The 288,358-nt window shown below is 37.1% G+C and overlaps 2 protein-coding genes across 2 annotated transcripts; both read left to right on the top strand.

Moving 5' to 3' along the window:
* Nucleotides 1-103,906: 103,906 nt before the first annotated feature.
* Itga1 (integrin subunit alpha 1) lies at nucleotides 103,907-236,397 on the top strand. The gene is made up of 29 exons (XM_090331957.1): nucleotides 103,907-104,326; nucleotides 154,446-154,557; nucleotides 167,492-167,604; nucleotides 169,826-169,914; nucleotides 170,028-170,139; nucleotides 170,724-170,851; nucleotides 184,768-184,916; nucleotides 189,118-189,268; nucleotides 193,475-193,640; nucleotides 197,754-197,827; nucleotides 198,453-198,597; nucleotides 201,064-201,206; nucleotides 202,249-202,392; nucleotides 204,390-204,647; nucleotides 206,881-207,011; nucleotides 208,504-208,670; nucleotides 210,152-210,288; nucleotides 211,184-211,294; nucleotides 212,890-213,099; nucleotides 214,494-214,574; nucleotides 217,599-217,675; nucleotides 218,817-218,906; nucleotides 220,951-221,053; nucleotides 223,241-223,354; nucleotides 225,177-225,281; nucleotides 225,431-225,535; nucleotides 227,231-227,323; nucleotides 230,519-230,635; nucleotides 235,890-236,397. The coding sequence occupies exons 1-29, from the start codon at nucleotides 104,266-104,268 to the stop codon at nucleotides 235,932-235,934; spliced, it is 3,531 nt and encodes a 1,176-aa protein (XP_090188083.1). The 5' UTR covers nucleotides 103,907-104,265; the 3' UTR covers nucleotides 235,935-236,397.
* On the top strand, nucleotides 117,464-123,883 carry Pelo (pelota mRNA surveillance and ribosome rescue factor). The gene is made up of 2 exons (XM_090331956.1): nucleotides 117,464-118,491; nucleotides 118,827-123,883. Exons 1-2 carry the CDS (start codon nucleotides 117,766-117,768, stop codon nucleotides 119,256-119,258), a joined length of 1,158 nt encoding a protein of 385 aa, XP_090188082.1. The 5' UTR covers nucleotides 117,464-117,765; the 3' UTR covers nucleotides 119,259-123,883.
* Nucleotides 236,398-288,358: the final 51,961 nt, after the last annotated feature.

Genomic DNA, 288,358 nt, shown 5'->3' with positions numbered 1-288,358 from the left:
CTCTTCAACAAGTTGTGCTGGCAGAACTGGTTAAGCACCTGCAGAAAACTAAAGTTGGATCCTTCTTTGTCACCCTGCACTAGAATTAACTCCAAATGGATCAAAGACCTGGAGGTAAAACCTGACACATTGAAAACTTTACAAGAAGAAATAGGAGATACACTAGGCCTCCTTGGCACAGGTAGAAACTTTCTTAATAAGGACCAAGAATCACAACAAATCAGAGAAAAGCTGGATAAGTGGGACTGCATTAAACTGCAGAGCTTTTGTATGGCAAAAGACATAGCTAGTAAACCAATTAGGAAGCCAACAGAGTGGGTGAAGATCTTCACCAACCATACAGCGGACAAAGGCCTCATATCTAAAATATATCAACAGCTCAAAAAATTGAATCAATCCCAAACTAATCTCCAAAGTAACAACTATCCCATTAAAAAATGGGCCAAATACTTAAAGAGAGTCTTCTCTGAAAAACAAAAATGGCCTATAGACACCTGAAGAAATACTTGACATTTCTGGTCATAAAAGAAATGCAAATGAAAACAACTCTAACATTCCACCTCACTCCAGTTAGAATGGCCATGATGAGGAAAACCAATAACAACAGATGCTGGAGGGGATGTGGCCAGGACGGATCACTACTACACTGTTGGTGGGATTGCAAACTCATTCAACCACTATGGAAAACAGTATGGCAGTGCCTCAAAAGGCTAAACATAGAGCTCCCCTATGACCCAGCAATTCCACTACTTAGCAATTACCCACCATCCAGAAAATAGGGCATACTAAATCCACTATTGCAACAATGTTCATTGCAGCATTATTCACCACAGCAAAGATATGGAACCAACCTTGATGTCCCTCCGTTGATGAGTGGATCAACAAGATGTGGTATTTGTACACAATTGAATTCTATGCTGCTGTCAGAAAAAACGACATCAAGCCATTTGTTAGGAAATGGAAAGACTTAGAAAAGATCATATTAAGTGAAGTAAGCCAGACTCAAAGCAACTTAGTCTTAATGGTTTCCCTCATTTGTCATAATCAGTAGAAACCTTGGGCTCTACTAGCAGAGATTTGCAACAGAGAAAAACCTTGATACATAAGGCCATACAGTATGAAGCTAATTGACAGGACCTCAGGATATTGAAACAAAAGCCATATAATGAATGATTGTGTCCTTAATGTACTATGTTATCTCTCATCTCTTTTGCTGTCCCTTGGTTATCTCATATTGTTACAGTATCTCACTTTGTTGTCTGATATATTGGATATATTTCTATTTGGTTATTTGAAATTGGATAGGGAAGGGGGGGAAGGGGTGGGGGAAGGGTAATGGGGACCAAGACATGTGAAAGGGTATCAATGTATGTGAATTAATGCACCTTCTATCTGGCAAATATCATGTAACTCTTTTATTAATTACAATAAAAAATGTGTCTTCTTACATTCTTGTTTTTGGAAGGTGAAATGGAAAGATGTATAAAGCAAATCCTTCCTACACAAAACTAGAAATGTGCTACCTTGCAAAAGTGTTGTAATTAAAGAAAACAGTCCCTGGGCACAGGCAAGGAGACAAGCCCTCTTCATCTTCTCAGTGGGAACATGGAGGTTCCAAGTATGGTCTCACAGGGATGAAGAATGAGGAGGAGGGGAACATAAAAACTGCAGAGTCCCTGAAAGTATTGAAGAGCTTATTTTGAAATCATTTGCTTGTTATAAAATCATATAATTTGATTTATCAGACAGAGTTTCTAAGAGAATTTTAGTAGGAGTTTTAATGCTTCAATACTATGAGAAGTCCTGAAGACCTGCAGATCTGCTGCCTGGTAGGTTTTCAATGCAGTGGGCTTCTTTACAGGGTCAGCCAATGGGATAGAGTTATTAGGATAACTGTGAAGATTTTGATTAAGATGAAATAATCTCTCAAGCCACTTTAGCCTCTCTTCGTGATCTGATTTTCTCCATCTAACAGCTAACGTTGAAGTCTTCATTCCTGAATGCAGGATTTGCTATTTCAAGTTACAACCACAAGATAGCAGAATAACTTAATTTGAACTACATCTGGTGAGAAAATGGATTCCAAAACTGATAAGAGAGAATCAGGAAACATGTTTAAAATGTGATTATAACATGGTACAGAACAATATAAAATTAAACAACATTTATGTGGAAAACAAGAATACAACACATCATTTTTTATCACTAATGACAGTAATAATAATCTATAAATTGTACAACAAATGAGTATTTACTAACACAATGATAGTAATTTATGTTAAAATCCTTTTTACATCATTAGAAATCAAAATGATATATGTGTATATAAATTTAAAATCTTTTAAAATAATTCCCACCTCTTGTTACATCTCTATAAAATATTCCTCACTGTGTGAGGAATATTTTTAAAAGGATATTATAATAGATTGCTCAACTGCCAAATATGATAACAATGCAGCAATAAAATGTTGTCTCAGAATATTTAAATAAAATAAAGTGTCTTATTTTAATAGTCATGGATAAGTCTCCAAAGAACTAAACTATAAACATGTCTCAAGAATCCCAGGAGTCCCTAGAGGCTTCACAAAAATTCCTTCACACGACTCGAAAGAGAGAAGCCTGAGAAAACAGATAGGTCTTCCTCTGTGACTCTGAACTGAATCCCAGTGTCTGGCAACTGGTCAGGAAAGAATTCCAGGGCCAGTGGCCCTTTGCAAGCAATATCCTGCTTCCTTTACCACAAGAATCTAATGATGACCCTGAGTTACACATCACAGACTACATTATATCCCAACAAATCACTGAATGTACCATTTGACTGATAAGGAAAGACTTGACAAAGATCAACAATATAGGAAGAATAGACAAGCCATTCCTGGGTTGTTTGTGTGTGTTATAAGAAGTGACCCTCCTTGAAAGGCATAACTATGAGATGCAGTAAAATCAGTATAAAAAATGGAGCAAGTAAGCCTAGAGCAATGTTAAGGAAGGGAAGGTACTTAGCATCAGTATCCCTATAAGAATAAAAAGTTAAAACTATAGTCCAGGGTTTAATTGCAGAAGTACTTGATCCAAAAATAGGGGGAAAAAGAATGAGCAGTTTTTCTCAGTGTAAGTATTGTTAGGAACAAAGGAATTCAATATTACTAAAGGCCAAAAACACTATAACCATCCTAAGTTTTATTTGTTGTCAGAAAAACTTAATTTCATTAAGGAGAAATCATAGATAGAAGAAGGAGCCAAAAAAACTTGTTTGTTGACATTCAAATATCCTCAAACTACCATGAAATTTTAATGCAATATTGCTCAAATGTACATCAATACAAATTATCTTTCTCTTCCAAACTGTTATAAAGCTATAGTAGGTATTGTTGTCAAGATAAAAGATAACCATATCGTATTTCCTTCCTAATTCTCCCTTTTCTGTATCACCTAGAGAAAGAGAGATGAAGTGAGTTTCCTTTAAGCAAAAAGCATTAAGAAAAAGACTTATACCTGTGTCTCCTTGCATCTTTTCTACAAAGCATGATGGTATCATTATCTAAAAGCTAGCAAACAGCAAATTATAACTATCTCCTGCTCCTGGTATCCTCAATATTTCCCTGTTGGTCCATCTCTGGATTCTTAGCCTGCCTGGCTCAGAGCCCACATGACTTCAGCCAGTCCTGAGCTTTAAGAAACTGATGACCTTAATCTCTTTCTTGTCCAGACCATTTTTCTTCAAGAAGAAAACAAATTTACTTGATTTCCTTCATGCATTCTATTGAAATGCATCAGTTATTTATTCCAATCCTTACTCTCATTCTTGTCTAGTGGACCACAGAGTTTCCAAATTAGCTGACTGCTTCCAATCTCCTACCAAAGATAATTTTCTGCAAACAAGTCTAGAGAAGTTATTTCCTCTGTTTCACAACTTTAAATGACTTCCCAAAAGAAAAAGTTGAATCTCTACAGGCTATATTCTAGTATCTTCCATGTGTGCTCAGAGACAAGGGTTCCTATGTGAGCTATCCCCCATGCAGTTGCCCCATTTGTGTATTAAATATCTATGGAGCATCACTCAGAAATACATGTGATTTTCTATTATCTCTAGACCACCACTCAAACTCAATCTGCTCTTCAGACAATTTTACCATCTTCAGGCTTCTGAATAAACACCCTTTAATACTTGACAATCTCTCCAAAGTTCATAATTTCTTGATTAAATTTTCCTTACATTGCCTGTTTACATTTTATTGTTCTTTCTTTTGTGCTTGAACACACCTAAAATATGCTTTATTACAATTCCTGTATACTTTTCTTAACAGTTTTAGGAATATCTTTAAATATTTATGATAACTTAGAAATGTTTGAGCTATGTCAGCACTAAAATTAAGCCAGCATATTTAAGAGCTGAATTAAATAATATGTCTAACTTAGTTTATATACACCATTTGCCTAGGGAATACAAATAAAACTATGTGGTACATTCAAGTAGTTAGCCATAGGAATGATATAAAAAAGAACATGTAGAAGATTGAAAGAAGTATTAGATATAGATTTTTTATAAACAAACTCAAAAGTTTAAACTGAGTGTGGAAACTGACAGATTCACGAAACCCTGATTCTATGTATATGGAGACTACTATAATAATCAGCTCTTACAGTTTTCTGAGCAAAAAACAGGTTTCAGAATGACTTATAGGAAAGCACTAACTTAGAATTCTTGAATTTGTGAAAGGTGAGTGTGGAAGAGGCCCTCTTGTTTTGCCAGTCCTGGGGCTTGAACTCAGGTCCTTGGCACTGACCCTGAGCTTCTTTTGCTCAAGGCTAGCACTCTACCACTTGAGCCATAGTGCCACATCCAACTTTTCCTGTTTATGTAGTACTGAGGAATCAAACACCAGGCTTCCTGTATGCTAAGCCACACTCTACCACTAAGCCACATTCTAAGCCCAAGGAAGAGGCCTTTTTGAGAATTGCGGTAGTATTTCCAATACGCCACTCTGAACAAGTCAATATTTGCATCAGAGAAATGGATTTTTTGCATTATTTCAGTTGTTGTTACTTAAACTTTAAGCAGCTGTACAAAGGAGCTGCCATTCCACAAAGTAGTATGTGAACACAATGACTATTGATCCATATCACTGCTTTCATCATTCTCCTTCCTCATTTCTTATTTTTTTTATTGTAATTAATAGAAGGGTTACCTGATATTTGCCAGATAGATGGAGCATTAATTCCCATACCCTATTGACACACTTTCACATGTCTTGGTCCCCATTTCCCTCCCCCCCACTCCCACTCCTCATCTTGTTTTACCCCGTTCCATAATCAATTTCAAATAACCAAATACAAATATATCCGATATATGAGGTAACAAAGTGAGATACTGTAACAATATGAGACAACCAAGGGACAGCAAAAGAGATGCGAGATAACATAGTACATTAAAGACAACAATCATTCATTATATGGCTTATGTTTCTATAGCCTAGAGATCCTTTCATTCAGCATCCTACTATTTGGCCTTTTGTATCAAGGTTTTGCTCTATTGCAAATCTCTGCTAGGAGAGCCCAAGGTTTCTACTGATTATGACAAATGAGGGAAACCATTGAGCCTAAGTTCCTTTGAGTCTGGCTTACTTCACTTAATAGGATTTTTTCCAAGTCTTTCCATTTCCTAACAAAGAGGGCAATGTCATTCTTTCTGAGAGCAGCATAGAATGCGATTGTGTACAAATACCACGTCTTGTTGATCCAGTCATCAACGGAGGGACATCTGGGTTGGCTCCATATTTTTGCTCTGGTGAATAGTGCTGCAATGAACATTGTTGTACTGGTGGATTTAGAATATCCTTGTTTCTGGACGATTGGGTAAATGCCAAGTAGTGGAATTGCTGGGTCATAGGGGAGCTCTATGTTTAGTCTTTTGAGGAACTGCCACACTGCTTTCCATAGTGGTTGAAGGAATTGCATTCCCACCAACAGTGTAGTAGTGATCCGTCCTGGCCACATCCCCTCCAGCATCTGTTGTTATTAGTTTTCCTGATCCTGGCCATTCTAACTGGAGTGAGGTGGAATGTTAGAGTTGTTTTCATTTGCATTTCTTTTATGGCCAGAAATGTCAAGCATTTCTTCATGTGTCTATAAGCAATTTTTGTTTCTTCTTCAGTCAGGACTCTCTTTAAGTCTTTGACCTATCTTTTAATGGGATAGTTGTTACTTTGGAGATTGGTTTTGAATTGATTCAATTTTTTGAGCTGTTGATATATTTTAGATATGAGGCCTTTGTCCGCTGTATGGTTGGTGAAGATCTTCTCCCACTCTGTAGGCTTCCTAATTAGTTTACTAGCTATGTCTTTTGCCATACAAAAGCTCTGCAGTTTAATGCAGTCCCACTTATCCAGCCTTTCTCTGATTTGTTGTGATTCTTGGTCCTTATTAAGAAAGTTTCAACCTGTGCCAAGGAGACCTAGTGTATCTCCTATTCCTTCTTGTAAAGTTTTCAATGTCTCAGCTTTTACCACTGGGTCTTTGATCCATTTGGAGTTAATTCTAGTGCAGGGTGACAAAGAAGGATCCAACTTTAGTTTTTTGTATGTGATTAACCAGTTCTGCCAGCACAACTTGTTGAAGAGGCTACCCTTCTTTCATTCTGTTTTTTTTTGGATACCTTGTCAAAGATTAGGTGGCCATAGGTCTGTGGTTTAATATCTGGGGCCTCAGTTCCATTCCATTGGTCTTCAGGCCTGTTCTTGTGCCAGTACCAAGCTGTTTTGAAAATTATAGCTCTATAATCGCATTGAAATTCCTCCTGCGCTATTCTTTCTACTAAGAAGTGTTTTTGCTATACGGGGTCTTTCATTATTCCATATGAAATTTTGGATTGCCTTTTCTATTCTTTAAAGAATGACATTGGGATATTGATGGGTATTGTGTTAAATTTATAGATAGCCCTTGGCAAGATTGTCATTTTCATGATGTTGATTCTTCTAATCCAGGAGCATGGGAGGTTTTTCCATTTCCTTAGTTCTGCTTTAATTTCCTTTTTCAGGGTTTTAAAGTTTTCATCAAAAAGGTCCTTTACATTCTTAGTTAAGCTAATTCCTAGCTACTTTATTTTCTTTGAGGCTATTGCGAAAGGAGTTGCTTTCCTGATTGTTGCCTTGTTCCTCTCACTGTTGGCATAGAGGAAGGCAATTGATTTTTGAGGGTTAATTTTATAGCCTTCTACCCTTCCAGAGTTTTGAATCAGCTCAAGGAGCTTGGGAGTAGAGTCTATAGGATTCTTTAAATACAGAATCATGTCGTCTGCAAAGAGGGATAGTTTTACTTCCTCTTTCCCTATTGGATCCCCTTTATGCTTGCTTCTTGCCTTATTGCACTGGCTAGGAATTCTAATACTATGTTAAAGAGGAGTGGAGCGAGTGGGCATCCTTGTCTCATTCCTGATTTTAGAGGGAATGGCTTTAGCTTTTCGCCGTTAAGTATAATACTAGCTGTGGGTTTGTCATACACAGCCTTTATTATATTGAGGAATGTTCCATGGATTTCTAGTTTCTCCAGAGCTTTTAACATAAAGGGCTGTTGGATATTGTCAAATGCCTTTTCTGCATCTATTGAGACAATCATATGATTTTTGTCCCTGCTCCTGTTGATGTGTTGAATTATATTAATTGATTTGCGCATGTTGAACCAGCTTTTCCTCCCTGTAATGAAACCTGTTTTATCATAGTGTATAATTTTTTTTGATGAGTTGTTGTAGACTGTTGGCCAGTATTTTGTTAAAAGTTTTGTGTCAATGTTCATCAAAGAAATACGTCTATAGTTCTCTTTCTTTGATGAATCTCTGTCTAGTTTGGGAATGAGGGTTATACTGGCTTCATAGAATGAGTTTAGTAAAGAACCTTCATTTTCAATTTCGTTGAAGAGCTTGAGGAGTATTGGTGTGAGGTCTGCTTTCAAGACCTTATAGAATTCAGCTTTGAATCCATCTGGCCCTGGGCTTTTCTTAGGTGGAAGTTCTCTTATTGCCATTTCTATTTCAGTGCTTAAATAGGCTTGTTTATTTGAGTTAGTTCATCTTGGTTCAATGTGGCTATGTTAATATTGGCTAGGAATTCGTCCATTTCTTCTTGATTCTCAGATTTGTTGGCGTAAAGGTTTGAAAGTATTCCCTCATGATATTCTGGATCTTTTTCATTTCTGTCGTGAATTTACCATTTTTGTCTGTGATTTTGTTTATTTCGGTATGCTCCCTTCTGTTTTTGGTAAGATTTGCTAAGGGTCTTTCAATTTTGTTAATTCTTTCAAAGAACCAACTCCTTGTTTTGTTGATTCTTTCTATAGTTTTTTTGGATTCCAATTCATTTAATTCTGCTTTGATTTGAATAATTTGGTTCCTTCTACTGGGTTTAGGGTTGGTTTGTTGCTCTTTTTCCAGGAGCTTAAGGTGACACATTAACTTGTTGGTTTGCGATTTTTCCAATTTGTTATTATAGGCACTCAGAGGTATAAATTTTCCTCTGAGTACTGCCTTTGCCATGTCCCAAAGGAGCTGGTATTTTGTGTGCTACTTTTTGTTAAATTTCATAAACTGTTGGATTTCTGTTCTGATCTCTTTGATGACCCATTGGTGATCCAACAATGTGTTGTTCAATCTCCATGAGTTACAGGGTTTTCGTTGGTGGAGATGTGTGTTCAGTTCCAATTTGATGCCATTGTGGTCTGAGAGAGTGCAGGGAATAATTTCAGTGTTTCTGAATCTGTCTAGGTTTGTTTTATGGCCTAAAATGTGATGTGTTTTGGAAAATGTTCCATGTGCTGCTGAGAAAAACGTATATTGTCTTGTTGCTGGGTGTAATAATCTGCAGATGTCTGTTAGATCTAGTTGGTTTATATCATTGTTGAATTCTAAGGTGACTCTATTGAGTTTTTGCCTTTTTGATCTGTCAAAAGGTGAGAGTGATGTGTTAAATTCATCAAAAATCACTGTGTTTCAATCTGTGTATGGTTTCAGTGAAAGTAAAGTTTGCTTGATGGAGCTCCGGGATTGGGTGTGTAGATATTTAGGATGGTTATGTCCTTCTGGAGGAAAGATCCCTTTAGTAGTATGTAGTAACCTTCTTTGTCTTTTCTCACTAATTTTAGTTTGAAGTCTATTTTATCTGATATGATGATGGCAACTCTAGCCTGTTTATGGGGGCCATTAGCTTGATAGAGTTTATTCCAACCTCTCATTTTGAAAAGGTTTTTGCTTTTTGGGGTAAGATGTGTCTCTTGAAGACAGCAGAATGATGGATCTGGTTTTTGATACAACTAGATAATCTATGCCATTTAATTGGAGAGTTAAGTCCATTGATATTGAGAGTCAGGATTGAGAAATATTTATTAGTTCTTGCCATTTTTACAAGCTTTCATTAGGGCCTGTGTCTTGATAGTTTTTGTGGTACTTTGATGTTATGAGTTTTAGATGCCTTGTCTGTCTCTGTATTACATTTGTGTTGTTTTTCCATGTGTAGAACATCTTTGAGAATTTTCTGTAATGTTAGTTTTGTTGCTACATAATGTTGAAGCTTTTCCTTGGAATTGAATGTTTTTATTGTTCCCTCAGTTATGAATGAGAACTTAGCTGGGTACAGTATTCTTAGTTGGTAGTTATTTGTCTTTAGGGCATGGTATATATCGTTCCAATCTCTTCTTGCTTGCATGGTCTCTGCTGAGAAGTCTGGGGTTATTCTGATTGGTTTGCCTTTATAGGTGATTGTTCTCTTCTCCCTGATTGCTTTTAGGATCCTATCTTTGGCCTCTATTGATCCAGTTCGGATTATAATGTGGCGGTGGAATGTCCTTTTCTGGTCAGTTCTGTTTGGAGTTCTAAAAGCTTCTTGTATCTGGATGGGCCTGCCCTTCTGGATATTTGGGAAATTATTTGAGATGATTCCCTGAAATATATTTCCAATACCATTGACCTCTTTCTCTAGACCCTCCTCAATACCAATTCGCATTAAATTAGACTTCCTAATTGTATCTTGTACCTCCTGAAGCGCTCTCTCATATTTCCTAGATTTGAATTGACTCATTTTCTGTCACTGGCTAGGAATTCTAATACTATGTTAAAGAGGAGTGGAGAGAGTGGGTATCCTTGTCTCGTTCCTGATTTTAGAGGGAATGGCTTTAGCTTTTCACCATTAAGTATAAAACTAGCTGTGGGTTTGTCATACACAGCCTTTAATATATTGAGGAATGTTCCATGGTTTCCTAGTTTCTCCAGAGCTTTTAACATAAAGGGCTGTTGGATATTGTCAAATGCCTTTTCTGCATCTATTGAGACAATCATGTGATTTTTGTCCTTTCTCCTGTTGATGGGTTGAATTATATTAATTGATTTTCGTATGTTGTACCAGCTTTACTTCCCTGTGATGAATCCTGTTTGATCATAGTGTATAATTTTTTTGATGAGTTGTTGTAGACTGTTGGCCAGTATTTTGTTGAGAAGTTTTGTGTCGATGTTCATCAAAGAAATAGGTCTATAGTTCTCTTTCTTTGATGAATCTCTGTCTAGTTTGGGAATGAGGGTTATACTGGCTTCATAGAATGAGTTTGGTAAAGAACCTTCATTTTCAATTTCGTTGAAGAGTTTGAGGAGTACTGGTGTGAGGTCTGCTTTCAAGACCTTATAGAATTCAGCTTTGAATCCATCTGGCCCTGGGCTTTTCTTAGGTGGAAGTTCTCTTATTGCCATTTCTATTTCAGTGCTTGAAATAGGCCTGTTTAGTTGGGATAGTTCTACTTGGTTCAGTGTGGGTATGTTAGTATTGGCTAGGAATTCATCTATTTCTTCTAGATTCTCGGATTTGTTGGCGTAAAGGTTTGAGAAGTATTCCCTCATGATACTCAGGATCTTGGTCATTTCTGTCGTGATTTTACCATTTTTGTCTGTGATTTTGTTTATATCGGTATGCTCTGTTCTTTTTTTGTTAAGATTTGCTAAGGGTTTTTCAATTTTCTTAATTCTTTCAAAGAACCAACTCCTTGTTTTGTTGATTCTTTCTATAGTTTTTTTGGAGTCCAAATCATTTAATTCTGCTTTGATTTTTAATAATTTGGTTCCTTCTAATGGGATTGGGGTTGGTTTCTTGCTCTTTTTCCAGGAGCTTAAGTTGACACATTAACTTGTTGGTTTGCAATTTTTCCAACTTGTTGTTATAGGCACTCAGAGGTATAAATTTTCCTCTGAGTACTGCCTTTGCCGTGTCCCAAACAACTTGTATTTTGTGTGCTGCTTTTTGTTAAATTTCATAAACTGTTGGATTTCTGTTCTGATCTCTTCGATAACCCATTGGTGATCCAACAATGTGTTGTTCAATCTCCATGAGTTACTGGGTTTTCGTTGGTGGAGATGTGTGTTTAGTTCCAATTTAATGCCTTTGTGGTCTGAGAGCTTGCAGGGAATAATTTCAGTGTTCCTGAATCTGGCCAGGTTTGTTTATGACCTAAGATGTGGTGTATTTTAGAAAATGTTCCATGTGCTGCTGAAAAAAACGTATATTGTGTTGTTGCTGAGTGGACTAATCTGCAGTGTCTGTGAGATCTAGTTGGTGTATATAGTTGTTGAATTCTAAGGTGACACTGTTGAGATTTTGCCTTGTTGATCTGTCCAAAGGTGAGAGTGATATGTTAAAGTCATCAACAATCACTGTGTTTCGATCTATTTATGGTTTCAGTGAAAGTAAAGTTTGCTTGATGAAGTTCGGAGCTCTGGGATTCGGTGTGTAGATATTTAGGATCGTTATGTCTTCCTGAAGGAAAGATCCCTTTAGTAGTATGTAGTAACCTTCTTGTCTTTTCTCACTAATTTTAGTTTGAAGTCTATTTTATCTGATATGAGGATGGCAACTCCAGCCTGTTTATGGGGGCCATTAGCTTGATAGAGTTTATTTCAACCTCTCACTTTCAAAATTGTTTGTTTTTTGGGGTAAGATGTGTCTCTGGAAGGCAGCAGAACGATGGATCTTGCTTTTTGATCCAACTAGACAGACTATGCCGTTTAATTGGAGAGTAAAGTCCATTGATATTGAGAGTTAGGATTGAGAGATATATATTAGTTCCTACCATCATTAAAAGCTTTCATTAAGGCCTGTGTCTTGACTGTTATTTTGGTACTTAGATGGTATGATGATTAGATGCCATTTCTTTCTCTGTATTGCATTTATGTTGGTTTTCTATGTGTAGAACATCTTTGAGAATTTTTTGTAATGTTAGTTTGGTTGGTACATAATGTTGCAGCTTTTCCCTGGAATGGAATGTTTTTATTGTTCCCTCAGTTATGAATGAGAGCTTAGCTGGGTACAGTATTCTTGGTGTGTAGTTATTTGTCTTTAGGGCATGGTATATATCGTTCCAATCTCTTCTTGCTTGCATGGTCTCTGCTGAGAAGTCTGGGGTTATTCTGATTGGTTTTCCTTTATAGGTCATTGATCCCTTCAGCCTGGCTGCCTTTAGGATCCTTTCTTTGGTCTCTATTGACCCAGTTCAGGTTATAATGTGGCGGTGCGATGTTCTTTTCTGGTCAGGTCTGTTTGGGGTTCTAAAAGCTTCTTGTATCTGGATGGGCCTGTCTTCTGGACATTTGGGAAATTATTTGAGATGATTCCCTGAAATATATTTCCAATACCATTGACCTCTTTCTCCAGACCCTCCTAAATACCAATTAGCCTTAAATTAAGCTTTCTAATTGTATCTTGGATCTCCTGAAGTGCTCTCTCATATTTCCTAGATTTGGATTGACTCATTTTCTGTTCTTTCTCTATAACAACCCAATTATCTTCAACCCCAGAAATTCTCTCTTCTGCATTGTCTAACCTGCTATGAAAGCTATCTACTTTATTCTTCATCTCTCTTTCTTCTAGTTGCTCATTTTTGATGAGTTGCATCTCTTGTTTTAGATCATGTATGGATTTCTTTAGCTCCTTTATTTCCATTTGAGTGGTTAGCTCAGCAGCTTTATTCTCTTTGGACATTTGTTGGAGTTCAGTCACCTTTTTGTTTGTGGCTTCTATGAATACATCGATTTTTCTTTGAAAATCCTTTACTATGGCCTCCTTTATGGCTTCCCCTTTTTTATATGATTTCCTCTTATTTAGCTGTGGCTTCCTCCCTCATCTCTTTCTTTATGTTTTCACACTTTTCTTTAATGTTGTTTATCAATTGCGTTTGTATAGCACTTGGAAAGCTCTCCTCTAGATTTGCCACTGACTGCTCCATTGCCTGTTTATGTTGGGTGGGAGATGCTATTCCTTGATTTGACATTTTTCTTGAGTTTCTTGTTCTGCCCATTTGAGGATGGGAGGAATATTAATACTAAACAAGATTATAATTTGTCAGATATAATCAACCTAGACCTTTTTTGTTGGCTGACAATAGATATTACCTCTTTTAGATTGGTAATAACACTCTCTCTTTCTTTGTGTACACTTACATACAAATCTAATACAATCACAAATGACCAATTTATGACCAAAACAATAAGCCTCTCAATCCAATCTCTATTGTATTTAAGTCCCTGTGGACCTAGAGTATAATTGAACACCTAGATACACAGCATTGCTCAACAACCATCAAATGTAGATCCATGCATTTTAAGAGCTGAAGGATGAACAGAGGACCAGAGATAGAAAAATAATATGAAAGATGACAAGGGAGGTAGGAAAATAATAATACAAGAGTGTAAGAATATTATAGTAATGAAGGAAGGGTATCGTGTAAGGATAACTGACGTAAGGTGATAGACATGTAGAGTATTTGTGTAGAAGGTTTAGATGAACTTAGATAAAACTTATCAAAATAAGAAGAGTAATAAGAATATATAGAGAAAAGAGAGAGTTTGATATAGGAGATTTCAATGATACCAATTTAAAAAAGAAAAAAAAGAAAAAAGAAACAAAACAGCAACAAATAAAAGAAAACAGAACACACACACACACATACACACACAAAATGAAAACAAAAAAGAAAACAAGTGGGGGGAGATTCCTCACTGTTCTGAGTTCTTACCCAAGAGATCGTAGGGTTGAAAACCCAGAGTTTAAAAAGCAGATGACTGTATCAATATGGATATTGTTTTTATTCCAACTGTACCCAGGGCTGTCACTGTGTTTCTAGGAACGAACACAGTGACAGCAGGTTTGCGGGAAAAGAGAGGAGAAAAAAAGAAAGAGAAAAAGAAAAAGAAAAAAAAGGAATGAATCATAACATTAGGGAAAAAAAGGTGTAGGTTAAATGGCAAAGAGAAAAATAAGAACATTCATTTAAAAATGCAAATGAAATGGGGTAAAAAAATAAAAAAATTGTATTCTTCAGTTTTTGGGGTTTTTTTTGGTGGGGGAGAGCTTAGGAAACTTGTGTCTCCACTAAATTCGGCATCTAAACACTTCACACAGTCTTTTTCTCTTGTGATTTGGCTTTGCGGTTTTTCGGATGAGATTGCTTGTTTGGTAGAACAAATCTGAAAGATCCGCGGGCGGCTTTGTTTACCAGGTCTGTGGGCGGCGCAGGGGGATGGACTTCAGCAGCGGGGGACGGGATTTCTGGCTAAGGGATCTCTGGGAAATCCTTTGCCCTGTAGGTTGGTGGTGCTGTCAGCAACACCTCTCAGGCTCCAATTGCTTTGGCCTGGGTCATTGCCAGCAGTCAGGATGGCGCTGCTCTCAGCTGGTGGGGGAGGGGCTCCCTCCCAATGCAGTTCCCGGAGCAAAAGTGGAAACTTCTCGGAGCTACTCACAAATTGCTGGATTCTCCGGTACCGGTTCCGTGAAGCTGGCAGGTCCGTGCACGGCCGGGGTGTCGGCTCTGGGTTTGCGCAGGCTCTGTGTTGCTCTGTCTGCAGCCAGCAGGTCTGTGCTGCTGTGGACTACTTTCTCTGCTCTGATTCAGAAGAGCCTTTGTCTCCCCGGCCACTCCTCGGCAGAGCTCCAAGCTCTCTTTTTGCACAGATATTCTTCCTTTTTTTCCTCTCTGCCTGAGTTCTCTGTGGTCCTAAAGCTTACTTAGGATCAATTTCTGTTAGAGGACTGTCTCCTGCACTGCCAGTACATGAATCTTGGCAGGAGCTCAGTATGTCTCACCCTGAACCGCTGCCATCTTCTGCCGATCTCCCCTTCCTCATTTCTAAAGTCAGTATCCTAGAGGAGATTATAGAGCACTCTGAAAAAGAGACATGACAGGGAAAAATCTGGAAAAGATGTATCGGACATCTACTTGTATTGTAACTGCAGAAAGGATGGCTGTGTTTTCTATCAAAGAGAACATCACGTGTCCATGGGAAGACGGAATGAGATTGTACAGGGGAAGAGTAGAGAGAAAGTGGAGACATGTTTCCCATGGCTTGCTGAAATCACATTTGTATATAAAATCCAAGTCTGATGTTGCTAGTAGCCTCTGTGTGAAGGCCACTGCTGTCCTGAGGTGGTATTTGGCCTCACCTCACTGTGGGAAAGTGCATAGTCAAATAAAGAGCAATTTCTCATGGACATAGATGTCCCACACTAAGGTGAATTCTGCACATGAACCTTGTTTCATCAATATCAAGTGATTAAATGGACACAACCAGCAAAAATTTTTCTTGTCTTTTCTTCTTAAAAGGCTGTCTTCCTCTGCTGCTAGGACCCACAGACAGAAAGGACTCTTAAGAAATGTCCCCAGTGTCTCATCTCACATCCACATTGCCCATAGGCTGTGTACTGCAACTTCCTTCATTACAAATTCCTTAAGTCCTAATTTCACACACTGCCTGTGATTGATGACTTCTACATGGCCTCATCTCTCTCTTCAAGGCAACTAAGGTCTTACATATACATATAATAGGCTCACAATAACTTGTTAATTTCAGTGAGCCGAGAAAAATAAGGATGGTCTTACTTGACTATACATGAGAGACATTATAGTTATGACTACATACATTGTATTAGTTATGACTAATACATTGATCTTTGGTGTGTATATATAGTACTTAAGAACAGCCTAGAATAAAGATTATGCTTGCCAGGTGCCAGTGGCTTACACGCTTGCAATCCTAACTACTCAGGAGGCTGAGATCTGAAGAGCACAATTCAAAGCCATCCCAGGCACAAAAGTCCGTGAGACTCTTATCTCCACTTAGCCACCAGAAAACTGGAAGTGGTTTTGTGGCTCAAATGGTAGAGCAATAGTCTTGAGCTGAAGACTCAGGGACAATGCCCAGGCCTAGAGTTCTAGGCCTCATGACCAACATCATGAGATGCATTCAATTAGAATATTAACTCTTGATTGTGCAGATTTCCTATATAAAATTTTTGAGACAGTTTATGCTATAGACCACAGGCTGACTTCCAAAATACAACTGTCCTGCCTCTGACTCTCCAGTGTCTAGGATTACAAGTATCTGTTACCATGTACAAATGTCTAATGGAATGTTTCAACCATAGTCCAATATCTTCCATACGAAAGAAAAAAAAGAAAGAAAGAAAGAGAATATTGCTCACCCCTTACCTCTCAATTAACAATCTCAGATTTTCTTTTGTGTTCTACTTACCTTCCATTCTCCAGAATGAAGATTTGAAAAGAATATGAATTTTGACCTGAATTTGCTTAACCTTTGCCAAAATTACAGTAACCAGACATTACCACACATTTAGGTGTTGGGCTTTAATGTTTTTTTCTTCCTTTTTCCTTCTTAAAATTGAATCACTTATGACACATTTACAGAGAACCAAGAGAAACATGGAAAGATTGATTTGAATAATCTTGTTCAGTAGAAAAAAAAGTATCCTCGCATATGACTAAACCTTAAAGTTTTATTCTCTATGATATAACTTTGATAATTTATTCAAGTTTGGAAATTTATAGAAGGAATATTTAACCTAAAAGAGAATGTGTTCAGAGATTGTTGAGCCAAACCAAGAAAAACTGAGTGATGAAATTAAAAGGTGCCTTGCTCTTTAAATCTCAGCGCTGTTATTGAGATTCAAAGTATCCCTGTGGCTTTTAGAATCCAGTACTGCCATTCACTTCTCTCTGAGGCAAAAGGGTTCTGTGCAGTTACAAACTCTGCAAATCAACTAAGCTTAACCCTTGCAGCTTACCTCCCTCATTGTTTATGTACACTAAGTGTATGCTTCCTATGATCACTTCAAAAGACACAGAACTCACTTAAATATTATTTCAGGGCAGTTCTATGACTATGAAAGTGAGAAAGTACAACTGACTTTGAATCTTTTGCAACATGGGTGGAGAAAGAAGGAAAGAGTGATTGAAATGTTACACTGACCAGCCTAGGAAATAGGTAATAACTTGTGATTAAATGCAGATGTTAACCTGAAAATTTCAGTTAATCATAGATATTAAATCTGCCTGGAAGCCATAAAAAGCCAAAGCAGACCAATGAATAACCTTGCATTGAAGTAGTATAGTGACATAATTCATATTTGGGAAAAAATAGTGGACTAAATTTGGACTACTTCAAATTTTCCGTCTTATATAAATGTTTATGTACAAATGAACAGACCATTACATGGTCTAGTAAGCGGGAATGTTGGAGCTTTGAATAAATCAAAATCAGCATAGAAATATCCATAAATGACAGGTGTTTAAATAACACTTGGAAAAGAACAGGCTGAAAAATATTCCATTTGAGTAAGCATTAACTACCCTAGAAACATTATAGATAGCTTTTAAAATCCACAATGCCTGTTATACTAAAGGCGATATAATAATACAGAAAGCAAATTAGAATTTATCTTAAGATGTGCTTGGGGATCACAGGTAGGGATTTCTTAGCTAATGTTCCACAAACCACTGCTATGCTTGGCATAGACCTGACACAATATATGTTGGTTCTGATTTATTAGTAGTAATACTCTTCAAAAAAGAAAGAAAAGAAGAAAGACACCACTATGTGATATAAATAAGACAATTTCAAAAAGAATAATTGCTTCTCTAATGCATATATTCATACATCTTTCCCACAGTTATCACCCTTGGTCAGCTTCAGTTACCAGTCTAGCACTGTTGAAAAGTGTCTGTGTGTCATTTGGAGCTCCAATTAGTTTCTTCTCATTCAGCATTGCCAGCCACTGACTTGTCACTTTCAACAGCTGGCTTCTCAAAGCCCAGTACAAATGCAGTTAAGAGTTTGGTGATAGAAAAGGATGAACATAAACTGCAGAGTGGCTTTTTTTTAATAAAGAAAACTTCTTCCCTACCACTGTCACTTTCCTCAATGACTCCAGAAAAATGATAGGTCAGCAATACGCCATCCTAAGAGCCTCTTTATTGATCATATCACATTAGGGAAAATGGGAGAGACTCCTAAAACGTTGACATTGAGGGCAAACAAAGTTAAAATGAGTATTAAAGAACCTAAAGAAACTAAAAACTGAATTTTTGGTATTATTGATCCTAATGTTTGTACATCATTCCTTGCCTGCCCTGCACCCAGCAGATTCAACTTCTGCTGTATTGTGGGTCCATGGAGTTTTGTGAATAGACAAGAGAAGAGGAAATGTATGGAAGCAGCAAAAGGAAAGAAATTGCAGCTCCCTTTAAGTAATCAAGTTCAAGGCAGAATTTAGAGCACAACAAATTAGATCCTCCGACCCTGAAACATCAGCATGAACAACTATCTCACAGATTTTTCTTAGAAAATTCTTATGAGGTTATACATATATATATCCAAATGTGAGTTATTTTTGTCTTAAATAAACATGTTTTTTTTTGTTTTTTCTTTTTTTTGGTGCGGGTCATGGGACTTGAACTTGATCTGGGTACTGTACCTGAGCTCTTCAACTCAAGGTTACCGCCCTATCCTTGAGCCTAACTCCACTTCCCGTTTTCTAGAGTTTAATTGGAGATAAGAATATCAGGTCCTCAAGACATGTGAAAGGGTATCAATGTATGTGAATTAATGCACCTTCTATCTGGCAAATATCATGTAACCCTTCTATTAATTACAATAAAAATATATGAAAAAAAGAATATCAGGTCCTTTTGTGCCCGGGATGGATTTGAACCTTGATACTCAGATCTCAGCCTCCTGAGTATCTAGGATTACAGGCATGAGTCACCACACCTGGCAAAACTTGTTTTTTTGTTTTTATCCCTGGATACAAACAAATAAATTTTAAAGTTAAATTGAATCAAGGAAGATGGGGAAAATGCTAGTTTTCTTTTCTTTACTTTGTATTTCAAGAATATGTTCAGAAACATACATTAAAAAAACTCAGAAGAATTGGTTTCTCTGTAACTTAACAGATTTACTTACATTTCCATGTTTATAAGCATATATCACTGAATGAGGAATTAATCTTCCAAAGTTATGGCAAAGTTCCAATTGTGACGATGACTGTCTCTGCTTTTAAATATTCATGGTTTTCCCAATTCAACACAGGAAATGAGTTGAGATTTGTTTTGCAGATTATTTTCAGCCTCTGTCTTGTTTAGCCTTTTTCTTGTGATCCAGGAAAGCTGAAGTTTCATAGCACAATGGCATTACTAACTTGGCAAAAATGTAGGGTTTTATGTTGCTAGACAGGCAAGCATGGCATTAGATGGTGTCTTCTCATGCCTCACTCACTAGACCTCACCTTCATGATTACTGTCAAAGGCTGCACATCAGAAATTAGAGCTCACTTGTCTACTTTCACACTTTGGTTCTTTTGAGCTGTATTTTTTTTCTTCACTAAACTGGAGATTTGCCAGTTTTGCTTATACTGTTGACTAGTTGAATGATAACCCCGAAGCACTGTCACTCTCTGGAGTTTCTCAGTACTTAGTGGATGTACTGTTCTGAGATTCTTTCCCAGGCAATCCTTTGCATCTCTGCCTTCTTGCCAGTCATTCTTCAATGTGACTTGATTTGTTTCTGCATTCATTTCAGCTAATGTGCTTTCCCCTTCTCATACTCTGTTATTTCCAAACATATTAGTTAATGATGAGTGGGCATGAAAGAATTAAGTAAAAGCAAAATATTATTTAAAGGGAAATCTGTTTTATGAATGAATGAAGTGTGAATGAGGTATATAAATTGGTCAATATTGGGAAAAATATTAAAGGAAAGGTTAACTATAAGGAAGAAATTTTCTTTTCCTATTCATATACATATTCACATATATATACATATACACACACACACACACACACACACACACACACACACACACACACATATGATGCCAGGGGTCAGTGGGTCATGCCTGTCATCCTTGCTACTCAGGAGAATGAGATCTGAGGATAACCCTAGGAAGCCACTCCAAGCAGAAAAGTCCATGCAACTCTTATCTCCAATGAACTACTCAGAAAGAACTGAAAATGGTACTGTGGGACAAGTGGTAGAAGGACAGCTTTGAGCACAGAGAGGCCTAGGCCCTTAGTTCAAGCACCAGAACTCTGTGTGTGTGTGTGTGTGTGTGTGTGTGTGTGTGTGTGTGTGTGTGTGTGTATGAATAAATCTAAAGATTAATCTACTAAAGCCATCTTCCTGAATTCACAGACTCATGAGCCACAATGACAAAGGCAAACAGAGATATGAAACATGGGAACCTTGTGGGATTAGACATACAAATATTTAGGAAGCTAGTAAATGTTTCCTTTTATACTATGAACTATGAAGAAAGAACTCTTATAAAAATAAGATTTTTGTCTCAGATTTGGAAAAAATAAAGTTGGGCAAAATGGCACTCAAAGAAAGAGTAGGTCCAACAACACACACACACACACACACACACACACACACACACACACACACACACACACACGTATGCAATCAGCGTACCTTGAATCCTGTCTTGGTATTTATTTTGTTATTATACACAGCCAGTCTGATTAAGTACAGAAACAAATGACAAGACAATATGTAGTTTTCCAAACTTTCAATAGGGAAAAAAGATTAGAAAACAAATCATTCATTAGCATGGAGAAATCAAAACACACAACAGTAAAGGAAAACTAGTTAAATAAAATATATGCTAACACCACTCTTACTGTCTATGTGGCTCGAAAATCTAAGTTATGCAAAGCAGAAATTTATTATAAGAATGAGAGTACTTCATAATGTTCACAAATTTAAATCTACCCTTTTGAAATGCTTCCCGGGATGGGGCAACTGTAGGAATCAATTGGAACTGACTGCTAAGTGAGTTCACACTGGGCTACCATTGGGGAGAATTAGTAGCTCAACAAGAGGCAAATTGTCTATCAAAAGGACAAAAAGACAATATTTTAAATAATCAAAATAAAAAGCTTTAAATACGTAAGTTTAAATATTCTAAGAAATAAAGAAATAGAATAAAGTTCCTCCATAGTAATAAAAGAAGGTGGGAAAATATGAATTTGAAAATGAAAAAAAAAACTAATGAAACAGGTGATATTGATCAAGATGCATTGTACCTATAAACTGACATGTTGAACAGTAACTTTTTTGTAAACTGTTTAAAGATAGGGCTAGTACTTGTTATTCCACTGAGGGCAGAGGAATATACTGTGTGTACTCATAAACAGCAGAGCTTCTGTTTTTCTCTAAATGATCTTGGATGATTGTTTACTTATTATACACTTAACACCTTACATTACCTACATATGTAATCCTTTGCGTTGGCCTTATATTTTTTAAAGATTTTTTTTAACATTGATTTTCACATCATATTTCAAATGTCGTGTTTAACAAATAAGTATTCAAGAAGGGATTCTCTATATATAATCACTGGCACATAGATTTTAGAACATAATTAAAATTAAGCTGAGGGTTTGTATGTCATAGTACATATCAATCTATATAATATTATGTCTATAGAGTATATATCCCATCATATATTTTTATGTCTATGTAGTTATATCTCCAAGACCATGTCCATAACCTTGGGTACCCAAATATTGAGTCATCGCTCTTGTACTGTTTGGATCTAATATCCGCATATTATGGATACCATGTGCCTTTTGTTCCTTCGGTCTTGACTTATCTCACTGAACATGATTCGCTCTAATTTCATCTACTTCCCAGAGAATGCCATTATTTGATCTTGTCTGTTGGCTATGTGGAATTCCATTGTATATATATATATATATATATATATATATATATATATATACCACATTTATTGTATCCATTCATCTTCAGTAGGGCATCTGGGTTGTTTCCATTGCTTGGCTATTGTAAATAGTGCAGAGATAAACATGGCTGAGCAGGTGTCCTTATCATATTCTGGGTTATGATGCTCAGGATAGATGCCCAGGAGTGGCATAGTGGGATCATACGGAAGATCTATTTTCAGTTTTTTAAGAAACCTCCAAACTGCCTTCCAGAGTGCCTGAGACTTACATTTAAGTATGCCATTTAATGGCAGCTGAGAATATTTCCAAATGGTTCCTCAGATTTTCTTGGATATTACACAGTCAGCCCACTCATCTGGTATTACTTTGTAACTCTATGATAATTAATAATAAACTTTTAGAAATATTTTAAAAGGTAATTAAAATTATCACCCCCACTTAGTGGAGAAAGAGGAACCTTACTGCACTGCTGGTGGGAATGTAAACTAGTTCAGCCACTCTGGAAAGCAGTTTGGAGGCTTCCTCAGATCTCAGCCTCCTGAGTAGCTAGGATTACAAGCATGAGCCTCCGTGCCCAGCTGCAAGTATCTTAAGGGTGGGCTTTGGACAATTACCGATATCTGAAAACATGCTCTCACTGCAGTAACTTAGGTACCAATCCAGAATTACTAAATCAAATACTCAGAAATAGGGCCGTGAAACTTGTATATTCTCAAGAACCTGATGCCTACTAATTTTGAGACCCATTAGTCAAATGCTGAAATAAAAGTTATAGTACACATTCAATTTTACAAGCGTGCCAATTGCAGTTAGGCTGAGGGAAAACTACAGACTATTTTTGAGAGCAGTTACACATATCTTTCGCAGGTTCCTTTAAGCCCTCAGAACCCATGAAATGCACAGAGAAATTCTTTGGCTCTCCTTTCCAGAACAGTAGTCAAATTTCTGGCACGATGAATAAGGGCTCCATAGTGAATACTTGAACAGATAAGAAGAGACAGCTTCTAGACTCAGGGTAGAACTCAGGAACTGGCACAATTTTTCCATCCAACACTTCAAAAGCTCTTTCAGACTCAAGGGCGGAGATGCAGTCCTCACATTTCAATGGAAAGAGCAGCAAAGAATTTGTTTCTGTCTTTAATGTCTTACTTTCTCATCACCATGGCAACAAAAAAATCACCAATTTCAACACCTTCTCTCAGAGAAGAGAGCATTTCCATGAAGTTAGTGTCTACAAAATACCAATTTTTCAAACTTCAGGAAGATTACCATTCTCCAGCCCCTGAACTGTAACCCTTTCACTGAAGGCCCTGTCGCCTCTGAGGACGACATCTCTCCCTCACACAGCCACATTATTAGGCCCACCATATCTCTGCAGACCTAAAAACTAACAAGGAGTTATGTTAGTGACTTTTTCTGTATCGGTATCACGTAACATATTAGAAGACCTTCTCTAAATTTTTCATATTGACTGAAAGATAGTGACCTGGCTTATTGCCAGGGATTTTCCAAAGTGAGTTTCCTATTTATAAGGTCCTTGTCCAGGATTATAAATCATTTCAGATTTCTCCTGGAAGAGGTAAAAGAAAGCAGCTGTGGTGCTGGGCGGCCTCTATAAACTTCCCTGAACAGACGCTGCTCAATGGCTCTTTGTCTGCTCTATTGAAGCTGTCTGAGCAGCCCCACAAGGACAAGAGAAAAATCCTATAATCTCCAGATTCCAAAGGAAAATATGGAGATCTTCTAGAAGTCAGAGCTAATGCTGCAGCCCAAGATACCTTATGAGGTCCCCTGTCACACACACACCCTCAAAACGCAGAAGGATTTTTTTTGTATTTCTTTCTGAAGTCTTTCCAAACCTTCCAAAACACAGACTTTCTAAACTACATTTCAAGTCTGTTGATATTTTCTGAAACGAAGTATGAGCAGACTTTTTGTGTAAAGCCAGAAACTTCAGACTACGGAGTTTGCTCCCTCCCATAATATGTACTTTACAAAACATGGTGACTTAACACTTTTCTCTTCATTGTAAGTAAAAAGAATTTTCTCAACCTTAAGACTTTATGTAAATGAATATGTTTTTACGATTTAAGGATGACACCTCTCCCTCAATTGACAAGGCCTTTATTCTGTTGTTTTCAACAGCCATGATTACTTTGTAGAAGTCAGATATACCCAAGAACTTGGGGTACTACATAAAATGTTGTCCACTGTCAGTTTGCAACATTTCCATTCAGTTCCATATAGTTTAAATCTGTAAATGCTAAGCACTGAATAAATATGTCTGAGTTGCTTACTAATCTAGCACCTTTATTAACCAATCTCTCTGTGTTTTTGAGCTTTCTAGCTGCAAAGGCCTCTATATGATCCTGGTTCAAAGATCTCAGGCATACAGTCTTACTCCACAATCCAAGTCCTTTGTGTCCAAAACTGAGCTGTATAACTTATGTATGTCTGTAGGAAAAACAAGCCAAAGGAAAAGGTAATTATTAAATCAATGAAGAGTACAGAAAAGTTGACTTCTTTCTCCTTTAACAAAGAACAACAGATACTGGAAGGGATGTGGTCAGGAAGGATCACTACTGCACTGTTGGTGGGAGTGCAAACTCGTGCAACCACTATGGAAAGCAGTATGGCAGTTCCTCAAAAGACTAAACATAGAGCTCCCCTATGACCCAGCAATTCCACTACTTGGCATTTACCCAATCGTCCAGAAACAAGGACATACTAAATCCAACAGCACAACAATGTTCATTGCAGCACTATTTACCATAGCAAAGATATGGAACCAACCTAGATGTCCCTCAGTTGATGAGTGGATCAACAAGATGTGGTATTTGTACACAATGGAATTCTATGCTGCTGTCAGAAAGAATGACATTGTCCCATTTGTTAGGAAATGGAAAGACTTAGAAAAGATCATATTAAGTGAAGTAAGCCAGACTCAAAGGAACTTAGGCTCAATGGTTTCCCTCATTTGTCATAATCAGTAGAAACCTTGGGCTCTCCTAGCAGAGATTCGCAATAGAGCAAAACCTTGATACAAAAGGCCATATGGTAGGACGCTGAATGAAAGGATCTCTAGGATATAGAAACATAAGCCATATAATGAATGATTGTTGTTCTTAAGGTACTATGTTATCTCTCATCTCTTTTGCTGTCCCTTGGTTATCTCATATTGTTACAGTATCTCACTTTGTTACCTGATATATCGGATATATTTGTATTTGGTTGTTTGAAATTGGATAGGGAACGGGGGAAAACAAGATGAGGGGTGGGAGTCGGGGGGAGGGAAATGGGACCAAGACATGTGAAAGGGTATCAATGTATGGGAATTAATGCACCATCTATCTGGCAAATATCATGTAACCCTTCTATTAATTATAATAAAAAATATATGAAAAAATTAGGAAGTAAAAAAATTTTTTTAAAAAAAATAAACGCCTTTGTTCTTCCACAAATCTTCAGTCATCTCTGAACTGTTGGGAGCATGACTGATCATGCATGAACACAGAAAATCAGAAAATGATGGTTAATTTTCTTAGACATTTTTGGTTCTTGCCAACTAGCCAATTCACCACTAGCATAAAAAAGGAAACGCTGAATAATGTCTACTTTTTAGAGTAAAAGGGCAGATGGATTTTTTTTTAACAAAACTTAGGCATTTTCCAGAAAGTCGCAAACTGTAACTGTAAGATACTGCACGGGATATCTGTGCCAGTTGGACTTTAGAAGGAAATAGCATGGAGTTGATTCTGTGCAGGTCCTGTTACAAGATTTTCCAAGGACTAACCCCATTTCTGTGTGAGCTATACCACTAACATCGATAGTGTGAAAGGGGAAGAAGAGCTGAGCTATTCAAATGCCAAGTCCTTTTTCGTAAGGTCAGCCAGTAGGAACTGTAGCAGCTAATATCCTAGACAGTGGGAATGCAGAGCAGGGTTTTTTCCCTTCTCTCCCAAGAGACAAAATAAATATCAAGGCAAGTCATTTTGCAATCCAGAAAAATCACAGCTGGAAACCTAAAATAAACCTTCCCGAATCCTCAGATTCTCTCCTTTGATTTATTATCTCCTTGAGAGTGCAACTAACGAAAGGCTACTGTCTTCCTTATATGAGGGTTCATTTGGACTTTAAAGTTTAATATCACTCACAGTTGCTCAATATAAATGATTCTTGTCCCTATCCATTATGTTTAAGCAATCCAGTTTTTGTTAACATCATCTTTACTTTGTCAAATAAATCTTTGTAAGGTCCAGCCCAGATGCTATCCTAAATTCAGACTCCATTCCTGGCTTACTGTGTACACATTGCTAAGTTTCCTTTGCGCCTCTTTTAAAAGATCATGCCCAACTCTCATTTTTTTGGCCTAATAAAGTGAGAATAAGATGCGTGATTCTTCAAAGTTATTGTGTAATCTACCAGCTTCTGTTCACAAGCTGTATCTTCTCTCCTTATTGCCTTATTTTTATATTTTTGGAGCCAAGATGACAAAGACAATAAGTGACAAAAGGACAGAAATGCATGACCTTTCACATACCTATGGGCAGCATAACAGTTGATTGACTGTGAAACCTGGTACCATGTGTTTTGCTTGTTATAACACATCCAATGTAGTCAGGCTCAGTGTATAGTAGATAGGTAAAGGCCTTGATGTCCAGTAGAAAACGTGGTGTAGCAAAAGTTTTCTCCATTTCCAGTCCGAGTCTGTTCTGAGCAATATTTGAAAATTCTCTCATCAGCTAAAAATCATTTTTAGTGTGTGCTCATAAATACTGCCAGTTAGATATTAACATCTGCTAGAAATATTTCCCCTCTAAAGAATTTGTAGGTCAGTGAGCATCAGAAATCCAATGCAATAAAACATTCTCCAGGAAATAGTTACACAGTGTTATAAGGCACTTATTGGGTGCCACACAAGACTGTACCAACTTCGCATATACAAACACATTCAAATGTCCCATGTCGATGTTGTGGTAAAGGATAGGGAAACAGAATTAAAAAGGGTACATACAGTAAATTGCCCAAGGTTACAACCATCATTAACAGTACAGTTTGAGTTTGAATTCAAGAAAGGTCCATTCTCTTAACCACTGTGACCTGCAGCCTATCTGGCCACCAGAAATCAGCTTCCCTTATAGAATAAAAGTTTACTTAACATGGGTGCTTTCCCAAGAGAAATGTAGATGTCAGGAAGGCCATGGTGTGTGTGCTATCAGGACTCTACACCTGCAATAGATGACAGAACACAGATAACCCTTGATTCTGACATTTCCTGATGTGCAGCTCTGCAGAGGCTTATTAGTGCTGGGGGGGGGAAGCAAAAATAAAGGAATATTGGAAATTTAAAGGCATTGGGAGATGCTCAGATGACAAAAGACCAAACCCATATCTATACATATATATGCTTATATATGTATATGTGTGTATATATATATATGTGTGTGCATATATACAATTATTCTGTTAACCAAATTACCTTCTTAAATATTTACCAGACATTCATTTCACCCAGAAATACTAAACATCAATTTCATATTAGATTCTAGACTAATAGGAAGATACAAAGATAAATGCTGTTTGTTTGTGATTGCAATGAATAAGCTTCATTATGATAGTCAATCTATAGAGCAGTGTGTCTTGAACTTTGCCACATATTACAACTGGGAAGCATCCATGGAAATAACCCCAGACCACTAAAGCCAAAGTCAGCATGGTGAGATACAGACACAAGTTTCTGAAGTGAGGCCACATCCTGGATTACTGTAGAAGATTCACTGCATCCCATCCTAAAATGTCCCAGCAAAATGATCACTCTTGCTTTAACCATTCCTCTTCTCTACTCCAAGAAGATAGTTAAGAAGCTGCAAATCCCCTATTAAATTTTATTTGACCAGTTTACAGTGCTTTATTTTTCTGGAGCAATTCCTTGCTTCCAAGTCACAATTGGCCTCAGAGAATGAAATGCAGGGTGAAAAAATGACTCTTGATTTCTCTACATTTTGAACTATGGGAAAAAAGAAGAAGTATAAAGCTGTGGGGAAGTCTGGACAATAAAGGTTGGCCCACTTCTAGGTCCTTCTGGGCCATATCATGACCTACGGAGAGTTATTCACCCATTCTAATTGTTAAATAAGGACACTGTTGTCTGTCTGTGAGAAATGTGTGGCAGAGAGTAGATGCTCAAGGAAAGGCCTCTCTGTCATTATCTTACTGGATTACAATGGATCTTGACCCTTTGAGAGGCCTTCTTGTCTAGGCTCTTCTAAGTGGCACGCCAGCTGATGAGGCTGAAGGGCTGTTCTCCCCCATTGAGAAAGAAGTCTTTGAACCTCTCCATTTCCTTTAGTGGCAGTTCCCACAATGGACGGCTGAAAGTGCAACTTGGCTCCATCCTAACAGTTTTCAATTCTTCAGATTCTTTTGTTTCTTTTCATTTTTTCCCATATCCCAGACTTCCAATTTATTTAAAAAAGAACAAAAAACGGGGTCTACTCTTTCAAGATAGCCCACACAGTTTCCTTCCTGTTTGTTTTCTTCTCCCTCTGCTGAATTCCCCCTTTATCTTCTCAACATGAGCTCAAACATATACAATGGATGCTAAAACTCTTTTTATTCTAGCTCTTTTACTGTTGCTTTTTTACTTTTAAGATTAAGGCTCTAAACCCAATGAATATTTCATGTGGAATAGTTCTCAGCTCTCATTTTGCTGCAATGTACATAATCACCAGCAGGAAAGCTGTAATAAAATAAACTCAGGAAAGATAACCAGACAGAACTTATTAGAAGGGCTAAATTTATGGCCCAAATTTATGGCTGCTTGATGACTCAGAATGTTCTAGAAGAAGATGTGCAGTTTCCTTTTTGTCTTACATTCTTTAATTTCTTTTTTCTTTCCAGTTCTGTATAGCATCCTCCTTTGCACCTGACTTCTATCAATTCTTTTTCCAATCAATGAGCACTTCCTATTCTCAATCTGACCATTTGCTTTCGTTTTTTATCAAGTAGGTGGTAGACATAAAGTAATGAACATGATGTCCCTTAGCTGTCTACAAATATCACAGGCCTGGTCCCATTTTATGCATGAGATCTGTTTCTTCTCATTCCTTCTATTTCCCATAATGTTAGTCTAATGGTGGCTGGCAAACCCCCACACCACACAGCAACCTCTTAATAAATGAGTGCAGCAGAGTTGTCTGTGGGAAGTCTGATTTAAGTCTGTTTTTTCCTTGTTACCAACCCACCTGTCCACTAAAGTGAGGACGGGAATGGATTTGTGAGGTGTGAGGAATCACTGACAGAGGGCAATGAGCTCAATTCACTGTGTCTTAGGAAGCTGCGTCACTCACAGGGCTCATGCTAGGGGATTCATGTCTTCTCACTACGCTCTGAACCATCATTTCCCACATTCTCAATCTTTTGATATGATTTGTAACTTTCCTCTAACAGATCATAACTGTGCTGGCTGTTGTTTTTACAAAACTGGGTTTCCACCATAGGCTGTGAGGTGAGGTGACATGTTAAAATCTCTTTTTAATAAATAAAATCTCTAAGATTTTTATTTGAAATTGTTTTTGAAGAATATTTCTGTCTTAACCATCCTATCAATAATATCTTGAAAATTTTGTACCTATCCCCTTTCAGTTCCCTCTCCCCTCTCTTTCTTTCTCTGTTTCTCAAGCGTTCCTGAAGCATGAATGTGTAACTTAAAAGTTTACTATCTGAAGGCAAGGCCTATGACCTATAGAGGGCCAAGAGAGTTTCCAACAGATACTGTATTGTCAGGGTCCTTCGAACAAAGTTGTCAGGCTTCACTCAGAAAAGGTGTTATTTCTAGGCCCCAGTGGCTCACACCTGCCATCCTAACCAGTCAAGAGATTGAGGTACAGTGGATAGTAGTTTGAAGCTAGCCAAAACATGAAAGTTTGTAAAATTTTATCTCCAAAATAATCACCAAAACAATCAAGATTGGAGGAATGGATCAGGTGGTAGCGCATCAGATGAGCAAGTCAAGCAAACGGAAAGGCTCTTAGTTGAAACAGCAGTAATATCCCCCCAAAGTTATTAGACTGATAAAATAAAATTTCTAATATCTACTCATGATTAATTGATTTCTCTAGAAATTTTATAAAATTCACTATTCTCAGCACATACTCATCTCTTACCAATCTGTGTAGCTCCATTGTTGTAGTCTCAAATTCTGTTTTCAAGCAAAGGGTAGGTTGCAATAGGATCCCCAACAAATGTGGGGACATCCAATCTGAGTAATGATATTTCAGCAAAAAATTGATATTTATGAAAAACTCAGGAGCAATAGTCACATATTCTGTGATTTTTATTTGAAATCATAGAAATTACTTAGAAATAAATAATTGAAGCCATCAAGCACTTTCTCCTAAGGAATACTTAAGAGATAGAAATAGTCTCAAGGGACCAACCCAGATACCCCTCAGGAGATGAATGGATCAAAAAGATGTAGTACTTATACAAAATGGAATTCTATGCTGCCAGCAGAAAGAATGATATCATCCCATTTTTAAGGATGGAAAGACTTGGAAAAAATCATATAAGCCAGACCCAAAGAAACATAGACTCAGTGGTTTCCGTAATTTGTAATAATTAGTACAGATCTAGGACTCCCCTAACAGAGGATTACAAAAGCTCAAAATCAACATACATAAGATCAGATAGGATGAGACTAAATGTAATGAACTTTAGGATATGGAAACAAGAGGGATATCTTGTGTGACTGTCGTTCTTAATTACTATGTTGTTTCTCTTCTCTTTTTATACCCTTATGATTAAGCTCATGTTGCTAGTGTATCTCACTTTGTAATTTGGTATATTGTATATATGTTTATTTGAATAGGAAAGGGGGAAAACAAGATAGTTGGAATGAGCTCAGGGAGGGGAAGCAGGGACAAAAACATAAGAAGGGGTATCAATGTGCGAGAAGTTATATACCGACTACCTGACAAATGTAACTGTAGCCCCTATATACATTATTCCAACAATAAAATAAAATTTAAAAAAGGAACAGTCTCCAGGGTTTAGAAATGAGTGGGAGATAAAAGAATCTCATGCTAATCTGAACTCAGCTTATCCTCTAAACCTCAGGAGACTTGTTTGAAAATAACTGATTTCATTCAATCTGTTTATTTACAACCAATGGCATTAGGTCCTAAACACACTAAATATCTTGCCTAAAGGCACAGACTTTGTTAATAGTATAATGTAAACACAAATTGAGGCTTACAAGTTCAGGCCTTCATCTATCATGTCTCTATTTCAAGAGGACTGACCGTTTTACAAATCCCACTTCATGCACAAGAGGCAGTAACGAAACATGAGATTCAGTCGAGTCCAAGCAAGCAGGTAGACAAGAGCATCACCCGAAAGGAAATATGCTCTTGGCCTGTCTTAGATAACTATAACCCTTCTAGTTAATGTACATTTTTTTTCCAGTTCTGAGGCTTGAACTCAATGCCAGGGCACTGTTTTTGAGCTTTCTCAAGGCCAGTGCTCTACCACTTGAGCCACAGCACCATTCCAGCATTTTTCTATATATGTGGTACCTAGGAATTGAATCCAGGGCTTTTTGCATGCTAGACAAGAATTCTACTACTAAGCCAAACTCCTGAACTCATAATATTTTTTAAATAATGGAAAAGCCACAAAACAATAATAAAAAGGGACAACTACCATGCAGCATTCACAATGATCAAAAAATTAATACATCTGAACATCACTGAATTTAAAACCTATGGTATTCACTCATAGTTCTGATAATTTCAAGATGCTTCAATTTCTGGGTAAGTAACACTACAAAAATGTATTTCCTTATACTTTCTGGAGCCCTAAAACCTATACTGGGTCCAGGCTTTAGCTACTGGTTTTAACCCACTGGAAATTTTCAATGATACTTTAATATTTATCACATTTATTAGTGTGTGTGTATGTGTGTGTGTGTGTGTGTGTGTGTGTGTCTGTGTGGTGATGCTGATGTTTGATCTCAGGAATGTACATCTGCTATAGACATTCTACCAACCCAACCATGCCCCATGCCTTTTTTCTGTGGTTATTTTTCATGCAGACCTCACACTTATTTCTTAGTTTGGTTATTGACTTATAGTCTCCTACCTATACCTCTGATGCTGATGGCATTACAGAGAAAATTCGCAATGCCTGTCTTGTATGTTGAGAAATGGTCTTACGAATATTTCTAATGCATTGCTGAAATTTTTGTTAGTATAAATTAATTATACAAGTATCTTCTTTACATATGTACATGTAGATTTTAAGAAATTTACTGTCTTCCTTCTAACTATTTTCTTGCCTTAGCTGGCCTTAAACTATGATCCTTTTGACTCCATCTCCTCAGTAGCTATGTCTATAGGTATGAGCTACTGTGCCCTGCCACAAAATTCTCAGTGTTAACTACATTGAAATTAGCATTAAACCATATTTAACACATAATATATGGGACAAAGTCACTTTCGCATATATTAAGGAATAGACTAATACAGATGTAATTTCTAGACAAGTGAAAACTTCTAAGAGGAGATCTATAATAGTATCAGGAGCCAAGGAAATTATTTGCAGTATTTTCATAAGGATTATTATGCTCACAGCATTCATAGAGATTAATTATCAAATACTTTTGTGATAGTGGCAAGGGAGCCACTTGGAAGGTCAAGTTTCACACTCCCACAAAAACAATACAAGTTACACAACTCTTTATCCTACTAAAATGTTTAAGATCTTCATACAAAAAAAAGCAAGAAAAATCCAAGTAATCAATCATAAACATAATAGATTTCCTATTGTATTATTCTATACTACTATTTATTGGATCATCTGGCATATTAAATTGTTAACTTGCCTTTACATTCAGTTTCTGAACCAATGGGCTGTGGGCTAAAGGCCTGAACTTTCTTCCCTAGGAATGAAGTATGAGCTTAGTACCACTTGCAGATGTTACCATATGTTCCTTATATATTTATGCTTTTATTGAAAACAATTCTCAAGAAGTCAAGTTACTAAAAATCCAGCCATATGTAAAGACTTGTTTTAATTGAAAGTAATGAAGCTATTTAATTCAAAACATTCCTCAATGAAGGCTTTTGTGAGAATCAATTTAGGTCAACTTAGCACCAAAGAAATGAAAGGGAATCATTACATCAACTTCATTAACAGGGACTTGTAGTACTGCACCACAGTCATGTAAGTATTTCACTTGCATTGGGAACAGCCTAAGTACTATTTTTAGTGTCTCAACTTCCTTTTCACATCAGTACTACATATTTAAATAATTTAAACTAAACCAAAACAAATGTTTTATATCATCACAAGAATTTAACTGTTTGCCCATTACAATCATGTCATTTTGTTTCTTCAATCTTCATTCTTTTACTGAACTAACCCATAAATTCACTTATAATTCTTAAGTTGCTTTGCAAGATATTTATTACTATTAGTAAAGCTAGTTTCTCATTTTATTTTATGCATTTTATCCTCATTAATTTAAGTAATATCCCACTCTGTATTAAATATAAAATATAACTATAAAAACTTGTAACTTTACAAATGTACGTTTTATTTTCTTTTCAGATTCAATATGAATAACTGTTAAGAAATATTAAAATGAACCATAAGTTATCAATATTATAATAATATATAAGTTATCAATATTAAAGAAGACATCAGTTTCAGAGAAGAATATATTTTTTCAAGACATGAGAATATGTTTGAGATCTAAAATAAAACATCCAATTTATTCTCTCAAGAATAACACTAGTTATTCAATAGTATGCTACCAGTGTTTTGTTGAATAGAACTAGACTTTAACCAGCCTGGTAGGTAGATCACAGAACTAGACTTTCAATAAGTTTATGAAGTTACTTGCTATTTAAACTTTAAGAGTCCTTCATTACCAATCATTGGAAAAAAATCAATGTAATGTAGTAGAAAGTTTTACACTTAGAGTCACAATGTTTATCGTTGCAGAGCATTTTGGGAATACACATCAGGCAGCAAACCATTTCCTCTAAGTTCATATTTTTATCTAAAGGCCCTATGACTGACTATGAAAATATTCACGAGTATTAAAACAACCTTATCCTTTTTGTATTAAGATAAAAAAGCATGATTTTGTGTTTCTAACAACTGCAAAAATTCACTTTATATCATGTTGTGGTAAAAATATGATAGTAGGCCTAAAACCCAGCCTCAGTCTTTGGTACTTATCTCAAACTCTGGTGATAGCAGAAAGGTCTCCAATGTCCTAACCATAACGTCTCCTTCAGACCCTGTCCCCACAGAGAAGTGCCTGGGACAGGAACTGCTTAGACTTGGGTAACAATTTCCAGTTCCTGGTCATCCACAGACCTACTCAAACAAGCTAATAACATCTTCCTGCAGGAAGCAGGCTTACCTACATCATCCATAGTTTCAGGTGGTTCATTCTGTCCAAAGTGACAGAATGTCACTGCATTGCTCAGAGCCCTTCTACATCTGGATATGAGCTGTGATAGGTCTGCTGCTATAGCTTCTTCTGTCCCAACTGTTTGCCAAATGTTCAACCGTGTCCACTAACTCGTTCTAGTCCCATGTAGTATATAGGAGATTTAAAACCCTCTGTACATGAAGAATTCATGATTATATGGGGAAAAGGAGAAGGTATCACAGATGGAAACACAAGCCAGAAATGTTTACCACATACAAACAACTTCACTTTTTAAAGTTTTTACCCTTTACCCTTTGAATCAGTATGACAGCAATACTCACAAGACACTATGGTGGGAAATGAACTTTACAACTTAGGGAGGGGTAGGGCTGAGGGGGCCGGAAAAGTAGGAGAAAAGGGAGAGAGGAGGTAACAGTGTTTGACAAAAATTTACTCATTACATTATGTATGTAACTGTGACCCTCTGTACATCACCTCAACAATAAAATTAAATTTTAAAAAAATTTTTCAAAGAACAGGAAACAACTGACCTATTTAGAGTGTTTTCCCCCTGTGCACAGTTGAACATAGTTGAGTTCTATTTTTCCTTCATTTTACAATTGCCTAAAATTTACATATATACCACATAAGCATATATATATATATATATTACATTGTAAAAGAAGGAATCCTATTTTTTCCCTAACTACAAACTCATAGAAGCTGAACCCAATCTTATTTCCTAATATTATACCCACCAGTAAAAAGTCTGAAAGAAACTTTTTGGCTGAGTTTACTTTGGAATTCTCTGGGATTATCTTATGAATTTTAATAGGTTATATAATGTAAGGCATGCTTGTTAGTTTTTATGGTAATAAACACTAACACTGCTAGATTGCTAGTTACATAGAGTTTCCTGTCTTTTGGGTCTGCTGTCTCCACAGCAATTCTTCCGTGGTTACATCAGTTGATGTCAACATTTCCCCCACTCTGGAGCTGCTCAGTGTGGTGTTCCTGCTTCCCAGGGTCCCTGGGATACAAGTCACTAGGAAACCTCCATCGACACTGCTGTTTTCTCTGTCATCCTCTGGCCAGCCCTTACCACAATATAGGGCATTTTATACAAGTCTCTCTGGTTCCTCCTTTCTGCTCATCATGGTAATGATCAAAAGACCATCTAGAACATATTCATAATGCAGAATATGTCAGTGGCTCCTCATTCTGAAGAAAAATGCATAAATTTTTAACAACTCCTCCCTAAAGAAATGATCAAAAGAAGTCATGTTTTATTCTAAAGTTATTATTGTATCATGTACTCGATTGCTTATTGACAATCAAACAGATCAATGGGCTCAGTTATTAAACTTCAGTCCCTCTAGGGTCTCTCACCCATGCCTGCCAAACTGCCTGCCTAGAGCACAACCTGAGAACGAGTGCAAGAGCTCATCAGCAACCTGCCTGAGAAACCGGTGGGAGGGAATGACTAACATGGCCAGTGGACTGAATTACTTCCACATGTTGTATTTGCCAAGTAGATTTCAGAACACATATCCAGGGAGGGAGTCTTAAAATAATTTTAATGTATGTGAATTTAGTCAAATACAAAAATGCATTTGTAAAGTAAATGTAATTTGTACTCTCCCGCTACATCTTGATGGATGTCAGAAAGCTACATTTTTCAGGTAAGTTGCAATTGCCTCACAACCTGAGCACACACTGTGGTAATATAGGCTGCGAGGTCATCCGCAAGAGCACTCAATGGCCATTTCTAATGATGCGAGTGAAGCTATTGTCCCTTTGTGCCTGGATACAGGTGCAGTGTTCCGCCATAATTATTACTTGACATTCATAATGGGCTGGGGATTCAGCTATTTATTTTGGGTAATTATTGATCATCAAAAGACTACATCAATGATAATTTCAACATCTTAAAGGCCTGTTTCTATCTAAACTGTTTGATCTCCTGTAACTGTAGGTTAATAGTCAATTTAGCAAGGTCTCAGTGACTATTGTTTGAGGCATTCAGGAGATACATTCAACTTCGTAAATGCTAGGTTAACAATGGGATTTGGTAAACCAGAAGATTGCTTAAGGGACATGGGAGACAAAAGACTGAGTAAAATTATGCTAGGGAGGGAGGACAACAATTGAAAAACAATCTGAGACCTACTCTGAAGTAACTCCTACCCAAATGAATGTCCTCCTGAATAATCAAGGGATGTGGAGGGGGGTGAGCACATTGGAATTGAAGGGAACATGTGTTGTCTGATTTCACTTCTTCCTGCTTTTTTCTGGTCAAATAAATATGTGCCTTTGTCCAAAGATTGCAAATAAACTCCCTTCTGCTCAACTCATTCAACCGCAATGGAAAGCAGTATGGCAGTTTCTCAAAAGACTAAACATAGAGCTCCCCTATGACACAGCAATTCCACTACTAGGCATTTACCCAATTGTCCAGAAACAAGAACATACTAAATCCACCAGCACAACAATGTTCATCGCAGCACTGTTTACCATAGCAAAGATATGGAACCAACCCAGATGTCCCTCAGTTGATGAGTGGATCAACAAGATATAGTATTTGTACACAATGGAATTCTATGCTCCTGTCAGAAAGAATGACATCGCTCCATTTGTAAAGAAATGGAAAGACTTAGAAAAAAATCATATTAAGTGAAGTAAGCCAGACTCAAAGGAACATAGGTTCAAAGGTTTCCCTCATTTGTCACAATCAGTAGAAGCCTTGGGCTCTCCTAGCAGAGATTTGCAATAGAGCAAAACCTAGATACATAAAGCCATATAGTATGATGCTAAATGAAAGGACCTCTAGGATATAGAAACAAAAGCCATATAAGGAATGATTGTTGTTCTTAAGGTACTACGTTTTTTTTTCTTTTTTTGTTTTTTTGATTTTTTTATTGTAATTAATAAAAAGGTTACATGATATTTGCCAGATAGAAGGTGCATTAATTCACATATATTGATACGCTTTCACATGTCTTGGTCCCCATTACCCTCCCCTCCACCCCCCACCCCCCCCATCTTGGTTTTCCCCCCTTCCCTATCCAATTTCAAGTAACCAAATACAAATAAATCCAATATATCAGATAACAAAGTGAGATACTATGTTATCTCTCATCTGTTTTGCTGTCCCTTGGTTATCTCATATTGTTACAGTATCTCACTTTGTTATCTGATATATTAGATATATTTGCATTTGGTTATTTGAAATTGGATAGGGAAGGGGGGAAAACAAGATGAGGGGTGGGGGGGAAGGAAATGGGGACCAAGACATGAGAAAGGGTATCAATTTATGTGAATTAATGCACCTTCTATCTGGAAATATAATGTAACCCTTCTATTAATTACAATAAAAATATATGAAAAAAATAAAAAATAAATTATACTATGTACAATGCTAAAAAATTTCCCTTCTGCTCTTAATAAAGCATTCTAGTATAAATGGCACAAATTATATATTGCATGGGTCAATTGTACAGTGTCTACTTTGAACAAAATTTGACTTTTCTTTCTTTTGTAAAATGTAAGTGAATGTATGTGTTAAAAACTATGCCTGTTGGGAGGGCATACAGTTATTTAATTTTTATTTTTTTTGTGGGTCATTGGGCTTGAACTCAGCTTGGGCACTGTTCTTGAGCCAAGCCCCACTTCTGGTTTTCTAGAGGTTAATTGGAGATTAGAGTTTCAGGTCCTTTTTTGCCTGGCCTGGCTTTGAACCCTTATCCTCAGATCTCAGCCTCCTGAGTAGCTAGGATTACACTACATTTAATTTTTTAACATAAAGAGTATTAAGGGTCAGACACAATCTAGCAAGACAGTATATGTAATCTGATGTGGAGAGCACTGTCTCTTTGTTCTTTCTGAACAAATTTGTAGAGCCTTTGTCCCTAATATTAGTGACATAAATTTTATCTGGAAATGCTTTTGGTAGAATTATTGTAAATTCCCTGTGTAGGACTTTGAACATGGAACAAAACCATGAAAAAGGAGAATGTCCAGAAAAGATCGAGAATAAAGAAAATACAATAGTATAGCTCGGCGCAGTGGCTCACGTCTGTAATCCTAGCTACTCAGGAGGCTGAGATCTGAGGATCAAGGTTCAAAGCCAGCACAGGCACAAAAGGACCTGAGACTCTTATCTTCAGTTACACTCTAGAAAACAGGAAGTGGGGCTTAGCTCAAGGGTAGGGTGGTAGCCTTGAGCTGAAGAGCTCAGGGACAATACCCAGGCCAAAGGGTAGAGCAGTAGCCTTGAGCTGAATGGCTCAAGGACATTGCCCAGGCTGAGTTCAACCCCTATAACCTACAAAAAATGAAAAAAAGAGGGGCCGGGAGTTTGGCCTAGTGGTTAAAGTGCTTGCCTAGCATGCATGAAGACCCCGGTTCGATTCCTCGGTACCACATACAAAGAAAAAAGCCAGAAGTGGTGCTGAGGCTCAAGTGGTAGAGCTCTAGCCTTGAGAAAGTCCAAGGACAGTGCTCAGGCCCTGAGCTCAAGCCCAGGACTGGCAAAAAAAAAAATGAAGAAAGATAAAAAGAAAGAAAGAGAAAATGCAATAATAAATTTTAGAATTAACTATATCATTTATCTTTCTAGATGCCAATAACACATGCACACACACAAACACACAATTATGGCATCAGTTCAATTGTTATTTGCTGGTCACTGATACCAACCACATGAGATCATTTCAGCTTCTTTTTATGGACTCATTCAAGTTCAGTTCTAGACTGATATTTAGGCACAAGATTTACTGCTCACATGCAAGCTTAGGAACTAAAACCAATCCTTTGCAGCATTAATTCTCATAGCTAGCTAGAAGTCATTAAACTTAGACTCTGACATTAGACAAACCAATGAATAAAAATGAAGATTTCTGATATTTTATTAGGCATATAATAGCCCTGAAATTTGATGCTGTTTGTTATATCTATAAGTAAATACTAGCTGAAATTTCTTGTGAAAACTGCCAACAGTGTCCCCTTATTATACTAATACTATTTGTTAATATCAGCACTGCCATTATTATTGCCGATATGTGTGTCTGTGTTCGTGTGTGTGTGTGTGTGTGTGTGTGTGTGTGTGTGTGTTTCAAGTGGATACTTTTTAGAGAATTTGTCTGTGTTTATGCACCAATAGTTCCCATAAAACTGTTCAGATTTCTGTGTGTTAATATGACAGGACAACTACCAGGAAGTTCTCAGTACAACCAGAATCTGGGTATTAATGATGAAATTTATAGGAAGCTCAAATCACACCTCTGGTTCAGGCTATGGAAACTGCATTTTTCTCACACCTCTGCAATTTGGTTGTCTTAACCACTGACAAAGGAAGCACTTGAATACCAAAGACATGATTCTTTTATGTTATTTGTGACTCAGCCATGGCAGGAAGTATCAAAATCCTCATGAGGATTCACTCCCTCGGCTATTTCCAGCTCTGTGTTTGTATTTGTAGAGGTCTGAATAGTTCACAAGCCTTTCTCAAAGGCAAATGAATCTAACTAGTTTCCCAAAGCAAGTCCTCAGATTTGTATTTTCTAAATTTTATGAGAAGATAAGAGAATTACATCCCAGAATGCTAACCAAGACTTTCTAACCTCTATACTAGATTCAGTTAAACAAAAAAAAAGAATTGTCTCCAGATGAAAATAATCTAGTTTAAATCTTACTTACAGCAATCAAGTAATTTACATGTGTTAGTGAACCCAAAGACTGAAGTTGTACAAGTTGTACAACTCACAGACTGATGTATACATAACCTTATGTGTATTTGGTGAATTTCAGATTCCTTCAGTTCTGCAAAATATATTAAATCATAGTGTTTTTCACTGAAAGGATATGATGGAATAGAGAGGCAAATTATCATCTTCAATAAAAAAGACACAACAACACAAAGTCAGCAAACTAATAAGAAGGTTCACTCTTTCCAATCAAGGTCCTCAGCAGTATACATCTCCACCTTTGGAAAGGCAAACTAGAATAAACACTATCACCTGAACAGAAACATGTCCACAAACAAAGTCATTCTAAAGCTACCAGCACAACCATGTTCACTGTAGTCCTTCAGTAGATGAATGCATCAAGAATATGCACTATGTATACACAATAGAATTCTATGTTGCAATCAGAAAGAATGACAATGCCACATTTGTAAGGAAATATAAAGACTTGGAAAAAATAATATTAAGTGAAGTAAGCCAGAACCAAAGAAATATAGCCTCCCTGGTTTCCATCATTGCAATAATCAGTGTATGTCTAGGCTATCCCTAGCAGAGGGCCACAATGTCATAAGAGAACTGAACTCCGGGATATGAAAGCAAGAAGTTTCTTTTTGTGGTTGTTGGACTGTATTCTTTTGTTTTTCTCCCTCTATGGTTTATTCCCTGTTGTCACTGAATCTGGTTGGTTTTGAGACCTGGTATATTGTATATACATTTATTTGAATTAGGAAAGGGAAGAGAAACAACGAAATGGTGTGACAAAGGGTGAACCAATGCAACAGTGATACACACAAGACATTACATAGGAAATGAACTCTACAACCTGAGGGAGAAGTGAAAGTGGGAGAAAAACATGGAGAGGCAACAAGGTTCAACAAGAAATATACTTACTACCTTATGTATGTAACTGCAACCTCTCTGTACATCACCCTGACAAAATTTTTTAAAAAAAGAAAAAAAGTAAAAGAAAGAATGGAAGGAAGGAAAGAAGGAAGGAAGGAAGGAAAAAAGAAAGAGAAAGAAAGAAAGAAAGAAAGAAAAGAAAAGAAAAGAAAAGAAAGAGAAAGAGAAAGACCTTTCATATAAAGGCAGGGGCATCCTATGGCACAGAATATGTGGGATGAAGCATTGTAGAACTATACCCCCTCTACTGCCCAAGATGCCTTTTGTGTCCAACTGCCCCAAGGATACAGCAGTTCTTGCTTTTATATCTAACTCAGATTAATGATACTCATTTACATATCCATAATCCAAAACAGGTCTGCTGTTACTTGTTTTAAATATCACTAATTTTAAGACCTCCATTTAAAAACTATTGGAAAGTAGAGATCTCTAAGTGTGTTTTACATTCTTTTGTTCTGATGAGTTAGAATATGATAAAGAGAGCAGAAAAAGAATGAAATAGCACATGTTTGTTTAGCATTACTTGAGAGTACATGAATTTTTGGACCAGATAGAACTATTATAGGCAGTTTAACTGAAAACATGTTTAACTGAAAGCATCTCTCACAAAATAAGCTGACTTTTTTTAAAACTTGGATTGTATCATCTTTCAAAAAGAAGGATGAATTCTGGTTATTTTTGTCATCTTCACTGACAAAATCACATTGAGTTGTGAAATTCTGTGAATGTTGTGTGGCTTTATGAATACAGTACATCTCCCATTCTGTTTCCTAATCCTGTTTTTCAAATGCTAGTCATTAGGTGTTGAAATGCTGGTAAACAACTGTACCATGTCTCTCAAGCTGAGAAAGGTGACCAGAGATTTTTTTAGACCTTAAAACCTGGTATACTAAACCTTATAAACATTCTGCTACAAATGGGAAATTCTGGGAGAAATTACACACCCAAAAAAATCTTTTCTATGTGATTGTCAAACAGGTAGAGTCTTCCTTCCATGAATTTTAGAAAGCCCAGGCCTATTTTCAGCTAGCAAAGTGAATAGATGAGATGTTTCTGCCATACAGTAGTTACTGAGCAGGAATACTACTAAGCAGTTGACACCTCTCCCCAACACACACACACACACACACACACACACACACACACACACACACACACTGCTCAATCTAAATGTCTCTGATGCCAAGTTAGAAAAAACTAAAGTCATATAGAAAATTGGACCTCGGGCCGGGAGTTTGGCCTAGTGGTTAAAGTGCTTGCCTAGCATGCATGATGACCCAGGTTCGATTCCTCGGTACCACATACATAGAAAAAAGCCGGAAGGGGTACTGAGGCTCAAGTGGTAGAGCTCTAGCCTTGAGAAAATCCAAGGACAGTGCTCAGGCCCTGAGCTCAAGCCCAGGACTGAAAGAAAATTGGACCTAAATAAATGTTCACAGCAAAATAAGTACTCAGTACATTTTAAATGGACCTGAGAGGATGTGAGCTGAATTAAAATTTATCACCTATTACTTTTCCTAGTCTTCACCTTAAAGATATTTAATAACTGGATTGATTAATTTAGTGCTTAAATTCTTTATAATCAAATAGCTCCTTTATGTAAAATTCAAAGGATAAAACGGAGCAAAGCAGACCTGCTTCCTGTCCTCATTAAGTTCCAAAGCTAGGGATATGACTTACAATTTTGGTGATCAGAGTTAGACTTACATTTCTACTTTATATTGTTCATTGATGTATTTTGCCTTGAACTTACTATATCCTGAATATTAGAAGAAATGAAGTGATGTTCCATGAAAGCTATATGTAGTTTCTCTATCCTCCAAGTACTAGCCATTGTCTCTAAGGTATGATAAGTGCTTCAGGATACTATGAAAAATGAGAAGTTAACGTCAATCTTGGAGTATTGTGAAGTTGTCTGGAGACAGAGGATGCAACAGCTCTGTAAGACCTGAATAATGCACACAAACTGGCCTGGTAAGAAGGGCTAGCCTAGAAGAGAAGGTCTGAGATAGCATTAACATTAAGAAATTAGCCTAAGGGTCATAACAACTTGATGATGAATTTTCTGTCACATTTATAGGCATCTGAACATTTAGCTAAGCATAGTTGCAACCTTTTGACCACAGTTTAAGAGAAAATGACATGATCTGATGTGACTGGACACACAAATCTGGGAACTTCTTAAACTTCTACTGGCTAAAATAGCCCATTAGTGATATGGCCTGTGCTATATATAATTAATTATGATGAAATACACAGAATGAAAAGTACTTTTGTGTATTTTTTTCTGTTCAGCATGATATAGGGAATCTGTTGTAGCTTTTCTGTTTGGTTATTTGGTGTTACTATACTGGGAATTAACACAGGGCCTTGTGCATGCTTACATCCTCTTACTGAGGTATGCCATTATAATTAGGTGCAACTGTGCTCAGTGGGTGGGTACTTTTTTCCTTAAGTAAGTGTAGAGTTTTTAGTCTTCCTGGTTTTATGTAGCTACAACCAATATGTGGACTTAGCCATGAGTGGATAAGAGAAAAGCTGAGTTTGGTAAACTCATCATTATTTACATTAGCTTGTTTTGATTTTTGCCTGATCATCTCTGTCAAATAGCTAACATCAGATGCTAATGTAGATGGATTCATTTGTGTCTCTGGTGAAGAAGAAGGGAAAAGCAAGAGAATTCACATATTTAACACATATTAAGCAGCAACACTAGACAGTCTCATAATAACTTGGAGCTACACTTAGCTTGTGCTACCATTTATTCAGTGATACAAAGCAGAAAATGCATCATTTTTGCATTCTGGCCTACAGACTAATAATCTTTTTTCTCATTGTGCCTCCTGAATTGTCCCCAAAGTTTTGCTCCGTGTCTTTTCACCACATCACAACCTGTGTTAATTGGCACCATTGCCAGTTCAATGCAATTTCCTCCTATTATATATATTAAATTTTTCTGCACCCACCAGTGGCCATGTATTGAGTTGTTGATACTTTCTTCTACCTTTCCCAGAGATACATTGTTTCAAGGAAACATTGTGTCACTTTTAATCCCATGAATTCAACTAACAACCAAGGGATGAGAGTCACAAATTGGAACGTTTAACCTTTCAACTATATTTCATTGCTATGCATATCAGCCCACAGTTGTTAGCTGAAATCATGGAATTAAATGTGACAAAATGGGCTGGGAGTTTGGCCTAGCGGTGGAGTACTTGCTTAGCATGCACAAAGACCCAGCTTCTATTCCTTGGTACCACATACATAGAAGAAAGCTGGAAGTAGTTCTGTGGCTCAAGTGGTAGAGCTCTAGCCTTGAGAAAGCCCAAGGACAGTTCTCAAGTGCTGAATTCAAACCCCCGGAATAGCAAAATAATAATAATAATAATAATAATAATAATAATAATAGTGACAAAATATGTCAGAAGGACTAATAAAAGAGGAATGCTAAGTGGTATGAACACCAACATGTGAAATATTTCAGAGAAAGTAATGCCTCAAAGCAAGGAGGTAGAGCTGGTAAGAAGATACTTCAGGGAATTCTTATACCTAAAGCCTTGATATTTAGCTAGTGAGAAATGCACACACATATAAACCTAGATACTCAGGAAATTAGATGTAGGGGATCAAAGTTGAACTCAGCTAGGGTAGAAAATTCCATGGAATTCCATCCCCAATGAACCTGTAAAATGCTGAACTGGAGACATGGGTCAAGTGGTGGAGCACAAGCTGTGAATAAAAAAAGCTAAGCTAGAGCTGAAGGTCTGGGTTTAAGCTCCAGTACTAGCACATATGCATGCATACACACACACACACACACAAACACACACACACACACAAACACACACACACACACACACACACACAAGAAAATCTTGAATTATGAGGACATTTTAATGTAAACTCCATTGAAGAAATCTTATTTCCTTTAGGATTTAATTTATGACCCTACTACTATCCAGAACACTTGATGCAAGAATTTCCTCTACATACTTCCTGAATTCCATTTTCTGTGCCATTTTCCTCTCTTTGAATGTCTCCTGGGACAATCTTCATGTTTAGAAAGGTCTTTCATGAATCATAACTGTCTACTAGCTATATGAAGACAATACTTATGTCTTGTTGAAATTTTTTCCTCTTACACCCAAATTCCAATGTTTCCTTTCTATATAGTTGGTTCAATACCTTTATCCTTGTAAGCTAGAGTTGTTAAGCTCAGTAAATAAAACTAGAGGAGGCCATCCTCATCAAATTATTAATTGTAGCTGGAATTCAAATTCAGTGAAGCAGTCCACATTTTATTTAGCAACCCTACTCAGAGATACCCACTGATAATATAGTGATGAATCTCTAAGCATATAGCTTCTAGAATAAGCATTATGTTTCAGGTAGCTAGTATAATGAATGAGAGGAATCTCACCCTTGCAACAGACTCAAATCATTCAGCCGTGTCTCTTAAGATTACTTTGTGGTTTCTTTTGTTTGTTTTGATTTTTGTTCCTCTCTGCGTGTGTCAATCTTAAAGCTTGAACTCAGAGCCTGAGCTCTGTCCATGAGCTTCTTTTACCCAAGAATAGCATGCTCTCACTTGAGTCACAGTTCTACTTCTGGCTTTTTGGGTATGTTAGTGGACATAAGTGTCTCATAGACTTTCGTGCTCCGGCTGGCTTTGAACAGCAATCCTTAGATCTCAGCCTCCTGAGTAGCGAGGATTACAGGTGTGAACCACTGACATTCACCTACATTAGGATTTTTTTTGTGTGTGGGTCATGGGGCTTGAACTCAGCCTGGATGCTGTCCCTGAACTCTTCAGCTCAAGGATACCGCCCTACCCTTGAGCCAAACTGCACTTCTCATTTTCTAGAGGTTAATTGGAGACAAGTATCTCAGGTCCTTTTGTGCCTGGACTGGCTTGAACCTTGATCCTCAGATCTCAGCCTCCTGAGTAGCTAGGATTACAGGAATGAGCCATTATGCCAGGCTACATTAGGATTTTTCTGAGTAACAACCATGGCAAAGTTGAAAGTCTCAGCCCATTGTAAATGGTGTAGGTGATATTACCTGATACAAGCTAGGGATGCCTGTCTTCTTATTATACAGCATACTTCATTTATGTCTGTATCGTAAAGCACATACTGCATTAGTTTTATTCTTGATCTTTCTCTAAAGTGTTTGCAAAAGTGCTAAGCAAGAAAGAGTTAAACTTGAAGTTTTGTGCCTTGCCGCATTCAAACTTTCTCTGAACAAACTGGCATTATTCATGAGTAGATATACCTTCTTTCTTTAAAAAAATGAAGTAATACAATTATTTTTTTTACTTCTCTAATACTAATATCAAGCAGGTTATGCTTTTCTGTCTTGTGCACAAATGATAATGATGATGCCATCCAATTAGGTGCCAGTTACTGGGACATGACAAATTAAAAGATGGGAGTAGAGAGGGAGCGAATGGAGGGAGAAAGGAAAAAGGAAGGAAGGAAGGAAGGAAGGAAGGAAGGAAGGAAGGGAGGGAGGGAAAGGAAGGAGGGAGGGAAAGGAAGGAGGGAGGGAGGGACGGACGGAGGGAGGGAAGGAGAGAGGAAAGAAGAAAGGAAGGACAGAAGAGGAGGGCCCATTTAGTGTGATTTGGCTTCTATGGAAATGATGGGGTTTATGGTAATTAACATTTCCTTTCTGAGCTATGCAAAAAATCATTTCATCATCTTCCTGGTATTTTGTTTTCATTTCTCCATTTCTTCCTAACTTCATGATGTTAGATCACCTGCAGCCATCACAACACTAACTCCTCTCTTTTCTCTCCACTTGACCAGAAGTCCTGTTAATCTCAAAACTGTATTTCCCAGAATTTCTACCATCATCCTTCTGCTTAGATAGACGAGATCCTTGTGTAAAAATCATGAAGCAGGAAGAGAAGGAGAAGGAGGAGGAGGAAGAGAAGGAGGAGGAGGAGGAGGAGGAGGAGGAGGAGGAGGAGGAGGAGGAGGAGGAGGAGGAATCCACAATAATGGTCTTCAGGAAGACACTGAAGGAGACAGCTCCAGGACTTCGACAGACAAGGAAATGATAACCAGATTTTACCAAGTTCTATAAAAATAATCTTTTTCAGGAAAGGTGCTTGAGGCATTTGAGATTGCTGTAGGCAGCTCCTGAAGCCTGTTCAGTTTCCTGACATCTTGAAAGCAGCTACCTGAGATCTGCAATAACCTCCCCTTCTGCCTCATAGGCCACATTTGACACTTATTCCTACCCTAGGCCCTCAATACCTCAAAGAGCTCTGTGCAAATTTCCCACTGAAAACAATTAGTGAGGCAGAGTCACATGGTGTCATATGGTGGATGAAAGACTGTCCTCTTTTGTAGATGTTTTACATCTTTACTTCATTTCATATTGAATGAAGTAAAGTTATTCTTGTTTTCTCCAGTCCTGCCTTAACCCCAAGGTTGAAAATACATGGGGCACAGAGAAGGCATTTAGAATTGGTTAGAGAAGGAGAGAGTGGCTATTTATACGAGAAAGTGGGGAAATGTCACCACCTAATTTTATTAGCAGCAATGAGGAAGTTATTCAGTCTTCTGATGGCAAAGAAAACATGACATTTAAGAAAAGTCCTTTTTTCCCCTAAACAGTAATGCTTTTGACACAAATTTAGGTAAATGAATGCCAGGTTCTACTTTTAAAAACATATATATATATATATATATATATATATATATATGTACTGGAAAAAATGTTGGCCTGATATTTCTATGTCACCCTATACAAAAAATATTTTTTCCAGAGGGTCACACTTAACTCTTCATTCAATGCTGGCAAAAATTGAAATTATGAGAAGTTTCAGAGGAACGACAACAGAGAGAATGACACTCATTGCACTTTATATTTTACTATTCTCATATTTTCAGTTAGAAAAAGCAATGGAACATTTTCCTTTATGAGAAATGAGAAATCTGGTCTGGTCTTGGTGGCATATGCATGTGATCCCAGCTATTCAGAAGGCAGTGATTAAGAACATTAGGGGCTGAGGCCAGTTTGAGTAAAATAATTAGCAAGACCAAGACCCGATCTCAATAAATAAATCTGGCATGGTGAACCATCCCTGTAAACTCAGTAAATCAGAAGGTGTAAGTAGGACAATTATGGTACAAAGAATCATTCTTTTAGAAATAATTAATGAAATACATGGCTAGAAGTGTAGTTCAAGAGGTAAAAGTATTTGCCTTGCAAGCACCAAAGTCAATGTCTTAAATTCAAACCACAATGCTAATGAATACATTTCTTAAGTACATAAATAAAGTAAACCTGCAAAACATGGAGGTAAATAGCTTACTAAGAGAAATGAATAAAATTACTTATTTATAAATCGCGTGACAGGTTTATAGTTTGGGTTTGCTGATGTTATTTTCCATAAATGTTATTTTTCTCAACTAATATTTTTATTTAGGGTGTAAAATTTTTTCTCCTCAGGAACGAGTTCTAAGAGGCAAAACTATGGTGTATATAAATTTCATTTCTTGCCACTTGATTACTTTTTATCCTAGTACCAAGTGAAATAAAAGCCAATATAGTCTACTAAATGTCTGTAAAAGTTTTAAGCAAAAGTTCTTTTTGATTCATATTCATAATTCGGGATAAAATGATTGTACATGTTATTCTTAAAACTGCCATTTAGAACATTCATGTCAATTCATCTCACTTAGCCGGCACTACAAAACCTATTGGATGCAAGTAATAACTTTAACTTCTAACCTGTATAAAAATGCGAGTAAATTATAATTCCCGCCCTCACAGAGCTCCAAGTTTACCAGGCTATAGGTCTTACTCTCCAGTGGCTTCAGTGCCTTTTTGTGTAAAAATATACTGAAAGGCACAGAAGATAAAGCCACATATATGGAAAGAAAAAGAACAAAGGAGCCTCGGACTCTTCAAAGCTTTAGTGGTTTCCCACAAAGCCCACACTGCTTGACCTAGCAGCAAAAAATGACAAATGGAGGCAGTTAGAAAAACACTAGACATCCTTCCTTCTTGGCAGACTTCACAACAGACTTGAGAACAATGTATTCTGTTTGTTAGTGAGATCTCTGGAGTTTCCCTCAGAGACACCAACTGACTGAACTGAAAAGCTTCTTTCCTCCCATTATGCAGGCTGGAAGCAGCTCATGTGTCCCGTACATCATCCCTCTGCAGCCTCCTAACACACAGGGAACTAAGCTAAATCTTGCATGTCTAACTTTCATTCACAATTTTACTTAATAATATGTTCCATAACCAAAAGACAGATTAAGAACTGCTAGTAAGGCTGAGGTGCTGGTGGTAAAACTAGCTACTTAGCAAGATGACACCTGGGGGATTGTGCTTCAAAGTCAAACCAAATAGAAAAGTCCGTATGATTCCATCTCCAATTTGCCACCAAAAAGCTGGGTTGGAACATGGCTCAAATATGAAACACCAGTTGTGAGCAAAAATGCATAGTGATAATTGAGAGGTCCTGAATTAAAAGGTACAGATGAGAGCTAGAGATAGAAAGAGGGAGGGTCAACTTTACCTACATTTAATATTTTATGTCTCTTAAAAGAAATATCCTTGAAATACCATGCAGATTGTGGTAAGTACCACACTAAAACCATATGACCTATGGGAGAGTACAAGGGTAAACCACTCTATTTTATAGAGTAATAACCTCTGAGAGGCTAAGAAAATAATCCAAGTTCAAACAGCCACTAGATAATTGAGTGTGAACTAGAACCAAATCTCTCTAATGTCCAGCCCGAACCCCCTGCACTGCTACAGGTGATTTTGGCGAAAGCACTGCCAAATTAATGAAGAAAAAACAACGTATATGCAAATAAATATGCATTTTAAAAATAAAGCATACTGCAACACAGGCACATCCATTACACTATAAACTTATATTGTTCAATGTTAGGTTACCATATTCGAATTTCTTACTGAAAATGATCTTAGACATTGCTAGCTGATCACAGACATAGCTAAAAATATGCAAGTGATACAAGGCAGGAAAAAACATCTCATGGATGTTATGTAATAGCTTTCTTTGTGCTCTATAACTGATGACTTGAATATTGTAAACTTCAAAGTAAGATTTCTGCTTCAAAGATCAAAGGAACTCATATAAGAATATTTCAAAATAAATGGGCTTGGTTTTATTTTCCTATATGATATGCAGTACTGAGTACCCCTGGAAGGTAGTTTGCCTAGTTCTAAGGCTAAGAGCTTTAGTACCCTGGAGGAATAAATAAGGATCCTGCAGTATTTGCAACTTAATAGTTGGCAGGTACCAGCCAGTAACTTAGAAACATTTTATTTTCTAGTTTTTTTCCTCAGGTTGCTTGGGGTTTTTAAGAATGTATATCTCATATTTCTTTTTCCTGCTTTTTTTCATGTATTTTTATTGGAATTATTAGAAGTGCTACATAATATTCACCACATAGAAGGTTCATTATTTCATAAATATTGATACCCTTTCTCATGTCATGGTCCCCATTTCCCTCCTCGCCACCCCCCGCACAACTTGATTTCTCCTCTACCCTCTCCTATTTCAAATAACCAATTACACATATATAAAATATATCAGATAACAAGGTGAAATATTGTAACAATATGAGATAATCAAGGGACAGCAAAACAGATGAGAGATAACATAGTACATTAAGGACAATAATCACTCATTATATGGCTTTTATTTCTTTATCCTGGAGGTCATTACATATAGCATCACACTATATGGCCTTCTTTATCTAGATTTTGTTCTATTGTGAATCTCTGCTATGAGAGCCCAAGGTTTCTACTGATTATGACAAATGAGGGAAACCATTGAACCTATGTTCCTTTGAGTCTGGCTTACTTCACTTAATATGATTTTTTCTAAGTCTTTCCATTTCCTTACAAATGGGGCAATATCATTTTTTCTGACAGCAGCATAATATTCCATTGTGTATAAATACCACATCTTGTTGATCCACTCATCAACTGAGGGACATCTGGGTTGATTCCATATCTTTGCTATGGTAAATAGTACTGTAATGAACATCGTTGTGCTAGTGGATTTAGTATGTCCTTGTTTCTGGACAATTGGGTAAATGCCAAGTAGTGGAATTTCTGGGTCATAGGGGAGTTCTATGTTTAGTCTTTTGAGGAATTGCCATACTACTTTCCATAGTGGTTGAACGAGTTTGCACTCCCACCAACGGTGTAGTAGTGATCCCTCCTGGCCACATCCCCTCCAGCATCTGTTGTTATTAGATTTCTTGATCCTGGCCACTCTTACTGGAGTGAGGTTGAATCTTAGAGTTGTTTTAATTTGCATTCCTTTTATGATGAGATGTCGAACATTTCATCATGTTTCTATAGGCCATTCTTATTTCTTCTTCAGAGAAGTCTCTTTTTAAGTCTTTAGCCTATCTTTTAATGGGATAGTTGTTTCTTTGGAGATTAGTTTTGGGGTGATTCGATTTTTTGAGCTATTGATATATTTTAGATATGAGGCCTTTGTCTGTTGTACGGTTAGTGAAGATCTTCTCCCATTCTGTAGGCTTTCTAGTTAATTTGCTATCTATGTCCTTTGCCATACAGAAGCTCTGCAGTTTAATGCAGTTCCACTTATCCAGCCTTTCTCTGATTTGTTGTGTTTCTTGGTCCTTATTCAGAAAGCTTTGACATGTGCCAAGGAGACCTAGAGTATCTCCAATTCCTTCTTGTAAAGTTTCCACTATAATGGCTTTTACTTAGAGGTTTTTGATCCATTTGGAGTTAATCCTAGTTCCTGCTTTGTTTTATTAACGAATTTATTAACATTGATTTTTACATCATATTTCAAATGACATGTTTAACAAACAAGTGTTCAAGAAGGGAATCTCTATATACAATCACTGGCATTTAGTTTTTAGAATATAATCAAAATTAGGCTAAGGGTTTGTATATCATAGATACATATTAATTTATGAAATGAAACATTATATCTATAGAGTCATAGGTTTTTATGTCTATGTAGTTATGTTTATATTTCCAATACCATGTCCATAGCCTTGGGTATGCAAATATTGAGTCCTCGCTCTTGTACTGTTTGGATCTAATAGCCACATATTAAGGATACCATGCACCTTCTGTTCCTTTGGTCTTGACTTATCTCATTCAATATGATTCACTTTGGCCTGGTGGTAGAGTGCTTGCCTAGCATACACAAAGACCTGGGTTCTTTTTCCTGCTTTTAAAATCATATATACCAACACAAGTACTCAATGGTAAGTCTGGGGACTGACTCAAGCGTTAGAACATCATAGTGATTATTAAGACTTGTTCACGGTATTATACCTTTTGCAACCCAAAGGTGATGATGTTGGAAAGATACTAAATACATGTCTCCTGATTCCTGGGTGAGTCACTGAAAGGTCTCCATTTTTATCACTTCTCTTCACTGACTCTGAAGTCTGGGATCTTGTAATTGGGCACATAATGTTGGGATTTTCATAATCTAATTTTATCTGATTGTTGAATTACCTGAAACCTCAGATAGGCAAATGCTCAGCTCACTGCTGCGCCATGCTGATGACAAGAAAAGTGCCATCAAGGCTGTATGGGGTCAAGTTGAGATTTAATAGCTATGGAGCAAGATCATTGAAAATTATGGCTACTAAGTTTTATACAGTTCCAAGTACCTTATATATGGAATTGCATTCAGTAAGGATTTGTATAACTAAGGATTGTATAACTGGTGATTCTGACCCAAATCCTAGAAATCAGCATCTTAATAGAAATGGACCAAAGAACAATGGAAAAGGTTCAGTGGCCCTCTAATTTCTGATGGCAAACATAGTAGTGGGGCACTTTGCTTGTTGGAAACCATGATGACCTCACACTCCAGTGTTATCTCTCTCTGCAATGAGGCTTTGCTGTACAACTGGCCACACTGACTTTATGAACAGGAGCACTGTAGATAATGTCAGACATGGACACTTCCCAGATAACAGAGGAAGTGAAAATTCAAACCTAAGGGGTGGCTTTTGTTATGTACTTGTCCTATTTTACTCTCTATCCCATCATACAAGGGCAAGGCAAGGGCAATGCTTAATATTATAACATTTATACACCAGTCGCTGCTTGCTTTAAACCATAGCCATCAACAGCTTCCAGTAAAACTTCTTATTGCTTCATTTTGCCAATACAGTCTGATAAAAGGGTTTTTATCTTGGGGTGGGGAGGCGTTGTTCAGAGAGGGGAATGTCTTGCTTCTCCTCTCTGATAAATGGGGATCTTTCTTTATACAGGCAGGGTACAGTGATATATAAATTGAACCACAATGAAACTCACGGGGGGGTTGCCACAAGTTGTTACTCTGCTACATTTTGCAAAATTCTATCAACATATTTGGTGTCAGAGATCCTTCCTTTTTTCTTCTACTCCTTTGTGCCTGACACCCTTGACCCTTCTGTGTGACACGAACCTGCTAAAAGTCACACACCTGGGCTCTTGATCAGATTCAACAGCATCCATAATTACAGAAACAGAATATTAAAGGAAGAGACATCAACAATGGTGAACTGGAAGGCAGCCAGACCCTCAGCCTTGAATCCACACTTACCACAGAATAACGATAATGGCCCAGGTGGAAGACAAAAGATGCAAGTTGTTCAGCAGAGTCCCCATGCAGCTGTTGAGGAGAAACATATATGCAGACTTTCCAGAAAGTTCCACTTGGGCTGGGAAACAAATAAAGTCAAAGGCACCCACATATCATTCTTTTCAGAAAGTGGAATAGACATGGCAAATGAATTCCAGCTGTTTAGCTCTTTAAAATTTCTATCCCACGCAAGAATATTCTCTGGGACTACAACATTTTCATTAAATTAGAACCTGAATGATCACTCATTGGAAGTATTAGCCTGTCCAAGTGGAAGGCTGAGATAGTTAAATGACGGTTGCTAGGCACAGGGACTTAACAGTGCTATATCCTTCACTTAAATTGCCAACATTACTTACATTTAACATTTTATGTCTCTTAAAAGAAATATGCTTGAAATACCACATAGATTGTGGCAAGTACCACCCTAAAACCCCATGACTGATGAGAGAGTAGCAGAAGGTAAATTGGAAGAATTGGAAGGTAAATTGGAAGGTAAATTGGAAGAATTTTGCACCAGGATGCAAAAATCCTAGGTAATACTGCCCATTATGCCACACTCAGTCACACGAACGTGGGCACCACATAAAGTGAATGTACTACTTGAGTCCATTGTTGTTCTCAAAATAATACTTTCCTGATGTTTCTTGAATGGATTATATTTTTAGGATGTTTGAAAGTCAAATGGGGACATATAATTTGGCCTTAAGTTAGGGGAATTTCCCCAGGATAGGCCTTGTATTTTTTCCTAAGGTTTCCTTCCCCTCCCCTTAGTGCAGCCGAGTGACAAAATCCTCTGTAGCATCTTTCTGTCTGTTTTTAGACCTTACTGTGATATCAGTCTTTTCTAATAACAGAATCCAGCTTGTGGCTCACCCCTGTAATCCTAGCTACTCAGGAGGCTGAGATCTGAGGATCTCAGTTCAAAGCCAACACAGACAGAAAACTCTTCATAAGATCCTTATCACAATTAACCAATCAAAAACTGGAAGTGGCGCTATGGCTCAAGTGGTAGAGCCCTAACCTTGAACACGAAGAGGCTCAGGGACAGCATTCAGGCCCTAAGTTCAAGCCTTACAACCAACCAAAAGAATTACAAAAGCTATCACTCTTTAAGTCATTGTATTCATTTACATATTATTTATATATCAGTTCAGATCATAGTCATTCATATTATTCAGAGGATATTAGACACATTGAGTATTTTGTGATGATCCATTTTTAATGATGTGACATGCTGTTTGATACAATGTAAATATTATACCTTGAATACTAATAGTTTGTTATTCTGCACATAAAAATCCTGTCTGTAAAAATATTTGCAATGTACACAATCTTTCCAAAGCAGTGTGACTGAAAAAGATTTCCTTTAAAAAATAATTTCCACAATAAAGAACATAGGACCTCATAACTTGAAGACCCAGACGACCTACAAATAAGTTCCTGTGGTTCATTGTGTCTCTGCCTACTGTTTAAGAAGAAAGAAAACTTCCATTTGTTGTGTTTTTTTTTGTTGCTTACACAGCAATAAACACATGTACATTTTGACAAACGAAGAGGGGTTAAATAAAACATGCCAGATATACATCCTCGGTGTATGTGTTCTGGAGTTTATAAAGAAAGGGAGATTTTATATGATTTTCTAAAATAAAAAGAAGAAATAAAATATTTCTTAGATCTCCTATCTGCTGCTGACAAATGCACTTCTCAATCCAACTCCCCTAATGATTCCAAGTTGTCTGTAATTTATGGGTGCATTTAAGAAACTAGATCTAAGGACATTTCAACACATCTTTCTATTAAGTTTGAGAAGATGTATATAGCAGAAAATAAACTTATTCCTGTTGTTCAACAGTATAATTTATGAATATATATTTTGACACTCTTGGAGATTTCTCTCAAAACATTCTTCCTGCCTGCTCCAGTGTGTTGTCCCTGTTTCATACAGCCTTCTTATATCATTTCAGAGTCTGACAAAGATAAAGCTCTAAAAAGATATTAAACATCTCTTACACAATATGTTTATTTTGTGAAAATCAAACATCATTGTTTCATGTAGACTGTTACTCAAGAGTTATTAATAGCAGCACAAGCATTATTAATTGTAAAATGAATTTATAAAATCCACAACCTTTTAAACTCAAACAAGATAACATTTCAAACTTCCTATGGTTGTAAAAATGAATATTAAAATGATGTATCTCTCTATATAGATACAGTTTCAACATGCATTTTCATATAGAAAATAATTCTTAGAAGAAATAGCATCAAGACCGCAATGATTTTGGGACAGGAAGACAGTTTCTGACAAATATAAAATGAGGTTAACATCCTTAGAAGAAACATAACCTCCGGCTTCACTGTCTACCACCTGTCAAGAAAGAAATTCCCTGAAAATGGCATACAAGGTGTCTCTGAAAGTATTTTATTTACAGAATGACAAAGGAAGATCTGGATTTTCCTTCCTATATCTCTGTTAATGAAGTTTCTACCACAGATCTCATGTAACCTGTTAAATGAAGAACCCATGACACAAGGCAGCATGTGAAGAGAAGAAAGGAAATCAGAGAAATAAAGCCATTGAATTCAGAAACTGTGGGGGAAAAAAGGTTGGCCCATGGGGCACTGGATCTGGCAACCAAGCTGTCCCTTCATCACACTGGAAAGAGGGAACTGAGGCCTGATGCCACCAGAGAAAATCAATCAATATCCAGTTGGACAGAAACTACCACATCCCAAAGCCTGTTGACAATGCATGATGAATTTTAAAGAGATACATACATGTCACAAACAAATCAATCCACAAGCTTGTTTGCTTTTATATTGAAAACTGTGATATGCTTATTATGCTTCAGACAATACATAAAAATACTCAAATAGAATTTGAACCCAACCAGCCAAGCTCTAAAGCTTGTAGGTAAACACCATGACCCAGCATTCATAGACTATAGTGAGACCAGTAACTGCTATCTCAATTAGGATCCAATGAAGGACAAATGTAATGCTTGCTAATCGCCTCAAGATCGAAGTCTACTAACTTGCTGGAGTATTTTTTTCCTCAGCATCTGCTTTTAAGTAGTTGTACAAAGAAACTGCCATTTAACAAAGCAGTTTACAAACCCAATGCATCTAGAGCAGTGTCACGCCTTTCAACGCTCTCACCCCATCACCACTCCCCTACTAACCCTTGGGCTAATTTTTCTGAATTTTGTAGGCAGTTCATTGATTTGTTTACTTCATTTCCCCTCTTCTCTTTACTGCTCTACTTCTTTTCCCTTGGTTCTACCCCACATCTTTCAAGCACTCATTTCATGTTTTTTATTTTGTTGAAACATGATTTTGCACTTCTAAGTAACTACACTATTCAAATTCTCCTTTGAATCGGCCATATTTCAGTTAATACATTTGTATATACTTTCACACCACCAATATATTTACTTGTAAGCATCTAATCTAGCTTTCATGTATAAGAGAAAACATACATCTTTTAGGCCTAATTACCTTTACTTAACATACTTTCCAGGTCTTTCCTTTTCTTTACAAATGATACATCAGCCTTTTTGATGAATGAGTAATAGTCTACTGTGTATGCATACCACCTTTTCTTGATCCATCCATGGAGGGGCATCTGGAATGATGCCATACCTTGTCTGTGGTGATTAGTACAGCAATAAACATGGTTTTCTGATGGCTTTACTGTTTCCTGGTTTGAGACCATTTAGGGTAGATGAGCAGGGGTGGAATTGCTGGATCTTAGGGTTGCTCCATGTTTACTTTTGTAAGGAACCATCCTACTGCTTTCCAGATTAGTAGAACACATTTATATTCCCCCAGCAGTGAATTAGGCTTTCCTTTTATCCACATGCTCACCAGCATCAGCTACCATTGGCTTTCTTGATAAAGGCTCTTTAAACTAGAAAGAGGTAGAATCTCCATGCTGTTTGGCTTTGTGCTTCCTGTAAAGTCTTAAGCAGATTAGCAATAATGGTAAACTAATTTGTTTGCCAGGCAAAGGCATTAAACCATGGAATGGCTACTTGCTTCATGTGCAAGTTTATGTGTTAAGTCATAATCTCTTTCATTATTCCTGATGACCTATCAGTTACAGCTTACACTTGTCATACCATAGATAAGGCTACTGGAGCTCACAGATCTACACAAAATTCCAGTTTCACAAAATTAAGGAACTGTAGTGGTGATAGTAAAAATTGAGATCTCTGACTAGATTGCCAACTCTTTGCATGAATTTGATGAATCTCATTGATAAGTGGGCTCTAAAAATAAGAGAATAAATACAAAAAAGAAAGGAGGGAAAAATCACAAGTCATCTAGGATATAATGGTGGCTGAGCAAAGAGCATGTAGCTACATCCCTGAGCTAAATAATTTTTAAGGTATATGGAGTGAGTTAGTCCTTAATGAGCAAGGTGTTGGGGACAGACTCCTTTGTGTCTGTGGTTTGTTTCCTGTGAGAAGGATATAAGAGACTACATATTCTGACTCTTCTGATAATAAAACACTCTCAAGAATTAAATGAGGGCAGGTGTCAGTGTGTCACACCTGTAATCCTAGCTACTCTAAATGCTACAATCTGGGCATGAAAATTCCAGGAAAACTTTTATCTCTGATTAACCTCTCAAAAATGAGAAGTGATACTATGGCTCAAGTAGCAGAGTGCTAGCCTTGAACAAAAGAGCTCAGGGACAGCAACTTCCTGAGTTCAAGCCCTACAACCAATGATGCTGATGCCGAGGATAATGAGAACAACAACAAAAAAGAATTCAAAGAATGTCATGAGAGGGGAGCAGATGAATGAATGGAGAAGGAAAGGATGGGCAGATGCAATTATGATGTTCAGGACAAATATGTGAAAATGGAAGCTGGTATATCGGGGGGAAGGAATTGGGTGGAGAGAGAAGGGAAAAAAATGACCAAAGCATGGTACTGATCAAGATGCATTGTAATCACAATCTGCTGTGTTGAACTGAAATCACTTCATTCAACTACTTTTAAAGGAATTCAATGCATTCTCTCTCCATTAGAATGTACATGAACCTAAGACATAAAGCTCTATATTAGGTTCAAAAGCAGCATCATATTACATATTTGTTATCAGACTTCCTCCAGATTCTTATGAGCCTTCTTGTCTGCATCCTCAGTTGCTAGAACAGTACTTGGCACATTGTAGCCTCTCAAAAGCCATTGGCTGAATGAATACATTGACACGATCCCTGGACTCCATGAGGTCCAGATAGTCTCACCCTAGTTTCAGAATACATGGATCAGGTTATTTCCAAGGTCCTTGGGGTGTAAAAATGCCAAATAGTACTATGTTAAACCAATGCCCATGTCAATTTCATATGATGTAACATAATGCATTAATTTATAATTTTACTGATTTGTCTATGTGCATGTGGACTGTAATAGGCAGTGCTAAACTTGTAGAATTAATCCTATTTATCTCGGACAGCTGTTACTTACCTGGCATTCACCACATGATGAAGCCCAGACAAGCAGATGAGCGTGCAGTATTTCCTGCATCCTGTAAACTGCCTGTGAATGCAAACAGATCTAATTTCTGTTTAAGGCACAATTCTGTTGTGTTTCTTCTTAAGTTACATAGTTTGAAATTGATCAGAACCTACAAAATTCCAAATGCTTCTAAACAGATTAAGAGTAAATTCAATATAAATGAGTCAGACTTCCTAAATAAATGCTACAACACATACTTCCCTATCCTTTGGCCTAGAGAAGCGAGCTTGAGAGTAGATTTTTTCCTCATTAGCCCACCCCACCTCCCACCCTACCTCAGTACTATGGCTTGAACTCAAGGCCTAGAGATCTCACTTTGCCTATGGAAACACATGTCATATATAACTTTTGAGTTTGTAAAAGTGTAGAATAGCTGTTCCATGGTGTGACTTCTGTATTTCACCATAAAATGTAGTGTTTATCATTTATTCACCACCCCAGGTATCCCACAACATTCAGTGTCTATTTTTCAGTGTGCATGATGAATTCTTAAAAGCCTCTACAGACCTTTACTGTACAAAACATATGACATTATATATATGTATATATATATATATATTAAAAATCAGTAGAACAAACAGTATTTACTCTTGTGAATTAACCTGATATAGTGAAACTTCTTCAAATTTATTTCTGAAATTCACTGTGATATATGTTATCAAGTTGATTCTTACCTACCACTTGCCCATAACAGCAATAATTTATTTGGATTTGTGAGGAAACTGTTGCTTGTATATGGAAGTTTTTTTCATGTGCCAGGGATAATCTAGCTTCTCCCTCATTGCAAGATTTAATGAATGGCATGTCAAGGAGACTTCCACTAGACTAAGATGCCTTCAAAAGACTAAGAAAGTCTTCAAAAATGGGCTATGATAAAAAAAATATTAAAATAATAAGCTAAAACAGCTTCTTGAAGAAGGGGAAAAGCTAACAGAAGTCCAGTGCATGGCAATGCTTGCCAAATGGAGAACAAAAATTATCTGACATTAGGATAATGTTTAACATTAGGATAATATTTAGTTATTCCTCATTATTCTTGTCTGATATATTTTCATTTTGAAGTCCAGAATAAGGACAGAGAGTAAAAGGTTTTTTGTCTTGCTTTACCAGCTACATTTTTTGAATAGTTGGCTTCTCTATTGCTAGTTGAAGATATCCAAAATATGAGAGAATTGGATAGGAGAAAGGAATGTCTGAATACTTAACCCATTCAAATCCTGAAGACAAACAGAGAGAGGGAGAAAGAGAGAGAGAGAGGGAGAAAGAGAGGGAGAGGGAGAGACAGATGGAGAGACAGAGACAGAGACAAAGCATTATGTATGTATGTATGAGAGAGGTTCAAGAAGTAATCTACTCATTCACTGAAAAATGTAACTGTAGCCTCTCTATATTGTGTCCCAACAATAAACTACAATGAAAAGTTTTAAAAAGAGAGGGGTACAAACACTGTAGATACTAACACTGCACATAAAAATTAAAAACTAAGTAGTTTAATTCTCTATTAAACAAGTAAATTGTGAAGTTATCAAAATGTTTTGAATTTTTTAAAAAGGGGAAACATAATTTGGATTATCTAATGCAGAATTGTCCAATTTGGCAGACTATTTCTCTATCCTTACACATACTTCCCTATCCTTTGAACTAGAGAAGCGAGCTTGAGAATGGATGTTTTTCCTCATTAGCCCACCCTACCTCAGTACTAGGGCTTGAACTCAGGGCCTAGAGATCTCACTTTGCTTTCTCCACTCAAGGCTAGCACTCTGCACTTGAGCCCCATGTCCGCTTCCAGATTCTTCTGAGTTAACTAGAGATAAGTGTCTCTTAGATTTATTCCCCTGGGCCAGCTTCAAAGCATGATCCTCAGTTCTCAGTCTCATGAGTAAGATTTATAGGCATGAGCTACCAGTGCCAAGACTGAGTCTACATCCTTATACGCACCACTTAAAGTTCTTTTATAGCACAACATTTCCCTTACGTCATCTTAAGTATTTATATACTGGAAACTTGGATAATCAAGTCAGGGTGGAAAAAATGAAAATTAAAAAAGTATTTCAATGAAAAACTGTGTGGTAAAACTGGAAATTACTAGATACAAAACTGTGATAAATCATTGGTGGACTTAAAGTATTATTTTTTATTTACCTTCTTTTCTGATCAGTAAGTAGTGTATGCCCTCAATTTAAGTGAAGGCAAAGTGTTATGTGCAGAATTTAATTATACTTTTCCCAAGGAAATGTTTTCACAGCCATAAGTAGAATTCAGATTGTAAAATTATGAACTACCTTATGCGGGGAGGAGTTTCTGTGTGACCAGGTACTATGAAAACCCAGAATTTCTTTGGAATGATCTTACTCCTAGTCCTTGTTGACTTCCATAAGCAATGAATAATATAGTAAAATAATCATTTTCTTTTTGAGCATATTAATACTAAAATGATTTAAGTGAAAATGAGAAAAGATATAATAAGTTAAGGTGTTTAGGGCATTATATGTTTGTAAAGAAAGTACAAGAAAGTCCACTATTTTCAAGATGATAAGCCAGAGCCCATTGGTGACAGGGATGTCTCCATATATTACCTTATCTGTAAATATGAAAGAAAACAGAATCAAGCACCAGGTTCCCTCATTAATCAGTGGCCAGAGAGCCAGCTAAGGGACATAACAACCCTGGAGGAAAATTACTCAGATGAGTCTAGACTAAAACAAAAAAATTATTGGTACTCTGTGCACTGGCAGTTTACACCTAAAAAGGAAGATTCTAATGTATCAAAGAAAGTAAGGAGGAGAAAAAGGTATTCACCCAGAAGAAACAACACAGGCAGTTAGTTATAAAAATTAAAAGTTATTCCTCAGCTAAGTGAGTGAGTGATGAAGTTCTGAAGAGCTACCAGAGCAAAGAAAAAAGTAGAAAGACATCATAATGTCTTTTCTTCCCAGGAAAATGAAACCCCAAGGAAATAAAACTACAAAGTGAGCTTCAACTTGCAGCTGCAAAAGTCCTTGTCAAGAGTTGAACCTCTCAGTCTGAAAGAATCTTAGATTACACTGAAAGGATGTCCTCACTGGTCCTGTGCCACACACAACACACACACCACCACCACCACGACCTCCACCACACCACCACCACACAATGGTGGTCAAAGCCAAACAACCCATTTGAGATTTGATCAGAAGACTTACTTAGTTACTGCACAGCAGCTTTCTAACCCAGACAGCATTTCAAATGGTCAAGGGAGCTTGCTAGGAATTCTGAGTTCCATGATCCTCACCAGGGTTGCTATCTCATCATATGAAAAGAAACCCAGGAACTCATTCCAATTTGCATCCAAGCAACTGGGAAACTCACCTCAAGAAGCTCTGCATGATGGTTGGGAGAGGGTGGAGGGAGGGAAATGGGGACAAAAACAAGAGAAGGGGTATCAGTGTATGAGAAGTAATGCACTACTACCTGATGAATGTAACTGTAACCTCTCTATATATTATCCCAACAATTAAAAATTTAAAAAAAAAAGAAACTCTGCATTAGAAGTTAATGTCATCCCCACCGTTTAGGTGCTTCTCTAGAGGATGTCTTAGTGAGGATCAAGTACCTTAGTCTGTTTCCTGCCAATGTGAAAAGAAAAAAAATCAGATATCATTACTCAGATAGTTGGGTTAATGAGACAATTTTTAATATTTCCAATCTGTGCATAATATCTTACTGATAAACCTAGAAATTTTACTAAATTTACCAGGCTGCTATCCTCCTAATTTCAAAGGTATACTACACTGAAAGCCGCTTTTGATCATTTCTTAAGAGTCTTAAAGAACAGTTGTTGTGAGACTATTCGTAGGTATATTCTTTGTGGATAAATACTTGCTTTAAGTCACCAGACAAGACTTTAAGTACAATTGTGGACTTTGAATAACATTTTAAATAAAACAGCTATTGGGGGTAGAAGAGCACGGTTGGTGTTTAAACTCAGGATTTCATGCTTGCCCTCATTTGAGCCATATTTCCCCCTCCTTTCTTTTTTTTTTAGTTTTTTTTTTTCCTGATAGAGTCTCCTGTTTTGCCCAGAACAACATTGGATAAAAATCTTCCAGACCTCCATATCCACTTCCTTATTATTTGCGATTGCAAGTGTGATCTAAAGCACTGAGCTGGAAATAGCATTTTCAAAAGTATTTCTAAAGTTAATGTACTATGTTATTTCTCATCTCTTTTGTTGTCCCTTGGTTATTCTCATATCGTTACAGAATCCTATCTTGTTATCTGGTATATTGTATATACATTTATTTGTTTATTTGAAATAGGAAAGGGAAAAACATGATGGGGGCGGGGGTAGGGAGAGGGAAATAGGGACAAAAACATGAGATGGGTTATCATTGTTTGTGAAGTAATGCACCTTCTATCTGGTGAATATAACTGTAACCCTTCTATTAATTACAATAAAAATATTATTAAAGGTAGTGTTACAAGGGAAAAAAAGTAGGTGCCAGTGGTTCATGAGGCATCTTAGATTTAGACAATCTCAGTTCAAAGCTAGGAGGGGCAGAAAAATCCATGAGACTTTACTCCAATTACCTACCAAAAAGCCAGCTGAAGATGTGGTTCAAGTAATAGAGCACCAGTCTTAGCAACCGAGTGAGTTGGACTAAATTCAAGTTCTGTCCTGGCCAAAAAATAAATAAATAAATAATTAGGACCACAGAGAATAAAGTTGGGCAGTAGAAGAAAATTGTGCAATAAAGTTGGCAATGATTGAAGCTACTCATTTCTGCTAATATACGACTTTCCACAGTTCTGTGATTCTATGTGCCCAATCTTTCTTATCAACTCAAGGAAGCACAGTGGACACATCTTTCTTCTCATTTCATGGTTGATTTCTGATTACCCTTCCTCACAAGTGTCAGTCTAGTTTTTATTGATTTAAATAAATTTGAAAACAAAGTTCCTTTTCAAAATTCCCTCCCACCTGTGAATAAATTAGCACCTTTTAACACAGGCTACATTTGGCCTCAGATTAACCTATCAGGAATTTTTTTTAAATATCTTATTTTCACTCTTCTATGTCTTCTCAATTGTAGAATGTAGGTTCTTCTTATCATAGCATTCCATGCTCCACTGCATCTTCAGTGACAGCTACTTATATAAAATAAGACATAAAATATTGCTAGACTAATAAGGTCTTCATTTTTTATGGCCACAATGACCTACCCAAAGCATTTCTGCCCTAATTTAATATGGGTTAACACATTTCTTATGCCGTTGGAGCCATGGATCTTATTAATCACTTCAGGGAGAGTTTGAGATTTATGTTTATGTGATATTTATTCATGCTGTGTAAAATTAATCTTCACATTCTTAAGTCTGAAACATAGCAATGGTCTCAAGTGTTTAGTTTGGATTGTTTTAGTGATCTCCAATATGTGTTATTTTTCTCCTAGGATAAGGCTCTGTGTCACACTTTTTGCAAAATAGAATTAGAATGACTTAAAAATGACTGACTTAATTGGAGTACCTTTGTGGAATAATTCACTAAGCCTTAGGATGCTCTCAATCAATAAATCATATCACCAGTTCCCTGTATCAGCCAAAAAGAGATTTGAGCTGAATAGAATATGCCTCTGGTTCAAAGTTGTCTTATTTCTTCGACACATGGCTTTCATGTGTCTTTGACTACTCTCCTACTAACGTGTGTGTGTGTGTGTGTGTGTGTGTGTGTGTGTGTGTGTGTGTGTGTATCCAGGGGTTTAACTCAGAGCTTGGGTGCTCTCCCATAACTTTTTTGTTTTTTTTGCTCATGGTTAGTGTTCTGCTCCTTAAGGAATAACACCACTTCTGCCTTTTGGTGGTTAGTTGGAGATAAACATCTCGCAAACATTCCCTCCTAGACTGGCTTAAAACTGCCAGCCTCACATCTTAGCCTCCTTCATAGCTAAGGTTACAAGCTTGAGCAACTGAAGCCCAGCTTCCTGGTGTTGGGGTCCGGAGTTTGGCCTAGCAGTGGAGTGCTTGCCTAGCATGCACAATGACCTGGGTTTGATTCCTAGGTACCACATACATAGAGAAGCTGGAAGTGATTCTGTGGCTCAAGTGGTAGAGCTCTAGCCTTGACAAAAACCCAAGAATTTGCTCAAGCCCTGAGTTCAAGCCCCAGGACTAGCAAGAAAAAAAAGTATCAAATTAGTTTTAAACAACTAATTAAGTTAAGAAGTTTTCCTAATTTTTGCAGGCAGTTTAATTAGGGCATTATACTTCTTTTAACAGATAACCCAATGTAATCAAGAATCTGATGTTTTTAAACTGTTAAATCTTATACCAAATTATTAGCCAACAGTAATAAGCCAGGTACTTCCCAACTTTTCTAATTATAGCTTATGCACACAAACTGCTTATTTTATTACCTTTTTACTTTCCAGAAACATGTAGTCTGACCTGTAGTTCATGCCAAAAATACTGTTAAGCCCCATTATTTCACATTTCCACATAGTTTAACAATAGCTATGTGCCAAGACATGAGGTGACTACAGAAACAAAGATGCTATTCCAATGAATTAAGTTACTCAGCAGCAAGAAAACAAATTGTGCTAAAAATCATTAATTTATAAAATAGAATCAAACACCAGAAGATACTGATTTCATATGCAATACATATTTTTGTGCTACAATTTTCCCTAAAATCAGGGAGACATAATATGCGATAAAATAGGTAGTATTTGAAATTATGAATCAGATGATATTTAGCAGACGTCAATATTGGGTTCATAAAAATTAGATTAAGCAGATTGGGACTTTTACAGTCTTCTTTAAGTCAATTCTTGAAGTTACAAAATCTGTCCCTACAACACACACACACACACACACACACACACACACACACATTATACCAACCACTTGAATTATTTTTCACATTGAAAAGTGGGTAGATTTTAAAGAATTATGTCATTTGCAGGAAAATATGTAGAACTAGAGATCGTGCTAGGGAACGAAGATAAACCAAAAGGCCAAATACCATTTATTTCATGAATAGGAAGAATAATGGTGATGAGTCTGATGAGGAAGAAGAGGAAAAGGAAAAGGAAAGAGAAAAAGTAGGAGGAATATAATGTAATAAAAGTTGAATAAAAAGAGGAATTGTGACTAGGCAGTGGCTCACACCTCTAATCCTAGCTACTCTGGAGGCTGAGATCTGAGGATCAAGTTTCAAAACCAGCCTGGGCACAAAAGGACCTGAGATTCTTATCTCCAATTAACCTCTAGAAAACAGGAAGTGGGGCTTGGCTCAAGGGGAGGGCGGTAGCCTTGAGCTGAATTTCTCAGAGGCAAAGTCCAGGCCCAGGGGGGTAGGCTGGTAGCCTTGAGCTGAAGAGCAAAGGGACAGTGCCCAGGTCCAGTTCAATCCCCATGACCCACAACCAAAGGTTGAAGATGTATATTACGTATATATAGAGAGAGATGAAGAAACCTTCAAATACTGTTTTATTTATTTATTTTTTGCCAGTTCTGGGGCTTGAACTCAGGGCCTGAGCACTGTCCTTGGACTTCTCTTAAGGCTAGAGTACTACTTTTGAGCCATAGCACCACTTCCAGCTTTTTTCTATGTATGTGGTGCCGAGGAATTGAACTCAGTCTTCTTGCATGCTAGGCAAGCACTCTACCACTAGGCCAAATACTGTTTTGAAAAAGGAGGAGGATGACAGGATAAGGAATATAATAGAGGAAGGGATCTTGTTCAAATCTGTTATGCATATCTATGTAATCTTTACACAAAACACCCATGTGCTGTTAATGAATCCTAAATTTAGGGAAAAAATAGATCCAATAGATTTTAATAAAACGACTGCTGAGGAGAACAGACAAGCCATCATAAATATGGGTAATTAGCTGTAAACATTTGTTAAAAGTCTCTTTCTGGTGATTATGATGGAATTTTTTGAAAGACAAAAAAATCTAAAAACAACTACTTTTGTATTTTTTAGAACTTTCTGTATGCTAAGTATCAATCAAACACTCACATATAACTGCACCGTTGTGTTCTTTGCTCAACATAGATGTGTAATATCCTTAAACCTTGGTGTGTAAATGTAAGAAACAAAACCTAATATCTAATACCTAACAGACTAGAACTTTCTCAGTCCTGTGACATTTTCTTCTTGGTGGTAGATGGCAGCTATCTTCTGATTGTCACCAGAGTGAAGGGCACATTTCCATATGATTTGCATACACTGCTCTGGCCTGGACTGTTAACTGTCTTTACAGTCAGAATTGGTTTCCTTATTGGCAAAACGCCAAAAACTTACGTTTTCCACATGGGAACAGTAGAATCTGCTGTTTATTCAGCACTAAATGCTCTAGACCTTGTACTAGACACTTGATTACTAGCATCACATTTCAGATTTGTGATAGTCTTTTATGCTTATTCTAAAAATTACAAAACAGATAATGGGTCTCAGATATCACAAGTAGATTACAAAAAAATCAGATTTAGTCCCAACTCTGATTATTAATCCTTTTCTATGCTTCTCTCTTCACTAGATTCTGTTACCCAAGTGTAATGGTAAAAAAATGGAGTCAGTTAAAGAACATTCAAGTGGGAAAGATAGTGAAAAAGCTCTCATAATTGTCCATACATTGATCTTGGAGAAAGCATTGTTAAAGACAAGCCAGCATTCCTTCATGGCCATTCTTAGAAGAATGATAGAAAATATCTCTCCAACACTAATAAACACATGCTTGCTGGGGGAAAAAAGATGAGCACATGTTCCATCAAAGATTCTCAAGTAATAACTATTAGGCTCAATTTTGAGCGTAGGATACACAGACTTGATGAGCGGAGTGAAACATTCTGACACAAGGTTCCAATGATCCTGTAAAATGTTTTATATCATTTTGAGATATTGTATTATTGAAATGGCATACCCTAATTTGAATATTAAATCTAGATTAGTTATGATATTTGTTTCAAATTATGAAACCCCAAAAGATTAGGAGAGATTGGGAACAGTTGAAAAGCAGTCATATTATGAGCTTGAGTAACTTCTTTGATATGCTGAGACTTCCAAAAGCTGTAAGGAAATAATAAATATTAGGTGTCTGTTTTACACAAAATCTGAACTGTAGTGAAGAATAGTCTGGATCAGATCCAAGGAGCTATTTTGATTTGAGTAGTAGTTCGCTAGAACTCAAAATATATCCCAGAATATGGCCTAGTAAAAGGATAGTGCTTGCCCTTTGGCCTTGTCACTGAAGTTCAAGAATTTAGAGAACACCATTTCTGCTGATAGGCTCCAACCATCACTCCTATACCTAGAACATTTCATCGCAGACTTTTAGCATAAATTCCAAATGAGAAGTTTAAGGTTCTTCCTTACTGCCTCTTCTTCTTTAGTGTTAGTCACTCTTCATTCCTCAGTCATGGCAATTTCTTCCCTCTTCTAATTCTTTCTCTCTGCCATCCTGATCTCCTACTGGAAGGTTCCATGCTGCACTGGAAAATTTCCTATCATTTTCGTCCCCTCCATCATCCACACAGCCATCGTTGACTGGTTCAGCACTTTCTGTCCTCTGCTTATTACTCAGGACCATTTTCACTAGCATCTCTTCCCTGTCTCCTCTAATATGTCAAGTTTCTCTCCATGAAGCCTTCACCTCCCTCCCTACTTCTCAGTTTATTATGATTGCTTATTATAGTATCTCTTTTGCCAGTCAGACTGGAAGTTCCATAATGGTAAAAGAAAATAGGCCTACAATTAGTAAATATTGATTAAATGCCCATTCTTCTAGGTATTGGCAACATTGTGGCAAAACAGAGACTAAAATGCTGCATCAATTTTAAACCTTAACATAAAGCAGATGCTTTTCGTCTCCAGTGAGGCTGTATTTATGACAAGATGGTTGTACAGAAATAACATTGATATTTTCACTCTATGTATGTACATGAAACAGGAAATGTATGGGCAAACTTATCCTGCTCTCCTTAAAACTGGAATTATACTTATCATAAAGGTGACCATTGGAAACTAAATTTGACATGGCCACTGGTGGAATATTTGAAAAGATCTTTGGAAACTCACTCTATGCCAAGTCCTTACTAGCAACTAGAAATTGCTTTTGACCACCTGAAGACACCATGCTTTAGAAAACTGTGAGTGTGAGTCCTGGCAGTCTAAATGGAAATTCTTTCATAAATAGTGACAACTTTTTCCAAAAGTAAGCTATCATAAAATTAGTACCCTGTGTGAGAGCTAAATTACTTAACAGAGTTCCTTACATATGACATACAATCTAGCAATCAATGACTTTAAACATGATGGAACTTGCCATTTCTTCCCCCAAATTTTAAATTGTGCTGATTATACAATTTAAGACTCCCTGTCTCTGACCTAAGAATACCTGAACTAAAATTATGTAGATATATTGGCATGCAAATTCAGATTATCAGTGCAAATGATAAGCAAGATTAATGAAAAGTTTGAAAGCATACAGAAAGAGATACAGGAGGAAGCCATATCTAAATGAGATGAAACCATAAGCAAGGTGATATGTGAACATGAGAAAGCCATAAAGAAGGCCATGATAAAGAATTTACAAAGAAAAATGGACCAACTCCTAGAATCCACAAACAAAAACCTGACCAAACACCAACAAATGTCTAATGAGAGAAAAGCTGCTGAGGTAACCACTCAAATGGAAATCAAGGAATTAAAGAAATCCATACATGATCTAAAATAAGAGATGCAAGGCATCAAAAATGAGCAATTAGAAGGAAGAGAGATGAAGAATAAAGTAGAAAGTTTTGATAGCAGGTTACACAATGCAGAAGAGAGAATTTCTGGAGTTGAAGATAATCTAGTTGTTATAGAGAAAGAACAGAAAATGAGTCAAACCTAATCTAGGATATATGAGAAAACTCTTCGGGTCCAAGATACAATTAGGAAGCCTAATTTAAGGCTAATTGGTATTGAGGAGGTCCTGGAGAAAGAGGTCAATGGTATTGGAAATATACTTCAGGGAATCATCTCAGAGAACTTCCCAAATATCCAGAAGGGCAGGCCCAACCAGATACAAGAAGCTTTTAGAACCCCAAACAGACCTAATCAGAAAAGGACATCCCACCGCCACATTATAATCCATACAGGATCGATAGAGACCAAAGAAAGAATCCTAAAGGCAGCCAGGGAGAAGGAATCAATCACCTATAAAGGCAAACCAATCAGAATAACCCCAGATTTCTCAGCAGAGACCATGCAAGCAAGAAGAGATTGGAAGGATATATGTCATGCCCTTAAAGACAAATAACTACCAACCAAGAATAATGCACCTAGCTAAACTCTTATTCATAACTGAGGGAACAATAAAAACCTTCCATTCCAAAGAAAAGTTGCAACCAAATCCGCATTACAGAAAATTCTCAAAGATGTTCTACACATTGAAAACCAACACAAATGTGATACTGACAAAGAAATGGCACCTAAAAAACATACCAGCTAAGTACCGCAAGAACTGTCAAACCGCAAGCCCTAATGAAAGAAAGCTTTTAAAAATGGCAGGAACTAGTAAATATTTTTCAATCTTAAGTTTCAATGTCAATGGACTTAACTCTCCAATTAAATGGCATACACTGTCTAGTTAGAACAAAAAGCAAGATCAATCATTCTGCTGTCTTCAAGGGACACATCTTGCCCAAAAAAACAAAAAAATTTTGAAAGTGAGAGGTTGGAATAAAGTTTATCAAGCTAACAACCCCCATAAACAGGCTGGAGTTGCCATCCTCATATCAGATAAAATAGACTTCAAACTAAAATTAGTGAGAAAAGACAAAGAAGACTATTACATACTAATGAAGGTATCTCTCCTCCAGGAGGTCATAACCATCATAAAAATCTACACACCTAACTCTGGAGCACCGAACTTCATGAAGCAAATTTTACTTCCACACATAGATTGAAACACAGTGATTGTTGGTGACTTTAACACACCATTCTCACCTACGGACAGATCAACCAGGCAAAAACTCAACAGAGAAATCTGAACAACTATATAGACCAACTAGATCTAACAGACATATGCAGATTATTTCACCCAGCAACATCAAAATATACATTTTTTTCAGCAGCACATGGAACATTTTCCAAAATAGACCACATTTTTAAGGCATAAAACAAACCTGTGCAGATTCAGAAATACCAAAATTATTCCCTGCATTCTCTCAGGCCACAAGGGCATAAAATTGGAACTGAATGCCAATCTCCACCAACGAAATCCCTGTAACTCATAGAGATTGAACAATACATTGTTGAATCACCAATAGGTCATCAAGGAGATCAGAACAGAAATTCAACAGTCTATGTCCTTTGAGACACAGCAAAGGCAGTAGTCAGAGGAAAATTTATAGCTCTGAGTGCCTACATTAACAAATCGGAAAAAATCACAAACCAACAACTTAATGTCGCATCTTAAGCTCCTGAAAAAAGAGCAACAAACCAACCCTAATCCCAGTAGAAGGAAGCAAATTATTAAAATCAAAGTAGAATTAAATGAATTGGAGTACAAAAAAACTATAGAAGCAATCAACAAAACAAGAAGTTGGTTCTTTGAAAAAATTAACAAAATTGACAGACCCCTAGCAAATCTTAACAAAAAAAGAAGGGACCACACCCAAATAACAAAACCACAGATGAAAATGGTAATATCATGAAATAAATTACCAAGAACCGGAGCATCATGAGGGAATACTTTTCAAACCTTTATGCCAACAAACTTGAGAATCTAGAAGAAATGGAAGAATTTCTAGCCAATATTAACATACCCACACTGAATCAAGAAGACTTAATCCAACTAAACAGACCTATTTCAAGCACTGAAATAGAAATGGCAATAAGAGACCTTCCACCTAAGAAAAGCCCAGGGACAGATGGATTCACAGCTGAATTCTATAAGGTCTTCAAAGCAGAGCTCACAATAATACTCCTCAAGCTCTTTAACAAAATTGAAAAGGAAGGCTCTTTGGCAAGCTCATTCTACGAAGCCACTATAACCCTCATCCCCAAACCAGACAGAGATTCATCAAAAAAGAGACCTATAGACCCATTTCTTTGATGAATATTAATCCAAACTTCTCAACAAAATACTGGCCAACCGTCTTCAGCAACTCATCAAAAAAAATTATACACTATGATCAAACAGGATTCATCACAGGGAGGCAAAGCTGGTTCAACATACACAAATCAATTATTATAATTCAACACATCAATAGGAGCAAGGACAAAAATCACATGATTGTCTCAATAGATACAGAAAAGGCATTTGACAAGATCGAACACCCCTTTATGCTAAAAGCTCTGGAGAAACTAGGAACCCATGGAACATTCCTCAGCATAATAAAGGCTGTGTATCACAAACCCACAGCTAGCATTATACTTAATGACTTAATGGCTACAGCCATTCCCTCTAAAATCAGGAATGAGACAAGGATGCCCACTCTCTCCACTCCTCTTTAACATAATATTAGAATCCCTAGCCAGAGCAATTAGGCAAGAAACAAGCATAAAAGGGATCCAAATAGGGAAAGAGGAAGTGAAACTTTCCCTATTTGCAGATGACATGATACTGTATATAAAGAATCCTATAGACTCCACTCCCAAGCTGCTTGAGCTGATTCAAAACTTTGGCAAGTAGCAGGGTATAAAATTAACCCTCAAGAATCAACTGCCTTCCTATATGCCAACAGTGAGATGAACGAGGAAACAATCAAGAAGGCAAGTCCTTTTGCAATAGCCTCAAAGAAAATAAAGTACCTAGGAATTAACTAAGAATGTAAAGAACCTTTTTGATGAAAACTTTAAAACCCTGAAAAAGGAAATTAAAGCATAACTGAGGAAATGGAAAAACCTCCCATGCTCCTCTACTGGAAGAGTTAACATTGTGAAAATGGAAATCTTGCCAAAGGCTATCTACAAATTCAACGCAATATCCATCAATATCCCATGACCGGTATAGCAAAAACACTTCTTAGCAGAAAGAACAGCGCAGGAGGAATTTCAATACCAAACTTTAGACTCTATTACAGAGCTATAGTGACCAAAACCGCTTGGTACTGGCACAAGAACAGGCCTGAAGTCCAACGGAATAGAACTGAGGACACGGGTATTAACCCACAGACCTATGGCCACCTAATCTTTAATAAGGGAGCAAAAAAAGTATAATGGAAGAAAGACGGTCTCTTCAACAAATGGTGCTGGCAGAACTGGTTAAGCACCTGCAGAAAACTAAAGTTGGATCCTTCTTTGTCACCATGCACTAGGATTAACTCCAAATGGATCAAAAACCTCTAGATAAAAGCAGATACACTGAAAACTTTACAAGAAGGAATAGGAGATACACTAGGTCTCCTTGGCACAGGTCGAGAGTTTCTTAATAAGGACCAATAACACAACAAATCAGAGAAAGGCTGGATAAGTGGGACTGCATTAAACTGCAGAGCTGTATGGCAAAGGACATAGCTAGCAAATTAACTAGAAAGCCTACAGAGTGGGATAAGATCTTCACTAACCATACAATGAACAAAGGCCTCATAAATACAATAATGCACAGCTCAAAAAATTGAATCACTCCAAAACTAATCTCCAAAGAAACAACCATCCATTAAAAGATGGGCCAAAGACTTAAAGAGAGTCTTCTCTGAAGAAGAAATAAGAATGGCCTATAGACACATGAAGAAATACTCATAAAAGAAATGCAAATCAAAACAACTCTAAGATTCCACCTCACTCCATTTAGAATGGCCTGGATCAAGAAATCTAGTAACAACATAACCTGGAGGGGATGGGCCAGGAGGGAACACTACTACACTGTTGATGGGAGTGCAAACTTGTTCAACCACTATGGAAAACAGTATGGCAGTTCCTCAAAAGACTAAACATAGAGTCCCCTATGACCCAGCAATACCACTACTTGGCATTTACCCAATCATCCAGAAACAAGGACATACTAAATCCACTAGCACAACTATGTTCATTGAAGCACTATTTATCATAGCAAGATATGGAACCAACCCAAATGTCCCTCAGTTGATGAGTGGATCAACAAGATGTGGTGTTTATACACAATGGAATTCTATGCTGCTGTCAGAAAGAATGACATCGCCCCATTTGTTAGGAAATGGAAAGACTTAGAAAACATCATATTAAGTGAAGTAAGCCAGACTCAAAGGAACATAGGCTCAATGGCTTCCCTCATTTGTCATAATCAGTAGAAACCTTGGGATCTCCTAGCAGAGATTTACAATAGAACAAAACCTAGATACTTAAGGCCATATAATATGACACTAATTGAAAGGACCTCCAGGATATAGAAACAAAAGCCATATAATGAGTGATTGTGTCTTTAATGTACTATGTTATTGCTCATCTCTTTTGCTGTCCCTTGGTTATCTCATATTGTTACAGTATTTTACCTGGTTTTCTGATATATTGTATATATGCTTATTTGGTTATTTGAAGTCGGATAGGGAAGGGAGGAAAACAAAATGAGGAGGAGGGGTGGGGGGAGGGAAATGGGAACCAAGACATGAGAAAGCGTATGAATGTATGTGAAGTAATGCACCTTCTCTGTGATGAATATAATGTAACCCTTCTATTAAGTACAATAAAAATATATGAAAAAAAATGGAAGTATATGAAAAAGATGTAAGTAGTTTGGGCTATTGAACAGATTTTGCCCTGAAAAAAAATCTTAATTGTATAAATCCAAATCACCTACTATAGTTATTTGAATATTTTCTAAATCATGACGTAGTGATGGAGGGTTCTTTAGGAGGACTGAGTGATACTTTTCTCTAGGTTATCTTTTTAAACTGCTGTATTTTTAGTACTCAGCACAATGCCTAATTAGCATGAGTGCCTGAGAATTAGCTATTGAAGAACATGCTCAGAGATTACAGAGATGCTATTTGACAAACTATTGCTGAGTTAATTGGCATGGGTGGAGAGGAAGGAAGTTCTAAGGAACACTCAGCTTGCAAACAGCCAAATATAACTAGGAACTAGGCCCAAATGTCTCCCCTTTAAATAATCAAAACCAAAGTAAGTCAAGGCCAAACTAGTAATAAAGGAAAATGGAAATATAATAACTTCAAAGTGGCGTGTATGTAGTGTTTACCTGGTAAGCACTTTGTGTATAGAAAAAAATGGAGCATGTGATCTGAGAGGGAATTCCATATCCCATCTAGGTTATTATAAAAAGTTGTCCTTATCCATCTTATTTATATAGTGAAGAAAGTATGAGACTTTGCCCTAAATCACATAGCTATCTCAGGCAACGCAAATGCCATGTTTAAGAACATTTACTTGTTTTCGAGGCTTCATTAACAGCACTGCAAACTTAGTGGCTTCACAACAGAAATCTAATGTCCCAAGGGCTAGAATTCCAAGATCAAGTTTCTGCAGAGGTGTTTTCTTCTGTGCTCTGGAGAAAGAACTTACTCAGTGCCTTACTCCACTGTCTAATGGTTTGCTGGCCATCTTGGCCTTTCTTGGCTGGTAGATGAATAACTTCAATATCTAATGTTCAAATATAATTCATTCTCTGATTACTTTTTAATATAGCACTTTTAAGTATTTCAGAATGGTGGATATAACTATTTCGCTATTTTTCTTTCATTATTATATTTTTCATCAAATACATGATGATTATTTTCCATTTTCTAAAAGGCGCTAGTGTAGTTTGTGCTCTTGTGCTCTGACCTTTGAAATAATTCATAATTAAACTAGTGATTGCTGTTCCCTTATTTTTCCATCCTCAAAGCTAGAAAATAACTTCTAGAATAGTCTGTGATCTATGAAAAAGTATGCCAAAAAGCTTAGGTTTATTAGAGACTGGTATTCATTTCTAAAAAGCTACCAGACACTGAACTTTTTGTTATAGAGAAACAAAAGAAAGAATTTTTTAAAAATCTATTTATACATTTCTGTTACAGTCATGGATTAAATTGTAATTTAAATCAAATATCTCTTTGAACATATTGGCCTTTGAGACTATAATTCAGAATAGCTGAATAACACACAGCCTGTGTGATGATAGCTTTACAAATACATAAATTTAAATTAATTTTGGTGATTGTAACAAAAGAATAATGAACCCATGTGGGAGAAAAGAGTATTCAATTCTGTGGGAATGTCCAAGAAATCTCCACAAGATCAAATTTCTTAATTACAATACACATAGCAACATTACTTTGTCTTTGATAATACTGGTCACGAATATGAATCTCATTTATCTGACAGTGATTGATTCATTTATGTCTCTTCCAGTAGCATCTAAGTACTATTTGAACTCAGAACATTTTTACCTTCATTTAATTTCCAATATAAATAATAAACATGATAATAATAACCTCCATTTAATTTCCAACACTAATAATGTATAGCAAAGGCTTTCAACATTTCTTGAATATGATTAGGTGCATTTAAGGTAAGAATATCATTCCAGATACATAATTCAAGATACCCTTTAAGAATGATAGTTCATTTCAATAAATATTATTTTATATGTTCAGATGCACATAAATATTGTACCTTTGTGATCTTCTCCTAAGAATATCCTCCTATGGTCTTACTCTGTGTGAATGCTTTAAAGACCTGTAAAATTTTTCAGGTCCCAGTGTATTTTTTTTTACCATCCAGTGTGTTTACATATAGATTTATAGACATATTCTAGTTACCACCAATGCAGGGAAAGTGTATCTGATCACATAAAATATTTATTAAAATGAATTCCAGGCAATGGATACAGGTGGGGTTTTATTGTTTGTTGTTGTTTTTGTTTTCTTTTCCTTTTATTTCATTTGTTAGCTTAACTGTCTTTGGGAGGTTAAAGCGGGGACAGAGAAATGGAGGTGCAAAGGTGAACAAGTACAGCAGGGGTAGAGAGTACTAAACACTATGTTTGAAAATGAACTATACAACTAGTGGGTGGGAAGGAGATTGGAAAACTGGGAGACAGCAGAGTTAGGAAAGGGGTGACACTGTCCAAAAAGAAATGTACCCTTTATCTGACTTGCGTAACTGTAGCCCTTCTATATATCACCTTCACAATAGCATGGGTTTTGTTCTTTCTGCCAGTCCTGGTCTTGAACTCAGAACCTGAACACTGTCCCTGAGTCTCTTTGTGCTCAGGCTAGCATTTTACCACTTGAGCTTCAGTGCCACTCCAGGCTTTTTCTGTTTATGTGGAACTGAGGAATCAAACCTAAGGCTTTATGCATGCTAGGCAAACACTCTAACACTAAGCCACATTCCCAGTCCAAACCAAAAATTTTTTTAAAAAAATTTGTCAATCCTGGGGCTGGAACTCTGGGCCTGGGCACTCTCCTTGAGTTTTCTCAAGGCTAGCACTTTACTACTTGAGCTATAGCATCACTTGTGGCTTTTTCTGTGTATATAGTACCAAGGAATTGAACCCAAGGCTTTAAGCATGTTAGGCAAGCACTCTGCCACAAGGCCACACTCCCAGCCCTCACAATAAAAAATTTTTGACTTCGGTGAAAGCAGGTTCATTGATATGGTGATAGCAGACAGCTGACAATAAAGAACATATAAAGAAGCTTAGATGACAAAAAAAGCACAACAAAATCAACAATCAGTTAAGGAGCTTTGATATTTGATCACTTATTTTATAGGGAAATCTGACAAGACTTAACAGTACTGAGCAGATCAAAGAGATTGCTGAAGTCATAATATTCATTGAAATAGAATAGAAAAATTATTGAGTAAAACCAAGGGCAAATGTCACAGGATCAGAGGTAAGTGATAGATAAATGGATGAATGGGTAATAGATGACAAATAGATGATAGAGATAGATATGTGGTAGATATAAAGATGTATAGATATGTTAATAAATATACAACTGTTAGTAAATCCAAACATGCAAAAAAGTGGAATAATTTCTGAACAAAAGAGCACAAGGGAAAAATAATGAGCTAAAACAGAACTGAAAAAAATGCATGCCTGATAAAACAGATAGGAAATCAGTAAAGAACCAATCAGACTGAGAGGCTCCAAGATTTCAAAAAGAACAAGAGTTCTTGAAAGAACGCATAACTTTTAATACACTAGTATGCATAACATTGAATACACTAGTCTTATTTTACATCATCACAGATGATGAACATCTCAGTATTTGTGTCTAAGACACTAATGTATTCAAATAATTATAGCGCCCCATTACATGTTGTTTACTTTGCCTATTAAGTAATTTACAGGAAGATGTAATTAAGTAAGAAGGCTTGACAAGGCAATGTATTTTTTAGAACTTGTAGCATTTTACAAGAAAAGGTCAAATGCCAATGGTTTTATCCTCAAACGAACTGTAATAAATTCCCTAAAATGTTCTCTCTGGAATTTGCAATTGTTATGAAATGGATTTTATAAAGGAGGAATCTAAAACTGCTAAACTAGAAAGACACAAAGCTTCAACTTACTTTCAAGTTTAAATTCAAAGAAGAAAGAAGAGAGCTATCATCCTGACTGGTCACTGTAAACCAGAGAATGTATTAGACAATTTTACTGTTAGCATTGAATTTAGGACTCAAAACTGTATGACTAAGAAGGTTCATGAAGCAAGCTGGAGACTTCAGACTTAAAAACTCAGTAGCAATGTTTCCCAGTGAATGGGTTTATCAAACGGGGGTGTAGGGACATAGACTCACAACTATTTCCCACAGCCCAATGATCCAATATATTAAAGGGCTATAACATCATTCAGGATATCTATATCTATATCTATATCTATATCTATATATACAGGCACAAGCCAATTTCAAGGATGATTAAAATCCAACCAGTTACCCTGTCATCTTGCCCACTTTTTTTCACCGATAACATTTACTTCCACTTATGCTCACTCAGAAAGAGCGTGTCTGTTTCTACAACTCCCTTGTTATCATCCAATGTTTATTATAGGCCTTCAATTCAAATTTCAGGAAGAAAAGTAGGGTGTTATGTACAATACAATAAAATAGGACTAATATTGGAGTCAGAAATTCCAGCTATGATTTTTTGAGTAGGAGGTCCACTACAAAATAGACACAGGCAAGAGTACTTGTATGGTTAGACTCATGATTGATAATTGGCTTAAAGCAAATTCACAATGGATCATAACATCTATTTTTTATTACGAGGCTTTGATGCTGCATTCTTGGCTAATCCATTTCCTGCATAAAGAATGGGTGTTATGATTTAAAATACCTTATAGATTATTTACTATTGGGCCAATGTATTTCTATAATGCTAACTAGAGTTTTTGAGTATGAGAAGCATTCATATAGTAAAAAAAAAAACTACTTAGAGTTCTAGACAGTTTTAGATATCCCACATCTGCTAGGACTCCTTCATTTTTGGCAAGTTCATTATATTTTCTCTAAAAAGCACAGCTAGTGACAGGTTTGTACTTCTCCAACTATGCCTTTTTGAAGACTCTGAACCAAAGTAGTCCAAAGTTTATAATTTACATGAAGGATTCATTCGGGCAATTTTTCATTTTTGGTAGCACCACGGATTGAGTCCCAAGACTACTAGGCAGGTTCTCTACCACTTAAGACACTACCAGCCTATTTTGTGTTGGTTTATTTTGAGGTAGAATTTCTCGTTATGCCCTGTCTATTCTAGATAGCAACCTTCTCATTTGTGCTCCCCTGAATAGAAGGGATATGTATGTATGTAGAAGGGATATGTATGTATGTTGTTGACCTGGGTTGACCTTACACTGTGGTTCCTAGATTTCTAACTCCAAAGTAGTCAATTAAACATTTAATTTGTGAAATGGGGCATATTCAACACTATCTTTTGTCTCTTCTTTTTTTCCTTACTATCTAGAATTTGAAGTTAGAGTTTTGTGTATACCATGATGAGATACATCTCTAGGGTCCTTGTCATTTTTAAAAAACTAAAGCTTAGTGGGCTTTCATGAATGAAAGAACATGTCTTGTAAAGCTTGACACACACTCTAAATGGACAAATTTGAGATCTAAAAGCAAGATAAACATTTTGAAGTCTGAGATCATTTACCCATATCCAAACCTAATTTCCTCTCTGTGAGAAGAATATTAATAATTAAACATTTGAAAATCCCCAAAGAATTTTCACATACCGCAAATCTTCAAATCACAAGATGAACAAGCATGCATATATACCAAAACATGTGGTTTCATTTTCCTTTAAAAAGTACAGCAGTTTCTTTTTATGTTTAGATAAAGGTCATTTGAAAATTTCTAAGTGTTAGACCAAGCCAAAAATGTGTACCTCATGGGACTGCAATAAGAGGCTCGTGAGTTCCCAAGTGCACATATGCACATAATATTGCATTTGTCCCTCATTTCTCCAGAAAACATATACTAAAAACTGAAGTTAATTTGGAAAGCCTTAGAGACCATAGGTCATTGATATAAAATATCCTCATATATTTCCAAGTAAGATAGGAATAACAAATCACATAAAGTAAAAAGTAGCCTATGGGAATGGGCTTAGTGACCCATGACCTCACGCCACCGTCTTTCTAATCAGGGCCGGATTCTCCCATAGCACTGAGTGTATCAGTGTCATATACTCCCCATTCTGCAGTGCTCAAGAGAATAGAAGCCACTAATCACATCTGGCTCTTGACTAACTGAAATACGGCTGAAACTGAAGAATTAAATTTTCTATTTCACTTAATTTTATTTTATTTTAATTAATTTACTTTTTTTTTTGGCCAGTCCTGGGCTTGAGCTCAGGGCCTGAGCACTGTCCTTGGACTTTCTCAAGGCTAGAGCTCTGCCACTTGAGCCTCAGCACCACTTCTGGCTTTTTTCTATGTATGTGGTACCGAGGAATTGAACCCATGTCTTTGTGCGTGTGAAGCAAGCACTCTACCACTAGGCCAAACTCCCGGCCCTTCACTTAATTTTTTTTCATTTAAAGATTATTTTTAAATTTTGATTGAATTCTTGAATTGAGACATCTGCTTGCACATGGATAATAACCACTGGGATAGACAATGCAACTTTATAGAAAATGAATAATCCTTGAATAGATAATAAATAATCATTATATGCATCTCTATAATGATAATGGTGGTAATGACATCTAACATTGGTTAAGGGCACAGAGTTTATGTTACTTTTTTAACAATATCAGGTCTCACCACTATTCATGCTCTGGGTATTGATATCCACTTACCCTAAGTAAGTGAATAAGATTGCATCCCATCAACTAGATAGGAGAACTTGTGCAATAGGTATAGGGTGGGAAAGGACTTGATATGCTAGTGCACCCAAGGGGTCAGAGACCTATTGAGCCATCTCAGTGGACTAAGCAGTAATCATATCTGAGAAATGAACTCCCAGCAGTATACCACAATTATAAGCTTCACGAACTACTGTAATTGCAGGGTATATTAGCATGTGATGGAGAATGTTAGCCTTTGGTGATTTGTAAATCATACTTGACAATTCTCATTTTCTTACATGTCACATTTGATCTCTCCAACAAATGGTTTTGGAAACATCTTTAAAGCATCTGCAGTATCTGTCTACCTTTTATCACCTTCACAATGGTCCATACCACTGTCATGTTCTAATACCATTCCTCCAATTGCCTCCTTATTCTTTTTGCTTCAGCCCTTGCTACATTCTACTTATTTCTTAAGGATACAATATAATCCTTTAAAAACAAGTCAAATGCTATAGTTCGTGGCTTTGTTCAAAATCCTCCGCTAGCTTTGTTCTCTAAATGAAAGACAAATTGACCAAGTGGCTTGCTGGCCTCTTAACTTCGCTGTCTACAACTTCTCTGCAACAGTCATTCTACTCCCAATAGGCACATCCCTTGGGCATCTAGAGGATGCTCCGACTTCAGGGCCTTTCTGCTGTAACTCTCTTGCTGAGTTTCTCCCAATAAGATTTGTCCTGGATATATTTATGTCACACCTGCAAATTCATATGCTAAAAGTCTAACTCTCAGTAGGACCATTGGCTGCTGAACTTTTTCACTTTGGGAGGAGGGGTTCATGTAGAGTCATGAGGATGGGGATATTAGAACCTAATTAGTATCCATATAAAAAAGGGTGAAGAAATTAGACTCTCTCTCTCTCTCTCTCTCTCTCTCTCTCTCTCTCTCTCTCTCTCTCCTCTCTCTCTCTCTCCCCTCCATTTTATAATGATATAACTATTAGCAAGCTAGAAAAAGGACATTCATCAGTAAATGAAACTCTTTGCTCCTTGATCTTAGAACTCCTAAGTTCCAGGGCTAGGAACCATATGTATATATTAAGCCATGCAAAACACGGCCATTTATTACCACAGTCCAAGCCGACAACGACAAAAGACAGTTCCTCATCCCACCTTGCTCCTCTTCACAATGCAGTTATCTTAAATTTACCACATACAATTTTTTACTATATTTCTGCTTTATTTTCTCTATGTAGTTTATCAACATATGGTGTGTGTGTGTGTGTGTGTGTGTGTGTGTGTGTGTGTGTGTGTGTGTGTGTGTGTGTATTTTACTGGTTTTCTATTTCAGTCACCTTATATATAAACTTCTTAAAATGATAATTCTCTTGTCTTTCTTTTCAGCAATTCATCCAGAAGATAGATAAGTTCTCAGTATGTAATAAACACTAAAATAAGGTAACTAACTAAATATTAAAGTTTCTGCATAGAGATTTGGTTAAAGTGAAAAGTTTGATAAATTCCTAAAGTTTACATGCATTTGAACTATTTGGCTTGTCTTTAAATGTTTGATCCTTCCATTTTAATTAAGAGCGTAGAGCAGTTTCTGTTTCTAGTAGAACTTCTTTCCAAATAAAAGCACAGAGATCTGGCTTGGCCACAGTTAACAAGTATAGATGCCAGGACTGTTATATCTGGGAGGCACTTTAGTAATATATATCATAGTGGTTCTCAGACTATATTTCACACATTAGCTAGACAGCAATTCCCTTGATAGAGTTGAAAGGTGTAATATTTTTGTACTTTTCAGAAAATATAAAGTATTTTCAGTTAAATTTGTCTTCCATGAGTTTCTACTAAGACATTGACATTGCAATCACTTATCAAACACTAAGGAACATCAAAACTCCATAAAGAAAAAGCAAAAGATATGCAATAAGAAAACTCGGAAATATTTTGTAACATTTGGACTTAACATATACATGTGCGTATAGTAAAGATTATGTCTTTTTTCTTACATTTTATTGTATTTTCTACTGGTACAGGTTTTTTTTTACTTTTGTGATAAATTCAAGGTAATATCCATATTGTCATATTGCATTCCACTAAAAAGATGTGATATTTGAAAAATAAAAGTCTAATTACTGTTTCTCTAAATTCTAACCCCTGTTAACTTTTTGGCTGTAGTAACTTATACCCAGAAGATGACTTCTCCAAAACCACATTGTTATTGACAAAAATGAGCAAGTTTACAATTTTTTTAACTTGTCTCACCCACTTTATTTACCCACTTGCTGTTTTTGTTTTCTTCAGGCCTTTAACTGGTGGATGAGATCCACATATATTGGATGAGGGCGTCTCTACTCATCCTGCCAGTCTACTTATGCTAATCCAAGATTCCCTTGACAGAAACAGGCAGAAGGATACTTAGCCAAGTATCTGCTGTTGCCTAATCATGCTGATACATAGAAGGGGTCATCATACTATATGACTATACAACCAAAAAATTATGACAAAAATTTGTAAAGCTAGTAAGGGCTGGGTGTGGTAGTGGTACAGATTTTAACCTTTGCTCCTCAGAAGATAGAGAAGAGAATAATTGTTGTTTGAGGCAAGCCTGTGCAATTTTTTTTTATTGACTCATCTTAATAAGTGATGCTTGGTGGCTCATTCTTATAATTTCAGCTACATGGAACACATATATAGGAGAAGTATCATAGTCCAGGGCCAACCTGGGGAAAAAACAGTAAAATCCTATCTGGAAAAAAAAAAGTTAAAATGGCTAGAGGCACATAGCAAGTGGTAAACATTTATCTAGCAAATGCAAGGCCCCAAGTTAAAACCTCAGTACCACTGTTATTATGTGTGTGTGTGTGTGTGTGTGTGTGTGTGTGTGTGTGTGTGTATTTTGTGGCAGCATATATATATTTATATTTATATATGTGTGTGTGTGTTTGTGTGTATGTGTTTATTTTGTGTCATCTTCTTCACACAGCCACAAATTAGAGAGCTAGAAACTGTTTAAATCCCCTTAATAGATTTTTCTAGAAGAATTTTCTCAGAAATGTTGTTTTTAGAAGGATTTAAGTCTTTATGAACTTCTGATTTCTTTCAGAAACACTGGAAGACTTTACATAACTCTTAAGTACTAAGGTCAGTACTTAGAGTTTCCATGATAAAGACCCAAGATTCCTGTTCAGTCCAGGTCTCTTTATTCCTTCAGCCAGCAGGTATTAGCTTATAATTCATATCTAGTTTGATCTGTTTTTTTATTACCATAACATTTTTCTGTTCCCATATCAGCATCAAGATTGAAAGAAAATTCCTGAGTGAAGATGATAAATGTAATGAAAAATGAGAAAAGTCACTATTTTCTTCTATTCTGGAGGGAAATGAAGGAACAGCACATAGGTTTTTATGTGCATACGGCATATATCTGTGTGGAAACAGTCAAGATGTATTTTTATTCAGGCAGGAATCCATGGTTAGAGTGTCATGGGCTGACTGATTTTTGCCTGAGAGTCATAACAAACTCACTGTAGCTGACAGTAAGACTCTTACCCTATAGTAGACAATGCATGTCTCATGCCTAATGACTGTGAAACGTCCTTTCCCCCGTTTCCAGGTTGTGACACAGGTCACACATCCATTACTACATATTCCACAGTGCAGCTGGAAGCTACTCCTTTGTAGACATGCTGGCTTTCATGGTGCTGTTAGGACCACTTGTCCCAGAGTAGTGGTGCTGGGAAGCGGTGAGTCAGGAGTTAGGATCTATCTTCTTTTCTAAGACAAATAGAATTACTTCATTTTGAACTTCTAATGTAATAAGATTTTATCTTTTATTTTTTGTTTTTATTTATGTGATATTATCAAAACGGAACCAATAAATTGGCAAACGTCAAAGCAATCCACATGTTGTTCTGTCAGTTTCTTAAACATAAAGGATTTTTTTTGTTACTGACTTGGTGCTACCAAGTGACGTATTCTTATCAAGCAGTGAATTATTTGCATTTAAAGAAAGGCTAAAGAAATTTTTAAGTGGCAATGTAAAGATTTTAGCAAAAAGATAGAGAAAGAAAGAGGAAAGAAGAAAGAAGGAAAAAAGGAAGGGAGGGAGGAAGAAAGAAAGAAGGAAAGAAAGAAAAACGAGAGGGGGAGGGAGGGAGGGAGGGAGGAAGGAAAGAAGGAAGGAAAGAAGGAAGGAAGGAAAGAAGGAAGGAAGGAGGGAAGGAAGGAAGGAAGGAAGGAAGGAAGGAAGGAAGGAAGGAAGGAAGGAAGGAAGGAAGGAAGGAAGGAAGGAAGGAAGGCAGGCAGGCAGGCAGGCAGGCAGGCAGGCAGGCAGACAGACAGGCAGGCCTTCAGGAAAATGGTTAGTTTTAACTAAAAGAGCTCCAAAATAAGATTAGAGAGTAAGAAACATTTCCTGTTCCCCATGCAGGAAAAGGGAGTTAAATACTCCTAAAGAATATTTTAAAAACCTCATCCCAATTTTAAATCTAAGCAAACATTACTGAAAATAAATTTCAGATTAATTTTGTTGTTAGGTGTTCCACTAGAGAACTTAAACTGCATTCATTTTAAAACTGATGTAGCTATCTCCAAAATTCCTGGATCACCAGGTTCCTATAGGAATTTTTGGTGCTAATCTAGAAAGATCTTGAGCCCTCTGCTAAAGACTTCTGTCAAAATACCCAGTGTGTTTTATATTTCTTGTAACTTAAGAACTTCCTCTGAAAATGACCCTTCATTTACACCACCTGTCTGCAGGTCTAGTCAACCTATGAGTCTGCCAGGCCAACAGAAGGAATGGACAAGATTCTGTCTCTATGCTGAGAGAAGCTAAACACAAAGACATATACCTATGTTGCCATGATGGGCAGCTTAAAGCTAGACAGGTCATGGCTCAGGAATGTGCCCAGACAGGAAATGAGAACTATCCTAAAAATAACTAATGGAAAACAAAGTTGACAGCATGGGTCAGCAGTATTACAAAAGCCTACCAAAGTGTGGGGCCCTGAGTTCAACCCTAGTACTGCCACAAAACCAAGTTCTGCCATTGCATTATAACTCAGTGCAGCAGATGCTATCATAGAAGGAATAGATTCAATGAGACAATATCACAAGTCTTAATTCTGAGTCACAGAAAACTACTAAATATACACATAAACTATGGATATGAGCTCCTCTTCAGAGCAAAAGCTTTCCTTGGCATATATAAAGCATCAATTTCTATGCTTCAAAATGTTTTTATATTTTTTGTTCATGGTGGGACTTGAACTCAGAATGAGTGTCAAAGATTTTTACCACAGGCTTCAATTGTCTTTTTTATTTTTTACATAGCATGAGTACAGTGTGTGTGTGTGTGTGTGTGTGTGTGTGTGTGTGTGTGTGTGTGTGTGTTGAAAAGGAAGCTTGAACTCAGGGCCCAGGGCACTGTCTCAGCTATTTCATTCAAGGCTGGCGCTCTACCACTTGAGCCACACCTCCAATTCTAGTACATTCTATCAATTGAAGGTCATTTAATTTCCTGTAAGTATAAATCTATGGAATGATTCCAATAACAAGTAACACATTCAGAAGTCGCCAGCTATTTTGTGTCACAGTGCATTTCAACAAAAGCTGTTCATCCTGTGTGACAGGAAAATGGGTGGAGGGCCTTGTATATTGAACTTCCAGAAATCCTTGTTTACAAGGCTAAGGCGTCATGTCCCAGAGTGGCCATCCAAAGCATTTGAACAGGTCATAGCTTTTTTACCCCCATGAATGTTATCTTCCTAAAACACCTTAATAATTCTTCCTTTTTGTGTATAACAAAACATCTAACACATGACATTATGAAAGAACCTTATGATAAAGGAAATTTTTGATGTTAAATAGTAGTTTCTAACAGTTCTATGTAGGATGGCTCTGCATATAGAAAGTGTTCTGTACCTATTACTCTACTGAACCAAGATATTAAAGTACACATTTATTATATTCCCTGCTGCCAAAGTTCTGAATACTTTTTGCAAGTATCTGAATAACACAAGTAAAAATGCTAATGCTAAATAGATTTAGGGATGGAAAGATGATAGATCGATGATAGATAGATAGATAGATAGATAGATAGATAGATAGATAACTTGGTCATTTTAGGTTACAGTTGCCTTTGCAAAGGGCATTGAAGCTAAAGACTTTGACATCCAGCCTCTCTGTCATAAGAATGCTTTGGCCCCTGACCCTCTTATGAGCTCTGTCACTGTGACCTCTCCTTGCTTCCCAGTTCCTTATCAGCCACATTCAAATAAAGTGAAAACATTGATTTGTGTTGCCCTTGACCTCAGATCTTTCACAATTAAAATGAAAGTCCCAGAGGCCTGTTCCTGTATGGGAACATTTCATAATCCCTCAGATTCAGCTACCTTGAACAACACCCTTTCCTCTATGCTGTCTTAACAGATCATGCTTTCTTATTTTCCTCCACTGATTTGTCACATTAAATAGACAGACTTGGCAGGGCACCAGTGACTCACAGCTGTAATCCTAGCTACTCATGAGGCTATGAGCTGAGTACTGTGGTTCAAAGCCAGCCCGGATAGGAAACACCATGATTCTTCTTTAAAAACAAATTGTAAAGGTGATAGGCAGAGAAGTTACAGTCATGTAAGTACGGTAAATAATACAGTGCTTTTAGAATAGTGTTACACGCTCCTTCATTTTCTCCAGCCTTTCCCCACCACTCCTAAAATTGCCCATGCTCCCCCAAGCTGTAAAATAGGGTCTAATGAGTTGCATTGCTTCATGCTTTGTCCCACCATTTTATCTCTAACAAACTAAAAGCCAGAGGTGGCACTGGCTCAAGTGGTAGAGTGCTAGCCTTCAGCAAAAGAAGCTTAGGGAACACATCTAGGCTCAGAGTTTAAGCCCCAGGACTGGTAAAAATTAATTAATTAATTAATTAATTAATTGGCAGATTTTCTTGAACATGTCCCATTTCTCTGTTTCTATGTCCATACCCTATCTCCGTTTCAGCAAGTGAAAGAGGCTTTCTTAATATGTTTTGATTAATGAACCATGATGCTCATATTTAAGGACAAGAGGATTTCAGTTAAGCTTTCACAATCCTTTTCCGGGTAACTTTTGTCTAATAAGATCATTTTGGCGACAGAAGTCTATAAAATAGCAGGATCTCAAGAGCTGTTCTTCTCATAGCCCAGCAATCTAATAGCTGTACCGCCTCCATTTGTAATTTTCAATTGTCATTAAGCACTTGCATGCTGACATATTTTTTCTTCGTCAATTGTATCAGTACATTTTTGACAGAAAATGAAAAAAATACAGAGGGATATACTGTCATAATCACGATCTCAGCTCGAGTCTTGAATATTCCTCTATATGTTGAAAGTTGTCTACTTTTTCTAAGTGGAGCAAAGTTGGATTAAGGCTGTCAGCCTTTTTTTAAATCTCCTACAAAGGTAAATTTAAACACAATTTAAAATATGGGAAAAGAAGATTCATTAATGTTTAATCATATCAATTTACCGTCATGTTAGTCACTGTCTACATAATGTGTTCATAGGAACTATTCCAGTGTTTCCTTAGTGAGAGGAACACAGGAAAGCTTATTTTACATGAATATGGTCTGAACCTCCAGTATTAATCAAGATCAAATATTGAATTCAGTGTTTGCAAAGTTCTCATTTTATGAACAATTTTTTTGGCTTTTGTTTCTTTTTTCATACATTTTTATTGTACTTAATAGAAGGGTTACATTATATTCACCAGATAGAAGGTGCATTACTTCACATACATTGATACCCTTTCTCATGTCTTGGTCCCATTTCCCTCCCCCCGCCCCCCCTCATCTTGTTTTCCCCCCTTCCCTATCTGATTTCAAATAACCAAATACTCATTTGTACAATATTTCAGATAACAAGGTGAAATACTGTAACAATATGAGATAACCAAGGGACAGCAAAAGAGATGAGAGTTTACATAGTACATTAAGGACAACAATCAGTCATTATATGGCTTTTGTTTCTATATCCTGGAGGTCCTTTCATTTAGCATCATACTATATGGCCTTATGTATCTAGGTAGAAACTTAATGTTTCAGAGTTTTGGACAGGTACCCCTATTACCTGGTGAATTTCTCTCTAACTGTCACATATATGTCAGTGCTTTTAGGGCAGTCAAAGTCCCAGAGTCCTCTGGTTTTATCAACCTTAAGGTCCTATGCTAACTAAAATTCATGGAAAGGTCAGTGGTCAGTGTTTCAGTTAGAGGTCATTCTACGGAACAGAACTGTTTCACAAATGGAACTCATATGTAGTTCTGCAGAGATCTCTCAGGATTCTTTTTCTATGTTAATTATTGCTTTGACTTTGACTCATTATGGTCAGTTCCTGGGTCCTGAGAGAAGAATGTCTCACCTGCTTTAGCCTGATGCCATAAGGTACATTAATGGTTGTTCTCCGTCTCTAGGAAAGGATGCTCACTAATACAGTTCAACGGCAACTCTGGGAGAGGCCACGTCACCTGGAAAGTTGGCAGCCAAACTAAGGAAGTGATCCTGGAGATGAGAGGTACCCTCCATCTTCTGCCCCTGATCTGCAGATTCAGTCTCTTCCCTTTTCTACCTATGACTGATCCCCATGAATGGTGTCACACAGGTGCCCTTTCCTTCTAGAATGTTCCAGGATGATAGAAAACAGGAAAGGGGAGAAGCTGAAATTTTTTTTCCTTATCCACTTTAAGTTCTCTCTCATTCTTGGCTTTACCCTCACCCCAATCGACTCAAGTGGTCTGCTTCTACATGGCTAGCTTCTATGGGGCACCCACTTTCAAGTCTTTCTGCTAATGCTATCTCCCTTGTTTGAACATTGAAGCTTAGTGTGGGAACATCTCAAGGCTCAGTGTGCCTATCTGATTCCCCAGCTCTGTGTCATTTTCTTTGCAAACTCCAGGCTGGTACCTGGGGAGGGGAGAGGAGAGGACTAGCCCAGTGGGAAGTAAGTGGAGACGTGCATGCATGTGCATACGCACATTTATGGATGTCACCAGAAAGGTTTCCTCTTCCTGAAAAGAGAACTGTGCTCTGTTTTAAACCTGGCTATCTTACTCATGTTTAACTATTACCTATGTTTCATTTCAAATAACGTGTAGCTCCTCTTTGTTAGTCATTGAAATATAATTCTCAAGTTTCTAATTTAGGTTTTACTATAGAAATTAAGTTACTTATTTTGGCTAATTCAGATCAAAAGGCAAATTTCAGTAAACTATTCCAAAATCAGCAGCCACATGCCTATAGCATGGTATTCCTTGAAAGCTGCTCATTTACTTGAAAGAATTAAAGGTGTAAGCATTCAGGCATCGACTTTGATAGCATCATAACATAAAAATAGCCTGCACAAGTAATAAGAAATGTGAGCATTTTTTAAAAGAAAAACAAATCAATGTTCTTCCTTGATATATTTTGTTTATTGATCTTTGAAACCATATCATTTCAATGGCTATTTCCTACATGAATATGCCCCAAGGTTTGCTTTCTTTTTTAAAGCTTTTCAGATAGCAAATCAGTTCCCATATTAACAGCACTTTCTGCAAAACGTCACTGATACTGCTATTGTCATTTCTTGAGGTATTCGAATGCTACTTTTCATTCCAAGTGCTTATGACCTGATGTTCACAATGAACAGGAAACAGATGTGTCCTAGAGATTTATTCTAACATTTGGTGGGTGTTTACTATAAACAGACAAGAAACAAAATACCAGCTTAACATAATGCATTTTTACCGAAAAAAATTCTCTTAAAAATTATCCCAGATTGTGAGTATACAATTAAGAAAAACAAAATATATAAAAGCTCCTAAGTTAAGTTTCAGTCTCAGGAATTTCATTTAATATGTAGCTCTGGCTTGTCATCTTTTAAAATTCTATTAGAGATATTCATCCACCTAATTACCTAATTAGGAAGCCATGAAACTAAAATTTAGTATGCAGAATAATTTTAAATTAACTATTAAATGCCATAAAAGTAATATTTATGACTCTCACCTGTGAAATTTTTGCAAAATGTTATAACCTTCTTAAATTTTGAAATTTAAAAATTTTCTAATAGTGGTTAAAACAATAACACCCCTTAAAAGTCTATGAAGCTTAACATAATATCAGTAATGGAAGAAACTGGCAAAATAAATATTAGAAATAGCCATATAAGTAGATGTCTTTTTTCTAATATACATAGATATTTTCATATCATAAATTATGTACTAAGTGAGTGTATGTGTTTGTTAATGATTATTTTTAGTTTTTGACTTAGGAATAGTCAGTTTCTCTCTCTTTTTTAGAAACAATTTCAAGAAAACCTTAACACTACCTTCAGTTTTGAGAATCTGCTTAGCTCCAACTTTGAATTCCATTTAATTGCTCACTGGTAAGGGCTTGGAATTTAGTTTATACTTTGAAAACTGGAATTTATTATAGCCCATTAGAAGTCGGTTATTTATTGGTATTTTATTTGCACTTTTTTCTTATTTTTAATTTTTAAACATCTGATTATTTTCCAGTCCTGGGATTTGAACTAAGGGGCTGGGTCCTGTCCCTGAGCTTCTTTTTGCTTAAAGCTAGCACTCTATCACTTGAGCCACAGCACCAGTTCCAGCTTTTTCTGTTTATGTGGTCATGAAGAATTGAACTCGGGTTTCACACATGTGGGGCAAGAACTCTATCACTAAGCCATATTCCAAGCCCCATACACCTGACCCATACACTTCTTTGGGATAGTTAAAATGACAGTTTTGATGACAGAGGTGAGGAAAATTGAACATCATATTTCTCTGTATGTTCCACTTTTCCCAAATTTATTTTGCTACTTATATTTTTTCTTCTGAATATCCATTGTACACTTTTTTTCCACTATCTTAAAATTGTGTGATCAGCAGAGATATTCTGGAATATTGTATTATTTAAGACTTTATCCTAATTAATATATTGTTGAGCCAGTTCCTTAATGAAATAAGAAATAAATGACTATCATTTTAAACAAGCAAAGTTATATCATTTTCTTGAATTATTTCGGTTTAAATAGTTTTTCTTTTTGGTATACAAATATAATTTACTTCTGTAAATACTATTAGCAAAATAATATGTTGCTATGCTTTAGCTAAAATGTAGAGCTCTATGTAAAACCATTTAATTAAATCAAGAAGCATGGAAAATAAAGAGAAAATACAGAAAAAAAACAAGCAACAGTGCTGCATTTCAAAGAACTCTAGTAGTTTGTTTTTCTACTTTATAATCAGCATCAGTAGAGAACATCATATTCTCTATAATTTTTTATACACATCAAGTTGAAGATTGAAAATTTCCTGCATAGCAACTGCTAAACTGTTGCATGGTTTATTATCAAGCTACTCAGCAAGAAAATCTATGCACATTATTGGAAATCATGGCAGATGATCATTGCAAATCACTACAACATTCCTAATATGCAATGTAGGCATATGGGCTAATTGAGTTTTGCTAAAAGTTCAAAATAATAATCCAGTTCTCATTGATTCTTTCATGTACACAAACTAGGTTTCTGAAACCCCACACTCACCACTGAGAAATAATTAACAGAGTTTTGTGGAGTTTTCTTTACAGTAATTTAATTAGGTATAATGTAAATTTCCCCCGCTAAGAAATAGCACTCAATTCTGTTTTTTCCAGAATATAATTGAAACTATATAACCATCCTTATAATTATAAAGCACTTTTGATCACCATAGAAATAAAATATTACCAATCATTTTACTTCTTCTATCTCTGTAGCTCCTGAAAATGATAATGCTAATTTCTATCTTCTTAGATTTGCCTATTCTAGGCATGTGATGGAACTGGCTTCACGTATGTGTCCTTATTTTAATATTTTTAAAAGTTGGCCAGATTGAAACATATTGATAACATTAAACAGTGTACCACATTTTGTCCATCTATCTGCTGATGAACATTTGCATTGTTTCTAGTGTATCACTGTAAATAATATGTCTCTGAATATTTGTGACAAATTTTTGTGTGGTGATTCATTTTTAGCTCCTATATACAAACAGTGCACAATCACAACGTTTAAATGAAGAACTTGCAAATTTTCTAAATTGATTGACTTTTTCCATATCCTTATCAACATGTGTTACTATCTTACAGCCATGTCTGATAGGAATAGAATAGTATCTCATTGTTTATTTTTTCTGATTTGCATGATGACTAGTGATGCTGATATGTCTGGTGCTTATCACTCAATTTTATCTCTGTAGAAAAATGTATATTCATAAATGTTATTATTTTCAATTTGTTTATGTATAGTTTTTAATTGTTGAGTTGGAAGAACTAATTTTATATTCTTGGTACAAGACTCATGAAATTCATAGTTTGTACATATTTTTTATATTTGTATAGGTTGTCTTGCATTTTATATGAAAGTAATAGGAAAGTTTATTAAGAAACAAATGCACTTTCAATGGATTATGTCTTGTATTTTTTACATTCACTTTTGAAATGCAATAATATATGCTGGCAAGGATGTAAACAAAACAGCATTCCTACTCCTGGGCATTTACCCAAGAGATTACAAACCAGGAAACATACCACAAAGCCACTAGCACAGCCATGTTCAGTGTCATACTACAATTCACCATACCCATGATATGGAATCGACCCAGATTCCCCTCAGTGGACCAATGGATCAAGAAAATGTGGTATGTACACACAATGGAATTTTACTTATCTATAGAAAGAATGACATTGTATCATTTGTACAGAAATTGAAAGACCTGGAAAAATTAAATAAATCAGGCCCAGAGAGACAAAGGTTTCAGTTTTTCTCAAATATTAAAGCTAGAATTACCTTACAACTTTATAAGTAAGTATGTAGGGTGTTATGCAAGAATACATATGTTATCCACAGCAGTATGCCAGATTCAAGGGAGAATTGAACTAGTGCAATTCCTGAGAAAATGCAAGGTGAACATAAACACCAGGAAAGGGTACAGGAAGGGGAAGAGGAGAAGAATGGAGAATTGAGTCAAGAATTTAATATATGTCCCACAAAAATTTTAAAAAGTGAATCAAGGGATGGGTTGAAAGGAATAGGTAAGAATGTTGAAAGGGATGACATTGGTCAAGATGCACTGTATTTGTAAACTGCTTTACTAAAGAGCAATCCCTCTGTACAACTACTTGTAGACAGAAAAAGAGGAGGAAAAAAAAGAAATATGAAATATTTATCTCTCCTCCTCCCCTCTTTCAGAAACTATGTATCTTCAGTGTAAGAGTAGCTTTCACCTCATAATAGCTTAGGACTTTAAAGTCAGCGAGAAGTGAGAGACAAGGGTATTTTCAAGTCCTTCCTTGTTGTACATCTAGCCCTGAAAATGCCTGTGCTCTCCAACATTTCCAGGAATAGGTAGAATCTCTTACATGTTCTCTGTAGACATTTCAGTCCTTGACTTCCCTTTTTCTGTTTGGAGGTCAGTAACACCATGTCTATGGTATTAAACAATCCCCATTGTTATGACTCCCTCACCAAAAAAATAAACATTTCTTGGGAGTAAGGTTGCTTACTCAGAACTACTTACAAATCAGACAAAGAAAGATGAATCTTCAAAATTAGATCTTTTCTGGATGTTTCTGAAATACAGGTCAAATAGTGATGATTTTCTTAGCATGGGAAGACCCAGCCTTCTTTTACCATCTCAGGATACTACCAGACTTCATAGCCACCCTAATTGTAACACCAGTTGCCATCAAGATCTCCACAGAGCTGGGTGTGAGGAGGGGATAGGAATAGAGAAATAAAATGGCACACACTTATATGTTTTTATAGAAAATATATTTTTTAATTTAAACATAACTTTTGAGTTTATGAAAGGTTTTATCATTTCTTTCATTTTGTTCTCATTGTTTAATGGAGGAATGTATTTTTGGAGGCCCTTTCTCTACAATTATGTAAATATTTCTCCATCCCCCACTTGTTTATTTTACTATTGTAAAAAAATTTCTAGTCTCATATAGTCTATACAAGACCTTTTAAGACATTCTAATGGATTCACATATCATCTTTGTCAAGAAATAACTGATTGAGACAAGGAAGAAAATTATACTCTCTTGTGATCTAGAATATAAAATAATTTCCAAAATAAGTACTGTAAAGATAACAAATCTAAATATTGCTTGGTTTAACTGAATTTTTATGGAAGAATATTTTTCTACTTGCACTCTTGTTGTTATGGAAGGAAAGTGTAAAAATAAGTTGTAAGATCTCTTAGGAACAAGACGAGGGATGAGGGAGGGAGGAGGGAAATTGGGACAAGACATGAGAAAGGGTATCAATGTTTGTTAAGTAATGCACCTTCTATCTGGTGAATATAATGTAACCGTTGTATTAATTACAATAAACATATATGTGAAAAAAAGAAAAAAATATCTCATAGGAGATTAATATAAATACCTGGTAGTTGAGGCAGGACCTAGTCCCTGGTCTGATTAACTCCATTTTGTCCAATCTGATTTCACTTTGTCTCTTTAACTAATTTTCCTTCTGAGTCACTCCCTTCTGCAGTACTTAGATTCCAGGAAAAACAAGTTTAATTGGTAAACAACTTTAAGACAAGGAACTGAGGTGAAATAGTCTGAGCAACAGTAGCCTCATAGAACCCATTACCCCATTATGAAATCAACCCTTTAAGCAGAAGCAATTACCCCATAACGAAAATGAAATTTTGCTTTTGAGACATGACTTTCCCAGAGGATTTTGGAAATAGTATGAGATAATGATCAGACAGCCTGTGGCCTAACCAAGATTTCCTACTCTGTCAGCTATGAAATCCCCCAGGTGTGGAAATATTCAAGCTTTGTCATTGTTTCTCTCTTCTGCCTTTGTGGTCTCCTTTTGAGGAGCCTGTTTCCTGTTCGCCTCAAATATAAACCCATGGTCACTGAATCCACTTACCTTTTCTTCCCAGAGTGAGAAAACTGATTAGAATTCCGTCCATTACTACGGCTCATCCTTTTCAATGGCAGGATCTTGTCCATTGGAGGACCGAAAGCAAAGAATCATAATGTGTTTTAAATACTGTCATTTCAAGGCACTTTAATGATCAATTTTTCTGTACTGATCAAATGCAATTTGTTTTGGCAAACAAAATGAAATCATTGTCTGCTCTACCTCAACTTAGATAGCCATTGAAGTATTGGTTCTTCCGTAATCTAAACACATAAGTGTAATAGAGAAAGTAATTATTTAATTCTCTATTCCACCACTACCCATCGACACATCAAGATAAATTATTATAAATTAGGTGATTGAACATAACGTTAACTTCATGGATAATCACATGTACACTGACTCAGGTCATAGCTGGATCATGACAGCTGTCTTTGGGGTATGAAATAGTTTAAGTGGCTGAGTTCTGATACACATGGTATATTTTCTTTACTCATATAGCAGCATAGTGTGCTTAAATAGTGAGCAACCTGGGTAGTATCCAGTAATAGCAATGCTGTAAGAATGGATACAGAAATGTATGGGAAATATTTCCACTCTTATTTTGATAGGTAAACAGATCTCCCATTCCGGAATTTCTTTTTTTCCATCCTCATATTCGTCTTAAGATTTTTGTTGTTTCAATACAAAGAATTTTGTGACTTTCTGTGACTCCTATGGAGAACAAAATTCATGCTTTTGGTTAGTCTTCTCTACTTTTCTTTTTCTTCTCAGTAGAACTTACAGAAAAGAAAAGATCTGTCCCCTCTTTTCCCCCACCAGTCAAAAAAAAAATGGAGCACTGAGTTATAGTTTACTATTGGGAGTTTGAAAAAGAAATTTTTTATTCTAATTAATAAAAGAGTTACATGATATTTGCCAGATAGAAGGTGCATTAATTCACATACATTGATACCCTTTCACATGTCTTGGTACCCATTACCCTCCCCCCCACCCCCCCACCCGTCTTGGTTTTCCCCCCTTCCCTATCAAATTTCAAATAACCGAATACAAATAAATTCAATATATCAGATAACAAAGTGAGATACTGTAACAATATGAGATACCCAAGGGACAGCAAAGGAGACGAAAGATAACATAGGACATTAAGGACAACAATCATTCATTATATGGCTTTTGTTTCCGTATCCTGGAGGTCCTTTCAATTAGCTTCATACTATATGCCCTTATGTATCAAGATTTTGCTCTATTGCAGATCTCTGCTAGTAGAGCCCAAGGTTTCTACTGATGATGACAAATGAGGGAAACCATTGAGCCTAAGTTCCTTTGAGTCTGGCTTACTTCACTTAATATGATTTTTTCTAAGTCTTTCCATTTCCTAACAAATGGGGCGATGTCGTTTTTTCTGACAGCAGCATAGAATTCCATTGTGTACAAATACCACAACTTGTTGATCCACTCATCAACTGAGGGACATCTAGGTTGGTTCCATATCTTTGCTATGGTGAATAGTGCTGCAATGAACATTGTTGTGCTAGTGGATTTAGTATGCCCTTGTTTCTGGATGGTTGGGTAAATGCCAAGTAGTGGAATTGCTGGGTCATAGGGGAGATCTATGTTTAGCCTTTTGAGGCACTGCCATACTGTTTTCCATAGTGGTTGAACGAGTTTGCACTCCCACCAACAGTGTAGTAGTGATCCCTCCTGGCCACATCCCCTCCAACATCTGTTATTATTCGTTTTCCTGATCCTGGCCATTCTAACTGGAGTGAGGTGGAATCTTAGAGTTGTTTTGATTTGCATTTCTTTTAGGACCAGAGATGTTGAGCATTTCTTCATGTGTCTATAGGCCATTCTTATTTCTTCTTCAGAGAAGACTCTCTTTAAGTCTTTGGCCCATCATTTAATGGGATGGTTGTTTCTTTGAAGATTAGTTTTGGAGTGATTCAATTTTTTGAGTTGTTGATATATTTTAGATATGAGGCCTGAAAGAGAAATTTTTGTCTCATCAAAATACTTTCACACTGTAAAAAATCTCCTCTCTAGCTTGTACTTAATGTTTTTTAAAAAATTACCTGGTCAATTAGTATTTATGTCTCAGACACATGTAACATCAACTCCACGGTAGAGTAGTAAAAGGTTTTCCTGTCTCCTTTGGGGGTTTATCTAGACATATAATGAAAAAAAGTATGTGCAGATCTTGCAGCGGTGCAGAGTCCATTCTTCATTAACTACAATGGTTTATACCTCCCAGCCTCTACTCCTGTTCTCTGGGTTGCCAGTGCTTTCCTTTTCTGAGCATGACTCAACTAGTCATGGCTGAATTTCTTGAGGAGCCACCCTCAAGCTTTTCTCTGTAGCACAGGACCTTTAAAAGTATTCCTCTCCCCATAGAACAAATGCTTATAGTGCCAGAAATATACTTTTTGCACACCACCAAAAAACTCAAAACAGTCAATATTGAGAACGTAACTTTAGTAATTTTAATATTTATTCTATATTGGCCAATTAGAATATCAAAACTTCTTTAGTTACCATGTTAAGTGGCTTTAGGCTTCTCTTTTTAATTTTTAAAAGATTCACCAAAGATTAATCTTCTTGACTATTTGTGCTGTCTTGCTGAAGACAAATGTATACTTTCCTAGCTTTGTTTAGGGAATGCATATAATTTTATTGAACATAATCATATTTTAAAGGAAAGCATTATATTATTACTCCTTGGAACTAGTTCACAAAGTGCTTCATAATTACAATATAATTCTTTTTTTCTACAACAAAAGTAATATCAAATCTAGTCACTTCAGGAAACATGTAAAAGATGCCATATTAAAATGAATAATTGATTCAGTCTTTGAAAGCTAATACCAACTGTGAAACAAGCAATTAAAGAGCTATTGCTGACCCATATAAGACTTTTTTTCCCTTATTTTTTTTGTTAAAGACAAAGGACATTTCATCATGTATGTGTTTAGTGGCCTAGTCCCAATGCAAGAAATGCATGTCCTCTTGATTTCATTTATTAATGAATTATTTACTTGTTTCAACTATGGGGTGTTACAGCCAAGTATTATTTAATTTTTTAGAGATTAGTTGAGGGAAAATAATGAAATCATCCAGCTCTAACAATTGTAGAATTACTTGAATACATCATGCAATAAAGTTTCATAAACTCATATTTTAAATTAAGGGATCTGTAGTACAGCAAAAGTATTTCTGCTCATCAGTGGTTGTTATTCTGAGTCAGAGAGTGCCACGAACGGAATATTCCTGCCAGAGTACCACCCTAGCTCAGCCTCCTCACTGCAGCCCTGGTGTGTCACTCATTACTGATGTCTGCCAATAAGCCAAAGGAAGTTTCCTGCAATGTTAAGATCCAAACCTCACTAGGATTCTGAAATAAGTGGGTTTTTTTTTTCTTTTTTAGTACCAGTTGCCCAAATGTCTTTGGACAAGGTTTCTGGCACGGATTTGCTCAGGAAATAGGGCGGGAGGAACACCTATTTAGTATTTTAAGTGAAAAAACACACACATAAGAACATTACACAATAACAGAAAACAAATGGTTGGCTAGTGGTGAACTTCAAGCTCCTCAACATTTGTGACTTTATTTAGTTCATGAGGTCTCAAGGTATAACAACAAAAAGTCCTTTATACTGCTTGATTTAATGGGCTTAAAATGAAACATACCAGTGTTAGAACTGAGGACAAAGTTTTTATTTTCTGTTTCCAGTTACTAGTGAAAAAAATTAATGGACAGCAGATTTTTCAGTAGAATAACAACAGTCATACCCATTTTTTGCCACTGGAGAGCATAGCTCTAGTGTCGACCATATAAACAAAATTATTGGAGTCATTGAACCATTTGAGTTGACCATATTGATTAGCCCTATGAGCAAATATATCTTTCAGAGAGTATATTTCCCTGAAGGTCTGAAGATTGAAATTCACATTTTTAGCTTTTTGTATGTTTTTGTACAAACAGCAGCAGTTGTAGACATACCAGAAAGTCTTCATCATGGTTGAAGAGTGAGGTGAAGCCACATTCTGCTACTACCTTAACATTTATTTGAAATTTCATTCTGAACTTTAAAGAAAGAAAAACATTATACTACATTCTGATGTCTACATGAATACCCATTTTTAGGTGTCATTTTAGCATAATGTCGAAGTGTAAAGTATATATTCTAAATGTGAGGAGTTGGTTTGGAAATTTTTCGATAAACATTTAAATTCCTCTTACGATAAACTTCAAACTATAGGATTACTAACACACAGGGCTGGATGTGTCTTCCGTCTATCAAATGCCAATTTTTCTATGACTTAGAAAAATAACTCATAGCTATTGACCACTAATTGCAACCTGGGCCTTATGCCAAATGCATATAATCTGACCCACTCAGTATTCACAGTGATCTTCAGATGAGGGCACAATTTCCATCCCCATTTTAAACTTTAGAAATCTGAGGACTGAAGAAGCTAGGCTGTTTTATCCACACCATACAATCCACCTTGTGATTCCAGAACTTGAGTCCATAAATTTAACCCCAAAACAAAACCTTAGTTATTTTACTTATACTTCAGTTTTAAGGAAATGCTTTTCCTTTTTGCTGGCTAATAATCTCACTCGTTGTGCCCTAAAGTGTACTTGCCAAGTTCTCATCTGTCTTCAGCATTGTAGCATACCTCATTTTCATTCACATATCCAAATCCTAAAAGAAATAGGATCAGATCAGATCTCACCTCAAATAGGAAAGAACATTAGATAAAATTTAGCCGTTAATATTTTCTATCAAGAATACTTGTGGCGTAGAAGAACACTTGTCTAGCATGCACGAAGCCCTGGGTTCCATTCCTTGATAACACATACACAGAAAAACCTGGAAGTGGTGCTGTGTCTCAGGTGGTAGAGCACGAGCCTTGAGAAAGCTCAAGGACAGTGCCCAGGCCCTGAGTTCAAGTCCTGAGACTTGTGAAAAGAATATTTATGTAATTATCAAATAGTGGTACTAAAAGAGTTCTTGTCTTTACTATAACTCTGTTTACTCAAGGATATGTCAGTCAGAGTAAAACAAGGAAAACTAACTTGCATGACATTGATCTGTATTTAGGTTTATTACAGTTCATAAAATGTGCACCTATCCTAAAATTAATTCTCTAGCAATAGCTATTTTTCAGTTCTATATTTGCACTGATTTGACATAAAAGATATTGAATGCTGCCATCATATTTATAACAGACATGGTTTTGATGATTAAGTTTCTTAAGTCCTAATGGAGATGCAAATATTTAAATGGAAAATATGTGTTAGCCCTCATAAAGAAAAGAAAAATGTTCAGTAATTATAGCCTTTGTCATATTCTAAGTATATGTTAACTTCACATTATTTCAATGAGACATTTTATAATTTATTGTTTTCTTCCAGTGAAATGAAAACTAGTATATTTGAATAGCACACATACACAAATCTATAGACATAAACACACATATAGGTACATAGTTTTATACACTTTGAAAAGTGACTTTGTGAATACTGTTGGGAAATTTCATACTGGGTTTTTTATTGGGGGGGGGGAATGGTCCATGGAGCTTGAACTCAGCCTTGGGGCTGTCCCTGAGCAATTCAGCTCAAGGTTATCACCCTACCTGTGAGCCAAGCCCCACTTCCTGTTTTCTAGAACGTAATTGGAGATGAGTCTCAGGTCCTTTTGAGCCCTGGCTGGCTTTGAACCTTGACCCTTAGATCTCAGCATCCTGAGTACCTAGGATTACATGCATGAGCCACCACACCTGGCTCAGACTGTGATTTAAAATGCCCAAGAATTATTAAACAATTCTCTGTCACAATACACTGGAGCTTAGTGAGAAGCGGAAGACATAACTAAACTGTATATGTAGAGACAAGTTATACATAGAAAAGTCTCTGTTTGAAAAATATGAGAAAATTGAAATCAAGTGGGGCCCAAGTATTGTTTAAAGAGACTGAACTGTGATCCAATGCCAGATTGTTTTTCTAGAGTTTTGGGATTTGGTTTTTGCTTGTTTGCTCTGGTAATTTTGAAGCTTTGGCTAAAAGTACACAGTATGAAAGCTAAAAGCAGGGGGAAATAAAATTTTAATAAAATTACCAAGTAATGAATCAGCCTAAGTAAGTAATTTAGAAAAAGAATTACTTGCTATGGGTTAGAGTACTGATGTTAGATGGCCTTGAAATTTTCAGTTCTTCTTATTATATTTTCATTTCTTTTTGTTTTTGAGCCAGAGTTTCACATCAGGTTTCCCATCTCAACCTCCAACATTGCTAGGATTATAGGTGTCACCTACCACTCTCAGCTTCTTCGCCCTATTTTTTTTTTTGACCTCTATTAAGCTTTAATGCTTCTTTACCATCTTTTCCTTGAGCAGTCCTCTGGTATCCAGCCATCCCTTTCTTCAGTTCTGAACAGAGAGGCCTCCTTTGGGTGGCACTCTTGCCCTGCTTAGTTTTACTTAGGTTAGACAGATACTTGTTTGCTGAAGTGGAAGGGAGGGAACTTAGTTGCACACAAATTCACTCATCTATTCCTTCCTCTTTTGTGAAATTCTCCAGTCCTGCCACGAAGGCACCACGGCTTAAAAAAAAATAGCCAATAATTGTAGAAGCCAATGTATGAATGTATGAAAGAGACTCAAGTGAAGGAAGTAGCTCACCACTGAGGGAAGCAAACTCCCAAGCAAGTGCTTTGAGCTGTCCTCTGCACCTGGTCCCCCCAAAGAGGAGAACTTTGAACAGAACTGACAAGCAGATTTACTCAGGGAAAACAAAACAAAACAACAACAACAACAAAAAATGTGTAGCAAAAAGTAAAATAACACAGTATCCTGGGCTCTTCTAAGATTCACTTCCCAGTGTACAAACATCCTAATTAAACAAAATAGCCCACACACATTCCATTTCTAGGAGAACTGTTTCCTCCCTTCCTCTCCTTCCCTCCCCTCTTCCTCTCTCCTCTTCTTTCTCGCTCCTTTTCTTCTCCAGCCCTTCTAAGCTTGTTTCTCCTTTCCCCCTTAATCTTCTACAACCATCCAGAACCACAAATCTTTTTTTTTTTTAAAGTAAACTCTTCCTACTTGAAAAGGAGAGTCCCTAGTGGGGCGTGTGGGACAGTGAGGACGCCCCCTCCTCCCGTTAGGACCAGAAGACTTCAAGGAGAAGTTCAAGTGTCCACGGGCTAAGGAAGGGCTGTATGGACAGGTCACTTCCACAGCGGGTCTTTCTCCCCGGGTCCCAGGCAGGGCAGTTTGCCCTGGGGAAAGCAGCCTTCCTTCAAGGGCTAAAGAGCTCCAGCGTTTTGACTGCGCCCTTCCCACCCAGCCCGGGGCGCAGGGGCGTGGAGGCGGAGCCTCGGGGCTGGCGACACCCCGGGAAGGTCCGGCTCTAGCCGGCCTTCCTAGCACCTTAGGGATTTGGCAGGGAGAGCGAGCTCGTCCTCTGGATGAAAGGCAGATGTCCCTTTAAGGTTTGCTTCGCAGCCCGCGGACTTTAGCCTAAACACGGACCCGCGAAGTTGGCTTTATTTGTCCATGTCTCCGGGCGAGCCTGGGAAGCTGCCAGCTTCAGACCCAGAGCGCGATGTGGCAATCCGTCTGGGATGCGCAAACCTAGCCGGCCTCCACTGAGGCTGCGGACGAGGACCGCGGTCGGCGGAGGCGGTCCCAGTGCCTAGAGCGCACGGCGCCGCGCGGGCTCCGTCGGGTCCAGTCCTGCCCTGCCCCGCCGACCCAGCGCGCCCGGGACACCCGACGCTCCAGCAGCCATGGCCCCCGCGCGCCGCTCCAGCCCAGAGGTCGCTGTCGCCTGCTGCTGGCTCCTCCTGGGTGAGCGCTTCTGCTGTTCTCTGAGCATCTCCCGAGTGGGGCTCGGGGCGTGGGGGACGGGAGGAAGGCACCGTGGGGGGGGGGAACCGTGGGCCAGGGAAGAGAAGTGGGCGGCGGGGAGCGCGCATCCACTTTGGGCACTCCAGGTAGACTGGCCAGAGAGCCTGGAAGGAAGCTGATGCCTCTGGAGATTGGTTAACTGCTGGTGTCGCTTCAACTCCCTCCAGCCCACCAGTAAAGAGAAGGCAGCACTGAGAACTTTTTAACTAGCGCTGACTTGAGAGTCCACCATGTATTTAAGGATTCTGCTGAAGGGCTCTGTCCCTTTGGAGTATCTGGGGGTGTCGAGAGGGAGCCTGATGGGCACACAGAGTTCCTGTTCTCAGGTTGTTCAGGCATGGGAGTTGTGTTTTCTTGCTGCCTAGTGTTTGGGATGTTTTTTTATTTGTTTCCTGTTACAGAACAAGGAAAGAAGAGAGAGGTGTAAATCTCTTTGTTGTTTCAAAGTGCTATCTCTGGGTTGGAAGCCAAAAGGAAGAACATTTTTAATTAGAGAAAGGAATAGCAAGTCTGGACTCTGAAGATTTAGTAAAAGCCACGATTTAAAATGCAAAATATAGTATTGTTGTGGGTAAATATGCATTGTCTATGAATGAGACTTCCTAATCTAAACCACAGTAGAAAAAGTTATATCCAGTTTACAAGAAGGTTAAATCCGAGCATTGGCTAAGGTTGTATGCCTTTAATGTTCCACATGACTGAAGGGAAAGTTGAAATGGTGGCAAGAAGTGAGTGAAACTGGCAAACGCACGTAAGTGTACACAAGTCCTAATATGGATGATTGGATTTACTGTATTGTTGTTGTTCAGTTATTTGGTGTTTTTAATGTTGACACACTTAGTAGTACTAATTATTTTTTTGCATTTTATTAAAAAGAGGGGAAGACACCAACCAGTTTAGACCTGCTTTGGGTAATCAAGCATTGTTAAGTTTTTATGAAGATTTCTTAAACATGTGTTATTAGCAAACAGAACTGTTTTGTTTTGTTTTCACATAGTGAGGGGGAATTTAAGAGAGTTAATAATAAGCTACTGGCTTGTCATACAAACATTCTCCATTTCTCAGGAAGTGTGCAGCCCAAACAGTTATGACTTCAGAGGAACAGAGAGTGGCTTAATTGACCAGTGACTGCCACTGGCTTTTACACATACTCCACCTGGGATTCCTTTCCAGGACAAATTGTTGGTTTTGTTTACAAAATCTGAATAGTTTGCTAATGACTGAAGTATTTTGTTTTTTTTTTTTTAATATTTTTCTTTTACCAAAGAAGCTGTCTTTATATTACGAAAAGTTCCCTGAGGTTTTGACATATTACCACCAAAACATTAAAAAGGTGGGAGGAAGGAGGAACAAACCACAATTTCATATGTACATTGATATAGTATGCTTTTATAAGTCCTGGATGGGAAATGAAGGAAAACAATCCACAGGTGTTGCTAAGCTATAGTATTTACTTACAATATGAATACACATATAATTCCCTCCTGACATGAACATAAAAATGTTTTTCATTTAGAATGGACACATCCCTCACACGCTCTTTTTATATCCACATTGTTACACCACATTAAGCCTCTGAGATATGACTTCATTTATTTGCTGGTTTGTCTATCTTGTCAAACTTCAATCAGCTCTTCTTGATCAGTTGATCCTATTTAGAAATCACTTACCAACTCATAGAATCTGAGTTAATCTAGAGTTTCATCAACATATCCATTCATGGTTGCTACTACTCTAAGGACTTATTTTTACTCTGAATCCAACCTCTAATTCACTCTCTCCTGTCACTTGCATTGAATCTGAGGGGTTTTGTTTGTTGTTATTGTTTTCAGTTTTGCTTTTTCCACACCAGCACTAGGCTTTAACTCAGGGACTTGAGCTCTCACTTCTCTTTGCCCCCTCATGATTTGTGTTCTACCACTTGAGCTATACTTCTTGGCTGGTTAATTGGAGATTGGAGTTTTTAGATTTTTCTGCCTAGGTTAGCTTCGAGCTGTGATTCTCAGGGATCAGACTCTTGAGTAGCTGAGATTATGGATACTTGTCCCTGAAACTGAATTTTAAGTCATACATATACATATATATATGTTACCTCTCAGATAAAATCTAGTTATCAATTTATCTCACTTAATCCAGGCTACTACCCTTGTATCCATTTCTTAATACTAGAGTTACAAATGCATATGTTCACTGGTTGAGAACAGCATAGACTTGCTGCTTTACAGTTCTACAGTTTCTAAGTCTCACTGGTCTAAAATCAAGGAGCTGTCAGGGCATTTCTTCTGGAGGTTCCAGGAGAGAATAGAGAGGTTCCTGCGCCTTTGATTCCTGTTCTCTTTCTTCATCTTCAAAGCCATCTAGGAAATGTCTTCAAATCTTTCCTGCTGGCACTGGTTCATCCTTACCTCCTCTTTTCCAGCTCTGACACTTGTACTTCCCTAAAGATCTCTCCATTCCCACTGGGCTGTGCTTTCTACCAGCAACCCTCATTTAGGCATAACTGCCAAATCCTTTTTACCACTAAGGTAACATGCTGACAGTTTTCAGGCAACTTATCTAAGACATCTGTGGGAGCCACTACTATTCTCCCATGAGAAATTTCTTAAAGACAAAATTCTCTTTATATACATTCACATTGTTTTACTTCCTCACCATTCATCTGTTCATCTTGACACCGTAGACATGATCTTGTTGAATGCATGTAGAAGAGAATTCCACTCTTCCTTCCCTTTACCTCCTGCCATCTAAACCCCAGCCTTCAAAGTGGCCCTTAGATCAGAGTAACAAACCAACATCATCCCAGTAAGTTTCCAACTGAGTTTACAACTTCTTGTGTTAGCTTGTTCCGTAATCTATTAAACAATTTGTCAAGAAAGATGTTCTCTCTCATGTCCAAATAAAGTCTTCTTGGTTATTTTGTGGAAGTTCAAGTCCAGCATAAAACTAGTACACATACAAAAGACCTAGCTAAAGCAAGTTCCTAAAGACAGAATTTGCAGAGGCCTTAAGGGAAACATGAAAAGGTAAAAATTAGCATGTAGGTAAAGCCACAATGTGGAGAAAAGTCATGATTACTCTTAAGCCTGAAGAGGGTAACTGTGAATATGAGCTAGGCAGCGGGGTGCAGTTTGGACTAGACAGAGCAGTAGACTGTTCACATGGAGTTAAGTGACTAAGCTGAAGCCCACAAGGAAGGAGAGGAAAAATCTTTCCCTCTACTGTAATAATTTAGCCAGCATTTCCATCGACAATATTCATATGGTAGGATTCAGCCTTCCGGAGAACAAAGGTCAAGATACTAAGAGACACTGATAGCTTAATGCTGCAGTTTATTACGTGCAAGTAACTTAACATGCACAATTTTTATTTGTTTGTTTGTTTGAACCAGTACTAGAGATTGAACTCAATGTCTAGGTATTGTTCTTCAGCATTTTTCATTCAAGGCTGGTGCTTTACACTGGAGCTACAGCTCCACGTCTGGTTTCTTGGTAGTTAATTTGATATGAGTCTTAGCCAAACATGGTGGCTCAAGCCTGTAATCCTAATTACTCAGGAGGCTGAGATCTGAGGATTGAAGTTCAAAGCCAGCCCAGGCACTAAAGTCTGCGAGATTCTTATTTCCCATTAACCACTAGAAAACCAGAAGGGAGGAGCTCAGGGATGCTGCCCAGGCCCAGAGTTCAATCCTCACGACCCCCACACACACGCAAAAAGTCTCATAGTCTCCTGCTTAGATTGGATTCGAACAGCAATCCTCAGATACTAGCTTTCTGACTTAGATAAGCTTGTAAGCATGAGCCACCAGCATCTGGTTTACAATTTAATTTTACACCAAGAAGATATAAAAGTTTGCAGCTATCATCTACATTTTAGAGATGAAAAAATAAGAGAGTAAAGGTTAATATAATTTTTCCAAAGTTGTACTATGATATATTTACCAAAATTCAGCCTATTGATCCAAATCTCATGCTCTGAAATATTCATACCGGTCAGAACATCTTTGTCTTCTTTCTACCAACCCATTGTAATGCAAATATGTTGTCTCAAAGACTTTCATCAACTTCTAATTAATGATGCAAATGAGTTTATTTCCATGATTTAGGGGTATATAGTGAAATTAGATGATGACTTACGGTAATTTAAGTATAACTTAAATGAGACTGCTATGGTCCTGTCGAAGGAAAACTCAGACATGGACACACAAAAGAGTTCTTGCTGAGCAACATTTGTTTGGAGCAAAATCAAATTCAAAGCATTAATACAGTCTCAAAGGAAATTGAATGAAGGCAGTTTAACCAACCAGTCAAATGCCCTAGATTGTAGGCACTTTGATGAGTAGGAATTAATTACTGGGAAACTACAGAATTATGGGAACTTTGGAGAAACAGAGGCTCATTTCAAAAACAGAGAAATAGGTTTACTTAATGTGTCTTTGAAACAGTATTAGATATGGAAAGGTCTCTGGCTAACTCTCCAAGAAGGGAAATTTATTATCAGGGAACTGTTGGCTGCTATACCAAGAAGTAGATTCAACTGTGGTCAACCATAACTCCCAAATAATGGTGGAACAGGCTATTTGTCAAAATATACCTGTATAGGATGTTTACACCTGTCCTCTGGCTCCTTTATTTTATTGTTCTTTTTTTTAATCTCTGGCTACCTTTATCTACTAACATCTCTGGTTATTAACTATATAAGTCTATACTTAGCCCATAATTGAGTTACAGGTATTTCCTCTGTAGAAGCATTCTTATAGGCCCAGCAACAATGTTCTTCTGAAACTATTACACAGGTAATATTTTCTATTTGGAGCGAAGTCCTTTGAGACAAGGCTGAAGGTGGGGAAGAAGTCATTTGCCTCAAATAAAGAAATGATCTCCAAGGGCAAACTGTATTGTTAGGGAATGATGAGTATGGTGAAACTTACATCTAAGTCATCATCATGTTTGTACAAAGTAGCAATGAACTAATGGGATTTATTTTTTGTTCTCTGTTTACTAGATAGAAAATGAGAATAGCAATGGCTGTGTTTGCAAGCTTGTTTACCTACTTTCCTTCTGTGTTATAATGATGCTAATTGTCAATCTTCATTGTTATCTTGATTGGATTAAGAAATCTCTGAGACATTAATAAAACACATGTCTGGGTGTGTCCATGAGAGTTTTCTAGAGGAAAATTTACATCATGAGGGATATGACCTAATGAATGGTTTAATCCATTGATGGATCCAAACTTCCTGAAAGTTGGTGGAACTTCCTGTAAAGATATAGGAAGTAGGTCAATGGCCATGTGTTGGAGACTAAATACTAACAATGCTTTATCGAAGTCATTATGTGTCATTTTAATCATCAAACATTGTCAAAAATATTTTTAAAATCAAAAGAAATTTCAAAAACAAAAGTTTTGCATCTCCACGCATTCTTTATGAAGCTTAGATGATTTGGAGAGGCTCTCAGTCAGTTTTGAATTATCACTATGTTGTCTTTCAATTACAGTATGATTAGCTTTTCCCATGCCATTAACTTGCATTTCCCTGAAAATGGCTGCCTTAAAAATAAGATAAAAGTCATGATAATTTTACTTAGACAAACAGGAACATGATGTGCTTAATTTAAGTAGTAAATTGAAAATGTTATATTTGCTGAAGGGTCAGGATGTTTGACTGCATTATGAGGGGAAAACATGAAACAAGCATCCATAGTGCTTGAAACAAAGATCATGAAATAAGATTTAAGTATTTGTAAGCATTATTCAAGTTTACAACAGTAAGGGGTGTGTGTGTGTGTGTGTGTGTGTGTGTGTGTGTTTGTGTGTGGTACTGGGCTTTGAATTGAGAGCCTTGCACTCACTCAGCTAGCTTGCTTGGCTAGTTCACTGGTATTCTACTCTGAGAGCCAGGCTTCTAGCTGTCCTTTTTGTTGGTTATTTTGGATATGGAGTTTCATGGACTTTTCTGCTTAGACTGGCTTTGAAACATGATCCTACAATTCTCAGCCTCCTGAATAATCTAGATTTACCGGTATGAGCCACTGGCATCTGGTGACAATGATTTGTAAAAGTAATGTAATCTAACCCCATGTAGCTTCAAGTTATAAATGTTCAGAAAGATTATATATATATATACGATTTAGGCAAAAATTTTAGGATACTTGTATGTCTCTTGCATATTATTCTTGTGTTTTCTTCAACAGTGGTTCCCTGGGACTTACATAATCACAGATACCATGGATTTACTGAATTTTACCATGGCCCTTCTTATAGTTATTTGCTTCTTGGCTGCCATGTTGTGAACTGCTCTGCTCCAACATTCCCTTCTCACCATGATAGAGTGAAACTTAGGATCCTAGGAACCAGAACTCACAATTCCTCCCCTGAGTTGATTCTGCCTGTCCCACCTTTAACCAAAGCTCATCTAGTTATTTTGATGCCTGAGCTCTTGAGTCACAGCTTATCATTGTTGATCTTACTTCCTCTGGTTGATGCTCCTCTGTTTTTATTCCAAAACCTCCAGCCCATAAAACTGCCTAATGAGATTTAGGACTTCTTCCATTTTTATAGGTTCCTCTAAGTATTTTAATAAACTAGCTCATGTTTAAAATATTTTCTGCAAATTAAGGTTCAAATAGTTGTTTACCTACATTGCTCTTCTATGCTCTTCTATCATGTAAAATACATGTTTAAAAAGTGAAATGAAAGGTCTTTTGGAGTTGTTGCCACAGTACAAAAGTCAGAATACATAGTCTATTCAGGATAGCTTGTGAGTGGAGAATTGTACTTGAGCTCAAAGAAAGTACAGAAAAAATGTCAAGAGATGCAAATGAGTGGAATATATTCCTGTCCTCACGAATTTGGGAGTTCTCTCGGGCCCTCTATCATGCCAACTGCACTGAGAGTTGCCTCTGGCTCTTCACATAAGCAGTTTCTTCCACTGTCACTGATCCTATCCCCACATGTCATTCTCAGAAGACCCTTGGAGAAGACAGTACTCACTTCTCTAGGGACATGTGGATCATGAGTGTTTTTGCTCTATATTACAACATAGCACATGATATTTTACTCTTTAGCATTTGGAAGACGCAAGTTTTTGGGTTTTTTTTTTTTCTGAACCAATCATGAATAGTCTACAAACTTGAAAAACAATGACAAGCTCAGACTACTCCCTTTATTTATAATTCCTCATCCATGTTTATATGTAATTAAATGGAAGGTACCATGAAATGAGAAGTGCATCGTGTAAATCATGGGCCATGAAAAGACCAGCAGAGCCAATTAGAATTGTTAGGTTAGTAGATGCGTCCTTCTTACAGAGATATTGAAATATGAGAACATGGACATTTGAAACTAGTGTATCCACAGGTCAATGTTGTATTGCATTTCTTCATATATTAAAAAAAGATTTGAAAGAGACTAATGTACAAATTCCTTCCAGATATAAAGAAATAAATGATGCTCCTCCTTTTTTTTTGCCAGTCCTGGGCTTGAGCTCAGGGCCTGAGCACTGTCCTTGGACTTTCTCAAGGCTAGAGCTCTACCACTTGAGCCTCAGCACCATTTCCGGCTTTTTTCTATATATGTGATACCAAGGAATTGAACCTGGGTCTTCATGCATGCTAGGCAAGCACTCTACCACTAGGCCAAACTCACAGCCCCATCTCCTTTTTAAGTACTCTTCCAGTACTCTTAACTTTGGGATAATTGCTCACTTGACATCAAACATCCTCCCTAGTGACCTCAAACATTAACCTTTTCAATACCTACCTTTAGAGGGCATTTCAATAGAATGATAACAATAAAGTAATCCAAGAATATTCCAGCTGCACTAGATCCTTGACTCTAACTCTGGCAGACTCTGTCATAGTGATGAGTGTTTTAAACTGTGAATATACTGAAGGGCCTAATTTCAATCAAATAATTCCTGTGACCTTAAAGGAAAATCTAAAAGTCAATGAAGATTCAAAAAGAAATAAAAAAATACACACACTAATTCTAAGAATTCACATTATATCTCCAAACTGTAATTATTGCTTTATTTAAACAGTAAATCTTTGTAAACAAGGTCATGAATAGAAAAATCATTATAATTCAAATGTCAGCATAAGTGAAAAACATATTCTTTGTGTGAGTTATATGATTTCTATTCTCATATCTGCAAATATTTAAATCTGTCTAGAATAGCTAGTTGATCTAAGAATGTAAATAGTTAAGATTTTTCAGATTTTTTCATTTTTTGTATATGCATGTATTATTATCTTTAAGTAGTTGTATAAAGAAGTTGCCATTTTAACAAGCATTTTATCAATGCAAAATATGTAATTTTAATACAAATTAAAAGCTCTTCAAAATCATCTCATTGGCTAGACTTTTAGCTTCCCAGGTATTGATGTCTGAAAATGCATGGATCAGTCTTTAAAATATTTTTATGATATTTTTCACAAAAATATGATCATATGATCTTACACTGAATGAGGACACACCCATAGGAACACACACATTTTTTGACAAGATTTATTATTTATTGGTAGATTGTATTGTTTTGTTACAGTTGCAAATCAGCCTTTTCACTCAAAGGAAATGTAGATGGCACAAGAAATTCTTTAGGGGGGGGAAATCTTTTCCCTTTTCCCTTTTCCCCTTTTGCCTATATTAGCTGAACAATCTTTGCAGTCACACGTAGCTCTGTTTGTGGTAGTCCCACAGGACTTCTGCATTCTGTGGTTTGCATGTTTATTTTCTCTTAAGAAGCAGCTGCACTTAGTCACAATCAGAGGTCTAGCTGCATATGTCTTCTGTAAAGATAGTTTCCAAAACATGTACATTAACAGACAATTTTGACACCTTTCCTTCACAAGAATTATTAAAGAAAGGATAGGTTTGGAGAAACCTCCCTTAAGGGTAGTATTATTTTAAGTTTTAGAAACATTGTAAGATTGAATATGATTCTCCTATGTTTCAGAAGCCACGAATAGTTACAAAACTCTGAAAAATGAAGGAGAACCAAATGACGCCTTTCCCAAGATTATGTACTACCTGGGCTCGGTTCTAGGCATAGAAAGACAAATAGGTCATTCACATCTTCTAGTGGCACATGATCTGGAAGAATGGAAGGACATACAAAGGAGCAATATCTGAAGGATTCCCAAATTACTTTAAGAAGAAGAATGAAAAAATATCATATATTACAAAAAAGTTAGTCTTGCAAACAGATACAATATCCACCAGAAAAATCACATAGCTGGTTCCCCTGTCCTTTTCAAGGATAACTGCACTAATAACCAGATACGTAAACAGGATTTTGATCATTCAGGACCCCATGCCCGCTTACCACTGACACCCAAACTAGTCCTGACAGAATTGTAGCAGTTATCTAACTCCCCAATGAGTTTCATGACCCATTGCATACAGTTGGAATTGACCTAAATTTTGTGAAAGGCGTGCTAAAACCAATAAATATTCCCAACAAACCATCCACCAGTCATTTCTACCAAATCAACGCTGAGTGATTGTATTACAGTAAATTCTCCCTGCTCTTTTCATCATATCCATATTCAAGCCAGATATTCTTACGAGATTTGCCATAGTATTCCACCTGTCTTGGTAGTCTTATCATTTACAAAGTACCATAATCTCATCAGACTATCTGAACAATTGTCAGATGAGAGGACAAAACAAAGTAATCTATGGTATAGTGTGGAGAGTTGAGGTTTATAGATGATAAAGGATGCATCTAAAGTCGAAGTAATCCAACTTAAAATGACTTCAGGTCAAGCCTACTGATTTTTGCTGTGTAGCATTAAATTGAAATCAGCCATTTACCCCTACAATAGGCTAATGGGGGAAAAAAATCAAGTTCAAAACAGAGTATACAAAATTGAAAAAAAATATGTTAGGGTAAGAACACAAATGTTATTTAATTTCTTTAAATATATATGCATAAAGTAATTTTTAATTATAATTATTTTAATCATTTCATTTAATTGCTTGAACTCTCAGTATAAGAATTTTTCACACAGACTGTTTGCTAACAAAAGTTATAGTAAATCAATGAAAGTAAGAACTACTATTCTCTTGACTTCTGATTTTCAAGTGTATCACAAGCAACCAATTAAAAATGCTGAAGGTAAAAATACTAATTTCCTCCCCGTCAGGATATATTAACACTATATGTAGAATATATGTGATGTTACAGATATAAAGATTTTTTTGTAAAAAAATTCTAATTTAAAGTAATAGAACTAAGCTGCAGTGTTTTCTTTCAAGATTTTGCTTTTTGGGGGAAAGGAATAAAAAATGTATCTATAACGGTAGTAGTTTTTAAATTGCAAGTACTTAAGTGAATTACATTCACCAATAGCCACCACATTTTAGGGCTGATCCACTATCGTGAGCATTCATTCATGATATGGAATCAGGAGACAGTAGAGAAATACAAGGATGAATTCATTCTGAGTTGAGGAGGAAGTACAACATAAATGTTCGAATAGATATGAAGCTGGCCCTCACAGACTTGGAAGTAATGAAGTGACATGCAAAATAGGGAGACCAGTATAAACAAAGGCAGCAAAGTAAAAATTTCTTAGGAAGTATGGAGAACAGAAGTACCCGTCAACATGAACCATGGACTGTCGATGAAGTCACCAGTTGCAACTAAAACTTTTAAGGCCAGAAGACTGAGGCTCAGATATGAGAGTTTTCTTTAAATGAATTGGAAACTCAAAATAAAAGTGCCATGAAAAGCAGAGAAATAACATGCCATAAAATGAGGGAGTAAATACTAGATTATTCAGCAGTAAATTCACATCATTAAAAGTAAGTTTTAAACCATCAATATTCCAGATCAAACAGTAATCTTGTTAAAAATATTATCTGTTCAGTTATTGAAGTATATTGATTTTTATAAAAATGAGCTAAAGAGGTTTGCCTTATAACTTAAGAAAACCATCACGAGACCTTTGCAGTTCCAGGCCAGCTAGAGTAAAACAATTATCGAGGCTCCATCTCTAAAATAACTAGCAAAAAGCAGGGCTGCATGCCTGACTCAAATTGTAGAGCTCTACCCTAGCAAAGATGAGGTTCTGTATTACCACAAAACCAACAAAAGTCTATGGAATTAAGAATCAGTGGGGGCTGCCTTCAGATTCAAAAGTAGAAATAAATGTGTATTTTTCTACACATTTTCCTACAATGATGACCTCAAAGATTTCGAGAAGGAAAACAAATCAAAAGAAGAATTAAACAACTGTAGGAGGTAATAGAAACAGTATAATGTCATAGAGTTAAACTGGCTGAATTTGAATGCTATTCTATTAAAATTAGGATAATAGATACACACGGGAAAGGATAAGAAAGGGCATAGGGTGCTTGTTGAATAAAAGCCTTCTTACTAAAGTCACACTATGTGCCATTGTGGTGATCCTGCAGTTTCTTTGGAGAGGCAAGCCACTTTCTATCTATGAACACTGTGTCTAGTCCATTCCTTAAAGAAGCTTTTTTGGGTTCTGTTGGAATTGGAGGAAGAAGAGAACTTGAATTGAGTACTTTGGGAAAGGCCCTCAGCGTGAAGGGAAGATGGCTAGAAAGAGGGAAAGGGAAGGTAGGGAAAGACAGAGAAAGAAGTCAGGAGAGACAAGTAGAGATTCTATCTTTGTACTATAATTGTGAATGGGAACTTTCTTGTCCCCTGAGAATCTCTGGACAAAGAAACGTTAACATCCATACACAAAAAGTAGGAAAGATAATAAGATATGGTCAGGACTCCTCTGCTCTCCCTTGTACATTCATTCTCAAGACAAATGTTAGGCTTTTTTCCTACTCTCTGGTCTCCTTTATGGAAGAAGCAATCTTAGCTGATGGCTCAAGCCCGCAATCTTACCTATTTTTGGAGGCTGCTATCTAAAAACCCAGCTTCCAAGGCTACGCAGGCTAGAAACTTTTATCTCTAAATTAACCACCAAAGAACAGGAAACAGAGCTGTGGCTCAAGTGGTAGAATACTAGCCTTGAGCAAGAAAGCTCAGAGACAGCACCCAGGCCAATTTCAAGCCCCAGGACCCAAGAACACACACACACACACACACACACACACACACACACACACACACACACACACAAATATTTCAACTCACTTTTCCCCACACCCAAGTTCTCACCACCCACACTGCAAATTTACAAAAATGTAATTTAGAGATTTTTCTTTAAAATTAACTTTGTAGTTATTTGTTTTCTGGGATTCAGTTACAATTAGAAGTTTGGTTTACCCACACTGCCCATAACTGGTTTTTTAGCCAGTCTTTGGCAGCGAAGGTGCTAAACCATGCCACTCAGTGCCCACCCTAACATTCCAGAGATTACCGAGCTGACTGACAACTTTAGGATCTGAGGTGCTCAGGATGTCAGGCAAGCCTCTGAGCTGTCCGCCCCGGGGAAAATTCCATACATAGTTTGCAGTCTCTGGGCTCAGGGGCTGTAACATCTGGGTTAATTGGATACTGCATCCTGGGTCACTAAGTGCATGAACAGCTGGGCATGTTGCTCAGAGACCTGACCTAAGTAGCCAGTAGTTCTTAGAAACTGTCTCTGGAAATACCAGCTCCAACAGGCCTGCCATGTCTGGGTGCAGATAAGGAATGAGCAAAACCCAGCACAGGCTGGACTGTGGGGGTAAAGTCTTCACTTGTGAGAACTCTTTTCAATTTTATGGATGGATTCCCACCCATAAGGGAGTATTTATTATATATTCATATACATTAAAATACATATTTAATATTATTATAAATTACATCTTATACATGTGGGGGGGGAGTGCGCTCACATACTCGACTCCCTCAGTTCTACCCACACACGGATGCCAGAAGGGAACATTCAGAGAAGTCTAAGCTCAGCGTTCGAATAAAGCATTAGCTACCTCAAACTTCTGTGAGCTGTCAAAACTGACCTTGGTCTCCCCTCGCAGTGCGCGTGCGCGCACGCAATCAGTTGTTTCCACCTCTGCTGGGGGGGGTGGAACGTAAGGCGTAAGCGGGGGGGCGGGGGGGTGAGAAGGTTGCGCATGCGCGTTCGTTGCGTCAGCCGCTGTGGATGCCGGAACCGCGAGTCTCCGAGCGTCCGCGGTGGCCGCGGGGTTTCTCGCCGCGGGGTTTCTAGCCTCGGGTCGGCGAGCTACGCGGGTAAACTGAGGAAAGAGGGGCTGGCGTAAGTGCGCTTCTCGGCCGCATGAGTCAGAACTAGAGTGTTTCCTTCCTGCGCGCTCGGCCGCGGCCCCTGGGACCGGGACCCGCCCCTCCCCCGGCGCGGCCCGGCTTCCCTTCCTCCCGGCTCCGGCCCCGGCCCTCTTCTTTCCGGGGACCCCTCCCCTGCTTCCCGGACCCCCCCCCCCGCCCAGCCATGAAGCTCGTGAGGAAGGACATCGAGAAGGACAACGCGGGCCAGGTGACCCTGGTGCCCGAGGAGCCCGAGGACATGTGGCACACCTACAACCTGGTGCAGGTGGGCGACAGCCTGCGGGCCTCCACCATCCGCAAGGTGCAGACCGAGTCCTCCACGGGCAGCGTGGGCAGCAACCGAGTGCGCACCACGCTCACCCTCTGCGTGGAGGCCATCGACTTTGACTCCCAGGCCTGCCAGCTGCGGGTCAAGGGGACCAACATCCAGGAGAACGAGTACGTCAAGATGGGAGCCTACCACACCATCGAGCTGGAACCCAACCGCCAGTTCACCCTGGCCAAGAAACAGTGGGACAGTGTGGTGCTGGAGCGCATCGAGCAGGCCTGCGACCCGGCCTGGAGCGCCGACGTGGCCGCCGTGGTCATGCAGGAGGGCTTGGCCCACGTCTGCCTGGTCACGCCCAGCATGACCCTCACTCGGGCCAAGGTAGAGGTGAACATTCCCAGGAAACGGAAGGGCAACTGCTCCCAGCACGACCGGGCCCTGGAGAGGTTCTATGAGCAGGTGGTCCAGGCCATCCAGCGCCACATCAACTTCGAAGTGGTGAAATGCATCCTGGTGGCCAGCCCGGGATTTGTTCGGGAACAGTTCTGTGACTACATGTTCCAGCAAGCAGTGAAGACGGACAACAAAGTGCTCCTGGAAAACAGATCCAAATTCCTGCAGGTAAAACAAATAATAATAATAATAATAATAATAATAATAATAATAATAAAATAAAATGTAAAAGTTTACTCAGAGGTAGTTAAGAAGGAGCCCTTATGTATTTATAAAAACGACTCTAATCAAATCTGGGAAAAGTAAAAGAGGAGAAACCCTCTACTTATCTAGAACTGTAAATGAGATGCTGAAAAAGCCCATTTCTAGCACATTTATGTAGTTGCACTTATGCTGCTGGTGTTAAGTATGTACGTACTTCCATAGGCCTCCAGAGTTATCTTTGTGGGCTGATGAATGAATGGTCTCAGAGATTATTTTGTCTCTCATAATTGTGATTCTAGGTCCACGCGTCCTCTGGACACAAGTACTCCCTGAAGGAGGTCCTTTGTGACCCTTCTGTAGCTAGCCGACTTTCAGACACTAAAGCTGCGGGGGAAGTCAAAGCCTTGGATGACTTCTATAAAATGCTACAGCATGAACCCGACCGGGCCTTCTATGGACTCAAGCAGGTGGAGAAAGCCAATGAAGCTTTGGCTATCGACACATTACTCATCAGTGATGAGCTCTTCAGGCACCAGGATGTTGCCACGAGGAGCCGGTACGTGAGGCTGGTGGACAGTGTGAAAGAGAACGCAGGCACAGTTAGGATATTCTCCAGTCTTCATGTGTCTGGGGAACAGCTGAGCCAGTTGACTGGAGTAGCTGCCATTCTCCGATTCCCTGTCCCTGATCTTTCTGACCAAGAGGATGATTCCAGTTCTGAAGAGGATTAATGATGGAAACAATTGAGACAACCTGTCTCAGTCCGTCACACTTCCTGTCCTTTGACAGGAAGCTGTGAGAGTGCCACTTTCTGACTCATACTAGGAATTCTTATGTATTTGGTCACACTAGCTATTTTATGGTTGCAAGAAGTGTTCAGAGTAAACAATAAACTAAAAGAATAATCTCCATGTACTACTATTTATTAAGTAGGATAATGTTTACATGTTTACATACCTAGTGAGCGTACTTTCATGTTGCCGGGGGTAGATCATGACTTCATATGACATACTTTTTCTTTTTTTAAGTTTACATTGTATTTTGATTCTACGTGGTTTTTTTCCAGTGCAATTGAAGACCTCTTTTCTCTCCACCTGCTTCCATTTTTAATAGTAGTCAGATAATTAGTAAACTCGAAGATAGGCTTAACATGGAAATCATAGTAGATTTTTCTTGTTTGTTAACAAAGTTAATAAAGAGTCAGGGTGCTTTTTTGTTACCATCACTAATATTTACTGTAGAAAACCAAGATCATAACGTTTATCTACTCAAGATTCTTAAGATAATGATCATTTCTTGAAGACCTCTGTTCTTTTTCAGTGGAGAGGTGTTGGTCTTAAACTCAGGGCTTGGGTGCTGTCCCTGAAGTTCTTTACTCAAGGCTAAAACTCTCCCACTTGAAACACATCTGTACTTTTGGGTAATAAACTGGAGATAACAGAGAGTCTCAAGGACTGTCCTGCCTAGGCAATTTATCCCCTGAAACACTACTTGATTTTATTTTTGCCTTTTCAGAGTTATGCTTAATGCTTTCTTATATTTATCTATGGCACTCTGCTTTTACATTCTCAATGAATTGTTTTACATATGGAACTTGCACAGTCTGAAAGTTTGAGTAATTCTACCATTAATACATGGCAGTTCTACTCCAACACTCCTTATTGTAATCAGGATTTCTGCAAACACCTCAGTTTAAAGTATTCTTTTTCTGAAGTACATTTGATGTACATTTCTAATAGAATTTTGGAAATGAAATTGGATTTTGACCTTTTATAAACCTCACCATAAAAATTAGGACAATAATTCATTTTAGCAATAATTCATTTTGTAAAAATACTGGTTCAATGATGCCTACCTCAGAGAAATTGCTTTTGTTTTCTGTGTCTGTGTTCTTTCCTCATGGTGAAAAACGTTTGGGATTATAAACTTCCTAACTTGTTTACACCTCTTCATTTGATAGTGACAAGTGATTGTTTCATATATTTTGAAATCATTTTTTTAATGTATCAGCTTCCTAGTCTAAAAATAATCCAGATACCATTTCATTAATTTTCTATGAATGTTTTAAAATGTTTGAGTTTGTGGTGTGTGTGTGTATTGGTTCTGTGGCTTGAAATCAAAGCCTGAGAACTATTCTAGAGCTTCTTTGTTCAGTGTAAGCACTCTACAGCTTGAACCACAGCTCTATTTCTGTCTTGGTGGGAGTAGTTTATTGAAGATAAGAGGGTTACAGATTTTTCTGCCTGGGCTGTTATGGAACCATGATCCTCAATCTTTCTTCTCTAGAAATGCTGGATATTTTGTTTGTTTGGTGATTCCAATAAGGATCAAGGCTGAAAACCAGTATTTTAGACCATGCTTCAAGAAAGGGAAAATCCAGATTCTACTTGGTCCACCATCTCTGCATAATCTCATAGAAGCATTGGCAACAGCTTTTTCCAGCAGAGCTCAGAAATCTCTGGCCTTGGTCACCAGCTATGGAGAAAGTAGATTGGTAGTTTTAAGGTCTTCAATGAGTAAGCATAGTTGGCTGTACTCAACCATCTATGAGAAAGAGTCTTGGTGCCTAGTTTGAAAAATAATATGGATTCTTACTAAAAGTAAATTAATATTGTAGGAGGAAATACAAAACTAATGTGAATAAGATGAAAGGCACAGTAACTCTGTGTGTGTGTGTGTGTGTGTGTGTGTGTGTGTGTGTGTGTGTATGTGAATCCTGGGGCTTGAACTAAGGTCCTGGGGCTGTAGCTCAAGGCTATTGCTCTGCCACTTGGGTCATAGCTCCATTTCTGATTATTTTGTAGATAAAGAGTCTCACAGACTCTCCTGCCCAGGCTTAGCTTTGAATCAAGATCTTCAGATCACAGCTTCCTGAGTACCTAGGATTACAGGTGTGAGCCCTGGTGCCTGGCCTTGGTAATAACTTTTTTTTTTTGGTAGGTCATGGAGCTTGAACTTGGCCTGGACGCTGCCCCTGAGCTCTTCAACTCAAGGCTACTGCCCTCCCCTGGGCCTGGGCACTATCCCTGAGCTCTTCCCCACTTTCCGTTTTCTAGCGGTTAATTGGAGATGAGAATCTCAGGTCCTTTTGTGCTGGGGCTGGCTTTGAACCTTGATCCTCAGATCTCAGGCTCCTGAGTAGCTAGGATTACTGGCGTGAGCCACCATGCCCGGCTTAGTAATAACTTTTAACTTGTCTAAACAATCTTTGGGAATCATGAAGTTTTCTAGTTTCAGCTGCTATTGGTTAATAGCAACTAATGAACATGTGATGAAATACAGTGACATTTTAGCTCATGTTCAGCTAATGAAATTTCCCATCAGATGCTTGGGGCAAATAGAGATTTACTTTGTCCTCTAGTTGAAATAAAACTGAAGCATGCAGATTGGTTTAGGTTGCTGAACCAATTGGTTCAGGTTACTTTCCATTATTCCTAAGCTCCACTTACATGCTAAATACCTTGCTGAAACAGGAAAATCACAATTTCCAGGTTAACTTGGGCAACCCAGTGACCCTATCTAAAAATGCTAAAGGCCAGGAATAAAAGCCTATTTACGACACTGCAAGCAATAAAAAAGATGGTCTGGAGGCATGGATCAGATTGTCCTCTTTGTGTCAGCTGTGGACAAAACAGCTGACCAAAAGCTTGAGGCCCTGAGTTCAAGCCCCCAGTACCAGTAGAACACAAACACAAAACTACTCTATTGAGTGTAGAGGTGAATGTCTATAAATGCCTGCACTTAAGGTGGAGGCAGTAGACTAGAGAGTTTCAGGCCAGTCTGGGCTTCATGAAGGTACTCTTTTGGGGGAAAAAATTCAGATAAGGTTTATAAAATTCTCAATAGCTAGGTGTGTGCACCTCATATATGTAATCCTAGCTACTGAGGAGGCTGAAATCTGTCTATTGCAATTCAGAACCAACCAGGGCAGGAAAGTGCATGAGACTTATCTCCACTAGAAAACCAGAAGTAATACTGTGGCTCAAAATGGTAGAGTGTTAATCTTAAACAGAAAAATTCAGAGATAGCACTAAGGCCTAGAATTCTAGCCCCCGATAGACAAAAATGACAACAACAGAAACTCTCAACAGATACCTTTTCATGCTAATGTCATTCGAATTGGGTTTATACATTCTAGATTTAGTGTTTCAGAGAGGAGGTATTCAATATTAATGTGTGCATTGTTGATTGTCAGTTTGGAAAAGTTTATTGTAGAAATATCAAAGTGCTAAAAAATTTTAAGGAAGATAATGAAATGTTATCAAAGTGCTAAGATAAATTTTAAAAGAAGTTATCTACAAATATAAAGTTGAATATTGAAGCATACCTTATTGATTAAATTGATTGATTGCCAATCCTGAGCCTTGAACTCAGGGCCTGAGCATTGTCCTTGGGCTTTCTCAAGGCTAGAGCTCTACCACTTGAGCCTCAGCACCACTTCTGGCATTTTTCTAGGTATGTGGTACCAAGGAATCAAACCCTGGTCTTCATGCATGCTAGGCAAACACTCTACCACTAGGCCAAACTCCCGACCTGCATACCTTATTTAGAAAAGATTCAAAAGTCAGCTGGGTGCTGACTCAGGAGGCTGAGATCTGAGGATTATAGTTTGAAGCCAGCCCAAGCAGGAAAGTCCATAAGACCCCCTACCTCCAATAAATCCCTCAAAAACTGGAGATGGCACTGTGGTTCAAAGTGGTAGAGGACTAGCCTTGAGCAAAAGAGCTCAAGGGACAGTGCCCAGGCTCTGACTGCCCAGGCCTCCCAACTGACAGGGGAAAAAAAATAAAGATTTAAATCATATTTGTAACTAGGTATTAGAAAAGAACATAATAGTCATCAAGTGGCAAGTAAATTTCACATACAAATAAAAATATGTCTAAGGGCAGTAGAATGATAAGTTTAAATGTGAGAGACCATCAAAAAATGAGCAAGAAATACTAAAAGTGAAAATGCTAAACTTCATTCATTGTTTTTTATTAAACAATATTTATTCTTTTTAAGGGAATGTTCTGTAAGAATTCCAAGTATATACTCTGCAAAACAGATTATTTTCTAGAATTTAATTTCTTGGGATTGAAGGTGTGATTCAGTCCGTACAGTCGTACAGTGCCAACCAATGAGTGAAAGTGTTAGCCTCAGACAAAAAAAAAAAAAAACAAAAGAGAATGTGATTTCTGTATTTCAGTAAAATGTTAGTACAGTCTGTGGTTGAGTTGTGAAAGTCTGTTAAAACAGTTGTGATACATAAACACTAGGCAGGGAATAAGAATATTGTGAATTTTGTTAATTACACACAATTTATGAGGCTTATATTCTTTGTATTTCATAATAAATGCTTTAATTTTATAATTGATATCTGTATAGGGAATTCTTACGTTTCCTGGGGCTAATTAGTAAAGATTATAACAGTATGATAGATAAATTTGTCTCATTTTATTATCCCTTAAGATTGCCTGACATCTTTTTAGGATGTCAGTTCCATGAAAAGGCCTGTTTGGTTTTTTTTTTTTTATGCTGTACACATAGGGACTTAAAGCTAATTTGGGTTTAGGTGGCATATTAAATTCTAAACATTCAATACTGAGATAGGTGCATCTTCCAGGCTGAAAATATAAGGGAAAAATGTCTCAGCAGCCAGGTGTGGGTTTCTCATGCCTGTAATCCTAGCCACTCAGGAGGCTGAGATACGAGGATCAAGGTTCAAAAAGTTCAGCAGCCTGAGTGCCTGGCTCCCCAATGTTGATACCATTGCTTGCTTCCATTCTGAAAATGGACAATGTATAATAGAAGTAACTGTGTTTAAGGGATAGTAGGTATATTGGGAGAGCTAAAACATGCATCACTTGTCCAAAGTCACATGACTAGTGCAAGTGATAAGGTACTTATCAGGCAACTCCATTAGAAAACAGAAGAATGTTCTTCAAGTTTCTATTTGAAATAGGTCAAACCTGTGCCTAGAAATAAAGGTTACTTGATAATCTATTTATTTTGTTTATAATCAGCTAAGATTTAACCAATTTTTAATGTTCTTGTGTACCACAATTATTTAGTTATGTGAGAAAGCAGAGCATTCTTGGGATAATAATAACATAATTGAGTTTTAGAAAGTATAGGAAAGGCACCAGAAGCTAATACTTGTAATCCCGTCTACTCAGGAGGCTGAGAGCTGAAAAACCTAAGCAGAAGGCCCTACGTTCAAACACTAGTACTAGCACATAGAAAAAAAAGAAGTATAGAGAAAATGGTATATGAAACAAGCCTCTTCAGTCTTTTCCCAATTGTTTATTATTTTACGTCTATTTTAGCAAGCTTGTTTTTTTCTTTTATTTTCTTATCATACTATATTAATACATGTATACTTTGATAACTATTTACTAGGCTCCTCAAGCAGGAGCTTAGTATAATCCTCTTAGTTGTAGAGAGATGTCTTGGAAAACTTTTTTCCCTTTAATCAGCAAATTAAATTGCTTCCTGGCTATCAGGGAAGGAATAGCTATTAGATGTGACCACTGCAATCCAGGTAGACTCAAACTGCATCTCAAGGGAGCAGTATAGAAAGGGCTTAGCATATTTAGCCAGGTCTTGTGATTAACTGGTTCTAGTGAGTAACTGGCATTCACATTGACATAAAGATTGAATTACAAAAGGTGTATGCTTTTAAGTCAGGAAATATATTGTCCTATAAAATAACTTTCATCCAGTCATTATCAGCACAATTATTGTTCCCTATTGCCTGTTGGTCAAATGCACTACCAAACCATTCATCCCAAACTATTCAAAGTTAACGGTAGTTTTAAAAGTCCATGGGGCTGGGAGTTTGCCCTAGTGGTAGAGTGCTTGTCTCACATGCACAAAGACACAGGTTCAATTCCTTGGTACCACATACATAGAAAAAAGGTAGAAGTGGTGCTGAGGCTCAAGCAGTAGAGCTCCAGCCTTGAGAAAGTTCAAGGACAGAGCTCAGACACTGAGCTGAAGCCCAGGACTGGCAAAAAAAAAAAAAAAGTCCTTAGCCATCTTATACTTAGAATGACAGTCTCAGTCACAGTTTTAAATAACCTCAATTTAAAAAACTCAAATATTTGCTGCAGGAAAAATTCTTGCTTAAAAAAAATTCCAACAGAATTTAGTTGTAAAATGTATTCAGAGGTGGGAGGTCCCTCTGTGCTCAAGTCTTAGTTCCAGAAGTTTTATGTCTGGAATTTTTCATCAAGTCCCAGTGTAAACATTGACTAGAACTTTTTGTTTGACACCATTATGAAAAATTGTTCTGCAGATAAGAAAAAAAGCCAAAAACATTTTAATCATGTGTTTCAGCTCATTTAATTCTTTGACCATAATTTATGGTTTATTTTTCCCTTCTGAATTGTATTTGTGTCCCTGTGTTTTAATGAAGAAGAAAAGTTAAGTACACTTCAGTAGGTGGATCTGAGTCATTTAGAACCTTAAAAGGTTGTAAAGCAGAAGGGTGCTTTCCTATCATCTGAACTACTTACTTCACAATATAGCTGAACCTGAGACAGAGAGAATGTCATACATATAGTAAGTTTGAGTTTGACTTATCACATTCCAGTTTCTTCCATATTTTCTTGTCATTAATACATAGTAGGCTATTGGATAAACAGACAAGGAACAATGTAAGATTTAACATGTTTTAGTCCCTCATAGGTAGCAAATTCTTTTTTGTCTTAGGGCAGAGCAGTTTTCTCTCTGAGTAGTGCTACAGATACCCAGACCCAGCTCTGAAGTCTAACTGTCTATTTCCTAGAAGATCCTTGGTCTTATTCTACGTGACATTTTTTCTGAAAAAAAAAAAAAAAAAAAGTTAACATCAAGTGTTGCTCCTCCCAGTCCCGAGAAATCCAAATGACAGTGAAGACCACAGTGGCACCCTCAAAATAATTGCACACAGGATGGGAAGGAAGATAATTTAGCAATACCATTGCAGTCATCCCAGGAGCTTGAGAGCTCAAAAGGGGCTGCTGACAGCGTGGCTTAAGGGTGGACATGCTACCTGAGCTGAAACAGTAAATTTCCGAAGCTCACTCTGCTCTTCTGTGCTATAAGGCAAAGGCCCCTGGGAGCATCCTTCTACATCCTCACAGCTTTATTTAATTGTGGTTTTTCAACTTGAAGTGAAAAAATGAATTATAGAATTCATGGAGGTAGGAAGAACTGAAAGAAAAATTATCCCATCTCATCCAATGTAGGTATGTATGTATCTTTGAGGCAATACAAAATAAATATTTTATAAATATATTTGTTTCTAATTATAAAATATAATCATGATTATCACTCAGACCTAATCTCTTTTCTTCAGTTTAATAGGTTTTACTATTAAACCTTTCCCTATCTTTCTCAAAATCATTTTTATTCTATCTCTCACTGGTATGGTTTGTCCACGTTGCAATAAAATATGATGGAAAACAGTGTGAGTTAGCAAAAATATGGATAATCAGGGCTCTTATTTTCTTAAAATTTTATTTTGGAGGCCAGGCACGTATTCCACCAGTTGAGCCAGGTCCTTAGGCATTTAAGACTTTTCTATAATGGTTTGTTGTAGATTTAAAGTTCTTATTAGTAGAATTTCAGTTTCACTTACATTCTCCCACATGCATTAGGTGGTTTAATTTTATGGATCATAGTCCAATAAGGTTTCATAAACTGAGTCTATAGAAAGAATGCTAGTCACCAAAAATTACAAAAGTAATTCAAACATTGCCTGCTACAGTTGCCAAAGATTGTAGTCTATACCATTTATAAGAAAATGGAATTTATGAATGATCATGTATGACATGAAGAACGATTTACCTCTGTCACTGTCAAAGGATGTGGAATGAGATCTTGAGAGCAGGAAGTACCAGAGCTGCCATTAGGTTGTGTGGGTTGAAGAAATCATTCCATCCTGAGGCTACTCAGTGAGCAAAGAAGGAGCCTGTTGATTGCTTAGTCTCTTGGTGCAACAGCAATTACTTCTATTTTTATAAACTATATTAAATACATCTTTAGTGACTCTCAGGGTTTCTTATTTTTAAGACTATTTTGCACCATATTTCAAAAGCTGCCAAACTTTGGGTTTGGCAGCTGCTAAAGAAAGCAGTCCGATAGAAGGAACAAATTCCAGAGCTGAGGGTCATTTATTCGGAATGCTTTGCCAAACACTCCCATATTTTCAAAAATGGTTGGGGGACTTTAAACTTGTGTGTTAGGGGAGAAAACTATTTTTTCAACAATTTTGTCAGTAGATGGACAAAAATTATGAGGTTTGTAGCTATTTTTTTTAATAGTTTGTCACATTCCAGTGCATGCCCAGTGCTTAGTATCTGCCACTTTTCCCCTTGTTTTTTTCCTCCCCTGTCAACTTAGCTTGCTCTTCCAAAGAAATAGGCAATAAGAAAACACAGGTCTTTATTTTTTACTGGAATGTTCTTTCTATTTGGCCAGTGATTGGCAGCACCAATGACCTGGTGAGTTTTTAAATCACACCCACACCCAAGCCTTCTTACCCTGTCAGAATACTTGGAAAAGGATTCCAGACATCTGTATATTTTCAAAGTTCCCCAAGTGTTTCTTATCTGTGGCCAAGGTGCATCATAGGTTGTCATCACTGAATAGGTCACTGGCTATATAATGTGTTCTGTGACCATGCTCAACTGTTTGGTTAAAAATAGAGACATGACATAGGAATGTTTAAAAGCTCATGAGAGAAATGTACTTCTTTAGGCTTAGTATTCTGTGAGACCTGACTCTACCCTTGTTTATTTGTGAATTGCTTTTATAAAAATGTGGGGTAAGCCAGGCATAGCGGCTCACGCCTGTAATCCTAATCTCAGGAGGCTGAGATCTGAGAATCGTGGTTCAAAGCCAGCCCAGACACTAAAGACCTTGAGACTCTTATCTCTAACCACTAGAAAACCAGAAGTGGTGCTGTGGCTCCAGTGGTAGGGTGGTAGTCTTGCGCTGAAGAGTTCAGGGACAGGGCCCAGGCCCAGAGTTCAAGCCCCAAGACACACAATAAATAAATAAGTAAACAATAAATAAACAAAATGTAGAGTAATACTAATCACACTTATGGATGTCTTTTATATCCATGTATGTTGCTAGACATAGTGAAGTGAGGGTGACAAAAGTAGGAAACCAAGGTCCCACTCCTTGAAGGATGAGGCTTATACTATTTTAAGAATGTACAAGTTGTGTAGAGAGCAAAAGTGCAAAAATCCTGGATGGTAGCAGGTGCATGCCACTGTTACTCAGAATAGAAGTCACAGTGGTCTAGCCTCACCAGAAGAGATGGTTTTGAATCTGGGCAAGTTTTGGATGCTTTGCAATGATCTAATTTGATAAGAAGACTAATAGTGGATTTTATGACATTGGGCAAGTCACAGGGCCTTTATGGTTCTGAAATTTAACTTCATCAGTTTTAATCTAGAAAATGAGAAATTGATAAAAAAAACTTCTTATAGAATTGCATGGAATATGAAAATGATTTGACTTGGTTTTAGTTGTTCTTATTGCATCCGTGGGTGATATGAGAACTGCGCCTCAAGCCTCTTTTTGCCCTAAATCCCTACAGAAGTTGAGGATGGTACTCGGCGGAGAGCAAATCCATCACTCTGTCTTTCCTCTGTTTCCCTGACATTTTGCCTCACCCCAGAACATAAAGGATCCTGGGGCAAAACAGCTAACATTTGGCACTGATAGAAATCAATCTGGAGGAACACAGGGGGGAAGCAGGGAAGGTTATCCCTCCTCAGATTCCTCTGGAGCCTCCCACAGTGCTAACTTCACCTCCTAGGAGCCGCTCTTTGTTCCAGGAACCAGAAAAGTGAGCCCTAGAGGCTTGTGCCGCCCATAGTGCAGGAACTGAATCTACCAAACTAGCCAAGCTTCTAGCCTGGCTAAAGTACAACCTGCAATAGCCTCCTTTATTAGCTAGACCGGCGAGTGTGAGCCCATGGCTAGATTTCAAATGGTGTTTCATTTAAACACTCCAAGTTGATTGATATTTAAGTTTCCAGCCTGGGAAAGCTCAGCAAGGAATTTGACATTCTTTCTGAAGCATCAGGAAGCACAGGAATCTGCGGAAATGCTTCCACAGTCAGGGCTTCTTGGGGTCAAAGCAGGACATGGTATCTCTTTCCTCCTTTGTACTCCAGCTGACATTTGGGCTGGAAGGAAATGGAAGCCAGGAAGGAGGGAGATGATGCTATACCGTCCCACTTCCGACACACACAATTGACCTTAGCCTTGACATTTTTTTAATTTTTTAATTTTTTACAGTTCAGCTGTCTAATTCTAAGTATTAAGAGGAACAGAATCAGGTAGCAAATGTACCAGATTTCCTTTTGGAAGCCAAACGCTCTTAGCTGGTCAGGCCACAAAAGGTTTAAAAGAATAAAGTCTACTGGGATATTTAGTCTCTCAAATTTAAGTTCATATAGTTAGGATATCTCAAATTAAAAATTTAAGGTCTGTCAGGTGCTGGTGGCTCATGCCTGTAATCCCAGCTACTCAGGAAGCTGAGAGCTGAAGACTGATATTTGAAGCTATACTAAGCAGGGAAGTCTGTGAGACTCATATCTCCAGCTGCACAGGAAATTGAGCTGTGGCTCAAGTGCTAGACCCACTTGAGCAGAGAGGCTCAGGGACAGTGTCCAAGCCCTGTGTTCAAGCCCCAAGACTGGTACCAAAAAATTATTTTTTTAGCCAGTAACAAAGAATTTTCTCCCACTTTCTGATGGTTACAGGCCAGACGGACAGGTAAATGTGGGATGCTCATTTTAAAAGTTATGTGTTTAGAACCCTTAATTATTCATGCTCATTTCTTTGAATTAGCTGACCTAGACTGATGTGTGTGTGTGTGTGTGTGTGTGTGTGTGTGTGTGTGTGTGTGTGTGTGTGTGTGAATGTATGCCCGTTCAGGATTGGCCTTGGCTTTGGTATGAGGGCCTTTATTAGAAGAAAGGAGAAGGGGTGATCTTCCCTTTGTCAATGAAACAGTGCTCTAAACTTTTCAAATGTAGCCTTGACTATAAATGAATTTCTCCTTGGCTATCAGTTCATCCAGATGATTCTTTTACTTAATATTACTCCATAGAGGTATCTATTTTCTTAGAGAAAGAGAACTTAATGGTGCCTTATAGCTAGTGGAACATTCAAGCCACTCTTAGGAGTTTAAACCATGAAATTAGTGTTTATTTCTATTAATGCAAAGGAATTTTTCCAAGCTGTGGCAAATGGCTTCAGGTTGCCCTTTCTCACACATAAACATACTATTTCCTCCAGAAAGGCTGGGGACGCAGGCCTTCGTTTATGAGCTACGTAGTCGCCGGAGGCAACCCACCATGAGTGCTACCATGTTCAGAGGGGCAGAGCAGGCTTCTCAGTGGATTACCTGTCACAGCTTCTCCCACCACCCCTCAAGTGTCATTCTCCTTAGGACACAGCAATGTTTTTCTCCACTACTCATATTTCTGGAAAGTACTATTCCATCCAGGCCTTTTCATTTTGTTCAGTGATGGCAAAAGGCAGTGAAAAAGTGTATTGTGACAGCAGGTAGAGATTTTCTTTGTTTTCAAGCAGTGGCATCCTGCAGCTGGATTCCTTTGCCTTGACAGACTTGGCGCCCTAAAACAAAGGGAGATGGACCACTTGGGGTGATAAACTTGTGTTGAGTTGGAATCAGTTCAGAGCGGTTTAAAACTTCTCAAACTCAATGCATTCTAAAGCTTTAAATACTAGCCACACACAAATCATATCTGAGGAATTTTTTCCATTAAACATTTAGTCTGGTTTAAACTTAATAAGATGGTAATCTTTCCGAAATTTCCTTTTCCTAATTTGGCCTTCTGGCTTTTGTAAAATGCCAGTTGAGTTGGATATACTAGAATGACTGAGTACCGACAAATGGTAGAGTGGAAAGTGCTCTCAGTTTGGGTCCCAACTTGGATTCTGGAACTGAGTGAGTTTGTGACCTTGGGCTGGTAGGCTAAGCTGCTGTGTGCCTTTCCCTAAAAATGAGAATAACAGCACCTGGGAGCAATTAACTCATAAACTCTTACGGAAGTATTTGTTGCACACAATATGTCTTGAATAAATGCCAAGCCTGTGGCTCTGATGTTAGTTTTATTAGAGCTACTTGTATGAGGTGCAAAATGGATGTTACTGTTAGTCCCTATCCTGACTGTGGAGATTATTCTCTTCCCAGAGAGAACAATAGTCTTGAAAAGGTAAAAGGATAAAAAGATCTACAAAATTATATAATTATTCTTTGGCACGCCAAAGATTTAAAACAAGGCAGGATACATTTATTTCATCTGTCATAAAAAACTTATTTTTGCCTTTGACTGAAATGTAGGAAGCCCGTTAGTAATTGTATATTCCTACAACCCTCAAAAGGAAAAGAAAAAGAAATAATCCCTGAGTGATTTAAGCATAGGGAAAGTAAGTTGACATAGATTTATAGACTTAACAGATTTGTGAAGATCTAATAGATTTACAAACATATACATTTACACATGGCTATCTTAAAAGTTGTTTCAGTTTATTTTAGATATGGGAGCTGGCAACATTTTCTTTTTTGGAAAGATGAATTTTTTTTATCCTTTATAGGCCATAGGGTATCTGTACTGTCTATATAATTTGGCTCTCATTCAGGTTAAAAGTAGTTATTCAGAATAGTAACAATGGGGCATGAGTATATTACCAGAAAACTTTATTTACAAAGACAGGTCATGGATAGAATATAGACCACAATTTGCTGACCCCTGGCTTAGAAGATGACAATGCATATGTTTTTAAATTGTTCATAACTAAGATACTCATTTAAAGTAGAAATGGTATTAACAGGTGTCACATTGAAATTTTATATGTATACATATATGTATATTCTTTTGGTCCAATTGCTTATTGGATATAAATATCATAATTGCTAAATATATTCAAATGAGATAATAGTTTGTCCATCTCATTGTAATTGGTTGCATTTCACCAATATTGTTTTCTAAAATTCAGTCACATTTACTTATACAGTAGGCTTTATTAGTCTTTGTCGTAGACAAATATTGAAATTTGACATTGACTCATTGTCTGCAGAAAGGTCCAGGGCAGGATTTCCTTTTGCTGTGCAAGAATGTTTTGTCAATTTCCTGGAAATACATTCAGGCACAGCTTAGCTGAAAGCATCTGAGCGGTTGTGTGTGAAGAATTTCCTGCAGGGATGAAACTAGTTAGGATAACACTGAGCATTTTATAACTTTCCCCCACACGCACCTAAAGGTGGAAGACATAAAATATGAGTTTTTTAATTTATTGAGTGAAATGATCTCACATGGCTCCCGCCTAAGGACAAGGTAGGCTAGGAAATATGAGAAGCAAACATGATGTTTGGTGACACTTGGGGAGTTCTAAAAGACACATAAATCTTTGAAGGTGTTTGGTCCATGCTGGGTCCTAAAATTGATCAGGAATGCTAAAAATCCATTTAACCGTTGTCTCAGTTTTTATTTTCTTAGTTTTCCAACACTCTGGATGAGTATTTGTTGCATTTTTATGATAAGGTTGTTATTTATAAAGCTCTACTCCATATTGAATGCAAAAACAAAGCCAAAGCCAAATACCAAAACTCCCCTTGACATAGAAGACAGATAAATTTCTTCTATAACTGTATCATGCATAGCATCTTTACACCAAATTTTCTAAGTGTGTGTGTGTGTGTGTGTGTGTGTGTGTGTGTGTGTGTGTGTGTGTGTATGTATGTATCTTCCTCCAGTAACAATCATTTCAGGAAAATAGTTATGTATCCTAACAACAAATAGCAGTGATCTATGCATCCAATACATGTGAGCACATTAATAAAGATAGATCCAGACAAATTATCAAATAGGGACAATGGCATTTAGTAACTTTGGTCACAATTAATAGTATGGAGATGAAGGGTGATTCACCATCATTAGTTTGATTTGTTGACTTTTTTTGGATTTACCTGGAACGTCAGATTTTAGGAGCCTAAATTAGTCAAAATTTATATTTTTATAAAGCTTTCCCCATTCTCTTTAAAAAAGGACATTATCACAACAGGTAAAAAATCTATTCTAATACATATTGCTATAAGCAAATTAGCTCATTAACAATTGGTAAAGGAGAAATTATGTGACCATATGACTGTAATATGTAAATCACCATGATCCAGTTTCCCCCCCTCTCCCCAGCATTTTAATGCTACAAAGTACTCTCTCTTGAATGCCAAGTGCACTGAGTGCTGGGAAAGCGCAATCTCCAATTCAGAGAGACACCAGTGTCACCAGAGGATTACTGTCCTGTCTATTCTGAGAAGAAGATAACAGTACAATGTTGTATAGGATACTCACCCTCCTGAATTATTCTTCTTGGCTTGGCTTAGATTGGTGATTCCTTCCTTCCTACCCTTCCTTTCTCCATCCTTCCTTCCTCTCTTCATTTTTCTTTTTTTTTCCTTCTGGGGATCAAATCCAGGATGTTATACTTGCTAGGCAAATACTTTGCCATTGAGCTACATCCCAGCCCATGGCGTATTGTTTTTATGAGTGCAGTTTCTTAGAAGCACTTATAAGATTGGCCTGAAAGGTTTTATTTGTCCTTGTCCCAGGAATTCTGTAGCACTAGCACTTTCTCACTCTTGTCTATTGAAGTCCTATTTTTATCTACCATTTATTTATTCAGGATTAAGCATGCCATTAAAATAATGCTAGTATTTTTTTTAGTTGTTCTTGGCTTTGTTTTTGCTTTGACTAAAAAGGTGCAAAGTTAAATTGGCTGCTCCAAATCTATTTTTACTGTAATCTCTATTATTTTTTCATTGACTTTCTAGAAAATATGAGTTGCTTTTAGGGATAAATATATCACACTGTGGAACAAATATCTGAATTTTTACAATTTAAATTGCATGTATTTTGTGGAATAAAAGAATGTCACTAACAAAATTGGCATTGAGTCTAAGATGACATCCAGCCCTCTTCCAGCTGGCTCTCCTTATCAATCCAAAGTAGAGATTCTCTTTTTCAATTTGAGCAAGGAAGAGCTAGGCAGTCTCAAACCCAGAGAGACACTAGCATTGCTCATTTCATAAAAGAGCTGGAGGAAGCTGGGCACTGGTGACTTACTCCTGTAACTGAACTACCCAGGAATCTGAGATCTGAGGATCGCTGCTGGAAGTCAGCTAGGGCAGGAAAGTCCATGAGTCTCTTACCTCAAATTAATCACCTGAAAACTGGAAATGGCACTGTGGCTCAATGTGGTAGAGCACTAGCTTTGATCAAAAGTGGTCAGGGAGGGCACCCAGGCCTGGAGTCCAAGCCCCACCACCAACAGGTGAACAGCTGGAGGATTACTGGCCTAGCTGTTATATACAGAGCTGTAGGGGGCACTTCACTGGCTCCTGACCCAGCCAGATGCTGTCACTTGATTCTGCTCCCTCATCAGTCCTTATTCTAGGTCCTCCTCTGATGCTGTGCTGTCCAGTGAAATCATAGCTTCAGAGGGCTATCAGCTCATCTTCCTGCCTTGCATATGCTGTAATTACTCTACTGGCTCCTCAGTGACTCCTGTGTTTCATACATTCAGATGAGACATTTAAAAAGCTCAAAGTAGCTGCTTGCTAGTTTGAGTTATCAGTAAATGAGTCGTACTATCTTAGTCAACTTAATTCAACTGCTCAGACCTTGGTGGCTATGTAAGCAGTCTAATAAAGACATTACCAGCCAGAGCCTATTGAGATTCCTCAAGGACTCACTTGGGTTTGTTTAATGTTGGCTCAGAAAAATATTCCAAGGGACCAAAAATGATGGGTGAGGGCTCTCCATGGTGTCCTAACTGTCCTGACATCCTTCCAACTCCTAAATAAGTCCCATTGCTAAAAGACTAACATATTGAATAAGTTATTTGGACATTTTACATGATGATGATTAAAACATAAATATATATGTGAAGCATTTTCAAAAGTCACATGCAAGTCTATGTCATACCCACCTTACTGTCATTTTTATTATTTGATTATAGACATTTAAGTCACAAATGTTTTAATTATGTATTTATCCTGAATGGCACTGATCTCTGATCCTCCAGTGCATTTCTGCCTTAGAGAAAGGAGACCACTGAACTCTTGAGATCTCTCTAGAATGAATTTTGATCCCATGATCTTACTCAAGGCAGAACCCACAACCAGTTAAATGCTTATTTACTTTGTCAATGTTTAGCCTGTGGTTGGGCTTTCATATTTCCCAGGAGATTGAGAAAGAACAGTAAAATAGTGAAATACAGAGAGAGGAAAAGAGTAATTGGAAACTATTGAAAACAAAAGCAAAGAAATGGGGGAAAATTCTCCCCACATGCTTAGAAGATAGAGCAAGCTTATATGTGTGAATGCTAGTTTTACAAGGAAATTAAATATATATTATATCACATGCTAATTTATTTCTCAAACACACAAGACATAGTTAGCAAATTCTGCACTCAAGATAGATGGTGTATCTGATGTTTGAAGATGTACCTTAACAGTGTTGCATGTGTTTTATATTCTTGACTTAAAGGGCTGTAAACTATCAGCCCTGATGGTGCTTGCCTTCATGGTTAAAAAGAAATATATAGAGCTGGGATATACTTGTCTAGCAAGTGCAATGACCTGGGCTCCATCCCTAGTACCAAAAAGAAAATATTTTTTTAAATTAGTTATAAAAGGAGGATGGGGAAGAGGAGGAGGAGGAAGAGAAGGAGGAGGAGGGGAAGAAGAAGAGTAGGAGGAGAAAGAAGAAGAGGAAGAAAAGGAAGAAGAGGAAGAAGGAGGAGAAGAAGAAGGAGGAGGAGGAGGAAAAAAAGGAGGAGGAGGAGGAGGAGAAGGAGAAGCAGAAGCAGTAGGCACTTAGGCAAGAAAGTCCTTGAGATTATTATCTCCAACTGATCACAGAAAAAGCCAGAAGTGGCACTGTGGCTGAAGTGGTAGAGCTCTAGACCTGAACCAAAAGGAACTCAGGCCTAGAATATAATATTTAATTATACATTTAAATATATACCTAATCGAATGAATTTTCTATAAGTTTTTATAAACCAATTATATAGTCTATATATAATATGGAAAATTCATTTCAATTTATACACAAATCATCTATATTTTAGTTTCTATCTTTATGCATTTCCTCTTTTTGTCTCCCGATACAAATTTTAATAACTGAAGATTTCTCTCTCTAAATAGATTGATATGTAACCAGACAAAGCATACTGGGTTTTTCCCAGTGTTAGTGGCAGGAAGCCCAGGGTTCAGAATTCCCAATTACACAATCATAGCCATCAAAGAGAAATTGCTTTTTACTTTATTACTTTAAGAAAGAGAAAGACAGAGGGTTATTGAAAAAGGAAACATAGTAAAGGATAGAAGTCATTGTTACAATTGCATCTAAATCTATATTTTCTCTAAAATAAAAAGTTAAATTATAAAGTTCGCATGATCAGAGTTGAAATATTTTATAAAATATACACCAAGTAAAAATTATTTTAACCATTAAAATTTTTGACTCAGTACAATTCAACAATATACAGTGTTGTACAGTGTTGTACAGCCATATAGAATTTCAAACCTTTCTCACTACCCCAAATAGAAAGCTCATAAGCATTAAGCCATTACTCCATTTCTCCTTATGAAGCTTCCAGTAACTGCAAATCTGCTTTCTTTTCCAATGACTATGCCAACTCTTGACAGTTTGTATAAATAGCGTCATAAAGTGCCCATATCACCTCACCTCTGACGTCTTCCCTATGTTTTCCCCTTGTGATGGTTCTTGATGTTCTCTGACATCTAATGGCTCTCACAATAATACATGCTTTCAGTTACAAACTCTGGATGCTTTGACATGTAAGAGTGTTTGAAGGTTTTGGATATGTCCTAATTATTTCACCCTGGAGTATATCTTGTAGGAAAAATTACCATGCTTTACTTGACAGATATTTTGGTTAAAATAGCCATCAAACATTAATTGGAATTCATCCAGTCATTACTTGTTAGTAGAAGGTTAAAAACTAAGGGAATTCAATTTTTAAAATAAATGTTTACAAAGGTCCTTTTAAAATAGGAAATGGCCAAGTATTTTTAAAGTGTCTATCTAAATTGTGCTGTTGGTCTTTGATCATACCATGGCATAGGACTAGCACTCAGTACATGTGCATGATATGGGGGGGAACTGAAAAGGGTTTGAGTATGAAGTCAGTGACAGAAGACAGAATCACTCTCCACATCATGGCCATCATAAATGTTGGGCAAGGGAGTTAGTAGAAGATAGTTTATCTGTTGCCTCATCCATTTCTGCCTGTTAATAGGTCCATCCTATCACAACAGAGCTGTGGTTGTCCACTGGTGACATCCTTTGGTCTTGTTCCTTGGCGTGTGTATAGTTGAATTATTCTTGTGGGTGTAATGGAAAACTTCAGCATGAAACCTGACCTGCCTATGAAAGCCAGGATCAGTTCTCTGTCTTGTGTTCTTTCTGTTTTATGTTTACTCTCCCTGGTGGTACCTAAAACATAGGCATGAAATCACAGAAAGCAATTTGTAACCAGAAATGTAAAGTTACCTGAAGAACATTTTGCTTACTTAATCATTTACCTTGTCAACTACAAGAGATCATACTTTTTCATAATGCTAGAGATGACCTAAGCTACATCTATTCCTAATTTGCTATTACATAGCAAAAATTAAAAGTTAAAAATAGATCTGTTGGAATATATAATCTTGTCAACCCAGTGGTAAAACTCACAACTAATATAATATGAACTTGGTGATATTTTTCTTTTTTTGTTTTAAATCATATATAATTATTTAATGTGTATTATGTCTCAAAAGTAACTAAAACTTCTTGGAGGGTAGGACTGACTGATATTTATTTCATTTTCTTAAATCCCTGGTAGCTCTGTAATTGTTCTTTGTATTGTGGGAAATTGTTTCCTAGCTGAATGTGATATATTTCTATTTTAATCATTTTATGTACATTCATCAAATACTTGTTATCCACGACTAGAGCAGATATAGTTTCTTTTTTTTTTTTTTTGCCAGTCCTGGGCTTGAGCTCAGGGCCTGAGCACTGTCCTTGGACTTTCTCAAGGCTAGAGCTCTACCACTTGAGCCTCAGCACCACTTCCGGCTTTTTTCTATGTATGTGGTACCGAGGAATCGAACCCGGGTCTTCATGCATGCTAGGCAAGCACTTTAACCACTAGGCCAAACTCCTGGCCCTAGAGCAGATATAGTTTCTGTGTGTGTGTGTGTGTGTGTGTGTGTGTGTGTGTGTGTGTGTGTTTAAACTTTTGAATAATTTGGAGAAAATGAGCAATAACTACTGAATCTAATGATAGCTGTCTAATTTCCTGGCCTCTCTAACTCATTCTTCCTCCCACCATATCAGCAAGCAGCAGCTGTGTGGAATCTTATCATTGGACTAAGACATCTTCAGTTTCCTCTGTTAGTATTCTCTCTCATCTTCTTGATCTCATTCCCTTACATGGTAAACCTGCTTCTGTGCAATAAGCACAACTCTCTGAGGCCATAAACTTCCTGTGCTAAGATCTCTCCTCCAGGACATGAGCTCAGGTCAAAACACGACCTAGGATTACAACCTTGAGTATTCTGATTGTTGGCTGGAACAAATCAAAAATGGAATGAAGGTTGGGAAACCAGACATTTCTTTTGCTATCTGATCTTCATTCTTGAACCTTCTGAGGCTCATTCTTATCCTGGGTAACAGTGTCACTTAAAAACATGGTTACACCTTCTAAAACTCTTGGTTGGAAGAGATGCCATATGAAGATAAATGGTATCTGTAATGAAATATAATTACTTAATATAATTAATATGTGAATGTAATATCTTGTAACTTGCAAATATAATATCCTCTGATTGATCAAGAATCTGTCAAATGTTAGAAGTCTGATGCATTCTAGGTAGATTCTTCTAAACCTAGTATTTTATTAAACATATAATCAAATATATTTCTCCTGCAGGAATTATAATATCTAAACAAATACTGTAGGTACTATGTTAGAAACCTGCATATATATTTGTCAATATATAGAATGCTGACAAGTGTTCTAGGTATTGAGAATACCCTTTTTACTCTTATAGAATAATATATATGTGATTTTTCTGATAATATTTTGCCTGTCTTATATGGAAACAAAGGATTGTTATTTCTTTTTGTTAGGCCTTCTATTCTGTGAATGGTCATGGGCCAGTTGCTCATGCCTGTAAACCTAACTATTCAGGAGGCTGAGATCTGAGGATCAGAGTTCAAAACCAGCCCGGGGAGGAAAGTCTGTAAAACTTGTCTCCAATCAACTTTCAAAAAGCTAAAAGTGGAGCTATGGTTCAGTCTGTAGAGCACTGTCCTTCAACAAAATTGCTTAGGTACAGTGCCCAGGCCCTGAGTTCAGGTTCCAAGAGTGGCACAAGAAAAACAGAAAAAGAAAAAGCTATGAAATCATGGACTCCTTTGTGTGAAATCAATAGAAAGCAGCTGTCATCTTTGAAAGAGCCTCATGATTACCTCATAAAGTAGTAGATTCAAGTCCAATGCTACATAATTATCGATACATTTTGATAAGATAGTCTTTCTATAACTCTTCAGCTCTTTCAAAACCCTCATTATATTATGAACTCCATATAAAGCATGTGACAAAATGTATTCCCAAAAAATGTTTTCGACAAACATATCATATATATTTAACTTTTCTTTTAAATTATTTTGTTTTCTTTTACTTCTCTGCTCTTATAGAGCTAAGGAATTTTTTGAAAGCTTATTCCATGTCAAGTAATGCTGCATATCCTTGGTTATTTTTTATTCGTATTCAGGGTTTTTCCTTTATACCATCATAAATTGATAAACCGAGGTGAATTTGCTGCAAGAGACTTTAGGAGTACTTTTAAAAATAAAATTTAACTTGTTCTGAGAAATGTATATCTAAGTTAAAATGTGGCCTGTATCTCTGATTTATCCTCCTGGAAGAGAGGTATATTAAGTTTAGTTGAAATGTCCCATTGGAGGAAAGAGAGAGAGAGAGAGAGAGAGAGAGAGAGAGAGAGAGAGAGAGAGAGAGAGAGAGAGAGAGAGAGAGAGAGAGAGAGCGAGCGCGAGCGAGCGCGCACGCGCGCAGGAGAAAGGGAAATGTTTTGAAAGGAAGCATAGAACTACATTTTTTTTTTGCCAGTCCTGGGCTTGAGCTCAGGGCCTGAGCACTGTCCTTGGACTTTCTCAAGGCTAGAGCTCTACCACCTGAGCCTCAGCACCACTTCTGCTTTTTTTGTATGTATGTGGTACCAAGGAATCGAATCCGGGCCTTCGTGCATGCTAGGCAAGCACTCTACCACTAGGCCAAACTCCTGGTCCAGAACAACATTTTTTTAAGAGTAGGATTTCTCTGAGTTCAAGCACCAGGACCAAAACATAACAACCCAAAAAGATTGGTATTTATATTATTTATTTAGCCATTTCTTCAACAAATTGTATTGAAATTTATATTCTAGAGGATACATTAATATTAGGTTACATTGAAACTAAAAAATCCACTACTTTGTGTAACATTTAAGCAATAGATAGTAATTTATAGACAGCCATGTGTGGGGGTGGGGCATGGGGTGTGCAGGAGGGTGATTTGTTTTAATACAGTAACTTCATTTAGTTTTCGTGGTCACAAGGTTCATTGGTTCAATTCTGCCAATTTATGTCCTTTGAAAAGATACAAATAGCTGGGTGCTGGAGACTCATATCTGTAATACTACCTACTCAAGAGCCTAAGATCTGAGGCTCTCTATTCAAATCCAGTCCAGACAGGAAAACCCATGAGACTTTTATCTCCAATCACCTGCCAAAAAAGCCATAGTGGACTTGTGGCTCAAATAGGAGTATGCTAGCCTTGAGCAAAAATGTGCAAAGATAGTGCCCAAGTCTTGAGCTCATGCCCCAGGATTGACACCCAAATACTGAGATGAAAAAAAGAAAAAGAAAAAGCAAAGATTCAGTAAAACATACAATGGTGGCAAATTATTGAAGATAATGAGAAAGTTTTGTAAAATTACATTTTTTGAGGAAAAATGTCCATTATCCATTCTCATTTATCTGCATAAATCTTACTATATCCTAATGATCTTTTCTAATAATTGTAAGAGCTCCTTGGTATTCTTTTCTTTTATCTTTGTATGCTTATGTTTCCTTTATATTCTTGGAAACAGATGATTAATTGACTTGGAACAAATTGAGAAATTCTAAATTGAGTGATGAGATATTTCTTTTGCTAGTGCTTAGTGTTCAAGAAATAGCAATAGCCAGTACAAAGTTACTAAGTATTGTCAAGTGCTGGCTTACTTTGTCATTCCTTAAACTTCTCTCAGACTAAAGAATTACAGATGTGTGAACTTAAAATATCTTTCTTAGTGTATGTTTTAGTTTCATAGTGAAAACTGTCTGCCAGTCTCTAAACAAGCAATAGTCTAGCCAGACTACAAGTATGGAACTAAGATTTGACATAAGAAACCATAGAGATAACTGCTGGAATTATGGCAAGAATTTGAACACAGTACATTTGTTTAAGTGGACAGTGAACGGCGGGAGTTTGGCCTAGTGGTTAAAGTGCTTGCCTAGCATACACGAAGACCCGGGTTCAATTCCTTGGTACCACATACATACAAAAAAGCCAGACGTGGTGCTGAGGCTCAAGTGGTAGAGCTCTAGCCTTGAGAAAGTCCAAGGACAGTGCTCAGGCCCTGAGCTCAAGCCCAGGATTGGCAAAAAAAAAAAAAAAAAAAAAAGAGGACAGTGAAATTTAAGTAATCATAGCACCAATTTAATCTTTGGCTATTTTTGCCCAGGATGTTTGACACTTAGTGATGTATATCCAAATGTGAATATGAAGTAACAACTTCAATGAAAATCTACTCTTTAAAAAAATATTCACAGAAGGGCTACAGTTACATAATTCAGGTAATGAGTACATTTCCTTTTGAACCATATCACCCTCTCCTTCATTCTCTCTGTTTTTCCCCTTCCAACTTGCCTCTCCCAAAAGTTGTATAGATCATTTCCTACATAGTGTCTAGTGGGTTTCACTGCTGAATTGATTCTCTCATTGCCCCACAGTTTCTGTGCTTTCCCCTTTTCTCCCCAAATCAGATAAACTTATATACAAGACAAAGAGTATAAAAAAAAAACAGTGACAGAAGGGAGTAAACCAAAGGAAAAAGGAAAGAAGTAAAGAAAAAAAAGAACATAAATAGTGTAACAGAAGACTTCTCACTTCCATTTTCTTGGAATTCATTTTGATAAGCATCATTTTATATGATCTTATGTATATAATAGCTATTGAATCCTATTGATCCTCTCCTAAGAATATCCCTATTTGTTCTTCCTGTGTGAATGTTTACATTGCTGTTTAATTAATCATGTCCAGGTGTAATTACTTGTTGTAGATTTATAGGCACATTGTAATCATTACAAATGAGGGGAACCATGCAGGCTTTTCTTTAGGTCTGATTTATTTCGCTTACTGGCACCTTTTCATTTCCTTACGAATGGAGTAATATGATTCTTTCTGATAGAAACATCGAATTCCATTGTATATAATTTACTTTTGTCTGGATTTCCACCCGTCTGTTTTCACTTTGACTTCCTGTGGCTCCCCCTTTTCCTGACCATGCCTCTTAGTCTTCAGCTGCTTTCCCCTTCCCTTTCCATGAAAGTGCCTAACAATACTGAGACAATAGAGAATAAAAAACAAAAAATAATGAGAGGCCATCCTTTGAAATTATTTTACTTATGTCTTCTTGCATTTCTAAGAAGCAAGAATGAAGTTGTACTTATTCTGATTTCTGGGTCAAGACCATTATAAAACATGGGGAGTTAAATGAAAGCCAAAAAGAAGGATGATGTTAGCTAAACTTCAAATATACAATGGTAATCACACAGAGAAAAATTAAAAGCAAATTTACATAAAAATTCAAGCCAACGGTGAAATTATGAAGATTAATATAACAAACCTCAATGACCGACTCCCCAGCTTTGTGAAATATACCCTTTTCTTACAGTTTTGTTTTCATAAGAAATTAATCCTTGTGATGTTTTTTGAGAAAGTTTAATAATGAGGAAATCTCTTCCGAATGCATAGTCAGAACCAACCAGGAAATGACTGAATGAAAATGAGACGATAATAAGTGGAATTTCTATTGAACCCCACTAGGCTGCCTTACTCTTCAGCACCAGATGAGAATCTAGCTCTGGAGAAAATAAAGTAAAACTTTTTTTATGCAGTCAGACTCATTTCTAACAGAAAAATGGATAAGAGAAGACTGGAATACCCACCAATTTGTTATTCCAGAATCACTAGATCAGGAGTGCTACGGTTAAGTGATACCCTCCCCACATGGAAGGAAACATCATATTGGAAAGAAGGCATTTTTCCTCTAAACACGAAAATATGAGCCACACTTTTTTTCTCTGTTTGGACTCAATTCTCATTCTTTTCCCAGGTCAGAGGTAGGGTCTACCTTGAATTGAACATTTTTATATAAAATAAGTGCTTAGTAGCCAGTGCCGTGATCCTGACCATCACAGTGCTTCCTTTTAAGGAAAATATTGGCTGCCATTCTTGAGGATATTGACTGTAACATCTGTATTTACTTCCACTTCAAGTCACTTTAGTGGACTAATGGAAAGAATGTAAAAGATGATGCTACCAGATAGAAGTAGAGTTTGGATCCAAGGATGTTACTGTTCAACTAATGGTTTCAAGTGCTAAAAGACTGTCCTGGTCTTAGCAACAATCATCACTAAGAAAACAAAGTTAAGATTTATCTCAAAACAGAAAAGAAAGCATCATAAAGTTATCTCTTTCCTCTGGAAAGAAAACAAGCATTCTAATGACCCTCGCCTTCTGAAATATTTCAACATTTCAGGCTACTGAAACTTTGCTTCATTTCCCATAAACAGACCCCAGAGTCCTTTAAATATTTTTGATTTATTTCCCAAATGTTTTCAGGTGAACACAAATCATACTAATTTGGCTTATGCTATTTCCTCTTCGTAGTCTGGACAAGTTTGAAGTTGAGCAGAAGTTCCAAAAAGCTTTTGAATGAAGAAAATGTTTGGTAGCAAATGATATAATGGAAAATTGCTATAATAAGCAGCTAAGATGAAAGAAAAATTACAGAGTCATATTAGACTAAACGGCAGTGTGTTCTTAGCGACAGCATTGAACCACACAGACAAAAAATAGCCTGAAAAAAAATAGCCTGGTCCAGGGTACAAATGAATCAATAATAATACTTCTTAGTAGTTGGAATATAAAATTCCTAGTTAAAATGACAAGATGAACAGTTATTTCCTGAGAGATGTGTGTGTTCTTATATAATTCCAGAGATTATACCAGACTTTGTTATGTTAGAATCAAGGAATTAAAATTAATTAGTGGTAATAATGACAATCCAAGCATTATGCCAGAAAGTGTTTAGATAAGTAATTAATGAATTTTAAGTCTATTAGTAAACTGTAATAAATAAAAGTGTACCTTTATTAACCAGTTTGTTTCAATAATTTTTATTAACTTACATAGAATTTTTCTCAATGAAATTCATAAGCCAGCAATATTGCTGCTTCTGATCATATTTTTAAATAAGTATGACAAATAGTTTGTGAATCAGGAAAGCAAAAATTAAAAAAGAGCCATTTCCTAATTTCCATAAACTAACAATGGAATGGCTTTTGAGCTGTGCCTTCTATTAACTCACTCACTTGGACATATGTATGTCTGATTTGCAAAATCTACACTGAAATAACAAAAAAGATTAAGAGAATCAATAATGGAATCTCTCAGCTTCTGGAACTTGAAAGTACCAATCAATGCTTCTAATGTGAATGAAAAATGATTGCTATTCCTATTTATTACCTCTTTCCTGATCAGACCTGCAGAAGTACCCATGGTTCCTAGTAATAAGAACAGCTCTCAGGTGTAGGTAACTCATACCAATGGTCCTAGCTACTCTGAAGGCTGAGATCTGGGGATCACATTTCAAAGTCAGCCCAGACAGAAAAGTCCATAAGGCTCTTATCACCAATTAACCCTAAGAAAACTAGAAGTGGTGCTGTGGCTCAATGTGATAGAGTGCAAAACTTGAGTTGAAGAGCTCAAGGACAACACCTAGGCCCAGAGTTCAGAGCCCCACAACAGACAAAAAACAAAATATAAAAAAGGATAGCTTTAGGACTGGCGCTGTCTTGCATCACTGAAAAGAGATCATATGGAAATTAATAAAGATTCATTAAAGACATTCCATTACCAATGGCTATTCAAGTTCTTCCATATCCCAAGACTGCATATTTCCTATTTCTGAATAAACACTTGGCTGGGATGCCACCCCGCTTTGTTTTGAAGTGCAGTGTGCTGTTCCATATGCGGTGCTCATGCTGCGAGCTGCAGAAATAATGAGTTCATCTCTGAGGACACCAAGGCAGCTGCAGAACAGAGTCCAATGCGCATGTTGTGCGCACAAACACATGAGTTGTGTTTCCACAGTGGGATGCAGGGACTCCTAAGGTTCGGCAGCTTTTATATCCTGTAAAACACAGACCCAGAAGATGATGAGACTGATTAAGAATTTTTGACAAGAAAAGGGACAGTGTGAATGGCACCCTGGCAATGCAAAAATCATGTGTAGTGGGAAGACACAGGCAGTGAGCAGGCATGTGTAGATACTATGAGAAAAGTAATTATCGTGGGGGGAAAAAACCCTCAAGGAGAAAGCTTTCCAATGGGGGATTTTCAACAAAGGATGACTGGGAAGCATTCTCATGGAATTTAATGTTATGCATTTACACATAAGAAAGGGACACAACATCTCAAGCCAGGATGGCTGTTATAGTAACAATCCTTTTTCTCTATCTGTTCCACCTTGTATTGTACAGACTTGTACAAAACACCTATTATGTGCCAGGAATTTTGCTTTCATGCCTTCTTTATACCAAATTGTATTCAAATACATGTATGCGCACACATACTCTTTGAAGCTTAATCACAATTTGCTAACAACTTGAGGCACATAGGCCTCTAGAAGTAAAGGTAAAGCTGTTCATTCCCTACAGCAAGCTGAAGTTACAAAACAGATTCACAGGATAGACTGAAAATGTTTATTTCACTTGGCTTCTCTGGCCTTGCTGAAGGAGGTAAATATCATGCTGACATATTACATCATTTCTGATGAAAGCATTCTGGATGGTGCCAGATTTTCTTTTATGTCACTATAAAGGGAAGTGTCAGTTGTCTCTGTAGGAAATACTGAAATAGATATATTATTTCTTTTTTTTAATCTTTTTTCCATATATTTTTATTGTAATTAATAGAAAGGTAACACTATATTCGCCAGATAGAAGGTGCATTAATTCACATACATTGATACCCTTTCTCATGTCTTGATCTCCATTTCCCTCCCCCCGCCCCCACCCCTCATCTTGTTTTCCGCCCTTCCCTATCCAATTTCAAATAACCAAATACAAATATATCCAATATATCAGATAACAAAGTAAGATACTCTAACAATATGAGATAACCAAGGGACAGCTAAAGAGAGATAACATAGTACATTAAGGACAACAATCACTTATTATATGGCTTTTGATATAGAAACAAGAACAATTATTTTATATTTTCTTTTTCTTCTTTTTATATCTTCTTTGCACCATAATGTAATGGATCTAAAAAATGTAACATCCCAAACAAATGAACCTACGTTTCGAATACACTTTGACTCGACTTGCCCACACCTTCTATCTAGCCTCACCTGCCTTCCCAACAAACTACTTGACCTTGATGAAATTCCCTTTGAGGTACATCTATGAAAATGGTACCAAGAAATTTGTGGGGGATGGGTTGGTAGACACAGGTGAAGGGAGAACAATGGAAAAGGTAACATTGATCAAAATGCATTCTATGTATACATGGACGTATTCAATTGAGATCCCTTTATCCAACTACTTAGAGATAAAAAGTTCCAAGGCAATTTTCCTCAGAGTAGAAAAATGGCCAAGACAATCTCGGGGACAATAAAAACAATAAAGTGTATTAGCCATGAAGCTGATTTCAGATATTATTAAATAGTAATCTAAGAAGATTTTGATTGGCAAAAAGAGATACATCTACCATGGGAAGAAAACATGACTAGAAGTAAACTGACATCTACAGTGAACTAGATTTTGATAAAGCTTCCAAAACTCTAAGAAAAATGGGTAAAGAAAAAAAAAACTCTTCAATGAAGAGTTTTGGAAAAGAGGATATCTAATGTACATAAAACCTACAGATAACAAAAGAGTAACCAACCACTCACATGTCTATTTTCCTTATTTCCAAACAGAACGAATGAGACTGCAAATCCAAGACTGTACATATCACAAACATATATCCATCCTTTTTTAATAGCCAGCATATTCCAAAGGCTTAGTTGCTTTACAGAAATTTTTACTGTACACTAATGCAGTCAATTTTATATATGTATTACTGTTGTATGTAAATATGGTAATAATTGCCACTGTTTTCAGTAAGATATATTATTTCTTGAAGCAAATAATGGATTTCCTATATTTGAGGTTATGGTATCTTACGTTTATTCTATCCTGTTTGATCTAGGCTCTATTATGGTTTTATTTTCCTTCTTCATTTCCTATACCTCTGACACTGGAGAGCTTTGGCTTCTCTTTCTTGAAATTTAAATGCTATAACAATAGTTATCTCAGCTGGGCACTGTAGCCTCCTAGCTACTCAGGAGGCTGAGATCTGAGGATCACGGTTCAAAGCTAGCCTGGGCACTAAAGTCTATGAGACTCTTATCTCCAACTAACCACTAGAAAACCGGAAGTGGCGCATTGGCTCAATGGGCAGGGTAGTAGACTTGATGTCCTGGCTCCTACAGGGCTTACAGCCCTGTTAGAAAGGACCAGAGGAGCCAATGGCTCACATCTACAAGCTTGGCTGCTCATGATCTTAGGATCATGGTGCAAGGCCAGCCTGGGCAGGAAAGGATGTGAGACTCTAGTTAACCCCAGAAAAAGCTGGAAGTGGTGCTGTAGCTCACGTAGGTGGAGTGGTAGCCTTGAGCAAAAAGGAGCACAGGGATAGCGCCCAGGCCGAGTTCAAGCCACATGACCAACAAAAGAAAAGGAAATAGTCATCTCAGATTTCAAGTCAATTAGGATTATATAGTAGTATAGTGTTTTTTGGTCAGATTCATTTATACTCCCGGTCAGGTTAATCTTTTTGGGAACTATGGGCATCAAAATTGACACCCATATACTTAACCTATGAATAATAAACTGACTGATATTTAAAACCCACATATAATAAAAACCCAAATATGATAAAGATGTTTTTGTTATGTATTGCAAGGTAAGGAAAAGAGCTTTCAACTTCCATTGACTTAAATTAAAATAATTTTATTAATCTTGACATGTTGGTTCATGCCTGTAATTCCAATCACTCAGGAGGCAAAAATTAGGAAGATTGGAGCTCAAGTGGAGTCTAATAAAAAATCCCACCTGAAAAACAGCTAAAGGCAATAAGGCATGGAAGAGATGTGGATCAAGTGCTGATATCCACACCTGTGTCACATCTCTATCAGTTTCCAAGATTAAATACAAATCAGAATAAGAAAAACAGCCTCTTTTGAAGAAAATCTCAGCTGTAAGATGGTGAAGTAACTCTGGGTTTTGCCTATGGATTCCATTAAATCATCATTAAGAGTTCCTATTTTTTTTAATGGATGATTTGTATTTGAAGCAGCATCCGGCATGGCACTGGTGAGCTCATTCTAAACAGAATGAACAGAGATTCAAGAAGTGACAATGCCTCTGGTACTTTATTTATATTTTGCCCAGTCCTGGGGCTTCAACTCTGGGCCTGGGAACTGTCCCTGAGCTCCTTTTTGCTCAAGGCTACCACTCCACCTACGTGAGCTACGACATCACTTCCAGCTTTTTCTGGGGTTAACTAGAGAGTCTCACACCCTTTCCTGCCCAGGCTGGCCTTGCACCATGATCTTAAGATCTCAGCTGTCTGAGCAGCCAAGCTTGTAGATGTGAGCCATTGGCTCCTCTGGTCCTTTCTAACAGGGCTGTAAGCTCTGTAGGAGCCAGGACATCATTGCATTTTGACTATAATTCTATAGTCTGGCACATACATCGGGAAAATATTTGAATATATTTGTGCAATTAGCTGGTTCATATATCTTCCAAGGTCACTTTCTTCCTATACCATCAAGGAATTTATTCTAAAAGCATTTACTCACTAAGCAAAATGCAGTTATTGTCATTTTCTCTCAAAAACCTTGTGTCTTTCATTTGTTACATCAAACAATGATAATTATATGATTTCTTCTTGTAGGAAGTTACTCAAGAAGGCAATGATATTTTAGTACCTTTCCCTCGTTGCCATTTATTTATTTGACACCCTCCAGCCAGAGGTTCAGAATTTATAATTCTTCCCCTGGCAGAATTAACAGGTGTCAGAGGCCTTTTGATGGCTGGGTTGAGCTGGTTTGTTATTTTTGTTATTAATCTGACCAACTGAATAGTGCTTCAGTTTCAGAAAGCCAAACATTTCCATTTCCTTATGAATGATATATTGTTCTTTCTAATGGATTAGTAAAAATTCCATTATGTATCAATATTACATTTTCTTGATCCACTCATCTATTGAGTGGCATCTGGGTTGCTTCCATATCTTGTCTGTGAGAATAGTACTGCAATAAACACAGTTGTACTGTTGGCTTTACTTTAACCTTGTTTATATTCTGTTGGATAAATGTCCAGGAATGAAATTGCTGGGTCATGAGATAGTTCTATACTTAGCTTTTTGAGAAACCTTTGTACTGTTTTCCATAGAGGTTAGACAAATTTACATTCCCACCAACAGTGTATTAATATGTTTTGTTTGTTCATTTTGTGTGCAAAGCAGAAAATACCGAGAGTAGATATTACATTTATCTTTCTCTTATTTGGTTGTCTCACACATATATTTCACTCTGGTGAAAAGAAATTGCTTGCACAAAATTATTTATTTTGCAGCAAGTACCCTTAAACATCAAAGATCTCATCTTCCTCTTTCATTTTGACTAATATTTGTGGCACATGTGACTATTTTGAAGGGGAAGAAGCATTTTAATTTCTTTACCACCTCAATGTATGCTTCAACTGAAGTCTCTCAAGCTTGATATAAAATCTGTAACTATGATTTCTCTCCTTATCCAGCTTTTCATTCCTTTTCAACATTTCTTTCAGTCCATTGTCAGTAAAGATCCTCTTCCTCCTCAGATCTGCCTCTGAGGAGATGGAATTTGATAAGCTAATTCTAATCCATTACCTGGGCCTTTCTTCTAACACCATCCCTGTGTTACCTTTTATTAGCCCTTTCCAGTTTCAGAGCCAGGATATATAATGCTGAATCAGTGCAAATGGTGATCAATGCCTTTTATTTGTAGTATGCTGTTCTTGGTCTTCCTAAGCTCGTCTGTTCCCATAACATAGTAGTGATAACAATGGAATTTACTTGTAGGTCTATGAGCAAGCTTAGTGGGATAAAACATATTAAGAAAGACACAAAGTACATGATACAATTATTAGTTATAGAATATGTCTCTCTTGCTGGCACACGTAAAAATGAATATTCTTGACATATGAGATTATAGACTAGGCTTTATTTCTCATTATTTTTCTCAGTCTTTCCCTATGTTGGTCCTTAAGCCATCTCCATTAGCTTTGTTTTGTTTTTTAATTTTGATGATTTCAAAAAAAATTTTTTTGCTTTGGTTGAGAATATGAATTTGCTTTACTTGTGGTACGTAAAGCTCCAAGGAACTAGTATAACAAAGTGAACACTGAACTGAAAGTTATGAGATGTTTTTACAGTTTACTCATTCCTTTAAATCAAAAGAACAAGATGTAAACTGTTTTTTAAATGTCATCTCCTGTGATTTTTGCCTTTTTGGTGCCTCAGAAAACATGAAAGAGACGGATTTACAGTCACTCAGGACAAATTGCCTGTAGAATTCTAAGGACAGGAAATTTTAAAATAAAGAAACATACCCCACACATTCCATATGATATGTAGAATAAATAGGCCCCAAAAGGAACTAAAGTATTTTTAGTCTTATATCAAAGGAGTACAAAGAATGGTCATTGAGAGAGCCTTTACTAAAGATGATATAAGATGATGTGCTGGAAACATCATTACAGATAATAAAATTCACCTTATCAAAAGAAAGTTGTTGACACATAATCTTCAGATTTTCTGGGCACCTACCTCAATGGGCTAGAGACACTGATTTGGGAAGTTTCAGTGTAACTTGTGTTTTCAGAAGGCTCTGGTCTTTGAGCCATAGTTGGTGCCCAGTCTCCTTTTGGTTGTTACTTTTGTACTGGTCCTTATCATTGAACAACTGGTTTCAGACAGGTACTAATTGTAGAGCAATTTGGAGGTATCTGGAGATACTTTTGATCCTCAAAATCTTTAGAGTGTTACTGGTAATACATGCATGGATGGCGGAGGAAAAGATATTGCTAAAAATTCAACAGAGAAAAATTCAAATTCATCAAAACAGAAATTTTGCACCCAAAATGTTCACAGTGCTCAAGTTGAGAAACCCTACTGTACAAAGTATTTTTTTCAGTTCTTACTCAGAAAGAGTACATTGAAATTGTTCAAAAATTAGTAAATAAAACCTGTGTATAAAGAGTAAGACAATGTTCTACTTAGATTAAAGAATACAGTATGTTTGCAAGTATCTTCAAATGTATGATAGACTCTTAAACAGGAGATGGTACCAGCTATTGTCTACTAGCCATAAAGAATGAAATGGAAATTTATATTTAAAAGCTGTGCTATATGCCACCTCCCCCCCACTTTTTCACACAAGCTAGGCAAATTCTCTTCATGATCTTCAAACTATATTTGTCTTGTCCTATGTCCTGCTACATATAGAGATCTTCCCAAATTTTGGATACATATTTTCTTTGTGCCATCAAACCTCATCTTTCCTTCACTTTGAAAATCTAACTACAAGAGTCTTCCTTAACTAAGATGGAAACATGATCAGTCTCCGACCACAGCTGGCACACTTCCTCCTCAGCATGCAGTCTTCCAGACTGTAAATGAGTTATACCCATCTGTGTACAGGAACCGTGTTAGGTTTTGATAAGAGATAAAGTGATGAGTAAGACAGTCCTTGCTTTTAAGAATTTTCTTTCTGATCTAGGAAAAAAAAAATCTCAAACACATATCTAGACAGCAACTAATATTTGATAGTTCTCTTTAGAGGGATTTTTCACAAAATAAAAGATTCTAATAATTAGATGATTTCTAGACAGGGGAGATGGAGGAAGATTTTGTAAATAAAGGTACAGAATGTAATGTATGTTTCCTTGTTTGATTCCTGGAAGAATACACTTTCTCTAAGTTAAACTACAATCTGTATATCCAATAAGACTTATTTTTATAACAACAATATTATTATACCAGATATTTATAATTATACCAAAATTTGAATATTATAAATTAGAATACTCTATTACATTTGGAGGAAAATTATAGAAAGGGCTATAGGAATAAAAATAACTATATAATGATAAAATCTACTTTAGCATTTACAAGACCAGGAAATACAATTTTTCAGAACCTCTGTGGCTCAGTTTGGTTTTGACAAAGGAGACTGACTTTCATCACTTTTGAATATGCTTTAGGATATGCTGTAATTTTTACAAGATAGTACTCTTTACAAAAATAACTTGGTATACTTAAGAGGAAATATTTGGGGACTTCAACACTATACTTTAAAAACCAGGATGTAATGAAGAATTTGGCACCATCTATCTGAGGATTTCAATCCTCATAACACCTTAAAGTGACACTATCACTTACACAGGTTACCAATCTCTGTTCTGCAATGAAACCAAACATAATTACCTCCTACTGAATTTATAGCATGTGGCAAGCATTGGACAAGCTTCCAGATGCATCATCTAATTTGATGACAGAAGCAACTTGCGAGGTGATCCCCGTCTCCCACATTATAAAGGGGCTTCAATACCTTTGTAAAAGTTTCCACCCCTGTTTGACTCAGGAAGGGAAGGAAAATATAGTTCATATAGACACAGGAAGCCATCTAAATAGAGACAGCCAGCTTGCCTTTTCCTTTGAAAGAAGAAAGATTTTACCACTTGGGTCCTGAAAGCACCTACTTGCAACCTTTCTAGTTAAAAAAGTGAAATGAAAAGCTGGGCACAGTGGCTCATGCCTGTAATCCTAGCTACATAGGAGGCTGAGATCTGAGGAGCATGGTTCAAAGCCAGCCTGGGAACTAAAGTCTGTGAGACTCTTATCTCCAATTAACCACCAAAAAAAACAGAAGTAGCGCGGTGGCTCAAGGGTGGTAGCCTTGAGCTGAAGAGCTCAGAGACAGCGCCCAGGCTCAGAGTTCAAGTCCCACAAGCAAAAAAAAAAAAATGAAATGAAGCAGTTTATTTTTGATGGCCATTATTTACTGGTCTGTTGTAACTCTATTAGTCATGAGTTTCTGTGACTCTTTCCCACACAATCTTGAGTTTATTTATTTATTTTTTTAATCTGGAAAAGGTACAAGCATTAAATTGCTGAGGAGTTTTGTGACACTAACAACACAAGTATTTTTTGATTTTTCAATCATTAACAGATTTCATGTCAGGTGTTTTATGATGTCCATATTTTGAGTTTTATTGCTCTTAGTTTAAATAGAATCAGTCTTCAGTTGTATCCTGAAGAGTGCCTTAATTCAAAGTATGGTAAGATCTTAATTAACTTTGCATAACTGGGCCTTTGCTTCTCTCTTCAACTTGTTCTAGGTATCTGTGAATCATTCAATGTTGATGTAAAGAATTCAATGAGTTTCAAGGGCTCAGTGGAAGACATGTTTGGATATACAGTTCAACAATATGAAAATGAAGAAGGAAAATGGTAAGCCATTGGGTTTCATTTTTTTATGTATTTTACAAACTAATGGAAAATATTATGTGGCTACTGATTGTTTTATGAATGAAACTTCAACAGGATGAATCATATTTGCTTAGAAAATTCAGGTTAGTCATTTGCTAATGGAAATTGACACAAATTAAAAAAAAAAAAAGCTTCTCTGGATCTTGTAGGAAGTCATTAATGATTGGGTTGAAGCCTGGATTTGCCTTAAGGAAGGGGAAGGTTCTTATCCAAAGTAGTCACTATAGTCATTGTTTAGTAATTATGTTGTTTTGGCAAGTTTTTTTGTATAAATTGTTCTTATTTTAGGGTAGCTTGAATACTTGGCTGAAATTTGATAGAAAGGACTGGGAAGTAGATAGGATAGTGCCTTGTAGAAGTTAATATCTCTTCCATATTTAGAAGCTTACATTTCTTTGCTGCTTTTCTGATCTACTAAGTTTGGTCTAATGTTTACAATGAATCTGAGTTTCTGTAATATACTTGTAAATATGGTAATTTGGTTAAGTTCATTTAGGTAGAACTTTTAAGTTTTGAAATTTTGAACTAAATTAAAATAATACAAATGAATATTAGAACTTTGATTTTCATTAATCTATAGTAAGTATTACTTTCTAAAGTTGGGTAGCACGAAGCAAAATAAACAGCAGTTAATCTTTAATTCAATTTAATAACATAAACTAAGAAAAGCCCTTTTCTTATTAGCTATAATACTAAAGAAAAAGAAAGGGCCTGGAGTTTGGCCTACTGGTGGAGTGCTTGCCTAGGATGCGTGACCACCTGATTTGATTCTTCAGCATCACATACATAGAAAAAAGCTGAAGTGGTGCTGCGGCTCAAGTGGTAGAACTCTAGCCTTGAGAAAGCCCAAGGACAGGGCTTAGGCCTTGAGTTCAAGCTCAAGTCTGACAATAAAAAGAAAGAAAGAAAGAAAGGGGCCGGGAGTTTGGCCTAGTGGTTAAAGTGTTTGCCTAGCATGCATGAAGACCCAGGTTCAATTCCTCGGTACCACATACATAGAAAAAAGCCGGAAGTGGTGCTGAGGCTCAAATCGAAGAGCTCCAGCCTTGAGGAAGTCCAAGGACAGTGCTCAGGCCCTGAGCTCAAGCCCAGGACTGGCAAAAAAAAAAAAAAAAAAAAAAAGAAAGAAAGAAAGAAAAAGAAAGAGAAAGAGACAGGCACTTATATCTACTAGATAACAGGGACCTATTGGCCTACTAATTATAATTAAACAAATCATATAATTTTCTTTACGTTTTATACTTGGTCATTTTATAATAATCCTTTAAAAACTGAAACGTTTGAGTTCTCACAGTTTTCTGAGTGTGAATATTGAACACAAGGTTTACCCTAGAATTGATATTTAAAATCTTACCTCTCTCCACCTATTCTTTACCTTTCCCCTTCACTCATACTCCAGGTTTTAGGTTAAGCAGATAAAGATGAAAGTCATTCATATAAACAGCAGACCCCAAGAAGAATTACAGCTGCCATGCAAGGAAATCTGCTTCTGTGGAATACTGTATGGACACCTTACTGGACTCTGCTTTGTTGAAACACATCACATGCTTTTTCCCCCAAAAGCTTATATTTATACATATAAAGATTCACTTTCATTTTACAGATAGATATATAAACTTTAAAGAAAAATATAGTAAATAACAGCCTCTAGACCTAAACTACCTACTTACACATCTTTTGTCAACTGTTGATGAAATTTCATTTTATTTTATCATTTTTATTCTTACTGTAAAACCTCTACATTACTTCCCCCATTTAAGTCCTCTCTGTCTGATCTTAGTAAAGGAATGGAACTTTGGACCAAGGTTTCATATTTGCTCCCAGCAGCTGTTGTGCAAGCACTTGATCTCTACAGTCTCTCTCATTTTTAAGTTCATGTGAGATTTCCACTCTCAGTCTTCTCCAGTTCTAGCCTCTCAAAATACATAAGACCAAGGAATGAGAGGTGAGCATTCAACCCCCAGGAAGTCTTTGATGCCATGATATATTTCCTTCCCCAAATCACATTATCTTTTCAGAGGAGAAGGTATACATGGTGGTGGGGGACGTGGAACAGATCAGTATTAGGAAAGAAACAAGAATATGTAAAGTGGTCAGAAAGAACAAGGTTGTGAAAAATGTTTCTACTGGTCTGTCTGAATGAAGCTGTAATGTATTAAACAATTCAGAATTCTAAACGTATTTATGGGACAATGTTTACCTTGAAATAGGTGTATAAAGTAGGTTAACAAAGTAGTTTAACCCGTGGCAATAAACAGTATATACTCAGCATTGGCTAGTTGACCACCTTGTTATCATCAATGAAAAATAGCAACAGAAAATTATTTTTTTTAAAAAGGTACTCTCCTAGAGAAAGGCAATTATTTATAGTTAAAAATAGGTCTCAAGTTTTCTAACACCCCATCCCACCGCAACCTTCAGGACTTTTCCTTTATTTGGACTCGTTTTTAAAGGCGGTCTTGCTAACTATTCTGATAACAGTTGTTTGTACCAGACTTCACATATGAATTCATGCATTAAGGTTTGTGAACACATTTGATGTACATAGATGTCAGCCACCTAGTTCCATTTAGGTATTCCATAGCTATAATGACTTTATGGACAAGTTGTAAAAAATCAGAGTAATCAAATGGATGTACCTAACTGAATTATTAAGTAAACAGATTTTAATAGTTAAATTTCTATGCCTTTAGAGAATGACATGGTACAAGCCTAACCTACAGGCATCCAGGCACTGGTGATGTAAAATAAACTGTAGGAAGGTGTTTGGATATCTTGTAATTGTTTATGCAACTAGATAAAACACAGACTTACATTGAGAAATACACTACGGAATAACTGACGTACTTTGAGAAACATGGATTTTGTTATTTAATTTTTAAGGGTGAACATCTTCATAAATCATATTTATTATTGTATTTTAGAAGTTTACCCAAGGTAGTTTTTTTAAACGCTACTCTGACACATCTTACCTCATGGCTGTAGTATGTCTAAGGAAGTAGTGTTCGTTGGCTCATTACAAGTTTTGTCTCTGTGCTTTAAAAAACATTGCTTTACTTCTTTTGGAAGAATTAAAACATCATAGCAAAGTTGTCCTTATCCCTTTTCTCTTCCAGGAGTTTATTGCGAAACATAATTTACTTTTTTTTCTTTTTTCTGAGAAGCCACACATTATGGTAGCAGCACATACCCTGGATTAAGATCTGCCCCTGTCCATTTCTGGTTAGCATGAGTTGTAGCATCCAAGTAATAACAAAGTGGTTCACAAGAATTCAGAATGTAATTGGTTTAATAATTCTGCTTTGAAGAGAAGAAACTTAAATGTCCTCAGCATGGCAAAGAGTCTTCCAGATTCCCAGACTCAGGGTAGTCATCAGCATGGCCAAATCATGGGAAAGTCCGGCAGACAGGAAAATGTAAGACGTGGTTGGGGATTTTCCGCTCCTTGTTGGCCCTTCTTTTTTGTCTGATTTTCACATGCTGTCAAGCAACCTTTTTTTAGGAGCTTCAGTGGTGTCGTTTTACCAAGCTGGATTTTCAGGTTATAGAGTCCTCCCTACACCATCCTCAACCTCATATACATCCTCTTATGTTCTCCTCTTGCCTACCCTTGGAACTCACTGCATTCTGCCAGGAAAGGGGCTCATTGACTGATGTCCTGTTTCCAACATATTTATCTTTTAAATAAAACACGTTCAAGTTTAAGGGGACAAGACTTATAGAACTGTGTCTTATAGCTTTTTAATATAATGGCAATCTTAATGTCTTTTTAAATTGAAAATTCTCTTTATAAATGAAACATTTTGTTCTATTGACTCACCCCATTTCTACCTTTCTGCCAGACTACTTCAGCTAATGGAAGTGGGGGCAGGGGCTAGGTGTAGTTACTCTTCTAGTTGCATTCTCTAAGATGACTGAACACCTACTCTATTTATTTTTTTATTTTTTGAAAAAATTGACTGATGGTGTGTGTGTGGCACTCAGCGAGTGACTTTGGCTTGGCTCGTTTATTAGTTATCAAGAGCCAAGTTAAGTAAAAAGTATATTACTACAATCCTTAGATATGAAATACCTTTTTCTAGGAAGCTATCTAGGAAAGGGGATTTAGCATGAATATGAAGTAAGGACATCAAAGATCAGAAGCTCTTCAAATAATGGTCACGATAATTCCTTTGCGCTGGGAATGGTACTGAGGTTTCAGTTCAGTGACATGCTCACTAAGCAAATGGTTAGCCACACCCCCAGAACTACCCCCCCCTCCTTTTTTTCATCTTTGGTCATTTTTTTACATAAGTCTGGACTAGGCCTCTCCTACCTATGACCTCTAACATAGCTGGGACCACAAGAATGCACCACCATACCTAGATTAATGGCTCAGCTAGAGTCTCATGAACTTTTTGCTTGGATTGGCCTTGAGCTGGTCTCCTCCTATCTAAGGCCTCCCACATAGCTAGGATTGCAGGCCTGGGTTAGCACACCCAGAGTCAAGAATGTCTATTATGAATTACAAAAGAAATTCTCAGCTTAATATGTCTCATTTTAGTTGGAACTTATCAAGGGAAGTAAGGTATTTGTCTCACTTTATAGATTTGAATGACCTCTTGAGTTCATCAGGCATTTGTTTCTCTAGAGATCAGTAATGATAATCTGCATTATTCCTTAATTTCTTAAACTACAGACAAATCATTGCAGAACTCCCACATCAAAATGGAATCTTTCTGTTAGAAAGAAAATTTAACAAGGGCAACCTGAATCAAGTTTTAAAGCAATAATGTTCCTAATTCATAAAGTAGCACACCTTGAGGTTTCACACTGATATTGTAGGTTTCAGTGGCTGTTGTCATTGTCTCCATTTTGTAGACTAGAAATTAGAACTCAGAGAGTGAATTGCCACAGCTTTTATATAGCAAAATTGTGACAGGCCAGGATGTGGAGAAACTGGTCTTATGACTTGCAGCCAGTTCTTCTCTTCCAACAATAATGATTCCTTAGAACCTCAAGCTAGGTCCCTGCCTTCTCTGTCAGCCAAAGGCATGTATGACATTCTGGGCAAGCAAAACAACCAACCTCTAAAGAAAAGAAAAGAAAAAAAAAAAGAGCTTCACAATGCAGACTTCCTTGCTGGTCTAAAATTTCCAGATCAGCTCTATTCAGCTTTATGGAGTGTTTGACACATTCATTTATTCAAAGAATATTTCCAACATAATGTGTGTTGTATTTGACAATGTTATCTACACTAAGTACAATAACAAAAAAATTCTCAAAATCCTGCTGTCCATGGAGTTTTTATTCCCCTGGGGAAGAAAGAACATAAAATGAAGTAATAAGCTTTAAAAACAGGTAGATTATATCATTGGGCAGGATGATCACTTCTGTGAGGCAAAAAGTAGAACAAGAGAATGAGATTGGGAATACTGAAGATTTCTGAAATTCCGTAAACCCTCTGCTGATGCTTTTCTTGGATCTAGTTATTTTTATGAAGCTTGGGAAAGAGTGAAGCTTCCTTAGGATTAAAGTAGTAAGATACATGTAATTTGAAGAGCCACATGCTTGCTGTCAGAGAAACAGCTCCTAGAAAAATAAACAAATTTGTTTTATATTCTGCTAATCCATTTCTACTCCCCAGACATCCTGTCCTAATCCCCAGTATCACATTATACCACTTCCTGAACTCTCACTCTTCAGTCTGCTTATCCCAGAATATGCAGTAGACTCTACTTGCCATCTAAGGTCAGCTTGCTATTATCTCCATTTCGTAGGTGCTTCCTATCAACCCAGAGATGAAATGCAATCTCAACATCCCTGCTCCAGTGTGTATGGAAGCTGTATTTTATGTTCTATCTGCCCATACTTCCTTGTCATCTTCTGGTTTTAGCCCTTAGTCCTCTGTGTCCACACATTTGCTAGACTGTCCAAAATCTCCTTTTCAGTTACGTTATTACTACTGGGATGTTCAGGATCTAACTTTTTACCTATTATGCCAATTTTTGGGTATTCTCTGCAACCTTGTATTTGTTCCACTCAATAATGAAATTTTAGAATGGGAAGAGACTTAGAAGACCTGCTTTTTTAAAATTTATTCAAACATAGACTTGAACTTCCTTGACCAGATACGACCCAGTTCATCTTGACCAGAGGGACCTGAACAGCCTGTATCAATTTACATTACTCAGCCTATGACCAGAATCCTAGTGCCCCTCTCCTAAATCTGACTAAATGATACTATTTCAAAGACAAAATATGACGCAAAAAGAGAGAGAATCGACAGTGCCAAAATGTTTCCTTTCCGTCCTGCTCCCTTCTTGTTGCTATATAACGTATATAAGTATGTAGAGAATGTACATATATATCAGATATAAGTCTTAACACTGATTTGCTATTCCTCAGGGTTCTGAGAATTGTAGTTTTCTCCTGTTGCCAGCTGATTTTAGTCAGCTGGTACAGCCTAGATGGGCCAAGACGGCTTATCTCACGTGCCAGACAGCTCGTGGGAATCCACAAGCAATGCCTCTGATCTCCATGTGGCCCCTCCTCTTCTCTTAGGCTACACTCATCTTCACAGCAGGGTGTTTTCAAATGTCCAAAAAAGGCAAAATGGAATCTGAAAATGCTCTTAATTCCCATACTTAGAAGTTAGCGTGTCATTTGTACTGCATTCTGTTTATGAAACCAAATCCCAGCTTCAACAGGGGTAAGACAGATTTCTTTTTCCCTGAAGTCATGTTGCAGAGGTGCACAGAATTTCCTATCATCAACACACTGGCACAGCTCTCCACTGGGTCACCCAAAGCCCTGGAGAAACTTTCTTTGTTTGAAAAACAAACCTGTTATTCTGGATCCCTGGCCCAGGACTCATTTCCCTCAGACAGCTTCAGCATTTTTCTTGTCATTCATTCCTATTTTCTTTTTAATCAACATTTAGCCATAGAGGTTTCTCTGATAATAACTTTAAGCTTGCTTCATTTACTAGCTTGTTTTTCTCCTGGTATGGGAGGGGGCGAAAAATATAAATCTACATTTATTATCATACCAAGTATTTGAAATGAAGCCTACTGCAAACTCATGGCTGCCATTCTCACCTCCCAATTTTCATCCTCCTTTCTTCTCTGTCTTCGGTTGCACTCCTATTTCTGGATTCTCTGCTCTAGGCCCTCTCTTTTATTACTTCTATTTAATTTTCTTCCTTCCCTCACATCAAGTTTTTTTTCCTTCCCTCACAATTAGATCTTCTAATTTTCATCCTTCCTTTATTTTCCCCAGATGTCAAGCTTTCTTCTTACTTTATTTTCTTTCAGCATGGCAATACTTACTGTTAGCGTCTCAGCCAAGCTCCAGTCATGCTCACACATGTTCCACTGGCTTTCTAAGATGTTCCCTAGCAAGGCTGAGTTCAGTTCTACAGATATAATCCCTACTTATTAACCTTGTTCTCTTCCCTCTGTCATCTTCCCCAGTTACAAACATCAGTGTATTTGGACTTCACTTTTTAAAAAGCCTATCTCAACCAAAGTCTTTGACCCAAATATGTTTTAGAGAAAATCCAGACTAAGCATTTAACCCAAATGTTTATGGTACTGATATTTCTTTCCTATCTTTGTACTTAAGTCACAGCCGCATCTGGGTTGTTTACTAATGGTTACCTTCTCTCTCTAACTGATTTTGTTCCTTTGATATTTATACATATCATTGTAGGCAAGTAAGCTTTATAACTAATGACCATGGCACATTCCTTTTGAAAAGCTTTAGCAGAAACCAGGTATGATGGCACATGGCTTTAATCACAAAGTTTATGAGGCTGAGCCAAAATTATTGTGCTTTTAGAATGGTCTTGACTTCATAGAAATTTCCAGATCACCCTGCCTGGACTAAATAGTTAGAACCGGTTTCAATTAAAAAAACAACACAAATAAAACCACCACCAACAACAACAGAAGGCCAGTCCTGGTAAAATTTTTGTGAGCTTTAATCTCATCAAAGGAACTGCAGTGGTAGATCATACAACAAAGATGTTCAAGTTCTCCTTTTTTTCAATATTGTGCTAGAATTCATAGCCAAAGCAATAAGGCAAGAGAAAGAAATTACAGAGATACAAATAGGAATAAAAACAAAACTATTTGTAGGTGATATAATTCTATACTTAAAAGATTCTCATGACTCCACCAAAAAGCTCTTAGCTGTGTTAAACACTCTAGCAAAATGTCAGAATAGAAAAGCAACATAAAAAGAAAGTAATCTCACTTATATTTTCTAAATTGTTTTAAATTATAAAACTGGTTTATTCAGTCATATTACATAAAACTGGAAATATGAGAAAAATTGCCATAATCACAATGTAATTTACATTCTGGTGCATTCTCTTTAAATCACTGTTATATAGATGCTAATTGTATAGTAGCCTGAAATACAGTTACAATAATAATAACTAAAATTTAGACTGGACTTAGTATGTACCAAATATGTTCTAAGCATTTTACCTATATTAACTCATTTAATTTTCATGTTGACCCATGAAATTGATGCTCCTCAATTTCTTTCAAGGTTTTTAAACTCGATTTATTTATTCCTTTATCAGTTTTGTTTGTTTCGCTTTTGCTACTCACATGGCTTGAACTTCAGGTCACCAGGTGCTGTCCCTGAGCTCTTTTGCACAAGGCCAGTGATCTTGGGCCTCAGATCCACTTCTGATTTTTGAGTGGTTAATTGGAGATGAGACTCACTGGGGACTATTCTGCCTAGGCTAGCTTCAAACCATGATCTTTAGTTCTGAGCCTCTCAAGAAGCTAGGATCACTGGTACCTAGCTAGTTTTTCTGACATTATATATTTATTATCTTGAAGCAGTTGTACAAAGGAGGTGCCATTTAACAAAGTTTATGAAAACAATGTCTCTTGACCAGTGTCACCCCACTTCCACTCACTCCATCCCTTATTTGTCTTAATCTTCTGGTATATACAATGAATTTTTGACTGCATTCTCCTTCTTTTCTCCTTTCATTCAACTACACTTCTCCCTTTTGTTCCCACAGTCCCTCTTGGAAGTACTCATTTCCTGATGCTGATTTCAGTCTCCATAGACATGACTATACTTCAGTTTTTTCACTTGTAACCACTTGCTTCGGGTCCATCCCTCATGCTTATGTCTAGATTTATAGGTACAGTCTGCTACCACAAATGAAAGAAATCAACCTTTGTTTCTCTGGGTCTGGCTTAATTAATTTAATATAACTTTTTCCTTACAAATGGCACAATATCATTCTTTCTAATAGGTGAATAAAATTTCATTGTGTAAATAGTCCACACTTTCTTGATCCATTCATCCATGGAGGGCTATCTGAGCAGATTCCTTATCTTGGCTATGGTGAATAGTGCTGCAATGAACTTGATTGTATTAGTAACATTATTATAATTTTATTTGTATTCTATTGGCTGAATGCCAAGGAGGAAGATTACTGAATCATAGGGAAGTTTTATATTGAATTTTTTTAAAAAAAGAAACTTCCACATTGCTCCCCAGAGTGGTTGAACAAGCTTACATGCTCAAGTCTATTAGAGTTCCCTTTTGGCCATATCCTCAGCAGCATTTGTTGTTTATTTTCTGATGATGGCCCTTCTAACTGGGGTGAGGTTAAACCGCAGTGTTGTCAAACTTGATTTTTATATTTATTTATTTGTTTGTTTGTTTATTTGTTTTGTAGGTTGTGGGGCTTGAACTCTCCACCTGGGCACTGTCCCTGAGTTCTTCAGCTCAAGGCTACTGCCCTTCCCCTGAGTCTGGGTGTTGTCTCTGAGCTCTTCAGTTCAAGGTTACTGCTGTACCCCTTCAGCCACAGCCCACTTTTGGTTTTCTAGTGATTAATTGGAGATAAGAGTCTCACAGTCTTTAGTGCCCCAGCTGGCTTTGAACCACAATCCTCAGATATCAACCTCCTGAGTAGCTAGGATTAAAGGAATAAGCCATCGCACCCAGCCAAACTTTATTTTTATGTGACACATAAAATCTAAAGCATATACATATAATGATACAGACAATAGTAAGATGTCATGTAATAGTTAATACCTGTAGTGCAATGTAAGATTTAAAGCAGGTAAACCATATTTGTATCCACAAACATAATTTCATGAAGAAATGTATCTTTTAAAGCTTTTAAAATGCCTTCTCTATTTTATTAACAAAGAAATTAAGAAACAGGGTACCTGTTTCAACTGAGAGTTAATAAATGGTAAACACACTACTTGAGCTCACAAACTTTGTGCTACCTTTAACAGAGAGAAGTAAAAGCCTCAGTATATTGAAAGCACCTAGACCATTGTATGATACACACTATAAATTCAATAAATGCTATTATAGAGTTTAATAATCTGATATCACAATTAGGTCATGAATAATTTCATCTTATCATGTAATCTTATTAACCATTTTTTTGCCAGTCTTGGGCCTTGAACTCAGGGCCTGAGCACTCTCCTTGGGCTTTCTGAAGGCTAGCACTCTACCACTTGAGCCACAGCACCACTTCTGGCTTTTTTCTGTGTATGTGGTCTTCATGTGTGCTAGGCAGACACTTTACCACTAGGCCAAACTCCAGGCCCCTTATTAACTATTTTTAAATGACAAGGCATAATTTATAAAATAACTCAACAATAATTATTTAATTCTTGCTGGTGACTACATTTCTTTTTATTTTTTTCTTAGCATTGCCTTCATAGATAGAGAGTTTTTTTATTCTCTTACGCCTCATTTATTTATGTTTGGGTACTGGGGTTTTGAACTCAGGTCCTCACTCATTCTAGGCTGGCATTCCACCACTTATGCCATGCTTCTAGCAGGTTTCCTCCCTTATATTTAGGACATTTTCAAAAGTCAATTTCCTAGGAGTAAAAGTAAGATCAAAATAGGGTTTAAACCTAAGTAGGTTTGAACATTTTTATGATTCTTTTAATTCATATCTGAAATTGCTTTGCAAAGGCATTAAGAGTACATTTTAGGACATTTTTTCAATAAATCAATATTTACAACGGCCATAGAGCTTGTTTACATTACCACAAATTTCCCCAAAGAAAAATATAGAATGAATCCCAACATTTTCAATACATCACATATTCAAAAATGCACATGTGAATTTTGTTGAATGGAACTGCCTTTGTTCATTATGTAAAGCTAAAAATAAAAATTTTAAAATGCACGCTTGATTCACTCATACCATATAAAATCTCACAACTCTTTTTAGACATTTCACTTCATGATAAATATTTCTAACTTTCCCATGAAAATCACTTCCCTGACAAAACTGTGAGGCTCTTCATCTGAGTCATTCTCCTAAATACATTCCACTGTGTCTCTATCTCTCTAAATTTGAAGCTTCCAGATGTGGCCTAAGCAGTGCAGAGCACAGAAGGGCTATCACTTTCCTTGACCAGGGCATCTATTTCCAGCAAGGCAGCCTAAGGTCACATTAGCATTTTTGGCACTGAAATACACTGTTGGCTCATGTTTACATGCTGTTGATGAAATCCACCATGACTTTTCGCATGAACTCCCATTAAATGAGGTTTCCCACATCCTGTGCTAATATAGAGAGCAGTAAGCAATTTAGTAAAGCTGCTTACTTAGGATCTTACTGACTTTATTACTTTTGTCTAATGTAGAGCTAAAAGGAAACACCAAGCTCCCTATGTAAATATATACTTTTACGTGTTCTGATGTCTTTTCTATCTTTATTCAATTCACTGATAAAGATATGACTTAAGACAATGAGAAGTTCAAAGGTCTATGGTGTATGATAGAGTCATTTGGTTACAAGAAATCAGTCTTTGGGTACAGCTGTTTAGCCATCAATCAACCAGCAACTTGAATCCACCAAGTACCTTAGCATTCAATCACATTCATCCATCTTATTTCTGAAGATATCTAGGAGATGGATAGATGACTTGTTAGGATTAAATCACTTTCTTCCCATTAGTGATTATTACAGTGATTTCCGAATTCTGCCTAAGAACTTAGTAAATATCTATCTTATAACATACCTAAGTGATCATAAAGTGGTATGTGTTTATATTAAAGTTACAATGATCTCATGTTTATATATCCTAAATCCTCTCTGAAATGATTAATTTCTCATTGAAAAATCTCTTAATGCTTATGGGTCTTTTATAAAAAGAGCACAGTGGCAGATGTAGCCAATAAATATAATTTCAGTATCCAAATTTTAAAACAATGGTAAAAAGTAGTAGATAAAAGTATAAGGCAATTTTTTTTCAGTACTGGATCTTGAACTCAGAGCCTAAGCACTATCCTTGGGTTTTCTCAAAGCCAGAGCTCTACCAATTGAGCCACAGCACCACTTCTGGCCTTTTCTGTATATGTGGTACCAAGGAATCTAACCCAGGTCTTTGTGTACTAGGCAAGCACTCTACCACTAGGCCAAACTCCCTGGCTCAGAGATCTTTCTTATTCTTAAAAGTATAACATAATTCTGCTGGACGCGGTGGCTCATGCCTGTAAATCTAGCTACTCAGGAGGCTAAGATCTGAGGATCATTGTTCAAAGCCAGCCCAGGCACTAAAGTCAATGAGACTCTTATCTCCTAGAAAACAGGATGTGGGGTTGTGGCTCAAGGGGTAGGGCAGTAGCCTTGAGCTGAAAAGCTCAGGGACAACTCCCAGGCCCAGGAATTCAAGCCCCATGACCAACCAAAAAATAAAAGTATATCATAATTCAAATCAATCTGCAAATTGAGGGAGGCAGTTTGCTTTTTTAAATAAAGCTAAATTACTAACAAGATGACTATTGTATTAGGTCTATGGGAACAACTGTCAACTATCCTGGAATGTCATAAAATAATTAAGATAAAACAATTTTTCTTGCCCATAAACATGATTGATTTTATTTTAACTTTCAGGGTACTTATTGGTTCTCCTTTAGTTGGCCAGCCCCAGACCAGAACTGGAGATGTTTATAAATGTCCAGTTGGGAGAGGTGGATCATTACCTTGCATCAAGTTGGATCTACCAGGTAAGTAAAATTAAAAAGAATATCCTGAATCTCACTTTAACTCATCTTCACTATTCTCAGTGAAAATAAGTTTTCAAGTGACTAAAGAAGTCATTTGATGTAATCTAGAAGCTTTCTTCACTAAATATCCAAATTCACATAGAGTAACTTCTTGATTCCCTCTGCTCTTAGTTTAATTTAGTAACTATCAAGACAGATCTTCAGATTTAGAAATTTTCATACTAGCTTTACAGCCTTTGGCACCCCTAGTTGTTCAGAATCCTTTGTAAACAACTGGTAACATGAAACAACTTTGCCAAGTAAGCCTGTTCATCACAGTTCTCCCATAAAATTTAATTTAGTGCTTGCTTCTCGCATAGAACTAGAACAAGAAAAGTATGATAGATTTTGTTTAAAGAACAAGAGATATTATAAAAAGAACAAAGGGAAACATTTATATTGACAGATACATCTAACAGAGATATCAGTCCTTTAGAATGATTCAGGAATCATAGTCTAATTCTATGTTGTGTAAAATTCAATATTAGATAGAATATTGAATATCATGGAAACAATTTCTTTTTTTCTGGAGACTCATCGCCAGTTAACCACTCAGTTCCTGAAAGTGGTGCTGTAATTCAAAGTGGTAAAGCTCTAGCATTCAGCCAAAGAGCTCCGAGACAGTGCCTAGTCACTGAGTTCAAGCCACATGACTAACCAAAAAAATTATTGCATATATTCCATTCATAAAAATTGCCTTTTAGGATTTTTTATTCATTTTTCATTGTGAATATTTTTCTTCTACAGTCATAAACACATACAATAATTGGTTTTGTCCCCTTGCCACAGGAATAGCTCTGCAATCACTTTCCACTTACTGCTTTTCCTTGAAATCGAGTCAAGTTTTCTTATGTCTTTTATGTGTTGGCTTTCAGGAACATAATCAGGATTCTATTTTTAACAGAAGAATGGAAGTTCTAGAGCCTAATATATATTTTGTGTTTTAGCTTTTTGTTTCAACAATTTTATTTAGCCAAACTTAATGAACCAGTGCTAAGATTACAGTGTTAAACTGGCCAATAATCTCTACTTCATTACAAAACTTCTTAATTTATTAATTTTTATTACTACCACAGAAATGAGCTTTGAATTTAGGGTTTCTACCTTATTAGGCAGGCACTCTGCCACCTGATTTGCACTCCGACCTCTTTTTTGCTTTAGCTATTTTTCAGATAGAATTTGCTGGGATTTGTTTTGTTGTTGTTTGGTTTTTGGTTTTGTTTGTTTTTGGTCTGGGACTAGCCTAGTACCACAAGTCTTCTACCCATATACTCCCATGTAGTTCAGATAGGTCTCAATTGCTATTTGGCCAGGCAGCCTCAAACCTTGATCCTCCTGGTTTCCTCCGCAGTAGCTGGGAATACAGGTTCATACTGGTTGTAAACATAAAGTCTATAGCTATAAAGACAAGTTGAGATATGGTTTTCCAGTAAGGACGCCTAGATCAATAACCAGTGAGGTGTATCTATCTTCAACTTGAATTGTGCTGCTTTCAAGTATTTACGTGATCTACTAATAGCTGTTGTTTTGCCTGGTTTATATTATGGTCTTATAGGTGAAATTTATTGCTAATTTTGCCAGGTTAGAATACTTGAAGTTCCACCATTCCAACATAGAATGTCCAAGTGGATGTACTCCTTCTCATTGAATCCTCTCCACCCAGCTTCCTGGCCACTATTCTAGGCTTTCTCCACATTTCTTTGCAATCTTCATTGCTGGGAAAAAATCATACTCAATAAAATGTATGATTTTTCATTTCTGTTTTATACATCTTTCCTTTTTTGTCTCAGAAGTTGCATTTTCACTGGTTGTTTTTAATAAAGATCATAAGGTTGCTTTACATTCACAATCTTTTAAAATTATGTATCACATTTGGATTTTTTTCCTCTCATTTGTTTTAATTAGCAAAGATGTGTGAAAGATAGTCTCACATTGCTCTTCTAGTCTTGCATTCTTTCACAGCTCAGCCAAACTATTTGAAACAGACAATATTTCTGGGATGGCAGCCAGCCCCTCAACCCTACCAGCTCACTCTAATCCTTAGTAAAACTTGCAAGTCTACTGAGTGTAAGCAAAAGCAGAATGTGCTATGAGATGAACGAACCAGATAAAATCTTTTAGAGAGGACACTTGCACTTGACAGAACTTGTTTTCACACATACAAGTATGTTCTTCTTTGCAGTGAATACATCGATTCCCAATGTCACCAATGTAAAAGAGAATATGACCTTTGGATCAACATTAGTCACCAACCCAAAGGGAGGGTTTCTGGTAAGAAAGAAAAGAATACCAGCACTTTGTAACAACAGGAATATCAGCGTATATGTCTAAGCACATCTGTTATGTTTATTCTTAGAGTGTTTAATTTTTTTTAATTTTTTAAGGCCTGTGGGCCCTTATATGCCTATAGATGTGGACATTTGCACTACACGACTGGAATCTGCTCTGACATCAGCTCCACGTTTCAAGTGGTGAAATCCTTTGCTCCTGTACAAGGTACATATTTCATGCAGTATTCTTGCATGTCTGTAAAGCGTAAGCAATGAATGAGGCATATGTGTACACAAAAGCATACCAAAAAGCTACAAGCATTTTTCCATCTGTCACCATTGCCAATTTAGGTAAATGCTTGCTTTGTCAGTATATGAGAAACTACACTGCTAGTTTTGGAATGGATGTTAGTACAAATAACTTTTATGGAGTCAGATCTGAGCCTTTAGCCTACTAGTCATGTTACTTGCACTTAAAGGTTGAGTCTGTTTGAGGAAAGTAACTTCATCTGAGGTATGCTTAGAATGAAAATGTCATATCAAATTCCCATTGGGAACATTTCCAGATGCAGCATTCATGAGAATTAGAAATGACTCTGTATGTTGTGCACCCAAACCAACTTTACACAGATACACTGAGCATTTCTTACCTCCTTTGCTTTTTCTAAAACAACTTTGTTTTTTCTATTCATAAAAGCAATAGTTCCAGTGTGTATTAGCTTGCCAATTAAAATTTCTTCCTATCAGTAAGAGTTCCTCATTCCTCTCAAAAGAAGGTTCTGAGTTTTTGTAATCACCTCTGTATTGCAGAGTGCAGCACCCAACTGGATATAGTCATCGTGCTGGATGGTTCCAACAGCATTTACCCCTGGGAAAGTGTCACTGCCTTTTTAAATGACCTTCTTAAAAGAATGGACATTGGTCCTAAACAGACACAGGTACATGGCTCTGTGTTTTTATTTCTCTTGTTTTAAACCAAAAGAAATTTTAAGTGTTTTTCTTTGAGAAGAATATTTGAAAATAGTCTAACTCATAAAGGTAAACTAAGGATGAATTTTGTATTCTGAAGTCCTGATTTAAGATCACAGTGTTTTCTAAAGAGACAATGTGGAAGTTACCATTCTTAGTGTTCCCGGGAAACTATCATCAACAAATCTCTAAAGTCATAATTTAGCTCTCAATTATGAAACAAATGTATCTACTTTCAGTGGTATTGGAGTAGAGTTTCAGAGTTTGTAGCAATACATAGAAAGTTATTTATATTGTCCTTTCTCATTCTGGATAAACAAATTAGTAATTGACGCCTGGATATTTCTGAAAGTATATTTCTCTCTGTATTAATACTTGCTTATTTTGTTGTTGGTGTTGATGGTCATAGAGCTCGAACTCAGGGCTTGGTCACTGTTCCTGGTCTTTTTTGGGTCAAAGCTAGCCTTCTACCCTTTGAGCAACAGCTCTATGTCTGGTTTTCAGGTGGTTAATTGAAGATAAGAGTCTTATAAACTTTCCTGCCCAGGCTGGCTTTAAACTAATCCACAGATCTCAGCTTCCTGAGCAGGAAGATTATAGATGTGAGCCACCAACGCCCTGCTAATACTTGCTTTATGCCTTAAATACAAGGTAGTGTTCTAAGTTCTTGAATTAGTAAGTTGAAAAGCTATTCTTGTTGTTCTCCTAATACATGTTTCAAACCCCACGCCTTTGTGGTCTCTTTACAACGTGAAACATCTCCCACAGTTCTTCTATTTTAGATACTGATTTTCTGTTTACTTAACATTGAGTAAAATTACATAATAATAAACCTAAAAGGGTAGAAGAAATATAATGGACAACAGGCAAAAGGTCACGGTGACCATGCCTAGAGGGAAAGAGTTAGCAATGGAATCAGTCTAAAAGACTGCTGTGTAGATGGGAAGTGATAGGAAAGTCCAGGAGACTGTAGGATTGTGTGTGTTGTCTGATGTTTTTCCTTCCCCCATCTGAGACTATTTTGGGAGTGGTACTGGAAAAGCCCCAATTTTTGTCACACCCACACAAATCCTGAGACAAAGTATGCACTTATATACAGATATATGTCTAAGTGTGTCTTTGTAGGAATCCACTTATTTCTTTACACACACACACACACAAGCATATACTTCTGTCAAAAGTGATGGTAGCTGAATATTTCAATTTGGAACTCAAACTTCAAAATGAAATACCATTTTCTTCTGAAGATCCTAAACTGAGTAGATCTCTGTTAAGAGCTAGTTGAAAGTAGGGTTATTTGTCTGTCTGTCTGTCTGTCTATCCATACCACTGGACAAACAGAATTTCTTGAAAGCAGGGTAAAATCATTAAAGGAAATAGGCTTGTAGGTGTCACAAGCTGCAGATTTTTCTAGGTACAGTTGACCTTCCCAAGTGAATCAGGAGAGGTATTGGAAGGATACGTTACTCTTCTTAACATGAGGTACAAAGTAGCCTGATCCTAAATATCCATTTTTCAGAACTTTCATTTTCTCTTTTTTCTTATTCCTGTTCCCTCTGGACTCTTACTTCTTTCCTTCCTGACTTTCTGAAGACCATTCTCTCTCATTCCTCCTTTTCTTATTTCTGTATCATGCTCAGCTTGGTCAATTAGATCTTACAGCTATAAAATAAAAATTAGGAGGAATCTTGAAAGTACCTTAGCTTCACACATCAGCAGCACACATAGTTCCTGAATTATATAGCCCACCAGTTCTTACTTTCTAAGAGCTCTACTTCTAAGTTTCCAGGCTGATCTTACCTAACATCGTAAATAATAGTTTTATATCTCCTTGTATTACACCCTGACTCTCCTTCCTCCTGGGGTAGCCCCCCCTCCACCTTAATCATATCAGATTTTTTGGCCACAATAGGCTTCCCAGATCCCAATCTCATCACTGCCAGAGCAAAATTGTTAACACTTTTATCTCAAGACTTTGCCATCAAGTGTTTTCTTTCCTTCTACATTTTTGTTATGCTATAACATTTATTTTATTTTTTAATCCAATCTTTTCCTTCCAAAGCTAATAACTTTCTTGTTGTGTTTGAGGTTTCTAAGATTACATGGCTAAACAACTCATTTAGATTTTTTTTTTAGTTTTTAATTTTTTTATTGTAATTAGTAAAAGGGTTACATGATATTTGCCAGATAGAAGGTGCATTAATTCACATACATTGATACCCTTTCACATGTCTTGGTACCCGTTTCCCTCCCCCCCCCACACCCCCTACCCATCTTGGTTTTCCCCCACAACTCGTTTAGATTTATCATTAAATTTTCTTTTCTATTTTACTCTAAAAATGGTGTGTAACTACTTGTGAAAGTCAGTGTAGTTGTGACATGTTTAAAGTTGCTTCAAAACTAAAAGGAAATTGTTACCTGGTATATTGTATATACGCTTATTTGTTTATTTGAAATAGGAAAGGGAAGAGGGGAAACAAGACGATTGGGAGAGGATGCAGGGAGGGAAATGGGGACAAAAACGTGAAAAGGGGTATCAATGTGTGAGAAGTAATGCACCCATTATCTGGTGAATGTGACTGTAATCCCCCCTATACATTACCCTGACAATAAAAAGTAAAATAAAATATAAATAATAAAAAATATTAAAAGGAAAATCTCCAAAATGATTTTGGAATAATAATCACTGCTTCAGTGAAGATCAGCAATCAGTGACTCAGTTCTTGATGGAAAGAAAGAACAGTCACTGTTTATGTGCTCCACTGGTTCTGTAGACATTTTTATGTTTTTCATTATCAGAGCTATGAATTAATTTGCCTTATTAAAAATTCTAAGAAGAGTTATTTCACTTGTCCATCAGAGGAATTCTGTATGAGGATGGGCTTCATGGAGTTCTGTGTCTTTTTTGGTGGTAACAATGACTCCATTCAGAGGAATGAGAGCCAGGCCATAAAGCCCAGTGATCACAGTGAATAGAGAGAATGAACTTACCCTGAGGCTGAAGAGTGGAGTTAATGTTGCTTAGTTCCAGAACTCCATTTCACAAAGAACATTTCTATGCAACATTGTGGGCATGGTCATTTGTAATATCTTCTAAGTTTTTCCAAGAGAACCTGCTTTTTAAAGAGAGAAATTGGCTGCATCTATGCATTTTTTAACTAAATTTATTTTATAGTTATTGTAGAGGTGATATACTGAGGTGTGACCATTACGTAAGTTAGGTAATGAGTACGTTTCTTCTCTTCTCCCCTTCCCTCACTCACTCCATTTTTCCATCCTGTCCCAATCAGTACCACTGCTGCATTTGCCCACCCTCTGTCCCAGTTTTGCTGTGCCTCCCTCACGATCCTCCTAAAAACAAATGAGCTAATACAAGAACAAAGGAAAAGATGACAATAACAACAAAGTCTCTCATTTTAGTTCTTGAAGTTAATTTCATTGCTTTATAGTGCTTTATACAGTTATAGGCACATGAAGAAATGTTCATCATCCCTGACCATAAAAGAAATGCAAACATTTATGAATTTTTATTTGACATTTTGCTTGTGTTGCTTATTGTGAAGCTTAACCACACTCGTTCAGTTATTCAGATGTGTGTACTGGAGGCTCGCTACATACCATCTTTATGCTATGAGTTGGATAAAGGTAAAAAGTGAGGCAGACATGGTTGTTACCTACTGACACTTCTGAATGAAACAGTTGCTCCTTTCGTGGCTCCTCTAGTTTCTGGTTTGCAAAGTTAGACATGGTTGAACTATATGCCAGCCTTTCAGCATTAGAATATTTAGGTGGAGAAAGTGGCCATTCGAATGGGATATGTGTTTTAAGATAAGAAAAATATGTCACTTGCAAGCAGATTAAAGTTTGGGAAACACTAATGAAGTTCATTGTATCACATCCTCTAGATCCCACAAGTCTATGTTATCTTCTTACCATCAGCTATAGTCAACCTAGTACTCTGGGTAATACTGAGCCCTAAGTAAGCACTAAATGTGTAGGTCAAATTTCTGCAGAGCTGTGATTTTCTCTGGTGGTAGACCTTTAACATGGTACTTTTCCTATGAACTAGCATTGTAATGTTCTTTTATGTTTATTAACATAGTTTTATTCTTTATTATTTGTATTCTGTTATCTTATTTTTTATGTTTTTGGCTTAAGCTATATCAATGACATTTTATGAAATAACTTTTAAAGAGATTGGGGAAGATCTGGTAACCAAGCCATTATATTTGCTAAACAATTTTAATGAGAATTTAACTAGGTACTTCAACTGTATAAAGTTCAACCTTCTTTCAGAAGAAGAATTTCAGAAAAAAATCATACATTAAAAAATGGGAATGATACTTTCACTTCAAAGGGATCTGCCTAGAATAGCATGCTAATTTTCATTGGCCTCACAGCAATTCTGTTCCAAAACAAGACTATTTGTTTTGACAGTCATTTTTTTGCTAATAGGTAGCTAACATAATTTAAGCACATCCAAAGTATTCTTTCTTTGTTTACTTGTTTTACAGAAAATATTTAATACTTGGAAATTTTTCCTCTTCTTTATTCATCCTTCCTAGTTCTGTTCATGGAAGGAAGAAACATAAAATTCAATTGTGGGAGAGATTTTCTAGAAGTTGCAAAGATAGAAAGCCAAGAGTGAGTGGAGCAGAGAATTTGAGATGTCTCCTGAGTATCAGTGATATTAAGAATCAAGTTGAAAATGTCTGTGAGGAAGATTTCTTTCTAGAAGAATCCTACTGAGAATGGTTTCGGTGGGATCAAACTGATCTGGATGTGTGTCTGTGGAGTTGGGACACATAGTTGACTAGTGTCTGGAACAACTGTAGGGCTACTGTCTGCTGACAGCCAGAGTAAAGGTAGCTGCCCAGGAATTAGCTTGTTCTCCAGGAATTTATTACAACAAAGAATGTGTGTGTTTCCCATGGATCAGCATATGAGTCACTCAAACCCAAAGCCAGCATGAGGTCATGTTAGATCCTATCCATAGTATCTTTGGAAAATGAGTGGCTATATATGTTGAAAAAAGGAGAAAACATCTGTAATTCCATGCAACCGAGGTCACTCACTAAGGGCAAAAGTGCAGGTGAGATATCTCAGTGAAATGATTCTCTGAATGACCTGCAAAAACTGTAGTAAATACCTTTTCAGACCCAATTTATGCTAGGCAACTAACAATTTCTGTACCTTCATTCATCCTCTTCACCCCTGTCTCTGGATAGTTCAGAAGTTACAGTTAGCAATCACAGGAAAACACGTAGGAAAACTCATGAAGAAGTCTGTCATGCAACGTTCTCAAATGTTGGCCTTTGTCTTCTCATAAATCCTCAGTAGGAGCAGGAGAGAATGTGAAACTTTTAATGAACTTTAATGTTTTGTCTTCATTTTCTTTTTATTTAGATAGAACAGTATTAATGTTTGGAATTTTTGGACCTGCAATTGTAATGTGCATAATATAATGTTACATTAAGTTATAGCATTTTGCCAGGCACAGGTGGTTCACACCTGTAATCTTAGCTACTCAGGAAGCTGAGATCTGAGGATCATTGTTTGAAGCCAGACTTTACAGACGAGTCTGTGAGACTCTTCATCAATAATTTACTCAGAAAATTCAGAAGTGGTACTGTGGCTCAAGTGGTAGAGTGCTAGTCTTGAGCACAAAGAGGCTTAGGGACAGTGCCCAGGTCCTGAATTCAAGCCCCAGGATCAGAAAAAAAAATAAAAATACATAAATAAATAAATTTGACTCTATCATAAAATACTCACTGCAAAAGAGATACCTTAGAAAGAATAATCAGAAAAGACACAAAAAATTCACCTTCCCATCCAGGGATAACAGAGAAATATTGCCTCATATAAGTTTGAAGGCATTGTGGGCCCTACACACATAACAGCAACAACAACAACATCGCTTGATGATTTTACATCCTCAAGTTTTGTTTGCTGTATTGATTGCAGTTCTGCATTTGGTACAATATAAAGATTGGTTTCAGCCATACATTGATCATTAGTATTTGCAACCAATGAAAACAAAAGGTAGTCCTAAGAATGAAGCATTCCTTAAGGTAATTATTACCTCAAAAATCCAAGGAAAGACAGAAGCCAGGAAGGAAGGAAGGAAGAAAGGAAGGAAGGAAGGAAGGAAGGAAGGAAGGAAGGAAGGAAGGAAGGAAGGAAGGAGAGGTAGAGATAAAAACAAAGTTGAAAAAGAAGAGAAGGAAAGAAAGGAAAATGACAACAAAAGTTTTTGTATGAATCCATGTAATTTGCATACATTAGGGAAAGACCACAGAAATGATGCAAGTATCCACTTTAAATAATTACTTTAAATTGCTTCCATATATCTGTTGACCCCATGAAGACTTTTGCAAAGGGAGTCAAGGAATTTTTGCCAGTCAGTCTTTCACCCAAGATAGAGTAAAGGCTATAAAATTGCCTTTTTAAAAACCACCTATAAAAACAAACCTGAAACACTCTGAGCTTGCCGTAAAAGATATGATGGTATAAACATTATGGAGGTCTTATTGATCCTCAATACCTAAGCGTAACATTGTTTTTAATAATAAATGGGAATGATGTAAATATGTCAAATTCGAGTGCATTACCCTAAATAAAACCAGTAAATTGTGAGGCTTCATATAAAATTGAAATATACTAATGGCACAATGTCTAGATTATTCACAGCACGAGTGTAGCATAGCACTAAACTGGGCAAAATAAAAGAGAGAAATTAATTAAATTTTAGGAATATTATTTATCTTCTCTTTTTACTGCAGGTTTTATGGCTATTTCCCTACAGGACTTAAACATGGGGCTTGATCCATTGCTTTTAAGTCCAAAAAGAAGCCTGACTAAGTCCTTAAGCAATCCTTTTGTCAATCAGGCTATGGTTCTGGATGTGATACAATACAATAAGAGTAAAACTTTTGTTCTAGCTTTGCTTCTATCTCATCTCTACCTAACAGGCACCTGACTAATCACTCCTTACCTAGAACTGAACACTACCCTATTGCTTGTGGAATAGTACTCCAAAGTTCCAGTAGCCTTAAAGGCTTCCATCATTCCTGGGCACTCTGCTTCTTCTGTGATTGTTTTAACTCTTGCCATTCAGCTACTCTTTATCCAGCCTCATCCAGTACACACTATGCAGGACTTCCTCTGTCTGGAATGTCTTTGTCCCTTAACTCTGTATGTGAGATGAAATACACTATCAGTTCAAATGTCACGTTTCTGAATGTTCCCATAAGGTTCACATACCTTGATCTTATCACTGTTACATCTCTCCTTGTTTCCTAGGTCTCGCCTACTCTCCTGGTAGTCTGTGAATTCTTTGATGACAGAATGGTGCCTTTATTCTTTTATTTATGGAATATAGACTAGACTTTTATGTATCACTTACCATAATAAGCAGTAAGTTATTCATACTGGGAAAAAAGAAATTCCTGGAATTATTATTTCCTCTTTTAGTTAAAGCCATTATTGCAGCAACCTCTTTCTCTTTTTTTTTGTTCTCTTTTTTGTAGGTGTTTATTTGTCCAGCCCCATTCATTCCAGCCCTGATTTTCCCATAGCCTTTGTCCTTCCCAAGAACACAGTGACTACAATTTGCTGTAACCTCTTCTATTCTTTCATCATTTTTTTTTTTCAAAATCATTGTCTTTGTGGCATCTCCCATCCAGTGATAGGCCAGCTAGATATGTCTTTTTCCTATCTATTACCTGGCAGCTTAACTTCTGTTTTAAAGGTTCATTTCCTTGGGAAGATCATTATTTTTGAAACATCTCTTTCCATAATAACAAAAGGTTGAGCCTGGCTATAGCTACAAAAGCTCCAGAAAGGTTTGTGCTGATAACCAAGTCTGATGGCAGACTATATTATCACCAAACTCAGAGCCTTGAAAAATCAGGGGAGAAACTTCCTGTAGGATGAAAATACACATTAGTCAGACACAAAGTCTGAACTATCATATTTAGCAACTGTACATTTTACAGAAATACAGAAAATCTCATTGGTTTAATCCATCTTTACTTTTTTTCTTTTTTTCTTTTTTTTTTGCCAGTCCTGAGTCTTAAATTCAGGGCCTAAACACTGTCATTTGGACTTTTTTCAAGGCTAGAACTCTACCACTTGAGCCACAGCACCACTTCCAGCTTTTTTCTATATATGTGGTACCGAGGAATCGAATCCAGGGTTTTGTGCATACTAGGCAAGCACTCTACCACTAGGCCACACTCCCAGCCCCATCCTTTCTTTTTTTTTCTTTCTTGTCAATCATGGGGCTTGAACTCTGGGCCAGGCATTGTCCCTGAGCTCTTCAGCTCAAGGCTACCACTCTACCTCTGGAGCCACAGCATCACTACCAGTTTTCTAGTGGTTCAAAATACTTAATAGTAACTTTAAAAACATGTCTTTCTCAAATTCTCATTGTTAATTCAGACATTAAAGACTTAAATATGGCTCCCTGTAATTCTGAGCTGTCTTAATCTCTACGTTTCTCCCTTTCTCTCTGACTCCAAAATGGATGTAGCCATTTGAGTGATTCATTCACTTTTTTGTCTTTTTTTGCCAGTCCTAGAGCTTGAACTCAGGACCTGATCACTGTCCTTGGGCTTTCTTAAGGCTAGAGCTCTACCACTTGAGCCACAGCACCACATTCGACTTTTTCTATGTATGTGTACAAACGAATCGAACTCGGGTCTTTATGCATGTGAGGCAAGCACTTTACCACTAGGCAAAACTCCCGGCCTGATTCATTCACTTTTAATTCAACAGATATTTCTGAATTATCTGATTCATCAATTGTTATGAAAGATCTCATAGGCAATAAAAAGTCACTTTTTCCTATCTAAAACTTAGAAATGAGACAAAAATCATATATTTTAATAAATACAAATACAGTGCATTGTGTCCAACAAAGGTGAAGAAATCAAGTTGCTAACTCATACTATTGTAGAGCAGTTCTCCTCTAAATGAGAATAAAATATACCATGTTTTTATTGTGAATCAATGAATGATACACAATGCATATTGTCATATTAATGGCATAGTTTATATCATATTAATGACATAGTTTAAGGAATTTTGTCATACATTTGGGGAGAGAATCAAGGGCAAATGCTTCCATATGGGGACTGTATCATAGAACTTTGGTGTTTTCAAGTAGACAGAAGAAAGATGCAGGCAGAGATGAGGAAAAGGTGTGGTGCTGTAAAGACACATATTTGATCTTATTTTATTCATTGTTTTTCAAAGTTATTTGACCATGGAGTTCTTTTTTTCAAAATGCCTATTAAGGTCCAAAGGGATGGTAGAATTCCCTGGAGTAAAAGGAGTTTTGGAGGTTTTTTTTTTTTCTGAAGAGTTATAAATCTTATATTTAAGTGGAAGGTTCTAAGAAGTATTACAAGTGAAACAAAATATATGTCCTTTCCAATATTTGTAAAAAAAAAAAAAACAACCTGTTCCTTCCATTTGTGTCCCCTTTGCATGACAGTCCGCGGTTAGATAGACTATTCTGTACTATTGCTGGTACATAGTTATACTTCTGCCATTCTCCCTTAAAGAAAATCTAACTTCAACATAGTTGCTTTCTTCAGCTGCTATCTTTTCTGATTTCTTTTTCCATTTAGAAGAATTGCCAGAGGTTTTCTATGTATATCACTTATCACCAGCTCTATAATATATATGATATATATATAATACATTTAACTTTTATACTCTGGGCTTTGTAACATTCCAATGCAATTGACTACTGTAATTGGTTGCTTTATATTCTAATTCTGTCCTTTATCATCTTAACATATTGCTGGTACAAGATGACTTTGACTTCCTCCAAAAATATTTTCATAAACTGTCACCTGTTCTTTTTCTGGCCATCTCATTCAGAAAGATAATTCTTCCTTCCTCTGTGAGGTTTTTCAATGTGACACTGTGAAAATATACTTAGATTGTCTCTTCTCCTATCCCATTGTCATGTATCTTCATCAGTTGGTTTACTTCTACCTTTAATTCTCATACTGATTTGATTCCACATGAAGTCTATAAAAGTCAGTTTCATCGGCCTTAAATTATAACAGGGGACTTAAACTATGTTTATTAAGCTAGTTCTCACTAATACTTAGTACAGGATAACACATGTATGTGTCTGTGTGTGTATAAATATTGTGGCTGTTGTTATTTAACTCCTTTCCGGTACTAAAATTTAATAAATCATTTCTGTTTCTGAGAAGGATTCATGACAAATCTTAGTTTGTCTGGTTTCTAAGGAAACGTGCAGCCAGGCATACACTGAATGTCATTCCCCTGAGATTTGCTTTTCCATTACCCACTCCTCTCATTTCCCACACTTCTTTGTATTATTCTCTTTCTGTTTATCATCATTTTTCTGCTATCTCAGCTTTCCACTGGCCTGTGTGAAATGGTACAGTCATCAAGTGGGAATGTCTGAGGGTCAACTTAGCAAAGCAAGGCGATACTAGGGATAAAAGAACATCATCAGCCATGACATAGTCCATGTTCTTTACCCCTGCTTGCCCCTTTAGAACTTGAATTGCAGTTGCAGAGATAAAGCGTGAAGAACAGTTGAGAAGAATGCAGACTGCACACACGTTTGCTTCTAAGCTCTAAAAAGGGGAAGGGCAATGTCAATATGGATTATGTTAGTGACTGACAGGGGTGGGAGTTTGGGCAGCATGTAGAAAAAGAATTGTTCCTAATAGGCTTTTCATTTCCTGCTCTCAGGCAATGCTTAAGGAGAAGCTGAGGGATAGAAAGGAAGAAAAGACGCTGGAAGCTGACCTTGAAACCTTTAGTGCAAAACAGTATAGAAGTTCAAGGGCAGACATCTGAAATGTCAGGTAGAATAATTAGAAGCAAATTAAAGATAAGAGATGGATAGGCAGATAGATAGATAGATAGATAGATAGATAGATAGATAGATAGATAGATAGATAGAGATAAATATGCTATGACTTAAAAGTTTTTAGTTTTTTTACTCTTCCTAGTGTGATAATAATTTATCCAGATAATTTAATAGTTTATAGAAGGTTCTATAACGATATATAAAGTATTAGCCCATGTCTGTCACAAAATACTTTCCTGTACAATTAAAAGTCTCTCCAGTGTGCTACCGCACTTGAAAATCCTGACCAGTTTTAAAAGGATACAGTCTATAAATCATGCATCATTCATTCAGCAACAGTGTGTCACAGAACACACCAAGGAGGTAGTTGACTTTAACTAAGGTGAAAAGTGAGCCAAGTGAGTTAATGGAGTGAAAAAAATGGCTAAAAGAGTTAAGTAAATGATTATAGTGATTGGGCCATGGAATGTAAGCTAAGTGCCAACAAAAGCATAAATATTAATGAATTTATTGGCTATCTTGAGGTCTCAGTGTAGTTAAGAAATTCATGAATTGGATGTAATAGGTAAGTGAACAAAAGTTAATGATCAGATCCAAGTGGAGAACAAATGAAATTGCAATTGAATGAAGCTCTCCAGATGACAAGATCAAGGACAAGATTTGGGGAATAGGGAACATAGAATTAGAGGAAAGGATACTGCAGGTGAGCTGGACAAAGAAATGAGAGGTGAGGCTACTCAATAGTTTAGCCAAGGAGGGGCTGGCATTTGCCCAGATACTGACAGGAGTAGAAGTGAAAATTTTCAAAATTCTTTAGACTCCAGCCCAATCAAATGGAAACATGGAGACATGAAAAACAAAATAAACTCTATAAGCTGTTCTGAATGGATGAACAATTAACTTCTACTGCTGTATTTATTTACTTTGATACCTAGAATTAAGCAGGACAACTATGGAAGTTAACAAAGTCACAAGGAAAAGTCTCTTGTTCCCTATCCAGGAGCTCATTTGGCTCGCCTCATCCTCTATGGCCATATGATATGCACATAGCTTTTGAGGAGCTGTTGTACTCCTCTGCTTTGAAAATCCTACACACACACTAATTGTTACAAATGAGGGAAACCATGGAGTCTATGTTTCTTTGGATCTGGCTTACTTCACTTAATATGATTTTTACCAAGTCTTTCCACTTCCTTATGAATGGGATAATGGTATCCTTTAAAATAGCAGCATGAAATTCCATTGTGTATATATACCACATCTAATTGATCCATTCATCCACTGAGTGGCATTTGGGTTGGTTCCATATCTTAGCTATGGTAAATATTGCTGCAACGAACATGGTATACTGTTAAGTTTTTAATGTACTGTGTGTAATTATTTCTTTACTCATTTTTCCTGTTTGTGGTTTTCTTTCTTTTTCTTTTTCTCCTTAGTATTTATCCCTTGCTGTTGTTGTATCTGACTTTGTATATACATTTTTTAAAATTTAAATCAGAGCAGAGAAGGGGACAAACACAAAGGGAGGAAGACAAAGGACAAAGGGTGAAACAGTGTAACAGGAATATTCACAGGACAGTATGTTGGAAATTAACTTTTACAACTTGGGAGAGGGTGAGGTGAGGGAAGGTGGAAGAAAAACACAGGAAGGGGTAACAGTGTTCAAGAAGTAAGACACTCACTATCTTATGAATGTAACTGTAACCCTTCTATACATCACCCTGACAAAATAATTTAAAAAAGAAGCAATAAAGGCAGTTCATTTTAAATATGGTGAACATTTATATATCTGAAGACAATGTGACACTTGCTTAGGTTCTTTTCCAGAATTAGTCAGTGGTTTCCAGGATTACCAATGCAAAACTGTATTGAGATTAGAGAAAATAATTAAATTTCTGCAAAGGCTGATAAATATGTCTATCACATTCAATTAATTATAATTCAAGAAAATGATTTAAAGTAATAGATATTTCCTCATCTGTTTTTTTGAAATACTTCGTGTAATTAGTTGGTTATATCCTATCGTACTACCAACAGGGTTTTGATTATCTTGTTCCAAATTCAATAAAACAGTCTTAGGACAGATAGTGAACAATAGTGACAAACAGATCCTTTCTTAGACAAAGAGGACTAAAAAGACATGGAATAACCAATTTTCCTGCTTATTCAGATTATACATACCTCATCTTACCATCACATATATTTTTAATTCTTTATCTTATAATTTAGTTGAAGTTTTAAAGGCAAATACACATATTCAATTTCCTTTAAAAATATTATCTATTTATTTATGTGTTTATTGCATAACTTAATGTATCATTGTATCTTTGTTTATTAGCAGAAGCTGGCAGGGAAAGTGACTAAACTATGGAGGAATTAAAAGGGGCACCGGATTTTTGTTGACAAGCGGTAGAGAATTAAATTAGTCCTGGAATATTATATGACTTATATAGACCCTTTTCTACTTCTGCTCTATGGAGCAAACTTTTTAAACTCAGGCTCCTTATTTACAAAATGTGATCATTTGGTTACTGAAATTCCAATCATAAAACATTTATTTAGCCAGCCCTAGGGCTTGAACTCAGGGCCTGAGCAATGTACTTGGGCTTTCTCAAAGCTAGAGCTCTAACACTTAAGCTACAGCACCACTTCCAGCTGTTTCTATGTATGTGGTACCAAGGAATCGAACCTGGGTCTTCCTACAAGCTAGACAAGCACTCTACCACTAGGCCAAACTTCTGACCCCAATCATAAAATATTTTTAAGCCTACCAGTATTCATCTGTAAAAATTATTGACTGGATAGATAACCCAAACATTGAGAAGTTTAATAATATCAGTTTTATTTTTGGTTTTTAGATATTATCCTCATTAAGGTAGAAAGACCTGTATACTGGTGGATTTATAAAGTCACCTAAAAAACTAAACTGTAGCGTATCTGAACTACACATTTAAACTCAAGAAAAATTAAACAGAAAATCTTGCTACATATGTAACTCACCTTGGCTTGGTGTTTCAGGTTGGAATTGTGCAGTATGGAGAAAATGTAACCCATGAGTTCAACCTCAATAAGTATTCATCTACAGAAGAAGTACTTGTGGCAGCAAAAAAGATCATCCGGAGAGGTGGCCTTCAAACTATGACAGCCCTGGGAATAGAGACAGCAAGGTATAGGAACAAAAAAGCAAAGAAACGTAAAAGATTATGAGAAAGAACTATACATATTCTGGCCCATTGGAAATTGATTGAACATTTGTTTTGGCAATGTTTCACATTGGCTTATTTAAAATTAGATTCAGAAAATTTGCTACTAGAAAATCAAGTTATCCTGCAATAAAAACTCACCACCCTTCTGTTTCCCTGTGATTACAAAGGTCTAACTTACAGAAAATCAATTTTAAAATTAACTGTAGTTTATTTTGTCATGTTATTGGGATTATAAAGACCTAGTTAATTTTTTATTTCATCTATTCTTTTTTATTTCTTTTTTGCATTTATTCTTATTTTCAGCTTCTAGAAGTTTCAATCTAAAGTAATGAATTAAAATAAAATTTAGTCCTATCTACTCAATATTTATGTTTATACAATGTATATGTATACAGATATATTAATATAATTGTATATTTTAGTACTTGAATTAGTATCATTGAAGCTCTCAGATATGTTTATTTGAAAATTTTTCAGTGAAAAGTATGAGAGAAATACAAATAATTTCCTAATTTATAATGCTTTGTTTCCTTCTTTACTTTTTTTCATGTCTCTTTTGTTCACAACACTTCCTTCTTCCTCTCTGGTGATTCACATGGAGAAGGCATAGTCCACTCTGTGATTTCATTTTGGTGTGCAAGAACCTACAAACTGTTCCCTGTTAAAAATGCAGAACATTTTATTTCATGTATTTTCTTCAGTCTCATCCAGTTCTTATCTCTGTTTCTTCCCATGTGGTTATTAAAAGTAACAAACTCCAGGCAACTCAATTCACAAAAAAGTCTAAAATGTACTTTGTCTCAAGAATCATTCTGTTAACTGTCTTTAGCTTCTGGACTTTTACTTGGTTTTGAATTACCCATGGTCTTATCTCACCTGCCTAATAAATCAATGCTTTAAGAAGACTAACATGATTCACACATATAAACATCACAAGGAAGGGGCTAGATATGCAAGTGCGTAAAATTTCATAGGCAGTTTTAGACTCATTAATGTTTGAAAAGTATGTGGTTCTGGTTATACAGGACTCAAGGTGAAATTTTAAAAAATCAGATGGGATGATTTTACAGGTACCTATCTGTACAATCAGCAATTTATATGCATGGAGAACACATATGTGTATGTATACTGAATGTATCCTGTTCCATCACTGATGGTGACAACTAATTTCAAATGAATCAAAGTGTTTTTTGAATGCCCTAAGCCTATGAGTTTGAATTTTATACAACTTACAAACAAATATTCATTCATCTTTGAAAACTAACTGAAGAAATATTCTACCTCCCCTTGCTCCTGTAAAAAAAAATGCCACTGTAACAAATATATCCCTAAATGGATTTTGTTACATGCTTCCAACATGGTTTATAACAGTAGGGCAAATTTTACTGTGCTTTGAATGTATACATAGATTCTGTGGTGGTATTGCAGTAAGAGTAATTTTACTCATACATTAGATTTTTTTTATAAGTAAGTTTATTTTAAATTATTTTTTTACTCCTTTTAGGTTGCAAATAACACTCTTCATTGCTTAAAAACCATTATCTGAGCCAGATCCCAGTGGCTCATGCCCGTAATCCTAGTTACTCTGGAGGATGAAATCTGACAATCACAGTTCAAAGTCAATCTGTGAGGGAAAGTCCATGAGGCACTAATATCCAATTAGCCAGCATAAAGCTGGAAGCTGTAGTTGAAGTGGGTATAGCCCAACCTAGAGCCAAAAAGCTAAGAGACAGTGCCAGGCTGGGAATAAAGGAGAGAAAGAGAGAAGGAAGGAAGGAAGGAAGAGGTGAGGGAAAGAGGGAAAAAGACAGAAACAGAGAAAGAAAGGAAGGTAGGAAGGAAATAACATTGGAAAACATACCATTATCTTCATTTGTCACTAATTCACCCTCATTTCAGTTCACTTTTTTTCATTTTTTCTTTTTTATAATCCCAAACTTCATTCTTGCCAATATGATTGTGGTATTTTCCCCTAAGGCATGGATCCTCTTGTCCCAAAGAAAGAGATCCTCCTGGAATATTTTAATTTTTAAAAGCAATAGAGAAGGATTATAATTTCAGGAAAGGACATTGAATACTGGTGTTTTCAAAAGCAAAAACAATTCATTAAGGAATACATTTGAAACAGAAAGGGTTCACTTGGAAGTTCTGCCATTGGCTACTCTTCTATTATATAAAGTCAGCCCTGGTTTCAGAACAAGCAGTTTTTCTTCAAGAAAAATCTTTTAATCATCTTCTTCAGCTGATATTCATTTAGCTCATTTATGACCTTGATCTTGAAAAAAAGAGCTTTGGGTGATCCTCTATGAAATTAGAATTGCAGAAAGTGTTGAACCACATACGATATCCATGTCCAAACTTCTTTGAAAACCTAGCCTGTGGCATCTATTTTCACCTTTGTTTATGTTTTAAAAAAGAAACTCTATGTTTATAATATGTTAAAGGAAAATTATTCATATGCTTTTTGAAAATTGTAGGACAGCCAGATTTCAAGAAGCACTGCAATTAAGAGTGTTGCAGTGGGGAAGAGAGATTGGCTCTACTTTTAATACAAGGAAAAATGGTGACTTACAGATGTGAGAAAGATGGGGAGTAAGCTAGTGGAAAATTACTGAAATGGGAATCTAGAAGAGGGGGCTGCTTGCTAGACTGGTTGAACATAGTTCTTGCTGAAGGGGTGAATGACAGGAAAAGTCCTGTCATATCCTCAAAAGTAAATGAGCCCATTCTGACACCAGATGTGTTAGTCCATGCCCATGTTGGCCAATTTTCTGATATCAACTACAGTTTCCTTAAATTTATTTTATTCTGGCACCAACCATAGTTAATGTAGATTCTCTAAATAATGAGTTCTGTTCCATAAGACCATTCACCCTTCAATAACCTGGACACTCTCTGAACCTTGTAGTTCAGGGATTTTTGTGGAAGTTTCATTATATAAGCCTAACTTATTATTAACTCAGTCTCCTCTTCCTGAAGAATGGGAGCAGGAACTGTAAGTTCCAAACTCTAATCACAGTGATCAGCCCCAATCTAGTTCTTCAGAAAGAATCATCTGACTAGAACAAAGAGATGTTCCTGGTACCCAGGAATTCTGAAGGATTGGGAGCTATGTGTCAAGAACAAAGAGCAGAAACTAGATATTTGTCTTTAATTAAAAAAAAAGTTGGGCAGATTAAATTTAATCAAATTTATTGAGCAAAGAATAACATGGATTAGGTAGCCTTCAGAATCAAAAGACAACAGAGATCTCTACTTTAGCAAAATGAGCTAAAACTAGATTAAGTAGACCAAGTCAGAGCTAACTTAGAAGTCTAATCACTATTTCAGGCCTAATTAAAATGTGCTTCTCTCTTCCCAGATATCAGAGACAAAATAAGTTAGCTAAAAAGAAGCCAAGTTTTTGTGTCTATCTGTCTGAATGCATCTTCTGGTGTCTTTCTGTATAGGATTTGTAGAACAAATAAATATTGTTCATTTCTCCTATTGACTTTTTCTTTAAGCCCTTGTTTGGTTAATTTAGAATTCCTTCTTTTGTAATTAGGTTGTAGCATTTTCCCTCTTTCTTCATTCCATCTCTTCCAATACCTCCTTCAGCAATCAATGGCCTAAAACCTGGCTCAGGACCAGTCCCTTCTCATCCCCAAATCATCACCATCTGCAGTCCTAACCGGTATATCTCATCCCTCCCCAGACACCAGACACTTCCTTACACTATGTCTGCTCCTCTTTCCTCTTTCTCTCTCAGAACAGAGATTTCAGCACTGCTCAGTGAATGTCAGAGATGTTGGGAAATGAGGTCTCTAGCAGAAACTTTAGCAGGGAATGGTTATGGAAGGAGAAGTCAGGAGAGTATTTACACATGTGACTTCAATAAAGCCAAGGGTTATTCCAGTCACACTTCCCCTTTGCAAAACTTCTAAGAAGAAAATGCTTTTGCCTCTGGTATATGGTCTTAGTAACACCTTGAGATCTACCGCAGAGATGTATCCGAAACTTACCAATGAGAATCATTAGCCTCCTGGCCAAAACAAAGGATATTGAAGCTGAGCTTAGAGGGTAGCACCCAGTGCCTGGAATTGGTATGATTTGGTCGAGGTTTTCACTTTGCCTAGTTTTGAGGTGGACTGGTCAGCCTATGTTTCGTATTGGTTGTTTTCAGGAAGGAGGCATTCACTGAAGCCCGGGGTGCCCGAAGGGGAGTTAAAAAAGTGATGGTGATCGTGACGGATGGGGAGTCCCATGACTCCTATGACCTGAAAAAGGTCATCCAAGACTGTGAGGATGAAAACATCCAACGCTTTTCCATAGCTGTAAGTATCTTGCGCATTCTGACACTTGAAGGCATTAAATATTGTTGTCAGGGATATATTTTATATTCAGACCCCTAATCTGAGCGGATAATGGCTGTGTACCACCTACTTGCACTCCTATGAAAATGAGACATCAGAATGGATCTCAGGATTTCATCTGTTGTCCAAATAAAAGACAACTGTATGGCAGTGCTACTTACTGACACCTGCCTCAAAGCACCTTCAGTTCTGAATGTCTCCTTCAGGCAAATCGTAGCAGAGTTTCAAAGGACTGGGCTTGATATCTTTGAATTGAGTGAAATGGAAGAAATGTACAAGTGTTATTTCAAAACAAAAATCATTTCTCCTTCCTTATAATCATTCAATAAAGGAGGAAACTAAGGAAAGATGATGTACAGGAGTCCTATAGACAGGAAAAGAACGTCCTGTAGTGCTGAGAGGCATGTGTTTCCTCTGGGCCAGTCACTGCTATTCCCCAGCAAATGGGAGCAAAGCTTTTAGTCAAGCAAAGAGGGGGAATAATCAAGAATAAATTCCTTCCAGAAAGAAAGATTTAAAAACCACTTTGCAACCTGCCTGACTAGATGGATGATGCTGCAGAGTCTCACATTAGCATTTGATGGACTAAATGCACATAGTAGTTAATTATGGCTCCCGAACGTTATCTATTTTATGATCAAATAAAAAATTCTGTTGTAGATCATAAATGGTAGCATTTCAAATAGTAATGTCCTTTTCTAACTTTCTATAATTGAAAAACTCTACCTTTCTTAACCAAAATATGATTTTTTTTCATAGCATTCTAAATCTAGCTCAAGAAAATGCATTCCTCAGAAACGACCCAGATTCTGTACTCATAATATCATGCCCTCTTCTTAGTAATAATCTTTTGGCACCTATGTATACATAGGTGCCATATAATTCCTTCATGACCATATAATTCCTACATGACCATATAATTCCTTAATTGTTTAAAAATTGAGGTAATTTTTAATTATATTTTATTGTCAGTATAAGGTATAGAGGGATTACAGTTACATTTGTCAGGTTATGGGTGCATTACTTCTCAAACCTTGATACCCCTTCTCATGTTTTTGTCCCCCTTTTGACCCTCCAGCAAAGAGCAGTTTTTAATTTAGAAAGTATGAAAAATTTAACAAGTTGGCAATAGCATATAGTCACATAGTATGATATAACATGTCCAGATAACATCCCAATCAAGACCACAGCAACTCTGACAATTCAGAAAGTTCCTCATGCTTTCCTTTGTTTTCAGTCCATGGTCTTCATTGTAGCCAGCTGCTGTCACCTACACTCACATACCAGCTTTGTCCGCTATTGAATATTGTCATATAAATGAAATCACACATAGGATATTCTTTTGTGTTTTCTTTTTCAGTCAATACAATTTAGACCTTTCAGATCAGTTATTATAATGAAAGTTTCATAAATACCTTAAGTGAAAAGCCAGGTAATAATCTTCAAGTAAAATCTAAACTTCTTTCTTATTCTAAAATGATGCTTTGACTACCAAAGGAAAATAATTAAAAATATTTAAGTTAATAAAAGGTGGAACTATCCATTCTCCTAATAGAAACAATAGCAGCAACAGCAAAAGTTACTATCAAACACTTGTTTGTTTTCCTTATTGTCAAAGGTAGAATTAGATCAGATCTTCATATTAAACATTTTGTATTTTAAACTTGAAAATTACTTTTAGATTTTTTTCATAAATGCTTTATCTTTAGATGATACAGTAAAGAAAATGAAAAAGCAATCTACTTCTGAGCAAAAGAATGTGTAGTCAGAATATAAAACAGTACTCAAAACTCATTAAAAGAAAAGGATCAACCCATATTTGTTTAAATGAGCAGATAATCAAACAGATTTCAAGCAAAGAAAACAATATTTTGGTAAATAATCGCAAGAAAAACTCTTAACTCCACTAGTCATTAGGAAAACACATAGTAAATAAGATACCACACCAACACATTTGAACAATGGAAAACTAGCAGTAACAAGTGCCAACAGGGATGTAGTGGAATCTCTCAAACATTTACTGCCAGTGTAGTAATATTGAAAAATGGAATAATTACTCTTGGAAATGATTTGGCTTGACTTAGAGTCTGGGTGCTGTCTCTGAACTTTTGTGCTCAAGGCTAATGCTCTGCCACTTGAACCACAGCTCCACTCCTGGGTTTTTGATTTTTTTTGATTTTGGTTTTTGGTAGTTAATTGGAGAAATGAGTCTCATGGGCTTTCTCACCTGAGCTGGCTTCAAACTGTAATCATCAGATTTCAATAATCTGAATAGCTAGAATTACAAACAGAAGCTGGAACCTAGCCTGGGGACTTCTTATGAAGATATGACTGCCATACCACCCATTATTCCCACTTTTAGATCTTTTTTTTAAATGATTTGGTTGTCTTTATTTTGTGCAAATCCAGCCTAAAAACAAAGAAGATATTTTCCTGAAAACTCACAAATGTAGGTTCCCATGTAAATGCATAACTTGATAGAAAAACAGTGTTCGTGCTGACATTTTGTACTTTTATCCCCCTTCTGGTTTTTTTTGACATTTTATTTTATTTTATTTTTAATTGTAATTAGTAAAAGGGTTACATGATATTTGCCAGATAGAAGGTGCATTAATTCACATACATTGATACCCTTTCACATGTCTTGGTACCCATTACTCTCCCCCACACCCCCCCACCCGTCTTGGTTTTCCCCCCTTCCCTATCAAATTTCAAATAACCAAATACAAATAAATTCAATATATCAGATAACAAAGTGAGATACTGTAACAATATGAGATAACCAAGGGACAGCAAAGGAGATGAGAGACAACATAGTACATTAAGGACAACAATCATTCGTTATATGGTTTAAATGCCTTCATAAAGACAGAGGCAAATATTTATAGCAGCTTAAGTTAATCAAATCTTGAAATTCAAATGTTCTTTGTGAACAAATTTTCACATGGAAAGTCCTAATCATCAATAGAAAAACAAGGCAACAGCATACCTAGTTCTCAAATGCATTCTCAAAACAGAGAGACACCAAGGAGGAGGGCTACCATTCCTTAAATATGACCTCATGGGAACAGGAAAACTATGGGAACACAGAACACATAGCTGGCTTCCTCATTGGGCAAAAAGAAGGAATCAGCTGTAGGGAATAAGAAGGAACTTGGGGTATTAGTGGATGTATTCTGTACCTCAATTGTGTCATAACTCATACAGTTATATGCTTAAGAAAAATATCAGTTATGTGTCATTACTTATGATTATGGGAACCCTTCAATACAATATCTAGGTATAGCAAAATTATATTTAAAAAACGGATATTTTTTATCTTAAAAAATATGGTAGATGTAAACCTGTAAAAATGTTCCACACTGTATATAGGTTATAAATGGAAAGTTTTATAATGGAAAATAATAAAATATCATATTTTCCAATACTAAAAAAGAAAATTACATCAGTAAAGTTTAAAAATCTTCTTGGAAATCTAAATAATTATTGTTAACCCAGAATTTGGCTGCCTGCAGTGATACCCCACTGTTCTCCTGCTAGACTGCCAAATTAAATTATGAGTACTGTAGATGCATGATCTATATGAAAATATTACATGCATATGGGAATATATTTACGTATGTATACAAATTATTTATAGATTTATAGAGCCACACATATGGACAAATACATTTATGCATATGTATATATGCACATGCCTATTTATAGCTAATAAGAGTATATGTATATGACTTGCACATTTACATATCTATCACAAACATAATTCACTTTCTGATTTCATATGACAGATGTGATATCACTAGCTGGAATAATGTCAGAAACATTTACACCATGACTTTTGATTTATCAGATTCCAAAGACATGGGTGATAATAAACAGAAACTTGTAAATGCCGAAGAGAAATACACACACACATACACACACACATACACACACACACACACACACACACACTATTTTAAAATACTCCCACACTGATTATAAGATTTATTTAAATCAACATTGATGGAACTGTGTATTCTTAAAGTATATAAAATTTCATCCTGGGAAGGTATCCTACACACTATGGTTTGCTGACAGTTCACTTGATATCCTTATATTTTTTGTCCTTTATCTGTTGATGCACAGAAGTTAAAATGTATACTTGCTGTTTCTGTTGTATCTTAGATTCTTGGCCACTATAACAGAGGAAATTTAAGCACTGAAAAATTTGTGGCAGAAATAAAATCAATTGCAAGTGAACCCACCGAAAAGCATTTCTTCAATGTTTCAGATGAATTGGCCCTTGTCACTATTGTCAAAGCTCTGGGAGAAAGAATATTTGCTCTGGAAGGTATGCCTATTTCTCTTCATCTTGGAAGCTTTCTCTATATTCAAACTCAATACAATGGATTTTTACTATCCATTCCCAGCACATCACTAACACATTTTTACTGTGTACAATAGCCAGCCAGGAACAAGTCCCTTCTATATAAATCTGCCATTAAGCCTGTAGTTTACAAAGAGAGCTGCAAGATGCTCTCTTTCTACAAAGTTGACAGTGTCATTCTGCAAGCCTACCAAAAAAAGACAGTGGTCAAAACAGCTGCACAAGGGGAAAAATGTTTCCATGTGCTTTGCTGTGATACAGGTTTAGAATATGGAACCTCTAGCTCTGGTTTAGTCTTTCCATTTGTTTTTCTGTTCCACTGGGATTGCTCTGAGACTATAGTGATACAATAACTCCTTTGTTCATTAATTGGCTCTGGATTTTGCCTTTTGCACATTGTTACAGATCTTTCTGGAGCCTTGCCTTGGGTATCCTGGCAATGAAACTTCTATATATTATGGTCTGTATTCAGCTGTATTGTCTAAATCGTGTGCTTCGGTATAGATTTTTCTTGGATTATTTTTTTTCCAGTGGTGCTGACTGTTAAAGACGTTGAGTTTGCTATTTCCTCTTCTGCCTCAGATCAGGTCAAGTAACACATTACTTTGTAGCTAGATAATTCTTAATAAAATGTCTTTAGACTTGTACTACTAGACACATTGGCCATTCCTCTTTCAGGTTCTCTTTAAGAGAAAACAACGTGGAATTATTTCCCTCTTATTATGCCCCCGAGCCCAATTCACTCACCTTACAAGGATTCTGTGAAAGACTTTGCTTGTGCATCATATAAATAAACATTTTTTGAAAATCCATCAGTCTCCTTAACAGAATCTGATGATAGCAAACAAAAGGGAAACTGGAAATGAAAGGTTATCTAGAAAATGGTAGAACATTTTGATTGCATTTTAGGAGGCTAGGAAAATATGCAAAACTAAGTAATGGAATACTAAAATTTATAGACAGAAAATTATTTTACACAATGGTTTACAATTCTGTTTTGAGTGATTCATGATAACTAATGTGTTTCTTATAATCCTATGCACAGCTACATATGCATATAAAACAAAAATCAAGTTTTGCAAAATAAATCATGATTTACAATGCAGGGTGATAGGGCTTTTTTAACCTTTTCTCTTTTGCTGTGTTTTCCTTTAATGGAAAAAATTCTGGATATTTTCAGCCCATAGATTTCATGTGTAAGTCAGAATCCATACTTGGAAATTCAGATGACAGAGGATGAGAGTACAGCCAGCATGAATTGCTCTGCCTCCTTTTTGCCCTGGCTCATTTCTCTCTGTGCCTCCAGAAGCAAAGCATTTGAACATTTTGTCAGTCTGAAGTTGTAGCTCATTCTGAAGAGTGTGTCTGTCTTGTACACTGAGTACGGCCATTTCCACATGGCTTTAGTCTCGTCTTTGTGGTGTCTTTAACCAATAAGCAACCAGGACATGGTCTTATCTGGCTTTAAGAAAAACATACAGGGCCAGGAGTTTTGCCTAGTGGTAGAGTGCTTGCCTAGCATGCAGAAGACCGGGGTTTGATTCCTCAGTACCACGTACTAGAAAAAAGCCGGAAGTGCTGCTGAGGCTCAAGACTAGAGCTCCAGCCTTGAAAAAGTCCAAGGATGGTGCTCAGGCCCTGAGCTCAAGCCCAGAATGACAAAAGAAAAGAAAAGAAAGGAAAAGCATCAAAGTCTTCAGAGTTATTCTGCACTTTTAATTTTGGTACTATAGGCTGAGAAACAATCTATAAAGATAATTCCATGTGGCTATTAAATCCAAACAGTACAAGAGCGAGGACTCAATATTTGCATTCTCAATGCTACGGACATGGTATTAGAAATATAAACACAACTACATAGACATAAAAACTTATGACTCTATAGACATAATGTTTTATTACATAGATTAATATGTATCTATGACATGTAAACCCTCAGCCTAATTTTAATTATGTTCTAAAATCTAAGTGCAGTGATTGTATATAGAGATTCCCTTCTTGAATACTTGTTTGTTAAGCACGTCATTTGAAGTATGACGTAAAAATCAATGTTAATAAATTCTTTAAATAAAAATAGATAATTTCAAAAATTACTCAGGTGCATTAGTTATATAATAAATATTATTTCAAAAATATTCCTTTAAGCAAGCAAATAAATATAGCCTAAAACTGGAAGAGATGAAACCTATATCACCCAAAGTGGAGGGGGCTGAAATTGTTGAGATGATGTTTTAATTACTAGAGCACAGGCTGGTGGTGTTCCACTGAAGCTTTTATGTTACAAATTGAAACTGCCCCTGTGCTATTGGCTTCTGACTGTAATCGTAGCTATGAGAAGGCTTAGATCTAAGAACCACAGTTGGAAGCCAATCTGGGCAAACAAATCAGTAACACTAGCATATCTAATTATCACCAGTAAGGTCAGAACTAGTGGTTTAAGTACTAAAGGGCCATCTTTAAGTGAAAAGCAGCTTAGCAAGAACCTGAAGCCCTAAGTCCAAGCTCCAATACTGGCTCATTAAAACAAATGTTTCACGAGGACCTCCACTTATTAAAGATGCCTCTTCTTGCTTTTGTGTGGCACTTACTATAAGGCTAACCAAAAGCAGTACTTTGAGCAGATTTTTTTTCTTATTGTTTTCACAATGAGATCATAAATTGCTTTTATCCTTGTTACTTGGAAAATCTCTTCCTGTCAGCGTTTATCTCTAGATGGTAAATAGCTGCAATTAAGTCTTGCTGGCCAAAGACAGCGCCACTTAGTGAGGCAAGCACAACAAGAACTTTAACAAAACCAAAAACTGGCCCTGTGTCCCTTTCCTATACAGCACTGGGAAATCCTCTGATCTGGCTAGCCAGGAAGTGTGGATTAGAGTTGCAAGCTCACCCTCATGGAGAGTACTGGATTTGGCTGGAACTAAGAAGCTTAGAGCTATATGATAGGCAAGCCTTACCACAAGGCCAGTATGAAAGCAAAAATCACTTAGCGTCTTTCTCCTATTTCTCAGTGTATCACAATGGCACAGAATGGCAGACAACAGGCACTGTAAACACTCAGCTTTTTGCTGTTGCATTCATGCCGTTGGCCTTCCAAAGATAAATGGAAAACAGCTTAAAGCATAATGTATGTAAAATATGTGTTTAAGCACAGAGGGCAATTCATAGATGAGATTAACATTATATATTTGCTTTTATATTGATTGCTTCATTTAATCAAGTTCTGTGAAAAAGCTTAACTATGCTTAACTATGTGCTTAACTATGAATGTGACGGTTCTGGTGCCTCAATAGAAGAGCAGGCTGGCTTTTTCTTTTTTTTTTTTCAGGCTGGCTTTTTCTTTTATGTCGTGTGTTGTTTTAAACTTATTTTTAAGGCCAAATAAATCAGTACCTCCCTACTGGGAAGCGTGTAAACCAACATTCTCTGAGTTCCCTCATGACCTTGTGGCTTTGGGTCTGTGAATATTTTGAGAATAATTGTGAGTACTTCTACAAATGCTCTGGAGTGTCTCTTTATCTTAGTAAAGAGTTTCAAAACGAGTCCAATATCCTAAAAAAAAAAGCCCTGTGAAAAAACATCGTCCAGATTTGGAACAGATATCCAGCAAAGGCAAGCTGCACCCCATCCTTAAATCCTTTCTCAAGCAAGGCAATTCCGAGAGGATCTGTGGCTGAGATAAGAGTAGGAATTCTCTTTGAATATATTAATGAATTTTCTTTTCAGCCCTCTAAAGTTTAAGCCAGTTTTAACCCAGACTTGATTCCTAGATATAAAGATAAGACAGATATTTTCTACTATGCTAACTCTCACCACTTGGGCCCAAAGCACCAGAGGATCCAGAGTATAGAAGACATGACAGTGGAAACAAGAGCAAGACTCTGAGACATGAGCCTTTTCACTCCTTTTTTTCTTTCCTCTACTCAGCCCTACATAAGACTTGGGGACTGAGAAAGCTATACTGAGAGTTCTCTGAGATATTCCAATATCTGGTTGATAAGAGCTATCTTTATCCTGCAGCTTTGCAGTGTACTAAAAGACATTATTAGTTGATTACAGTGATCTTTTCCTGTGTTGTAGCCACAGCTGACCAGTCAGCAGCGTCTTTCGAAATGGAAATGTCTCAGACTGGCTTCAGTGCTCATTATTCACAGGTATGAGGCTCAATCAGTAAAAGACAAAATACCTTTGGCAGTGTTACAAGGGTAATTTGCACTTCATAGTGTGAGCAGTTATGTGAGTCATGATGATATTTCCAGTAAGTAGAAAAGTTGGCATTACATAAGCTTCATACCAGCAAAAATTATCTCACTTCCCCTACTGTACTTTACAAATAATTGTGAATCAGACAATCAGAAATCTGTTTTCCATGATTGTATGTATGGCTACATGAAACAATTTATTTGCTAAAGGTGTGGAATCTAGGTTTTTCACTATGTCAAGTATTCAAAGTTCTTGCTGTAAAATCTTTGACATCTAAGACAAGACTTCTTAATACTGAAAAGAAAGCACAAAAACAATAACAGAAATGGTGTCATTTATAATTGGTAGAAAAGCCATCAACAAATTGTGTAAAGGAATATTGATATTTCAATGTAACTTCAGACAAGTTTGTAAGAATACCTGTTTCCTCATCTATACAATGACATCTAGCCCAGAATGTTTTTGGAAGGATAATACGAGTCACTTTATAGAAACCACTAGTGTGGTTTATGTAAACCACTGTTTGCTCTTTCCATTTTTTTTAAAATATCATTGTTCTGTGCATTTGCCTGTAAGGACTGGGTGATGCTTGGAGCCGTGGGAGCCTATGACTGGAATGGAACAGTTGTCATGCAGAAAGTCAATCAAATTATAGTCCCTCAAAACACAACCTTTCAAGTCGAGTCTGCCAAACAAAATGAACCTCTTGCTTCCTATTTAGGTAAGGTTTGAGAGTTTTGAATGTGTTACTTTTAAAAAATTATATTTAATGTTCCTTATTATATTTTGATAGGTTTATACCACATAGTAATATTGTGAAGATTTAGGTCTTGTAAAGGACTCCTAAAAGAGTTGAATAGCCCAGTGAGTGAAAGGCCCATGACCTGAAGGCTACCCTTTCTCAGTTAGGACAGCCAGTGCAGAAAATGTTTTCACTTTATCAGGTGTCACTGAACCCCAGACTTCCACATCCTCTTAGATAACGTTTATCCTTAAAGTTTCTCTCAGCTTAAATTCAGTGATAGAATGCTATCATGTTTTGTGAAATCTTGCCAGGAATTAGACTGAATGTGTCAGATGCCAGCTAATTCAGTATTTATCAGGCTGCATGTCTTCAAAATATTCAGAAGATTGTGATATAAAACAGAGATATAACGCAAAGTGCATATCAAGACTTAGCATTAAGAGAGATGTCAGAGAACACAAATGACCATCTAAGTTCTAAAATAAGAAGATAAAGAACAGAACAATCAAGTCCTAGGCCTGAGGTCAGTCTAGTTCTACTGATTCTTATGCCAGTGTCCACTTTACCACCAAAACACCCAATTCTGAATTGACCAGGAAAGCCCCCCATGAACACTGATTGTTTGCAGTGTGTCCATTGAGTCACTAATCAAGAATGACAATATGAGTAAGGCAGATCAATACCTGCAAATTGTTCTGGGTGAGAAATAATGATAAAATAAGCAATTACTCTTGCTATGCTACACAGGAAGAAGGGAAAATTAGATTCTATGATGGAATCTATGATGGATTCTATCTTGGAATCAAGAACCACTTTCACCTGAGGCTTTTTTTGTATCCCAGATAGAAGAATTATGTAACATTTTTGTTCATATATAATTGATGCCCTATAAACTGTCTATGGAGGTTATAAACTGTATATGGGGGTTACTTGACACTGTGTTTGGCCATGCCATAAAAGAGCTTGGACCACATTGATCCAGAAATTCCACGCCTCAGAATCTAATAAAACAAATCCAGTATTGATGCCAATGATATCTGTGGTATTGAAGGAAATACCATTATCCGAAATGTCCAAAGGATGGGGAGTAAATCCACTTAATGAAACAATACACCCATCAAAGTACAAGTGATAAAGCTATTCATGCTGTAAGTCTTTAATTGGTTACAGTTCCATCTGTGTAATTAAAGATGGCTGTGGGTTACAGATTTGTGTTGATTTTCTGGCGGCTCCTATGGTTTCAGACAAGTTACTACATCTGGCAAAGCTCCAATTTGCCTATTTCTAAAAATGTAATAATTACATTGCATATAATTTGGGTTGTCACGATTATTAAATTAAATAATTACCACAAGGTACTTAGCATTATTCCTGGAAAGCAATAAATAGTTGTAGCCTGTTGTTTTCATGCTATATTCTTTTTTATTGTTGGGATAATGTATATAGGGGTTATAGTAACTATGTTCCTTGGGTCTGGCTTACTTCACTTGTTATATTCCTTTGGTACTGTACAAAACAACCTCTCAACAATTTCTATTTCCTAATACCTGGACTCATGTTACGCTTATATCTGTGATAAAGTTAAAGATCTTGAGATCAAAAGATTGCCCTGGGATATCTGGCATGGTCCAATATGATCAAGTATCCTTAAAAGTCCCAGAGAACTTTTCTGAAGGAGATATAACTATGGGAAACTGGTTAGAGAGATACAATGCCACTTGCTTTGAAAACCAAGAAAGGACCAGAGTCCATGGTCTATGGAAGCAAATATGAAAGGTAGAGTAGCATATTTTCCATAGGCTCTGTTCATGGTTTTAGTCCAGGGAGAACTATGTCAGACTTTTCACTTACAGAGTTGTAAGACAATGTACTTATTGACATAAAAAAAAAACCCACCAAGTTTGGTGTATTGTGTTGCAGCAGCAATAGAAAACAAATACAGATGAATTATGCATTATAATTATAGTACTGCTACTACTAAGTGTTAAATATTTAGAAACTTTAAATGTATCACATGAAGTCCCTAAATGTGTGACATGGTCATAACTTCTATAAAATTCATATATTTTAATTATGAATTTGATCCTGAAGTGCTTTAGGTGTTCTGCATTATATTTGATTAAATTCCTTAAAGACAAAAACTCTTAGAATCCTCAAGCTTATAGCTCACAGAGCTTCAGTTCCTGGTTAGTTAAAACAAATGTAGAGAATTGAAAATGTAAAGGCATCATAATAAGAATACATAACCAGTCTTCAATTTTTTTTCAGTCTTCAATTTTGATCTCACTACTTACAAGATTCCTCTTGCTAATTATAACCTCAAAAAGAGACACTCACATAAAATATAAAAATTATTATGCCAACCATGTAAAAATGATTCACCATATCTTTCATGTAGACCATAGGGGACCAAATGCATCTATGAAATCTGTCTTTGGTTAGGTTACACTGTGAACTCTGCCACGGTCCCTGGAGATGTGCTGTACATCGCAGGACAGCCTCGGTACAATCACACAGGCCAGGTCATCATCTATCGGATGGAGGGTGCAGACATCAAGATTGTCCAGACACTATATGGAGAGCAGGTAAACTTGAAAACATTGTCCTAGGGGCCGGGAGTTTGGCCTAGTGGTTAAAGTGCTTGCCTAGCATGCATGAAGCCCAGGGTTCGATTCCTTGGTACCACATACATAGAAAAAAGCCAGAAGTGGTGCTGAGGCTCAAGTGGTAGAGCTCTAGCCTTGAGAAAGTCCAAGGACAGTGCTCAGGCCCTGAGCTCAAGCCCAGGACTGGCAAAAAAAAAAAGAAAAAAGAAAAGTAAACATTGTCCTAAATCTGTGGAACTTCTATGGAACTCTTACATTTTCAAAAGCAAGAACATGTATTTTTTTTGTTTTCACTAGAATATATGTAATAAGGAACTCAAATGTAAAATTCACTACCCTGCTAATTAAACCCAGGTACAAATTATTCAATATCTGTGATGAACAAGGTTCCCAGCCGAGTTCTTTGGAAGGAAATAACATATCTGCATCCATTTTCCCCCGTGTTGCTGGGTGGGAATAGATTCAAAACCATTCCAAGATGCCTTCTCCTCTTTATCTCATTTTAGTCCCCTAAAAGTCACATAGATATTTGCTGATCTGATACATGAGAAGGGGTGTCACTATTCAAGAAATAATGTATGAAGTATCTGACAAGTGTAATTCTAACCCCTCTATACGTCTTCAACAATAAAATTCAATAAAAAAAAACAATAGTTTCTGGGTAGAAGCTAAAAAGAATCATTTCTGCTATTCTCAATCTATTGCATCTACCCATCCTTAAAGATGACATTGATATTCTTGTCCCAGAGACTGCTCAGCTAGCATCTGTCTCTACATTCCATTTCTTTTTTAAAATTAATTTATTTTTAAAAATTGTTTATGTGGTCCTGAGGTATCGAACCCAGGGCCTCATGGTAGACAAACACTTTACCACTAAGCCACATTCTCAGCCTGTACATTCCATTTCTTTTGTAACTCAATCTCATATCCTCTTCTAGACTGACAGAAGAGAAATGTATATTCTATCACCTTGAGAATCACTGCCATTCATCAAGCTGTCTTGTTCTGTCTTTTGTCCTAGATTGGTTCCTATTTTGGAAGTGTTTTAACAACAGTTGATATTGACAAAGATTCTAATACTGACATTCTTCTCGTTGGGGCTCCGATGTACATGGGGACAGAGAAAGAAGAACAAGGAAAAGTGTATGTGTACATCCTGAATCAGGTAATGGTATCTGAGTGTGGCCAATGTGCAGGAAAATCTCCTTTTTTCTTCAGATTTGAATTTAGGCATTTTTAATGTTTTACTTGCCTTGAAAGAATGAGCAAACACTTGAGAGGCCATTAACCCAGCAACCTTTCAGTAATTTTTACCTGAATATATATGATCAAGAAGACAAACATTCATCTGCTGAATAAGACTAGCTATGAGCCATTCAGGAGTTCTGTACTAGAAGTGATATTAGCAGATAAAATGATTTGTGAGCTTCAAAGCAACAAGGGGTCAAGATTTTATGGTCTTAAGAATGTTTCAGAATAGTTTACTGGGCTTCCCTGAGGTTTTCTTTTCTTTAGTTTTTCTTTTCTTTTCTTTTCTTTTCTTTAGGTTTACCTATACTTAGACATCATTTATCTAGTGGAATATTTCCTGATTTCTTCATCAGATGAATATTCCAGTTTATAGAAAGGCCACTTTCTAATTTAGGGTTTAAAATTATTTTATTTTCTCTCCTACTAATTATTTTAAATCATAAATGGTGTGTCATTCTTGCTCTCTTTATCTAGATTTATTTTATCTAGTGCATTTTCTTTTGTTTTTCCCCCATGTACTATTTTCATTGCATAACCTTCAAGAAGTGTATTCTTATCCATTTTTGCTAGTATTTTCTGTATTTGCTAGGTTTCTCATTTGAGGTCTCATTTTGTTTTGCCTTTATTTTTTGAGATAGAGTCTCCCATAGATTCTGGACTGGCCTAGCATGTGCGCTGTCACTCACTTGTTCTCTCCTGGGTCTGCTTCCTAAATGCTGAAGCACAGACATGCACACTCATAGATGCTTCCTTTCTTTTTTGGTGGTGGTGATGATGAAGAGAGGTTGTGTGACTCAGGAATCAGTATGTGATCCAGGTTGGCCTCAAACTTATGATCTTCTTTCCTCAGCCTCATTTGTTTGGTAATTGCAGGTGCATAATTCACAGCAAGCAGCCAAAAGTTTGCTTTTTGAACCAAGTATTTTTTTCTCTTTGTTTTCAAGTAAAGGAACAAGAGACACACTTAACCAAAGAGCAATACTGAGTAATGAAGGGATTCTGATACAAATTATGAATTTGAGATCTGTTCTTTCACTTTCAAAGGGTGTTATGAATTCATTTCATTTAGTCTCATCCTATATGACCTTCTGTACATAGGTTTAGAGCTATTGCAATCCTCTGCTAGAAGAACCCTAGGATATGGAAACAAGAGGTTTATCTTGTGTGATTGTTGTTCTTAATGTGCTATATTACTTCTCTTCTTATTTTTGCCCTTATGATTAATCTCATCTTGTTATTGTATCTGACTTTGTTACGTATATTGTATATAAATTTATTTCTCTATTTGAAATAGGAAAGAGAAAAGGGTAAAAAAAGATGATTGGGAGGGCGTTAGGGGAGAGAAACGGGGACAGAAACATGAGAAGGGGTATCAATGTGTGAGAAGTAATGCACCTACTACCTGACAAATGTAACTGGAACCCCTTTATACCTTATCCCAACAATGAAATACCCAGCTGAATTATGGAGATTCTTCCTTTCTCACATTTCTAGTCTAGTCTTTGAAATTCTTAATCTGGCTCTTAAATCAGCACATTTTATTTAAAAAAATTGCCATTTGTGTACAACTGCTTTTGTTTCTGTTTGTTGGTTGTGGGGCTTGAATTTGGAGCTTGGGTGCTGTCCCTGAGCTCTTTTGCTCAAAGGCAGGGCTCTATCACTTGAGCCATAGTGCGTCTTCCAGCTTTTGAATTGAACCGATCAGTCTCACAGGGCCTTTTTTTTTGTCCTGGCTGGCTTCAAACCATGATCTACAGCCCTCAGCCTCCTCAGTATGTAGTGTTACAGTTGTGAGCCACAGCACCCAGCTTGCAAACGGTTTTTAACAGGGCTAATTAAGTGTGTACTTTTCGAACTCTACTTAGCTGCAGTGAAAGAAATCTTTAAATGTCCAGTTTATCTTTCTTCCAGACAAGGTTTGAATATCAGATGAGCCTGGAACCAATTAAACAGGCTTGCTGCTCTTCTCTGAAGCACAATTCATGCACAAAAGAGAACGCAAATGAGCCTTGCGGGGCTCGCTTTGGAACAGCCATTGCTGCAGTCAAAGACCTCAATGTGGACGGGTTCAATGATGTGGTGATAGGAGCTCCGCTGGAGGATGATCACGCGGGAGCTGTGTACATTTATCACGGCAGTGGCAAGACGATAAGGAGAGGGTATGCACAGGTAAAACATCCAGTCTATGGGTTCTCATCCTGTAGCGCCAAACAGGTCCAATGCCAGGCGTTGTCATCTTCTTGATTTATTTAATGTCTCACTTCTGACTCTGGTGAGAAGAAAGAAAATAGTTCTTTTCCAAGTGTCCTTTTCCGGGGAATTTCTCTATATTTTATACTATAATCTAGTATCCTTTCTGGGTTTACTCACTATACCTCCAAGATCTGATCTTTTCAAATGGTAAAAATCAAAACAAACAAAAGAAACTCTTTGAAGGGTTGTTATTTAACATCTAGTGTGTGTTGTCCCAAAGAGAACATGAGTTCATCAGCAAAAGTGATGAGATTATCATGTTTACATTCAACATCTGTGTTCTTGTAATGAAATTATGTTGTTTATATTTATGGACTAAATTCGCATATTTTCAACAAATGAATTGAGATTTCTGGTCTATAATTTTCTCACAAACAGCTCTTGAGGGAAAAAAAAAAGAATTAAACCTGACCTGCAGGGGGGGTTGTTATTCCTGTTTTAAACTTATTTTCAGTTAACAGCTCTAATCTATAAATTTAATTTCTTCATACATAAGAAAAATATTAATTCACAGAATTAAAATAAGAAAGCTTAAAAGAGTTCTACTGTAATTATACATTTTATGTAATAATGGTTAGGCATTAAACAACTACTTATGAATAAATATATCTCAACACTTAGCTTATACACTATGAAAAGAATTCAGAACATTGGCTCTTTCTTTTTTATATTCAAGTAGTCTTTTTGGTTCTGTAGGCAACAGTTTCAAACTCTATTCATATATTGTGAAGTTGTGTTTAACTTTCTTAATGGCATAGCAGCACTGATAGGGAATAAAATAAAGAGCCAATGTCAGTAACAGTACTTCTATCCACTTGATAAATGTTTTATTTCTGTTAGTGATAGAGCATTATGTATTTAACTAAAGGCAGGCAGTATTAGTAGTTGGGCATAATGAACCAGGAAATGCATCTAGAGACTTCTCTCCTGTGTTCTATGGCTTTATCCCTCCACACTAATCCTTCAACATTAGTAGACAAGCATTTGAAACTGAGAATTTTTTTAATCATTTTGTGGAAAAAATTGTCACAAGCAAGTGGTAGACCCAAGGTGCAAGTTTAAACAAAAATGCCACAATGGAATATTAGATTTGTTTATTTATTAGCAAAATATTTTCTAAAAAAATAGGTAAAGATATGCTTATTCATTTTTATAGGACCCAAATGTGATGCTGGTTTACAGCCTGAAGCAAATCGAATCATTCCTTCAATAATCAATGAGACCTCCCCCTCCCTCTCTCTCTCCTTTCCCCTCTCTCTGTTTCTGAAATGAAGTGGCAATAATTCCCAATGAGACATACAAGTTAAAGCATGAGAACCATTTCCATTTGGCTATCCTGATTTGACGCATTATTTTATGTTATTTAAGAGAAAACAAAGAAGATGAGAATACCCCAGGCATAGGAGTTTCTGTCAGTCTTTTCTTCTTGACATCAGGTTCTATCAAATAATATCAACTGGCACCAATATTGAGTCAAGAGGTGCAGACATCTCACTCACATATTTTGCAAGGTTATATGCTCCGCTTAGCCCCCAAGAACTCCAGATTTACTTGTCTCCTCTACATGTGGGTCAATATGAGTGGATAAGAAGTATGAGTAAAACTACAGCTATTTTGACTGCAATTTTTAAGAGTTTTTGACAGACAGTAAAGAAGGTTACATATTGGAAAATATATTTGATGGAACGTATTTGTTAGGGTTATTATATCCAGTCACAAAGTTCAGAGAATCCATGCTGACTCCCTTCACCTAGCAAATAATCTCCTATCCACTCTAATATTCTCTAAGTTGCTTGCTTACATGATCTGTTCCCAAGGTTTGCAGAATGTTTAAGTACTCTATGTAATAGAATTGAAAAAAGAACTAAACAGTCCAACCAGTTACTCTTAGTGTTTCCCTTGGGTGCACAGAATGATACTATACAATATTTCCCCTCTGTCTGGTGTCCTTGAAATGATTTTGTCTGCACTATTAACAGAAAAATGTCCTCTGGGAATATCAAAGTATTTCCTCTTATTACCACATGAACAGCATCTTGGCTCCCAAAAGATCCTTAATTTTTTTGTTACCCAATATAGCCTCATATTTCTTTGAGACTGATTTGAACAGACACTCTGACATGAAACTCTCATTTGGCATTTTTCACAGCGTATTCCATCAGGTGGAGATGGCAAGACACTGAAATTTTTTGGCCAGTCTATCCATGGGGAAATGGATTTGAATGGCGATGGATTGACTGATGTGACTATTGGGGGCCTTGGTGGTGCTGCCCTCTTCTGGTATGTGTTTTATAATATGTGGTTGATAGGATGGCAACTCAGGTTGGGTGTTCACAGCATGATTGGAGCTCTGGCCATACAAAATGTCTGTGTTTGCACTTCTTCATCGCAACACAAGACTCTCATTTGAGTCTTAAGAACACAGAAGTTTTATTCAATGCTCATCTATTATATACTTCACAGTAAAGTAGATATTCTGCTTTGGAGAAATTGTACAGAAAGAGAAGGTTTCTTCAATGTGTGTATAAACAAGAAAAATTCCTAACTTTGAGTTGCATACAGCTTTCAGTGTTAATTGACTTGTTCCTTGAGTTGATTCACAGCAATAGAAATTGTCTTCCTCATAAACTAGGCTCTACTGGCAGCAGCAGAATACAACCAATAGGGATACTGGGACTTTAAAGATCCAATTTTGCAGTGCTTAAGCAGGATTAGAAACAGAATAGAGATGGCAGGTAAATGAATAGAGATTATAAAAAATATCCAGCAGGAGATAATAAGAGCTTAGCCACATACACTAGATTGAAACACAGCTCCAATAAAGATCCAGTGGGGTCATGAAAGGCCGTGGACATTGATCAAGGCAATCTGAAGAGTAAAGAAATTCATTTTCACTGAATGAAAAATCAGCCATACTCATTCATTGATGATGAGATATAAACTAGGCAAAATGTAGTTCTTTGTCAAATAAGTATTTCAAGCCTTAAAATGTTCTGTTTATTCACAAGCAATTTAATTTGTAAAATACTTTAAAACTACAATTATTGAATATAAAGATATATAGTTTTTGCAGACATCACAGCACTGTATTTAACAACTAGATTTTTTATTAAAAATGAGAGATGATGAACTAGATTATGATATATTGATGTGCTGCTATAGTAGACTGTCATTAAAGACAATGTTCCCAGAAGAATATAAATATTCATAAGTAGTTTCTTATAGAGTAAGAAGGACAGCATAAATCTCACTGAAACTGAGGAAAGCAAAACTATGGATAAGAAGTGACTACTGCACTTTTTATTATTAAAGATATTTTAACATATAAATGAAATAACATGCACAAAACCTCAAATATTATACTGCTTCTTTCTAGAAACAGGGACATAATTGGACTCACAAAAACAGCCATTACACTCTAGTTAAAAACTAGCTAGGTTCTACTAGCTTTGTAGGTCTATCGCTGGACTATTTCAAAATTGGAGATAAATACAGAGGTCTCTAAAATACACTTTTGAGTCTGAGCTTGGTTCTAAGAACTCAGATCCATCTCCTTTCTATCAAAAGCAAAACTAAATCTTAGCCTTTGAATGAAATGATGGTTCTGAAATAACCTGAGACTTTTCAGAACATAAGGTACAGTCTCTCTTTTTTTGTCAAAAGCCATTAATAAAGGAAAATCATTTGCAGGAGTGAACAAAGCCCTCCCAAGCTGACGACATACATCTAGTGGAGAAAGCTATGAGCAGTCCCTATTTTTATGTGGTTTCAGGTCTCGAGATGTGGCTGTAGTTAAAGTGACCATGAACTTTGAACCTAATAAAGTGAATATTCAAAAGAAAAACTGCCATATGGAGGGAAAGGAAACAGTGTGTATAAATGCTACAATATGTTTTGATGTGAAGCTAAAGTCTAAAGAAGACTCTATTTATAAAGCTGGTAAGCATAATAATAATTACAGCAAGTACAGGATTGAAGTATGTTTGTCTTACACTGAACACTAAAAACAGTTCGATTATAAAAGAACAGGTTATAAAATCAAGTAAATTCTATAGCAGAAATTATATGCAATGGCCTTTTTTGTGTATATGTATATATATGATGTGTGTATAACATATATATATATACATACATAAATACATACATATACTAACTCAGAGATAGCAATTAAAAAAGGGACTTTCAGTGGATTTTCACAAAAATCTTCTACCATTTCCTGCCCCCTCCTGGGGATTATTGGTACTGCATAAGACTTGAATACTTTTCTGTCTCCAGTTACCTTATATTGAGAAAGCTAGGTTGGTTTTTGAGAGTTAGACTTCTTTGGTGTGGAATTGTCAAGCTCATTTGTTAGCCTGTGCATTCCTCTCCTCTCCTATACTATATTTAGTATTTCTCTTTGTAAGGCAGCTGTTTTAAATGATGCTGAAATACACTGGAGTCAAAGCTATGAAGAACTTTGGGAAGAGTAATTTTCTCTATAGAAGAAAAATAAGCAGGAAAAACACTAATTCTTAAAATCTTGCTTTCTTACTTTTATCTATATGTGCTTATAGATGCTCTGCTATAATCCCTGACTAGAAGTTTAGAGAAATATAAGTATGTCAACTAATGATTTAGGTTTACATATATAACACTAACTTAGTTGTATTTAATTCTTATTTTAAAAATGTGATCAAATAAGGATTGTGGCCTCCACATGAATACAATGCTAATTTTTTTATTGTGGCATGTTTATTTTATTGGCTTTAATAGTGCTTTGAACATCAGCTATGGTATTGCCTTTTTTAAAAACAGAATAGTATCTGTGTAAGTCTATTTTTATCTCTATTAAAATACATTTGAAATTATGGGACTATATAATCAATATTTTATAATGTTCTAAGTTTTCTACAGTAGGAGACACATTTTTGGGGGGGGTCATGTGACTGTCCTTGAGCTCTTCCGCTCAAAGCTACTATCCTACCCTTGAGCCACAGCCCCACTTCCCATTTTCTACTGATTAATTGGAGATAAGAGTCTCTTGGCTTTGTATTGCCTGGGCTGGCTTTGAACCACGATCTTCAGATCTCAGCCTGCTGAGTAGCTAGGATTACAGGCATGAGCCACTGCACCCCACCAGACATAGTCACTACATTAGTTGTGTGCATGCACATACAATAATCATACACTATAACTATACCTTAAGTATATAATGAACTCAAAAATGAGTTTTCTAGCATTCCTCAAAATTGTCTTCATGGCTGCTGATAATACCTTTCTTACAGTGATAGGGTTATACGCAACAATAAGATTGTTTTGCTGATCCTACAATGCTCATTTAATCAATCACATCATATGAAAATCACCCCCAGTAAAGATTTCTGTTCATTTTTCTTTCATTTAATTTTGTTTCGTATTTTGTTTGTGTGCCTCTGAAGATATGCAGTACCGCATCACTTTAGATTCACTAAGACAGATATCACGAAGCTTTTTCATTGGGACCCAAGAGAGAAGGATCCAGAGGAACATCACAGTGCAAGCCTCAGAATGCACTAAGCACTCCTTCTACATGTTGGCAAGTAAATCATATATTGTAGCTGCCTCGTTCCAAATCAAGCAATCAAGCATGCATGCAGTACAGAGGTCTTACTTCAAGCCAATCGAGTTCTTTCTGTTGTATTTCAAAAGTACGCTTCATTAACTAGACTTTGTTTACTCTTTTTTTTGCATTTTAGGTATTATTTGTATTCTTATTAGCCATTAGTGGCCTTCTCAACTATATAGTGGGACCTGACAGTTCATACTCATGGACATGTAGTTTAATTTGCTCATTTCTTTATCATTTAATGTGCCGAGCACTGAGGTGAATACCGGGCAGGAGCTGACTGGAACTCTGATTCTATAGAATCAGGGGTTACTCTTATCAGAAAATTGCAGGTCCAATTTTTTTCATTTCCAATGAAACTACCCTTAATTTCCCCATATGTGTCAGATACCCATAGAACCATGAAAGACCTCGTGTACTTGCTGACAAGAGGCCTTATCCACTTAGGCATTTCTTCATTCATTTCTTCTTTTCACCTAAATTTGTTGGTGAAATGTTTGCCCTCCTGAAGTCGAGAGACACGCCTTCAAAAGTGAGTTTTAGCTCGAGGTCTCAAATGAAACAGCCTTGTGTCTCTGAGCCTTGTAGCTCAGGGTTATAGTTCTGGCAGATGAGGCACTTTTTGTCCCATCACCCCAGCAGGCCCCTCTGAGGAGCTAGAAGTGAGTCGACCGGTCATATCCTGAATCCTGTGCTCCCCGGCAGGGTCTTCCACTCCAGCAAAGCAAAAATAAGAGGAGATCACCTATCAGATTAGGTGCATGAGGTTGTCCCGGAGATTCACAGAGGCACGAAGAAGCCACAGTAAGATTAGAATATCCAGTGAAGGAAATACCAATGGTATACTTTATCTTTCAACCTCCAGGACAAGCATGACTTCCAGGATTCTGTAAGGATAACTTTGGATTTTAATCTCACTGATCCGGAAAATGGCCCTGTTCTTGATGATGCTCTACCGAACACAGTACATGAACATGTAAGTCAGATCTTTGTTGAAATTCACAATGCCCACTTGTGAGTATATTGGCTGGGAGTGGAAACTAAAATGACAAACATATATCCTTTCATCAGTTATGTATGTGTGTATATAAGGAATTAGACTTCTGTTCTTTCCATCCTTTTTACTTCTATTGCAGAAACTTACAGGAAAAGTAAATTGTGTCCATCTTTAGTTTATTTAAAGTCAGGGTCAGCTCAAACAAGCCCCTCCCTTCTTATCATAAGCAGGCAATCTAGGGATGAAAGGTATCCTCATGCTGATGTTGGATTTGGCCCATGAACAGCCAGCCAGCAGTGAGGACCCATCCCCAGCCTACTTTGTGGGAACTTGCTTCATAAATCACAACCCATGAAGGAGTGCAACAGCATGGTCTGCTTCCTCTGAGTACACTGCAGCCAAGAGCAGAGGGGTAAAAAGGGATTGAATTTACTTCCCCAGCTTGGCTTCAAATTCAGAGTCTACTGTCCCATGCCAGAGAACCAGAAGGGGGACAGGGAGGGAAGAAGGTACCACAGTGGGGCAGCAATGGGGGAAATCTTAGGAATGAAGCATTCATGCTCTGAATCCATCTATCTTCCACTCCGCCTTCCAACCTCGTCTTATATGTACTAGACAGGGAACTTATAAAGTAACCTAGGAATTTAATATTAAGCAGTAATTAAATCCTATGCTACAGAGGGAAATCTCAGTTTCAAAATTCTGTGGAAATGTCTACCAACGCTCAGGAGTCAGGAAGAGCTTTCTGGAGACATTGAAAGTGAATAAGAGTAAGAGGAGGGATGAAAGCCCTTGAAGGCATTAGAGTGGCTAACCCATATGAATCAGAATAATGTAGGTTGAGGCTGGAGGCAAGGCAGAAGTGAAGTCCTTCAGGTGTTGCTGCTGCTGCATGAACTAAACATAATAAAGAGCAGCACAGTGCTGCCAGAGGTAGGGATTTGGTGATGGGAGCAAACATTTATTTTGGAGGATAATTTCAGAGAGAATATGGAGAATGATGGAAGGGAAAGAAGACTGGGTATAGGAGAACAGCTAGTAGGCTGTTGCTTTAATTCAGGTAGCACATGGATAAGTGTGTTATTTAGGGCTTAGAAGATATTTAGTGAATGGGGTAGGAAAAAAATTAGTACTTAAGATGAACTGCATAATGGGGCTTCACAAGAAGAACCAAGCAAAGTTCCCAAATGCAGCTTGACAGCTTCCCACCTAACTGAAGAACCTTTATGACATTCTCAAGTACTTGATTCCTTTCAATTGAAAATCTCATAGCGAGAGTTAAGTAGAACTTGACTTGGATTTTTTTAAACTGCTATTCTCTGGCAAGCTAATGCCAATGCAAAATGTCCTTGAAAACTATATTCTTAAAAGTATTAGAAAAAAAATATCTGTATCCACAAGTAAAAGTGCATTCTTTCCCCTCCATAAAGTACAGCCTCTGCAGTATAATCAATTCTCTTGAAGGTTGCTTAACTGACTTTTTGGTACTATGCCATTTCTGTTATACAAATTGAGAGGTAATTTCCCACAAGGGTTATCTCCACTTTCAGATACATTTCACATGATCGTTTCAGATTCCCTTCGCCAAAGATTGTGGAAACAAGGAAAAATGTATCTCGGACCTCACCCTGGCTGTAACCTCCACAGAGAAGGACTTGCTTGTTGTCAGGTCCCAGAGCGACAAGTTCAATGTTAGCCTCACTGTCAGGAACAAAGGGGACAGTGCCTATAATACCAGAACAATTGTACAGTATTCTCCAAATCTTATTTTTTCAGGAATTGAGGTAAACTTGCACTTTTTCATTTATTTATTCTCCTAACATGAATTGAACCTACTTGTCACATTACTTGTCACATTACTTACTTTTATTTTATTATGAATTTAGGATAAAAAAGATGAATTTTATACAAAATTAGTTCAATGAGCTGAGTGCACCTGTAATCATAGATACTCAGGAGGCTGTGATCTGAGGATCACAGTTCAAAGCCAGCCCAGGCACTAAAGAGCGTTAATCACTAGAAAAGGGAAAGTAGGGCTGTGGCTCAGGGGGAGGACAGTAGTCTTGAGCTGAAGAGCTCAGGGACAGTGCCTAGGCTCAAAGTTCAAGCCCCATGACTCAGAAAAAAAATAGTTCAATTACAATGTATTTTTTAAGCTTTCTTTGTTTTCAGATTCAGGATAGCTTGTATATCCAAATTATATGCTCACAGAGTTCTTCAGTCACTGACACTGGAGTTACAGAAATAAAATCATAACAAAGTAAGGTGCATTCAACAGGGGGGCAGAGAGAGGCTTCTGAGCTGGAAAAATACATTACATTCAGAAAAAGCAAGATATTCTTTCCTGCTTCATTAAAATTTTTTACTTTAGCAAACTACTTGTAAGTGACTATATCTTACTGACTCATAACAGAAAGGTTTTAGAAATCACTTCTGCAATAATGTAAGTCTCTAAGAATGTTTCATATGACAAGAGCATGCATCTGTAAACAGTGCTATGTAAGAGTCAGTAGTGCATCTGTATTTGAAGTTTGCTTTTAATTCTGCTCTCCAAAAAACCCTCCACCTTCTTAGTTTTTACTGTTTTTTTTTAAAAATTAGATATTACTGTGCTTCAAAAACTTGAAAATAAACTATTTTTCACATGTTGACATTCCTACAGTTGTATTTTCCATTTGATAGAATGCTTATTTAAGTGAGCATTGCTTTTCCTTCTTATTGGTATATAGAGTCATGGTATATCTTATGTTCAGTAACATTTTTAAGATTAATGACCTAGAACATGAGGCCCAGAGTGGTGAGGTGGTGACAGGTGACCACACCCTGATCATACTGATTTCTCTAAACTCCTCTAAGCTCTAGACTTCCTTAGAGCTGCTCTGTGTCATGTAGTCTATATGAGCCTGGGAGGTAGGTGATATTAATTGTCTCATTTTTCCAGCCAAATATTTAGGCAAGACAGTGAGATGTGCTTCATCTTCTTGGCACCATCAAGTGATGTTTCCAGATTGCCAGAAGCCGTGGAACAGGTGGTCCCAGAGTGTTATGACTCCTTCATCTAAACTGAGAGAGAAATCTTGGCAAAGCCATTCTGTAAAACACAGCTGGGAAAATTTCTAAAATAAGTTCAAACATTTCCCATTTTTCTGCTCTAATTCTATTTACTTTCTTTCTCTAGGGGATCCAAAAAGACAGTTGTGAATCCAATCATAATCTCACATGTAAAGTTGGATATCCCTTTCTGAGAACTGGAGAAATGGTAAGCAGATTATACAAAATCCATGTCGCAAATGGTTATGAAAAGTAATACATTCCAGGCCCATTAGAAAATCCTTTGGCTGTTAATTTAGGATCATATAGATGAAAAGGGTTTGTTTAGTTTTTTAAAAAAATTGCAACTTGAAATATGCTATAATCTTGAAATCCATGTATTGAAACTTAATCCCCAAAGTGGTAGCCCTATGAAATGAGGCCTTTGGGCTTAGAGAGACCAAGGAAGACTTTGATCTTAGACTTCTGAGCCTCTAGAATTCTGAGCAATAAACTTCTGTTTTTTATGAATTGCTCAACATAAGGTATTTTGATATAGCAGTCAAACAGACATAGATACAATCAGAATCCAAGTATTGCATGAATCAAGACAAAATGCTTAGTGGACAAGTATGTTTCCACCATCAGTGGTAAAAGTTCCAGTTCCTCCATATTATTGAAGATTTTTTCATGTTTGAAGTGACATCTCATTGTGTGTTTCTTTCTTACTCCTCAATAGTTAATGACATTTCAAGCAGCTTTCACAAACATATTGATATTTCTTGGGAGAAATATCTGTGGTTATCCTTTACCCATTTTAAATTGGGTTTATTAAACTTTAAATTTCCTGCTATATTTTTTACATTGAAGTTTCAAGTATATGACCTATAAATTCAGTCAGTTAGCTTCACTTTTTTTGAAGGATAAAAGTATGCTTGCTTCAAAGACTTTTATAATATTAGCTCTGATCCATTTTGAAGGAGTACATATGTGTGGTGTAAAATTGAATATATAGCTCATTCTTTGCATATGTGTATCCAGTCCTCCCCTACCAATTGAGAAAAGACTATTTCCCTTACTACATTTCCTTTTTCTTTTTGGCTTGATTTCAGGATCTGGGCACTGTTCTTGGGCCTTACTAAAGCTAAGAGCTCTGCCACTTGAGCCTCAGCACCACTTCTGGCTTTTTCTGTGTATATGGTACCAGAGAATTGAACCCAGGTCTTCACGCATGCAGGGCAAGCACTCTACCACTAGGGCAAACTCTCAGCACTCCTTCATTCCATTTCTTTCCTTTGTCAGTAACTTCTGGTACTTATGGTAAAAGTTTAAAATCAAAGTGTCTCTTATGTTAGCCATAGAAAGATAGTGTATAAGACATGTTTGATGCTTAAAATATTCTTCGGATCTAAATTTTCAGTCTAAGCATTTAAGAATCCAGTGAATATACAATAAACAGCTTCTTCAGTCTCACTTCTCAGCTGATACCTTTTCCTGAATGCAAAGCCTCACACACCTATGCCAATCATGGAAGTTAAGCACAGACCAGGAAGATGGAGACCTACTGAGCTACTGAGACAATTTCACCCTTTGTATGCTATACTTCAAGCCATCAAGTAAAGCTTCTACTAGAATGGTGATTACTGTACCAAAGCAAGGGAAAAATCTACAGAGCTTGCAATTCTTAGAATATATATATGTAATATATATATATATATGTATATATTGGTGGTCATGGGGCTAGGGCCTGGGCACTGTCCCTGAGCTCTTTAGCTCAAGACTAGTGCTCTACCATTGGAGCCACAGTGCCACTTCCTGTTTTCTAGTGGTTAATTGGAGATAAGAGTCTCATGGACTTTCATGCCCCGGCTGGCTTTGAACCACAAACCTCAGATCTCAGCCTCCTGAGTAGCTAGGATTACAGGTGTGAGCTACCGGCACCCATTTTTTTTTGTTGTTTGTTTGTTCTGCTTTGTTTTTTAAATAGAAGAAAATACAAAAGGCAATTCTATTCTGTGAAGACATTGATTGCAAGAGCTATGACTATCAAACCTTCTCCCATGTAGCCCTTAATTAAAGGGATAACAATTTTAGATATTTTTCCATTAATTTTGAGGTTTTTACTGGTCCAATTTCCAAAATACTTTGGTTTGCACAAAGCAAGACGTAATTATGAGACCAAAGAATGCAATTTCATAAGTGTCACCATGAGGTCTCTGGGTCTAGAGCATTGCAGCCCACATGTTTATCAACAAATAATTTAGTTTTGATCTGCCTATTGTTGTTTGCCAAGAGTTCTGGATCACATTTGGGTCTGGTTTATCAAAAAACTGCTACCTATTTCACATTTCCAATTTGCTTAAGTATTACTTTAACTCTACAGACTTCAAAAGCAAAATTCTTTTTTGAAATTATAATTTTAAATTTTCTCTAAATAACTAAGACTTCAACATTAGTTTTTATAGTTATTCCTTAGTGTTCCATAGACTTTTTTCAAATATCAAATTAATGGGTCCAAGTAAGTTTTTCTCTATTTTATAATAAATACGTGTTGATGCTTGTTAGTACTTAAAACTTCCATATGAAAGTAGCTTCATTTGTAACCATATCACAATTATGTATGATGATCTGGTAATACAATAAACTAAATTAGATATACATTGATGGTAATGGGCTGTGGTGTATAAGTGACTTTTGTTAATGTTATTTGATAAAGTACTTAAATTTCATATCACTGTGTCACCTGATCACACAATGATATATAAGTGAGAAATTTACTTCTCACAGTTATGGAGCTGAAAAGTCCAAGATCAAGACTATAGCAGACATGGTGTGTTAAGTTTACAGGAATCACCTCCCTTAATGAGAATGTCTTCTTGCTGCATCCCAAATGGCAAAAAGGGAAAGGAGCTTTTTAGGGCCGGTTTCCTTTAGGAGTCTCATTTACCTGGCCCTCATGTTTTAATTTCCTATAGAAAAGCCAACCTCCTATTCTCTTAACACTGATAATTCCGTTCTGAAGGGACTCGGAACATTCAGACCATAGTAATATACAAACATATCCCGTATTCACCTATCAAAGCACCATTGCATATCATGTCTAATTCTTTGTGTTCCTGAGATGAGGTTGCATTTTATATGGTAAGTTTCTGAAATTACTTTATAATTTGAGGAGTTGATCATTTAAATAAACTGAATGTGTAGATCGAAGCTTAACATTTTTTCTGTAACAACATATATTTTTCTTTTATAGGTAACTTTCAAAATACTATTTCAGTTTAATACATCATATCTCCTGGAAAATGTGACCATTCATTTAAGTGCAACAAGGTTGGTTTATGTGTGTGAATACATAAATACCTGTGTGGGAATTCCTACTGTGTAACCAGGATATTTTGCTTCATGGAGTCACTGGCAGCCTCTTGAAGCTTGTATGAATTCAATAGAAGAAAAATTCCATGTGTCACTTTACTTCAAACGAACATCTCATAAGTAACAGAAAAAATATGGAAAGTCTCATTGAATAGAAATAATCAACTGGATTAAATCAGTAATGAACTCTAACCCTTCTTTAATGTTATCTTTTGTTTTAAATATTATATTAAGTGCTTTATACTGACTGGCCATTTAGTCATCATCTACTAAACATTTGAAGATAAAATGTCCATGTATAGATAAAGAATGAAAGATAGAGCTTATATAATTTTGTATAACTTGCCTACTGTGAACCATTGCCCAAGAAAAATTCCTTTCTCTGGCTATATATCGCTCAGGCATATGTGTATATGAGTATGAGAGTATGAGTTGCATACACATATTTATAAATATAGTCATAGCCAAAATTAAGGGCAGAAATTAGTGCTTTAATAATTTAAGAGTCCTATTAAAGGACAAAACAAAAGATATTTAGACATATCCTTAGCCATGTGACCCTCACTGGGACTCTGTACAAAACTATATGCTAGATGTGTGGTTAATTGCTAGAGGGATGTGTGTGATAACAGCAACAATAATAAAATCTCGCCCTTATGTAATCTTATATGCTAAATACAATTTCAGTGTTTTATACTGTTTGGCCATTTAGTAATCTCTTATTAAAAGGTTCTAACCTATGTTGGTTTGTGTTCTAAACACAAATTCTTGGTACCCAACTTGCCCCAAGTACATCTACAGAAGCCCAGTGAGCTGAATATTATAGCAGTAAAGCATGGTGGGGCTTGTTATTAGTCCAAATTCTGGGAAACATGAGGCAAGTTCAGTGTGCTTTCAACTGTCACTACACATCAGAATCAATATGGGAACTTTCAACAATCTCTTATCACCGTGCTCACCCTAATTAAAAATAAATAAGAATTCCAGAGTTTTGAGGTTCTTTTTTGAAAACTTTGAGAATTTAGTCTTTTCTTTTGAATGCTTAGAACTATTTATAAATAAACAAGTTTAATGATTGTCTGAATGCATTGATTTTCAGTGACAGTGAAGAACCTCCCGCATCTCTTTTTGATAATGGAGTAAATATTTCTATCCCAGTAAAATATGAAGTTGGATTACAGTTTTACAGGTAGGAGACAACCACAGTTATAGGGTGATTCCTTTCTGTTAATCAAATGGTTCTGAGAATGGTTCATGGCCAGGAGCCCCCATTACCTGGTTAGAGGCAAATTTTCCAGGCCACTGCAGGCCAGCTGAGGCTGAACCTCTGGGAATGATGTTCAACATCCTTGAGGAATATGTTTTCCCGCTAATTCTCATTAACCCTAACATCAGGGGACATATGTACTGAATAACTCAAAGCATGAGGGCGGCTAGTGATAGATACTGGATTGCACTAGCAGGCCAGACTTCATATCTAACTGCAAATCAAAGACTTAGAAGTCCTTTACAAAAACTGGGAGATTGAGAGGGGAAAAAATCACATTAAACATAAAATATTTGACTTGTCTATGCCCATGATAAAAATGACTAATAGGACAGTGATTGAAAGATGTGATCGAATGTTCATTAATTTGTTTTTTAAATTTTTTTATTAAAGCATTTATTAACATTGATTTTTACGTCATATTTCAAATGACAAGTTTAACAAACAAGTGTTCAGGAAGGGAACATTAATTTGCTTTTAATCACATGAAATGAAGTACTTTTGTTTCTAAATTAAGCAATAAATATCTAATTAAGATATGCTCAATTTGGGGGGAAAAAAAGAAGTCCTTTACACAATACAAAACTATCCAAAAGATCACCACAGTATTTCTTGGCCCCATATTGCCAATCATGGAGTTTTATTAACCTGACTGCAGAATACACGGGTTCACACATTTCTTATTGATGGTTGACTTCTTCCAGTATTTCATAAACCATTCTTTCCTATTTACTTAGACCTCCTGAAATACAAATCATGTTGGAACTGCATATAAATTCCTTTGCTTCATGACAACTGTAAGCTTTTCATAGATATGTATAATATATACAAAAATAGAATTATTGGAAATTTCCACTTAGGCTACAGATCTTCTCATTTTCTTTTTCACTCATGACTATTATTGTACCTCTTGAGGCATACCTCCACTTCCATCTTTCTGCTAGTTTTTTGAAAATAAGAATTTGCCTTGGCTGGCACCAAACTGTGATTTTTCCATTGTCAGCCTCCATTATCAGCAAAGACTATAGACATGAGTCAACAGCACCCAGATTTATTAATTTATTTTGTGTAGCCCTATCTTTACTGATAAGAGACTGGAAATTGAGGATTACAAGCTATAAACATAGAATTTGCCTCTATTCCTTATTCTTTACCATGCATTGTCATTTTTCTGTTTTGCTATATCCACTAGTATCAGTACAAATTTCATATTTTTAGTTTTCCACTTCCTGAAACCAAGTTTTGGCTGAAATTTTAAAACACTTTTTTCTTTTCTCAACTAAAGTGCTCTTTTAATCTACATCCTTAAATTATACCAAGTTCCTGTACAGAGAAGATTGAACTTTTAAGTTTAGCAATAAATACTGGATTTTTAATTAAGAAAAAGTTAACATATTTAACACCTTGTTCAAATCCATGACTATTAAAAAAAAGTCAAGTTGGGGCCTGGAGTTTGGCCTAGTGGTAGAGTGCTTGCCTAGTATGCACAAAGACCCGGGTTCGATTCCTCGGTACCACATATGTAGCAAAAAGCCAGAAGTGGTGCTGTGGCTCAAGTGGTAGAGCCCTAGCCTTGAGAAAATCCAGGGACCGTGCTCAGGCCCTGAGCCCAAGCCCAGGACTGGCAAAGAAAAAAAAAAAAGTCAAGTTAGTTAAATTCATCATTAAATGTAAATGATAGTGAAGTCACAGAAAATTTTTACTTGTTAACAGTATTTTTCATTGTATTTTAGTGTCTGGGTAATGTAGAGAGGGGTTTCAGTATATTCATCAGGTAATGGGTGCATTACTTCTCAAACACTAATACCTTTTCTCATGTTTTTGTCCCTTTCCCTCCAAGATTTCTGATTTGAACTCTATGAATCATTCTATGGGATTGCCAGATGTGAAAAAAGAAAAGAATGAGATTAAGTATAAGTTATAATTTTTTCATTTTATTTTTATTTTTCTAATTAATTTTCTTAAGCTCTGCCAGTGAATATCATATTTCAATTTCGGCCAATGAGACAATCCCTGAAGTTATTAATTCCACTGATGACATTGGAAATGAAATTAATATATTCTACTCGGTAAGAACGTAACTTCATCTTAATATTCTGACAAGTTTTATGTACATTCTTAAATTGAGGCATTAACTGATACAAAGAAACATGCCTCTATATTTCATCTCTGTATTTCACCACAGTTTTAAAACTTCACTATTTAAAAATATTTTACTTAAGGATTATTATACTTTGAATCACTTTTAAAGATCCAGGTCTCTAATTTCCTTATATAGAAGATTAGCAGTTAATATGACTTTCCAGAAAAAAGAAAATTGTGTAACCAAGCAATTACTAATGCAAGATGTAGACTTCATATTATTTTTAATATGGTTAAGAAAGTTATCTTTTAAATATTTATGACTACTAGGAGTGTAGCTCAAGAGGTGGAGTGCTTACCTACTATGTGCGAGGCCCTAGGTTAAAACTGCCATATCACAAAAAATATAACTATTACTATTTCAGAAATGGATATCTCAAAATTGTCTTTTTAATATTTTCCTTTATCCAATAATCAAATATCTCATTGTTCCTTCCCTATGGAGTGACAGAATAAAAATTAAAGAATATTCCTTTAGGTGAAACCCAGTAACTTTCTGATAGGAATTTTCTGCAGAAAACTATGATGAGGCAAAGGTTTCAGTGACATTCCTGCTAGTGTTGTTTGTAATGGCTTTAATGGGAACAAAATAGAAACTTAACAAAGTAAAGTTACTTAAATTATATATTCTGTAAAGAATATCATACAGTGAATGGATACGCAATATAGGGTGTGTTTTTGAGTGAGAAACCCTGATTCTATGGTTTTTCTAGCCTTATGAGCTACTTGTAAGGTTTTTACTCTCCTTTAACATTGTTACCTCATAGATAAAACAGAGACAAAGGAATCTATCTTTTAGGATTATTGACAAGGTCAAAAAAAATAATGTCACTAAGATGATCAGTACAACTTATAGCATAGTTAAAAGCAAATGTTTTATGGTGTCAGTTGTTATTTAGCTATTAGCAGTCATATATTAATGAATCTATATGTGTTTGAGAAAAAAACCACAGCATTGTCAATTTTATATATGGTACATACATTTTTGTTTTATTTGATACAAACGTTATAAAACAAATATGGAAACTTTCATTGTATTTTGTTTAGTTTTTAAAGTTTCCAAGGGTTTTAACTGAAACACTTTTGACTAGTAAAAAATAATTGCAGGGCCAGGAGTTTGGCCTAGTGGTAAGTGTTTGCCTAGCATGCATGAAGACCCAGGTTTGATTCCTTGGGTTCCACATATATAGAAAAAGGTGGAAGTGGTGCTATGGCTCAAGTGGTAGAGTGCTAGCCTTGAGAAAAGCCCAAGGACAGTGTTCAGACCCTGAGTTCAAGCTTCACAACTAGCAAAACAAATAAAAATTGCAACAAAATATGTAATGTCTGACTACCTATCAGGAAACAGAGTTTATCTGGGATGGCATTCTAGGCAAAGCCAGGGCACATTACTATAAGATAGTCAAGGAACATGTTTATGTTTGAGGTCAGGGCCAAATGGTCAGGATTCTCCAGAATCCTGAGATGAAGAGCTACATAATCAGTCTTCAACAATCACAGGGAATTTCTCCAAGCAAGCACAGCTTGTAGTCTAACAAGTTGGGCAAGTAATGGATTTCCTGGAAATCAGAGCATCCTTTGCTTGAGGACAGAATTGTGAAGAGAAAACTCTGTGTGATTTCCCTGAGCAGTGGCAGCAAGTCCCATCTAGCCAAAGGTTAGAGATGATGGGGAGTCTTGTGGAATTATGAGAACCTGGGTTAGGGCAAGCAAAAAATAAGTTAAATTGTTCCATATCGATTAGATGAGTGGACTTCCTTTCCAGTTCCCTAAACCCTCTTTTGCTAGAAAAGATACTGGACATGTCAAGAAAATAAGTCAAGACAATGCTTCAATTCTTTTTTTTTGTTTTTTAATCTGATTTTATTTTGATTTCCTGTTTATTCTATATTCAAGTGGAAGATAGAAAGACAAATTGTAGGTAGTGCAAGTGACCACTAATAGATATAAATATTTTCTTGCTGGTTAAATGAAGCCAGTGACCAGGCTGGGTCATAAACTGTGTTTATTTGGGAAAATCAAATTTATATGACTTAATGAATTAAGGTGGACAGAAAGCTGTTGAAAGATGATGGTTTATCTTTCTTCTTCATCTCTTTTTGCAATTGCTGTAGATTAGAAAAAGGGGACATTTTCCAATGCCAGAACTTCAGCTGTCGATTTCATTCCCCAATTTGACGTCCGATGGTTATCCTGTCCTGTATCCAACTGGCTGGTCCTCTTCCGACGTGAGTCACAGTACATTGTAATCATAGCATTCCTGTTGCACTACAGCCTTTAATTCTGCACAATCCTTGCATCTAAGTAACATGGGGGGACAGTTGGAAAATTTAAAATAGTAATCATTTCCATTGGTTATTTGGTGGATAACGTGATTCTTCAGGACTGGTATAATAAATTACCAAATATTGGTGATTAAAATTCACAGGACTTCATTCTTCACAGTTCTGAAGGACAAAGGTTCAGAATGAGGATTCAACCCAGTTGGTTCCCATAGAAACCTGAGGAGAATTTGTTCCATGCCTTCTTTCCTAGATTCTGGCAGCTGCTGGCAACGCAGTGTACTCTGGCTTGTGGCAGCCTACTTTTAGTCTCTGCCTCTGTCTTCAAGTGGCTTCCTCTGAGTTTCCATTTGCTCTCCTCTTCTGTCCCCGTGCACATCTGTGCATTAATCATTGTATTTAGTGCCTTTGAAATCCAAGAACTTCTCTGCAGATTTTTAATTTCATTCTATTTCCAAACAAAATCAAATACACAGGGTGAAATCAAATTTTCCAGGGTATTCCTGTTTTGGTAAATCTTTTATTTTTTGGCAAGTCATAGGGCTTGAACTCAGGGCCTGAACACTGTCCTTGTGCTTTCTCCAGGCTAGAACTCTACCACTTGAGCCACAGCACCACTTTCAGCTTTTTCTATGTATGTAGTACCAAGGAATCGAACCCTAGTCTTCATGCATGTTAGGCAAGCACACTACCACTAGTCCAAACTCTCAGTCCTGGGTAAATCTTTTTGAGATCAATATTCAGCCCATCAGAGTAGATATTAAATTATCAATTACTAATTTTTACCTGAAATCAGCCACTTGAGTCACAGTTCCACTTTTTTCCAGTTAATTGGAGATAAGAGTCTCATGGACTTTCCTGCCCAAGTTGGCTTCAAACTATTATCCTCATTACTCAAGCTCCTGAGTAATTAAGCTTATAGGCACAAGCCCACACCTGTTTGATACATTTTTACTTTGTTTGGGGCGGTCAAGTAATTCTATAAGCTTTCCAGTTACTCCTAAATACACTTAGCTGTATATATAACAGTAGAGTGCTGGTAAGTCACCTTAATACCAACATTGTACCCCACTATTTGTTCAATAAGACTTTATGGCACTTAATTATTATTTAGTGTCTAAAAATACCCAGTTAATGCATGGATAATTTCAGCATTTGACAATGTCTCTTTTCTACAGTTTGAAATAAATATTCTCTATAATTAATGTAGATTGTGTGCATGCACAAAAATGTCATAATAAAATCTATTATTTTACACACTGAAAGCATACTAACAAGAATTGTTTAAAAATCAAAGTATTCTGGGAAACATGAAATAGCTACAGTAGTATTTGTTTGGTAATTGTTTATGTTTTCATAAGGGCAAGAGAAAAATAAACCTCTGGAATTTCCCTATAATTCCATCTTATGAAAAAAAGTTAACTCCTCGGTTGTTTCAAGTGTTTTTTCTCTTGGTATTATGAAAATTTGCGAGTAATCTTTGACGAAAACAATAAATGAATGAGGATTTCAGTAAAAAAAAATAGTGAATTTTATCTGCATCCTGTCTTTTCCAAAGAACCTCCAGCACAATTTTTCACGCTGTGGTAACTTCATTATTTTTGGAGGGTATAGAAGTGGAAAACCACAGCTACAGCCTCACAATTTCTTCCATCTTGCACACCACAAAAACACTGGTTGTCAATGTCAACTTCTTCATGTTATCAAACTCACTTGTTTTCCTTTGACAGTTAGAAGTGACTGACTGGAACATGTTTTCATTACTTAGAATGCAAACTGCAGACCCCAGAGTCTTGAGGATCCTCTTGGAATCAACTCCGGAAAGAGCATGATTGTGTCAAAATCTGAAGATCTGAAAAGAGGCACTCTTCTGGTAAATTGAGTGTGAATGTTACCTTATGTTTTCTTTCCTCGTGGAATACATGGATCATTAATTTGGGAACAACCCTTTGAAGTGTTTTACTATAGAATGTTTGGTTCTTTGTTAAGAATACTAACCTCTACCTCTGCCCATCGGCACAGGACTGCACTACCTGTAAGCTTGCCACTATCGTGTGCAATCTTATCCCTTCCAACCTGAGCCAAGTGAACGTTTCACTCATCTTGTGGAAACCAACTTTTATAAAAGTAAGTCGTGCTGTAGTTCTGTGCAATTACTGAATCAAATGAAGAAATATTCACCTATGATGTCATTTAGTATATGTGGCACTGCTGGGGAAAGATCAGTCTGGAAATCTCAGATGTGATCTAAGCCACAGGTCTGCATCTCATCTTTCCTGTCATTTAATAAATAAGCTATTCCCAAAGTTCTCTTACAGATCAAGAGTTGTCTCAGCCTTATGCTTTGTACCATAGGAGAAAAATACCTCTCACCACTAAAGCTTTTATCACTTGTCATTTATCCCTCTGTTACATACAAGTATTATAGAATGACAATTCTTGACATCATTAGCAAAGGACAGAGCTAGCATGTATTAAGAACCTGTGTTCTACTGGAATTTGACTCTATGCAAACATACTATAAAGGGTAATTTATCAATGCATGATGAAGCCAAATCTAACAAGCTGTTTTAAACTTATATTTTGTTATATATTATTTATTTTTCTCTAAAGAAACAAAGACTGGCCATTTTTGTCATATAGTTGCTATTTTTCCTACATCATCAAATGTTGGATACTAGCAAAGTTTTTTTTTGGTTTGTTTTGTTTTGTTTTTTTGCCAGTCCTGGGCTTGAGCTCAGGGCCTGAGCACTGTCCTTGGACTTTCTCAAGGCTAGAGCCTCAGCACCACTTCTGGCTTTTGTCTGTGTATGTGGTACCGAGGAATTGAACCCGGGTCTTCGCGCATGCTAGGCAAGCATTTTAACCACTAGGCTAAACTCCTGGCCCTAGCAAAGTTTTTTTAATAATTATTTTTATTTTAATGTATAGAGGGGTTACAGTTATATTTGCCAGATAAAAGGTGCATTACTTCTCACACATTGATATCCTTTCTTATGTTTTTGTCCCCATTTACCTCTCCCCACCCCCTCCCTTCATTTTCCCCTCCTATTTTAAGTAAACAAGTAAATATCTATATAATATACCAGGTAACAAAGTGCGAGACTGTAAGAATATGAGATTAACAAAAGGGCAACACAAGAGAAGGGAGAAAAACATAATACAGACCAAGACATGTGAAAAGGTATCAATGTATGTGAATTAATGCACCTTCTATCTGGCAAATATCATGTAACCCTTCTATTAATTACAATAAAAATATATGAAAAAAAGATTTAAATCAAAAAAAAGAATCTCAGTCACTTATAATTAAGCTCTTGATTCCATGTCCTGCAGGTCCATTAATTTGGCCTCATGTATCTAGGGTTTTAGCTATTGTAATCCTCTGCAGGGAGAGTTTTGGATGTGTATGAATTATTACAGATGAAGGAAACCACTGACTGGCAAAGTTTTACTTAAATCTAGAGCCAACATGTAAACTTTGTTACCAGCATTTAGCTATTTTATGCCTAGCTGCATTACAAGTAGGCAGAGATGGAGGTTTGTTTTTCAGAGGAAAATTCTGAGCAGAAATTGTTTAGAATTTTTTTCCTATTCCATAAATCCTGTTCTTTAACAAGGATCTCCGTGAGGATTGGGAGGAAATGCTAAGACAGAAGAACAAGTATTCTGGCTTGAGTTTCCATGTAGCAGTTAACAATGTCAGTGTTTGTAACTCTCAGAAAGGAAAAGACCAGTTCAATAACCACCCCTCAGATATGGCCAGCTCTCATTTTGATTAGCATAATTTATTAACAGAAATAATCTTAATATGCTTTTCAGGCACATTTTTCCAGCTTAAATCTGACCATCAGAGGAGAACTTTGGAGTCAAAATGCATCTCTAGTTTTAAGTAGTAGCAACCAAAAAAGAGAGGTGAGTGCAATGGTATGACTTGAAACTGATGTACATTGGTGGCACAACATTTTATAATTGCACATAGTCCCATAGCACTATCTGGTTCTTCTCTCCACAAGTGATAGCTACTATGTGCTTTCCACTCCATTAACCTCAAATATGGTTTTAGTCTTGTTCTTCATTGTAAGTAACCGGGGAAATGATAATATTTACAAATAAACCACCATGTTTGAATTTTTCTTTGTAACTGTCATAGTAACTATCATAAGTTGTTCCTATTTTCATCTTAATAGCAAATAATGCATCTGTACTTTTCACTCATTAAAAAATTGATATTATAAAATGCAGCTGAAATCTGAAGAGATATGGATCTTTTTTGCCTGTCCTGGGTCTAAAACTCAGGCCCTGAGCACTGTCCTTGGACTTTCTCAAGGCTGGAGCTCTACCATTTGAGCCACAGCACTACTTCTGGCTTTTTAAAAAATATATGTGGTACTGAGGTATCGATCCCATGCCTTCATGCATGCTAAGCACTCTACCACTAGGCCAAACTCCCAGCCACTGAATTCCCTACTCTTGTCCTTTTATGAAGTAATGCCCGGGTAGTAGTATGGTGATATTTGAGTGTGATTTCCACTGTTTTGTGGATAAAAAGCTTCCAAAATTCTATTCAGAAGGTATCTACAATTCAGATGGCACTGTCCAATTATCTGTTACCAACCATTTCAACGTCAGTAATCTCTGATCACTATACAACTCTAAAGAAAAAGAAGATATATACACAAAATACCATATAGAGTACAACATGAAAAGCCAACAATTCACAAATATCTTTTAAAATAATGTATGTATGGATTTTATTAGAGGAAAAGTATTTTTGAATCCTAAAAGTATTGCCTTAAAAATCTTAGAATTTTAATAATGTATTTTATAATGTGTTTTTCCTCAATGTTAATTATGAATTCCCCTGTAGATATTTATTTTACATTACATACTAAAGCATAATTAAACCTATATTGGTAAAATTAATTAAAAGTAATTATTTTCCAATAGTGTGATCTTGCTGCAGATCCTACTACTTTTATCTAGACTTCAGTATCCACATCTTAATTCAGGTTAATGTTATAGGCATGGTTAAAGTCCACCTCGATAGTCTGATTCTGTCCTCTAATTATCTACCTGAAGTTAATGGTTTCTTCAGATACCCAAGGAATAAGACTTAGAACAGACAAAGTCCCATAAGATTAGGACACTACACTGAGAGGTCTGAAATAACTAAAAATTTCTGGATGTTGCCTATCCTAAATTATAATTGATTGAATGATAAATCAACTGAAAGAGACAATATGACATCATAAAAAGCACATGGTGATAGCTATACATATATGTGCTTGAATTGTGTGCATTTTATTACATGTACGTTGTATTCTCTTATTTGAATTTAACCCACTCGAATTAGAATAGAGAGGTTTAGATTTTAGCAACTTGTGATATTCCAGCCTACATTGAAGAGTGATCATAAATAAGACAATCTTTGAAACATAGAGTACTATGTTTTGTTCTCAGTTAAAAAGAAATCTGCCCTAGACCATTAAAAAATCCTCTCCTCTAACCCTACTGCACTGCTGGTGGGAAAGTAAACTAGTGCAGCCACTCTGGAAGTCAATTCGGAGGTTTCTCTAAAAACTGAAAATAGACCTTCTCTACAGTCCATCCATACCACTCCTGGGCATCTACTCTGAGCATCGTAACCCAGAATATGATAAGGACACCCTGCTCAGCCATGTTCATCTCTGCACTATTCACAACAGCCAAGTGATGAAAACAACCTAGATGCCCCACTACAGATGAACAGATACAAAAAAATGTTATATATATATATATATTCAGTGAAATTCTACATAGCCAACAGGCAAGATAAAATAAAGGCATGTGCTGGGAAGTAGATGAAACTAGAGCAAATCATGTTGAGTGAGATAAGTCAAGACCAAAGGAACAAAAGGCGCATGGTCTCCTTGATATGTGGATATTAGATCTAAGCAGTACAAGAGCGAGGACTCATTATTCAGGTACCCATGGTTATGGACATGGTCTTAGAGATATAAAAATAACTACATAGACATAAAAATCTATTGTGGGATATATACTCTATAGACATATGTTATATTGTATAGTTTGATATGTACCTATGACATACAAACCCTCAGCTTAATTTTAATTATGTTCTAAAAATCTATGTGCCAGTGATTGTATATAGAGAGTCCCTTCTTGAATACTGTTGATTAAACATGACATTTGAAATGCTGAAAAATCAGCATTAATAAAATCTTTCCAAAAAATCCTCTCCTCTAAAAGGAGAGGGTGGAACTGGGGGTCTCAACTCAGGGCTTTGTACGTGACAGTCATATTCTATGACTTGAGTCATACCGCTTGTCCATTTTGCTTTAGTCATTTTCCAAGGAGTGTCTAGAATTGTTTTCCTGGGCAAGCTTTGGATCACAGTCCTGCTCTGCCTGCCCCGCAAGGAGCTGGGCTGCACAGAGGCATCACTGCACCTGGCTTGTTCTTTTTTTTTTTCAAATATTTTTTATTGTAATTAATAGAAAGGTTACATTATATTCACCAGATAGAAGGTGCATTACTTCACAAACATTGATACCCTTTTTCATGTTTTTGCCCCCATTTCCCTCCTCCCACCCCCGCCCCTCATCTTGTTTTCCCCCTTCCCTATCCTATTTCAAAAAAACAAACATATATACAATATATCAGATAACAAGGTAAAATACTTAGACACAAAGCCATATAATGAGTGATTGTTGTCCTTAATGTACTATTATCTCTCATCTCTTGTGCTGTCCCTTAGTTATCTCATATTGTTACCTGACTTGTTCTTTAAGATACATTCTCACTAACTTTTGATGGGGCTGGCTAACTCAGTCCTCTTATTTCTGTGTCCCAAGTAACTTAGTTATAGGAACAAACCACTGTACTGACAATTTTATGTGTAACATCTTGGAAAGGAAAGTATTAAGTAGTTTTCAATGCTACAGTTACATTCGAGGAGATTTAGATGGTACTGAAGGACATTTTCCTCTGTATGCAGTAGTGAGGTGAAATAGGCTGTTTGGCAGAAAACTATAGCCTGCAAGAACTTAGAGTTCTAGTTCTAATAAGTGTTTATTGATGTTAACGGCCTTGTTTAATAATTTTCAGCTTGCTATTCAAATATCCAAAGATGGACTCCCAGGCAGAGTGCCACTATGGGTTATTATCTTGAGTGCGTTTGCTGGCCTGCTGCTGCTGCTTCTGCTGATACTACTTCTGTGGAAGGTAAACCCCAAAGTCCCTTTGGCTCAATTCCTGTCAATAGCAAGCTGAAGAACTTCCCCAGGTTGTGAGATATAGGTCATAATAGAACAAAATTTGAAATAACCACAATTAAATTGAAAATAATATTTCATATATAGTGCAAATTGCATCTTACTTTTGAAAAGAAAATATAGAATCTTTTTTGACATAGACATATGCAAGAAATCAATGGAGCATCTTTCTAGAGTTTAGGATTATTAGGGAACATTTATAAATTTTAGCATATGTTATTTTATAAGCAGAGAATAATGGAAACATACTTTTATTTAAAAAAGGAAAATTTGAACGTCTGCATAAACTTAAGAACATATAAGAAACAAGCTCATCTAGAGTGGATCAACAAGATGTGGTATTTATACACAATGGAATTCTATGCTGCTGTCAGGAAGAACGACATCACCCCATATGTAAGGAAATGGAAAGACTTAGAAAAATCATATTAAGTGAAGTAAGCCAGACTCAAAGGAACATAGGCCCAAGAGTCTCCCTCATTTGTCAAAATCAGTAGAGACCTTGGGCTCTCCTAGCAGAGCTTTACAATAGACAAAACCTAGAGACATTAGGCCAAATAGTATGACACTAAATGTAAGGACCTCCAGGATAAGGAAACAAAAGCCATATAATGAGTGATTGTTGTCCTTAATGTACTATGTGATCTCTCTTTTGCTATCCCTTGGTTATCTCATATTGTCACAATATTTTACCTTGTTATCTGATATACTGTATATATGCTTGTTTGGTTATTTGAAATCGGATAGGGAAAGGGGGGAAACAAGATGAGGGGGGTGGGTGGGTGGAGGGAAATGGGGACCAAGACATGAGAAAGTGTATCAATGTTTGTGAAGTAATGTACCTTCTATCTGGTGAATACACTGTAACCCTTTATTAATTACAACTAAAAAATCTGAAAAAAGAATAAAAAAAGAGAAACAAGCTCATCTAAATCACAGGACTCTGTATATCTTAAATGCTGAATACTTCTCTAATATATAAGCAAGCATGTCACAATTTATACAATAATTTTATACCTAAGTAAGGGATGCTTGATTTATTAATGCATTGATGTAAGAGTGATTTTAAACTTTCGAAGACTCCTATTTCAATTCTTCCATGAAATTGAGTAATTCTATTTTCCTTCAGGTTAGTCTGAATCTTTACATAGGTGTTTTGTTTAAGCTAAGGAGTTCAACACTGTTCATACACTTGCATAAAACTTTTCAAACAGGCTGGGATAATCACTTTTATAATTCATTTAAAAGAACAAAACCCCATAGAACAGTTGAATTTGATGCTTTTTCCAATTAAATATAAAATCATCACATATTCTAGCATAATATACCCCTATGATTTACTCTTTATTTTGTTAAACGGTTGAATAATGATCAAATACAGATTGTGACTACATATGTATTTTTCTAATACATGAACAACCAATCATTTAAACAAATAATTAATATCACAACTTTCTCTCACAATGGATTACAGAAAGCTTCCTTAGTCTTTTGTTAATCTTCTTCAATGACTAATTTTAGCTTTAGGGAGTGAAATGTGGAGGAAAATGTGAAGAAACCTATGCTGAAGGTAGAGACAAGTGATATTTAACTCAGCTGATAGGCTCTGTGGTCTTTCTCTAGCTATGTCCCCAGCACAGAATCTTCAGCATTTTATACTCAGTTGCTCTGAAGTTAGGCATTGGTGTTCTGTAATACCTGGCTTTGCCACACTGTGGTACTCACGGCCTGTTCATCAGACAGGAAGTGTTTCCTTCCTTTCTGAGTGTCTCTCCTGCAGAGTTAGTTTGATTTGTCTTGGTCTGGCAAGAAAAGATAAAAGGCTGACATGGGCAGATTCTATCTGGCCTCATAACCTTTTGTTTGTTTTACACAAATAAAAAAGGAGTTTGTGTCCACCTGTTTTGTGGTCTCTACTCTGTAAATACATACCTATAAAGATAAATACATTCTTCCATCCAGTAAATGTTGTCTTAACACATTCTTATGGCTCTTAAGGCCTTATTTTTAAACTGAAAAGAAAATTAGGTAACAAACTTTGGGCTGTGGTTTTTTTTTTCTTGTTTGAAATCTTATAATGATTTTCCACTGGATTTATAGGAAAAGCCAAAGTACCTGCCTAACCTACAAGACTGCATAGTACACCAGCTTGTGTCTGTTAGTATTTTGCCACATTAGTCTGTAAGCTCCAGGAGGGACGAAGCAGTGTCCCGTTCATAAACCCTGTTATATCTAGGCACTGTAAATATTTATCTTTTCTTTATGCCTTTGGTATCCTACAACATGTATTCTAGATAATATGTATTATAAACACATTTTACAACTAAGGATGTTAGAGCAAAGAAATTAAGTAACGCTCCCAAGATTTCAAGCTGGTCAAAATTGGGTCCATTAGATCACTGGATCAACTAGACCAGAAACCCATCCTTTAGCCTTTTCATCCCACTGGTGCAGATTGTGACTATGGGGTCAGAGCATAAATTATAAAACACAAAAATATATTCAGTTTTAGAGTGAAAGTTCCTCGTTGGGTTCAGTGTAAAATACAATGAATGCCACAGTCCACAGAGAAGCTGAGGAAGGAAAGCATGACTCTCCTAACTGGATTTATACTGATGTCTAAGCTCCACCAGTGAGCATTTATTTATTAATTCCCCAAATTTCATGTTCCAGAATAAATAGTTTTTTGTTTGTTTTTATCTATCATGAGGCTTGAACTCAGGACCTGGGCACTGTCCCTGAGCTTTTTTACTCAAGGCTAAGACTATACCACTTGAGCCATAGTTCCACTTCCAGTTTTCTGATAGCTCATTGAAGATAAGAGTCTCATGGACTTTCCTGTATTGGCTGACTTCCTATCATGATCCTCAGATCTCAGCCTCCTGAAAATCTAGGATTACAGGTCTGAGCCACTGGAGCTTGGTTTAATAAAGTATTGAAATAGGATATTAAAAATCTCGAAGCAAATGAAGGCGGAAGTGAAGCAAAGAAACTTGAGAGTGAAAGGAAAGCTGACCAAAATCCAAGCAAAGCAGGAATCAGAAAAAGTCTTAAAAACTGCCCATTTTTATGAAAACCTCATTTGTTACTTAACTTCTTTGTGAAAACTTAGGATACAGGCACAGATTGAGGGTCATGATGGTTTGTGATTCTAGAGCTCCTAGACTTGGCAAAGCAAAAAGACTGATGTATACAGGGCAGCTGGCATTCTGGAAAAAACAAATATGTCGCTGTTTTCAAGTCCATTTGATTTGTTTGCTCATCTAACTAGACCCTGGCATGTGGAAGTGATGAGCCCTGAGTAAAAATTCTCTAACCTGAAAATATTTTGTTTAGACCATTTATCTCCTCAAAGCCTTGAAGTGCTCAATGACTTCTTTTTTTAATTATATTTTATTGTCAGGGTGATGTATAGAGGAGTTACAGTTACATTCATCAGGTAGTGGGTACATTATTTCTTGAACACTGATATCCCTTTCCATATTTTTCTCCCACTTTCCCTCCCCCCAGCCCCTTCCAATCATCTTGTTTTCCCTCCTTCCCTTCCCTAGTTCAAATAAACAAATAAAGGTATATATGATATACCAGGTACCAAAATCAGATACAGTAACAATATGAGACAAACCATAAGGGGGAACAAAAGAGAAAAGAAATTAAAGATGGTTCCTTTGTATACTTTACTACTTGGGAATTAAAATGATGTGGAGGTTTCACACATGGGAAGAATTAACTCATTGCCTTCACTTGGTCAATTTTTTTCTTTTTTTTTTATTGTCAGGGTAATGTATAGAGGGGTTACAGTTATATTCGCCAGATAGAAGGTGCATTACTTCTCACACATTGATACCCCTTCTCATGTTTTTGACCCCATTTCCCTTCCCCCACCTCCTCCCAATCATCTTGTTTCCCCTTCCCTTTCCTATTTCAAATAAACAAATAAATGCATATATGATATACCAGGTAACAAAGTCAGTTACAGTAAAAAACAAGAAAAAAGAAGAGAAATAGCATAGCATTAAGAACAACAATCACACAAGATAAAGCTCTTGTTTCCATATCCTAGAGATCTTTCATTTAGTATCATCCTATATGACCTTATGTACCTAGGTTTTGAGGTATTATAATCCTCATCTAGGAGAGTCCTAGATTTGTACTAATTATTACAAATGAGGGAAACCATTGAGCCTATTTTCCTTTGGGTCTAGCATACTTCACTTATTATGATTTTTTCCAAGTCTTTCCATTTCTTTACAAATGGGGTGATGTTCTTTCTGATGGCAGCATAGAATTCCATTGTGTATAAACACCACATCTTCTTGATCCAATCATCTACTGAGGAGCATCTGGGTTGGTTCCATATCTTTGCTATGGTGAATTCACTTGGTCAGTTTTAACCCACTATCAAAAAAAGAGAGTACACAAACTTGAAGACCTTCTTCCTTATGATCCTAAATTTATTTTTTACAATACATAGTCCAAATTAAATTTTTAAATGTTTGATTTTGTAAGCAAGATTTGGCTCCTCTCATGTTAGTTTCACTATTCTGTAACTTTATGTGATGTCTCAAATGACAAAAAATAAAATATCACTCACATTCATCCCATGCAATTTTTTCTTGTAATTGATAGCTTTATTTTTATGTTTAAATGATACAGTATCTTTTACAAGGCCCTTGAAAGCCAGAGTAAAGATTCTGATGCATTTACAGTTATTTCAGACAACTCGGAAATCTCCCTGACATTTCCTATCCAATATGCACTTGGCTCATTTGCACTAATAGCTCTAATAGCTTCTACCTATGACTTTCAGTAACTTGATAAAAAGTTTTCTGCCACATCTATGAAGAAATAGTAAAAAAAAAAAAATGACCAAACAAATGATAACATAGACAAGGTACCAGCAACTTCAGTTTGTATGCTTCTAAAACATTTCCCAGAACTTTTTAAGGAAGTTCAATATTTGGAGTATTTTTTGTCAGGACACATGACACTTAATAAATGAAAAAGTCAAAAATGAAAAATCAATCTGAATAAATATCATTTATTGACATTAAATATGAATAGATGAATAAAAACATTTTCTCCATTACCTGAATTTATTGTATGCCCATATTTACTGATATGTTACTAAATTAGATTCTAAATAGCAATTAATGATTACTTCAATTAAAATAACTGTGCTATGTTTTGTACTTTCTCTACAGATTGGTTTCTTCAAAAGGCCACTAAAGAAGAAAATGGAGAAATGAAATGTTTTTCAAGGGAAAATGAAAAACAATTTCTCAATGATCCATGCTCCTCAGGTTAGCCTCAAACATGTGACAAGAAATTTATAGAAAGAAAAAAGAAAACCAAAGACAGAATCCCATAACTGTATGCAATCCAAGAAAGATTCATCACATAGAAAGTAACAGATGAAGCCGGATTCAAGAACAGTGCCACAAATATGTGTGTGTATATGTATATATTTTTTAAGTAATGAAAAATATTTTAAAATATTACTCATTTTTGTTGAGTACTAAATAACAATGTTTTAAAGAAGAATCAATACTAATATGTCTATTTGTTAAATCACCACCACAAAAATATTTAAGGAAAAGCATAAATAACTTTATCATCACAGAAGCACTTACCTTACAAATGAGAGATTGGTCTCTGTTTCCCTGAGTATAGACAACTATTCACCTTCAACATGTCAGTTTGCATTCGGAGGGCCAGTTTGCATTCAGAGATTACCTGAGGACCACTTCTTCCATCAAAAATGAAAAAAAAAAGTTCTTTATTAGTAACAGTATATGTTGAAAAGAACTAAATCCCAAAGAACTCATTCAGCATCTTTGTGTGGGGTTCCTCAGTTCCCATGTGACTTGAATGTGCTTAATTTACAGATATAACTCTAAAAGGCAAAACATTATACTGATTTTAAGAGTTTTATGGAGAGTCACAGTAAGCTGTCTTGAAAAGCGCATTCTGTATGGATCGTGCCACAGAGGACTGGATGGAAGAAACATGGCAGCAGAAATAAAGGCCCCTGAAGTCATTGCTGAGCAGCCTGTGAATTCAAGCAGGCAGCTCCAAATCAGGATCTTCATCAGCTCATTGGTACAGAGTTCATTTAATGCCCCTCCCCCAAGCTGTGAGACTATATTTGCATTTGATTTTCCAAACGCATTCCTTATTTTCTTTTTAATGAAAAGGCAATATACCATTTCTGAATTGCATTCTGTCAAGAACTCACTGCTTTTGATTGTGGCATATTAATATTTAAGTAGAACTCCAGAAAATATATTTTAAAGAATTTTTGGCTTGAAAAAGCTCAAAGCATCCAAGAGATATCACACCTTTATGTACTTTTTCATTACTGAAATGATCATCATAGTTTCTCTGACCCTGCCATAGCATAAGCACCCATGTTACTCCTGACTTTAGGACTATAACAAAAATTGAATGTATAGTATCTGCGTGTGTGAACTACTGCTGTACCATTTGCTGGTACTTCTGCAATACCTGTTTCTCCATTTGATTTGCCATCACAAGACCAGAGCTTGTTAAGATCCAGAAACTACTGGACTCAAGTTTCCTCACAAAAACAGCAAAGCAACAGAGAAACTGGATGTCATAGGCTTAACGCTTAAAAAAAAAATACTAGTTTCTGAAAAAATCTGAGGACTCAGATTCAGCCTACCTCTTGGCTGTCCACCTCTACAGCTAAGACCCTGAAGATAAAGGGATACATCAAAAGGATGCCAAGGACATCAACAGATGGAAGAAAGAAGACATTTCCTCCATCCTTTGTACTTCTTTCTGAGTCCAGAAACCTTTCTTCCCTGCTATTTCTTTGCCCAATAAAACTCAGGGTTTCTTGTATTCTGTTACCATGTGCCTAGTGCCAGAGCTTACCTGCTTAGCAGAACTGCTTGTCTCTCAGCATCACCTAAGAAGCAAATCACACACATGAATTTACGTTCATTCTTGGAATCTGTGACTCCTCCTAAGGAAAGCATGCACTGAAGTATGAGTGTGTATATACTTAACCTAAATGTATTGTTAATCTAAAGGGAGAAAGCAATGAGGGCATTCTGACCTCTCAAGAAAACAGAGGAAGAGCTATTTAGCTATTTGTCTATTACAATGTTAGCATAAGTCATTCTTAGTTATTAGTCGAATATTTAATGAACCTGAGATCCCATTTCCTGACTGTCATAATTTGCTGTGATTTATGAAGTTACATACATGTACATAGGAATTGAAGACAATATGCCCAAATAACACTAACTGATAGGATTCAGAAGACACAAAAGCTATACCAGCAACAAAAGTTGGGTTTCTCTACCCAGAGTCATTTTCATTAAATGCAGATTTAGCTAACATTTCAATGACTATCTGAAAACATAAATGCAGAGATTAATTTTTTAATATTCCAAAGCATCTTTGTGTAAATGTTCTATAACATAAAATGATTACGAAATATACTAGAGACTATAATTTTATAGTAGGCTGGGAGTTTGGCCTAGTGGTAAAGTGCTTGCATAGCATGCACAAAGACCCAGGTTCGATTCCTCCCTACCACTTACATAGGAAAAAACCAGAAGTGGTGCTATGGCTCAAGTAGTAGGGCTCTAGCCTTGAGAAAGCCCAAGGACAGTGCTCAGGCCCTGAGTTCAAGGCCCAGGACTGGCAAAAAAAAATTAAACTTGGCTATTTTTTTAAATGGCATATAACCAAAACTATGTATGCAATCCTTTTTCTGACCAAACTTTTGATTATATACTGGTAAATTATTTAACAACTTGTTCTCCAGGAGAATTTTTTAAAAATACATCTTTATTATTTTCCAATTTGCGTGACTTCTTAACTATTTTCAGACTAGCAACATGACCCTAAAGAGCTTGCTGAATTTCTGGAAATGTGTTTCTACTCTCATGAAGGGCCATGAGCTGGTCTCAGCACACCATTAAAGTAGATCACTAGTATACAAAATACCTAAACACACCTAGGACACACCCAGTTTCAATTTAAGCTGAAAATACCCATTGTATCCATCTCAGCAAGTATAATACTACTAAATTGCCCATTCTTGAATTATTTCTAAAATTATAACCTTCCTTTAACCTTAGTGAAACAAAGGATGTTTACAGTGGAAGGAAAAGACTTAAGTTCTTAAGATTAATTTCTAAGGGAAAAATGAAGTTATGAAAGTTGGTTCATTCAATAGGCCCAAAGAGGCGGGGAGACTGGCCTAGTGGTAGAGTGTATGCCTAGCACACACCACGCCCTGGATTTGATTCCTTGATTCAGGCCCTGAGTTCAAGGCCCAGGACTGGCAAAAGAAAAAAAAAAGGCACAAAGAAGTGTTGCTGTTTCATGAGGCATCCGCAGTCCTCCAGGCAATGGAGTAAAAGATCTTCCTTTATAAATACTTTTAACTTCTAAGAACCAATTTAAACTTCAGTGGTCCAAATTGTTAAACTGCTTTTCTCTGAGCAATGTAGACCTTAAATACAATCTGTGTCATAGTGTGCTTGAAAAGAGGCTTGGGGGAGATATATTAGCCAAGTTCAATGTTTGGACACTCATCATGCTATCATCTATGGCCACACGTGTATACTCAACGTGAGTGTTTTTATATAGGCAAATACCCATTTTCTCTTTTCCTTCTATGAAAACAAGGTCTAGCTTCAATCGGAAAACACAAATATTTGCACAAATATTTGAGAAAAACTGCTGGGCTTACAAAAGAGCATCGCTGCATTGTGGTAGAAGTTCTGAGAAGCCGTGACGGCAGCTTTTTCCCTGAGCCAAACCACTGTGCATGGCTTCCATTGAATAGCGCATCTCTCATGCATTGCCTTGTTACCTGAATAAAAAGCAAATAAGAGAAGACTTGGGCTCAGAACCTGTCTCAAAATGGCTTTTGGCAAATGAAGAGTTAAAAAGAAAATGGTTTCTTTTACACTCCTTGTTGGTTTTCAAAAACCTTTCATGCCCCTCCATCAGTCTTTTCCCCAAAGGGCAGTTTTTAGAGAGACTACTGAAGGAAAAGTCAGTTAATAAAACATGTGCTCTTTGTTGTAAATACCAGCTTCAGTGAATCAACTTTGAAGCAAGGTTTCCAATCTCCTTTGCTCTGATGTCCTCCAAAGGGTTGACATGCCATAATCTAGCAGAGACAAAGTGAAATACAGCTTCACAGAGATTTCCAGCCATGTGGTACAATAACAGCTGCAGAATTATTGGCTGACTATGAGAACTTCCCTGGCTTCACTTCTTCACCTGTTCTAAAACCTGGAAGCAGAACTTTATCCCCAAACGAATGCTAATAATTTTAACTGAAATGTACAAGTTAATTCCAAACTCAAACACAGTTTCAAGAAGAGAGCTCTCAGCCTGGTAACCTGGCTACTCTCTCTGAACTCTTCCTTCAGAGGACTCTCTAAAGCACTGGGTGTTTATCGTGTTAGCTCTGCAGTAGAAGAAAGCCCAGAGCCTGTTACAGAAAGCTAACATGTGTGGCCACATATCTAGCTCCATGACTGAGTGCTGTGTGGCAGGTGTGAAAACCCTGGGTTTGATCCCCAGCATGCTGGCATGTGGGAGAATAGGAAGAGCATATGACATGATACTGTTTCCCAATATGGAGGCCCTGTGGTGATACACTGTTGTGTAGACAATAAAACCTTTGAGAACCTGAACCCTTGTCATCTAATGGACAAGTCAGTGTCCATTTAATCTTGAGTCTTGAAATTCAAAATAAGAGCTTTTAACCATCAAATCTGAGAATAAAGTAGGCTCATGAACCCCAGCCCTATTATCCCCTACAACTGGTGCTCTAGAAGTCAAGTTCCAAAGTGATGGGTGTGGACCTTTCTGCTATGATAAGGGGCAGGAGCTTAGCCTCTGACTTTCTCTCTGTTCTCATGTCTGAAGCTAGCTTTTTCCATCAGACACACTGGAACAGCTTTTCTTTCTAAGTATACTCTACCAAAATGGATACAAGGGTCAGCCATCACATCTATTAGACACTATTTTAAGGTCAGCTGGTTTGGCTTTTTGCTGGTTGACATAGAGCCAAACCTTGTCCAGTACTTAACACAAGACTTCCTTGCACTTTCTTCTTGCAAAGTGCTAGGAGGACTGGGCAACAGAAGCTGGAGCCTATTTGTAGGATTTTTCCACCTTCTGTCTTCAGGTTGCTTTTTCTCAACCACTGAGAGCATGTTTTGTTGTGATCTGGTGTTACCAGGTCAGGCCTTTCTAGGCCTTGTGGCCTTGTGCAGCATCTTTGATGATGGGATGTTGCCTGTGTTGTTGAGCTGAGAGGCTGAAATCCTTTATCTGTCACCTTGCACAAGTCATGTCAATAACTAAGGACCAACTGGTACTTATTACTATGTCACATTTGGCTTGTTGCATATTTCACATTACATCCTCATAAAAGCAAGGATGAGATTTTAGAGGCTCCTCTCCCACAATATGAGACTTGATCATTTGCTGTCATTTGATCTATATAGCTAAGACGGAGACAAAAAAAAATTATAGAAATCCTCTAAATAATATCCAGATGATCTCTGATTTTGCTGTAGAGCCTATTTCTCCTGGCATTACTTGTCTCCACCCTTGATTTTTAAGAGCTACAGAGAGGTTGGGGTACAAAAAGAGTAAGCCCGGTTTCCCCTTTCCCCCATAGGGCTGACAAACACAAGGAAACCACCACAGGTGACACCGGCAGATCCAGCGCCAAGATGACGTTTTGTACCTTTAGAGTCTGACAAGAAATAGGGATGAAGGAGAATGTGAAATTATCTTCTCTATGTCCTTACTCCTCAGAGTACCCTAATCTTCTGAGGCCCCATGGTCCTACCCACAATATTAGCACATGTACTTTGCATATATAAATTATTGATTAAGGGAGAGCTAGAGTACATTCTCACCTACACATTAACTAGGGCTAATTTCCTAGAACTTAATATACTTTGGGCTCAAGTTAACGTATCAGTTGAGACAAAGGCTCAGTGCTTCATTCTAGAACTATTTCATACAGAATATATTGATCATGTGTTCTATCTGGGACACCTGCTGCTTTTATTCACAATGTAACCCAAACTCCACTGTCTGTAGGGCTGCTGCACTGTGTGTTATTACTGGAGCTTGCAAAATTGTTAATGGACGGCAAAAGCCATTGTATCCATTGTAGTCATTGCAATTAATAGCAACTTTCCAGAAGCATCTGTCATACTCATTTTCAATACTTTTTTCTTTATGATTCCTTATACTTTAACAAAGTCTATTGCATTGCTCATTATTTTCCCATTATTTTTAATCTTCCATTTAAGCCATTACAATAAACAGTTCACTGTTAGTGAACTGTTCCAAAAGACTTGGACAAATTCATTAGACATAAACATATGATGATATACAAGAACAGAATAGCACCATTTTTGTTGCTGATAATAATAACTTATTACATGCCTAATTTCAGTGTGGTGTGTGTGTGTGTGTGTGTGTGTGTGTACCCATGTGTAGTGTGCTGGGACTCAAAACCTGAGCTTTATCCATACTAGTCAAACACTTCCATTTAGATACATCCCTGTCCCTAGACTCATTTTGAATAAAATTAGTTATGAGATAATCACCACTTCAGCTTATATAGTTAGAAATAGCTGCAAGGCTAAAAGAGCACTTAGAATATCCAATGTTGACATATCCTGTTCATTGAATTGAGATCAGAGGTTTGATATTTTTTGTATATCTTATCTTATGAATCAGCTGTGTAGTTTACGTCAAGATAAATGTGCATCCTGTTCTACACATTAAATAAAAAATATGACTCAAAGAAAAATGTGTTTGCTGTTATTTTTCAGTATATAACTTTTGTCCAAATTAACATGACTTCTTCCAGAGTCCCAACTTTACTCACTTAGCAGATTTCACTTTAGTGCTCTAAAAGGAAAAACCAAAAAGCAAATTAAGTCTGTCTGTGGCATTTCCTGTACAAGATACAGCAACATGATTAGTCTCTTGAAAACTTGAGATAAAAACCACAATCTATTTTACTACGTATCTTCTCCTAATGACATGTTTTATTAATAAATTATCTACTCTATAATAATAGTTGAACCGGTGAAGGTGTACAAGGCAAAACCAACTGAAAACTCAGTTTTTCCTACTCTGCACTTGTAACAACCAATTCTGTGACCTTGTGAGGTCACAGAAAAGCAAGCAGTTCTGCAGGAGTGGACTCCTAATTCTGGATATCCTCTAGCCCAGTTCTGTTCTGACACAATTTACCTCCAGGTACTACTAGACCCCCAGTTTCAGAATTTGATACCCAGTATTGTCTCTGCTTTAGATGCTAGTTGCAAGCCTTCGGGTAGTTTTTTGTAATTGTTTATTTGGGGAGGGGATCATTTTTGTTTTAAAAACTTGTGTTTTTGATTCATTGACTATAAATCTGAGTTCCCATAACCCTCTTCTTTGGTTATAATAATATGCTAGGATGGCTCAGAGAACACAGAGTAATATTTATTGGCTTATTAGAAATGAAACTGCAAAGCATACTATGAAGAGATTCACAGGACAGCATCTAAGGGAAGCCAAGATCCTTGACATGTTCAGTTCATCTCAAGCTCCTTGAACCCTCTTGTTCTGAGTATCCATAGAAACTACATTGCAAAGTGTTATGACCAATGGACTATGCAGAGGCACCTACCAAGACTTGTAAGTTCCAAAATGTAGTATTCCTTCCTCCCAAGTGTAAGGAAGAGTTCCTGAGGAGTAAAGGAGATCTTACGATCTATAATCACATAAAGTTGTTTGGCAATTTTCCTTATGGCCAGCTTCAGTACTGGAGGGCAAGGAAGATGAGGGTCTAGAAGCTGTCCTAGGGAAGGGATATTTTCTCCTGCTTCCTTGGGAAGGGAGTTTCAAGCCATGAAGTGTGGAGAAACATCAGAACTTCATATTTTGGAATATTACAGTGTGAGGCACAAAAATACCAAGAAACTAAAACCAATTATTTACTTAGTCAATCTAGGCCTTAAAGAATAAAATTATGCAATTTATTAGGGTAAGAAAAGATGTGGATGTAGGATGTGTATCTGTATATAGATATACAGCTATATGCATAGATATATGGAGGGGGACAGATCTCAAGAGACAGACTGTAGGTACTGCCACAAAGACAATGAATGGCGTTGCATGCATAGTTTTCAAGTATTAGCTGGCACCAGAAATGAAATTGAGGATTACGGGCCGGGAGTTTGGCCTAGTGGTTAAAGTGCTTGCCTAGCATGCATGAAGACCCGGGTTCGATTCCTCGGTACCACATACATAGAAAAAAGCCAGAAGTGGTGCTGAGGCTCAAGTGGTAGAGCTCTAGCCTTGAGAAAGTCCAAGGACAGTGCTCAGGCCCTGTGCCCAAGCCCAGGACTGGCAAAAAAAAAAAGAAATTGAGGATTAGGGCTGACAGTGTAGAGCCAACTATCTAAATCTCAAATCTTAACAATCCTGTGCATAAGGAACTGGGTCTTATACAGATTCCAATTATAATGATCCATTTCCTATTCCAATGACAAGAAAATAGAGCTAACTGGTACATACTTGAATTAACAAAAGTAGCACCGAAAATCTAAAGATTTGGCCTTTCTAAGATTCCACTTTGCTTAGCTAGCATTTTCTTTTTCTGTGATACCTTTCAGCGTACATTTTAGTATGCATAGTATAAATGCATTTAAATAACAGAGCTCAGAATGGCATTCTACAGGCAAAAGTGGAAATGCCTCAAGATGATAAGTAAATAGACCAGAATTGAACACCATATGAAGAAACAGTGAGTCTAGAAGTTATCCATGTTAAGAACTCTAACCTCCCTTGATAAAATGCCAGAGCTCTTTAGTTTTTCATACCAATTCTCTTCTATTCCATTTTCTCCCTTCTTTTGTGCTCAGGCTTTTAATTTCATTTTACTAAAGTACATGTTACTCCTTTTCCTAGAAAGCAGAGCTTTAAGTAAAAATGAAAATGACCTTGGAACCCCAGCTCCTTCTCCATGTATGTACACTTATGAAACACAGAAGTAATCTCAATATCTTCGCATTCTCCAGAAAAATAAAACAAAACTTACTCAGTCAGAAATTACTCAGAAAATGCTAAATTGACAACATAAGGGCTGAGGTACATGTGGCTCAGTGGTGAATGTATGGTTGGCAAGTTCAAATCCTCTGCACAAATTACTTAATTCGTAGTTAATCAAACAAAAATGAAGTGGCAATAGTATAGAGAAAATAAAAGGGATCACTTACTCCTGCAATATTTAATACTTAACCAGAAAAAAGTATAAACAAGGCATTGGCTTGGAAATATTCTTGGAATAAGAGAGGGATCCTATAATAAAAACATTTTAATTAAAATTCTTCATTATTGACTAAAAATTAAATTTGAGTGATGTTGGAGACATTGCTTTCAGCCTCCTGAGGAAGTGATATCATACGATGGCACCTGGCAGCTCACTAATGAGTCAGTACTTGCTGGCCAGGAAGTTTCTTTGCATTGGTTGATTTGTTTCCTCCAGGCTCGTACATAGAGTGGATCGCTAGATTTTTTTCCATGTTTGTTTGCTGCTTGTTCAGATGACCTTTATTGTGATTGGAGATAAATAGTGAAGGATTTCCGGGGAAGAGAGAAGGAGAAAGGCAGAGAGAGAAGAAAGGAGAGAGAAACAAAAAAACTCTGCTTGCAGTTATTTGAGTCTGTGATCATTCCCAGTCCACCTCCGATGCGTTGTTGAGGCAGGCAGCGACAAATGGTGGCCCATACGGGGACCATTTTTTCATTTCACTTCGGCATGGTGGGTAAGTATTAAGGAACCTCGCGGAAGTCTCTGGCCAGGGCGGTAAGGGCGAGGGAATAATGGGTTCAGGAGATTCCAAGAACCAGATGTTGTAGTCAAAGAAAAGGTTTGTGCAGTTGTTAAATGTGAATAGGTTTAGAAGAACCGGATGGTTAGAGTCATAAGAGATTTACTTAAAGCTAATGGTACGGTAGTAAAAGAAGCCACAGCTATCGCTTATGTGGATAGATAAAAGTACGTCCCTGGTTTTTAAATGAAGGACTTCTTAATATACCACAATGAGATTTACATAAATTAGATTTGGAAAACGCATTAAAACAGGGAGACCTCTCCTGAGGAACATTTCCTATGTGGCAACTTGTACGGGAGTGCTTGCTTTCATCCAAACAAAAAGTTAAAGAACAGGTGGGAAGAAGCACAGAGATGCTTGGAGAGATATATGAGAATGGAGTAAACAGGAAGAGGAAGAATTAACTGGTAGTGATTTAGAAAGCCTGTGCTCAGGTGCAGAATTACAAGATAGGGAGCCACTGCCCATAGTTCAGCCTGTGCCTCCGTGGGAGGAGCCAACAGGCAGCCTCACCAGATCTATCAGCTAGTTAGCTAAAAGAAGTGTTAGAAATGGGGAATGGGTGGGGTTTTCCAGTGTTTGAGGATCAAAATCAGGTGAGATTTCATCAACCAATAGATTTTAAATCCGTTCAACAGCTTATTAGCACACCCTAATTGAAATTTACAACTTTTTGGCTCAATGTCGGATATGTTAAAGAGTCATGGACTTCATATAGCTGAGGAAAAGGTACAATCAGGTTCTCCCGTTCTGTATTTGGGATATCATATTATGGATACATGTATTAAGCCACAAAAAATTCAAATTGCTAAAGATAAATTGATTACTTTAAATGATTTTCAGCATCTCTTAGGGGATATTAATTGGCTATGGCCCTCCTTGAGGCTATCTACAGGACAACTTAAACCCTTATTTGAGATATTATGAGGGGATCCTGATCCCTAGTCTCCTAGGGAGCTTACTCCGGAAGGAAGAAAAGCCTTGCTTCTTGTAGAAAAAGCTATAGAAAGAGCTCATTGTGATCATACTGATTTTTCTAAAGAGCTCAAGTGCATTGTAATTTCTTCTGCTTATACACCTACTGGAGCTTTTTTGGCAAGAGGGTCCTCTTTTGTGGGTCCTTTTTTCAACTTCCCCAAAGAAAGTTATTATGCCTTATCCATCTATGATAGTTGAATTAATTATGCAAACCCTTACTACCTCCTTTAAGGTTTTTGGAATTCATCCTTGTAAAATTATTACCCCTTATACATTTCAACAATTGGAATATTTAATCGGAAATACCAATGAATGGGCCATTATACAATGCTCTACTCAAGCCTGCTTTGATAATCATCCTCCCAAATCTCGTTTATTATCATTCCGTTTAGAACATCCCATTATATTTCCCACTATAGTTAAAAAGAATCCCATCCCAAAGGCTTTGACAGTATTTACAGATGGATCTTCTCTCGGCACTGCTGCTGTGGTTACTAAAAATACTGTACTTACACATGTTACCCCTCATAAGTCTCTCAGTTAGTAGAATTGGAGGCTATCATTATAGCCTTACAATGCTATCCTTATGTTCCTTTAAATATTTTTTCTGATAGCTTGTATATTGTTCAACTTTTTCTTTCTCTGGAAAACTGCTGGACCTATTTTACCACAAACTCCCGCCTTTTCTATGTTTTTCCAGATTCAGAAAATTTTGTGGAAACGTAGTAATCCTGTTTTTATTGGGCATGTATAAGTTTACAGGGGATTGCCAGGCCCGTTAAGTAAAGACTTGGCTATAAAAACTATTTTCATTTTTTCAGTAATGGAACAGGCTACTCGCTTTCATTCTCAATTTCATGTTAATAGTATGACCCTTAAACAGTGCTTTAATATTACAAAAGAGCAAGCCCGAATGATTGTTAGACAATGTCACAAGTGTTCTCCTTTCCTTGCAGTCCCTTCCTGGGTATAAATCCAAGAGGTTTACAGCCCAATCATATTTGGCAAATGGATGTTACTCATGTGCCTAGATTCTGTACTCTGCAGTATGTGCATGTATCTATTGATACCTGTTCTGGATTCATATTTGCTTCCTCTCATGCTGGAGAAAAGGTTAAGGATGTCATATCTCATGTGCTGCATGCATGTACGGCTATGGGGATGTCTAAAATTATAAAAACAGATAATGGCCCAGCATATACATATGCTTCCTTTTCTCAATTTTGTGCAACTTTAAATATTGTTCACAAAACAGGTATTCCTTATAATCCTCAAGGACAAGAGATGGTAGAGTGTGCACATCAGACATTCAAATTATTGCTTTTAAAACAAAAGGTTGGGGGGGGGAATTGAAAGACTCCCAAGGATAGACTTGCTATTGCTCTTTTTACTTTAAATTTTTTAATTCAATGCTGAAGGATGTTCTGCAGGAGACAGACATTTCAATCCTTCTAAAAGTCATAAACCTTTAGTATTGTGGAAAGATATTCTCTCTGGAAACTGGAAAGGACCAGACCCTGTTCTCATGTGGGGGCGAGGAAGTGTTTGTGTTTTTCCACAGGATGCTGACAGTCCCATTTGGGTGCTAGAGAGACCCATACATCAGACGGTGGAGGCTCCTCAGAAGCATGTCAGTCAAGATGAAGGCTCTTCTACTTAGCACGAGTACGGTTCCCGAATGAATCCACGTGGCAATGATGCATGACCCTATCAACGTTGCTGAGGGCCACGCTGCTGGGAACCTGAACAATCTTGGCCAACCTCCTGGACTGGATGTCAAGAGCTAATTTTGTGGCTTAATCGTCTTTTATCAAAATCCAACCGAGGACTGGAATTGTTATGCTTAATCAACGAGTTGATTTATTGCAAGAACAATTGAATATTCTGGAGCAGGTGATGAGCACCTCTTGTGTAGCTGCTTATTCCAGATTTTGCTTGATAGGAGTACCATATAACAATTTCAGTCTAGCGGCTCATCTGTCTAAAGAACTTGGACGTAACATGGAATGCTCAGGTTGATAACTTTACGGCCTCTCTACATGCACAAATAATCAGACACCTGTTGATATTCCAACCTTGGGTGATTGGACATCTTTATTTGAGACTGTTTTGGAATTTGGTCAAAAGTGGGCAGGATTGATTGGCTTGGGTTTGTTTTTATGTGTTATAATTGTAATATGTCTATAGTGTTTGTGTAAAATAATACAAAGTCAACACAGACAGTGAATGCTAATACGACAGCCATTTGCTGCCATGGAAACAGGTGCCTCCCCTCAGGTCTGGCTTGCTTAAATGGACAGCTGGTAGTCAGAGACGGGTAAGTCCCAGCTGTTAGCCTATCAACCTAAGACAGGAGCCAAGTAAAGAATACTTGGTGATCCCATGACGGGTAAGAAGACTAACGAGCTTGGAGACACCTAAGACAGGCACAGTCGATCTGATATGATGGCAACCCCACATATCCTAGGTCTTTTTCTTTTTTTCCTTTCTTTCTTTTTTTTTCTTTTCTTTTCTAAAATAAATAAGTGGGAGATGTTGGAGACACTGCTTTCAGCCACCTGAGGAAGTAAGATCACAAGATGGCACCTGGCAGCTCGCCAGTGAGCCAGTACTAGCTGACCAGGAAGTTTCTTTGCATTGGTTGATTTCTTTCTTCCATGCTCGTAGGTAGAGTGTGATCACTAGATTTTTTCCATGTTTGTTTCCTACTTGTGCAGATGACCTTTATTGTGATTGGCTACTTAAGGATATAAATAGTATAGGATTTCCGGGGAAGAGAGAAGGAGAAAGGCAGAGAGAAGGAGAAAGGCAGAGAGAGAAGAAAGGAGAGAGAAATAAAAAACCTCTGCCTGCAGCTATTTGAGTCTGTGATCATTCCCAGTCCACCTCTGAAGTGACACGTCGTTGCGGCAGACAGCAACAAGTAGATTTAATTTTTTATGTGAACTTTATAAATAGGCTGGACTACTACAGTTGATCAGAGACACTGTGTTCAGTTCTTAGGATCTCTGGTCCATTAGACTTTTTTCTGGTTTTGATCACAGTCATTTCTTTGTTCCTGGAAATTCTACCTATCTGCCCAGTTGGAGAAATCATGTAGAAGTTTAGTTTGACCTTTTCTTTTAAAAATCAGAATCATAAAAAGATTACCCAGAAATCCTTCCTTCCAGCAGACTTCTATTAGCAGTAACTTGATCATGACTGTATTACATATTTGTTTTCAAACAGAAGAGAAACAGATAGGATATTTAAGCATAAATTCCACATGTAGTGAAAAAGAAGTTCAGTTGGAGTAGGCTATTTAAGTTAATCTGCTCTTTATGTCCACTCCAACAGGATTTTAAATACAGTCAACACCATTTCTAGCTCTACTTAAGATTATTCCCTTTAAAAAAAAAATCTGTTGTGGGACTTGAACTCTGGGCCTGTGCACTGTCCCTGAGCTCTTCAGCTCAAGGCTACAGCCCTACCCCTTGAGCCACAGCCCCACTTCTGGTTTTCTGGTGGGTAATTGGAGATAAGAGTCTCACAGGCTTTCATGCCTGGGCTGGCTTTGAACCATGATCCTCAGATCTCAGACTCCTGAGTAACTAAGATTACAGGCATGAGCCACCAAATTCAGCCTAAGATCATTCTTATATAGATAGAATGTCAAGCCATAACTAATCTCTGGAAAATTGTGCAACTCCAGTGCTTTGGAAACCTTTAGTGGAACTTGTAATTTTTCAAGATGACTGAACACAACTACATCATGAATCATCATGAATCTAAATTGTCTAAGGACACTGAAAACCCAATTCAATGTGGATTCGTTATCTAGTACATGCAAGTAATATGCTATATTTTGGGTCAAAAATATTCCTCACAGGCTATCATGTTAAAGGTGTCATCTCCAGTCTGTGGCATTATTGGGGGTCATGGACCTTTATGAAATAGAGTCTAGATGGAATTCTTTATCTCAACCATTTTGTCACAGTGGCAAAAAGTTAATACACAAAGTTAAATCTGAAAATTAAGAGTGACTCACTCAGAAATAAATTATTTTCTGACAATTTTTTGGAGAATATATTCTCTAGAAATGTCAAGTCTTAAGCTTACCATCTCCTCTCAAGGAAGTTTACTTCACCGTACCTATTTTCTCTCCATCCCCTGAATTCTAATGAGTGTCACTCAGTCCTCGTCACTCTAAAGGGGATTTTTGTTTAATACATACACATCTTCCTTCTTTCCTATGGTCCTCTCAGTTACTCTGATACTCATTCCTTGCAAAAGTAAAACAAAACCACTACCAACTGGAGTCACTTCAGATGATTTTCTTCAACCAAAGTAGTCCATTGTTCCAGGTTATGGGTCATTGCTGTCTTCTCTATTAAAGTAATAGAGCTCACTCGTAAGTTCCTCAATTCCCAGTGCAAACTGGTATCAACAAATTCTTCAGCGTGTCTTTCAGACTTGGACAGTGAATGTCCAGGCTGGCATCCTTATTGCATAAGTAATTTTTACCCTTCATCTGACAGTCTGCTTTCTGAGGGCAGGATTTATGGCAAGTCTCTTTTTCCTTCACACAGCTTTCTGGGCTGTGATTGATTACAACAGGCTTCCATAAATACATGCAGTGTAGAACGTAGCAGGAGCTCTTCAGGATGAAGAAGGAACTCATTGCACAGAATGGAGAAGTTGGCCAAAGGCAAAAATATGAGGAGGAATATCAGAGTTGCCCAATGAACAGTGATTGAATTTTACTTGATGGCACTGCTGGAGAGACAGCCCTGAATTTATAAATAATAAAGTGGGACTGTTTCAAATGCCCCAGAGCTATGTACATCTACAGTAAGGCATTGATTTTATGTTTAAATATTACCTCCTCCACTATTGTAAAAAAAAGATATTCATTCTCTTTCATCAATCACTTTTCAAGCTAGGAAAATATGCTTGGTTTGAAAATACCTTTTAAATAAATGATTAAATATGAAGAATGAGTCTCTTTCCTTTCCTAGACACAGTGACATTAATATTGGCTGTTTCCTTAAATTGCCTCTAGAATTCTACTTCCAGCACAGCTCTTTTCCCGGGGGGCATTGCCTAACCCAGAATGTATTCCACTTTCCTCCTCTTCTATAGAGGTTAAATTGAAATGTTCAGATTCTGAAGCTATGATTATTAAGATCTGATCGCAAGTGTATTCTTTTCATGTTCACAGTTTTGCAAAAATGTAGTCATAACCTAGCACTACAATTACAATGCATTTCCATCACCCCTAAAATTTTTCTCATATCATCTTCCTCTTGTCAACAGCATCTGTAGTTGATAGAATTTTTATCCCTTTACTTGTGACTTTTCAAGGGATCTCATGTCAATGCATTCATAAAATAAGTATCTTTTTATGCCTAACAGGGTATTGTGCTGTTAGTATATCAAAATGTGTCAGTGATCCACCCCTGTTGCCACATATATTAATTGTTCATTCTTTTTGTTGTAAAGTAGTATTGTACATATGCATTCTGTGGTTATATTTATTACATTTATTTGTACATTCTGTGATTTATTTTTCTTTGATACTTGTGTATACTGGTGGGTTATTAACTCATGAATGTGAAAAACCACATATTTTCTTATTTTATATTTCCTATAAAATAATATAGTTTGGGGGAAAGACTAGAATTGAATTTATTTACATGCCTTGAGCAGCCAAAACAGAAATGCATTCATGTCCTAGGCTATATAATGGTTAACTTCCCCTAGGAGAGTCTTTACCCTGAAAGGAAGTTTGCAAAGGTATAATCATGGATTTGGTCTCTCAAGCATAATTTAGGAAAGAAGATGGATGAAGGTGAGACTTGAGTATGCTTTACAGTTCTTGCTCAAACATGTCACATAAATCTGGCTCTTTATTCACACAATGGAAATTAAAAAGCTGTTATGATAATCCAGAGTAAAATAAGTTTAAAATGTAATTAGATACAGCATTCTTGAAAGTTAAATCATTCTATCATTATCCCACTCACAGTTGTTTCTTTTTTATTGTAATTAGTAAAAGGGTTACATGATATTTGCCAGATAGAAGGTGCATTAATTCACATAAATTAATACCCTTTCACAATGTCTTGGTACCCATTTCCCTCCCCCCCACCCCCCACCCATCTTGGTTTTCCCTCCTTTCCTATCAAATTTCAAATATCCAAATACAAATAAATTCAATATATCAGATAACGAAGTGAGATATTGTAACAATATGAGATACCCAAGGGACAGCAAAGGAGATGAAAGATAACATAGGACATTAAGGACAACAATCATTCATTATATGGCTTTTGTTTCAATATCCTGGAGGTCCTTTCAATTAGCTTCACATTATATGGCCTTATGTATCAAGATTTTGCTCTATTGCAGATCTCTGCTAGTACAGCCCAAGGTTTCTACTGATTATGACGAATGAGGGAAACCATTGAGCCTAAGTTCCTTTGAGTCTGGCTTACTTCACTTAATATGATTTTTTCTAAGTCTTTCCATTTCCTAACAAATGGGGCAATGTCATTCTTTCTGACAGCAGCATAGAATTCCATTGTGTACAAATACCACAACTTGTTGATTCACTCATCAACTGAGGGACATCTAGGTTGGTTCCATATCTTTGCTATGGTGAATAGACAGTTGTTTCTTTTTAACTCTAATAATTTCAGACAAGAAAAATACTGTTTTTCCTTTATACACCAGTATCCTATTTGAATTATCTAACTATCTTTTTAAGTTTTTAATTTAATTTAATTTATTTATTTATTGTCGGAGTAATGAATAGAGGGATTACAGTTACAGTCACCAGATAGTAGGTAGATTACTTCTCACACATTGTTACACCTTCTCATGTTTTTTTTTCTTTTACAATTATTTTTATTTTATTTTTTATTAACTGGGTAATGTATAGAGGATTACAGTTACTTTCGCCAAATAGTGGGTGCATTACTTCTCACACATTGATACCCCTTCTCATGTTTGTGTCCTCATTTCCCTTCCCCCACCCCACCCAATCATCTTGTTTTCCCCCTTCCTTTTCCTATTTCAAATAAACAAATAATTGTATATAAAATATACTGTATCTAAGATAAACTCAGATACAGTAACAACAGAAGATTAACCAAAGGACAACAAAAGAGAAGAGAACTACATAGTACATTAAGAACAATAATCATACATGATAAAGCTCTTGTTTCTATATCCTAGAGATCCTTTTATTTAGTCTCATCCTATATGACCTTATATATCTAGGTTTTGAGCTATTGTAATCCTCTATCTTTTATAAGTTCTATTGAAATGGGGATTAGTAAATATTTTTATTCAAAAACAGGCATGCTTTTATCACAATTGATAGAAATGCTTCTATATTTTTAACCATGTAGAAATTCTAGCAGTTAGCATTTGAGAAATGAGTAGTGCTGATGGCACTGGCACTGAACCATATGTCTACTTTAACACTCATCCACATGTACAAGTGGTGTACACCCTTACATGCCAACCCCTGCCCCTAACTGGCTGTGTAGAGCGAAGGTCAGCAGACTGTAAAAGGCCAAAATACTTGCAGAACACGTGCCTCTGTCACATATTCTTTGGTGTTACTTGCTTGTTTTTTTTAAACAGTTCTACAAATATAAAACCTGTGTTTAGTTTGCCTCTACTAAAAATGGGCCATCACCTGGGTTTGATTCACTTACTGGTTGTGATTGGCACTGAGAATTTGCATCATTTTTTTTAATGTATGAGCAAACCCTCTGTTCAGTCATGTTTGGTTCTGTCATTGTGTCATTATGTAGTGGGTTCCATGAGTCCCTTTTGAATTCTAACAGGTGTTTTAGATCATGATCTCAACAGTACTCTTCAAAACAGTAACACATATTCTGTAAAAAGAACTAGAAATGTAAATACTGTGTGCTGTAAAAGTTATGTATTTCAAAAACGGAACTCTCACAAAAAGTTAAAAAATCATAAATTCTAGCAGTTAAAATTAGACAGTATAGTAGCATGTAAAAAGTGACCTATAGAAGTAGTTGGTTTTCTACCTGGCTGTGGTGCTTGTTACTAATCTTATCTCCATCCGTGTGTTCATCTTTGTAGACAGAGATTATATGCAAGAGAAAGTTTGATCGGTTTGTCTACAAATGATAACAACCAGTGAGAGAACTATCAGGAAAGCCTGACTTGGAAAATGGGCATGAAAACATACTATGAGAAAAAGCAAGAAGCAATTGACATGCAATGGTATCAACAGAATTATGTAGCCTGTAGATTCTCAGCCAAAGACATGCACCCCAGTGCATGGCAATATTAGAATAGAATTATTTTGGCTCAAATGCTATCTGGAGATTTGCAGGAACTCAGCCTAACTAGTGTTTTCTTCTGATCTCCTGGGGTCACTACAACATAAGTATCATATCTATCAATGTATACAATGTTTCAATGTATCCTTTGCAGTGAAAATTCTGTCTTTAACACAGATTGTATGGCGTGGTACCCAGTTTAGGGTTGTCTTTCCTTGGTCTTAATATGGCTAAGTGGGTCTGAGCAGTGTTTCCCCTTTGTTGTGCTTTTCCATGCTCTAAGAGATAAACTGCTTTTTTTCAGACTCATCTTAAGTGAAGATATTATTCATTAAAGAAATTCATTTATTCATTTGTAAAACAAACATATACTGGACATCAGCTAGGTGCCAGGTGCTGTTTTAGGGATGATAGACAAAGAATGAATAGATGAGACATGTTTAGTGCTTTTAAGTGTTTTTCATAAAAGGGTCATTCTAGTGTAAACACTAGAAACTTGTTCAGATAAGCCTATGAGAAAAAGAAAATATAGGGATGTTTTATAGAGTCACAGGTATAAAGGGCAAGTAGGTCTTCAAAGGACAAGAAAATCGATAAGATTAGAAAGCATATCTCTTCAAGTTCTAGAAAGGAAGAGGGATTCTATGAAACCTGAATAAAAATCCTTATCAGGAAAGCATTTGATTGATTCAGTCTCACACAGGTGTCTGAGTAATGAGGAAAATATATTATGTGACTCACCCTCTGGTGAAGACACATGAGGGACTATAAGCAGGATGATCACAATCACTTCTCTTGCCAGCCATAGATTGATGGGTGGATGGACAGACAGACAAACAGACAGATGGATGGACGGATGGACAGATGAAGAAACAGATGGACAGCTTGACAGACGGACAGACAGATGGATGGATACATAATATCAATCTAAATTGAGCTAAAAATGAAAGTATGTGAGTGGAGGGATTCGGGGAAGAGGGAAGTAGAAAGCATTGAGTTATTTTACTTTGCTTATTTTTAAGTTGAAAGATTTATTTTATTTTTGGATATTAAGCAATTCAATGAGTGCCTGGAAGTGGGTGAGTGACTCAGCTTCATTCACAGACATCTTTAGTTCACTTGGTAACATCCGAGGATTCAGGAGTCATTTCCTCTCAAATTTCCCAAGACACAGTTTCACATTCCTAATTCTTTGCAGGTATAAAGGGACAATATGAAACTCTCAGGGATTTCATTTTAATATACTAATTGTTTATAAGGCTTTAACATTTACTGGGAATAGACTAGACTTGTAATAGGAACAACTGAGATTTCACAAACCTGGTATTTAACTGAGTTGCTCAAATAAACACATCGTATCTACCATGCACAAGAAAAAAAATATTTGCATTAAGAAAAACATAATAGGTGAGCCACCAGCCAAGAAATAGGAAGAAATAAATGGTTCTAAGTGAAGTGGGTAGAAAGGCTGTACACATGACATAAAATCTGACTCGAGCCTTGAAATAGCATTTGCTACTTTTAGTATAATAATAAGCAAGGAAGATTAGAAGAGACCAGGCAATAAATTGGCAATTTTGCCTAACTACCAAATCCTCTCTCTAGAGAAAAATACCTCTATAGATGTAAATTAAGATCTTAAGTGTTAAGATGCCTGAATGTATCCTATAAACATCTCAGATTCTCCACATTAAAGGGGAAAAAGTCTTGACAACAGTGAGAGAGGACAGACTAGACATGAGAGAAAAAGAACAGAAAGATTATATAGATTACATAGAGATCATAAGTGAATGACTATGCAAGGGAAATAAGAAATGGTAGAGGACTTGGTATGGGGCAGGGACGCCTGCTGCTGGCACTGGGGAAGAAAGCAGTTGCTTATTTGATAACTATAAATATGGGAATAAAAGAAACGAAAAGCAGGACATGGAAGGAAATACAGGAAGAATGTCATGAGTTTGCTGAGCAGAACTTCCTGCATAACGCTAAGAGAATTAAACAACAGAAAGGCCTTGCTCCATCTGTGAGTGGTTTCAATGATGTCAAAATTAGTTTGATAATAATACTGACATATCATTGCAGCACTATTTGCCATAGCAAGGATATGGAACCAACCCAGATGCTCCTCAGTAGATGATTGGATCAAGAAGATGTGGTATTTATACACAGTGGAATTCTATGCTGCCATCAGAAAGAATGGCATCACCCAATTTGTAAAAAATCATATTAAGTGAAGTAAACCAGACCCAAAGGAACATAGGCTCAATGGTTTCCCTCATCTTCTAGCAGAGGATTAAAATAGCTCAAAACCTAGATACATAGACCATATAGGATGAGGGTAAATGAAAGGATGTGGAAACAAGAGCTACATATTATGTGATTGTTGTTCTTAATGTACTATGTTATTTATCTTTTCTTTTGTTGCCCTTTGATTAATCTCATATTGTTAAGGTATCTGACTTTGTTGCTTGATATATTGTATACATATATATATATATATATGTATTTGTTTTTTAGAACTAGGGAAAGGGGGAAACCAAGTTGATTGGGATGGGATGGGGGAAGGGAAATGTGGACAAAAACATGAGAGGGGGTGTCAAGGTGTGAGAAGTGATGTACCCTCTGGCAAATGTAACTGGAACCCCTCTATACATTACAATAAAAAAAATCAGTGACTACAGTAGATTAACCAAAGGGAAAAAAATGAAAGAAGGACCAGGAGTTTGGCCTAGTGGTATAGTGCTTGCCTAGTATGCACAAAGACCTGGGTTTGATTCCTCAGTACCACATACATAGAAAAAAAAGGTGGAAGTGGTACTGAGGCTCAAGTGGTAGAGCTCTAGCCTTGAGAAAGTCCAAGGACAGTGCTCAGACCCTGAGCTCAAGCCCAGAACTGGCAAAAAAAAGAAAAAAGAAAAAAAGAAAGAAAGGAAGAAAGAAAGAAGAAATAACTTCACACATTACATTTTTTAAAAAAACCTCTTGTTTCCATAAAAAATAATACTACCATATTCTTTGCCTTTAAAAAAATGCTATTTTACTATGGGGCAAGAACAATGATGGTTACTGGTAACTGACATTTAATGCCACCGAGAAGGAAAGTTACTAGTATGGTTTCATATCATACATAAAGCTGCATTAATCAGTATAACTTGACCCAAATTATATATCACAACAGTTCAATGCCAAAGCAAATGAGAATCAGTGACTATTTTAAGTCAGATATTAGGGGGAAATGACAATGTACAATAAAGGCATTCTTCATGGATTCCTTCATTCTGAGAAAATAGATTTCTTTCTCTCTCATGAAATGTATTCTATGTTCACATGCAGTAGGCTTATGATTGTTTAAAGGTAATGCACACCTACATACCATACACACATATGTGAAGAATGATCTATCTCAATTTCTTATAGCGCAAACATCAGAACAAAGTAATCACAAAAATCCAAAGTTCTTTAACAGTTTGAGGCCAGAGGCAAGAAGCCTGCCATTAACTAAGGCTAATTTCTGTATTTTCCGCCTCTGATACCTAAGCAGGATAGCCCCAAGGAAGAATGAGGCAGGGGTTCTCAAACAGCTTTGTGTCAGGAACCCTTTGTGGTCTATAAATTATTGTAAGGCAAAAGTTTGCTCTTTGTTTTCCCTTATAAATAAAAGAAAAGAAAAGAAAAGAAAAGAAATGCCTTCCCTGGGAAAGTACAGCTCCTGATCTGTTCTGTACCTTGTAACATTGTAATGTTAAAGTGTCTAGTTCTGAGGTCAAAAGCAAAGAAGGGCACCCTTTCTTGTCCAGCATCCAAAGACAAGGCACATTGAGGAACCATTCTGCCTCCCAAACAAGGATATATTCCAAACACATATTTCAGTGAGTCAAAAGGAAACAGACAGAAATTCATCTCCCTAAAACCTGGCTGACTTTCAGCAAGAAGTCTGTGAGCAGAAGGAATCGTATGTGTCACCGTTAATGAGCCACTACCTACGCTACCTAAGAATGCTCAGGTAGTAGCTGGTATCTTAGTAAGCAGTGCCATATCATAGACAGGTCAACAACAAAAAAGTACCTTCAACTATGTTCCAGATTAGAGGTAGCGTTACTAAGTGTGAAGTAAGAAAGCAGGAAAGTACCTAGAGCTAGGCCTTTTAGGTTCAATGTTCTTGAAGTTATAGTCATGATTATCTGATGAATACTAAGTTAAAGTCAAGATTTCAGCCCTCTACTGAAACAAGTAATTCAGTGCTTTCTGCCAGGCACCACTTTGTTTGCTTAGTGGTAAGACATGGGTAATCCTTCTTCTTGTGGTGAGAATAATGATCAGACACACTAATTAACCAGAGGATTTGATTACTTTACTTGCACACACACACACACAATCACTGAGGAGTTTTGGTTTCTGTATTGTGTTAGCAAAATGTTGGTGGACTATTTCAGGGGGAAATGACTTCAGAGAAGGTGACGGCGTTTTAATAGATGAGTTAAATAATCACATATTGAATGTCCCTTTCTAGATCTCAGACAGACAGAATTAAAAATAATAGTCAAGGTGAGATGGAGAGGAAGAGGAAGAAGAGTCACGAATTCACCCATGGCTTCTTCTCACCTGTCCTGAAACAAATCACTTTAACTCAGTAGTCAGTTCAGTTCTTTATTCCTTGAGGGAAAGATGGGATGATCTCCATCTCTTCTCACTCTTCCCCTCCTCTCTCCTCTCTTTTTCCTGTCTCTTCTCTCCATCTTTTCTCTGTGTTCTCTCCCCTCTCTCTTGCCTCTGTGTCATTTCCTATCTCTTAGTTTCTCTCCTCTCTCTCTCTCTCTCTCTCTCTCTCTCTCTCTCTCTCTCTCTCTCTCTCTCTCTCTCTCTCTCTCTCTCTCTCTCTCATGTCTTTGTGACATTTAAACAGTACCTTGGAGATAATCATAACTTGAGTGTAAGTAACTGATGAGTTACTTTCTAACCTGGTCTTCATGAGCCTATTTTTGTCCCTTCACCTGATTAAAGGCAGAGAAAGGGAGGCGCCATGCAGCCCACAAGCTGTGGTTTAGCACCCCCCACTTTGGCCATAACAGGGGAGCCACAAAGGGCTGCAGAGAAACTGGGGCTCCAGGGGACCTGGAGAGAGCAGGCTGGCTAGGGTGAGGAGTGGCCACGGCTGGCACTGCCCCATCAGATGTGCCTGGCTTGGGCAGGGCAGGCTGCCAGGGTGACGCCCCCACCTCCACAGCTCACAGGACCTGGGGCTGGAAGTGCGCGGGAATGGGGGTGCGGCGGGGTGAAGATGTAGCCTGAGGGCTGGCAGGCTGGGGCTCGGCGGGGTGTGGCGGAGGCCCGGCTGGCGTTGGCGGGGCGGAGAGGGGTAGGGAAGGGGCGGGGCGGGCGGGGCGGGCCCCGGAGCTGCAGAAGCTGCCCAGCAACTTTTTCTCTTCTGTCTCGGGGGCTGGGAGGGAAACGGTGCGGAGAGCTTGTGCGGAGCGGCTGCTGGGTTCTGGAAGCCCGGAGCCCAGCCAGGACCTTGTCTGCGCTGCGGGAGCCGGGATGAGAGCGGGAGGCGCCGGGCGCGCGCGGCGGCCGCGGGCGGTTCTGCTGCGGATGGTCTTCGCGCTCTGCCCAGGTGAGTCCCGACTCTGCGGGGCGTCGGGGAGCGGAGCGGCGCGCGGGGCGGGGGAGAGCTCGGGAACCGGAGGCGGACTCTGCTCTGAATCCAAGTGGACGTGGGCTTCCAGCCGCGGGAGCTGCTCCGAGGGTCTTTGGCACGTACCACACCCGCGCGCGCGCTCACACACGCACACACACACACACACACACACACACACACACACACACACACACACACACACACACGCAGGTTCTTGGAAATCGTGGGTGGTCGGAGATCCTCAAGTCCTGAAGGCTAACTCCCCTTGGCTTGGACAGGTGGCTCGCCGGCCCGGGACCCCGGGATCAGGTGGAGGCGTCCCGTTTGCGCCCCCAGTACAGCGCCAGGAAGCTGTCTTTGCATGAGATTCCCAAAAGTCTATTCCCCCCATCCCCGCCATGGGGTGCATAATACTCCCGCCACCTCCTCCGGATTCGAACCTCAGGACCCAGCACTGGTGTCCCCAGGGACAGAACTGGGGTCTCGTGAAGACTTACTTGGCAGAGGGAAATTGTTCCAGCCCTCCTGCCTTCCTCTTATTGTTCATAGAATGTGATCACTGGTCAGTTTCTTTCCACTGTCGTCATCTTAGAAGCTGAGAAAGAGCAGAAGTGGCTGGAGCCCCAGCTCAGGGAAGGGGGCGCCCCGGGAATGGCGGGGTCCAGGCCTGGAATGTGGGAGCATGAGCTGGGGTGCACAGCTCTTGGGGGCCAGCCTAGAGAACTTTTTTTATTGTGTGCCTAAGTTGAAGAACTTTTTGTCTCCTGGAGGAAAGAGAAAGCCACGTCTGTTATTATGAAGTTGGGGTGGATTGCTATATTAAAAAAGGCAGCAAAAATATTTTTTGATATTGAATATTGCAGTATTTCCTAAAGTGTCTTCCTTTGTGCCAATCCTGTTCTTTATGGTCTAAGTAATCTAATCCAAGTAGCCTTGTCAAGGCATGTACTCTAGGACAGATAAACAGAGAGAAAGAGAGCCAAGGGTGTTGTGTTGTCCATTTTCTGGCAGATAACCAGCATTCCCAGGTTTGCCCCCTTGTTACAGATACACTGCGCTGGAGTGCTGGCTTGAAAGGCCATCAACTCTAATTTGGGGTTTCAGGCTCAGGTGAAGTTGACACAGAAGGCTGGTCGCCAAAGATCTTCAACAGCCTTCCAAAGAGTTAAAAGAAATACAGTTCCAAGTTTTTCATCTCTTTTTAATTGCTGGTATTAAAATAAGCTATGGAAATAGAGCATCATTTTCTAATCTTTGAAGCGTTGGGGCTTGTTCCAGGCAGAGCAGTGAGAATCACCCCACTGGTATTCATTGCTGTCAGGTACAAAGATTCCAATCTCGACTTAGCTACTAAGGACAGCTCAACACAAGCAGGCAGCTGCAATTTAAACTGTATTGATTACAGTCTCCTGTTCCAGTTGGTTGTGTATCCAAGGAACCTGTTTTCTCTTTATTTAAATCATGTAAATTATAATAAATCATATACTAAAATTTTTCCACATGGGATATCAATTGAGGTGCTTAGAGAAGCAACTTTACATTTTTGAACCTCGGATATCTGGGGGACTATAGGTAATTGAGATTTCTAGATCAGTAGTGTTTACAGTTTTTATGATGTTATCCTACCAGATTTTTAAGCATGAATCCTCATTAAACTCACATGGACATAATTATAAGTCTTGTTCATGAGTCTGTCTGACAGGCAAACACATAGAGAAGTTAATTCACATAGTGTATTGGTATGTTTGGGCATCTTATGTTCTCTCTAGCATGCGCATAAACCACTTTAGAACACATAACCTTCAAATCTCATTTTAACACCTAAGAGTCAAATTTGCCTTCCATGTAATGTCTCACAATCTCTAAGAGAATACCATACTCACAGTTTAGTCCAATTTTACCACTTTTCATTGCTTACGGACAGATTGAGGCTAGATAATGTCTTGAGGATGGGAGAGGAAAGCAAGAGCAACTTTAAAATGAATGAAGTCTCACATATTCTCTAGGGTGTTACAGGCCAAGGCATCCTTCACCTGGATTCAGGATTGCAACCTCTAATTAAAGTCTCCCTCAGGTAACTTTCTATTGTTCAGTAAGCATTCTGATTTTTCTCATACTAAAAAAAAAAGGTTTCCTTTTACTGTTTAATTTCCTCATGAAACATCTACCAATTCTGGCTTCTGTTATCTCTGTTTTATTTTCCTGCCCTCTGTCTCCCTCAGCCATGCATCTTGGCCCATTTCTTGCTGGTGTTTGTAGAGCTCCACCCTGGTTTCCCTCTGTTCACTTTATGAGTTCTCTCTGGACCAGCTCTGGCCAAGTCAGGACAGCTAACCTCATTCTTTGAATTCTAGATTAACATTTCCATCAACCATCAGATTTTTCCATACGGAAAAATGTAATTCGAATTCAGTACCTGCTCCTCAGAACTTTTTCCTCTATTGTCTACTACTGCTGGCAAATAGGAAAGCCAAGGTTTCACTTGTCAGTTTTCATTCTCCCAGTCTCACCTCACATTCAGTGTATTCTCCCTTCTGTGCCACCAAGTCTGTCCTCTTTTTTTCTTGCTGGGTCTGTACTACTGGGGCATTTAAGCTACTTTTCTTGATTCCTCCTCCTTCTTCTCCTTCTCCTCTTCTTCCTCCTCTTCTTCTCCTCCTTCTCCTCCTCCTCCTTCTCCTTCTTTTTCTCCATCTTCTTCTGCTTCTTTCTTATCTGTCCAATTCATTGTTCTCAATTGCACCAATGCTATCTCTAAAATATTTATCTGTGTTTAATCACTCCACTCCCTTGATTCAAATGCTTGGGGTCTCCTTGTCTGAATAAGGGTAAAGTCCAGTTTTCTTGGTTTGTCTTTAGAATTTTTTTTTTTTTGCTATCTGGCCACAGCCCTCTTATCTAATCTTTTCTCTGCATTATCCTCTCACATATAACATAAACACACACACATACACATACACACATTTTCACATATAAACGCATGTATATTCTCTTATTCTATATGCCATTGTGTGTTCTGAGTACACCTGATTATATCATGATTAAGGTTACAAAATACTTTTCAGGTTATACCTTACCCCTTCACTGTACTGATTTCTTTGCTTCCTTATTTCTCTCATCTCTTTGCAGCTGGCCATTGTCCACCCCTAGAAGAGACCATCCACAAACACAGTTATTCTATAAGGAAAGTTTTGTTTTGAAGGAAAAAAAAATTCCATGATGGAATCTTTCATTTCTTTTTCTTTTAAATTTAATTTTATTGTCAGGGTGATCTACAGAGGGGTTACAATTACATTTGTAAGATAGTGAGTACATTTCTTATTAGAAATTGTTACCTCCTCCCATGTTTTTCTTCCAGTTTCCCTCTCCCCATCAAGTTGTAAGAGTTCACTTCCAACATATTGTCTTGTGATTATCGCTGTTATGTTGGTTCACTATTTGTCCTTTGTCTCACCATTTTGTTATTCCTCTTCCTTCCCTAAACAAACATATATAAAATACACCTAGTTTTATAATACTTAGTTTATGTCTAAGATTTTCCTAGCAGAAGAATCTTTCATTTCTGAGGCTCAACCTAAACTACCATCCCTCATCCTTAGTCCATCAATGGCCTTAGGCCACCTCTGTTATAGCAACTTCCTTTCTCATAGCTTACCAGCTATCCTTGTGCTACTGTAGCTAAGCGTGGCTCTAGTCAATGAGCCTTGATTTGACTGAAGGTCATAAATTTGGCAAAGATTTCAAAGATTTGGCAAGATTTCAAATTTTCAAACAATCATGTATATGTTTCTGGTATATCATCAAATTTGAAAGCAAGTGTTCAAATATGATCACTGTTTCCTCCCACTTCCTAACACATTGAAATTCCAGAGTTTTCTGCCTTGCCTAGTGAGATGACCACCAAGTTAGTTAGATTTCATCACCAAGATGATGTCACCTGGAATGCATTCTCTCCAACGTAAATGCTGACAGCTCTCTGTCTTTATGTACTGCCAGTCTGGGGCATATAAAAAGGGTGATGTTGATTAAAGAGATGATCTTGTAATGGTGGAATTTTAGACATTCAGTGAAGTAAAGATGTATGTTCTGTTTATATGTTTGAAAATAAGGAATTTCAGGGATAATGGGAAAAATATTTGAAGTCAATATTGTCCTGGTATCATATAAAAGTAACCACTAAAGCCATATGCTTTTTACCAATCCTGCTCAGCTTAAGATACTTCTGAAAGGTACAGCACAGAACAAAGGAAGAAGAAGCCTAAAGACTTGTCCCTCTATGCAGCAAATCAAAGATGTAGAGATTCTCTGGCCCTTTTTTTTCTAGTTATCATGTTGAACATTCATTTTACCAGGAAGAATAGACAGAGGATTGGCTATATCACTCTGATATCACAAACCCTGAGACAACAGGTCTTATGGAAGACAGTGATCCACGGACTCTTGCTGATTATAGAGAGGTATTATTTATGTGGCTACAGAGAATATTATAAAAACATCCTTTATTTGATCATATCTTGCACTTACCTTTATTCAAGGTTTTGTGGTAGACATGATGTCAAATTAAAAACCTGAAATGTGGTCTAGAAAGGTTGCATATTAAGAAATACTCAAATGTAGACAAAGAAAATTCTCTTTTCTAGAAGAAAGAAGCCCATTTTTCCAGTTAGTACCTTCTCTCAACTAGGAGTTTCAAGGAAGGGAGTGGATGATTGACCTAAGCAATCTGATAGAGTTTTACCCCATACCAGTATTAGATATAGATATCTACTCTGAATTCAGTGTTGGCCAGTGAGGAGTGGGAACAATCTGCTGGGGACTTCCAGGAAAAGGAATTTTACTCCTCTTAGATACATTGGTAAGAAACATATTTTCTGGCTTCTGAGCAGCGATAGCCCTCTTACAGTCATGAGGTTAGCTAGCTTAAGGATAAAACTATTATGTTGTGGATAGTACCACAGAAAGAATGAATATTACCTTGCATTGTCTTTGAGCTTCTAAATTCTTTAAAAATTTTCAACAGCATCTTTAATACTTTTACATGACTGAAAAGTGATGTATTTATATAACCAAGAGCTATAATGTAAGTTTCTAAAGCCTAATAGGTATCCTATGATTACATATAATTAATGAGTAATGCAGTAACAGTTGAGCTTAAGGCATAGAGAAAGAGCACTGGAACCCATTAGTGTCAAAGCTCAGAGAGATCTTCATGAGGACAGAAAACAATCATTAAAATACTAGATCTTCCCTGGAGGACCTTGGATAGCATGAAGTCCAGCTCTTCATCATGTTGAACAGCTGTAAGTCCACTAGGTTTGGATGAAATAGAGAGGAACATTTGAGCAATGAGACCCACAACCCCTGGTTGCTAGTTTAGATGTGTAGGGGTATTTTTTTGTTTGTTGTTATTGTTTTTGTGCTGGAGCTCGAACTCGAGGCCTGAGTACTGGCCCTTAGGTTGGTTTTTTTTTTTTCCTTAACACAGTACTATACCACTGAGGTACATTTTCAGCTGCTTTATGTTCAGTTGGAGATAAGACTCTCTTGGAGACAGGTGCTGTTGGTTCCTACCTGTAAAGCTAGCTACTCACTTGAGGAAGCTGAGATCTGAGATTCACAGTTCTTCATCACTAGCTAGAGAAGGAAAGACCAAGAGACTCTTATCTCCAATTACATACCAGAAAATTGGAAATGATAGAGCCTTAGCCTTGGGCAAAAGAACTTAAAGTCAGTGTCCAGGTCCTAAGTTCAGGCTGTAAGTTCAGCAGCAGAAGGAGGAGGAAGTGGAGGAGGAAAAAGAGGAGGAGGGAAGAGGAGGAAGAGGAAGAGGAAGACCAGTAGGAGGATGAGCAGGAGGAGGAAGAAGAGAAAGAGTCATGTAGATTTTCAAACTATAATTCTCAAATTTCAACCTCCTGAGTAGCTAGGACTATAGGCATGAGCTCCCGATAAAGGGCTGTGTAGGTCTGTGAATGGGAAATGGACATAATGAAAGCAGAAATGGACATAATGAAAGCAGAACAAGGTGCTCAAGTTGTTCAATGAGAATGAAATTCAGGATGTGAATAGCCACTGGCCCTGGTCCTGTAAACCATAATTAAGGAATCTGAGTTTTTATCCTGAGGACAGTGGACAGGTTTTACAGGCCTAGAGCAGAAAAAAAATAACACCCTCAAAAAACTGGGAGGCAGAAAAGGAAGGATACATGGATCAAGCTCAGATGAAAGTCATCAGGATCATCTAGGAAAGAACCCATTTCAGTTTTAGAGTTTCTGTTTAAGCTTCGGATGAAGAAAATTATGATAGTACCATTTGTTAACACATGGGGTGCTAAAGGAGGTCAAGCAACAGGAAAGTTGACTTGAACAGGCTGAATTTGAAGCATCCATATGTCCAAAGCTTCCACATCTAAAGCCTAATCGAAGACATGGTGTTGATAAGAGTTAGGCAGAGGGACTAGAGAAGGCTGCTGTCTGCAACTTGGCAATTGTTTTAGAGAGTCAGATAGAAAAGGGATGTATAAAGGGAGGCAGAGAGAACAGCCTGAAAACTAGAACAAAGACTGGAACCATGTGGGAAGCCACAGAAGGGTTTGGAGAAGGAAGAATTGACCATCAGTATCAACTTCTTCATAGAAGTTGAGCAAATCTGGAAGTATGGGCAAGGGCAGTTTCCATGGTGTGTACCAAAGGAGAAAACTGAATGGAGTGACCTACAAATGAAACAAGGTAAGGAAGCATAGACAGTGATGGAACGTCTGCGAGTAAAACAGAGGTCAGAGTAGTGAGAGGTGCAAGCTGGGAGAAGCCTCTGGAAGCAACCAAGAAAAAAAATGAACAGGTAGTGACTTGCCTACAATTATTGAATGAGATTTTTGAAATTGTTATTGCTTATGATATACTGAATAGTACACTTGTTCATTTTTTTAATTGCTTTGAGGTGTCCTCAAATGGCAGTGGTCTGTAAGAGAAGGGAAACTAAGCAAAGGAAAAGGGCTTCCATATCTGAGGAGAATCATGTCAGAAAGAGACAAAGGAGAGGAGAAAAATAAATGACCAGTAAAAACAGTTAGGGGAAATAGAAGTATCTGTCTAGAATCCATGGATGGTCATGTATCAAAGTAAGCTCTGGGGTATGCAATGGAGAAGTCATATGATGAGTGGAAGGTGAAGCTGACCCAAGTAAATAAAAAGAAAAGAAATCAGAATCAGGAGGACACAAAGTGGGGGATGAGAGCAAGAGCCCCAGAAAAAGACCTCTCTCCTACTCCATTGTACAGATGTGTGAGGATCCATTCTTTGTACTTCTTGTTTCAGAACATTCTCACCACACTAAGTCATTGCTGTTAATATTCTAGGTTTAGGGTGTGTAAAATAAAAAAGTAGTGTTCCAAATTTGATGGCCAGTGAATATGCTTTAGTCAGGTTTCATCCAAGAACAAAGAAAGAAAACCAGTCAGTTATTTTAGACATATAGTTTTATTTCTCTCCAGTGATCATTTTAATTATTTCTCTCTAGTAGAAAAGAACTCTCTTAGACCATCTTTTCAGTAAACAGTGGCTAACATAGAGTAATCAGTAGTAAGTGTCATTTGTTACAGAGAATTAGTGTTGGCATTGACAGGTTTTAGTAGTGAAGTGGCAAAGCCTTTTATTCTGTGTAAGCGAGGGTCTGCCTTAAGCATTTTTGAAACGGTTTCACCTAATCATATAAGTGAGAAAATACATTGATATCTGTTCTTGATTTTGTGAGAGCCACAATTACTTCCACTTGTATATATTCAATTATTTCATCCAGTCTGTGTCTGCTGATTCTTCTACTCATAAATTACGCTTAGTAACCAGACAATCTTAATACTTTGTCAATGTTTTTATATCACAGGACATTAGCACTGTGAATAGTTTTGAAATGTATTCTATTTCCATTGAGAAACTTGCCTGTTCTTTTTCCAAATACTAAACAGAAACTGCAATATTGTCAGCAAAAACTACTGCATGCTTGTTCTATGTTCTGAAAGAGTGATTACAATTCTTCCTGCCTCTCATTACTTTGAAGAAACTAGATACAGTTATTACTACAGAAACTAGACATAAAATCCGGGTTACTGAAAGCTTCCTGTAAGAAAAGGAGGTTAATGATTAAACACAGCATAGAAACAAAAGTTCTGAACACTCTGTTGTCAGTGTTAGAGATTGTTTCATTGTGTGTTGAAAAGCCTGAGCAAAGCTATTGCATGGATGGAAGCCTTGAACACTGCCAGTTGTCACTTCCCAACTTCATTAGAGGTGGCTTTTGTTTGTCTTTGTGCAGGCCTGATCTCATTTCCATGGACACCATGTAAAATGCAGCCTGAACACAAGCTGGCTCCTGCTCAGATCAGCAGACAGCTCTATTCCAGATCATTTATCAGTTACGTTCAGTTCCTTTAACCAAATAGCTTCCTGGATGACTACTCAAATTTAGACTCTGAACTGCCTTGTATTTTATAACCACGTGTAAATCATATTGTGATTGGTGTTGCATAAAATATGTATTTCGCAATAAGTGAGTTTTCTATGTACTTTTTTTTCTTTTTTTAACAGTGCTCCTTGGGAGAGGAAACTAAAAAAAATTCAACCTGGAAATTATAGTCTTTTATATGATATTTACTTCTCTTTTTAAAAATTATCCTTAAGTAGTTGTACAAAGGGGTTACCATCCAGCCACATTAGCATCCAAGGTCATTTTAGAAGTGCAGTGCAGTGCATCGTGATTGTCCCATTTCATCATTCTCTGTCTTCCATCCCAGCCTCACCCTTCCCCTCAATTTTCTGAGTTTCATAGGGTATGCATTAAATCCGTATGGCCTTTATTTCTATTTCAGTATAAAAATGGGATATATTAATAACCCTGATAAAACTCTAGTACAAAATTAAACATGATAAGTAAATGCAAATGTTCTAGAAGAAATTTCCTTATTATTAAAGCATGTAATACCCTAAATAATCAGACTTTACTATTGTCATTCTGCTCTTTTAAGTGCTTTATGATTCACATGGGCCCTAGCCTTAGCTGGATAGTTGTAGTGGTTTATGCTGTAATCTAAACTACTTGGAAGGCTGAGATAAAGAAGACTGCCCAGGCCAAAAAATTTTAATTAGTCAATTAACAAGATCCTATCTCAACAGAAAAAGCTAGGTATAATGGCTCATGACTGTTCTCTCATCTGTGGAGGGAAACATAAACAGGATTCTGGTGTAGGCCAGCCAAAAGTTGAGCCCATATCTTAAAAATAACCACAGCAAACACAGAGCTGGAGATGTGGTTCTGTGTACAGGTGTATCTGTCTAGCAAGCATGAAGCCCCAAGCCCAAAGGTCAGTGCCCAAAAAATAAAAAGGCCAAATGGCCACCCTATAACCTTATTATCATATGCCTTTGGGGTTTCCTCTTAAATGAGTACCTGTGCCTATCGCTGTGAAAGTCCCTTGCATATCGACCCCTCATCCCTTTTGATCTAGACTTCTCACGTAGACCTTTAACCTTCCGTTCCATAATAACCTGTCAGTGCCTAGGCACCCAGGCAGAAGACATGCCCACACCTTCCCCCATGCCAGTTATTCCTGAATGAATAATGTAAGCATGAGCCAGGCCTGCATCTACTATGCTGCAGGCTGAAAGGCACTCTTTTCTGAAGGAACGCCAAATGGAGAAATTCCACATTCTTCCCCATTCGTTTAGGCAAAATCATTCAAGTGGTAAATATCTGAATCTGTCAAAATAGCCCTTCAGTTGATTAGTTTGTTCTTACTCTGTTAACATTGTTTGCTTTCAAGATGTTTTCCTTTTGTCTCAAGATAGTACATGTACCAAGATTAGTGAAAACATTTGGCAGTGCGGAAATCCTCTTTCCCCTCACCCTTTTCTTCATCTTTTCTGTTTTTGTGATGTAGCCCCATAATTATCATTATCTTCAGGCAGACTTCTTTGTGCCTCCGTGCCACAACACCTATTCTTTTTTTTTTTTGCCAGTCCTGGGGCTTGAACTCAGGGCTTGGGCACTGTCATTGGATACTTTTTGCTCAAGGCTACTAGAGCCCTAGCACCTCCTCTGGCTTTTTCTGTGTATGTGGTACTGAGGAGTCAAACCCAGTGCTTCATGCATGCTAGGTGAGCACTCTACCACTAGACCATGCTCCCGGACCCCAGAACCTATTCTTTAAGATCATGTCTGTCCTTTTTGTCACTGCATTACCAAAATCTATGCATTAGAAAATGAGGGATCAAGAAGACAAAGAAAGAAATAAAATTCAAGCTAAAACTTCTTATTGTACGATGTAACACATGCAAAAAGAAAATACATTAAGGGAAGTTGCCAGAAGATGCGAGTCTCCTAGGTCAGAGATAAAGTCCCCTAATACTGTACTACTCTTGGCACAGCAAACAGCACGAATGCCATTGTTTGTGTTGTTCAGGAAAGGAATATGGAGCTTTGTGAGCCTACAGTTTCACAGAATGCTACTTTGTTCCTCCAGGAAGACATTACTGCAGGCCTTAAGGTGGCTTTTGTAAACACAACCTTGAGAAATGGCATGAGAAAGTGTCCTCAGAATCTTGCCTCTTCGATACATTGTTCTATAAATTTTTGTAATCACAAGTCAGGTGAAAAATACATAAGTAGATAAGATCATACAGATCCCAAAGTCATCTATATGATTTTTCTTTCTCTCTTTTATGGCAATCTTTTTTTTGCTTGTTTTGTTTTGGTTTGGCAATTACTTAAGTATACATTTCCTAGATTTACATGTTTGTGTTAAATATACACTATAAATACAGCATATAAATATACAGAAACACAGTACCTAATTTTCTGTGACATTGTTAGCATTGTGTTTATGAGATGAATCTATGTTGCCTATAGATGTAGCATTTTTGTTTTAAGCACCATAGGCTATTCCATTGTGTGAATATACTGTGATTTATTTACCTACTCATTCTTATTGGTGAGTACGTCTCATCACAGGCAACTGTGAATAGTCTAACTAAATACATGTTTCCCATCACCTTTGGTAAACCCTTATACACCTTTTTTGATCATAAGAGGTTCAAAAACTCACCTTCAGTGACAGTGTGACAGCTTTCCAAAGGCTTGAGCTCATTTAGACCCTGTAGAAAGGCCTGACAGGCCTAGGTCCTAGATTTCCTTACCTTGTGTGTTGTAGGATTTGGCGTCTGTGTCGTCATTTCTCCTTATCACATTTATTTGAGTGCTGATGTACTTTTGCAGGCTCACATCACATTTGCAGGCTCATTAGAAACTTAGACTTGCTTTTCTGTGAAACAAAATGACCATAAAATGTACAATGGATTGGTCATCTGTTTTGTGATCCTGTGTAGGAGTTCTGTGTTCTAAATATGAACCGGTCACATGTGAGATGATATAGGCGCTTGGTTGGAGGGATTTTCTTTTTTAAATGTTGTATAACAATCAAATTGTTGATGATGTGAATTTAGTTTAATTTATCAGACTTTGTGGTTAGGCTTTTTTTAAATTTTGCTTTTTTATGGTCATAAATGTTTTCTCCTGTATATTACAAAAGTGCATTTGTTTTCTGATTTTCAGTTATACCATGGAACTAAGTTTTGAGAATTGTAAGAGGTAGAAGTCAGCGATCTTTTCCTTTCTTTATAAATAACAAATTTTATCACCCTTCTTATGATAAAATGGGAGTGTTCAGTGCCCCCATGGTAAGATGAAGGAAGGTATATAGAAGGCTTTGTGACAGGGCATCAGGCTGCTATGCATTACTTAACACAGTCATTGTAATAACATGATGAAGTGTCTGCTAACTAAATGACTCTGAAGTGACTAACAGGCCAGTGATGCATACAGCAGGGAAATTCTGGACAAAGGGATGCCTTGTTTCAGGTAAGATGGTGCACACTACATCCCTAATTCCAAACAGCTAGTGGGGATTTATGAATTGTTGATTTCTGGAATTTTTTTCCACTGAATATTTCCAGACCAGGGTTCACAGTGGGTAGTATGGCTTTAAACAGATGTTCCTAAAACAAGGATAGATAAGGACTGGCTGGTGCATAGGTGGGGACCAGAGACTCGTAGGAACCTTATTTTTTTCAGCGAGTAATGGTCGCATATTTGCAATCCAATGTTTCGACTGACACTTGTCACGAATAAAGAAAGGAGGCTACATATCAGAACTTCTCACAATATCTTCTGCCTTTCTTATTTCTCATACTGTGGTTCCATCTGTATCCACCAACATGACTTAACCACATGATTTAACAGTGCTTATTGTACAGCTCATTAGGTTCTTAATTTGGATTGTTTATTTTTCAGTTTTATGATTTCATTTTGGTTTTTTTCTAAATTTCTTTTGTTAAACTTCCCTCACCACTTATGCAAGGTTAGCTTTGTTGCAGGCTGGGTTATTAATTTTATTGTCTGACCTCTTTTCATTTCCATTGTATGTTTGTACTGGTTTTCACTTGTGTTTTTTTTCCTCCTGGTCATTATATTAGAGGAAATTGTTTGTGAAAATAATTGGAAACTTAAGATGATGTGTTACTAAAGAAAATGTCCTCATTTGCTTCTGTGGAAGCAGTATCTAGGAAGTAACAGCATGCCTTTCTCTCTTTCACATAGTTTATAAGCCACCCCAAGATTACAGTTGTACTCAAACTTTAAATAGCAAAGAAGTAAACCAGATCTTGGACTTACTGCTTGAGTGCTCTTCTGTGAATCAAACCCAAGAGAGAGAGCAAGAGAGCGAGAGAGCGAGAGAGAGAGAGAGAGAGAGATCTCATTTGCCACAACACATGACTTTGACTACTTCAATCCATAGGTTGTAGTGGCTAACGTTTGCTATGCAAGCTGTCAACCCACAAACACACTGGCTTAGATCCTTGTCCATCATTTATCACATCTCGTGGTCTCTTGGATAAGGAGTTACTTCTGGCTTGGCCAAGCATTCTAGCTGAGGGTCACTCATGTGTCACTGTCAGAGGGCAGATGGCTTTTTCTCTTTTCTCATAGTTTCCTCCCACTCTTTCCAGCATGGCACTCTCTGGGGGCTAAACTTCTTGCATGCTGATCTGACTCTGAAGTCTAGTTTCTTGAATGGAACCTGGGAGACATTGTGTGTCTTTTCTAGCCACTAAGAAATCATGCAACAGTATCTATTCACCAAAAAATAAAAATAAAAACTGTCCTACCTTGTTTCAGGACGAGGATCTGAGTATTTGTGTTTGATAGAAGAAGGTAAAAATACTCCTAGACATCATTCAAAATCACCAGGGTAACTCAAACAACTTAATGCTTACAAGACTGCTCCCTGTTTAGACTAGGGTTTGGACATTGGTGTTATTGACATTTGGGCTTGAAATTCTTTCTAGGAAAGGAGGTGGAGTGGTCTGGTCTGGGCACTTGTAGGATGTTGTGAAACATGGCAGCTCCCCCCGCCCCTGCCCAAAGACCCAGCACCAGCACCCAGTCCCCAGCCAGATGTGTGACAATCAAATCTTTATCAGACATGACTACATGCCTTCAACTAAGAATGTTTATCTCGGGAGAAACCACTGCGCAAGACAAGCATACATTAAGTATTCAATAGTTGTGAAAACACAGAAGAATTGAGCTGCAAAATAAGTTGAATGCTATCATTTTCCTAGCGGGCTTTAGATCAGTCACAAGCAAACTATTCTCTTTATTGGGTCACTGAGAAGATCAAGTGTGATTATGGAGAGGAAGTGTCTTTCAGATTATGATGTTGTTTTAATCACAGACTTGAAATGCATTCTTTTTTTATCATTACTCATTTATTCAAAGAAACCTGAAATACTAGAGATTATTTAATGTAGGCAGCTAGAGTGTCAGATACTTTGGGTCTGGGGTTTCCAGAGCAGCCTCCCTTTTGAGGGGCTCTTTCTCCAATTGCTAATACTCTGATCCATATAGAATATGAAGTTTGACCCTTACAGCAAAGACTTTTCAAAGGAAACTGGTGTCTCATTCCTTAAAATAGTTTCTAAAAGAAATAGTTATAAACAAAATTATAGAGCTTAAATTTATACATAGTATATGATTGTTTCCAAAGGAGTATTGTTTTACTTTTTTTTTTTTTGAGGGATTGCTTGTTACCTGCATGATTGTCCTGTCAGTATGAAACAATGCTATTGACTATGAGGTTTCCTGTAGTTATTATGTATATGCTCAGGAGGTTTGCTCTGACCTATGACCACTTCCTGCTGCCATAGTCTCTGAATAATTATTAGCTGCACTTTAGAGTTTGAAGTCTGTTTGCTTAGTTCCAGAATCATGGTCTGAGTAACCCCACTTCCGGTTAGGGTGGCTTCCTGAAGGGTCTGTGGACTACTGATAATATTTTCTTAGTTTTTGTGGTATGCTTTTTATGGGGCTCAGCAAATACAATAACTTGATATTACCCCCCAATTCAGGAACTTAAACAAAATATGAATTCAGGATATGATTTCAAAATGAGAGAGGAAGTGGGATCCCCACTTTATCAAGAAATTCAAGTGTAATGACACTAAGAGCTAAAGCAAAAGCAAACTGACTCCACTGAGTTTCTAACACTTGTTGGCATTTGCTTTGTAGTGCATATGCTTTGTCTGATGAAGACAGGGAGAGGGACATGCAGTATATGTGTTTGCAAATAAGAAAGCAGTGGCTTGTACAGAATAAGAAAGTGAGACAAGGCCACAGAGATTTTTAAAGGCCAAGGTATGATAGACTGCTGTCCTTGCTCGCTTAGTGGATTTTTGTTGTTGCTGTTGTTAAAAAAAAAAAGCTGTAATTCTCTCTTTGGTATAGTTATGCCATCTCATCACTTCCAAATATAATGAGTCTGTGTGTGTGTGTGTGTGTGTGTGTGTGTGTGTGCTGATCATAGGGATTAAATTCAGGTAGTGGGGGTAGCCCTAAGTTCTTTTGCTCTTGAGCCACTGCTCTATTTCTGGCTTTCTGGTGGTTAACTGGAGGTAATTGTCTTATAGACTTTGCTGACAAGGCTGACTTTGAACTACGATCCTCAGTTCTCAGTCTCCTGAGTAGCTGGAATTACATACTTGAGCCATTGGCCTTGATTTCAATCTTCTCTTCATCATTCATGTATAGCTAGATAACAAGAAAAGTTACAACCACCAGAATTCTAGAGAATACCCTTCAAATATGCAGAATCATTGTTACTATTTAGACATATATCCATGTAGTCTATATTTATTAATAAGTCCTTCTTTCTATATGTCTGCATAGGAGCTACATCCCCATATCTTGCTTGGAACTAACTCCAATTTCCAAATTATTTAGTTAGTTTGTTAGTTACTTATTTTTGTTGTTGTTGTTGGTCAAGGGACTTGAACTCTGGGACTGGGTATTGTCACTGAGCTCTTCAATTCAAGACTACTGCCCTACCCTTTGAGCCATAGCACCACTTCCGGTTTTCTGTTGGTTAATTGGAGGTGAGAGTCTCACAGACTGATAAGAGTCTCAGGCTGGCTTTGAACCACAATCCTCAGATATCAGTCTCCTGAGTAGCTAGGATTGCAAGTGTGAGCCACCACACCTGGCTCCAAATTATTTATTAAATTAAGTAATCTTTATTGCTCTCCCATTGAGTAACATTGTTGAGTAATATTGAGTGTATCCTTCTATTGAACAGCTATGTCTGAGTCACAGTTTATGCTCCAAGCAGTACTCTTAAGTATGAGCAATAAGGCAAATATAAAACCAGACATGCTCCCTGTTTATCATGACAAAGGCAGACTGACCATAAGACAAAAATAAAACAAAGTTCAGGGACCACCCTGTGCAAACCCTTTCCTGTGTGCTCACACGGCCTGATATATATATATATATATATATATATATATATATATATATATATATATAATTAAATATGCAAGACTTAAGATAGCTGTCTCATTTCTACTGTAACATAGCATATTTGAACAAGGATGTTCTTCAACTTGATGAATTCTAGGATGAATTCCAGTAAAAGAAAACTTAAGGTGCCTTGAATATCACAGCTCCAATGTGAAATCTAGAAAAGAATACTGAACATCTTCGTGGCATCACTGAAGCAGTGGTGTGAGAATAAAGGGAACTTGTCCTCACTATAAGTAACAACTTTTAGATTTCATTTTACTATGGTAGAAAAAAGAAACAGAATCTTTCCTTAAAAAAGGTTATTTAATGACTGTGTTGCATGTGAAGAAGTAATCAAAAGATAGAAAGCCATAAATGATAGGGAGGGGGCATTACAGAGTGCTTTAGGCAATCAGTAATTTTCAATCATTGTTTGGAATTGTCAGTTTTTGAAAGTACATAATTTTCTAGGGTTGCTTTTCTCATTCCAAAGCAATATTTAATTTTATAGCTAAATGTGTTTTGCAACTTTAGGAACATCTCTTCCTCAAATTACCACCTTTGGATTTCCTACTACAAATTTTAGAGAAGAAGACATATATACATATATATATACAGATATACAAATATGTGTACATTTATGTATGGATATTATATGTAAATATACATAATATGTATATCATTCAGTCACCAGCACTGAAAAATAAACACAAACAAATGTTTTATGAAGAAAAGTAAGACAAAACAGTAAAGAAGAGGGCAAAGGGTAGGGGAAGGGGAGAAGTTTCATGTAGGATTATTAGTTATTTTTTCTGAACGTCAAATTCCACACTGTAGTTAAAATTGTACATTTGTCATCTCACAGTGTCTAGGGGTCAGGAGTCTAGTCATGGCTTCACTGGCACTCTCTACTTCAGAGTTTCTGTCAGGTTTGTGATGTTGTTGGCCAAGGCTGAGGTCCCATCTGATTCCTGGGGAAGGATTGCACACTCGGATTACTAGTGTAACTCATTTCCAGTGATGGCCCCATTTCTTTGTTTGCTCTCAGTTGGAAGTTGACCTTGATTGCTTGGTCAAAGCCAGTAAGCAAGAGCATCTGCTAGCAAAATGGAAGTTGCAATGTTATGTAAACAGTCACAGAGTGACCTCCAGGACATTAGAGTCCATGTCTTGAATCCTCCAATCCATGGGTTAAGTCACAGGTCTTGCCTTCACTCCAGGGGAAGGATCAGGAGGATCTGGAGATGGAGCTCACCAGAGTACATCTCACAGTCAGTTTACACAGGCAGTGAAGGAAGACATCTCTGAGAGACTCCTGCAAGACAGAAGGTGAAAAGCAATGAGAAAATATTCAACTCTCTGGGAAAAGCAGTGGAACTAATGCCAAGGACTGGAGGAAAAACGTGTTTGAATAAGAGCCAGGATTCCAGCTGAGTAAGCTTCCAGTAGAGAGGAAGGAGAGGTCAAGTGAGGAAGGCTGATCCAGCAGCACAGTAACAAATGTTGTACTTGACCTGAGCCATATTTCCAGGTAGAATACCCCTAGAAGATAGACAATTGGAAAATATCTAGGAAGTGTGAAGAAATATGTCTACTGATTTTTTGAATCTGAGATATAACAGGAGAAAAAATGCTAATTCTAATTAGGTCTGGATTTATTTTTTTTCTCTACATTGCCTCAAGCTATGTGAAGCAAAGCTTGTTATTAACAGGTTTGGCAGCAGGCAGGAACATGTTAACAACACCAAAATAAAGAGGAGAGGGAGGAGGAAAAGGGAGGATTTATTTTTTTCCATACAGAAGACATTTAGGAAGAAGTAGGAAAATACGTCAATCTAAGAGAGAGTAATTCTGGAACTCCCGCAGTAACTGTTGAACAAGGAGTCTTTCTCTTGAATTTCACTGTCTCCTTCTCAGTCTTCAGGAGACAGAGGGTGTGCCAGATGCTAGCACACCCTCCAGCACCCTTTTGAAAAAGAAGGGAATCTATTGTTAAGAGGAACCAACCAAGTCATGGCAAATGGATGTAGGAAACAGTGACAGAGAGCTTTTTGAAATGGTTATTGCCTTCAAGATCAGATTATGGGAACTATTTAAAAGACCTTGGAATGACCTTATCACCTGCCACAGTGCTCCAGGACTTGATGAAGTTCTTTTACACACACACACACACACACACACACACACACACACACCTGTGATGGTTTTCAAAATATGAACAGTAAGTGATACAACTGAAATTAGTACATGTCATATGTACATGGACAAAATCTTTGGGACCATAGGAGTGAGCTGAAGCTTTCTAGTATCACAGATTTATCATACTATTCATTTCATAGAGCAGAAATTGATTTTCTAACAGTTATATAGTTGTGAAGGGCACCAGTTCAAGATCCACATGCACTGGCAGATTACTGTCCAGATACCAGCTGATGGCTGTCTCTTTGACTATTAAAACTGAGATAAAACACATTCATATTCATATTCTGTCCCTATAAATAAATACCATACCCTCACAAGATTCCTCTAACCTCTCAGCAAGTAGCTCATTCTCATTTGATTCTCACCTGTGTAACTTCAGTTCTGTATTCTGTCAAGTCAGACGTTTGATTTTACAAGCTAAGAAAGTATGCTGTCATTGTTTTATGGATGATGACAGAGAACATGAGATTGGTGAGTCAGGCAGGAGGATGGACTATATTCCTTCCAGCACAAACGTGCTTCTCCACCCACACAGCCCTCCCATAGCAGTTACATCATGAGATCGCTGTGGATACAAAGGGTTGCATTATAGGAAAGAAGCAGTGAGCTTGATGAACTTACTGCTTTAAAGCAAGGGTCTGCAAACCTGCTTTTTATTCTAATGGGAGTTACTATCATTCCATAGTATTCTCCACTATAAACCAACCAAGGTCCAGATAAAGAGCATCCAAGATCTTACATGCCATACTTACTATATTTTGGTTAGTTGGTGATGACCACTCCAAAAATGCATTACTATTCAAGTTTCTAAAAAAAGTCTGTGATGATTGCATTTTTGGAAATAGAGTCTTTGTAGAGTACCTTGAGACTGTTTGATGGAAACACTAATGTTCAAGCTACTCCTGAAGGCTCAGGTTAGTTAGATAGAGGGTTTCACCAACTTTTCTGCCTAGACTGACTTCAAACTGAGATCCTCTGGTCCCAGCCTCCTAAGATTATAGGATTGAGCTACCTATGCTTGGCAGAGCATACAACTTTTAGCCAATGAACATGGGTATTTAGTGGAACCAAAATGTTGAAGGGGTGGCCTGCTTTAGTGAAGTGTGGATGAGAGGAGGGAATTTGATCGAGGATATGTTCAATAAAAGGGAATCAGCCCTGAGGATTTAGAAAAGTATCAGCTTATACTGATTACAATGGGTAAAATCAAAAGAAGGCTATGGGTTGTTTCAACCTTTTGGTGAAACCTTTTCTTTATCTCAGCCCAGGTCAGAAATAGAGATGAGGCTGTCCTAGAAAGACCTTCTCTCTGAAGTATAGATAGTGATTGCATGCATTGGAGATCTACAAGGTTTTGAAGGATGTTCTATTTACAGAAACACTACCATCTTAAACTGAAAGGGACAGAGAGACAAAGGCCACTAAAGCTGCTAGGCATGGTGAGACCTTTGGTGCTCCCTGGGTCCACAGGATAGAGCTGTGAACAATGTAGTTATTCTCAGACCTTGCAATCCAATGGAATTTTCCTTCCTAGAGATTTAACTTTGGGGGAACAGGTGACTCCTTGATTCCTTCCACTTTCCACTTTTTTGGAATAAAATGTGCAATCATGTGCATGCAAGTAAAAATTTCTGGAAGTAGGTAACTTATTTTCTCAGTTTTCAAGCCAGATGGAGAAGAATTTTACCCCACAACATATCACCTAGAAATTCATTCATGTCTGATTTAGATGGTGAATTTCAAACTTTTAAGCTGCTAGTATTTAAATAAGATGTGAGGCTCAGAGTTTGCGTGTAATGGGCCTGAGAGTTTTGGAGATGGTGCGGTTACTTTTTTTGTATGTGACATGAATGTACATTTGGGTGGACCAGACCATGAGGTATGATGGGACTTAATAGTGACTCCTAAAATGATGTACTCATGTCTTAAACCCCTGAAACTAGTGATGTTTACTTTGTTTGGCCAAAAGTAATTTGCATGTAAAATTGAATTTTACATGCAATTGAATTAGATCATCTTATATTCTCTAAAACCAATAATAAATTCCCTTACTAGAATGAGACAGAGGGAGATCTCACCCAGAAGAGGAGGTGAAGTGACCATGTGACAGAGCTTATCATGACACTACCTCTAGACTGTCCCTAGAAGCTAAACGAAACAAGAAATGGTGTCTTCAGTCCTATTGAACCTCTGAAGGGAGATGTTAAAACACTTTCTTCAAGTCATCTCATTGGTGGAAATTTCCTATGGTAACCATAGAAAACTAATGCATGTGTTAAAATGGTTGAGTGGCTCATGTCTGCAATATTGGCAACAGAGGAGTCCGAGATCTGAAAATCACAGTTCAAAGTCAGCAGAAAAGTCTTCAAGACCCTTTTGTCCAATTAACCAGCAAAAGCCAGAGGTAGTCATGTGACTCAAATGACAGAGCTGCAGCCATGGGTGAAAAAGACCTAGAACAGTGGTGGGACCCTGAATTCAAGCCCTAGTATTGGAACATAAACAAACACATACACACACACAAACACACACACACACACACACACACACACACACACACACACATAAAGGTGAAATGATTCATAGAGGACTGTTTACTAACACCAATCCTCCTGTAGTTCCTAAAACTGATGAACAGATTGCATTCTTTACTGCTCCACAGTTTTATCATACAAGGCCTTTGTTTGTGCAAAGAGATCCACCAGGAGGCTGAGAGTCTGCTCATCCATCTGCATATCAAAGTGACAGAACAGAACTTGTCAGCTGCAAGCAGTAGTCCTAACTGTAGAGGTTTTGAAGAAATAATTGTCATCCCAGAGTTTAGCAAACTGTTATTCAACTACCATGAAATCATTCTAGTCTCGTGTCTGAAAACGGTGGAACAGGAACGCTCCCTTTGTGTGTCAGCCCCTATCAGAGGCTTGTGACAGTGAGTGCTGCCTAGATTTCAGTTTTTCCAGAGGCCTTGATGGGATTTCTCAGGCTGAGGGCTGCATGATTTCTTTTTAACTCACTGATAAACTAATTACAAGCTTCTCCAGAATACGGAGAATTCTTCCTGAGAATTTTAATTTTGTGTGTGCATTCGCAGTTTACCTGGGTGAAAAGCATCCGTGAGTAAAGGGGAAAAAAAGTAATCCTGGCTTAAATGTGTACCTTTTTTGCATTTCCTTACATTTGGCAGTAGTAGGATAAGAATTCAGGGCCTCCCTCTTGTTTGAAGGTGCTCTATCACTAGAGCCGTGCACCCAGACACTTCCCTATTTCTTTCCTTAAGATATTTTAGGTATTTTCCCCCATTTTTGTTCAAGGCAGGCCTTAGACATTGATCCATCTACCAATGATCTTTTTCCTGGTTTATACTACAGAAGTATACCACATGCTTAGCTTATTACTTGAGATGATATATTACTAACTTTATATCTGGGCTAGCCTAGAGCTTCAGTCCTCTTGATGCTCACCTTGTGATCTAATATTACGTTGAAACACTAAGACTTATATGTAAGTATAAGTTTGTATTTAAATTAGTCATTTGTACCTAAGGGTATTCTCAGATAATATACCATTTGAATAACACAAAGAATATTATAAAAATAGAATATTCTAGAAAACATGAAAGTATCTGTATGACCAATTATATCTATTCTTCAGAAAGATGTATCTAAAATAAATGAGAAAGTATTTTCTTCAAAAATGTTATTTTTTAAGAAATTCAGTTTTAAAAGATACTGAATCATTTTAACAATTAGTAAATGATATATTAAAATATAAAGCATCGGGGCCGGGAGTTTGGCCTATTGGTTAAAGTGCTTGCCTAGCATGCACGAGGACCCGGGTTCGATTCCTTGGTACCACATACATAGAAAAAAAAAAGCCAGAAGTGGTGCTGAGGCTCAAGTGGTAGAGCTCTAGCCTTGAGAAAGTCCAAGGACAATGCTCAGGCCCTGAGTTCAAGCCCAGGACTGGCAAAAAAAATATAAAGCATAAAACAAAGAATATACAAATACATATAACCAGTTAATTTTTATCCCAAGCAAAATGTATTAACTGGTAAAATCATTATATATGTTGGAGCTTTCAGACATAGGCTTCTGTTTTCAGAGATTATAAGACTTTGAGAAACTCAGAAGCTCATCCATAGGTACTAAATCTGTCTTCCTCACTCCACACATCCTTTCATATGATTCACTCTGTGAGTATCTTGGGATGAGATGAAATCTTAGAATTCTCTTTCTGGCACAAAGAACAACTTCTACTACAAAAGGAACATGCAGTAAATGTTTGTTGAATGAATAAAAATGAATCAACGAGAAAATAGTTGTTTTAATCAACATTTGTTTGTTCATAAATTCATCAGTTTTGTATAATGGGCAGTTGTGAATGGACTAAAGAGAACCATAGAATTGTGGAGACACCCATATTGTTGGACAGATGTGAACAAATTCACATTAGAAAACCCTATATAAAAATTATTATTTTATTATCAAGTTGATGTATGGGGTGTTACAGTTACATCTGTAAGATAGTGAGTACATTATTTTTTATGTGGGTTATGGGGTTTGATCTCAGTGTGGGTGCTGTCCCTGAGCTCTTCAGCTCAAGGCTACCACCCTACCCCTGGACCTGGGCATTGTTCCTGAGCTCTTTAGCTCAAGGCTATAGCCCCACCCTTGAGCCAAGCCCCACTTCCTGTTTTCTAGAAGTTAATTGGAGATAAGAGTCTCTGGTCCTTTTGTGCCCTGGCTGGCTTTGAACCTTGATCCTCAGATCTCAGCCTCCTGAGTAGCTAGGATTACAGGTGTGAGCCACCATGCATAGCTCTACATTCCTTGAGCATCATTCCCCCTTCCAATGTTATTCTCCTACTTTCCCTCCCCCCACCTTCTCCCAAGTTGTAGAGTTCATTTCCAACACATTGACTTGTGCATTTGGCTGTTACATTGGTTCACTCTTTGTCTCATCATCTTCTTTTTCCCCTTCCCTTCTCTATTTCAAATAAACAAACAAACATATATACAATATACCAGGTACCAGAGTCAGGTACAGCACCAGCCGGGGTAAACTATAATGGAAAAAAAGAGTAAAGAATTAACTTCACATGGTACAGTAAAGACAACAACCACAAGATAAACCTCTTTTTTCCATATCCTGGAGTTCATTTTGCTTAGCATCATCCTATTTGGCCATATGTGCATAGCTTTTGAGCTATTGTGATCCTCTGCTAGGAAAATCCTAGAAGAATACTAATGGTTACAAATGAGGGAAGCCATAGAGACTATGTTTCTTTGGGTCTGGCTCACTTCACTTAATATGTTTTGTCCAAGTCTTTCCATTTCCTTATGAATGGAGCAAAGACATTCTTTCTGATGGCGGAATAGAATTCCATTGTGTATAAATACTACATCTTTTTGCTCCATTCATCTACGGAGGGACATCTGGGTTGATTCCATATCTTAGCTATGGTAGATAAGCTGCAACGAACATGGTTGTGCTGGTAGGTTTAGTATGTCCTTCTTTCTGGACGTTTGAGCAAATGCCCAGGAGTGGAATTTCCGGGTCATAGGGGAGCTCTAGAAACCTCCATACTGCTTTCCAGAATGGTTGAATAACTTTATATTCCCACCAGCACTGTTGTAGCGGTCCCTTCTGGCCACATCCCCACCAACATATGTTGTTATTAGATTTCTTGATAATGGCCATTCTAACTGAGTAAGGTAGAATAGAAAACTGTATTATAGCCAGACTTTCATGGAACTGAAGCATTGGACACTGAAAGACATTTATAACCAGTGTCCTTTTTATATCAAATGAATAGGCAAAAATCAGAGATGATTCTTAGCACATATCTAGCAAAATTAAAAGTCATATTTTACCCTGGGGATCATGGCTTTCCTTTGCATGTTCAGAATGCTGTCTTCCTGGGTGAGCTAATTAGATCAGGCTTTATGAATGAGGCTGCAGTCAAATAGCCCTGCTAGTGTAGGGGGTATTATTCTCTCTCTCCCTCCCTCCTTCTCCCTCTCCTTCCCTCTCTCCCTCTTCATCTCTGTCTCTCTCTCTGTCTCTCTCTCTGTCTCTCTGTCTCTCTCTCTGTGTCTGTCTCTGTGTCTCTCTCTGTCTCTCTGTCTCTCTCTCTGTCTCTCTCTCTCTCTCTCTGTCTCTCTCTCTGTCTCTCTCTCTGTCTCTCTGTCTCTCTCTCTGTGTCTGTCTCTGTGTCTGTCTCTGTCTGTCTCTCTGTCTCTCTGTCTCTGTCTCTGTCTCTCTCTCTCTCTCTGTCTCTCTCTCTCTGTCTCTCTCTCTCTCTCTCTCTCTCTCTCTCTCTCTCTCTCTCTCTCTCTCTCTCTCTCTTTCTCTTTTCCTTTCTTGTTTTGTGTCTGTCTTGGGACTTGAACTCTGAGCCTGGGCATTGTCCCAGCTCTTCAGCTCAAAGCTACAGCCCTACCCCTTGAGCCACAGCACCACTTCCCATTTTCTACTGGTTAGTTGGAGATAAGAGTCTCACAGCCTTTAGTGTCCAGGCTGGCTTTGAACCACTATCCTCAGATCTCAGCCTCCTGAGTAGCTAGGATCACAGGTATGAGTCACTGAACCCAACTTACATTTTCTTTCTTATCGTGACCTTTTTAAATTTTTATTTAAATTTTTGCAAATGCATTATAATTTACTAAAGGAAATATAGAACACATCAAATTACACTCAGAATTTTACCTCTTGATAAGTTACTATCCTGTAGAGTTTGTTTTTGCATTTTGTCATATTCTATTTCAACCAGGAATTTTCATCCTACTTGTCTATACAATTGTTTTTTAAACAACAGTGTGAAATTCCCCATTTGGTTAGCATGTTATCACTTGTGTGCTCAGTGTCCTCATATTGGACATTCATTATGGTTATTAAGCATTAAGATTTTGAGGGGTGCAGGGTAGACCAATGCAGAAAGGAAAGGTGGGCGAATGCAGTGATAATAATCAAGATCCTTATGGGACAATGGAACTAGGTAAATCAGGGCAAAGGGTGGGCTTGGGAAAGATGGGGACGAATGGTCAACACTGGTCACGATGCACTGTACTCATAAACTGACATGTTGAGGTGAATCCCGTCCGTATAGCTACTTGAAGATAAGTTTTTATAAAATGAAAAAACTGATGATATTAGATTGTTAAAATCATTAAAGATGTTAAGCATAAATGAAGTATGTTTTCATAGGCCTCCTAAGTGGTGACATAAAATGCAACCCAGTGATTAGCTACATTTTATTTCTGTGGCCCAGTCACCTACTTATGAAACAGGATCCCAAATCCCTAGCTATTGATGGTTGACCCTTCAGAAGTCCAAAGTGTCCACCTGGGTACTGAGTGTAGTACTCTTGGAAACCTTTATTGCCTCTAAGAGAGTGCCTCTGTGTCCTGGACGCTGCTGCATCTGCTCCGGACACAAGGTGGGGGTACATAGGCAGCAACCTATGACAACACTCCTGCACCCTGAGGACCCAATCCCTCTCCAAAGGCAGTGATACCATGTGCTCACATTTCATGGAACTGTGAACCTTATATTTCATATGATTTAATCGCTAATGCAATTTTCTGAATTTTCTGTCTGGGATGCTAACACAGTGTTACAAAAATGGCCATGGTGGGATCTGAGAGTGTGATAAAAAGCCTCCTTGCTTTTCTTCATATCCAGCTCTCACTTGTGGTCTTGATTTTCTTCTCTTAACTAAGTTTCTTTCTCCTGTGGCTTTCTGGAAATAAGTCCTCTTGTGGGAAGCTCCCCCAACTAGTTCTCCACCTACATACACAGGCTTGAGTCTGCCTTGAGCCTGTGGATTAGGCCTTTCTTCTGCCAATCACTGCTGTTAATATATGTCCTGAAGCTCTGAAAGTGATACCCTGGATAAATGCTGAACGATCCTTTTCTTGGTACATAGATCCTTTTTTTGTAGACATAAAGACAGGGTTGGGAAGAAGCAAAATGACCCACATATGGTTCTTCATCTTCACAAAGTCCAAAGACAATATGAAGACAGATAGGGAAGCATATTTTATGAACATTAGGAATACACAGAAGAAATAAACATGCAGTTAGTTTGAATACGTCATGCAAACTATTGTTTATATTAGTTGATTAGATAATGTGCTAAGCGTAAAGCAATGACACAGATGCCGAATCGTAAACATATTTTTTGAGCAGAACAAAGTCATGAATTAGGACTTTCCAGATTTATCAAAAAAAGTAGGATCTTAAGGAAAGGAACTCAGTTCCAGGAAAGAAGAGATTTAAGGGTAATGGATCAAAGGAATGGCATGTTTTGTGAGGAGTAGGAACAGACTATTTATGCATAGGATTTCTAGACAATAAGTTTGAGAGAAATGAGTCAAACCAAGACTCAGAGCTCATCTACTAACTGTGTGATGCTGAGCAATAAAGATGTTTAACTTTCATGAGTTCCAGTTTCCTTATTTGTAAATTGGTAATAATAGCTAGGTTTGCATTCACACAATGTTCAAATGAATCAGGATGATTCATTTGGCACAAAGACAAACTCATTGAGAAACAGTAAGAATCAGTCAGGACAGGAGTTCAAAGACAACATAGCCAAAAAGTGAGGTTTGTCTCAACCAATGAATTGGGTAGGGTATCATGCCTGCAATCTCAGCTATGTGGGAGTCAGACGTAGGAGGATTATAGTAGAAGTATAAAGCCAGACCAAAAATGTGAGATTCTATCTCAAAATAATAAGAGAAAATGGGCTGTGTTTGTGATTCACATTTGCTAGGCATTTCGCCTTGGCTGAGTTCAAGCACTATTTTAAAACAGGGGGTGATGGGGTATTGGTGGCTGGGATATAAATTGAGATCTGCATTGTCATTTAAACCATAGAGAGGCCTGTAGGGAGATGAAATATATTCAAATTAATTTCATTTACACACTAAATACTGTTTTTCTGACCAATTTTCTTTATATTTTCTGTATTCCAAATCACCAGTGAAGAACACATATTAATTTAAATGGTTTTTATTCAATAATTACTACCCTAGATATTGAGAAAATAAAAGCAAATCAAGGAAACAATTCCTGGTCTCTCAGGAAGCTTTCATTTAAAAGGCAGAGAGATATTAAACAACCGACATGCACAAGATGATTTGGGAATCCAAATTGCTACAATACAGTGTTACAGTGGGGAGTGGGATTCTGCTGCATGATGAGTGAGGGGAGGAGTTTACAGTTCAAGGTCAAATCAAGCAAAAAGTTAGGTGGCTATGAGGGTGTGGGCTCATAACACCAATTATAGTAGGAGCCTTAGCTAGGAGGATTGTGATTTGAAACTAGCTCTGGGAAAATGTTCAAGGTTTATCAGAAAAATCACTTGAAAAGGCTGATGGTGTGGCTCAGGTGGTATAGTACTTGCTTAGCCAGTGTCAGGCCCTGATTTCCAACTCCAGGACTGCCAAAAACAATGATCATGAATACATGAACTCTGTCACAATGTCATGCAATTACATGATTATGTTTTTGCCAGTCCTGGGGCTTAAACTCAGGACCTGAACACTGAGCACTGTCCTCGAGCTTTCCTTAAGGCTAGTGCTCTACCACCTGAGCCACAGCACCACTTCTAGCCTTTTCTGTGTATATGGTACTGAGGAATCAAACTCAGGATTTCATGCATGCTAGACAAACACTCTACCACTAGGCCACATTTTTGGTCTAATTATATGATTTTCTAAGTCTGATTAATGAGCAAAAAT

Source organism: Megascapheus bottae, chromosome 4 (assembly GCF_031878675.1).
Source record: "Megascapheus bottae isolate mThoBot1 chromosome 4, mThoBot2.hap1, whole genome shotgun sequence".
Classification (NCBI taxonomy): Eukaryota; Metazoa; Chordata; class Mammalia; order Rodentia; family Geomyidae; genus Megascapheus; species Megascapheus bottae.
This window is presented reverse-complemented; position numbering and strand designations above follow the sequence as displayed.

Bases quoted from the DNA above. Each gene is read 5' to 3' on its own strand.
- Itga1 (XM_090331957.1), top strand. From the start codon at position 104,266: ATGGCCCCCGCGCGCCGCTCCAGCCCAGAGGTCGCTGTCGCCTGCTGC. The intron at 211,295-212,889 runs GTAAGTCAGATC...TGATCGTTTCAG, and splicing joins CGAACACAGTACATGAACAT to ATTCCCTTCGCCAAAGATTG. The intron at 214,575-217,598 runs GTAAGCAGATTA...TTTCTTTTATAG, and splicing joins TTCTGAGAACTGGAGAAATG to GTAACTTTCAAAATACTATT.
- Pelo (XM_090331956.1), top strand. From the start codon at position 117,766: ATGAAGCTCGTGAGGAAGGACATCGAGAAGGACAACGCGGGCCAGGTG. The intron at 118,492-118,826 runs GTAAAACAAATA...TTGTGATTCTAG, and splicing joins ACAGATCCAAATTCCTGCAG to GTCCACGCGTCCTCTGGACA.